The 288358-nt window shown below is 45.2% G+C and overlaps 1 protein-coding gene, 1 long non-coding RNA gene, 1 other non-coding gene and 1 pseudogene across 18 annotated transcripts; 1 reads left to right on the forward strand and 3 right to left on the reverse strand.

Annotated features, from left to right (window-relative positions):
- Window positions 1–10681: 10681 nt before the first annotated feature.
- Window positions 10682–95937, reverse strand: LOC133070575 (RAB11-binding protein RELCH-like; annotated as a pseudogene).
- LOC133070885 (small nucleolar RNA SNORD36) lies at window positions 40159–40228 on the reverse strand. Its single transcript, XR_009696280.1, has one exon. It is a non-coding gene; the product is annotated as a small nucleolar RNA SNORD36 (small nucleolar RNA).
- A 463-nt stretch (window positions 95938–96400) lies between the features above and the next one.
- LOC133069927 (uncharacterized) lies at window positions 96401–144671 on the forward strand. Of its 14 annotated transcripts, none has more exons than XR_009696017.1 (12): window positions 96402–96543; window positions 98097–98250; window positions 102803–103055; window positions 104148–104269; window positions 105428–105549; window positions 108225–108332; window positions 115001–115117; window positions 117199–117239; window positions 120413–120472; window positions 121649–121741; window positions 122413–122468; window positions 137918–144671. It is a non-coding gene; the product is annotated as an uncharacterized LOC133069927 (long non-coding RNA). The 14 variants fall into 14 exon arrangements; XR_009696021.1 differs by lacking the exon at window positions 102803–103055 and adding an exon at window positions 106217–106308; XR_009696015.1 differs by lacking the exon at window positions 102803–103055 and adding an exon at window positions 112509–112619.
- A 5695-nt stretch (window positions 144672–150366) lies between these two features.
- Window positions 150367–212086, reverse strand: RET (ret proto-oncogene). 3 transcript variants are annotated; one of them, XR_009696014.1, is made up of 20 exons: window positions 211868–212086; window positions 189129–189392; window positions 187023–187310; window positions 184412–184653; window positions 182928–183123; window positions 181424–181623; window positions 179101–179359; window positions 178273–178398; window positions 176636–176746; window positions 175698–175820; window positions 174530–174786; window positions 171909–172056; window positions 170405–170512; window positions 169001–169215; window positions 168796–168918; window positions 166611–166681; window positions 165199–165336; window positions 164055–164154; window positions 161978–162584; window positions 150367–150449 (listed from the first exon to the last, which is right to left on the reverse strand). XR_009696014.1 is itself a non-coding variant. In XM_061161362.1 (20 exons), exons 1-20 carry the CDS (start codon window positions 211935–211937, stop codon window positions 160964–160966), a joined length of 3345 nt encoding a protein of 1114 aa, XP_061017345.1. In that variant the 5' UTR covers window positions 211938–212086; the 3' UTR covers window positions 158851–160963. The 3 variants fall into 3 exon arrangements, 1 of the variants encoding a protein (XP_061017345.1); XM_061161362.1 differs by lacking the exon at window positions 150367–150449 and adding an exon at window positions 158851–161121 and having other exon boundaries at window positions 162437–162584; XR_009696013.1 differs by lacking the exon at window positions 150367–150449 and adding an exon at window positions 161011–161121.
- Between the last annotated feature and the right edge of the window lie 76272 nt (window positions 212087–288358).

Below are 288358 nucleotides of genomic sequence, written 5' to 3' on the forward strand. Positions count from 1 at the left end.
GACAGGAAATTCACAGAATGCAGGAAAAGCGTGCCTCCTTCGGGGAAGAAGAGACAGCAAGCTGCCGTGTGTTTGCCAGCCCCTATTTGAAGCAAAAATTTCGCCGATATAATGGGAGACCTCCAATTCTGCTCAGAGCAGCAAAGTTCTAGTGAGAGGGCCGTAAAATGCCCATTTCCTTTGCAATCCTTGCACAGACATTCCCGGCTGAGGGCAGTACTGCCAATGAGGAAGCACCCAGCAGCAGTGTGATTGGCATGATTGGGGGCCCTCCTGGGCCAAGCCCTTCAAAGGGGCATTTACTCATATGTAGGCCGCAAGAACCTCTGGGGAGTGGATTTGGTCCTGTCTTTCCCCACTGACAAAGATTGGAGGAAAGCTAGCTCTGCAAACATCTGAAGGGAGCATTTGTATGGAATCAAGCTCTTCTATTAAGCAGCATTTTAAGTCCCAGTGGAGCAAAATGGGTTTCTTGTAACCCCTAGGTCTGGTATGCAGTTCCTGAAACTGGGTATTTTCCTGTTAAAGCCAAGACTTTCCGGACTGAACTTGTAGTGCTCTTCTATAGAGCAAAGGGGACACCAGAGATATGTGCATGTGGCTGTTCCTTCCTATTTCAGAGTGGGGCTACTCCCTATTACCGCAAGCTCAGGGATAAGTGCCCTTAAGAAAGGATCTCTTTGAAGAGCTTTTCCAGGAACCTGGGACAGGAAATTCACAGGATGCGTGAAAAGAGAGCCTCTTCAGGGAAGAAGAGACAGCAAGCTGTGGTGTGCTTTCCAGACTGTATTTGAAACAAGAACTTCACTGGTACAATGGGAGACTTCCAGCTAGAAGTGCTTTTCCAGGAGCCTGGGACAGGAAATTCGCAGGATGCGGGAAAAGCGAGCCTCATTCAGGGAAGAATAGACAGCAAGCTGTGGTGTGTTCTCCAGCCTCTATTTGAAGCAAGAAGTTCAGTGATACAATGGGAGACCTCCAGCTCTGCTCAGATCACAGAAATTCAAGTGAGAGGGCTGTGAAATTCCCGTTTCCTTAGAAATCCTAGCTCAGACATTTCTGGCTGAGAGCAGTACTGCCAATGAGTAAGAAAGCAGCGGGAGTGTCTTTGGCATGATTGGGTGCCCTCCTGGGCTCAGCTCTTCAAAGTGGCCTTTCCTCTCGAAGTAGGCCCCAAATCCCACTGGAGAAGGGCTTTGCCCCTCTTTCTTCCAGCCTGCCAATGGGTGGAACAAAGCTGGCTCTGTGAGAGGTAGGAAAAGAGCAGTTCGGTGGATGTTCAAGCTCTTGCCAATCAGAACACCTTGAAGGCCAACTTGGGAGAATCAGTCGCTCTGGGGCCCCTAGGTCAGGAATACAGGTTAACAGACAGGGTGTGTTCCCATCAGAGCCCAGAAATTTCCAGAGAGACTGTGGTTCACTAGACCTTCCCTACAGAGCAAAAGGGATGCAAGGGATGGGTTCACGTGGCAATTCCTTTACTTTAGAGACTGGAACTACTCCCTAGTAGCCCAGGCTCAGGGATAACTGCCCTTAAGATGGGAACTCTAAGAAGCGCTTTTTTCAGGAGCCAGGGACAGGAAATTCGCAGGATGCAGGAAAAGAGAGCCTCCATCAGAGATGAAGAGACAGCAAGCTGTGGTTTGCTTACCAGCCTCTATTTGAAGCAAGAAGTTCCCTGATACAACGGGAGACCTCCAGCTCAAAGCCCTTTTCCAGGATCCTGGGACAGGAAATTCGCAGGATGTGGGAAATGCTAGCCTCCTTCAGGGAAGAGGACACAGCAAGCTGCGTTGTGCTTGCCAGCCTCTCTTTGAAGCCAGAAGGTTGCTGAAACAACGGGAGTCCTCCAGCTCTGCTCAGCACCCCAAATTTCAAGTGAGAGGGCCATGAAAATCCCGTTTCCTTTGCAATCCTAGTACAGACCTTGCCGACTGAAAGCAGTGCTGCCAATGAGGAAGAAAAAAGCGGGAGTGTCTTTGGTATGATTGGGAGCCCTCTTGGGCTTAGCTCTTCAAAGGGGCCTTTGAAGAGGGCCCTACATCCTCTCGAAGTAGGCGCGAAATCCCACTGGGAAAAGGCTTTTCCCCTCTTCCTTCCAGCGTGCCAATGGGTGGAACAAAGCTGGATCTGTGAGAGGTAAGTAAAGAGCAGTAGTGTGGATGTTCATGCTCTTGCCAATCTGAAACACTTGAAGGGCCACTCAAGAGAATCAGTCGCCCAGGGGCCCCTAGGACAGGAATACAGCTTAACAGACAGGGTGTGATCCCATCAGAGCCCACAAATTTCATGAGAGACCCTGGCTCACTAAACCTCTCCTACAGAGCAAAAGGGATGCAATGGATGTGTGCACATGGCTGTACCTTTCCTTTTGAGACTGGAACTACACCCTAGTAGCCCAGGCCCAGGGATAACTACCCTTAAGAAAGGAATTCTAAGAAGCGCTTTTCCAGGAGCCTTGGACAGGAAATTCACAGGATGCGGGAAAAGCGAGCCTCCATCAGGGAAGAAGAGAGAGCAAGCTGTGGTGTGCTTGTCAGCCTCTATTTGAAGCAAGAAGTTCGCTGATACAGCAGGAGACCTCCAGTTAGAAGCACTTTTCCAGGAGCCTAGGACAGGAAATTCGCAGGATGCGGGAAAAGCGAGCCTCCTTCGGGGAAGAAGAAACAGCAAGCCACAGTGTGTTTGCCAGCCTCTATTTGAAGCAAGAAGTTCCCTGATACAATGGGAGACCTCCAGTTCTGCTCAGAGCAGCAAAGTTCTAGTGAGAGCGCCCTGAAATGCCCATTTCCTGTGCAATCCTTGCACAGACATTCCCGGCTGAGAGCAGAAATGGCAATGAGGAAGCAAGCAGCAGCAGTGTGATTGGCATGATGGTGGGCCGTCCTGGGCCAAGCCCTTCAAAGTGGCCTTTCCTCATATGTAGGCCACAAGTACCTCTGGGGAGTGGCTTTAGCCCTGTCTTTCCACACTGACAAAGGTTGGAGTAAAGCTAGCTCTGCAAACCTCTGAAGGGAGCAGTTGTATGGATTTTCAAGCTCTTCTATTATGTAGCACTCCAGGTGCCCGTGGAGCAAAATAGGTTTCTTGTAGCCCCTAGGTCTTGTATGCCGTCCCTGAAACTGGCTGTTTTCTCTTTAAAACCAAGAATTTCCGGACAGACCTTGTCTCACTAGAGCTCTACTACAGAGCAAAGGGGACGCCAGAGATGTGTGCATGTGGCTGTTCCTTCCCATTTCAGAGTGGAGCTACTCCCTATTACCCCCAAGCTCAGGGAAAAGTGCCCTTAAGAAAGGAACTCTCAGAAGCGCTTTTCCAGGAACCTGGGAAAGGAAATTCGCAGGATGCAGGAAAAGCGAGCCTCCTTCAGGGAAGAAGAGACAGCAAGCTGTGGTGTGCTTGCCAGCCTTTATCTGAAGCAAGAAGGTCGCTGATACAACGGGAGACCTCCAGCTAGAAGCGCTTTTCCAGGAGCCTGGAACAGGAAATTTGCAGGATGTGGGAAATGTGAGCCTCCTTCAGGGAAGAAGAGACAGCAAGCTGTGGTGTGCTTGCCAGCCTCTATTTGAAGCAAGAAGTTTGCTGATACAACAGGAGACCTCCTGCTCTGCTCAGTGCACCAAATTTCAAGTGAAAGGGCCGTGAAAATCCCACTTCCTTTGCAATCCTTGCACAGACATTTCCAGCTGAGAGCAGTACTGCCAATGAGTAAGAAAGCAGCAGGAGTGTGTTTGGCATGATTGGGTGACCTCCTGGGCTCAGCTCTTCCAAGTGGCCTTTCCTCTTGAACTAGGCCCCAAATCCCACTGGGGAAGGGCTTTGCCCCTCTTTCTTCCAGCCTGCCAATGGGAGGAACAAAGCTGGCTCTGTGAGAGGTAGGAAAAGAGCAGCTGGGTGGAGGTTCAAGCTCTTGCCCATCTGAACCATTTGAAGGCCCACTCAGGAGAATCAGTCGCCCTTGGGCCCCTAGGTAGGGAATAGAGTTTAACAGACACAGTGTGTTCCCATCAGAGCCCAGAATTTTCCAGAGAGACCCTGGCTCACTAGACCTTCCTACAGAGCAAATGGACACAAGGGATGTGTGCACGTGGCTGTAGCTTTCCTTTTGAGACTGGAGCTACTCCCTAGTAGCCCAGGCTCAGGGATAACTGCCCTTAAGAAAGGAACTCTAAGAAATGCTTTTCCAGGAGGCTGGGACAGGAAATTCGCAGGATGCGGGAAAAGCGAGCCTCCTTCAGGGAAGAAGAGACAGCAAGCCGCCCTGTGTTTGCAGCCTCTATTTGAAGCCAGAAGTTCACTGATACAACGGGAGACCTCCAGTTCTGCTCAGAGCAGCAAAGTTTTAGTGAGAGGGCAGTGTAAAGCCCGTTTCCTTTGCAATCCTTGCACAGACATTCCCGGCTGAGAGCAGTACTGCCAATGAGGAAGCCAGCAGCGGCAGTGTGATTCGCATGATTGGGGGCTCTCCTGGGTTAAGACCTTCAAAGGGTCCTTTCCTCATATGTAGGCCACAAGTACCTCTGGGGAGCAGCTGTGGCCCTGTCTTTCCACACTGACAAATGTTGTTGCAAAGCTAGCTCTGCAAATGTCTGACGGGAGCAGTTTTATGGATTTTTAAGCTCTTCTATTATGCAGAACTTTAGGTCCCAGTGGAGCAAAAGGGGTTTCTTGTAGCCCCTAGGTCTGGTATGCAGTTCCTGAAACTGGCTGTTTTCCCGTTAAAGCCAAGAATTTCCAGACAGACCTTGTCTCACTAGAGCTCTCCTACAGAGCATAAGGGACGCCAGAGATGTGTGCATGTGTCTGTTCCTTCCCTTTTCAGAGTGGGGCTACTCTCTATTACCCCAAGCTCAGGGATAACTTCCCTTAACAAAGGAACTCTAAGAAGCACTTTCCCAGGAGCCTGGGACAGGAAATTTGCAGGGTGTGGGAAATGCGAGCCTCCTTCAGCGAAGAAGAGACAGCAAGCTGCCGTGTGTTTGCCAGCCTCTATTTGAAGCAAGAAGTTCGCTGATATAACGGGAGACCTCCAGTTCTGCTCAGAGCAGCAAAGTTCTAGTGAGAGCGCCCTGAAATGCCCATTTCCTGTGCAATCCTTGCACAGACATTCCCGGCTGAGAGCAGAAATGGCAATGAGGAAGCAAGCAGCAGCAGTGTGACTGGCATGATGGTGGGCCGTCCTGGGCCAAGCCCTTCAAAGTGGCCTTTACTCATGTGTAGCCACAAGTACCTCTTGGAGCGCCTTCGGCCCTGTCTTTCCACACTGACAAACGTTGGAGAAAAGCTAGTTCTATAAGACGTCTGCAGGGAGCAATTGTATGGAGTTTCAAGTTCCACTATTATGCAGCACTTTGGGGCCAGCCGAGCAAAATGGGTGCCTTTTACCCCTAGGTCTGGTATGCAGTTCCTGAAACTGGCTGTTTTATGTTTAAAGCCAAGAATTTCCCAGACAGACCTAGTCTCCCTACAGCTCTCCAACAGAATAAATTGGATGTAAGAGTTTTGTGCCCGTGGCTTTACCTTTCCTTCTGAAAGTGGGGTGACTCCCTATTCCCCAAGGTTCAGGGATAACTGCCCTGAAGAAAGGAACTCTAAGAAGCGCTTTTCCAGGAGCCTGGGAAAGGAAATTCACAGGTTGCGGGAAAAGCGGGCCTCCTTCATGGAAGAAGAGACAGCAAGCCGCCGTGTGTTTGCCAGCCTCTATTAGAAGCAAGAAGTTCGCTGATACAACGGGAGAACTCCAGTTCTGCTCAGAGCAGCAAAGTTTTAGTGAGAGGGCCGTGTAAAGCCCGTTTCCTTTGCAATCCTTTCAGAGGCATTCCTGGCTGAGAGCAGTACTGCCAATGAGGACGCAAGCAGGGGGAGTGTGTTTAGCATGATTTGGGACCTTCCTGGCCTCTGCTCTTTAAAGAGGCCTTTCCTCCCTATGTAGGCCACAAGTACCTTTGGCTAGCGGCTTTTGCCCTGTCTTTCCACAGTGGCAAAGTTTGGAGCAAAGCTAGCTCTGCACGGCATCTGAAGGGAGCAATTGTATGGATTTTCTAGCTCTTCTATTGTGCAGCATTAGGGCCCAGTCGAGCAAAATGGGTGCCTTCTAGCTCTTAGGTCTTGTATGCAGTTCCTGAAACTAACTGTTTTCCCATTAAAGCCAAGAATTTCCAGGACAGACCTAGTCTCACTAGAGCTCTCCTACAGAGCAAAGGGAAAGCCAGAGATGTGTGCACGTGGCTGGACCTTTCTGTTTCAGAGTGGGGCGACTCCCTATTACCCCAGGCTCAGGGATAACTGCCTGTAAGAAAGGAACTCGAAGAAGCGCTTTTCCAGGAGCCTGGTATAGGAAATTCGCAGGATGCGGGAAAAGCGAGCCTCCTTTGGGGAAGAAGAGAGAGCAACCTGCGGTGTGTTTGTCTGCCTGTATTTGAAGGAGGAGATTCACTGATAGAACAGGAGACCTCCAGTTCTGCTCAGAGGACCAATGTTCCACACGCAGGCCCATGTATCTCCCATTCCCTTTGAAATCCTAGGAAGGACATTCCAGGTTTAGAGCAGTACTCCCTTGAAGAAGCAAGCAAAGGGAGAATGTTTGGCATGCCTGGGTGTCATCCTCAGCTCAGCTCTTCAAAGGGGCCATTCCTCTCTATATAGGCCACAAGTAACTTTGGGTAGCGGCTTTTGCCCTGTCTTTCCACAAGGACAAAAGTTGGATCAATGCTAGCTCTGCAACTAAAGGGAGCATTGTATGGATATTCAAGCTCTCCTATTATGCAGACTTTAGGGCCCAGTCAACCAAAATGGGTGCCTTGTACCCCCTAGGTCTGGTATGCAGTTCCTGAAACTGGGTGTCTTACCGTTAAAGCCAAGATTTCCTGTTCAGACCTAGTGTCACTAGAGCTCTCCTACAGAGCAAAGGGAACGGCAGAGATGTGTGCACGTGGCTGTACCTTTTCGTTTCAGAGTGGGGCGACTCCCTATTACCCCAGGCTCAGGGATAACTGCCCTTTTCAAAGGAAGGAACTCTAAGAAGCGCTTTGCTAGGAGCCTGGGACAGGAAATTCACAGGATGCAGGAAAAGCGAGTCTCCTTTGGGGAAGAAGAGACAGCAAGCTGTGGTGTGTTTGCCAGCCTCTATTTGAAGCAAGAGGTTTGCTGATCAAACGGGAGAACTCCATCTCTGCTCAGAGGATCGAAGTTCTAGTGACATGGCTGTGAAAATCCCGTTTCCTTTGCAATCCTTGCACAGTCATTCCCGGCTGAGAGCAGTACTGCCAATGAGGAAGCAAGCAGCAGGAGTGTGTTTGACATGATTGGGTGCCCGCCTGGGCTTAGCTCTTCAAAGGCGCTTTTCTCTCGAAGTAGGCCCCAAATCCCACTGGGGAAGGGCTTTGCCCCTCTTCCTTCCACCCTGCCAATGAGTGGAACAAAGCTGATTCTGTGAGAGGTACGAAAAGAGCAGTTGGGTGGATGTTTAAGCTCTTGCCAATCTGAACCACTTGAAGGCCCACTCGGGAAAATCAGTCGCCCTTGGGCCTCTATGTCACGTATGCAGGTTAACAGACAGGGTGTGTTCCCATCAAAGCCCAGAAATTTCCAGACCTAGGGGCTACAAAGCACAGGGGCTACAGCACACCCCTATTGCTCTTATGGGCCCTAAAGGCTGCATACTAGCAGGAGCTTGAAAATCTATCCAACTGCACCCTTCAGATGTCTCACAGAGCTAGCTTTGCTCCACCCTTTGTCAGTGTGGAAAGAAGAGGTCCAAAGCCCCTCCCCAAAGGGAGTTGGGTCCTCTTTCAAGAGGAATGCCCCTGTGAGAAGCTGAGCTCAGGAAGGCACCCAGTCATGCCAAATACTCTTCTGCTTCTTGCTTCTACATGGGCACTATTGCTATCAGCTAGGAATGTTGTTGCAAGGATCACAAAGGGAAGGGGTATTACATGGCCCTGCATTTGAAACTTTGTCCTCTGAGCAGAACTGGAGTTACCTTTTGTATCAGCGAATTTCTTGCTTCAAATAGAGGCTAGCAAACACACAGTGGCTTGCTGTCTCTTCTTCCCCGAAGGAGGCTCACTTTTCATGCATCCTGCGAATTTCCTGTCATAGCCTCCTTGAAAAGTGCATCTTAGATTTCCTTTCTAGGGTCAGTTATTCCTGAGCCTGGGGAAAGAGGGAGTAGCCCCACTTTCAAAAGGAAAGGTACAGCCACGTCAACACATCTCTTGCGTCCCCTTTACTCTGTAGGAGAGCTCTAGTGAGCCAAGGTCACATACAGACCTCCAGTTCGGCCCAGAGGACAGAAATTCCAGAGGAAAGGCCATGTATGTCCCCTTCCCTTGCGATCCTTGCAACAACATTTCTAGCTGATAGCAGTACTGCCTATAAAGAAGCAAGCAGCAGGAGAGTTTTGGCATGACTGGGTGCCTTCCTGGGATTAGCTCTTCAAAGGGGCCTTTCCTCTCCAAGTAGGCACCAAGTCCCTCTGCGGAGGGGCTTTGGCCTTCTTCCTTCCACACTGCCAATAGATGAAACAAAGCTGGCTCTGTGAGAGGTACGAAAAGAGAAATCAGGTGTATTTTCAAGCTCTTGCTAGTCTGAACCACTTCTGGGTCCACTCGAGAGATTCAGTCGCCCTGGGGCCCCTAGGACAGGTATGCTGGTTAACAGACAGAGTATGTTCCCATCAAAGCCCTGAATTTTCCAAAGAGAACTTGGCTCATTATAGCTCTCCTACAGAGCAAAGGGGACGCAAGAGATGTGTGCACGTGGCTGTACCTTTCCTTCTGAGAGTGGGGCTACTCCCTAGTAGCCCAGGCTCAGGGATAAGTGCCCTTAAGAAAGGAACTCTAAGAAGTGCTTTTCCAGGAGGCTGGGACAGGAAATTTGCAGGATCCGGGAAAAGTGAGCCTCCTTCGGGGAAGAAGAGACAGCAAGCCACGGTGTGTTTGCCAGCCTCTGTTTGAAGCAAGAGGTTCGCTGATTCAACGGGAGACCTCCAGCTCTGCTCAGAGGACCGAAGTTCCAGAGGTTGGGCCGTGCATCTCCCATTCCCTTTGCGATCCTTGCAAAGACATTCCAAGCTGAGAGCAGTGCTGCCAATGAAGAAGCAAGTAGCAGGAGTGTGTATGGCATGACTGGGTGCCTTCCTGGGCTCAGCTCTTCAAAGGGGCCTTTCCTCTCTATGTAGGCACACCTCCCTCTGGGGAGGGGCTTTGCCCCTCTTCCTTGCACACTGCCAATGGGTGGAGCAAATCTAGCTCTGTCGGACGTCCAAAAAGAGCCAATTGGATGGATATTCAAGCTTTTGCTAGTCTGCAGTGCTTCAGGGCCCACTCGAGCAACATGGGTGCCCTGTAGACCCTAAGTCTGGTATGCAGTTTCACACACTGGGTGTTTTTCCGTTAAGGCCAACAATTTTCCTGACAGAGCTGGGCTCACTAGAGCTCTCCAACAGAGCAAAGTGTACACAAGAGATGTGTGGATGTGGCTCTACCTCTCCTTGCTGTCCAAGGGACTCTCAAGAGCCTTCTCCAACACCACAGTTCAAAAGCATCAATATTTCGGTGTTCAGCTTTCTTCACAGTCCAACTCTCACATCCATACACAACCACTGGAAAAATCATAGCCTTGACTACAGGGACCTTTGTTGGCAAAGTAATGTCTCTGCTTTTAATATGCTACCCAGTTTGGTCATAGCTTTCCTTCCAAGGAGTGTCTTTTAATTTCATGGCTGCAGTCACCATCTGCAGTGATTTTGGAGCCCCCCAAAATAAAGTCTGACACTGTTTCCACTGTCTCCCCATCTATTTACCATGAAGTGATGGGACCAGATGCCATGATCTTAGTTTTCTGAATGTTAAGCTTTAAGCCAACTTTTTCACTCTCCTCTCAACTTTCATCAAGAGCCTGCTTACTTCCTCTTCACTTTCTGCCATGAGAGTGATGTCATTTGCATATCTGAGGTTATTGATATTTATCCCCACAATCTTGATTCCCCTTGTGCTTCATCCAGCCCAGTTTTTCTCATGATGTACTCTGCATAGAAGTTAAATAAGCAGAGTGACAATATACAGCCTTGACGTACTTCTTTCCCGCTTTGGAACCATTCTGTTGTTCCATGTCCAGTTCTAACTGTTACTTCTTGACCTGCATACAGGTTTCTCAAGAGGCAGGTCAGGTGGTCTGGTATTCCCATCTCTTGAAGAATATTCCAGAGTTTGTTGTGATCCACACAGTCCAAGGCTTTGGCATAGTCAATAAAGCATTAATAGATATTTTTCTGGAACTCTCTTGCTTTTTTGATGATCCAGTGGATGTTGGCAATTTGATCTCTGGTTCCTCTGCCTTTTCTAAAACCAGCTTGATCATCTGGAAGTTCATGGTTCACGTACTGTTGAAGCCTGGCTTGGAGAATTGTGAGCATTACTTTGCCAGTGAGATGAGTGCAACTGTGTGGTAAACCAGGCAGATCAACTGGAATGGAAAAGGAAGCCCAGTGATCAGTCTGGGGCCACTGAATTTTCTTCAAATTTGTACTTGATTTTATGCCTCCAGCTGCTTCAAAGAAGACACATCTCTATCCATTACCTCCTTCTTTTATTACAATGTATTGATTAGAAAATATTAAAATATACAAAAAAAAAAGAACAAAAAAATCTTAAGTAAAAAATCAAGAAGTTTGGTGTGTATACTAATCTTTATTTAGACTAAAAATATGTAGTCTATAAAACCAATTTTAAAACTTTCTATACCTTTTAAAATCTATAAGCTATTATTTTTACCCCAGTTCTACAAAAGAAGCTTTCAGGCTATCAAGAGGAGCATGAGATAATGAAAGCAAGGTCATTCCATCTTCTAAGAATCCAATCAACAGCTTTCGGTCTTCTTCCTACAGATGAAAAAGAATGATAATGAATTTCCAAGCAATCAGGTAGAACTTAAAAACCATCATTTCGTATCTATAATTAGAAAATTTTATCAAATAAGGGGAATATATCCTGATTTGGAAGCATTTTAATTAAAGATATTTATTAAGCATATCTACGATCACAATGGTATGAGGACAAACACTCTTCTGATTCATAGATTTAGACCTGAGCTGTCAAATATGGCAGTCACTCACCACATGTGGTAACTTACACTCAAACTAAAGAGAAGTAAAATCAAAGATTCAGTTCCTGAGCTGCACTAATTACAATTCAAGCTGTTTAACATCCATGTGTGGTCTCCTCACTGGACAACTCAGATGCAGATTACTTGCATCGCTGCAGAAAGTTTGATGAGATAGTTCCGGTTTGAGACATGAAAAGGGTATTTTTTTTAATTAAAATTCATTTCAACAGTTTTACTTCCCATTAATTTTGGCTCTAAATACTTAAATATAAGCCACTAAAACAGTTATCCTCCTAAGAGTCGAAATTGATATCTGAGAAATTATTAGTGGTGAGAAGTCACACAGTTGCTGAAATACAGACCATTGTGTCCTTAAAAAAAATAGTCACACCTTTGATTAAAAAAAATTACCTTTATTTTTAAGCTTTCTTTGACAAACCATTATTTTAATAATCAGAAAATATTTCTTTCTTTCTTTGTTTACATAGCACACTACTAAGAAATTTGTTAGAAAAAGCAAGTCTGCTCAATAGAAAAGTTAAAAAGATAATCGTACGTTAAATTAGCCACAATCTGTAAGGGAAAGAATCTGACATTCTATCAGGAAATAAATATATAATAAATTAGAGTCAAATATTTTGTCTTTAGGGCTATATTATCTCAACAATAAATGGCTTCTATATATGTCAGTATCAACATTTCCTGGTGGCTCGGTGGTAAAGAATCCACCTGCCAATCAATGCAGGAGACGCAGGTTTGATCCCTGGGTCAGGAAGACACCTGGAGAAGGAAACGGCAACCCACTCCAGTATTCTTGCCTGAAAAATCCCATGGACAGAGGAGCCTGGCAGGCTATAGTCCATGGGGTCACAAAGAGTTGGACATGACAGAGTGACTAAAAAGGCACATACATCACTAGATCCATGACAAAGACTGGGTAACCATCTAACTTTTCCTACATGGTCAGGTTAACTTAGAGTGAGGCAGAAATAAAGGACTGACCAAAGTAATGCTCACCATGAATAAAGGATGGACACAGCAGTTTTATAATATGCTGGTCTGCTTAGTGAAGGACAGAAATACTGACAAGCCACCATCAGAGCTATGGTGGAACAGAAACCTCACTCATTTTTAGTTGCTTACTGTATCAGAGGATCCACAAAATTTGGAAAATAAACTGTAAATCTGAAAAAACTTAACTGTGAAGTAACAGCTATAAAATATACTGCTTTGAGCATGAATTCTTTGATTTGAAAATTTACTACAACATGATTTCTCAACTTTGAAATTTCAAAACAAGTAATACTGCTTATGTACTTGATTCAAAATAGGCTTTGTTTATCAAAGCAACAAGGACAGTTAATTTACCTTAACAGAAAATTTTGTTTAGTAAGAAAGACACTGGCGTGTGCTTCCTTAAGCACTGGCGATCTATGATAGCCACTCAGTTCTCATTTTGTAAATAGTAGCAAAGCTCTTATCTCTTTAGATATTTGGATTTCACACAGTTACTCAAAAAATACGTCTATATTGATTTATTCAGTAAATTTATTCTGAGGGACTACTATGAGACAAACCTTCTATTTCATACTTTATCAAGTCTTAAAATATGTATTTCATATTTATTATGCCTTAAAATACTATTTATGGTCAAAATCAACAGACTTAGCATACTTACTGCCCAAGCTTAAAAATGAGAGAGGAAAATACTGACATCACCTTTGTTATTCTGCTGCAAGAGCTTCCAAAATTAAAGAGGAAAACGGTATTCATGCTGTTGTGCCTGGTAATGTGCTAGGACTTAATCTCCACAAATTGAAGGACAACAACAGATGGAATCTGTTAAGTTTACATGACTTAAAATATTCTAAACACAGAGATCCTGTGTGTACCTGTATTATGAGGTAGTCTGAGAAACTAGGGTAGAAACATTAAAAGAATACTACACTACTTTAACTGAGTTGGAGCTTCTACTACAAGATATCTTATGATATTGTAGAACTACAGTTTAATATTATAAGATGGTTCAAATCTGTTTTGGAAGAAGAGTGCAATAAATATGAATGGCTACACTTTGAATTCAAAAAGCAAAAAAAGTTAGGAATTAGTGTGGAAAATTTGGGGAAAAAAGATTTTCCTCTTTGATTTTCCCATTCTAGTTCCTTTTTAAAACTTAATTTGGATTTATTTTATTGTTTTCCTAGGATTACATTCAGATTAATTGGGGGGAATGGTCAGGAAATACTACATAGGAATTATTGTGTCATGATTTCTAAAAATGCTTTGTCTTGAGTCCATATTTTCAACTCACAGGTGGGACTGCCTCACACTTAAAAACGACTGATGTGCCTTAACACACAACGTGTTAATTTAAAGCAATGCTATGTAGAGTGAGGTGGTCTGCTATACTGGTGACCACCAATGAACCACCTCCTGGGTCAGGCTCTCATTCAGTTTCCTCTTTTTTCAATCCAGATTGGACCTGTGACTTGCTTTAACCAACAGAATGCAGTAGTAGTGATGTGCTAATTCCAAAGCCCAGGCTGCAGCCTAGCAAATTCTGTTTCTTACAATTTTGGGAGCCCTAAGCTAGCACAGAATGAGTCTGGCTCTGCCGATCCTCAGGACATGCAGACAGAGAGAGGCCCTAAGACCGTGGGGACTGAAGCCCAGCCACCCTTCCAGGAGCCCCACCAACCAACCAGGTGAACGCAGCCACACAGCGACTACCAGCAAGAAGAGCAGAAGAGACGCCCAGCTGAGCAAAGACCATGAGCAATAAAAGAGTTATAACAATCCTTCATGTTTCAGGATTACAAAATACTTTGCTAAAAATGATGAAACAGTATGTTATAGCATTTTGCAGTGTGCTTCAGCTAACACATGTGCTTTGTTTATTAATGAAAAAATTATCATGAAACACAAAGAAACTGCTACATAAGTACAATCTAACACTTTTCAACAAAATATCAAGAAGCACAAAATCTCTAATTTTATTTAACAGAAATAGTCCTCAAGAGACTTATTAAAATATGCTTTCTACGATAAATTATTTATTGAATAAGAAGAATAAATAAATTTGTTTCTCATTTATGGGTATTATTTTCACTTTTAAACACATTAAAAGACATAACATGAGTTATCTTTCTAAATAGAAATGGCTTTTACATTTTCCAGCCAAAGAATTTTTCCCTTACCTGAATATAACACGTAAGGACTCCTGTTGCATAAATGGGGACATTAGCTTTAGTGAGGACCCCATTTCCTGCTGAGGAATCTAAAAATCACAAAAATAATTTTAAATATCTGAGTATGCTTTAAATGTAAAGCAAAAAGTCAAAGTCATAGTATAAATTATATTTTAAATTACAATTGGTTACAAGGCTTACAAATAAATGTTATCATTACTTTAAAAATACTTTGATCAAAACATATATATCCACTGGTGGTTGTGAAAATGCAACTGAATACTTTTCAGAGCCATTAGCATACACAATTTTGATAGATGGGAAAAACTTTAATGACCAAAATTAGATGCTATACTGTTATTTGCATAGTCATAAGTCAGAGCTTTCTTTAACACTTTCCCAAGTGGCCGTATAAGCATGTTGTATGAATTTTCAGGCTTCTAATTTGCAGTATTCAGTAAAACATCAAGGTATTCAGCTGAAAGGAGACACCTAGATATATATTTAACCTGCTTCTAGACATCGAGACCCAGTTTCTAGTATTAGCCTAGTTCCAGAGGTCTTCCTCCATCCTATAGAGGGGTTTTTCAGAAGCCAGACAGAATCCTGACTATTTTCATGGAATAGGGAGGCTAAATACAGCTTGGGGAGAGGGGAAAGCATCCAACCACAGCTGAGTGTCCTGTGACGACTTTAAGATATCAGATTTTCTTATGCAGCATGTGTAGATGATTTTTTAAAAACAGGTCCAGAGATGATATGGCAGTTGTGATTTATAGCACCAACAGCTCTCACTTACTGATGTTAGGCATTATTTGAAGCACGTTACATTTGCTTTTATGTACTCAAACTTTTAAAAATTACTTTTTTCTATTCTTACATGGCTTTAAATTCTTTTCAGAAAGTAGTACATACAGAATTCAGTTAAAAGCATGTATCTAACCATCTTGAAGGTATTTTCACCAAAAAAGAATCTATTTTCATATCAATTACTATTTGAGGATTATTTTATTCTCTTGGCAAGAGTCATTTTATCTTTTGGGGAGTACTGATGTTGGCTAAGTGTGACTATGGTAGCTGAGAGGTAAATCTGAGGCTACGAACATAAGCTTAGGTTGAATTCATACATATAGACTGTATATAATCACCTCATAACTAACAATTCTGAAAGCTATCATCATCAGAATGAATAATTAACTAAACAAATAATACCAATTTTTAATTCCAAGTAATTAAACCATTAGAAAGCTATGAAATATAAACCTTAGGAAGCATTTGTCAAAAAAAAAAAAAAAAACACAACTCACTGACATTTTCAAACTTAAAAGGAATCATTTATTCACTCTCTAATTACCTCTGAGGACAGACAAAAATGGAGTTTTCCAGATGACTCAAATCAAATCACTAAGGTAAGACTGAGATAAGAATTACCTATACATCCAAAACAGCCAAGTTAATATACAAATCACGGGGACCATACATTTTTGTCCTTAATATTTTTCACAATTCATTCCTAGAAATTCAATCCTAAAAATACACAGGGACATAAGATCCACACATAAAGGAGTTCTTGGTGCTATAACCAGACTTCTTAAGACAGTAATTGAAAACTATGAACAGAGGGGCTGGAGCTGCCCAATAAAGCCTGTAGTTTCTTAAAAATCTCATGTTTCATTACAAAAAATACATGTATACCTTATATTCTATTCAGTTATACTTGTTTTAATTTTTAAAAGTTCTAAGTAACTAATTATGAATTACACGCTCTGTATTTTTTCCTTTTTAGTATTTCAATTGCACCACTTCAAAGCACCAAGGGTACAAGTAAAGTACACAGTCTGAGAAGGTCAGGCTTAGGTCAATCTGATTACAGTGAAGGTAGATATTTACAATAAAACTGACAGAGATTAATCTTACTACTATTCCATGGAAAGGATATTAGATGTAGCAGTGCTGTAAACCCAAGAACTCCATAGTATAAATTTTCCTTTTCAACTGTACTTGTTAGTTTATTTATACAATTTGCATATAATGAATAAAGTATTTTCCTGGAGTAAAGAGACTTAATTGTTTGTAAAAATGATGATGCACAAACTCACCAATATTTTCTTCAGACAGCCTTAAAATCTCCTGGAACTGAAGTTTCACCTAAGCAACCCAAAGAAAAGATCCAGAAAGTCTCAGGTTCAATAGACCAGTCAATGTTTAAATAAAATGATTCCTACCATTGCTACTACTACTGATTTTTAAAGATTCAAGTAGTCAAAAACACAACAGTTCTTAAAATCCATAGGAAAAAAGAACGGTCAAGTTTCTGAAAACAACATCTTTTTAGAGATAAAATTTTTTAAAAATCAATTTAGGTCAGCAAGTTTTCTGAAGGACCTTAAGATTCCTTCACTAAATTAAAATCATTTCCAAGGTGACTTTAAGTGTTTGAAATTACTACCTCCCAAAACCGAACCTGATGATGGAAAGGATACTTAGGCAGATATTATATGATTAAAACTGTTGAAAGAAAATGTTGTGTATAAAAGGAATGAAAATGAAATTCGTTTCATTTAGGATATTCAGTGAGTAAGATACTGTTTATGTTATATCCATTGGCTTAGTCTTTAACTTTTTTAAAATTTAATTTTAAACATGAAAGACAGAATTTAACATTAAAGTTTCAAGTTAGAGGGAATGCTTGTTTCAATTTTCATTTTTAACATCACAGATTTCAGGCCTCTGAAGTCAACCACTTAAGTGTTAAAGTGAATTCCTAATTGCTTTTGTAAGACAAAGTAAAATAAATAACAGTTACTTCTTCTGGAGATGTCAAACAGTTTTTGCCAATAGTAATTCCCAGTAAAGTCCAATTATACTTAATAATTAGATGTTAATCAATGATTTGGTTTCCCCTACAGTAACATTAAGCTCTGGTTCTTGCCCTCCTATCAATAGGTCAGGCATATTAAATTGCAAATTCCATTTAAACTGAGATGTAGACCACTGTGAAAAGATTAACCTACAGCATCAGATGTACAGGGTTAAATTTCATTTCACACATGAAAAGATTAAGTACAGATACATTAAATGATTGATTCAAGGATACACAGTCATAACCCATTTTCTGAATTTTGCCAGTCCACTATACCAAACTGTCATGCTCTAAACGTTTCAAAAACTACAGGCTCAGTAAAGAGGTGCCACAAAATTTTTACCTTTTAAATGTATTAACATATAGCAACTACATCTTTATAAGGTTTTGTTAATGCTCTAAGTAACTGGCTCAACAATCTGTTATGAAGACAAATGGATTAACAGGATTAAAGAAGAAAGTAGGACCTAAGGACTTTCCAATTTTAATAAACAACAAAATAACCTGGTTAGGCAAAGGTGACAGTGATTGAAATATGCAGCATTTATCTCAAGTGTCCATTCTATTCCAAGAGCTTCTATCCTGTAGCAAGTATTCTACACAAGCTGCTTTGTTTCTATAATCACTGAAAGTGAAAGTTGCTCAGTTGTGTCCGACTGTTAGTGACCCCATAGACTACACAGTCCATGGAGTTCTCCAGGCCAGAATACTGGAGTGGGTAGCCTTTCCCTTCTCCAGGGGACCTTCCCAATCCAGGGACTGAACCCAGATCTGCTGCACTGCAGGTGGATTCTCTACCAGCTGAGCCACAAGGGAAGTCCAAGAATACTGGAGTGGGTAGCCTATCCCTTCTCCAGCAGAGCTTCCCAACACAGGAATCGAACTGGGGTCTCCTGCATCGCAGGTGGATTCTTTACCGACTGAGCTATCAGGGAAGCCCACAATCACCTGAAGTTCTGACCAAAGCATATAGAGGAAACGGGGGCTTCCTGAATCTCTGGTAGATTCAGTACAAGAAGCACATTCAAGGAATTGCAGTGGAGTCCCCTAGCTGATACTTTCTCTGCTGGAAAGCTCTGAGACATCCACAGTGAGCAGACCTTATATTTAAATGTGGATACAGACTAAATTTTGACTAAATCATTTTCTGAAAATCAATAAAGAATATTACAGACCAGAATTTTCTTTTATTATCATAGTTTTCTAAGACATTAAAAGATAATTAGAATAAAGGAAGGGCTCCTGCTTTTACTTACTCTGCCATAGCATTAATTAACACATTACATTTTTATATGTCTTGCATACAAGAAAATATGAAATACAAGTTTTTACCCTAGTGTTTGTAAAAATTTTGCCAAATGTCCAGCAAAGGCGCCAGAAAAATCTGGAGAATTCATGGACACAGGCAGTTGAAATAACATTAATTTTGCCAACTATTTCTATAAGCTGTGGTAACCTGAATAAGAAAGAAGGGAAAATCGGCAGGGGATACAAATAAATTACTGTTTCCTTGCCAATTTTGGAAACAATCCAAATCTAACAATCTCTTCTGCTTTTCACAGCCAGTAAAATTAGAATGCAAAGGAGTTGTTTGGGATCCTTTGAAAAAGTCTTAACTTTATATTCTGTAAACTTCTTAAATTTTAACAGATTGTCATGAAATATATGGAACCTTAATGGCAGAGTTCTAAGTGTGGTGTTAATAAGACTAAGTCAATGGAGGTGATACTTCATACAAAAGCTTGGCTAACATGCCACCATATATTTTAACCTCAAAAATGAGAAGTCTGGATGTAGTTTACAATCCACCACCACTTTTAGATACTAAGGGAACAGACAGGTCTTTCTGCAGTAATACAAACGCAGATAAGCACAGATAAGCAACTACATGTCTACAGGTATAAATCTTCTCTCCTGAAGACAGTTACCACAGATGACACCAAGTTATGTTTTGTTCTTTTTAAAAAAATATTTTGCTATATTTTGTCCCTCAGTTCCCGGGCTTCCCTAGTGGCTCAGAGGATAAAGCGTCTGCTTGCAATGCGGGAGACCCGGGTTTGATCCCTGGGTTGGGAAGATCCCCTGGAGAAGGAAAGGGCAACCCACTCCAGTACTCTTGCCTGGAGAATCCCATGGACAGAGGAGCCTGGCTGGCTACAGTCCACGGGGTCGCAAAGAGTCGGACACGACTGAGCGACTTCACTTTCTTTCTTTCTTTCCCTGGCTAAATATCATGAGCTATCTTCCATTCAAGTAGCTGAGATGTACCAAATGAACACGGAGGTGGTAACTTACAGCTGACTGACAGCCCATGGTAACCTCTCCCAGCCGGCTGTACCCTCGTGTTCCAGCTGGTGGTCATAAAACTGTAGCAGCAGTGCCAGTTGTCATGACTCCAATAATAGTAGACACATCCTGAAGAGGTGACAGGCCGAGGGAACCTAGTCACCATAAAATAAGAGAAGCAAAATAAATCATGTAGAAAATGGCAGTTTGGAAAGTTAACTATCTTATCAAAAGAAAAGCAAGGTTCTGCCTCCTAATATCTACTTAGCATATTATAGACTTCAAATATAAAACTAAAATACATTAAATCACTTTTAGAAAAAAATGAAATGTAGTTGATCCCTGCACAATCAGCGGTTAAACTGTCTAACTCACAGTCAGACCTTTCAGCCAACCATGGACCAGGCAGTACTACAACATTAACTACAGAAAACTATCCATATATAAGTGGATGTGTACACCTCAAACTCCTGTAATGTTTAAGGGTCGACTGTAAATTTCTCTTACATGTGAACAAATTTAACAAATCTCAAAAATTAAGATTTTATGAGACTAAATATCTAGTAAACGAACACTGAAATGAAAGAGTTTGCCAGTAAAAAGCAAAATTTTATTTATTTTAATTTAAAATTTGCTCCAAAATAAGATCTCAGTTAAAATATGGATTTGAATTTGGTTTTAAAAAAAAAAGATAGTTTTAAATCCACCACACTGCTTACGTCAATAAATAATAACTACAATAAGATATTTCCTTCATGGAGTAAGAAACTAATAGGTTGACAGCAGGGAAAAATTGTTTAATACCAGAGAATAACTTAAAATACACTAAAGCTTAGCTGAACAGGATTCTTAAGTATTTAATCTCCAATATTAAATGCTTTATTTAGAAATTTTTCCATAATTTGATAAACATTAAGTTAATACAAAGTGTTAAAAACAGTGACCAGTAAGATAAAACTATATATAATGATAACTAAAAAATTATTATAAATATTATAACCAGGGTCTCAAATACACACTTTAAAAGTTTTGGGGGAAAACTGAAAAAATGACTTTAAAAATTGTGTAAATAAATAACAAATATACATTAGTATATTTTCAAATTTGAACATATCAATAAAATTTATGATCCTACAGATCACAATTAGATCCCAGGTCTTAGCTGGCTCTTAAGTGAAGAACTCTACCAACAGCTCCTTAACTGTTGAAGAGAAATTCCTAGTGGCCCAACAGCTCCTGTATAGAGGTTAACATCCTAAAAAGACACAATGAAGGATGCAGCATTTTCTCAAAGCATATGAATGGCTTAATGATAATCATTAAACTTAAGAAAACATGAAATAACTTTTAAAATGCTGAAAGACAAAATTTAGATGGTATTATCTTCCTATGCTTCCTAAGGTATTTAATAATATCTTAAGTACAGATAAAGGTTGTCCCTTGTTAGTTAAAGTTTCTACTTGCTATCATAATACACAAGCAAATAAATGAATTTAGGTAAAATGGTACCCCATACTCTCTGAGATTTCTGCCTGAATCATCATTATCTCAACCTAGAAATCAAACAGATTTGGACACTGAGGGATAGCTGTACCTCATATTTCTATATCATGTTGAAGCACATCTGATCATTTCAAATAGGATTATATCATATTGGTCACAATCTGTGATACTATGATGGAAGGCATATTATTCCTTCAGAAATATGACAAATTACTGAAAAACAGTGGAAGAGTTAAGAGTAAAATAGATAGTGTTAAGATTTATTATAGGAAAAGTGAGGTCCAAAGATTTAAAGCGAGGTCCAACAGAAGCAAAACAAGAAATAAGCAATTACTTGGATAACTCATGGGTTCCCTGGGGGCTCAGATGGTAAAGAATCCGCCTGCAATGTAGGAGACTGGAGTTTGATTCCTGGGTTGAGAAGATTCCCTGGAGAAGGGAATGGCTACGCACTCCAGTATTCTTGCCTGAAGAATTCCATGGACAGAGGAATCTGGCGGGCTACAGTCCATGGGGTCGGAAAGAATCAGATATGACTGAGCAACTAATACACCATGGATAACTCAGTTGTAAAAGATAGGTAGTCGGAATAATAAGTTTGAGGTTTAGGAACCTCCAAGTATTATTCTATTTAAAAGGATTTTTAAAAATTTAAGCATCTAACTTGTCAACATACAGAAAAGTCCTCAGAATGCCATTTCAATAGACTGGCAAAAACCTAGCATTTCATTGTCTAAAAATTACCAAAATAATCCAAATCCAGCAAAATAACAGCTGCTATGATTCTTTAATGTATTTCCTTCCCACCAAAATATCAGCTCTATGATGGCAGAGATTTTTTTTCTGTTTTCTTCGTGAGTGCATCTGAAGTGTTCAAAATAGTACCTTGCATAAATATTAGTTAGTGTTGTGGAATTTTCATTACTTAAGAGAAAAACAAATCTTCACTTGTAATAAACTGTATCCCAAATTATATAGATGTGCATATAGACAGACATATAGACACAGCTATATAGACAGACCCTAAACACAGATATATTTCCTCATTTATAGCAAATGTATTATAACCTACATGTGAGTATAACAACGTTAACATTTACAGCTACTATTAAAAGTCAGAAGGTCAAATTAAGTCAGTGGGAACTTAAGATTATTTTTGACATGATAAAGACATAGTCACAGGAAATGTCACATAAACATCTGTTCAGAATGGTAAAGTAGTTTTGAAAATTTTCTGTCTAATCTCTAGCATGTGCTTGGCCATAAGTGACACTGAAGAATTATGTGCTAAGTGAATGAATGATAGCGAATGCTATGGGGTGAACTGTGTCTCCCTTAAAAATTTGTATGTTGAAATCCTAATACCTAGGACCTCAGAATATGATCTTATTTGGAAATAGTACTGTTGCAGGTATAATTAGATAATATGAAGTCACACTGGAACAGTGTGGACTTTCAATGTAATATAATTGATCTCATAACAAGGGGAAGTTTGGGCACAGAGACACGCACGTGCGCACACACACACACACACAGAACGGAATGTGAAGATGAAGGCAGAGATTGAGGGGATGCATTTACAAGCCAGAGTACTAGAGATCACCAGCAAGCCACAGGAAGCTAGGGGACAGGCAGGAAAGAGCTTTCCCCTCACAGTCTTCAGTTCAGTTCAGTTCAGTCACTCAGTCATGTCCAACTCTTTGCGACCCCATGAATCGCAGCATGCCAGGCCTCCCTGTCCATCACAAACTCCCGGAGTTTACTCAAACTCATGCCCATCGAGTCGGTGATGCCATCCAGCCATCTCATCCTCTGCCGTCCCCTTCTTCTCCTGTCCCCAATCCCTCCCAGCATCAGGGTCTTTTCCAACGAGTCAACTCTTCACATGAGGTGGTCGAAGTATTGGAGTTTCAGCTTCAGCATCAGTCCTTCCAATGAACACCCAGGACTCATCTCCTTTAGGATGGACTGGTTGGATCTCCTTGCAGTTCAAGGGACTCTCAAGAGTCTTCTCCAACACCATAGTTCAAAAGCATCAATTTTTCAGCACTCACCTTTCTTCACAGTGCAACTCTCACATCCATACATGACCACTGGAAAAACCATAGCTTTGACTAGACGGACCTTTGTTGGCAAAGTAATGTCTCTGCTTTTTAATATGCTATCTAGGTTGGTCATAACTTTCCTTCCAAAGAGTAAGTGTCTTTTAACTTCATGGCTGCACTCACAATCTGCAGTGATTTTGGAGCCCTGAAAAATAAAATCTGACACTGTTTCCACTATCTCCCCATCTATTTCCCATGAAGTGATGGGACCAGATGCCATGATCTTAGTTTTCTGAATGTTAAGCTTTAAGCCAACTTTTTCACTCTCCTCTTCCACTTTCATCAAGAGGCTTTTTAGTTCTTCTTCACTTTCTGCCATAAGGGTGGTTACATCTCCATATCTGAGGTGATTGATATTTCTCCCGGCAATCTTGATTCCAGCTTGTGCTTCTTCCAGCCCAGCGTTTCTCATGAGGTACTCCGCATAGAAGTTAAATAAGCAGGGTGACAATGTACAGCCTTGACATACTCCTTTTCCTATCTGGAACCAGTCTGTTGTTCCATGTCCAGTTCTAACTGTTGCTTCCTGACCTGCATACAGGTTTCTCAAGAGGCAGTTCAGGTGGTCTGGTATTCCCACCTCCTTCAGAATTTTCCACAGTTTACTGTGATCCACACAGTTGAAGGCTTTGGCGTAGTCAATAAAGCAGAAATAGATGTTTTCTGGAACTCTCTGGCTTTTTTGATGATCCAGCAGATGTTGGCAATTTGATCTCTGGTTCCTCTGCCTTTTCTAAAACCAGCTTGAACATCTGGAAGTTCTCGGTTCACGTATTGCTGAAGCCTGGCTTGGAGAATTTTGAGCATTACCTTATTAGCATGTGAGATGAGTGCAATTGTGTTGTAGTTTGAGCATTCTTTGGGATTGCCTTTCTTAGGGATTGGAATGAAAACTGACTTTTTCCAGTCCTGTGGCCACTGCTGAGTTTTCCAAATTTGCTGGCATATTGAGTCCAGCACTTTCACAGCGTCATCTTTCAGGATTTGAAATAGCTCAACTGGAATTCCATCACCTCCACTAGCTTTGTTTGTAGTGATGCTTTCTAAGGCCCACTTGGCCTCACATTCCAGGATGTCTGGCTCTAGGTGAGTGATCACATCATCGTGATTATCTGGGTCATGAAGATCTTTTTTGTACAGTTCTTCTGTGTATTCTTGCTACCTCTTCTTAATATCTTCTGCTTCTGTTAGGTCCATACCATTTCTGTCCTTTATTGAGCCCATCTTTGCATGAAATGTTCCCTTGGTATCTCTAATTTTCTTGAAGAGATCTCTAGTCTTTCCCATTCTGTTGTTTTCCTCCATTTCTTTGCATTGATCACTGAGGGAGGCTTTCTTATCTCTCCTTGCTATTCTTTGGAACTCTGCATTCAAATGGGAATATCTTTCCTTTTCTCCTTTGCTTTTCACTTCTCTTCGTTTCAGAGCTATTTGTAAGGCCTCCTCAGACAGCCATTTTGCCGTTTTGCATTTCTTTTCCATAGGGATGGTCTTGATCCCTGTCTCCTGTACAATGTCACAAACCTCCGTCCACAGTTCATCAGGCTCTCTGTCTATCAGATCTACTCCCTTAAATCTGTTTCTCACTTCCACTGTATAGTCATAAGGGATTTGATTTAGGTCATACCTGAATGGTCTAGTGGTGTTCCCTACTTTCTTCAGTTTAAGTCTGAATTTGGCAATAAGGAGTTCATGATCTGAGCCACAGTCAGCTCCCGGTCCTGTTTTTGCTGACTGTACAGGGCTTCTCCATCTTTGGCTGCAAAGAATATAATCAATCTGATTTCAGTGTTGACTATCTGGTGATGTCCATGGTAGAGTCTTCTCTTGTGTTATTGGAAGAGGGTGTTTGCTATGACCAGTGCGTTCTCTTGGCAAAACTTTATTAGCCTTTGCCCTGCTTCATTCTGTACTCCAAGGCCAAATTAGCCTGTTACTCCAGGTGTTTCTTGACTTCCTACTTTTGCATTCCAGTCCCCTATAATGAAAAGAACATCTTTTTGGGATGTCAGTTCTAAACAGTCTTGTAGGTCTTCTTAGAACGGTTCAACTTCAGCTTCTTCAGCATTGTTGGTTGGGGCATTGATCACAAGCTATGGGGCATAGGCTTGGATTAGTGTGATATTGAATGGTTTGCCTTGGAAACGAACAGAGATCATTCTGTCGATTTTGAGATTGCATCCAAGTACTGCATTTCGGACTCTTTTGTTGACCATGATGGCTATCCATTTCTTCTAAGTGGTTCCGGCCCACAGTAGTAGATATAATGGTCATCTGAGTTAAATTCACCCAGTCCAGTCCATTTTAGTTCGCTGATTCCTAGAATGTCGACATTCACTCTTGCCATATCCTGTTTGACCACTTCCAATTTGCCTTGATTCATGGACCTAACATTCCAGGTTCCTATGCAGTATTGCTCTTTACAGCATCGGACTTTGCTTCTATCACCAGTCCCATCCACAACTGGGTATTGTTTTTGCTTTGGCTCCAACCGTTCATTCTTTCTGGAGTTATTTCTCCACTGATCTCCAGTAGCATATTGGGCACCTACCAACCTGTGGAGTTCCTCTTTCAGCATCCTATCATTTTGCTTTTCATACTGTTCATGGGGTTCTTAAGGCAAGAATACTGAAGTGGTTTGCCATTCCCTTCTCCAGTGGACCACAGCCTTCAGAAGCAGCCAACCCTGCTGACAACCTGATCTTACACCTCTCGCCTTCAGAACTGCATGACAATGAGCATCTGATGTTAAAGCACTATGTTTCAGTTACTTTGTTATGGTGGATGTAGCAGAACAATGCAGCAAGATAGAAAGAAAAAGGGAATTAGAAAGTCCCTAGGCAACTGAAGTGCCTTAATGAGTGAAGGGGTAAACCTAAAGTGGCCAGCTGTGAGCACTTTGTGGTTTATCTTTAAGTCTGAAGTTGCATTCTCCTCAATAATTATAATTAAAAATTATTCAACTAACTCTACCCTATCCATTCTCAATTTTCCAAGTAAAACTGGCATTCTTACAGTATATACCATTTTTATGTAATGCTTCGCGCATTGTTGGATGATATACTGCTTCATATCCCAGAGATTACAGGTGGCCCAGTTTACTTCATATGGAAATTGTAACACTAAAAACACTTGATTTTATACTCCTGTTTATTAGAAGCCCAGAAGAGATATGAATAATTTCACAAATCTGAAAATCTCATACATACTAATAGCTTGTCTATAGCCATTTATTCTGGGGGTTGAGTGCTGTGGGGCTACCAGATGCCATGGATCAAAGGTCACTTACTGGTTAGCTGGACTCTGAGCTAAGAAAATAATGGCTTTTGCTATCAATTTCATGTATTCCTGAAAATAAATCATATTCTTTTTTCTGGGGAAAAAAAACACTGTGCTGCATATGCTTATATTCCTATCAAGGACACAGCAGGAAATAGCAATTACACTTTCTTTCCCCTACTGAAAATAACACAAAATAGCTGAGGAAGAAAAAAAATACAAAGAAAATGAAAAGCTTCACGAACTGGCCCTGGTAACTATTAATTTAGCTCTGTTAATGAAAGAAAACACTTCTGACTTACCACACCAAAAAAAAAAAAAAAAGGCTATAAAAAGGCTCTAGATTAAGAATGGAGAGGAAGAATAAATATTGTAAAATAACACCATGAGGCTTATCCATAAATGATCAAGCCATGTAGTTCCCCTTAGGTATCATACAATCTCTGACCATGCGGTTCCACACATATAAAACATTTTAGTAATTATGCTGTCATACAGTGACTTGTGGAGAAGGAAATGGCAACCCACTCCAGTAATCTTGCCCAGGAAATCCCATGGACGGAAGAGCCTGGTGGGCTACAGTCCTTGGGGTTGCAAAGAGTTGGCCATGATTCAGCAACTAAAACAGAGTGACTTTTACAATTTTAATCAAAAACAGTTCTGTGGGAAGCTAAGCTGTCAATGTTCTACATCTTCCTTCCATAATCTAAGTTCAATACCTTCTATCTGTGGCACGTCACCATGAAGCTTGGCTTTGCTGGAGAAGGGTGTGTTCGGTAGCACTAATGCAAAGAGAGATGGGATCAAGGACTGCAAGGCAGACAGACACATGTGGAGCTTATGTTCATCCAGCCCGTGCTCGCCTTCCTGAAACATAAGCAGGTGGAAGCTAATTTAGTCTCCTGAGAGTATGCATTTATGATGCTCTTCCTTTCGGTGGCAAACAATAAAACATTTAAGGACATGTATGTTAGCCTCACCAGAGAAGGCAATGGCAACCCACTCCAGTACTCTCGCCCGGAAAATCCCATGGATGGAGGAGCCTGGTAGGCTGCAGTCCATGGGGTTGCGCAGAGTTGGACACGACTGAGTGATTTCACTTTCACTTTTCACTTTCATGCAATGGAGAAGGAAAAGGTAACCCACTCCAGTGTTCTTGCCTGGAGAATCCCAGGGACAGGGGAGCCTGGTGGGCTGCCGTCTATGGGGTCGCACAGAGTCAGACACGACTGAAACGACTTAGCAGCAGCAGCAGCATGTTAGCTTCACAGTGAACCTAATGGAGATGACCAAGAATCTTTTCTGAATTGCTCTGAGTATGTGCAAATATGAAGAGCTAAAAGCACTGTGGGGGCTTCCCTGGTGACTGAGAAAGTAAAGAATCTGCCTGCAGTGAAGGAGATCCTGGGTGGATCCCTAGATCAGAAAGATCCCTTGGAGGAGGAGAAGGCAACCCACTCAGTATTCTTGCCTGGAGAATTCCATGGACAAAAGAGCCTAGTGGGCTGCAGTTCATGGGGTCGCAGAGAGTTGGACACTACTGGTCGGCTAACATTTTAACTTTCGCAAGGCACTGTGGACGTAATAGAATCTTTTGTATGGAAAACTTCAGGGTGAACATCAGTCATTTCATTTGTATGGAACTTCTTTCACAGGTTTTTTCTTTTAAGAGGGTCTTAACTTTTGAAATTTTAGAAGTCAGGTTAAAGATATTAAAGTGATCAAAGGAATCATTTTAAATGCTCAACTGTTAAACCAGCAGTAGCATTTATTATTTTCTACTTCCAAACTCCTTTCATAGATTTGATGACAACTGTATTTGCCAGTATTTAATACACTTTAAAATAATTCAATGTAAAACGCTGAAGAAATTTCAAAAGGAAACAAAACAAAGAGATAATAGAAACAACAACCAAAAAGAGTAAAACGATCACTATGGTACACAGAAACCAAGTATTAAAGTGAAAACTAGAATCACTAGAGATAAAAGCATTTAATGCTGCTCAAATCCACTTGGGATGTCATTATATTATAAATAACTGTGTCAGGAATACCAGATAAGTTACATTTTTTTACTATCAAGTTCTAAATTAGTTAATTTCTTTATGGACCATTACCTGTGCTGAATACTGCAGCTATGTTGAGTAGCAATATGGAATTAGCTGTGTTATGGAATGGAACAAAGAAAGCCTGGTATTGATAATTCTCAGATAGAAGGGATGCAAATATTGAAAAAAAAAAAATACTTGAGAAAAATTCCCTAGGTTTCATAAAAAGAAGTACTCCAGTCTAGCTGTCTATTTATAGTCTTCAACATGCATTATGAAATTTATAGGGGAAAAAAGTCCAATTTTTAAATTAGATAAATGCACATATATACAGGTAAGACGATATACAGAGTAGTATATATATATATATGTTAAAATACTTTATGTTAAGAGTCTTATAAAGAATCTTAAAATCTGGGGGTAGAGAGGGCAACAGTGTAGTTTCAGAGGCTGATACCTGATCCTGGTCCTGCCATTTGACAGCTGTGGAAAGTTAAACAGTTTCCACACCAAAAAACCAAAATATAATTCAAAGAGTTCTGACAATGAAATAATAGATTTTATTTATAAAATATGGTACATAATGTGTACATAGTACACATGAAAGAAATGTTAGTTTTTCTCCCAGATGCTGAGACTTTTAATACAAAAATTAGTTTCATTGTATCGACTTTTCTTCTGTTCTTAGGAAGAACGGAAAATTCGTTTTTTTTGTTGTTGTTGGGTTTTTGTGTGTGTGTGTGTGTGTGTGTGTGTAATAAAGTTTTATTAAAGTATAAAGGAGATAGAGAAAGCTTCTGACATAGGCATCAGAAGGGGGCAAAAGAGTACCCCCTTTGCTAGTATTAGCAATGGAGTTATATACTCTCCAATGAATCCAAAGAATGTCTGGAGGCTGCAAAGACCTCACCAGACCCACTCCCATAATTTACATTTTAAGATAACAGAGTTGGCCAGAAGGTTTAATCCAAAGATTGTCCTCAGGCAGGATACATCCTTGTAAAGACCAGACCTACTCCCATAATTTATGTTTTAAAATAACAGAATTAGCCAGAGGGTTTAATACAAAGACTGTCCTCAGGCAGGATACATTATTGTTATATAATCCTAAGGAATGTAGAGGAAAAAAAGTAAAAAAAGTTTGTCCTTTCTTCCTCCTTGAATATCCCAGACCTCTCTCTCCTTGGGGACCCCTAGATTTCTTATCAACCTGCCTAGGAAATGACTCTCTCATTCCCCCCTTTTCTTTTAGGAGAATTATGTTGCCTAGGGAAAAGGGGCGTCGTTCTCATTCCACAACGGCTTCCGAGCTGACAAGGGGCGTTGTCCCTAAATTGGTGTGGCAACATAATCTCCTAATCCTCATAGTGAGGATGTCTGATCCAGGGGCCCCAAGTAATAGCTGGAGGAGGCTGTGGCACTCATAGGAGCTCGGACAACTATTTGTAAATTAAAAGCTTTTAGACGGTTAGAAAACCCCATTATACAGTTACAGATGTAAGGCAAAACAGTCATTAAACCAAGTTAAAATCAAAATGAAAAGTCACATTATGTCCATAGTTACATCAGTCCATCTTAAGGTTGTTAGATGTCATCAGTTTAAGAAGAGGCATCACATGCGATTGTTGAAGGTATTTGCAGACTTGGAGAAAGTCCTTTCCTTGAAGTGGAGATGTCCACCATGGGAAGCCTTCCACTGATGAAGAGGGGAGTGCTCCGCAGACCCAGAAGTTAGACTGATTGTGAAATGCTGCGTAGGAGTGAGCCCAAGCATTGTCTTGAGGTTCAAACGGCAGACTCAGGATTTTTGAAGTCAGCATAAGTAGACTTACATAGATTATCACGCCCATCTGAAAAGTACAAAGCCAGAGCATAGAAAGTAAAGACATAAAATGACGTCACTTAGTTCTGGTCAGGGTGCCATCTCTTGACTCGAGTGTGATGCACCCATGAATCAATTCCTGGCACTTTGACAGCTGTGGGAGAAGAAAGAATAACCTGGTAAGGGCCTTCCCAGAGGGGCTCGATAGATGGGCCCCCAGACCCCAATGTTTTTATGAGGACCTCGGTTCCTGGCTCAAATAGAGGCTTGCTGGATTCAGAGGCTGGGTCAGGAATCGTCTCCCGGAGTTCTGTTAATGCCTGTTGAAAAGAATAACCTGGTAAGGGCCTTCCCAGAGGGGCTCGAGGGATGGGCCCCCAGACCCCAGTGTTTTTATGAGGATCTCGGTTCCTGGCTCAAATAGAGGCTTGCTGGATTCAGAGGCTGGGTCAGGAGTCGTCTCCCAGAGTTCTGTTAATGCCTGTTGAAAAGCTGAGAGCTGAGTTACATAATTAGTTAACTCCAAGGCTTCAGGATCTATAACAATGTCTGTGCGTAAGAAAAGCCTTCCATAAATACATTCAAAGGGGGACAGTCCCTCCTTTTTGGGGGCAGTTCGAGCCCTCATTAAAGCTATGGGTAGGACTTTAATCCAGTTGTCCTGCGTTTCTTGAGTTACTTTGCACAGATGTCTTTTGATAATGTCATTAGCTTTTTCAACCTTTCCTGAGGATTGGGGTCTCCAGGAACAGTGTAAGTGATACTCTATTCCTAGAGCTTTAGACACCCCCTGAGTTACAGCAGCTTTAAAGGTGGAGCCATACCTTTTCTTTCAGTGACAAACAAGTTGAATTCTGACCCTGTGGGCAAACTCAAAGCCAGAGCTTGCAGGAGAGCAGTCTGAAGAACCTTAAAAGCCTTTTGAGTATCTGGAGACCAAACCAGTTTGTCGGTTTGGGCCTGCTGAGTTTCAGCTATAAGTTTATATAAAGGCCGGGCAAGTTCCCCATAGCCCGGAATCCAAATACGACAGTAGCCTGTGAGTCCCCAAAATCCCCTCAATTGTCTTAAAGTCATAGGTAGGGGATGGTTTAGTATAGGTTTAATTCTCTCGGGGCCTATGGCCCTAGTCCCTTCTGATATGATTAGGTCGAGATATCTAACAGATTGTTGACAAAGCTGAGCCTTTTCTCTTGATGCCTTGTAACCGCAGCCTGCCAGAAAGTTTAAGAAATCTTCTGAGGCTCGTGAACAAGCTTCCTCTGTCTCAGCACAGAGCAAAATATCATCTACATATTGTAACACTACCGCTTCAGAACTATTAAAGTTTTGTAGATCCCGTGACAAACTTTGTCCAAATAAGTGAGGACTGTCACGAAATCCCTGGGGCAAAACTGTCCAGGTTAACTGAGAAGCTGACTGCGTGGGGTCTTCAAAGGCAAATAGAAATTGACTTTCCTCCACCAAACGCGCTGAATAGAAGGCATCTTGCAAATCAATTACTGAGAAATATTTGGCTCATTCAGGAATTTCAGACAATAGAGTATAAGGATTAGGCACCATGGGGTGTAAAGGAACCACAGCCTCATTTATTATTTGTAAATCTTGAACTAATCTCCATTTATCATTTGATTTCTTTATACCCAAAATAGGAGTGTTGCATGGACTGTTACAGGGAACTAATAGTCCCTGCTCCTTTAAATTCTCAATGATGGATTTTAACCCTTCCTTAACCTCAGGTTTCAGTGGATACTGCTTCTTATGTGGGAATAAGTGTGGGTCTTTGAGCTTGACAACTACAGGAATAGCATTTTGTGCTCGACCCACAGATTTTCCATCAGCCCATACTCTAGGATTCACATTTTGTTCAACTAAAGGGAGAGAAAGGGAGGGCTCCATATTCATGAAAACAGAGGCATGGACCTTGCTCAGTATATCCCTCCCCAAAAGGGGTGAGGGTGATTCTGGCACGATAAGAAACTCGTGTGAAAATAGCACAGAATCCCAGTTGCACAATAGAGAATAACTGAAGTAATACCTTTTGGCTCGTCCAGACAGTCCCATTACGGAAGCGGATCGGGAAGAAAGTGGGCCAGGGGCTTCAGTAAGCACGGAGTAAGTTGCCCCAGTATCTAAAAGGAAATTGAAGAAAATTCATTTTACAGAGTGAGGGTATGAACGAATGCAGTGAAATAAAGTTAAAACATTTTGACATTGTGTAAATATTTTAAGTTATCTCTGCATTCTGGAGACTGAAGCTGAATACTTTATCTAAAGTATTTAAGTATTCAGAAGAGGTTAGGAAGAGGCAGCATTGGGAACAGTGTCAGAGTAGGTGCCACAAAGGTGCTATTTTAGCTAACAAAGTCAGATCATGCCCTTTCTCCTTAGCTTCAGTCAAGCAAAACTTCCTCAATTCTCTCTTGGCTCCAGACCAATAGAATCTTTAACGGGTAATTAATTAGAATGTTCAGCCAAGTGGTACTTTCTGTCTTTGTTTCCCCAACATTCTTTCAAGAAGCCTTAAAACACACCTTTAAAATTTCTATTAACTGTATAAATAAAGGAAGCATTTACCCTGAGAAGTTTTTCAATCTTGTTCAGCAATTTGGGTATAAGGTGAGACTGTAAATTTCCAAGTTCTGTAGTCCAGGCGGCAGTGGCTGGTAAAAATACTTGATGTGTGGCACTAACGACTCTTTCTGAGGGATCACACAAGGCTGACAGCAACAGTTCAAAACCCTGCCAAAAGGAAACAGACACAATGCAGATTTAAAACAAAACAGAAGCCTCAAAAACACAATAAAATGTAATAAACATACATTCCAATACATTTAGAAGACATTTTAAGCAAGAAAGAAGCCATTCATAAGCCTGCCTTCCCCAATTTCTTTGAAGAAAAATGTCAGGTATCCATTAATGGGGAAGCCAGAGAGGAAATGGCAAGCCAATTTCCTGCCACAAAGCTGTGGCAGATACTATAAATGAATCAAAGCATTTTCTCCTTGAAATTGCAGAACTGAAACCAGGCAGCCAACTTTAACTTGTTCAAATTGACCCATTTGCCATCCATACTATAGATTATGGGGTATCTGAATCAGAGATTTGGGATATTACACCATTCGGAATTTTATAATGGAACAGAGGGGATTTATTCTGAAAAGCATACCTGCTGATATTTGTCTGGGCCATCAATGTATCCCATAATGATACCAAGGCTTTTGATCACAGCTTCTCTTACCAAATCTGCCTTATCTTCCATTAACATTTGTTGCAACATTGAAAGAACCAAGGAGCTACGGATCTCTTTCTGAAATAAACATGTTTTACTATTTATTTATACTAGCAGCAGAAAAGAATAGAAAAAAATGACAGATAGCCACGTATTCACAATCCAGATTAAATATATATTAACACGTTGCTATGTTTGCTGCAAGTCCTAATTTCTGAAACACAGAAGACATTGTAGACACAGCAGAAGTGCATGCCTCTCTTCCACCCTCCCCCTTGCCCTAATTCTCCTCTCTAAAGATAACATTTACCCTGAACTTGGTATTAATCATCTCCCAGCATATTTTTGTATTTTTACTATGTATATGCCAATCCCTGAAATCTTCACAGTATGCTTTTGGCAAATCAACAGTCACCACTCCGCCATAAACAGATTCTTTTGTGTAAAAAGACAATTCTTTCTTTTTTTTATTTATTTATTTTTTTATTTATTTTTTTTTAATTTTTTGTTTTGTTTTTTATTTTTTTTTTTTTATTAGTTGGAGGCCAATCACTTCACAACATTTCAGTGGGTTCTGTCATACATTGATATGAATCAGCCATGGATTTACACGTATTCCCCATCCCGATCCCTCCTCCCACCTCCCTCTCCACCCGATTCCTCTGGGTCTTCCCAGTGCACCAGGCCGGAGCACTTGTCTCATGCATCCCACCTGGGCTGGTGATCTGTTTCACCATAGATAGTATACATGCTGTTCTTTTGAAATATCCCACCCTCACATTCTCCCACAGAGTCCAAAAGTCTGTTCTATATTTCTGTGTCTCTTTTTCTGGTTTGCATATAGGGTTATCGTTACCATCTTTCTAAATTCCATATATATGTGTTAGTATGCTGTAATGTTCTTTATCTTTCTGGTTTACTTCACTCTGTATAAGGGGCTCCAGCTTCATCCATCTCATTAGGACTGGTTCAAACGAATTCTTTTTAACGGCTGAGTAATATTCCATGGTGTATATGTACCACAGCTTCCTTATCCATTCGTCTGCGGATGGGCATCTAGGTTGCTTCCATGTCCTGGCTATTATAAACAGTGCTGCGATGAACATTGGGGTGCACGTGTCTCTTTCAGATCTGGTTTCCTCAGTGTGTATGCCCAGAAGTGGGATTGCTGGGTCATATGGCAGTTCTATTTCCAGTTTTTTAAGAAATCTCCACACTGTTTTCCATAGCGGCTGTACTAGTTTGCATTCCCACCAACAGTGTAAGAGGGTTCCCTTTTCTCCACACCCTCTCCAGCATTTATTGCTAGACTTTTGGATAGCAGCCATCCTGACTGGCGTGTAATGGTACCTCATTGTGGTTTTGATTTGCATTTCTCTAATAATGAGTGATGTTGAGCATCTTTTCATGTGTTTGTTAGCCATCGGTATGTCTTCTTTGGAGAAATGTCTGTTTAGTTCTTTGGCCCATTTTTTGATTGGGTCATTTATTTTTCTGGAATTGAGCTTCAGGAGTTGCTTGTATATTTTTGAGATTAATCCTTTGTCTGTTTCTTCATTTGCTATTATTTTCTCCCAATCTGAGGGCTGTCTTTTCACCTTACTTATAGTTTCCTTTGTAGTGCAAAAGCTTTTAAGTTTCATTAGGTCCCATTTGTTTAGTTTTGCTTTTATTTCCAATATTCTGGGAGGTGGGTCATAGAGGATCTTGCTGTGATTTATGTCGGAGAGTGTTTTGCCTATGTTCTCCTCTAGGAGTTTTATAGTTTCTGGTCTTACATTTATATCTTTAATCCATTTTGAGTTTATTTTTGTGTATGGTGTTAGAAAGTATTCTAGTTTCATTCTTTTACAAGTGGTTGACCAGTTTTCCCAGCACCACTTGTTAAAGAGGTTGAAAAGACAATTCTTTCTATCACTACCTATGGAACTCAGAAAAGCACTGATAGTCAAAACAACATGAGGGATTACAAAAATCACTCTGGTAATCAAAACATTTGCCTGGGGTAGGAGTATGGAAACTAAAATCCTGGTGTTGCTATTTTTTTTTTTGAAGAACTGAGGGAAAAAAAACAATGATAAAAGATGAGAGTAAACTTTAAAAGTGCTTACAAAACTGCATGGCTATTTTCAGATGCTACTATTAAATATAATGTCAACTACTATTTTGTCTTAAGTTTCATACAACTTTTACCCCATGGATTCAGCCTAATTAATGTCTGAGGTTGGAATAAAATGTCATTGTTTTCATATTCTTGCCCTTCCTGCCCTTTTTTGTACCAGTATTGTAACTTGATCAATTTCTAAAATTCTTTAAAACCTAAACTTGTTTAGGTCACCTTTACATTTAACAGTTACAATAAAAGGAAATGACCATTTCTATAAATCTCTCGTCAGTGTGATTTGGTATGCAGAGCAAGGTCTGAAAGACGTTTTTAAATATCTAGTTTTTGTTTTGATTTTTAAAAACAAAATATATGTAATTATAGAAAAGTTTGGTCACATTTAGGGTGGTGAATATACCTTTTGGTACAGCCTTGTTTATTGATCTTTTAGGTTAAATACTGCTTCCCAACATTTCTTTAAAAGTGTATTAAAAGGGCTTTTTGGTCGATATCTACACAGGCAATAGACAGAGGTACGTAAACCTCAGCTGGGTATTTGCTTTGCAGCAATCAAGGCTGAGGTCAACTGTGGCCGTTTCCATATGCTAAGGAAACCCACAGGACAAGTTAGGAGGCTTCACGCCATCTGAGCTATGACTACACTGAGGTTTTACTGCTACCAGTTACAGTGGGGTAACAGTAGTGGGGTACAGTGAGGCAAGTGGAGCTCCACGCAGGAAACATTAAGTCCATTATTAACGCTGCTTGGCACTCTAGTACTAGGAACAGCGCCGAACAGCCTCTTCCTTCTTTGAGAGCATGTGACGTTCAGCTCTCTCTTGGGACAATAAATAATAGGACGCTCAGACTCACTCATGGATATCTACCTACACAATTTATCACAATAAGATAATTTTCTCTGAAAAGATAGGAAAACACTAAAAAAAAAAAAAAAAAAAAAAAAAGTTTATGCCCAGTTCCTGGTGGAAGTATGGGAAAATAAGAACTCTGATGCCCTGCTAATAGGAGTTCAATCTATGATGTCTTGGTTGGGGGGCGATTTAACACTGTCCAAATAAAAAATGCACATGTCAAGAGAAGCAAGATACAGAGGTTTTAACAATATGTGAAAATTTAAAATGCATAGATTCCCACACAAGGGATAAATAGATCATTGTACAGTGCGATTAATTCCAAGTAAGAAAAATTTTAAAGATACAAAAATGTAAGCTTGCATATGCATGAATTTTTATTTTCTTAAGTATTCATCAAAAACCATTAACCACAGATGTCTGTCTTTGGAGAGAATGACTAGGGCCAGGGAAGTCTTTGATTTTCATCTGTCTGAAAATTTATTTTCAACAACAACATTTCTGGGAGTGGAGACTATAAATTATTCTTAAATTATTCTTTGTATTTTTCTGTATAAAAAGAAAAGATAAATTTTATTTTTTAAAAAGACAATTGTCTGACTCTTGGGTTTCTCAGTCTTCACTCACCCTCACACTAAAGAATGTGAGGTAACAGTAAATGTAACATAAATAGCTCATGTACTGTTGCACAGTTCCAATTTTTGTACTCCTTTTAAAGAGCAGTCTTATAGAAATGACCCTTCAAGGCAGGGGTCAGCAAACTGGGCCAAAAAGTCTCTGCTGCAACTCCTCAACTCGGCTGTTGCAGTATGGAAGCAGACACAGACAAGTCACAAGGAATGGGTGTGGCTGCATGCCAATAAAACTTTATTTATAAAAACAGGCTGTGGATTCCATTTGGTCTCCAGACTGTCAAGCTCTGCTTTAAATTACCGTTGTTCAAAGTAAAATGACTCTTGATATCACCTCTTGCTTCCATCCCCTGTAAGCCCTGGACCCATCAGGAGACACCTCAAGAGCAGAGCAGGCCAGAGTGCTCAGTCTTCTTCCTGGCGGGAGGCCCTTGGTCATTTAGAAACTAATGAGCACCTCAAACAGCTTTTGTTTGGGTGGGTAATATCTCCTGACATTTATCATATCAGAAATTAAAAACGAGAAATTTCAAATTATTAACTCATTAAAAACAATAAACTTCTTAAAGGTTAACATGACTAATGAAATTACAATTTTAATGGAAATAACTATAATCAAAAAAACTAGTGAGAGGAATAGTGTTGCTTTATATTGTGTTGCAAATCTCAGTGACGTCTGACTTAAAAGAAGACAGATAGGATCATCTTATCTGCTCTGCCTTCAACTATATGTTGCTTGGGTGGAAGTACTTAAGAAAACCTGGCCTCACAGAAACACGTAACTGAGAAAGGGAGAAGTATCTTCATAGCCTCTTCTGATAAGAATAGAAGCTGTCAAGCTCGGAATGGTGAATACAAGTTTTCCAAAATTCTTGCTCTCATTAGAAGTTCTAATTTTATCATTGGCAATGAAAACCGTCTACTTGTTCTCCTTGAAGCAAGGCTCCATGTCACTTATTTTCATGAAGATGTCTGCCACATACCAAGTTTTTCAGTGATCTATCAAGTAAAATTGGTACCCCATGAGAAAAGCAGCTGGTTCAGCTCACAACTCAAACTATCTGAGTGCTTTCTTTCTGCAACAGCCATCATAGTTCAGAATGCAGCAAAAGGGCTTAATATCAGTATTTTCCAGCTGAATATTAAAAAAGAGGCATACTTAGGGTCAAAATTTAGGAGAATTAATAATTTCACTGATTCACCAAGTTTATTTTTAAGTGAAGTTGACTTTCTGTGAGTGCCCTGTAGTGAAGAATATGATCATTCTCTCTCCATCTGGGGGTCACTGCTTTGATCAGCGCTAATGCACTGCCACCGTTACCCATTACAAATTTTGCTTGCACCAACACTGTAACTGTCAACACAGAGAAAAAGACAAAAAATGTTTTAATATTATTACGAAAATAATGTTCATCTCATGGACCTCTTCAAAAGGATCAAGGAACTCCCCAGGGTCCTCTGACCAAACTTTGAGAATTCCTGATGAGGTTTAATATATTTATACTCATGTAAAATCAATGGCTAATGTTCCCCTCTGTCTGCAATGTCACATGGTATCAACGTGAGCTTTCTTTATTCAGCTTAACTTCTTCCTTTGTTACGACAGAATGTGGATTAAAATATATAATAAGACACCTGAAAAAAAGGTTTCTCTATTGCTAAAAAAAGAAGGAAAAGTTTTTTTTAAGAAAAATCACAATTCTTACAGGAAGGTAGGGTGCCAGCACGCCACGAGATTCTGCCACAAGCAATCTTCTTTCTGGGTATTTGTGATTAATCTAGAGAAAAAATAAATAAATCAAACATAAACAACATACCCTCCCTTCCTCCAAAACAGAATTATTTTTCACCACAAATCCTGTTAGGACTGCAATAAGGCTTCTTTCTTTCCACTTCTGAGGATACCTATACCTGGATCAGGATTAAGGGACTCAGAGAACCTAAAAAATGAGTTCACGGGGGCTATCTGTTGAAGAGAAAGAGGATAAAGCAAAGATGAAAATATGGCAAGGTGTCTAGAGATTGTGGGCTTGCCCAAGACAGCTTTCCTTAGGATGTCAGGAGCAACCTTTTCCTTCCCTAGGAACATTATTATATTTTCAAATTTGGAAAATCCCGCTTCTAGGTATTTACTGATATGGCCTACAATATGTACCAGGAATGATCCTTCATTCCTCTTTTTTACCTCAAGGATTAAGTTGCAAATTATCAGTGATTTAACCAGAGCTCCTGACTGGTGTTATGACTTTGTTTTTAAAGTAAGTGATGTCAATTCATTCCTGCTTGCATATCAAGATCATGGGGTTTTACTATTGTAATGACTACAAACATAACAAAAAATGACAAAAACAAAAAAAATGACACATACTGGGTTTTGTTCCCATATGTCTTCTTCATAGAATATAAATCTTTCTTTGACTGGAAAAGAATTATATCTGTTCTCATATTCCCATATGAAAAGGTGACATAATTCATTAAAGTATTGGATGCCTAAAATTAAGAAAAGAAATTATGCAGCAATCTACTGGGCAACAAACTGGAGGCAGGCGGTTGACAGATCCCTGATGTCCATGTTTATTCAGGTTACAGAAGAAAGAGGTGGCAGGGGAGTTGTTGGTAACTGAGATCTCAGAGTTAGACTTAACCCAGAAACAGTAACCTCAAGACAAAATGGTTTGAATGTCATAATATGTTACACATAAACTCACACGTTTCTTTAGTCTAGCAGGATGTCTCAAAATTAAATGTACATACTACAGTCAACTCTATTCCTACATACTTTCAATGAACAACCAGAAAAATACAGAAAATTCTATTTACACAATAGTATTAAAAAGAATAAAACACTCAGGAATAAACTTTAGAAGTATGTACATTGTATTCTGAAGACTATAAAACATTACTGAAAGAAAATTCAAAAGACCTAAATAAACGGAGAAGTGAAGTGAAGTAAAAGTCGGCCAGTCGTGTACGACTCTTTGCGACCCCATGGACTATACAGTCCATGGAATTCTCCAGGCCAGAATACTGGAGTGGGTAGCCTTTCCCTTGTTCAGGGGGTCTTCCCAACCCAGGGATCACGCCCAGGTCTCCCGCATTGCAGGTGGATTCTTTACCAGTGGAGTTAAAAAGCTTGGATTTTACTCTTCACAGTGATTCCAGGTGAAGAAATTCATGCATCATTGCCAAAACAAACAAAAAGACATCTTAAATTCATGGATTGAAAGGTTCACTATTGGAATGGCAACAATCTCCAGATTGATCTACAGATTCAGGGCAATCCTTACAATTTCAGCTGGCTTCTTTGCAGAAATTGACATGTTGATCTTAAAATTTACACAGAAATTAAAGGGACTCAGAATAGCCAAAACAACCTTGAAATACAAGAACCAATTTAAGGGGCTGGGGCTTCTTTTATGGGTAATAAAACTGTTCTAAAATTGATGGTAGTGATGGCTGTGTATCTCTGTGACTACTAAAAACCACTGAATTGTAGACTAAATAGGTGAGTGGTATGCTATCTGAATTACAATCTCAATAAAGCTTAAAAGATGGAAAAACAATTAAAAAAGACATGTACATATATAGAACTGTAGAGAACTGTAAATTCAAAGTTGTGTATATTGTTTCCAACTTAACTTGATTTTCAGTGATTAGAGTCTCACCCTAAATTAGTGTGCATTATAATTTGCAGGTAACATAGGGACTGTCAGAGATAATATGAATAATATATAATGTTCCCTTTCAAATAATGTCTCTGGATTACTAAATTAGTAGATGAATCTACTAAATTTTAAAGAAAAAAGTGAATATCTGAAGAAAGTGGGAAGAGAATTCTCAAAGACCATATACTTTAGCAATATTCCGGAGAGTAATATTTTTTCTTAAGAACAAGTGACAGAGCAGATATAAATAAGGCCATGAAATCTGTCTTCATAAGTAAGAAATTCATCTTTTTAGGATGGAACAATGAGTTACTTAAAGACCTAAATGTCAAGTGTACAAAGTCAAAGATCCTGAATTCTAGAGAAGACGGGAATATTCAATATAAAACCAAAAGTATTGTTAGTAAATAGTGAGTTGAATTATAAATATACAGACTTCTTACATCAAAGGTTTACACTTTATATTCTGTATATATTTGTAATATATACAAGTATACAGTATATACAGATACTATGTCTATTATTTACCTCCTTACTTATGCATACACAAAACCTCTTGCTTTCCCTGAGCTCATTAGTTTTTTTATATTTTTTTGTATTTTGTATCTCACTTGATTCAGAATAAAGCAAAACATCCCAGACGTTTCTTAAGCACTGTTAAATCACTGGGCTGGGCAACAGAAAGAGTAGCATAATTTATATCCCACATATTATTTCCTAATAGCATTTTTAAAAGATAACATGAGCATTTACAATAACCTAGAATACAACAGCTAGAGAAAACCCAATACAGCTATTTACCGGTTCCCAACATTGTGGTAAAAGCTCAGCTTCAACACGTGTGGGTCCAACGTGACGTGCAAATGCCACACAGCCCGTCAGCACCGTTTGCCTGAAAGACGGAATTAAAGCATGTAGACTAGCATTTGCATTAGAAAGCACAACTAGGACTAAGTGTTAAAGGAGTCAGCTCTAATTATCATGGAGTACAACTATTTTTGTACAATCAAATTTGACTTTTGACTTTTCCCAGTGGAAAGGCTGCCCCAAGGGAGTGAGTTTCTTAAGACTAGTCCTTCCAGCAATGGCAACACCATTTGAGAGATGTTGTGAAGAGATTCTCTACTGTTGTAAAGCTGAATCTCCTTAATTAACTTCCCATATATATAACACATTCTGAGATTATGTTTAATGCTTCCATTTCTAATGAATTTCAGTTTCTAGTCACTAAATCAATCTATGATTATTTTCCCAGTATTCCTATAATTCAGTTTCCCAGGGGGCACAGTGGTAAAGAATCCACCTGCCAATGCAGCAGACCCAGATGACACAGGTTCAAACCCTGGACTGGCAACGTCCCCTGGAGGAGGAAATGGCAACCCAGTCCAATATTCTTGCCTGGAAAATTCCATGGACAGAGGAGCCTAGCCTATAGTCCATGGGGTTGTAAAGAGTTGGACACGACTGAGCAGACAGATTTCTGTAATTAAAAACTATGATACCATATTAGTAAAATGATACTTGAGAATTTTTGGTATGGAACGCAAGATAACTGTGGTAGGCAGCTTCTGACATGATTCCTAACGAGGTCTGTCTCCCGATATTCATGCCTGTATGTAATCCCATCTTGGTGAGTGTAGACTGGACCCAATGATTTGCTTCTAACAAACAGAATAATGGCCAAAGTGATGGGATGTCACTTATGAGATGAGGTTACAAAGGCCTGTGACGTCCATCTCGTGAGACAGTCTTTTCTGCCTTCTCAGCTGGCATGCTCTGAAGACACTACCATGTTGAATGGTTTCATGTGGAGAGAAACTGAAGGCAACTTCTGGCTATAAGTCAGTGAAGGAGGAACCAAGGCCTGCAGTCCAAAGACCCATGAGAAACTGAATCCCGCCAATGACCAACCACCTGAATGAGCTCAGACGCAAATCCTTCCCCCATGGACCTTGAGGTGACTACAGCCACAGACAACACCTTGACTACAGCTTTATAAGAGACCCAGATGAACTGACTCACATAAATCATAATACAAGTGTTACTTTAAACCACTTTCTTTTGGGGTAATTTGTTATAAAACAATATATAAATAATCTGATAGTTTCATTTGATGATGGATTTATAGTTCAAAATTTTGAAAAAGATTTTTCACTTTTCATAATGAAGGTACATTTAAAATGACTCTGAAAGTCAGAATGGTAAGTTTCTTTTTTTTTTTTTTTTTTTTACTTCTGATTACCTATGACTTCAAAACCAGTAAAACTTGATGGAAAAAAAAAGCATGTTTTCCAGAGATATTTCAAAGTAGCCAACTTTAAGGAAAACCAAAACAGAATGTTTAATTCATATCAACTATAAAAGCAATAACTCATTGCTGTTTCTTAAAATATGTCAATTTAACTGAAAATTGAAGAGTGACTTTACATTTCTACTTAGTCTATCCAAGTCAGCTACAACTGTTCTCTCAGGCTGAGGAGAACAATGACAGACAATAAGTATATGGGCGGTAGGAAAATGTTGAGCCAATATGTCTTCACTGTATACGGCAGCTTCCTTTCACCATAACCTTGTAATTTTTATCTACATGATTTCCCTTTATACTTATGTCATTGTCTTCTCTGATGGCTTCTCAATTTTTCTTTCTCTATTTTCTCCTACTTTAGGAAGGCAAATAAAGTGAATAAAAGACAAATGGAAAAAGAAATTCCCAGGCTTTAAGATAGACATTTAGCTTCCCACTAAAAATTTCTTCATTTCTGATCATTTCTACCGCTACTAAAATAATGAGAAGTCATATACATAGGTTTCAGAAATATTTGATAATTATAATAAATGAACTGTTGAAATTTAAGCATTTTGAACAAATGTAAGAAGTATATACTTGTATAAGACCTTCATGTGAAATAACTTTAAATCGTGAAGTCACCATCACTATATTAAACATGTACAAATTTGTTCAAAAAATGTTAAGCCCCTCAAAATAAACTTTCTAGTCAGCAGAATTAAGAGTCACAATTGTAAAAAGTAGGTCAGTTTTGAAATATACTTGAAAACAGAAAAGATCAGATGGCTACAGATTATTAATAGCATTGGAAACAGACTCCTGTGATAGTAAAAACACTATTTCTACTTGTGGGAAATCATAAATACTGTTCCTACTTGTGAAATTATTTGACTGGTATTTGACACAATGGGCTTCCCTTGTGGCTCAGCTGGTGAAGAATCCTCCTGCAATGCAGGAGACCTGGGTTCGATCCTTGGGTTGGGAAAATCCCCTGGAGAAGGGAAAGGCTACCCATTCCAGTATTCTGGCCTGGAGAAATTCCATGGGCTATAGTTCCAATACTTTGGCCACCAGATGGAAAGAACTGACTCACTGGAAAAGATCCTGATGCTGGGAAAGATTGAAGGCGGGAGGAAAGGGGGACGACAGAGGATGAGACGGTTGGATGGCAGCACCGACTAGATGGACATGAGTTTGGGTAAACTCCGTGAGTTGGTGATGGACAGGGAGGCCTGGCGTCCTGCAGTCCGTGGGGTCACAAACAGCAGGACACAACTGAGCAACTGAACTAACACAATAGGTGGAAATATGGTGTTAGTTATGGCTGCTAGCAAAGAATTACCAAAAAACGCAATACAGCTGACCATAAAATTGGACAGTCCTTGTGTCCTCCTCAGGAGGGCACAAGGAAGCTTGTGATTCAGTAAGTAAAGTAATAACTGATTATATGTCAAACTTATGCTAATTTAAAATTTTTGCTTTATTTTTTATTCATATCAAATATAGTTAACAGTTTAGCTTATTTAAAGAAATAACTTTATTTCTGAAAAGTGGAAGATCAACTGCGAATATGCGTGTTTAAATCCTGATGTATCTTGACCTGAAGTCACGCGGATAGCTACTTTTGGCCACCAGGTGGCAGCTGTTAGCTTTACATGCAGTCTGTAAAAACGGGCTATGTAAATTGAGAGATTTTTGCCTTGCACTCTGAAAATGACAATGTAATAAGTAGTATTTAATTATTAATTAAGTTTCCAAGATAGGAAATAGCATTTTCAAGGAGAAGATAAAATATTCATTTTCCTATACAGCACCATCAAATTGTCCTCAGAAAATTTTCAGTTTGCAAAGACTGGAACCTGATTGAATTTCCCTTACTTCTATTCAGCTAGCATGTAGATTAATCTTGACTGGATCCTGAAAAAAACATGTCTCTCTGCTTGCTCAGGTATATTTTAATAAGGGTAGGAAAGAGATACCTGTTCATAGAGTTTAAAAGTCTACATGACTTTTTATTCTCACGGTGGAGAGATTCCTTGTGTTTTAAATTTTGGGCTTGATTTGTCTTACGGTTCACTTTATGATTTTCCAACATTCTCAGAAGAGGTAAAAACTCTAACAATCAGTAAAACAAGAACTAAAATTATATCAAGTTACCTAATCTTAATGTACAATTCTATTGTTTTGCGAATGTATAAGCAAAAGTTATCTGCTTATTTAGAAAATTGCAGTGTGGAAACATTTCAACAGCTCAGTCTTGTCCAACTGGTGCTTAGTCTGCTTACCCTCCACTAGGATATTCTGTTCACGTTCACACTTGCACAGCTTCTCCTAGTATTTAAAAGTCTACTTTCTGGGGAGACATCTATCGTGGTTGCCTGAGCAAAACACCCATTCCCCTTTCTTCCAGAAGTCTCTTGGGTATGTGTCTTGTCCCCCTGCCCCAACCACCCTCATGCCCCTCAACACCCCCAAGTACAACTCATTTCTCCACTCAGGCATCCTTGACTGTGGGCGTTTGAATCAGGACTAACTAAAACACTGTATCCCTCTAGCCATACAGAAACTGCTTTACAGACAGCTTGGTGATGCAGACATTCCTATGTTAAATATTTTATTTCTGGTAAAGCATAACTATTAAGAGGCCATGCTGTATCTAGTTCATCTGTGGGGGGAAAAGGGAAATATTTAGGAGTTCTTAGAAATCAAATGTGAAAGATAAAAGCAAAGACTTAATGGAATAATTAGCAGTCCAAAGATAACGAACACAAAAGTGCAGAAGTTCAACGTAAGCAGTTGGAATGACAAGAAGGAAAACACTGTAGGGCCTTCATTGTGAACAAGGTCAGTGTTTCCTTTATTAAAAGAGACCTTAGAAAGAAAAGATGGCATTAAGATAAAAAAGGTAATCATGATGCCAAATTAATAAAATGAGCAAGTCAACATTGTATTTACTTCCCAAAGAAGCAGTCACATTCACCTCTGCTCATCATCTGGCCTCTTGATCAAATTGAAAAGTATGTGGTGAAGCTGGTCTCTCTCCTTAGGCTCAGGATGCAGGCAGGCTATACACAATATGAGGGGGATCAACTCCTAAAGAAACACGAAGGTGGAAAAAGTCAAAGTAAAAGTGCATTGCAGAATATTCTTTTCCCCCCAAAGTATTCATAAATGGAAGTTTTAAATGAAATAAACCTCAACAGAGAGAGGAGCAAATTTTTATTTTGTAAGGCTGATAATTCAAGAGAAAAACATAAACATAGTTACGGAGAGATTGTGCAGAAGGTGCACATCACAATGCAATAAAGTAACTTACGATTGAACTAACCTTGTTTTCTCATCCAATACTTCCCAAAGGTCTATTACCTTTTACACTAAGTAACATTTTATCTTACTATAAGCTGATATAGTAGTTTAAATTTTGAAAGTGCTTTTAAATAAAAACTTGCAGAAGTTAACTATATTTTAAAACCTAAAATGAAAAACAGAAAATAAAGATAACTCTTCATACTTCCATAAGCACAGTAGGATCAGAAATAATTACTAATTTTATACCCTTAGCACCTAACCTAGTGGCCAGTTAAAAAGACCATCTTCACAGGTGTTGAAAGCTCCCCATAAAAACATTTGCAGAAATGTTCTATTTTGAAATGAAAATTTTAAATATTTTGTTCCACTTTCAACATACAGAGGTAAATTTAGTATTTTCAAGGAAACAGACAAGAGTTTATTTCTCTTTTACAAAGTATTTGAAAATTAAAGCTTTTTCACATTTTAATTAAACCAAGATAAAATCCTAAAATACATTTAAAAGATATTAATGTTTTTCACTTTCGAAGTAGATTTGCAAATCTAATGAAATAAAAGTTCAAAAGTGATAAAGTATTTTTGGAGAGAAATCCTCTAAGTTATTTTGCACATATTTTAAAGAAATCACTATGATATAATAAAAAGGGTAGAATGATTTTTCTCATTTATTTTTCCCATCTACCTCCCTACCCACCAAAAAGTACTAGCAGATTTAAAATAGGAATCAATCACTATGTACTAATGCATGACACTTTAAAGAAAAGTCTACATTATTCTGAAGATCCTCCCTTAGAAACAGATGATATGCTTTTAGAGAAGTTGAGACTGAAACTAAGGCATGACTAGAAGTCCTTTCCATTATTTCTAATGTCTTACATATATTATGTTAAATTATAATTACATGATATAAACCTAAATTCAAAGCACAAAGATGTAGATAAGAAGAGGAAAAGCAAATCTGAGAAGCAAAAACAAATTTAAAACACTTGTTCTGGAAGAGGAAATGGCAACCCACTCCAGTATTCTTGCCTGGAAAATCCCATGGACAGAGGAGCCTGGTAGGCTACAGTTCATGGGGTCGCAGACTAAGCAAATATACTTCACTGGCTGAACTTATCTTTAAGATTAAGAACTGGGAGAAGTGATTTGCAACATATATAATCCACAAAGAGTGGAAAAAAGAAAATCTATAAATAAGAGAAACTTATTAGAAAAATGGGCAGTAAACAAGCAGACACTTCACAGAAGTAGAAACACGAATACAAAATTAGAAAAGGCACTCTACTCTCATTAGTAATCAGAAAAATGTAAATCAAACCATGAGGTTCCATTTTAAATGTACCAAACTGACAAAATTTAAAAAGCAAACAATACGAAGTGCTGACACAAAGGGAATTTTTAATACACTATCAGTTAGTTTAAATTAATATAACTACTTTGGAAAATAATTTGTCTGGCAGAAAACAACTTATGTAGCAAAAAAAAAAAAAACTAGGAAAATGAAAATCCACATGACCTATCAATTTCCACTCCAAAGACTACTCTAGAGAGAGTTTTGCACTTACATATTCACCAAGTGACATGTATAAACGTATTTAGAACATCATTGTTTTTAACAGCAAAGAAAAGGAAAACTAGAAATAATTCCAATTTTTACCAAGAAGAGAAATGAATTACCAAATGTTCAAAAAAGAGAAATGAATGAACTACAACCACAGGCATCAATATGAATAAATCTAAAATTAAAAGTGAACAAACCAAGTCTCAGAAAATATGACATGCTTTCTTTCATACAAATGTCAAAAATGTGGAAATGTAAGCTATATATTATATGAAAACATACAAGGTAAAGCTATTATAAAAAAAAAAGTAAGGAAATGCTAAGTACAAAATTCAAGATTATAGATATCCCTGGGAGCAGTGGAGGAAGAGGGATACAATTGGAAATAACCACATTGGATGCTTTCTTAGATACTGAACATTCATATATTGATATATACATCACTCAAGTATTAACAATTTTTAAAAATTCCTACTTAACAAGTAACTTCAATATACCAATCTACAGAACAGCAGTGATGACCTTGGCACTTGTCTAAAATCATATGCAAAATATGAAGACAAATGTATGTATATGTATAACTGAATCACTTTGCTATACAACAGAATTTAACATTGTAAACCAATACGTCAATAAAATTTTAAAGTCAAAAAAAAACACTTATTCTGCCATCTTTCAATAGCAACTCACTCCAGTGTTCGTTCTTGCCTGGAGAATCCCAGGGACGGGGGCACCTCGCAGGCTGACGTCTATGGGGTCGCACAGAGTCAGACACGACTGAAGTAACTTGGTAGTAGTAGGTTTTAGACGAGTGAATAACTGAAAAGTGGGGAAAGTAATTTTGCACTGGGAATGGAACTGTATATGTATGGATCCTTGTATTTTGATGTTTTCCAAAGATGCTTACTATGAGGCTTGATGGCTGAGGACCATTAATACCAAGGATCCTTAGAGAACTCCACTGAGATTGCTAAGGGCCAGTGCTTTTAATGAGAGGACTAGGATGACACATAAGCATATTCCACTGAGAGTAAAAGTTTAAGGATTAAAAGGTAGTTATTCTAGAAAGTACTAACAAAAAGAGAAAATATTTTAATGCCTGAAGAATCAAAAAGGCCCTATATAGTTCACTTGTACTTTTCCCTCATGGCTGATCTTTCTCTCCCATGGGTTTTCTTGCTTTCTCCTAACCCTTCTCCCTGCTTCCCAATCATCTCCAAATATTCACTCTTAAACTATCTCACTCTACTCTCTTCCTATTGCATTACTCTTTAAAGAAATAAACTTATGAAGTGTAGGTAAGATATCTGCTCTAACTGCAAGTACATGCATACACCCTCTGTTTAAAATACAGAATAATAATTTGTTTCTTTATCTCAAAAACAGGTATACCAAAATAACTGTGTTACTGTTTACTTTTTGTGCCTTAAGTTTTCTTTTCCTTTTTTCTTTTTGTTCAAACCATGAGGCTTAGTGATTCTTAATCAAAGAGGAATTTTATGTTATACATTACTGTAATGAATCTTTTAACCGGAATGTGGCTACAGATGTGCCAAACCAAGAACGCTAAACTCGGAGTTCGAAGAGCTCCTGTCTCAAAACTCCTAAATACCAAAGAACCCAGTGAAAACTGTGAACCTGAGTTTTTGTTTCCTCAACTGAACATACAGGAATTAAGCTGAGTACAGAAATCAAAAATACATATATTTTATCATTTTCTTACCTATTGCTAACAAGATTGTTAATTTTCCTTTCTGAGATCAAAGCTGGCCTCAAAACCCTTCTCAACACAGCAGCCATTACCAACCAATCCAAACGGACACATAGGAAAGGAAAAAAAAATTGTCAGTCCTTGTCTCCTTGAACTCTAAAATTCTGTGAATTTAGGACTTTAGAGAAATATTCTTCCACTTTTCTCAATCACAGTTAGTAATAATTTACACTGCCATCTGTTTTTATTTCTTGCTGGCTAAAATAGCAAATGTGGGAAGTCAGTGCCAATACACTTTGGTTGATACTCTACGCCAAGAAGAACTGGGTACATCCTGGCACCTTGATGGCTGTGGCCATCATAAAGTGTGCCAGATAGCTTCCTCTTCCTGAGCATCGCTGAGTTGAGAAGAGGTCCAGAAGGTGACGGCAGGAAAAAGTGGAGGCTGTAGTCTGTGACAGAGCCATCAGGACTTTAATGGCTAAGTTATGACCAACTTCAAATATCCTAATTTCCTCTTCCTCTATCATTCATTTAATCACAACTTCTATTTATACCACTCTTCAAATAATGAATTCTGTAAGTACGTTATCTGCTGTGCTGCATACCTTACTTCTTGTAAAGTCACCTTTTTCAAGCCTCTGACATACTAGTTTATCCACAAGACTCTATTTAGGATTTTCACACTACAGTTGACCCTTAAACAACACAGGTTTGAACTGTGCTGTGGGTCCATTTATATGAAGTGTGTGTGTGCTTAGTCACTCAGTTGTGTCTGACTCTTTGCAACCCCACAGACTATAGCCCGCCAGGCTCCCTTGTCCATGGGGATTCTCCAGGCAAGAATACTGGAGTGGGTTGCCATGCTCTCCTCCAAGAGATCTTCCCAACCCAAGGATCGAACCCAGGTATCCTGCATTGCAGGCGGATTCTTTACTGTCTGAGCCACCAGGAAAGCCCAAGAATAGCCTATCCCTTCTTCAGGGGATCTTCCCGACCCAGGAATTGAACCAGGGTCTCCTTCATTGCAGGCAGATTCTTTACCAGCTGAGCTACCAGGGAAGCCCACTTATATGCAGATTTTACCCCATAAACATGTACTACATTACTACACGGATCTGTGGTTGGCTGAATGTAAAGTTATACTTGGATACTGAACTGTGCAGTGGTCAGCACACATAATCTGTTCACTGTTCAAGGAAGGGTCAATGGTATGCATAAATGTATAGATTTGAATCAATATTCTCCCATTGGTATCATCATCTCCATCTGAAGAAATCCAGTGTTTAAAATAGTTTCCAAAAAAAAATAATAAAATAAAAGTTTCCTTATAATTCGAAATAAAATATTTAAAAACTGGCGTCTAGATTTTCAGAAGAAAATGTGACAATGGTTTTAAAAATGTCTTTGAATAATAACCATGGCGAAATAATAAAGCTTTGATAAACATGATATCCAAAAGGAATCCCTTACCTACCCCGCATAAAAACGTTACTGAGTCCATATTTGAAAGCAACAGAAATTTTAAATATTTTCAAACATGCTTTATCAGTTAACGTGTACTGAAGTGAAATATAAAACTGATCTCCTACTGATCATTAGAGAGGAAATCAGTGTAGTAATCCAATTACTGAAGGTATTCCAGCAGTTTCTTACCATGGACACTAGGAAAGATATTTCTAAGGCCTTTAGAATTCATTACTCTGAAAGACTTAGTAATCTGCACTTTACTCAAGTAAATGAGTTTTGCTTCAAATGGTTTGACTTCTGCCATTTTGACAACACTAGTTCCCTCCATATGAAGGACCTCCCGCCCTTCCTATGAAATTTTGTACAGAATTAAACAGGAAAGGCTTCCAGTATTTTTCTTTCAGTTTTACAAGTAAAACAAAATAAATTCTAATGATAATAAAGAAATCATTTTCAAGGTAGTAAACATCTTCAGAGATGATTACATTTGATTTAATGAATACTTTTACTTGACTTTCTCAGTCTTTAAAGATTAATATGTGTTCAGACTACAAAAACAGAAGAAAAATAGTACCTAAACAGGATCTAAAACAATGTGAGTGATCAGATGTTAAAGGGAAAAGATATGAAGTAGGAAATGAGATCGGGCACAATTTAAAATTTTTAAAAGTATGGGAATGTTGATATGATAATGACTCCAAGATCTGAAAGGAATCTAAAATACAAAAGGAAGTATTGCACTTAGATCAGATGCCAATGAGGAAATGTTTGAGTACTTCAGATCAGGAAGCAAAATTCTACAATTCTAGAAAGGTGGTATCAGTCCAGTTAATTATAGGTCACTACTTGTCTTCATTATTCCACTGAAAATATTTCCTATAACCTAAGCTTCGAAAAAATTTTAGATGGCTCTTACTAAATTTTTTTCATCTAGTCTTTTGCCTAGGAATTAAGCAATAATGAATTAAAATTTAAAGTCAAATACTGTTAAGTATTCACCCTTTGATTTGGATTTTCAGTTGAAATTTGTCATGATGTTGGTAATAACATACAAAGAAAAAAAAACATTACAAAGACTTTTACAAGCAAAAGACAAGATTACTCACCTCTGGAAAAGTTTTATACTTCAAGGGCTGCTAAAATACCTATTCTTAGAATTATTATCTATAATTCCCAGGTCTTAGCCTTCAGGAAGCCTAACTGAAATACTTTAGTGACTTTTAAACTCTGATACTGCTAAAGAGCATGTGATTTGCTCTGAAAATTACAAGATACACACACACAAACACAACATGGGTGAAGAAGGTGGACCAAGCTTACGCGACTTACTATCTACTTTACTATACTTGTGCTACTACATTGCACTCATACAATTATAAATTATATTATTACTCTTAAGTCAAAAATTTACCACAGAGCAACCACAAATGGTAATGCAAAAGAGTAAAGTCTGGTTTCTTAGAAGATGAACAAGTCTTTAGAGTGACTAGCTAATTTTTCAGGCTTTTAGGGAATTGGTGCTCTCCTGTATTTGTTTTCTTTTTATAGCTTTAATGATATACATTTTACACAACACACTCTAAAACAACCAATGGGTCAAAGAAGTCACTAAGGAAATTAAAATACTTTGAGATAAATGAAAAACAGAACATACCAAAACATGTGAGATGCAGCATAAGCAGAACACAGAGGGAAATTTATAGCCATAATCACCTACATTTAAAAAAAAATGAGATTCCAGTTCAACAACCTTGCCACAAAAAGGAAACTAAACTAAAGGCCAGCAGAAAGAAGAAAATAATAAAGATTACAGCAGAGGTAAGTGAAATATAGGACCGAAAAAAAAAAAACAGAATCAACAACATCAGAAGTTGGCTCTTTGAAAGGATCAATACATGGAGAAGGAAATAGCAACCCACTCCAGTACCCTTGCCTGGAAAATCCCGAGGACAGAAAAGCCTGGTAGGCTGCAGTCCATGGGGTCGAAAAGAGTCAGACACGACTGAGCAACTTCACTTTAAAAAAAAAAAAAAGAAAGGATCAATACAATTGACCATCTTTTACCTTGACTGACTAAGAGAAAAATAGAGAAGATGCAAACAACTAGAATCAGAAATAGAGGACATTAGTAACAAACTTAAAAAAAATTAAAAGGATTATAAGTGAATACCATAAACAATGCTCCACCAACAAGTTAGATAATAAGTGAACTAATTCCTAGAATCACATAAATGACCAAAACCGACACAAGAAACAGAAAATCAAAACAGACCTATCACAGGCAAATAGATTGAATCAATAATTAAAAAAACCTCTAGGATCAGATGATTTTGCTTGTGAATTCTAAAACACATTTAAAGAATTATTAATACTGATCCTACTCAACTCTTTGAAAGAACAGAAAAGGAAGAACAATTCTTAACACATTCTGTGTGCAAATACTATAAAGAATTTCCTGTTCATAAAATACAAGAGTTAATGCTATTTGAATGTCAATATTCCTCAAAGGAATCCACAGATTCAGTGCAATTCCTATCAAAATTCAAATGACTTTTATGGCAGAGACCAAAACTGAGCATCCCATTATGTGGAACCAAAAGGGGCCCTAAATGGCTAAATGATATTGAAAAAGAGAACAAATCTGGAAGACTCATACTTCCTAATTTCCAAACTTACTGTAAAGCTACAGTAACCAAAATAGAGTGGAACAGGCATAAAAATAAATAAACATAAAGACCCATGGTACAGAATTCAAAGTATACAAATGAATCCAAACAGCTACATCAAACTGATTTTTGACAAAGGTGCCATGACCATTCAATAAAGAAACAATTGTCTCTTCAACAAATGGTGCTGGGGAACCTGGGTAACTACATGAAAAGAATACAGTTCTGAACTCCTGCCTCACTCCATATATTAACAAAAAACAAAACAAAAACATGGATCAATCACCTAAATATAAGAGCTAAAGGTATAGAACTATTAGAAGAAAACATAGGGGTAAATCTTTCTGACTTCAGCTTTAGCAGTGGATTCTTAGATGGATACCAAAAACATAAGCAACAAAAGAAAAAATAGAGAAATCAGATTTCACAGAAATTAAAAACATCTCTCCATTTAAGGACAACATCAACTACAGGATGGAAGAAAATACTTGCAAATCAGATATGAGGTCAGAGTTTAATATCCAGAATTGTAAGAACTCTTACAATTCAAAGACTAACAATCCACTTAAAAAATGGGCAAAGGATTTACTAAAATTTACTGCATGTGAAATGATGGCTCAGGGACAGGGGAAGAAAAGCTCTTATTGTACAACTTTTCATATTCAAAAGATGTTAAACCATGAATATACATTATTTAATCAAACTTTACACTCTGTTTCTAATGTTTTATTTTTTAAATTATCTAGGATATTGCTATGATCAATCATACAAATGGACATTTTAATTGTATTCACATACTGATAAAAAGGCTTATACTGATAAAAGAACACAAAAAACTTGAGAAATAAGAAGAAACAAAAATACTAATCCTGAAATCATAAGACCTTTTAAAAAAATAAATTTATGGAACTAGGGTAAAATATTAAATACAAGTAATCCAATATCAAAGGATAAAATCAAAAGTTCTGTGCTTCTATGCCCTGGAATTAGTTTCAAAGAAAGGCAAGATAAACCTCATTATTTACCAATTTAATTTTGAGGGAATGCAACTCTGGTATACTAAAAATGGTAAATTTTCTGGTAAAACAAAATATGATACAAATAATTAAGAAAACAAAGATAAGTGATCAAATCTTCATGAAATTATAAGTATAAAAATATTTTTAAATATAAAAAACTTAAAATCAGCCAGAAAAGTAAACATCATACCACAAATAAAATATACAAGTATATATATAAATATATGCTTACATATATAAGTTCAGTTCAGTCGCTCAGTCATGTCCGACTCTTTGCTACCCCATGAATCGCAGCACGCCAGGCCTCCCTGTCCATCACCAACTTCCGGAGTTTACTCAAACTCATGTTCATCGAGTCAGTAATGCCATCCAGACATCTCATCCTCTGTCTTCCCCTTCTCCTCCTGCCCCCAATCCCACCCAGCATCAGGGTCTTTTCCAATGAGTCAACTCTTCGCATGAGGTGGTCAAAGTATTGGAGTTTCAGCTTCAGCATCAGTCCTTCCAATGAACACCCAGGACTGATCTCCTTCAGGATAGACTGGTTGGATCTCCTTGCAGTCCAAGGGACTCACAAGAGTCTTCTCCAACACCACAGTTCAAAAGCATCAATTTTTCAGCACTCAGCTCTCTTCACAGTCCAACTCTCACATCCATACATGAACACTGGAAAAACCATAGCCTTGACCAGACGGACCTTTGTTGGCAAAGTAATGTCTCTGCTTTTTAATATGCTGTCTAGGTTGGTCATAACTTTCCTTCCAAGGAGTAAGCATCTTTTAATGTCATGGCTGCAATCACCATCTGCATTGATTTTGGAGCCCCCCAAAATAAAGTCTGACACTGTTTCCACTGTTTCCCCATCTATTTCCCATGAAGTGACAGGACCAGATGCCATGATCTTAGTTTGCTGAATGTTGAGCTTTAAGCCAACTTTTTCCACTCTCCTCTTTCACTTTATATTTACATATATAATATATCTGATTACTGATGATGCAAATTTATAAAAACTCATGCAGTACAATCAGTTTTAGTGGTAGAGTTTTTTATGATTAAAAAAGAGAAAATAAAAATTTTTAAAAAGCTTAAACTGCATCTCATAGCAATTAGGTTTCTATGCTATTTTAAAGATTATCTTAAGGAAACATAGTAAAAGGGATGCAAACATTAATGCATTGCACAGATTATGTTACAAGCTGAAAAAGGAAAAAGAAGTTCAAACACCATTCTGCCAGGCAGAACTGCAAAACAATCTGAAATTGGACACTGATCCTTCAAGACATAGAAAATTTTCATACTTCTTAATATCTCACAACTATTCTTAAATGTTAGGTAAAATAAAACCGTAGTAAGAAAACAGTCATGTTTACCATTTTTAAATTAAAAATACCTATAGTTATAAAAATTATTAAAGCTCTACATATACGTTTTCTTGAGGATCAGTACAAATTTCTTGTGCTAAACAGATAATTAAGGATAAGCTCTTATATGGGTTTTGCCAATGCATTGTGTACCTATCATACTGTAGGTCCCGTTAATTATGATTTAAACCAGCGGTATAGATTAAGAGGTTAACAAAAGAAAACTTGTAGGACACGTTCGATAATATTCTTAACCTATTTAAAAAATTTGTGAATTGCAAATTGATTTCATAAATTGAATAATTCAAATAAATAAACTTGTTTGCAAATAAATCATTCATTATTTAAATGAGATAACACATAATTTTTCCTTAATCTTTTAATGGTGAAAAATAACTCTAAAGAATACTTTCTTAGTATTTATGGCTTATAACATAGGCAATGTGTACCAAAATAAATCTGCTACTCTATTTTAGACATTTAAAGCATCTGTCAATAACAGGTTAGCTACAAGAAAAATGAAAAAGATACTCTCAAAAGTTATTGCAGACAATATTATAACTATCCTATTCTAAGACAAGTCTAACTACTGCCAAACAAACACAATAAAACTAACATTAATAAGAGGTAACTACAAGTACATTTATGAAAAGAGTTACATTATTAGTTCCTATTAATGTTCAATCCCAAGACTGTCTATTTCTGTAGGCAAGTCACACATATCATATCAAGAGAGAGATCAAATAAATTAGTTAACCGATAATGTAGAGAACGGACAGTGTTCATGGCACATAAATGGACCTGCAGTAATAGTTAGTGTGCAGAAGCTAATGATGCTTTAAGCAAAATTGGAAAACATGAATACCATGCACTTTTACTGAACTCACCTGACAGAGGTGTAAAACCATTCTCTAGGAGCAGAGATGCATGCACAAAAGTAAGAATATGATTGCACGTAATAAACTTTAACAAAATAAAAATATAACACTAAACTTCAAAATGACAAAAAATGGACAGGGTGATGATGGGGATGACAGTACTTCTCTGGGCCTCACCTCTCTCTTGGCCAACAGCACGTTAGGGACGATGTGCGGCAGGCAGCGCCCCAGCATTAGCATGATGCTCGTCTCACTGTCTGCAATCCGAGACACCTAGAAGACCACAGGGTTAATCAAAGACGACACTGGAGGCCTCCTGTGCGTGATGGGACTTCAAGGCTATGATTTGGACCCTGTCACTTCTGTTTCAAACACACATTCAAAAGGACAATTTATGATGAGGAGGAAAACAAAAACAACAACAACCTGAGATTCCAAACAGGACAAACATTTTTGTAGACCAGAAATGGATTTAAAACAGTAGTAAGAAGCAAGGGAACAGACAGGGAGGCTTACTAGGCTTCAGTTCTGGGAACAAATAGCGATAACACAGGACTGGGGCAGCTTCAGTGGTTTTTAATCTTTGTTTTGGGGGAAAAGGTACCCACAAAGTCACGATCTTTGGCTAAGGTGAAAGAGTAGTTTGCATAATGAAAACGCATGCAAGGGGAAGTCCATGGGGGCTGCCCCAGTCTTGCAATGAGAACTGCCATCTGCCTCCAAACCATCCTCTAGCTCTCTCAGATTCTTAATGACACTGTGGGACAGAAGCCCAGGAGAGGTGAAGTGGAATCAACCACAAGAAAGGCATCAATAGAAAGGGAGAAGTATAAAGAAAGGAGGAAAAAAACACCCTTTTAAGATAAGCCTGCAACAACCGTTACAAAGGACTTGATGAAAAGAAATCCGAGAGCCAATAAACTCTGCAATCAAAGACAATCAATCCTAGAGAAATTAAAAATGGAGTAATCTAAAAATAACTGAAGTTATAAATAATATATATACCTGACTTGGTTTTCTAAATTACACCATAGAGAGGCATATAATTGTAGGTTGGTAGACATAAAAAATTAAAACTAGACTGTAAAGAGTCACTTTCATACTAAAAAGAGCTTTAATCCAAAGATAAAAATAATCAACTACTTTCCTTAAAAGCTGAAAACTTTGGAATTATTTCTTAGAGTGTTTGTTAGTTTAAATAATAGATTTGTACTTGAAACAGAGTTGTATTACAATTATTTTGGGGGTAAAAGGCTAACAAGAAAAATGGAATGTTTTAAGAAAATTGCAAGAATCTGGTATAACTTACCTCTGATCCTAAACGACTATCTGCTGACATTCGACAGAAAGAGAGTAGTGCTTGATGGAAAGCAGGAGACAACTTCCAAGAAGAAAACACTGAATGAAAATGGGACAATACCAAACAGTTAAACTGGCGTTTAAGGAGGAGGAAAGTTGCAGGTTATAATTCCCATCATCGCGTGAATCCTACCCCACAAATGTTTGAATTTCTCAGTCACAAAAGATTTAAGGTCACTTCACTGGAGAATCATACAGGGAAAAAGGAATAGCAATAGCTGCTGATCTTAAAAGAGCTTGATATTATGTGAATGAATGTCTTAAAAATGTTAATGGATTAAACCTGAAGTTGTATGGCAGGTCAATGTCTATAGAAACTGTTTGCAAAACCTGAAATGAGGATTTTTTTTTTCTTCCCGAATTCTCTATGGTCCCAGAAAAGTAAAGAGTGGCTGTGAAGGCTAACCTGGTATGTTGCTGAGAAGTTCTGCAGATCCATATCATGATAATGTTAGAAAGCCTTAATGTTAGAAACCCACACAAAAGAATTAAAAATGAAAAATAAATGAAGGAGAGGCTCATTCAACATTCACATATATTTTAAAGGATTTTTTGTAATTGAAAATATTAGCTATTTATGTTTAATAAAGAAAGTTAAAACATTTATATTTGTAAAATAACACTGGTCTCTATGTAATAGTATTCATAATATTGTAACTATGAGTTGTACTTTATGTGCTTAATCTATGAAGAAAAGGGGTAACGTCTAAGGTTATACAACACAGGTTACTTAGTATACACCACAAAGCGGCCCCCAGTAGCATCTGATTTTGGAGTTAGTGTGCCAAAGCTGAAGCCTGTTTGCTCATTACTTCCCCCTCCCCTATTCTTTCAGCGGAGGGAGCTACAACACATCTAACTGCCCAAGCCAGAAAGTCTTTATCCTTCCCTTAGTTTTAACCTCCTAATCCAATCAATTTTACCTTCTAACTATCTTATAAATCTATCTACCTCTTTCCAATACAGGAAATTCCCCCATTTCTTTCTTGGACTCTTCCAAAAGATATCCCATGAGTCTCCATTTTTGCTACCTTCTAATTACCACTACTCTAGAGGACTCTCTAAAACTTCAGTTCAGTCAGTTCAGTCACTCAGTCGTGTCCGACTCTTTGCGACCCCATGGACTGCGGCACAACAGGCCTCCCTGTCCATCACCAACTCCCGGAGTTTACTCAAACTCATGTCCATTGAGTCAGTAATGCCATCCAACCATCTCATCCTCTGTCTTCCCCTTCTCCTCCCGCCTTCAATCTTTCCCAGCATCAGGGTCTTCTCCAATGAGTCAGTTCTTCGCATCGGGTGGCCAAAGTATTAGAGTTTCAGCTTCAACATCAGTTCTTCCAATGAACACTCAGGACTGTTCGGATCTCCTTGCAGTCCAAGGGACTCACAAGAGTCTTCTCCAACGCCACAGATCAAAAGCATCAATTCCTCGGCACTCAGCTTTCTTTATAGTCTAACTCTTACATCCATACACGACTACTGGAAAAACCCCATAGCCTTGACTAGATGGACCTTTGTTAGCAAAGTAATGTCTCTGCTTTTTAATATGCTGTCTAGGTTGGTCATAACTTTCCTTCCATGGAGTAAGCGTCTTCTAATTTCATGGCTCCAGTCACCATCTGCAGTGATTTTGGAGCCCCCAAAAATAAAGTTTGCCACTGTTTCCCCATCTATTTTCCATGAAGTGATGGGACCGGATGCCATGATCTTAGTTTTCTGAATGTTGAGCTTTAAGCCAACTTTTTCACTCTCCTCTTTCACTTTCATCAAGAGGCCCTTTAGTTCTTCTTCACTTTCTGCCACAAGGGTGGTGTCATCTGCATATCTGAGGTTATTGATATTTCTCCCGGCTATCTCGATTCCAGCTTGTGCTTCATCCAGCCCAGCGTTTCTCATGATGTACTCTGCATAGAAGTTAAATAAGCAGGGTGGCAATATACAGCCTTGACGTACTCCTTTTCCTATTTGGAACCAGTCTGTTGGTCCACGTCCAGTTCTAACTGTTGCTTCCTGATCTACATACAGATTTCTCAAGAGGCAGGTCAGGTGGTTTGGTATTCCCATTTCTTTCAGAATTTTCCAGAGTTCATTGTGATCCACACAGTCAAAGGCTTTGGCATAGTCAATAAAGTAGAAATAGATGTTTTTCCAGAACTCTCTTGCATTTTCCTTGATCCAGCAGATGTTGGCAATTTGATCTCTGGTTCCTCTGCCTTTTCTAAAACCAGCTTGAACATCTGGAAGTTTACAGTTCATGTATTATTGAAGCCTGACTTGGAGAATTTGAGCATTACTTTACTAGCGTGTGAGATGAGTGAGGTGTGCGGTAATTTGAGCATTCTTTGGGATTACCTTTCTTTCTAATTGGAACGAAAACTGACCTTTTCCAGTCCTGTGGCCACTGCTGAGTTTTCCAAATTTGCTGGCATTATGAGTGCAGCACTTTCACAGCATCATCTTTCAGGATTTGAAATAGCTCAGCTGGAATTCCATCACCTCCACTAGCTTTGTTCATAGTGATGCTTCCTAAGGCCCACTTGACTTCACATTCCAGGGTGTCTGGCTGTAGGTGAGTGATCACACCATCGTGATTATCTGGGTGGTGAAGATGTTTTTTGTACAGTTCTTCTGTGTTTATTTGCCACCTCTTCTTAATATCTTCTGCTTCTGTTAGGTCCATACCATTTCTGTCCTTTATTGTGACCATCTTTGCATGGTATCTCTGCTCTTCTTGAAGAGATCTCTAGTCTTTCCCATTCTATTGTTTTCTGCTATTTCTTTGCAGTGATCACTGAGGAAGGCTTTCTTAACTCTCTTTGCTATTCTTTGGAACTCTGCATTCAGATGGGTATATCTTTCCTTTTCTCCTTTGCCTTTCACATATCTTCTTTTCAAAGCTGTTTGTAAAGCCTCCTCAGATAACCATTTTGGCTTTTTGCATTTCTTTTTCTTGGGGATGATCTTGCTCCCTGTCTCCTGTACAATGTCACGAACCTCTGTCCATAGTTCATCAGGTACTCTGTCTATCAGATCTAGTCCCTTAAATCTATTTGTCACTTCCACTGTACAATCATAAGGGATTTGATTTAGATCATACCCAAATGGTCTAGTGGTTTTCCTTACTTTCTTTTAAAACTTAGATACCAAAAAAAAAAAAAAAACAGATACCAAGTCTCTAAAATGAGTTAACACAGCTTATATGACTTAGTCTCAGCTTAATTCTCCAACTTCCCCTCCTGTTGTCTTCTCATTTGTATGCTTTGCCGAAATCCTCATAAATCCTTCTTAGCTCCCCAAGTGCAGTGTTCTTCCTGCTCCTGTTAGTCCCTCTTAGGTCTCTTTGCCTGGTTCACTGCTACCTACTCATCAGGTATAAAGTTAGAAAATACTTCTTCCCTGAAAGCTTTCCTACTCTGATGACTAGGTTAGGAACACTGATTGTGTGTTCCCCAAGCAAGCTGAACTTCTCTTATATTATTACCTTTTACAATATTATAATTGCCTGACAGTCTCTCTTATACTGTAAAGTTTGTAACTGAAGTGTAACATGTTTGGTTACCGTTACTATACTCTTCATTTGGGCTTCTCCAGTGGCTTCATTTGGGCTTCCCTAGTGGCTCAGATGGTAAAGAATCTGCCTGCAATGCAGGAGACCCAGCCTGGATCCCTGGGTTGGGAAGATCCCCCAAAGAAGGGAATGGCTACCCACTCCAGTATTCTTGCCTGGAGAATTCCATGGACCTCGAGAAGATTGGCAGGCTATAGTGCATGGGGTCCCAAAGAGTCAGACATGACTGAGCAACTAACACTTTCACTCTTCTTTTAAACTTCATATTCTTCATTAACATTGCCCAACATACAGTTAAGAGCTAAAAAAAGTTAGCTGGATAAATTTAACAACCATCTTTCTCCTGAGAGTGGCTTTGGACTATAAAGGAGATATATGGAACTACTAAACATTAAGAACTACTACAAATGCCACTGCATTATTTTTATGACTATATCTTAACCATATTAGATTAAATGCACTTTGAGGACTGGGCCATGTCTATTTCAATCACACACAACCACACACAAAGTTGTGGCATATGAGTAAAAATATTTGCTTTGGAAAAAAAAAATCAAATACTTCTCACTAATAATGAGTACCTTTAAGTCTAAAACAAATTAGTCCTGCTTTCCTATTACATCCCAACACTTGCTCTAATACTCCTCCATTTAACAGGAGGAGGAAGTATGACTGGCTCAGAATGCATCACAAGGTATGTGTGAGGATTAACTAAGCTAGCATATGTAAAGCATTTAGAACTGTGCCTAACATATAAAAAGAACTCAATAAATATTCCTCTCTTAGAGAATATTCTTTTTTCACATTATAATGTAAATACTTTTTGTCTCCTCTACTAGGAAACATAATCATGATGGGCAAGGGACCCTGCTTTAGTCATCTAAGTTCAATCATTGCTATTCAATAAAAATTAAATGAATTAAGATAATATTCATGACACAACATTACTAATGGAGGCAGACACAGGAAAAAGGACTAAGATCAAGAACTAATCGCCTTTTTATAAAGGCAACTATTTAATATCAAAGCTTTCTACTGAATCTGATAATGACTGTAGAACACAGAAAAGGTAAAAAACACTGGGTAAAATACAGCACACAGAACATATATATTATTTATGGGTATCAGTACTTAGCTAAAATAGGACCTAGTTCATTTATGGTCTATTCCTCTTTAACACAATTTAACTTAGTAATTATTTGTGATTTTTTTGCAATGATGTGGACTCTGCTATGTGTTAAGTTCATGTCAGACACATAAAAATTCATGCATCTGATCTGCAAAATAAGAACTGAAACTCTTCTAGTTTGACAATGTACTAAATAGCTGAAAGATGCATCTCAAAACACAGAACACATACTAACCTATTGTGTTTATCAAAATGGACTCTGTTTTTACTTGATGGAGAAGAAGATGGTATTCCTTATCTTTCTCTCCTGAGGAAAGAATGTGGGAAATTCTCTTTAGGAACAGTGGAATCAACTTCATCTGATTTTGAAAGATGGACATCCTGTTTTCTCCCTTGTCAAAACTATTTATAACTGATTTCTTTCCACTGTCTTCAGAGTCTCTGTGGGGAGACTGATCCAAAGAAGGTTGAACAGAGTCACAAACTACAGGGCTGGCAAAGTGTTCATTTTTGAGGAGGTCCATTTCACTGTAAAAGAAAGAGAAATTATTAGTGAAGAATTGTATTTTTTAAGACTTTGGCAATAGCATAAACCTCATACTGGGTTTAATGCTTTAAAAGTATAACATGTTAATAGAAAGTGGTTTGGCAACTAATTAATCTTTTCTGTACCATATATATTGATGCTTTATATAGAAATGTAGCCACAAACTCTTACAAAACATAAAAATGATTTTATAAACTATGCTTTGGATTATCACTGAGCCTTCTTTGTGTGCGAAATGTGGAAAATTCCATCTAACCCACATCATGAGTATAAGAATTAAATGAAATAATGAATGGAAAATATGTATAACACTAGCATGAAGAAGTTACTTTATTACTACTGATACAACCTGAAGAAAGTAAAAAATATCTTACTCCTTGGTTCTAAGACATATATGATTTTCTGATTATTACAGTGATTAACAACTTTTGGGGGGAAAAGAACACATTAAGTATATAAGCATTTATAGATTTTTTTTTCCCCCAGAAGTATTAGGGTATGAAAAATTATAGCTTTCCACTGAAATATTATCTTATATGTTTATATAATCTGTCAATTTCTTTAATAATTTTAAGAGGTTTTATAGAAATGATGATTAAGTACTAACCTTTCAAGTCTTCTGATTTGTTCCATCAAAGACCATTCTCACTATTGAATAAACTAATTTTATCTTCTAATTTCTGCACTATCGAGGCATTCTAAAATCAGAATGGGAGAAAAACAGAAACTCAAGATCTCATAGTCTGCTTTGACATGGCTTAAACACTTTTTGTGGACTATATTATTAATACCTCTCACCTCTACAGTCTGCGGAGTTTCAAGGGTTGAAGGAAGGCTGCCTAAAACTGGTGTAGAGCCTCTAACTCATCTTCTTCTACACCGCTGGCCACTTCCACAAGGTCTTTCCAGTTACTTGATGATTTCCAAAATCTCGGTAGGGCTGTAGTAAGTCTGGAGGTTTGGGAATGTTTAATCCTACATCATCCCATAATTCAAAATCTTAAAAGATAAAAAAAAAATCCATGTGGCAGTTTTATCTTGCATTTTTGAGATGGATCTTTTCCTTATTGCTAGCATCTTGAAAATTCAACATAATTGTGTGATAATGTCAAAGTGGATGTGCCCGGTGAATAAATATCCTGGGAGTCAGGAAGTGTCTAGGATTAAACTGTGAGATGCACCCCCACCTCATACTTGGAAAATAAGGGAAACAGGGTCCTCAGTGGAGAGACAAGTTTTCTTTACAGCAAAAAGGATATTCTGGACTTCCCTAGTGGCACAATGGATGAGAGCCTGCCTGCCAATGCAGGGGACCTGGGTTTCGTCCCTGGTCCAAGAAGATTCCACCTGCCTTGGAACTACTGAGTGCAAGCTCTAGAACTTGGAGGGCTGCAACAACTGAGCCTGCAACCTTCGACTACTGAGACTCATGCACCTAGAGCCTGTGCTCTGCAACAAGAGAAACCAAGGAATGAGAAGCCCATGTACCCCAAAGTGAAGAGTAACCCCAGCTCGCCACAACTAGAGAAAGCCCGCGTGCAGCAACAAAGACCCATCACAACCAAAGAATTAAAAAATAATAAATTTCTAAAATTAAAAAAAGGATATTCAGAGAGAAGTTGAAAATGAAGAACGTTTATTTACAATAAGAAAATTTCACATAGCACCACAGAAAGGAAAGACAGGAAGTAAAGGAAAGAATGGGCAACAGGGAACCAAAAAACAATAAGACAAGGATTATACGCAGATAAAAATATAAGAAAATTATCAATAAGTATGTAATGAGTGTTACTATTCATGCAGATACAGAGATGAACAAGAGATTCGTTTAGTCTCAAGAAGATTATAGGCTAGTCAAGGGAGATAAGAGATAATCTTAGGTAACAATAGAGCCATGAAGATAAAATCAGGCCACTAATATAAATGATCAAAAAACAAAATCAGGTAAGAAGTCTTACATTTTAGGCAGAGGCTAAACATGAAAGGAGTGAGGGCTCTAGGATAGAACTGCTTTAAGGTCAATTGAAATTACCATTAAACATCACTTAATGGTTAAAGAATAAGTAATGATGAGCACTTGCACTGCCCTTTATAAAATAATTTTATTGGGGTATATAATTAATAAATAACAAACCACATTATTTAAATCCGACTGTTTGTGACCCCATGGACTATAGTCTACCAGGCTCCTCCGTCCATGGGATTCTCCAGGCAAGAACACTGGAGTGGGTTGCCATTTCTTTCTCCGGGGGATCTTCCCGACCCAGGGATTGAACCTGGGTCTCCCACCTTGTAGGCAGATGCTTTTACTGTCTGAGCCACCAGGGAAGTCTTAAATTCACAAGCTAATTTAAAATGTACAATCTTCGAAGTTTTGACATCTGAGTACACACCTGAAGAGATCAGTGCAATCAAGAAGATGAACTTGGGGGCTTCCCTCGTGGCTCGGTGGTAAAGAATCTGCCTACCAATGCAGGAGACACAGGTTTGATTCCTGATCTGGGAAGATCCCACATGTCCTGGAGCAACTAAGGCTGTGTGCCACAGCTACTGAGCCTGTTTGATCTACGGCCTGGGAGTTGCAACTATTGAGCCCATGTTCTGCAACTACTGAAGCCCACATCCCTAGAGTCTGTGTTTTGCAACTACAGAGTGGCCCCCGCTCGCTGCAACTAGCGAAAAGCCAGCATAGCAATGAAGACCCAGCACAGCCAAAAATAAACAAATAAAGCAGAGGGGAAAAAAAAAAAATTAAACACCAAAGCTATGGAAAAAAAAAAAGATGAACTGTTCACTCCCCAAAGTTTTACTGCTTGCTTGTAATACTTCCCCTTTTTTCCTCACAGATGCCCTGTACCTAGGCAAATACTGTTCTGCTTTCTGTCACTGTTACAAGTTCACATTTCTTAGAATTTTATATAAGTGGAAGCAGAACACTGGTTTCTTCCATCTATTTGCCTGGTTTCTTCCATCCAGATTATTGATTTTCAGACTAATCTATGTTGTATCTGTCCGAGGTTCATTATTTTTTATTGCTGAGTTAGCATTTCACTGTAACAATACATCAAAATTTTTTATTCAACTGCCTGCTTTTGGATACTTGGGTTGTCTCCCTAATGTCGGCTATTATAAATAAAGTTGGTGTGAACACTGTGTAGGAGTCTTGGTATGAACATGTCCCTTCACTTCTCTTGGACTGTAATACCTACGAATGGAATGATCAAGTCATATATGTGGTGAAGGTTTTAATTTTTTTTAAATTGACTGCCAAAAAATGTTCCAAAGTGACTGCACCATTTTGGACTCCCAAGAGCAATGATGATATTTCTACTTACTCCACATCTTTGCCAAGACTTGGTATAGTCTCGGCTAAACCTTCTAGTAAGTGTGCTATGGTATTTCACTGTGACTTAATTTTAATCTACCTAATGACTAAAGATGTAGAATATCTTTTTTCATGTGCTTATTTGATATCCATATATGTTATTTGTTGAAACATCTGTATAAATTTTTTGTCCATTTTTTAAAAAATTGGGTCTTTTTAAAAAAATTATTCACTTTAGAGAGTTCTTTAAATATTCTGGATAGAAATTCTGGATAGAAATATCAGATATGTTACTTGAAATATTTTACCTAGTCTATGGCTCATCTTTTCATTTGTTTAGAGTCGCTTTCAAAGAGTAGAAGTCATTGACTTTGATGAGAACAAATATTTGATGAAGAATACCATACTTTTGGTGTCATATATGAGAATTCTTGGCCTACCTTCCAGGGTTGCAATGAAATTTTTCCATGTTTTCTTCTAGCAGCCTTATGGCTTTAGAATTTACATTTAAATCCATGATCCATTTGAATTACTTTTTGTGTATGGTGTGAGGTAAGGTTCGAAGTTCATTTTTGGAGGTATACAGATATCAAAATGTTACAGTACCAATTGTAAAAAAGACTACACTTTCTGAATGGAATTTACTTTGTGCTTTGTTAGACATCAAAAGATCATCTATGTGTAAGTTAATCTCTTGACTCTCCACTAAGTTCCAGTGACCTGTCTACGTTTATGTCAATAAGATACTGCCTGAACTATAATATCTTAAAGTCAGCTAGTTGAAGTCCCCTAATTTTGTACATCTTTATTAAAGTTGTTTTGGCTATACTATGTTATTTCCATTCCCATAGAAATTTTAGAATAAGCCAACCTCTACAAAAAAAGCTAGCGAGATTCTGATTAGGATTGTGTTAAAAGTACAAATCAATTTTACAAAAATTGACACTTTTTGACAACACTGAATCTTATCTATTAGCACAATATATCTCTTCTTTATTTTCTTTCCGCATGTATAATAGTTTTCAGTGTATAATCCTTCATCATACTTATCCCTAAGTATTTCCTATTTTTTTGGATACTTTTGTACATGGTATCTTTAAAAGTTGAATGTCTGTCTATTTGTTGCTAGCATACAGAAATACAATTCATTTCTGTTTACTGATCTTGTATCCTACAACTTGTCTATCATCACTTATTATAGTGTCTTTTTTAATGCAGTCTATAGGATTTTCTATATATATATAATCATGTTACCAGTGAAAGTTTTCTTTCTTCTTTTCCAAAATATATGCCTTTTATTTCTTTTTCTTGCCTTGTACTGGCTAGACTCCTCCGTATGATGTTCAACAGAAGTAGTGAGAGCAGATATCCCTGTTTATTCCTTATCTTTCATCATTAAGTATGATGTTAGTGATAGTTTTCCTGTAAATGTCTTTTATGAATTTGAGGAAATTCCTCACAATTCCTAATTTCTTTAAAGCTTTCATGGGAAAGATATGTTTGATTGTGTCAAATGTTTTCTCTTGAGTTGAGCATATGATTTCTTTTCTCTTTTGAAAAGTTTCTTAAAATGGTGAATTACAATGATTGATTTTTGGACTAATCAATCTTATGTTCCTCAGATAAACCATTTGGTCATTGTGTATTAGCATTTTTACACATTGTTGGATTTGATATAGTAAAATGTTGTATAGATTTTCTACTTCCATGCTCATGAGGAAAATGAGTCTGTAAACTTCTTTGTTAGCCAGGTCTGTATCTGGTTTTGATATCAGAATTATGCTGGTCTCATAAATTGAGTTTTGAACAATTCCCTTCTCTTCAATTTCTAGAAGAGTTTGTGGAGAAGTGGTATTACTTCTTCCTTAAATATCTGGTAGGTATCTACAGTGATATAACCTTGTTCATTTACTTTACTTCTTCCTTAAAAGTCTAAAAGATATCTACAGTGATATAACTTTGCTCATTCCAGATTCTGATAATTTGCTTCTTGTCTCTTTTTATTAATAAGTCAGGCTAGAGGTTTACCAATTTCATTAACCTCAAATACCCAGTGTTTTGTTGTTATTAATTTTTCTCTGTTTTTCTCTGTTGCCTGTATCACTGATACATTCTCATTTTTAATATTGCCTTCCTTTCAATTTCTTTGGACTTCAGTTAGCTTTCTTTTTCTAGTTTCTTAAAATAGAAACCAATCTTCATCAATTTGAAATCTTCTTTCTTTTCTATTTCAGTATTTTGGTATTACAGAATTTTACTGTATGTATAACTTTTAAAAAAACTAAAGAAGCTAGGTAAAAGAGGAAATAAGTACATTCTAAATTAGAAAGGAAACAAATTATTGTTTAAAAAGAAAAAAAAAGGAAACTGTACCTGATCATCATTTTCATCTGAAAACGTTATTGATGTCAGCTTGTAGTTATTCTTCAACAGAAATTCACTGACTAAGAAGTTTAGAGCTCTCCTTTCAAGAGGTCTGACTGGCTCCTAGAGACGGATAAAAGATGGACACAGCACTGTAAGTCTTCCTCTTTCAATACATGTGCTACCATTTCACATGGAAGATACTTTTAGATCTGTCATTAACCCACCTGAATTTCAGGACTTGATTTGTAATTTTTTTGTTCCTGTAAAGGAACTCCATGTTCTGGTGGAAGAAATACAAATAACATTTTACTCTTTTACATTTGAAAATATCTCAACTACTTCTACATCGTCAAAGTAGAAAAAGTCTCAAAAAAGTTGCATGGACACCACCTGCAGCCTTTGTCAGGTTGGCTCGGAGGGCCTGAATGGTCTCCTTGGCTTTCCGTAGTTCAAACTCCAGGACTGGACAGAGATGTGGAATAAACACACACAGGCATCCAACCAAGAAAAGGGAAACAAAAATAAAATTAAAAGCAAGGATGGGTATGAAATAAAAATACAATTTGTATTGAAAACAGAAAGCATGCAATCTTTATGAAACTTGTGAACGCATGCAGCAGAGTTGATTTGCAAGCAAACTGGTGAATGTTTTCCATAGTTGTAGAATACAGGGGACTACTGATCAAATGTTATAGCTGTCTGACAAGGAATAGCTCTATTTAAAAATAAAATCTATGGCATATTCTCATTTAGGCAAATAAAAACCTTAGGTGGTGTGCTTCACTCAGTCTAGGTAAGAAATGTAATGGAATGTTTCCAGGTAACATAATTTTAGGGGAAAAGACAAAACTTAGATGCAGTCCTAGCAAATACAGTTAAAGAAAATCTTAGGATTAAAAACAAAGTATTTATCTAGAATAATGTTATAAATCAACATACAGAAACAGTGAATATATTCCTTCATTAAGATGTTGAAGAAGTATGTTTTAAGTATCTTACAAATGTGGGATGTCTATCAATTTTTCTACAAAGTATATGTCTTCTATAAACAAGCACAGATATGTTAAACACATATCTAAAAAAAGTTCCAAGGGATTTATTTTAGGTTTCATTTAAAGCCAAAGAATAGACATATGTTTGCTTTTTAAGTTACAATTAAAATCATTCTAAAGCAAATGATTGTGTACAATTCTAAGAGTGTAGTTATCTAAGGATACTGAATAAAATTAGGTAGAATTTCAAAGTTTCTGACAACCCTTCAAATAGATCTCTGTTCACAGTAAGAGGTACTAATGAAACTTAAAGATTTCTCCTTTTACTGCAGAGTCTAATACAATAAACATGAATACTGAGGAAACATTTTAATGAGCTTTTTGAAATGTTTCATCATGAACAAGATTTAACTATGTCTTTACTGGGAATTTTCTTTAAAATATATAAATACTGCTATGAAGAAAAAAGTATTGGGGGGAAACAGTCACTTCTGTGAAGTAAAAGCTCTGAGAAAATTAAGTGATCTTTGTCACAACTGAATATTAAAAATATTATTATTTAAATAGTTCTGCATAAAGATGAGTACATTTAAAACTTTAGAGATGCAACTTTTTCCTGATTGACTAATAAACAGAAAAAAGAAGATGGCAAATGAAATGCTATCAGAGACAATAAAGCTATAAAAATATATGGAAAAAAATAGAATTCACTCAGTTTGCACATTTTCATTAAAAACTAAGATGTAACTGAATCACATCTAGTACAGAAGGCCAATTATTCTGATGCACAGAATTTCACTGCAGCAACACGGAAGCACAGCTAAAAATCAGATGATGTGTATATGACTATTTCTTTTTTTGGTCATCAGCAATGCTGATCTGCAAACATTTCTGTGCAACAAAGTAGAAACATTTTCCCTAAAAGTTACACTTCTGGAAACTCTTAGAGTTTGTATTTAAAGTCAGACTGCACAGATTCTACATGTAAGGTAAGTACTGAATAGATTTATTTTTCTTCTATTTCAAAACTCTAGGTTTTGATTTAAAAGCACTTCACTATACCATAAGCAAAGTAAGTATACATATCATACTTTCAGTATCACTTACAATTTACTAAGACATATTACAGAACAATTGCAGATCAGAAATGCCCTGCACCAAAATGATAGAATATGAAAAAAAAAAAAAAAAAGGTTAAAACACAAACTGTGGGGGAAAAAAGAAAAAAAAAAAAAAAACTCAATTCAATTGGTGAAAGTTTAGGTGACCAAGAGCAAAACAATGAATGATCAAGGCACAGAAAGCCAGAAAAACCCATGTCAGACGGCAAGAATTTATATTTTTATGCACATCTACACATACATTGCCAAATGTCATTAAAAGTTACCACTGCTTTTAAAGCTAGTGCTTATCAAAATGAATTCACTCTGCTGCATGCATCTTAATATATAATACAGACTTTAAAAGACAAAGAAATATCTTTGAAGCTACAGCACATCTCTATAAAGGCACAGTATGATCAAATAATTGCAGTTATGTGAAAAAGTTTTACATGAAAGGTCTGAACAGATATATTTACACACATATGAATTTGTCACTTCTTTATTAAAAGATATTGGATTAAAACTCAAAACTTATTACTTTGTAAAGTGATACATTATACCAAGCAACCTCCAAGTAGTTTTCAAATGTTATAATTCTTCATAAGAATGTTTGAAGTGAATGCTTTTAAAAAACACTGTAGGAACCAGCTACCAGCCTGCTCACTCCACTACCCCAACCGTCTACTAGCCCAACACTGTTGAATGCAATTTTAGTGGAACTAAAGTAATAACTGCAAAGATATAGGTATATTGTAATACTGCATATTATAATCTTACGAAAAAATTAATGACTAAGCCAGTATCAGCCATTATAGATTAGCTGAAACAGTTATTTCTCAATCAAGGTTGGATAATACTGGTATTATATCAGGGGTACTTGAGTGCTTAGTTAAAGATCAGGCACTCATGACTTGGGATATATGCAAGTGTGTATCACTACTATCTTAAAATATTTTTTAGTCCTAGTTCTTTTAGCACAAAACTCAAAATAATGGAGCTCTATAAACATATATTCACTTAGAAATCTTTTCCTCATTTAAAGAACATCTGCACAGACTCGAAAAAATAACCAGATTTTTAAATTTAGGAAAATGATGATGAAAATCATCACATACATATATATATATCACACACATATATATAATAAAATTATATATATATATATATATATATATAAACACACACACACACACATAGATATATATGTCAGATAAACAGTTTACTAATGGTTGGAGCAGACCCTACATTTGCATCATGGGGCAATGGACTCAAAACCTGTGTTATCTATAAACTCCTCTGCCCAAGACTGGAACAGGAATATCAAACAGAAATTTTTGTTCTTTCTCAGTAAGGTTTACATGTGATCCAATGACAGATGACATGATAATTATGTCTTCTGAATTACTGGTCTTTCAATTAGCTTCTAAGTTACTACCAATCGTTAGTAAAGAGATTTACTTTCCAAAGTAAATCTCTTTGGAAATAAGAATTGTGATTAATTTAAATTTTCAGCCACACATCACACATGTGGTTCAACAACAGGCTATGGTACAAGAGCCCTAAGAGTCTAAAGGCTATTATCTTGTAATAACATGTATTTTCTTCCTTTTCCCAGTGAAGATGAAAGACTGCATCCATTCATTCATTTATACTGAAGTACCACTGATTCATAATATTGTGTTAGTTTCAGGTGTCATCCCACTTTTTTGTAGCCTATATTTCATTATAGGTTATTACAAGATATTAGATATAAACTTTTGCTATGAAGTAAACCCATGTTTAGTAGTAACCTGTCCCATCCTCCCCTCTCTCTCCACTTTGGGGAACCACAAGTTTGTTTCCTATGTCTGTAAGTCTATTTCTGTTTTATATATGTATTCACTGCTATTATTTTTAGATTCCGCATATAAGTGATATCACATAGTATTTGTCTTTCTCAAGACCACAGGTATTTATATATTAGCATTATATAGTAAGCAAAAATTACTTTATTTCCCCAAACTTAAGAGAAAGAGTATAATCTTTAGATTAAAAATATAAGGTCAAAACTAATCGCCAGTCCAGGTTCGATGCAGATACAGGGTGCCCGGGGCTGGTGCACTGGGATGACCCAGAGGGATGGGATGGGGAGGGAAGAGGGAGTGGAGTTCAGGATGGGGAACACATGTGCACCCGTGGTGAATTCATGTCAGTGTGTGGCAAAACCAATACAACACTGTAAAGTGATTAGCCTCCAATTAAAATAAATAAATTTATATTGTTAAAGAAAAAGGAAAAACAAAAACCTACCAACTATTTAAAATTTTCATTCTTAGTTATGTTTGGTTATAGCATTTTGCTTAGTTATAACATCTTGCTTTTACATCCATGTTTCCCCTAATTAAAAATACTAACATACCTAATAACAAGAATGATGATGAACCTCTTAAATTTGACTTTAGGTTTTCAAATAAAAATTAGAGGAATGAAAATAATTACGTGGTCTATTTATGGGTTGAAGTTATTTTCAAATACATAACCATTTGAACAATAATACAATATACAAAACTAAATATATTTGGTTAGTTTCAAAGAAACTAAAATACCATGTATTTAATAATAAATAACATAAAACATATCATATCTAACATTTACGATATAATTAAATATAATGCCACTTAACAAATGATATAATTAGGAGGATGAGTCCTAAAACTACTGAAATAATTCCCGCTTGATTGGCTAATTTTCAGATATCACTGATGTGATTTGCTCTTTTGACACAGCTGTCGATTAACAATGCTCACGACTAAACCATGACTATGGAGGAGGCAGCTGCACTGAAGTCTTCCAATGACTCCCCCTTCAGCGGATACTGCTGCTGTTCTCACGGCTCACTCCTCTCTGAGCCTCTGCTAAACTAAAAATGATTACATCATTTTTTCCCCTAAATCATGTAATACTGTTTGAGGTTTTTAAACATTCAATAGCTCTTTTCTCAGGCAATAAATGAAAAGCACAAATTGCAATGTCATTTTACTTAGGTCAAACTTAATCCTTCACCCTAAGAGGTGGCATATGGTACAGAGTCATGGGCTCTGTTACTGGGCTATTCTACATTTGAGTCTTAGCTCTGCCACTTAAGTCTTAAGACTCTCTGAGTGCCTCGGTTTCTTGGGGAGTCGAAGATGAGGATAATTCTATAACCTAATGAGTTAACATACATTTACAAAATGTTCAGAAAGGAGCGAGTGCTATATAAAAATTAGCGCTCAACAGCACTCATCTTTATTCATGATGACTACGACAAGCAAATATATGGCAGGTTTTAACAATCCTGTTCCAGTAAAGGGAAAAAAAGAATCAACAGGGTTGGTGAAGAGGGGAAGCCACAGTGTGGATGCTCCCTGACCCCACAGGGCCCTCACAGGCCCCACCTGTCCCATGTGGCATCTTTCCTACGCCAGATGTGCCTGCCATTCCAGTGGGTTAAAGTACGTAGCTGAGGGTGGCTTCCCATCTATCTCAGAGTCAACATCCCGTGAAAACTACAGTTCCTATAAAGACGTTCAGGAACTACTTCAATAACTGACAGTCACAGCCTCAAGCACCAGAAAGGTACCAGTCACTGGACATCTGAGGAGCCAGGGCTTCTACACTGGTAAATTCAGGGTGGACCCCCAGAAGAATCAACTGGCCTCATCTGATGTGGGCAGAATACAGAGGGTACAAATTGGTCTTCTGAAGTCCCTACAGATCCTATGGTGATGCCAAAAAGGCAAAACTGGTGGGAGGGTGGAGAGGGAAGGAGACTGGAATGAGGAACCAAGCAACTAAAAAGGATGCTGGTCTTCTTTTTGGAATGGGCAAAGTCCAGGAAGCCCTGAGTGGACCGAGCATTAACAACCTCTATTTTCAGGATCACAGGAAAGTCAAATGAAGTTTCTAGAGGGATGCAGTGGCGGCCAGGGAGAATCCAAGGAATGAAGACAAAGTTTTGATCACCAATCAGCATGGAAGTATTTAAACCAATTCTTTTTCATTTATTTTTATTAGTTGGTTAAACCAATTTTTAACCATCAGCAGAGTTGCATAGGTATATACCACATAAATATTATTTAGCCCTGGTCCGGGGGATAAAAGGAATGAGGAAAGCAAGGTCCAAATAACTTTGCACTAAACCATGGCTGACTTACACCTGCTTTACACCAGTTTTATAATTATATGGCTGTAAACTGTTAACTGTAAGCAGAACTCAGTAGTTGTAGGTACACATAATCAAAAACTCAGGGCGTCACCGGGAAGAGCAGCTGGGTGTTGCTGAACATTCAGGAATGTTCCCTGAAGCCAATAAATTAGTAATATAACTTTGTATGATAACTGTCTAATTCTATTCACATACTAACTGTAGAAGGAAGAGAATTTTTCAAGTCATTTCATTATTTCTGGAATGTCAAAAACATCCAAATCTGTCTTTAGAATCTTACCTGCCACTCTCTCATCTGTTTCCCTGTTACCATCACCTGGAATATCTTGCAAAGTCTAAAGAATCAAGGGTACTGATGCTCCCGGCTCAATCTGTAATAAATCAAAAACAGGAAAGAAAAAAAAAAGATTAAACAGCTTGTTATTTAACTGCCAAAATAAGGGACTGGAAATTACCTATGATTTTTTTTCCAGTTAATAAACTATGATTCTAAGGTATAGGAATTCTATTAAAACTATAAGGTAAAAATGCTCATACTAATTAAACTACTTTGAAGTAACTCGAGTTTCCCTGCTGAGATCTCTAACTCCTGAACAAGACACACAGAGAGTATAATGCAACCAGCCTAGCTAAGGACAATAGAACTGCAAACAATTTGGATTTTATTCGAAGTCCACTGGAAAAACAACAGAAACACATGCATTTTTAGAAACTGGCTGCTGTAAGGAAAGTGGTTTGCAGAGAGACCAGCTCAGAAGCTATTATGTAAATCAACTATACTCCATTAAAAAATAAAAATTAAAAAAGAGAGGCTATCAGAGTCATGTAAGGGCTTCCCAGGTGGCATTAGTGGTAAAAAAAAAAAAAAAACAAAAAACAAACCTGACTGCCAATGCAAGAGACATTAAGAGACTTGGGTTTGATCCCTGGGTCAGGAATATCCCCTGAGGAGGGCATGGCAACCCACTCCAGTATTCTTGCCTGGAGAATCCCAGGGACAGAGGAACCTGTGGGCTACAGTCCATAGGGTCGCAAAGAGTTGGACACAAATGAACTGACTTAGCACAGCACACCGCACAGAGGCGTGTGGGTGAGAGATGATCAGATCTGGCCTAGAATAGAGGTTCTAGAAATGTGAGAAGTGGTCTGATTTGGGTTATTTTTTGGTGTAAAACTAACATGTCCTGGTAGTGAAATGAATGTGGGTTTAAGTAAAAGAGAGAAAACAAGGTGATTCCTGAAGACTCCATTTACTGAATTTGTAATATGAGATGCAAAAGATGAATGCAGGGCCTTTAGGAAGTCTGTGTTTTAAGTGCATGGGGGTGGTATGGAGTGTTCTTAGCTTTAGGCAGATTTTTAAGTGTCTCTAAACAGAAAAACACACTGTAAAAATTCTCACTTGAAGGAAGAAATCAAAGCTGACACTTATTAAGGGCGATGTATCAGATGCTAATGCAAATAAGGGACAATAGGTCAACTCTTTATTAAAGCATACTACTTACAGAGTACTTACTGTTTATATATTGCTCTAAGGAATAGATTATCTGTTTAGAAAGCACTATCTGGGCAAATAAATGCAGATTACAGAAATATAGATTTGAAATCCACATGTGGCTCCCCCACCTCCTTTTAAAACAATTAGTATATGCCAATAATTGAAATAGTTGACTTTTCAAATAGAGTTATGCTATTATCAATGTACCTCTTATGTTTAAATTCCTATTAAGGTGAACTAAGTGAAATTCTATACATAGTACTCTTCTGAGAACACAGTGTTTGTATTCAGAGAAGCATTTAATTTCTCTGCACTTCAATTATATCTGATAAATAACAACTTACTATTAACTTATGTTGTAAGATAGTATAAACAAATAACAGGAAATCAAGTATACCGTTCATTAGGGCATAATTGATTTAAGCATAAACCAAGAAATATCAAATAATAATATTTACTACAGAAATCTCAAAAATTCATATTAAAATGGGTTGAAATTAGGAATATTACTCAGCAATAAAAAAAACTACTGATATACGCCACATGACAGAATTTCAACACTTTATGATGAATGAAAGAATCTTTATACAGAATACACACTGTGTAATTTCATTTACATGAAGTTTTAGAATAGACAGTAGTAATTTATGGTAGAAAAAATCATTATAGTGGTTCTTGGAGTCGGGGGTTGAAAGGAGTGGGGGTTGACTGACTGGGAAGAGGTATGAGGGAGCTTTCTGGGGTGACACTGACTGACAGGAGACTGGGTCGTCACAAGTGTATTCATTTGTTAAAATTCATCAAGTAGTACACTTGAGACGTATATTTCACTGTCTTTAAATTTGCCTCAAAAGAAAAAAAGGTGAATTCTAAACATTGAGCCCAAGTCAGTGATACTCATGCTGAAATATTTAGAGGGAAGTATACCGGTATTGAAAAGCTTCTCTGGTAGCTCAGTTGGTAAAGAATCTGCCTGCAGTGCAGGAAACCTGGGTTTGATTCCTAGGTCGGGAAGATCCACTGAAGAAGGAAATGGCAATCCACTCCAGTATTCTTGCCTGGAGAATCCTATGGATAGAGGAGCCTGGCAGGTGACAGCCCATGTGGTTGTAAGAGCTGGATACGACTCAGCAACTAAGGGCTTCCCAGGTGGCGCTAGTGGGAAAAACCTGCCTGCCACTGCAGGAGAGATAAGAGATGCGGGTTCGAATCCTAGGTCAGGAATATCCCCTGGAGGAGGAAATGGCAACCCACTCCAAGTACTCTTGCCTGGAGAATCCCATGGACAGAGGAGCCTGACCCTACTGCAGCCCACAGAGTCACACAGAGTCAGACACGACTGAAGTGACTTAGCACAAACAAACAGCAACTAAACCACCACCAACACCGATATCTGCAACTTAATTTGAAATGCACAAAAAAATAAGACGAACTTTCAGATGGGTAGAGGATCAGAGAGTTGTATAAATCGGAGATAAGGCAATCACAGTAAAAATTACATCACATAATCAAGGTGGTAGATATCAGCTGTAAAGATTCTTTCCCATCTTAAGTTTTGAAATTTTCAAAAAATAAATGTTGGAAAAAAACCTGGATGTACAGAGGACCGAAGGAAAAAACACATTTAAGTTAAATCCAGGATCCACTGACTCCTAGAATTTAATAACTGAAGTTGTAATACTGGGAAATAGCTATGATTTCTTATTGTCTTACATGACAAAATAAATAATTTTGCTTTACTTCTACTGTTTGAAATGGAACCAAAGTTAAACAACGTGTCACAAAAATAAATTTCAAAATATAACGGATAAACTTCTTAAGGCTTTTTACTTATACATCTTTTAAACAAGTAAAAACACAAAATGCTTGACTGGAATAGACCTCTGACCTATGAATACATCTGCCTGGTAAATAACTAATATATATTATAAAATGGTGTTCTCAGATCACTATATGTATGCTATCTAAAATTTCCTGTTTTTTTTTTTAAAATAATGACTTTTCTCCAATGATGTGTACCTTACTGCAAATAAGAGCTCTTTCCTCCAATTATATAAATACACATACTATAAATAATGACAAAAATAGAGGTACATGGAAAAGTAGAAAACCATTCCAATCTTACTAAGATTGGAAACATGATCAGAGATTATTAATCCCCCCCCAGAATTTCTAGCTACTCTTTTCTGAACTCTTTCCCCAGGTGTAAGAACATATACATTTCTGCAAAAACAGAATGGATACTTGCATCTCTGTAACGTGCTTTTTAAAAATGAAGACCATGTAGTGAGATTTTGCCATATCGATAGGGCGATGGATACATATTGCTTAGACTGCTTTCTAAATTAAGTAAGCACAGCAATCTGAGTTCCATCCACAGTATACAACAGCAGTTGTCAATGCTTGGTATTATTATTTTTAATCTCACCAATTTAACATATACTATAAAATTGTCTTATTTAATAATGCATCTCTTTGATTCCCCATGAACTTGAACATTCTTTTAAAGATGTAATGGCCATCTACCTTTTTTGGGTGTATGTGTGCAAATTTTCTATTCATTTTTCTTTGACCACGTAACTAACATCCAGATTTTCCTGGTAAGTTATTTTGCCATTACTGCCGTAACCAGAAACTCCTCTTGAGTCCCTCTGCTCACACTCACAAGCATGTTTTAGCTCCTCACTAGCTAGTCTCATGTCTCCAACCTGTGTATTAAAACATGTACACCCAGTAGGATAAATATTTATCAACCAATATTCTGGTGGTGGTGTAGCAGACCTCACTGTTTATTCCTGAGTTTCATGAATAGTGAAGTATGATGCTGGTTGTTGATTTCAGATATATATTTTTCTACATGTTAAGTATCTAACGTTAGTTTTCTAAGTATTACTTTCTCTTTCTGGTATTTTCAATCAGACATACAGGCCTACTAAGTAAGAGGCTATTTGATCATCATACATTATTCCTCCATTATACTATTTCTCCAGAAGTTTGTAATAGGAAAGAGTCTTTGGGGAAAGCAAACGCAGCTTAATTTCTGTCTTGGTATTATTATAACCATTGAAAAATATATCCTAACTGCCGGGAGCCATTATGGGAGGTCCCGCCCGTGACGAGGTCATGAAGAAAATACCAGGCAGACAAGGCCGTCTGGGACCCCATCCATGACGAGGTCACGAGGAAAAAACCTGACAAGCAAGGCCGTCTAGGATAAGGGGCCCCCCAGGTTGGCCTCAGCCTCTACCCCACCCTGTATCCTCCCCCCTTTTTCTGCTGTTGTTCTTGTTTGCCCTGTTGCAGATTCTTGTGTTGCCTGCCGAGAGCTCTCCTGCTCCTCTTTCACTGAATGAGGACCAACTTAAAACCCTAATTAATAAATCTCCTGGACGCTGCTACCCTATGAAGGGACCAGGGATGAAGGAAATGCTTCAATTCAAACCCTTTTGCTGGCATTCTGGCTTGTTTGATAAATGTGTGCTCCCATTGCAAAATATGCTCATGATTGTTCTAAACATCCTAAGCACAGTAAGCTAACAAAAGACACCATTAAGCATAGGTCTCTCCGCAGGGTGAGAAAAGCTCCACAAATAAAATAGCCACAAATGTGTCTAATAAAAAACACTTTTATTTTTTTTTAGAGATTAGCTGGTGACTTCTTGCAGGTAATTAACTTTTAGACTAAGGGCCTGTTTTGTGCCATATCTGCTGTTTTTGCAATCCTTTGCATTTCTGTTCTGTAAAAATGTAATCCTATCTAGTTCCCATGGAGATGACACCTAATAGAAGGAAAATAGATTAACCACAAAAAAGACAGGGTCGGCTACTGAAGTTGCTTAAAGTTACACCAGGTGGCAAGCCATAAATTGTCAACAGGCCTGAAAGCCAAAAGATATTATACATAGAGATTAACCATAAAAAGGGCCCTAATAGGCACAGAGCCCTCTGGGGGGTGAGGAAGCCCTATTAGAGAATACAAAAAATATTGTTTTAAAAGTGGTTATTAGATCAACGTTTGATTGATGTTAATGTGCTGAGGTTGTGCAGTGGAAACTATTGTTAATATAGTTGGAGATCTAGAAAAATAAGAGTTTAGCCCTAGAGTAAAAACAATAAGATAATTGTTAATTTTAACCAGGAGTGCTAAACAGGGGCTCCCTCACCAGAGCCGCAGAGTCTTTGTGTGCTAAACTTTTTAGATAAATTTAGCTGAGAACTTCTGCAAAAAGACTGACTTTTATGTTAACAGGATTGTATTTCTATTATGTTGCAACCTGCTGTATCATGAGACTGCCACTTTTCTGTTTTCTGCTAAGCTCAAGGCCAGAAGATAATGTACAAAAAGTCTATGGGAAAAGACTCATAAACAAAAATATACAGAGAACACCTGGTTTCGTGAAGGACAAATTGATATAATGTTAAACTAAGTCTGTATGCTTATCTGCCCCTTAGAAATGTCCCAACTTAGGGTATAAAGGCTACGGTGAAAAATAAAGCAACTGCCAGACTCTGCCACATATCCTGGTCTGGTCTGGTCTGCTCTGTCTCTCTCTCTCTCTCTCTCTCTCTCTCTCTCTCTCATTCGCCGACACCATTCATCCTGAGGGTTCCCCTGGATCCTGCTGGGGCTGGACCCGGGCACCTGACTTTTTTTTTTTTTTTTTTTTAGTTCTGAGTCAACAATTTTATATTCTCCAAGGAAAAAAAGCTTTAGTATCTTTTAAACTATAATAACAATAATGTCATAAAAGTAAAACCAATTTCCCGATGTATTAAAATATATGCCATGTCAGAAAATAATTATTTATGGAAGAAAGTAATTTCAACTTTGATGGAGCTAACCTATAACAGTTTGTATATAAAATATACTTTGAAATTTAAGACTAATAGGTAAGATTTTTCAGTGTTTCCAGTAGTCATGTATGGATGTGAGAGTAGGACTATAAGAAAGCTGAGCACCGAAGAATTGATGCTTTTGAACTGTGGTGTTGAGGAAGACTCTTGAGAGTCCCTTGGACTGTAAGGAGATCCAACCAGTCCATCCTAAAGGAAATCAGTCCTGAATATTCATTGGAAGGACTGATGCTAAACCTGAAGCTCCAATACTTGGCCACCTGATGCAAAGAACTGACTCATTGGAAAAGACCCTGATGTCAGGAAAGATTGAAGGAGGGAGGAGAAGCGGACAACTGGGGATGAGATAGGTGGATGGCATCAGCGACTTGATGGACTTTAGTTTGAGCAAGCTCCAGGAGTTGGTGATGGACAGGGAAGCCTGGCGTGCTGCCAGGGGGGTTGCAAAGAGTTGGACATGACTGAGCGACTGAACTGAACTGAGGTAAGATGATAGCTTCTAGATAAATAAGCTTCTTTGGATTCAGCCAGAATTTTTCTCCAGGGCAAGCACATACCTTTCCAAATACTCTGATATAAAAGAGCAAGAGTTTGGAAAAACTAGCCTCTTTTCTTAAGAAAGAAGCTATTACCACTTTCTAATATAAAGTATACCACAAAGCATTTCTTCAAATTCCAAGATGGTGTAACTTTTCAGTAATTCACTTTGTAACTCAGAAACTGAATGATCAGGGACTTTTGTCATATCTGGCAAACCAGTAAAACCTGTATGTAAGTTTTAGTAGGCCTGAAAACTAAAATCATTAGACACAGTGTAACTTTAAGGCATGCAGACTGATTTCATAAATTATTGTATGAGAGTATTCTTATTTATATACATTAAACCTTTCAGTACTGATGACAGAATGTACTTTTACAATAGCTAAAAAAATTAGTTTCAGACTCTTGAAGAGCTATCTTTTACAGAAATTACATATCAATAGCATTGTAAAAGAAAAATGTATCAGAAAAATTGATCAGCTCCTGACTGGTAAAGAGCATTGGTTAATTCAGTGAACATTCAATGAACAACTACTGTGTACCAGGTTAATAACAGGAAAATACAATAAAGAATTAAAGAATAATTTTTAAAGGCTATAGATATAACTGATTCTGAAGAATAGACTTAACATTTCTGAATACTTCTCTCTATACTGTTTAAACTTTTTACAATTAATGCTTTTTGTAATATGGGCATTTTATAATTAAAAAGTCATTAAAGTAACCAATTACAATTAATGGATTTGAAGAAAAATAATGTCAAGCAGTTATCTTTAAATTTCAATTTGCTTAGTAAAGATAATTTACTCAACTGCACCTGTGTCATGGGTTAGAGTTAAAGCAAAGAAAGAAGTATATAGTTTATAAATTCAGTAAATAGATAACAAATTTACCTTAAAAATAATTATATCTAAATTTGAGGTCATGCATAAACACTTTAGTATATTATCCACTTAAATTAAAAAATGGATCTTAGAAATTTATCAATGGCAAAATTTACATTTAGATTTCCTGATCTTCAGTTCTTCTCTAACATGGGGACTCATTTCACTGGCCCCTATATTCAAAATATTTGAAGTTAGAGGGAATCTTAGAGACAGCTCAACCCCTCATCTTGACTAATAAGAAAACAGAGCTGTGTATTCATTCAGTGCATATTTACTAACCCATGGTGTGGAGGAGAAAGGTAAAAATTAAGTAAGACTTGGCTCTAGCCTTAAGTAAGCTTACAAACCACTGGAATTTAGTCATGTGTGACACAGATAATAATGATACAATTAGACTACATTAAAGGTTAAGCAAATTAACCTTTGTGAGAAGCTCTCGGTATAATTGAAGTCTCCCAGTTTCTAGTTCACTGTCTTTTCTTTGTCACAAGATTCCACTAAATTAAAAATCAAATTAAAAGACTTACACTTTGGAACAGGCGAACACTGAAACTTTACTGACAAATTATTCACTAAAGTTAAAATTTCTATGACGCCGGATGACTTGATCATATGAACATTTTGTCAGGTAAAGAGGAGGGTTATTATTAACAGCATTACCTATTATTATATTTAACACTTTCTGACCACTTATTCTGTGCCAGATATTTTTCACAGATAAATAGAAGCTGTTACCTTATGTATTTTACAGTAAAGGATAAAGAGACCATCCCAGACTCACGCAACTGGGAAGGAGCAGAGTAGAAATACGAACTCAAGCCCTGGGATGCCAAAGCCTGAGCTTTAAACCATTAGTTTCCTTGAGCAACGTGTAAAAGCATGCAGGTTCAGATCTCCTAAATACCAGCTAAGTTGGGCTTGATACCATGAATGACCTCAGGAAGGTCAACCTGGACTCAGCTTTCCTCAGGCTACGGAGGGAAAAGCTAATTTCACAAGGAATATTCCAAACTTACATATTTAAAGAATCCCAATATCTAAAGATCATCTCTTTAACATACCATCAACATTTATTCAAAGGCTTTTTTGTCAGGCACAATATTAGGCACTGGTGACAAAAAGATAAATAAAATATGGTCTCTTTTTCTATATCCATGCTAAATACATATTTATGAACTGCCTACTTTAGGCACTTGTGCCAGGTGTGAAAGAAGACAAAGATATATGAGACAGGAACCCCAACAAACACCTTTAAAAAAATCTAGTCAGCTAAAACATCAACATACAAAAATAAAAGCAACACTACCACAATCACAAGTTTCATATAATTAATTTCCATAAGAGAAAGACAAAAAAAAAAAAACCAACAAAAAACCACAAGTTCAGAGGATTTAGAGACTACTTTGAGGAAGGAACATAAACTGGACCTTCCCTTAAAGATAAACAGAATCTGGAAAGAAGAAAAGAATGATGGAGGAAAAGAATATGAAGAGAAGGAAAAATAATATGGACAAGAGCACTGAGACAAGAATATATAAAACAAGTTCAAGAAACACTAAGTACACAATGTGAATACAAGAAACGTCTATTTATGACAATGTGGATGGAAAACACAGGAAAAAACAAAATTATAGGGAGAACTTTATGACGCATATTTATAATAAAATATTTCAAAGTCATTTTTATCATATACTGTGCAAAAATGGGAAAAATTAAATTCCTAAACAGATTTGCAAATTCTTTTTTCTGCAATATATAATTCTGCTAATAAAAAAAAGAGTTCAAAAAAATTGTCTTGGATGAGAGTGATTTTAAACGGTGTTAGCTAGAGTGACATGACCTAACTGCTTTTAAAATCAATTAAGGAGGGAGGAACTGATTAAAGGCACAGGAACCAATGATAAGGCTAAAACTGAGGGTCCAGATGTGAGCTGAAGGCCTGAACTAAGGCAGCACACAAGCACAGAGCGGATGGACGGTTAGAAAGAACACAGAAAATAGAATGAGCAATATTAGCCACCTAGTCAGGATCGGCTGGTTTCAAAAACAAATGAACATCATTTCTGACTGCTGAGGAAATCTGGAAGGTTACACTCATGATGGCAACCATGGTCCCCTCCTAGAGGCTTAGTCATCTTCCATGACTAGACCAGAAACTGAGATGTAACCATGCAGCAAAGCTGCGGGATTGAAAAAAAGGAGGACATGCTAATCCAACCTTAGTGGATTTCCGTAGCTGAATTTCATTCAGCAGATTATTCTCCTTTGTCTTGGTTGGTGCTATAGCTTATCATTTTATTTGTTAAATGATCAATATTATTCTACCTGACCTGCCCTCTGCATTAAAATGACTGGCTACTCTGAGTCAATAAGATATACTCTGAATGCGTCACTAAGATACTTTGCCTGATCACATACTAAAATGATTCGAGAACATCTGCTTACCTGTGCTTTAAAATTGACAAAACAGTAGTTGTGGAGCAATGGAAAGAATGAAAACTTGGAAGCTGATGATCTGGTTTGGAATCCCAGTCTTGTCATTTAAGAACTTAAGACATGATACGTAGTAATATACAAAAGGGCATACAAATAAAAGGTAAGCCCATTTTCAACCAGCCATCACCCTATGGGTCACCAATCATTGCTTAGACTCTTCTGTACGTATCCCTTTAGAAATACGCTAGGCATAGACCAGTTTCTCCCTTTTTGTATGTCAATGGAAACAATTCACAAATATTGCCTGCATCCTAACTTGTTCAATTTATATCTTATATCATTCCACTTCAGCACATGTAGATCATTCTGTTTTAATTAACCAATCCCCCACTGTTGGACATTCAGGTTGTTTTCAATCTTTGATACCTTTACTCGAATGTAGAAGATATGAAAAAAGTCTAGGTTCAATAATTTGGATGCTGGTCTATAATAAAATATGGAATGGAACTGGATACTAAGGAATATGCATTTTTAAAATGTGCTTGATACCACCAAATTGCTCTCAAAAGAGTGTCCTACCAAGAGTATATAAGTATACATTTTACTTTCCAACCTTGGTATCATACATATTTTGATCAAAACTACACTCAGGAGACAACATTGTTTACAGAAAAAAAAAAAAAAATCTGTTAGGAAGAGTTCAGTGAGACTGTAGACTCAAAACCCACCTATCAATACAAGCTACCTATTTGTTACAGACATCTTATTAGAAGGTTTAGGAGGCAAAAATCAGTATTCTTACTACTGTATTCTTACTACTTACTACTATTCTTACTTCTTACCACAATGCAAATAAGAAACATTAAGAACATAATAAAATATGACTAAGAGATTTTGGTGATACATTCGTTACTCTCATCATCTCATCTTATATTCTTCGGACATTTCTCCTTACTCATACATCCATTCTCCACGCCCCCTATCCTCCAACACACACACACACACACACACACACATGCTTTATTCCTTACAAAGATTGTAAAGAATGCCTATAATCAGGAACTACTCTTGAATAAAAAAATTAGAAGCTTTTAAGGCCGCTGCTACATACTTCTCCAATGGTGATTCTACTTCTGCACATATATACAGAATATTTACAAGACTCCCCAAACAGTGCAATGTGCAGTGCAATACACTGTAATACTTCTTATTACAGTGCAATAAGAAGCTATCGGTATAGTTCTGTCTGCTTGAAACATGTCAAATGTATCCTAAAAGAGATCCTTGTCAACATTATAGTAAGAATTATCACCTGAGTCTCAAAATTTCCCTTCCAAATAAAACTCACCTTCAAGGTAAAATAGCAATAGGAGACTGAGAACAGAGAAACTGGTACATAGGCACCAATAATTTGTGAGCAAAGAATGACATATTTTGCTGCTGTCTTGTGCAAATTTAATTAATAGACGATACAAGACAGATATTCAATATAAGGCAACAAAAAAGGCAAAAACATGTACCAAACACACATGCAGAAATAACTTAACGATGCAGAATATATTCTTTGCGTTCATATACCAGAGGGAAGATGGTATTGGTATTTCACGTCACCAGAAACACCAAACTCGGTTTACACGGCACAGTTACAGGATTTGGTGTCAATTAATGGCAGAACACTGGAGCTGTAATTCCTATTACAAATGTTTCTTGTTTTGCTAGAATTTATTACATGCAAAATTTGACAAAAATACCTTAAATTGACTCAAAAAAGAAAAGTGCAAAGTACACCACCACATAGCCACCACCTGATATGAACAACTGCTAACATTTTGCAAAATTTAAAAAGAAATACCTTAAAGTTCATGTCCCCAGTGTTTCCTTCCTCAAGGGCAATCACAATAATGGATTCAGTGTGACTCTAGTTGATGTTTTTTAAACCTATAGCACATATGAAAGTGAAAGTGAAGTCGCTCAGTCGTGTCTGACTCTTGGCAGCCCATGGACTGCAGCCTACCAGGCTCCTCCGTCCATGGGATTTCCCAAGCAAGAGTACTGGAGTGGGCTGCCACTGCCTTCTCCAGATCAATCCTGAACTAATACAAATCCCCCAAAAGTCAACAAAAGAGGCATCGTGTTCAAAATATGGCCAAACAGCAGAACACAATTTATTTAAGTATCAACAAGTATGTTTTTAGTATAAATCCAAGTTAGAAACCACATTTTATCATCAACTCTTACAGTACAGATGTGTGTGTTGTGTGTGTTTAGATAGTTACAGTATATATACATAGAAGCCAATAAAAACAACTACCCAAAGGAAAAAAAATAGGCTATTAATATTTAAGGCCCTTCTCAATCGATATTTACACTTTAGATATAAGCAGACTGTACTTTTAGACCAAGGTAAGTGCTCTTTTTCAGTTAATCATCCTAAAACCAATGGGAGTTAAGGTAGTAGGCACAGTTAAAAGCCACCATACAAAAAAAAGTAACAAAACTTAGTTTTTGACCTAAATAGACTAAACAAAATGAAAACTGTGCCAATCCTGAATGGTTTTTTTTTTTTCCAACAAGCAAGAAACAAACAAAGAAACAAAAAAGCACACAGTCTGAAGATCATCTCTAAAGTAGAAAGTGTAAATTTAGCTTTTAACACAAAAAGCCCTGTTTGCTGATTAAATACCCCTATCTTGTTTCCTTTTAAACTCTGTACCCACAATGGCTTCAAGTGTCATACTGCATTTTTATAACTACCCAAATGGAATCACTTTATTAATTGTGAGTCAGATAATGGCAAGCATGTTCCCAGATGATGTTTTAAACAAGGCAAAATATAAAATAAATATTATCTTCTCTTTACCCTCACTTTCTTTTCCTCTTCCTCACTCAGGATGAAGAGTCTAAATATGGCCAAATAAGAAAGCTACTATTAATATTAAAATTTCACTCATACTCGAGCATCACATTAAAATTTTACTTTCTCCACAATCATCACAATCAACAATGATTTTTCTGTATCTGAATGCTTACACTATTACCTGTACCACAGAAAACTATTCTATAGACTTTCAGGTGTTAGTCTTGCCTCTCCATTAAGAACATAATATGCTCAAGGATATGCACTAAACTTCCTTTGGATTCCTATAATACTTAGCTGATCACATAATTTAATAAATTTACTGATCAATGTAAAATATTGAATACCAACTATATGCAAGTCACTGTCCTAGGCAATGAAAATATCTGACAAAATTTCCACAAGAATTAAAAAGTTTGAAGCTGCTGAAAGGCATGGGTACAAAATGACAGTCATATAAGAGAGAAGTTTAAGAATCTATACCAATAACCTCAGATATGCAGATGATACCACCCTTATGGCAGAAAGTAAAGAAGAACTAAAGAGCCTCTTGAGGAAAGTGAAAGAGGAGAGTGAAAAAGTTGGCTTAAAGCTCAACATTCAGAAAACTAAGATCATGGCATCTGGCCCCATCACTTCATGGTAAATAGATGGGGAAACAGTGTCAGACTGTACTTTTTTGGGCTGCAAAATCACTGCAGATGGTGATTGCAGTCATGAAATTAAAAGACGCTTACTCCTTGGAAGGAAAGTTATGACCAACCTAGACAGCACATTAAAAAGCAGAGACATTACTTTGCCAACAAAGGTCCATCTAGTCAAGGCTATGGTTTTTCCAGTTGTCATGTATGGATATGAGAGTTGGACTGTGAAGAAAGCTGAGCACAGAAGAATTGATGCTTTTGAACTGTGGTGTTGGAGAAGACTCTTGAGAGTCCCTTGGACTGCAAGGATATCCAACCAGCCCATCCTAAAGCAGATCAGTCCTGGGTGTTCATTGGAAGGACTGATGTTGAAGCTGAAGCTCCAATATTTTGGCCACCTGATGCGAAGAACTGACTCATTTGAAAAGACCCTGATGTTGGGAAAGATTGAAGGCAGGAGGAGAAGGGGACGACAGAGGATGAGATGGTTAGATGGCATCACCGACTCAATGGACATAAGTTTGAGCAAGCTCCGGGAATTGGTGATGGACAGGGAGGCCTGGCGTGCTGCGGTTCATGGGGTCGCAAAGAGTCAGACACGACTGAGCGACTGAACTGAACTGTATGTGGTCCAGACAACAGTAGCAAGTCTCACTCAGCTAAAAGCAGTGAACTTAATACATTCTAGAAATATTCTCTTGATATTTTGTTAGAAGCCAGAGGAAGCACTAAACCCAACTCCAGCCCAACAGGGAGGAACTACTTTTTTAAGTGGAAGAGATGGGAACTTTTGGAAGATGGGAATCACAGCACAGCTGATACTAAGAGGGAAGAGAGCACAGTGAGGTAAGTACTCTTTCAGAGTTCTGAGAAAAGACAGGTAGGACAATGAAAGAGTATTTAAAAAAGGAGAAGGATGACTCAAGAAGTCTGTAGGCTCATAAGTTAAATTATTAAAGTCAATCATAAATGCCTCCTGATAAGCTGCCGTATGAACATCTAGAAGCATGATAAATACAGAATAAAATAAATTCATCACTGAAAGGCATAAGTTATTTGACCACTTACTGTCTCTACAGAGCTGACTCATTCTAAGGAATTTTAGTCTGATTTTGATTAGACCTTGAAGGCTCAGAGTAGAACAGCATTCCTCTAGATAAAATACTGTTATTTGTAATTAAGTTGTGCCAAAGGCATTGGCACAACTTTTACCTTGCAATCTAACTGGAAACCAAACTGGCTCAACTGGAAAAAAAATACAGGGGAAAATATATAATTAATGTGTGTGTATATTCAAGCAAGTAATGTTACATGCAAAAGATCAAATTAGTTTATCAAGTGGATCTAGTAGGAACATCACAAGGATGCTACAATTTATCAAACACTGAGACTCCATGAGAGCTCATTTTAAATTCTTCCACTGAAAACATCAAACTTAAAAAGCTATAGTTCTTTGATATGTTTTATAAATGTGACTTACTCTTTTAGTCAAGAAAAAGAAGATAGTATGAAGACTTCTTAAAGCATTTTATAAGTACCACTGTGCTATTATCTACGTCAACAGACTTTGGGGCAAACAATTCAGTAAATCTTACAAAGTGAAACTGCTTTTGTGTGTGATGAGTCGCTCAGTCCTGTCTCTCTGTGATCCCGTGAACTGTGGCCCGCCAGGCTCCTCTGTCCATGGGGATTCTCCAGGCAAAAATACTGGAGTGGGTTGCCATGCCCTCCTCCAGGGGATCTTCCCAACCCAGGATTGAACCCAGGTCTCTGCATTGCAGGCGGATTCTTTACCATCTGAGCCACCAGGGAAGCCTTTTAGACATCTTTAAACAAAGAAAGCTACTGTTGACTATACATTTATTACTCTGAAGTTTTATGAATTTTCAGATCAGACACACATTAATCAAAAATACATAAAAACAAATAAAAATAACTTAATGTTTTAGATAATCTACACTATCAATCTTTATACTGTTTATAATAAACCAAAAGCTACTCATTGAGTATTATAAAGTCATAACCCAACTAGCACCAATTAACATGGTAGAACTGAATACAGAGGACCTTTATAACCGGCAGTAGTCTGGTCCTAAAGAAAGATTCATCCTCTGAGTTTCTAAGATATAATTTGTATGATCCAAATATTAGTCAAAATCTTCAAAACATGGTACTAACCACAGATTTACAGACTTATTTTGGCATTTATCTATTTTCTGACTGTACTAAGACATTTAAATATATTGATATTTTGACATACAATGCATTTGGATTTAAATTATACTAAACTTGTGCTATAAGTTCCTCCTATAATTATAGGAGGAACATTTCAGAAATATTTCTCCTTTTTATGATGCCATCATAGGCCTAAATTTAGAAACTATAAAACTTCCAGAAGAAAATATACAAGAACAATTTTGCAACTTTAGGATACACAACTATTTATTTAGGAAACAAAGACCATGAATCATTAAGGAAAAAACACAATTAACAGGACTTGATGAAATGAAAATCTTTTGCTTGTAAGACACATTGTTAAAAAATGAAAAGGCAAATCATGCTGGGAGAAAAAACTTGGAAAACACATATTAGGTGGGGGACTTGGGTTCAGAATATATAAAAGAACCACAACTCAATAAAAAGCTATTAACAGACTTTGCACAAAAGATATGTAACGGCAGTTGACACACACCCCCCCCTCCAATGCCAAAAGCTCAAAGAAGGAGCTCAGCATTACTAGTCCTCAAGAAATAAAAATGAAAACCACAATGAAATACCACTGTACTCTCACTAGGATGAGTTAAATAAAAAGCCTGAAAATACCAAGGGTTTGGGGGGTGTATAGAAATTGAAACTCTCATACACTGGTGATGGAAATTTTAAATGATACAACCACTTTGGAAAGCCTGTTTGGCAGCTTATTACAAATTTAAATGTATACTAACTATATGAACCAGCAATTCTATTCCTAGGTATTATCCAAAAGAAATGAAAACATGTCTCTGCAAAACTTATACAAGCATGTTCATGGCAGCTTTATTCATATGGGCCAAAAATGGGGAAAAAAATAAATGTCTAATAACTGATGAATGGAAAAACCAAAAAAGGAATGAACTACTCTTACATATAAAAACATTATTTGGATGAATTTCAAAAACATTCTACTGAGGAAATGAAGCCATACAGAAAAGACTAAATGCTCCAACTGCATTTATATGACATTTTTAAACAGGCAAAACTTATCTAAGGAAGTGGTTCTCACTTGGGGAATTTTGCCCTCCCCTTCCTCAGACGGTGCTGGTGACATTTCTTGATTATCACAACTTGGGGAATGGGGGCTGGGTGGTTGCTTCTGTTATGTAGTGGACACAGAGGCCAGCAACGCTGTTAAACATTTTAGAATATACAGGACACTAACACAACAAAGAATTATCAGCCCCAAAATTCCAAAAGTGCCTAGGCCCAGGTTGGAAAACTGTTGTCTACTGTGGTCAGTGATGGTCTTGGGATACTGAATGTAAATGAAAATGAAGGCGTTCTGGGGACAATAAAAATGTTCTATAACTTATTTGCAGTATTAATTTGTTCTCCAAAATTCACCACACTGTACACTTCAAATGGGCACATTTTATTGTATGCAATTTTACCTCAAAGTTGATGGTAAAAATTACAGGCTATCAAATAATATAAAGCCACAAAAACAGTTTAATCCAATTTTTTCTTTTAAACATATATGCATAGAAAAAACGGAAAAGGCAAGTACTATTGTTTGGATTATGGATAAGTGTGATTTTTTTTCCCCTACTGCTCATCTATTTTGTATTCACTTGAAAATACATTATATTTTGTAATAATGTACTTTTGAGTTATACTCAAAACAGGTCCAAACAAACTATGGAAGAGCACAACTGCACATGAATATCTGATTATAGCTAAATTCTGATTTATGATCACAGGACTGAAGTTATTTTAAGAAACTATAAAAATGTATAATGCAAAGGCATTTAGAAGTCAACTTTTACTTTAAAACACAGCTATATTTAGAGCCTAAATTATAAATATAACTATTTCTGTACAAAAAGTTTTTAAGAGAAATTTTCACTATAAACAGTGATACCACACCATAATAAGGTAGGCTGAAAAGATTAATAAATTCTTTTAAATTAAATAAAATAATGTTATAAAGGAATAACTTATTTCATTATATCTATACAGTAGAAAAACATAGCAGATACAATTCAGTTATGTTCAACAACAGGCCAGGGACTATACAAACTGTAATAAAAAGATGTCCCTCAAGAAGCTGACTATCTAATGGAGAGAAATGATACTGCTAATAAATCAAATAAAAAGAGTTAAAGGCTATGGTTGAGGTTTGAAAGTAGTACAATGAAAGAATCAAACAACTAAGCCTTGGTAGTGTGGGAAATATTGACAAAGATGACAGTTGAGCTGGGTCTTGAGGAAGTAGTAAGAGCTTATCAGGTGAAAATCATTATTAGACACTTCAAAAATCTTAAACAAAAGCCAACTGCCTAACAATTTTGTTACACTGCTCTTCTGTTACATTTTATAGTTTTAAAGGTCAGCAACAGAAAAACCAGTTTTGGGAAAGGGAAGATAATCCTACAATACTGAGCAAGGAAGTTAAACCTGCTGAGAAAATTCCATATTCAAGAGTGAAGGCTGCTATGGATTTATCTTGATGGAAAAAGGCACTCTTTGCAGTTTAACTACATCTAACTAAGTTACATCTAAGTTAGGCAACTGTGGTGTTGGAGAAGATTCTTGAGAGTGCCTTAGACTGCAAGGAGATCCAACCAGTCCATCCTAAAGGAGATCAGTCCTGAATATTCATTGGAAGGACTGATGTTGAAGCTGAAACTCCGATACTTTGGCCACCTGATGTGAAGAACTGACTCATTGGAAAAGCCACCAATGCTGGGAAAGATTGAAGGCGGGAGGAGAAGGGGACGACAGAGGATGAGATGGTTGGATGGCATCACCGACTCAATGGACATGAGTTTGAGCAAGCTCCTGGAGTTGGTGATGGACAGGGAGGCGTGGCGGGCTGCGGTTCACCGGGTCACAAAGAATCAGACAAGTGACTGAGGGACTGAACTGAACTGAAGTTAGGTGATCTCAGTCTCCAGCACCACTTAAAAGTATTGACAAAAAACCATCAGTTCGGCTACAATTTCAAATCATGTATTTTAACATGTGTGAGCAAATTTCAGTTGGCCTCACATAACACATTGAAAACCTCATACTGTTAGTACAGGAAAATCTAAGATGCCTCTTAAGAAGGGTAGGTACTGAGACTCCAATATGCATCCTTGGCAGTACGTTTTAAAGACATAAGAAATGCTAGTAAATATATGATGAATGAGGTAAACGACCAGTCTATACAGTTAACAATGATTACAATGAGGCAGAAAAGTTAATTCCTAAACTTACAAAGAGAAAAAAGCCTACAAGGTTTTGAGACCAGGAGGTAACACTGCAGGGAGAACCTGCCTACTCTGCTCGTTAGACCTCCTATAATTCTGGAAACCCACTGAAATTAAGGAACCAAAAGTGAATGAAACTGAGTTTCTTTAAACTGAACAAATTTTATTCAGCAGAAGATGCAACTTTTGAGTAATCAACTCAACCGAAAGACAACGGGTCTTCACAAGTGGATCTGGCTTCGGGCAGAGAGCAACATTTCCTATTCTTTTCTCTCTTGACTTGGAGTCAAATAATTACTGCGAACAACATAAGGAACACTGTTTCCAGGTAGTGGCGATTCAGGAGATGGGAGAGAATGGAAAAACGATTAAAGCGATAAACCAAGGTTGCAAGGGAGTCTTCTGGAGTCATGTAGTAGCCAGTGAACTAGAAACTCTGGATATTTAATAGATATCGACACCAATAATGGAACCAGGAGCTGCTGCAAGTCCCTCCAAGGGCTGGAGGCAGGCAGGTAGAGAACAGTCGCTGCCAGATCCTTTGACCTCCACCGCAACAGATCACCGCCCGACCCAGCCCCAACCCTCTAGCTGAAATGCTCCCAGTACTCAGCACAGGCCCACAAGCACCCCCTCCCCACAATAACCCCCACAACCCCAACAGTCCAGCCGGAGGGACAGCACCGTCGTTCACTTACTGAGTTGTCCCCCACCCGACGTCGTACTCGGCTCCCGACCTCCTGCGCCTCCAAGGCCGGCCGCCCCGGGGACCCCCGGCGCCCCCGTCCCCGGCGGGGTCCCGCTCTGCCCCTCGAAGTTGCCAGGGTTGGAGAAGTAGTCGCGCAGCCGAGGGAGCTCGCGGCCGCTCTCTAACAGCTCGGTGTGCAGCTCCAAGGCGGTCAGTAGGTACTGATCGCGCAGCAGCTAGGCCGCGATCACATCAATTGACAGGCGGGCCGGGGTCTCCCCGGGGCCCCCAGGGCCGCCGCCGCCGCCGCCTCCCCGGGGAGCCCCGCTCGGGCACTGCTCCCCAAGGCCGGGGGGCCCGGGGCGACAGCGAGTCCGCAGAGCCCGGATCTAGGCCGCCCCCGGCACCCAGCCGAAGTCCTGCCGGCCGCTCGTCGGTCGCCGAGACCTCGTCCTCGTCCTCGTCCTAGTCCGAATCGCTGAGGAAAGGGTTCACGCCGCCCCCGCCACCTCCAGGAGCCATCGCCGCCACCTTACACTGTCAGGCGTGTGGGCGCCTCCTTGCCTGGCTCTGACAGGCCGCGGCCTGAGTCCCTGCTCGGCCTCGGCAGGCACCGCTCGCTTGCGCAGCCCCGGCCTTGCCACGTTCCGCCTCCTCACCTGGAGACCAGGCGCAGGCTCGCAGACGAACCGTCCGGAGGCTGCAGCGGCGGCAGCAGCGACTGCCTCAGCCACGGCTGCACCAGCAGCACGGCTCTGCGGGCGTCTTCCTGGTCCCCGGTCTCGCGAGAAATGGCGCGTGCCCCGCCCCGCCCCCCGCCCCGCCTGCTCCCCACGCTTGTGAGCAGAGACTAAGCGGCCCCGCGCCCTGCTCGAAGGGAAAGCCCCACCCCACTCCTATTTGACTGGTCGCAGGAGGTGGGGGCGGGGATTGGAGTCACGGAGGACTGACCCGTGAATTATCGCGAGAGTAGCTTCTGGCCAGGTAAGTGTCCGCGGCGTTTCGTGGTTGAGCGGGGTTTGTGACGGTGGTTTAGGAGCCTTCTCTTCTGCGCGGGAGGGGAGCTCTGACTCGCAGCCGGACCCCGCCTTCTCGCTGACGAGGCCTCGTTCCCCAGGTCAGGCCTGACCTGCTCAAGCCCAGGTAGAGTCTGGGAGAAGTGGGGGCAGGGGCCAGGCCCGACACTGGCGCTCGCTGGGGTGCGCTGCCCCCTCTTACTTCGCTCCTGCGGTGTGCGCTGCCCGCTGCTGACGTTTTCCCCGCCGGGGTGGCGGGCGCCCGGCAGGGCCGGTGGTCAGAAGGGGGCTTGCTTCCTCTTCCTCGCCCTCCCAGTCTCGTGCCTGCGGGCCCCTGGGGCCTGGGTGCGGCACAGGGACAGAGCCAATGGAAAATGCAGCGGGACGTTGGGATCTGCTTGGATCTGCGAATATCCCGATAGTCTCGACTTCGGTAACAATTAGGAACGCAGTACACACTTGTGGTTTAATACACAGCTTGCACTATAGGGACGCTTCAAAACGTCAAATGCTGTCCCTCAGAGGGTCCCTTGCAGAGCAAGGAGATCCGACCAGTCCATCCTAAAGGAAATCAGTCCTGAGTATTCATTGGAAGGACTGATGCTGAAGCTGAAGCTCCAATACTTTGGCCACCTGATGCGAAGAACTGACTCATTGGAAAAGCCCCTGATGCTGAGAAAGATTGAAGGAGGGAGGAGAAGGGGACGACAGAGAATGAGATGGTTGGATGGCATCACCGATTCAATGGACATGAGTTTGAGCAAGCTCCAGGAGTTGGTGACGGACAGGGGAGCCTGGCGTGATGCAGTCCATGGGGTCGCAAAGAGTCAGACACGACTGAGCGACTGAACTGAACTGAACCCCCAGTTCAGTCTTTTGTTGTTGTTGTTGATACTTTTAATACTAAGAATTGGAAGCATTTTTTTTTAACAGAACATTAGCTCCTAGTGTTTAATTCTAAATTTGTGTGTGTGTGTGCGCGCGCACGCCATGTATTGAAGAAAAGCATGGGAAAAAACACCAGATCTTAGGAAAATAGTATCAAAAGAGCCACCAGTGTTGTTTCATAGTCCTTAGCTAAAAGGATTGCTGATCTTTATTGTAATTGAGTTGCCAGAGAGATTGAAAATGGAACCAATTTCTGGAATGGAAAGATGGGAAGAACTAGGGAATGGCATGGAAAGGGCATGTTTAGACATGGATTATTTATATGCACTATTTCAGCCTGTGTAATGGGAATTTTACACATCTGTTGTACCTAAGGTCCCCACACTTAGGGTCTTCCTCTCAAGGATTGTGCTTATTAGGTTGAAGAGCCTACACTTCATATCCCCGTCCTGCCAATGATTTGCCTTGAGACTTTTAAAAGGTTACTTGACTTCTCTCAGCCTCCTCTGTCAAGGAGATACTTAAAGTACACAGACTTAGGAATGTGCTTGTCACAGTACCTGGTACCTAGTACACAACAAATGTTATAATCATTTATCAATTAATGTACTACTCGTATATATTGAGAATATTTGACAGATTTTTGAAAGTAAAGCAAAACAAACCTGATGTCAGTCATTTAGTAGTGTTAGCCAGAAAAAGCAATTAAGGTAGTAGGCCCCAAAGGGAATATCTTTAGGGTTTGATTTCTAAAATGAAAATTGAAAATAGATTTAAAATATGTTTCCTCAGAGAGTTGTAAGAAGTTGGATGTAGAAGTTCTTCCTTGATCAGCAGCTTCCTATGACACATCTGTGATTTCCTGGTTCTACCTCATATCCTGTAATCATGGACTTGTTAATGTGACCTTCCAAGCCCCTAACAAATCAACTGGCCAGTCGTCTCAGTAAGTACCTTTCTCTTCCACAGTGCATATAGATTTGCTTATCATAAAAATGTTGAAGAAATATTAATAGTGCATACTGCTGCTGCTGCTGCGTCGCTTCAGTCGTGTCCGACTCTGTGCGACCCCATAGACAGCAGCCCACCAGGCTCCACTGTCCCTGGGATCTTCCAGGCAAGAACACTAGGATATTATTAACAATTGATGATTTCTATTTAATAATAATTTGCCATTAATATTGTTGGGGAATTTTCCTTCTACTTACCAAGATTTGCATTAATCTAGGTCTTTACAGCCAATGTTTCACTGCATAATCTAGATAGTCATTGATGCTTGTATGTTAGTGCTAAAAATATAAAAGATCGCTTTTTCCCAAGCACTTCAATTGTTTTCTTGATTGAAAAATTATTTTTTTGTTTTAGTACTCTTAAAATAACCACAAGTAATATTTTCAGTGCAAGATTTTCATTGACTTTTTGAAGTTTTATAAATATCTAATTTTTTATACATTTTTACATATTCTGATTTTTGACATTGTTTTTCAGTGTGTGGTAAACATCCCAGAGGTATAAGTTAAATGACTTTTATTGATACATGGTTATGTGTATTTTAAAAATTTTATTTGTTATTCATTTTTTAGGTGATTTCCAAATGATTCATCCGTGAAAAAGTTTTCTTTTTCACTAAATCTGAATAAAAAGTGATTTAAAAAAAAAGAGAAATATTAAATGATCTGTATACTGTCACCCTGCTTATTTAACTTACATGCAGAGTGAAAGTGAAGTGAAGTCACTCAGTCGTGTCTGACTCTTTGTGACCCCATGGACTGTAGCCTATCAGGCTCCTCCCTCCATGGGATTCTCCAGGCAAAAGTACTGGTTTGGGTTGCCATTTCCTTCTCCAGGGGATCTTCCAAACTCAGGGATCGAACCCAGGTCTCCCTCATTCCAGGCAGAAGCTTTAACCTCTGAGCCACCAGGGAAGCCCATTAAATGATAATAGTGCTTAATTATATGTGCGTAGCTATAATAAAGTAAGTAGTATGTGAAGGATGATATTTTGGAATCACTGAAATTTTATGTATAGTAAATGACAAATATGAAAGTTACTGTGGTTGTATTTATCCTGAACCTTCACTGCTCGTGTCTCTGTTCTGGGGGAATAGAGAAGCAAGGCAGCCTCTAGTGGCTACAGTGCGTATTACACATACCGTTGAAAGGATAATCCTAGGTTATTTAATAGCCCTGACGAAGTGCCCAGGACTGGGCCGAGTACTGGAGAAAGCCTGTCTTGCTGTCCTGGGATCAGCATGAAGTTATAGAGGCAGACGTTACTACAAATAGTCAGAGTCATAGCTCTGTAGTTATAAACTAAAGTAAAGGGTTGAGCTTCTGATTTGGACTGAGCAGTCCCTGAGGAAGTGATGCTCGAAAGTGCCGGGGAGGGACCGACTAAGATCCCACTGTTACTATATGAGAGAGCTAGATTTTTGTGTTAGCTATTACAGCTTCAGGGTCAAGGTTCTCAAATAAAATGTTTGTTTTACTGCTTCAGTAAGCTTTAGGGTAGTGGAAAATTTGTATTATCCTTTAACACAGACACATTGATACTTTTTACAGAAAAGTTGTGTGACAACATGGGGAAAAGGAAGAACATAAGAGCAGGGAGTTATTTGTAAATACAAAAGAAAGTGAGAAATGATAGAGGTATTTCCTTATTAGTGAACATGATAAGGAGAGTACTCAGGTTACCGTGGTAGAGAGGAGTATTTAAGTCAATGGGAGCTTCTCTACATCTAGGTAGATACCATATGTACTTTAGTTGTAAATAGAGCTTAAGATCTTACTGAAATGAATTAAAATGAGTTGAAAAATGAGTTACTTTGCATAACTAAATATGATACCTGATAGAAGAGTTCTGAGCTAGAGAATAGAAGAAAGAATAAGTGAACAGAATATTATGGACAGTTTTGTAATAATTTGACAATTTGGATGAAATGGACAAATGGACAAAAGATACAACTACCAAAACTTACTCAGCAAGTAGTAAATAATCTTAGTATCTCTCTGCATATGAAGAAATTGAATTTATAGTTAAAAACCTTCCAACAAAGGAAACTCTGAGCCATTGATATCCTGTTACACAATAAAGGAAGAAATAGTACTAATTCTACACAAACTCTTCCAAAACATGAAAGGTAATAACACTTCCCAATGCATTGTCTGACACCAAAACCAGAGAAAGACATTACAAAAAAAAAAATTATAGTCTAATATCACTAATAAATATTAATTTAAAATGCTAAATATTTTAGCAAATAAAATCCAAGAATATATAGGAAGGATAATACTTAATGATTAAGTTCAGTTTATTCTGGGAACCCTAGCTTGGTTTAACATTTGAAACTCCATCATTGTAGTTCACCACATTAGAAGACACCACATTAGGAGACCCCACACCAGGAGGCCCCACGCCAGGAGAGACCCCACATCAGGAGAGACCCCGCAGCAGGAGAGACCCCACACCAGGAGAGACCAAAAGAGAAAAACCAGATGGTCTTGGTCCTCTCACGGGAGAGGATCTCACGTGATCCTCCCCTCTGACTTTTGCTTTTGTCAAAAGCACTTGACAAAATCTGGCATTTTTCATTCACAACTTTAGAACTGCATATTGAGACTAAAAGAGAACTTTAATGCAACAAAAAGAATCTATGAAAAAAAAACCTGAAAAACTGACAACTTTCACCATAAGACTGGAAACACAGCAGGGATTTCTGTTGTTTCCACACCTATTCAACATTACACTAGAAGTACTGGACAGTACAAGCATGAGACATAAATAAAAAGTATATAGATTGATAAGGATGAAGTCCTTTATTCACAGGTGACATAATTTTTCTCCTTGGAAAATCAAAAGACATCTATGTAAAAACTACTATAACAAACAGTTTTTCAGTGTTGCAGAATACAAGGTGAATATATAAAAATCAGCGGTAATTTAAAAACTAAGGAGGGGAAACTGAAATAAATACCATTTACAATAACATCAAAAAGTGAAATATATAGGGATGAACCACAGGGGCATGAGGAAACATTTGAGGGTTATGAGTATGTTCACTCTCCTGTGATTATTATACACTTTAAATATGTACATAGCTTATGACAGGCCAGTTATGCCTCAATAAAGCAATAAAAATGCTGTTAAGAACATTACTGGGACACTTCAAAAAGTTGGAGTATAAATGGTAGATTAGGTAAAATACTGACGTTGAGTTTAGTGATGTTGGTAACCACTGTAGGTACATAGGGGAGTATCATTATTATCAGAAAGTAAACACTGAAGTATACACCCGCCTCCCCCCACCCCCCACCCCCCCACACACACACACTCACACACAAGAGGGGTAAGTTAAAGAGATGAGGCAAGGACCAGAGAAAAATGATAATGTTAGAGATATATGGCTAAGGGGTGTATGGATGTTTGTACCATTATTGCAACTTTTCTCTGAACTTGAAATTGTTTTAAAATAAAAATATTAAAAGTCTGTACTAAAGAAAGTGTTGTCATCTACAAAAATTCCCTGGGTGGAATACAAAATACAATCGCCAACAGAAAAGTTAATTCACAGAACTTTAAGAATTTATAAGCACTGCTCTTTGAAAAACACAGTTAAAAAAATGAAAAGGGGATAAAAGAGGATTAAAAAATGTCCATTACATGCATGTAAAGTAGCTCAATATTATTGATCACCAGAGAAATGTAAATTAAAACCACAATAAGTTAACAGACTGGACAAAATCAAACAGATAACAATACCAAGTTTTGGCCAATGTAATGGTTATGTTGTTGAGGATATACTGCTCAGTGAAACAAGTCAGTCACAGGAGGACAGATGTGCACATTTCTCCTTGTCGGAGATAATCCAGAAGATAATCCACCCAATGATTGGCTTGGGGTGTGTTGAGGGAAGAAAGTGGTGGTTCAATGGCTGTAAAATCTCGCTTATGCAAAGTGAATAAGTTGTCGAGATCTGATGTATAACAGTGCCTGTAGTTTGAAATACTGTATTTCACACGTAAAAATTTAAGAGGGTAGATCTTATGTTAAGAACTCTCTCTCTCTCTTTTTTTTTTAAGTCGCTCAGTCATGTCCGACTCTTCTTGACCCCGTGGACTAGAGCCCGCCAGGCTCCTCTGTCCATAGAATTCTCCAGGTCAGAATACTAGAGTATGTTGCAGTTCCACATCTCCAGGGGATCTTCCCAACCCAGGGACTGAACCCAGGTCTCCCGCATTACCAGCAAATTCTTTACCATTTGGGCCTCTAGGGAAGCCCTCTTAGCACAACTTGAAAACTTGAAAGCCATGTAGATAAGGCAAGTAGCTGCAGAACAAAGAAGCTTATTGAAAGATGGAGGAAATAAAAAGTGTCCACCAAACGAAGAAGTTTTTTGAGACTGAAAAATGAGGCAGGCAGCTCTAGTCATCAAATAAGTTGAAAACATGTTTGTTTGCACTAAGGCTTACCCAGATTTAGTTTTGCTCCCTCTTTCCAGTTTCTCTTGGAGATAGATTAGTTCCTCTGGATTTGCTGCTGTACGTTACTTCGGGATTGCTCGTGCACTTCGTGTTCTTCGCCTCCATCTTCAGCATGTGTTTCACCTCTCCTTTGGTTCATGGAATGACTCCTCAGTTTATGCCCCTGCCTCCCCCAGCAAAACGATTAGTGCTGTTTGTCGCTGATGGCCTGCGAGCACGTAAACTTTATGAATTAGATGAAGATGGAAATTCTAGGGCACCATTTGTTAGGTGAGCATGTCGACTGGTACAAAGACGTCTCTGGAAATTGTTACGCTGATGCTGTTTATCTCACATTGGATAGAGGGGTGATGATGAAAAAGAGAGTAGGGCACATATGCCTCTGTCTTTGTCATAGAAATTAGCAAATGTGTTTCCTTCTACAGTTACTTCTCTTATTGTGGAAGTTGATACCAGGTAGTCGAAATGCATGACCTTAGCTGCTTGGCCTCACTTGTCCTGATTTCTGAATCCTGGCTTACAACTCAGTATATTATCTTTTTTTCTTTTTTGTAAACTAAGACTGTTCAATTTTTAAGTAATGACAAGCATAAATTTCAGTGAATTGCCAATTACAAAGGTATTTAGCTAAAAAACATAGATTTCAATTCAAAATATGTTTTCTATAAAATAAAGCCTTCCAAATTTATGTCACTATGTAATATGATAATTTTGGATTCTGTTAAGTGGCTTTGAAAAGAAATATTTTTTGGACCTGTGGGGTTCTTGCAATCAACTATTCTTTTTTTTTCATTCATAGCAAGCCCCTCAAAAGCCCTTCCTAATCCTACTGTGGAGAGATTAAAACTCAAATTCAAGGGAAGTTTATCTAAAATTGTCTATCTCTCCCCTGTCCCTACCTGTCATCATTGCTTCCTATCCCTCTACCCTATTTTGATTTTCTTTATGGTACTACTTAGCATGTACAACTTCCACTAAGGCAGGGACTTTGTTTTATACACTACATTATCCCTGGTTCCTAAAACATAGTAGGCAGTTAATAAATATTTGTTGACTGCTAGAAGAATGAATGAACCTGAAGTCTATGTCAGATTTCCAGGAATAAATTTATGGTGCATCAAAGAAATGCATAATATATTAAAGGATACAAAGAAACAAGCAACTCAGGGCAATAGGAAAATACCAGTAGGAAAATAAGGTTGTCAGGGTTAGGTTCAGTACACAAAAATATGTAACATAAATTTCTATGACTAGTTTAAAAATTGGGGTGATATATTTGGTTGAATTTCTTAGTTGTCATAGAGAGGAGAGAAATGTAATTCATTGCAAAGTTAATGACATTAAAATATTCTGGTTGTTAAGGCAAAGATGAGCTTCTCTGACAGCGCCTGTTTCTCCCCGCGGTGTTCTGTGGAGGGCCAAGGGCTCCCCGGTGATGTGCGATGTGTTGTCTGCCATTCTAGCTGCTTCTGAAGCCTTTTTTGGTAGGTTTTCTTTGTTTCTCACTTCATTTTTTTAAAAACACGATCTGATCAAAATGTTTCTCAAGAAAGGTATCCACATTGCTTTATACCTCCCTGTTTTGGCTTGAGTTCAGTTTCCATTATAGAACTGAAGAAGTTAAAAAATATTTCTCTCTTAACATGTGGTGTAATGGTTTTTCAAGCCTTTTACTTTTTATGTATGTATTTTACCAAAGTCTGTTTGGTTATAAGTCGATTAAAAGTATCTAAATCAGCACTTGTAGGTACTTCTCTCCAGAACATTTTGAGAGTTGAGAGTTCAGCTTGAAAACTGTTACAAATGAATTCGTGTTTCATAACTTGTTGCTCTGCTGTCCTTTCACCTGCCATGGCATTACTGTTACTTTTGCATTTTTCTCCAGATTTTGCAAATAACCCTTAGACAGCTTAAAGAATGGTGATACATTTTATCAAAAGAAACTTTTGACTTGTTTTAATCTCAAATTTAGAAAGATAATTTAACTCCTATTTGAGAGTATAGCTGGTTCCTCTCAATTTTTTTATTTTGAAAAACTTTTAACTAGAGAAATGTTAAAAGGATTATATCACGAATATTCATCTGTATATCCTTAATCTAGATATGACCATTTTAAACATTTTTCATATTTGCATTCTCTGTCCCAATACACACATACACACACTTAAACTTTAATTATTTTTTCCTGAATAATTTGAAAGCAAAATATTTTAACACTTTACCCCTAAACACTTTAGTGTGTATCGCCTAAGAACAAGGACTTCAACATGATCACAACACCATCATCACACCTAACAAAATTTAACATTGACAAAGTAATACTTTGTGTATCAGTGATTTCTTATATAACACAACGTTTCAATACTTTGTGACTTAGAGCTGTAGCGTGTATTTTGTTTTGTGATTCTGTGCAGTGGTTGGGTGGTTCCTTGTCTAAGAAAGTTCCTTGGGCTTTCTTATGCCACGGAATCAGTCTGGTGGGAGGAACTGGACTGAGCCCAGCTGCGATCAGAAAGATTCCTTCTTAAATTTTGACTCCTTCTTTTGATTGGATTTCTTCTGTGGTGATCTTGTTTTTCTAAGGCCTTAACAGAGCATGTGGTCATAGTGTGTGCTGACTCCTCGTCTGTGATACCTTTCAGGAATGTCGTAATGAACGAAGGCAGCTGGGGCATCTCTCACACGTGTGTGCCGACCGAGTCTCGGCCAGGGCACGTGGCCATGACTGCAGGGTTTTATGAAGATGTCAGCGCAGTTGCCAAAGGTACTGTCTCTTTAGATGATTTTATCACATGAAGAGACTGATTGCATAAATATTGCTTCTTTAATACTGAATCATGACACAAGGCAAAGTACATTTTGAGATCCTTTTGACAAGTCATTTAGCTTGCCTAAGTCACTTAAACACGCACTGGGACTGACTCAAGAATAAAACTTCAATCTTGTATCATCGTGTCCTGTTGATAGAATATGATTGGATGGATCTCTGGTTTTCCTAGATGTTAACTCTCAAAAGTTCAAAAGTGATTCTGTATTTTAATAAGAAGTCAATTAACTGTTGTAAGCTTTTTTAAAAAAAAATTTGTAATATAATACAGATAACAAAATCTCTTGTAAGTTTTGCATTTGTTCTGCAGTTAATCCTCTTTGTTATCATTTGAAAAATACTTCTTCAGGAGCCATACCAATACTTCACCATCTAAATATTACTATTGTCACTGCTTGGTTTTTTTTTTCTCAATTACCTGAAGGCTGGAAGGAAAATCCTGTAGAATTTGATTCTCTTCTTAATGAAACCAGGTACACACAGTCCTGGGGAAGCCCAGACATACATTTTACTGATTATGAGATACATGTTTTGACACATTTAACATCTTTGAAATGAGTGTATATTATAATAGATGTGTGAGTTTGATTTTTTTTCATCTAAGTTGTACTTAAAATGTTGGATTATACAGTTTAAATACCTTGGATTCAGTGAAATGGTATATGATTCTAACATCTAACAGCTTTTTAATCTTGGGTAAGTTAGATAACTTCTCTAAATTTCAGTTTTCTTTTTTGTAAAATGTGGTAATAATAATTTCTATCTAATGGGTTTGTTTTGGGCATTAAATAAGTTAATTCATGTGAAATATTGACCAAAATGCTTATTACAATGATTTCATTATGGTGATGATGTACACTTACTTTGATTGTTAAGAAGTTAGATAATCACATAAAGATTTAAATGTTAAAATTTATATTTATAACTTCTATTTTCATGTATTCAAGACCATGCCATTGAGATTTGTTGTATTTGTTGTGTTTCTGTGCATGAATCTGCAAGTATGAGAACATCTCTTGATGAGAAAATTCATTTGCATCATTTTCTAGAATCAGCTGGATTCCACTTGAATTTTATGTTATTAAGTGCTTTTTAGTGAGAGCATTGTAGCATTTCACCTAATGAAAAGCTTTGGACCTTTAGCCATGGGTATCATTATACTATAAATGATAACAATCGGAATTATTAAAGATTATTCTGTATCTCAAAAGCAAAAGAGATATTCAGAATTTTCTGTATGATAGTCACAGAACATTATTATGTAGAGCAGGTCCAAAAACTCATACTGCTTGCTATTTATATACTCCCTTAGTTCAGTTCAGTTGCTTAGTCGTGTCCGACTCTTTGCGACCCCGTGGACTGCAGCACGCCAGGCCTCCCTGTCCATCACCAACTCCCGGAGTTTACTCAAACTCATGTCCATTGAGTCGGTGATGCCATCCAACCACCTCATCCTCTGTCATCCCCTTCTCCTCCCATCTTCAATCTTTCCCAGCATCAGGGTCTTTTCCAATGACTCAGTTCTTCACATCAGGTGGCCAAAGTATTGATGCTTCAGCTTAAGCATCAGTCCTTCCAATGAATATTCAGGACTGATTTCTTTTAGGATGGACTGGTTGGGTCTCCTTGCTGTCCAAGGGACTCTCAAGAATCTTCTCCAACGCCACAGTTCAAAAGCATCAATTCTTCGGTGCTCAGCTTTCTTTATAGTCCAGCTCTGACATCCACACATGACTCCTGGAAAAAACATAGCTTTGACTAGATTGACCTTAGCTGGCAAAGTAATGTCTCTGCTTTTTAATATGCTGTCTAGGTTGGTTATAGCTTTTCTTCCAAGGAGCAAGGAGTTAAGCTTTTTTTGGTAGTGGTGAAGAGGAAGTTGCTATGGTTTACCAAATTCACCTCCCTACTTCTGACTACAGTTCATAGGACAGGATCAATGCCTTAACTGGAGACAGTCCAATAGAAGTGTTCCATTTCTTATAGTAACTTGCAGTCTCACTCAGATCTTTACTTGGGATTTGAAGAGTAGAATGGTTGAGGAGTGGAACCAGTATCATTAGAGCTTAGCTTGTCATTATTATAAGAGATTGTCATTATTTTATCTCTTCCTTATGACCTTTAAGAGGCTATCTAACTCAGAAATTCACTAAGTTGATTAGATCCTTAATAAAATCTTACAAGTGTATAAGATTAATATATTTGTTGACCCTTTCAAACTATTTGGCAATTATCAGTATTTTTTCTCATATATTGAGAAAAATGCATGTATTTTATGAACAAAAGAATTGAAATATTTGAATTTTCTTTTTGGTTGGGGAATTTTGTAAAACAGGTGACTTAATCTGTTTTAGATTGTACCATCCCTAGATGCCCAAATTCTTTGATTAGTTTCATCCTTACTTGAAGACAAACTCTGTTGTCTTTTACACTATTGTATACTAACTAGCTTTGTGATTTTTTTTTTTCTTAGCATTTTAAAATTACAACTCACTTGTATCTGTAAAATTGGAAAATGTTACTGTGAGAACAAAAGCAACAGCGTATGTTCAAGCATACACCATGGTCTGTGGCATGTCATTAAAAATTTTTCCCCCAAATTTCCTCTTCAGGTGACCTTGGAAACCATATTTTTGCACACACTTAACGATGCATCCAGTGAGGATTTTGGTGCCCACGATGTAACAAAACTGGACACGTGGGTTTTTGATCATGTGAAGGTATGTGCTGTTGAGTAGCTAACCTGCAACACACTAGATGTAGGTATTTGTCTAATATGCACTAGTTGTCTAGTACCTGTACCTAATGTACTAGAAACTGATTGGTTAATACATGCATCTTAGTTTTTTCTGCTTGGATGAATTTGAAAGTTCCTTACTGTAGCATATTATTTTGAAAAGACTGGATTCTAAGAAATTGCACATTCTACAATAACATACAGGTTTTTAAAAAGTAATTTGAAAAAGTAAATCCTTTTCTGTTCCATGCTTCTGACAGTGAAGTGAGCCCTGGATGGGATTCAGGAACCCCACATTTCATTCCTCGTTTGCTGAATCACCCCAGAATAACCTTCCTGGTCTTTTGTTGACCACAGAACCAGTCTCTTACAAGCAGTGATGTATGTGAAAGTCTTTTGAATGTTCAAATCTAAGGCATTTATTATAAAATAAGGTAGATATTTTCAATATTTGTAAAGAAAAATTAGATAAGCAAAAAACAAGTTCATAAGTTAATCATAATAAAACATTTGAGTCTCTTTAAGAAATAGAGGGGGGTTTTTTAGACTATTTGTTAGTGACAATCCTCACAGTTTCACCAGGAATCCAATAGAATTTATGTTTTCAAAAATTGTGAGAGACAGCGGCCAGCCACCGAGGTCTGAGCTCAGGATGGCCGAGGCCTTCGGTGGCCAACCACCGTGTCACACACGGCAGCCCCCGGGCCACTGGCCACCCGCCTCCGCTGATCTGGCACTCCGGCTCTGTGGCCCCCAAACGGGCTGCACCCGAGCTGAGGCTCTGAGCCTTCGAGGGCCATCGGGCAGGTCTCTGTGGAGCAGGCGGAGCCTGGAACTTCCATCCTGGAACAGAGACTGGAAGACGGAAAAGGGTCAGCCCTCTCCTCCCCCCTACTCCCAACCACTGCCCTCTTCTCTCCAAGTGCCTTCAAACTGAGAAGAGTAATTTCTGCTTCCTCAGGGAGCTGAAGACTGGAGGGTGACTCCCCAGAATGTGTGGGCTCTGTCTCAGGGTCCTGGGTCCAACCCAGGCCAGGAGACCAGAAGTCAGGAATCCAGCTCCCCCTTGAACCTTTCCAAAGGCTGTTTTGGATCCCTCTGCAGCCCACTGACCCTGTCACCCAGCAGACTAAATCTAACTCCACCACACTTTGCAACACTTAAGGTTAAAATGGCGTGGGAGAGGCATTTTTTGGGGAGGGAGGGATAGTGTCTATCTCCCCCTCTCCTGTCCCAGACTCTGCAGAAGCCCCCAGAAATCTGATTAATTCATGCCATCCAGTCTCCAGCAAAAATCTTTATTGAACGCCTGCTGTGTACCGGCACAATTCTAGGTGGCAGGGAATACAGACAAAAGTCCCTGCCTTCAAGGAGCTTTCATTCTGATGGATAAAACATAATAAACAAGTAAAGTGTAAAAAAAAAAAAAAAAAAATTGTGAGAGAATCTCAACTCTTGATATTGGCTGACTCCTATCTATCATTCTCTTCTTTCTCATCTCCAAATTAGAACTCATAATTCATCTATCGTAAGAGGCATTCATTGACTGACCTTTAGTGATTCTTCTTTTTACCAGTAGCATCTGTGGACTGACATTGTGGGCTTCTCCATAACAGAGTCATTTTTTATTGTTTGTTTGTAAACAGTCGGTAAGTGCCTGCATATTTATCAGAAATTAAGTGCTCAATATGTTCTTGGATAAACCCTATTTCTTTTCTTAGAATTTTTTTCCTTAAGATTTTCTTTTCTTACTCAAAATGAAAGTGAGAATCTTCAAGTTAAATAAAATCTCTTTACAAAAGTAGCAAATGATTTTGCTAAGTATCACTTCTTAATATAATCAACTTACGTTAGTATTTGTTTCAAGGCCCTTGGCTTTGAACTTCATAAACATACCTAAAAATGTTCAACATTGTGGATTTGATTCATTGTGGATAAGCAGATATAGTTAGTGGCTGGCTTGATTCTATGCCTTTTTTACCTTATTTCAACACTGCTATTGACCAGAAAAAAAAAATTTCCCTATAATTTCGTAAGATATGATAGAGTATGTACATTAATCAAGTAACAACAAAAATATGAAATCATCCACAATAAAGAATGGTGGGAAGGAAAAATATAGGGACTAAGAATATATCTTTAGAAAAGTTCAATCTAAGCTGAACAGTTAGAGGAAGACTTTCCTGTGAGTTTTGAGATAATCTCTGGAGAAGCCTAGGAAACAAAGAAATGGTTGGACCTGGATTGCATATAGAGAAGAGTATCTCAGGCCAACAGCATAATGATAACTTGGGCTCCAAAGGAACTCTGTAATAGAGTAAAAATATTGCTTTAAAGTTTGTTTGTCTCTCAATGAACGATAATGCCAGAAGTAGGCAGCCCAGGATTGATGTAGTCCAAGATTGCCATGGTGGTGTCATTAAGTGTCTCTTAAGACCAGTGTCATTAAGACCCAGTCTCTTAAGTGTCTCTTCTGTCCTCAGAGCATGGCCTTAGCTTCTGAGTTGTCTTACGACGGGAGATGCTGGCGTTCCAGCCATTATTTCAGTGTTTTAGGTCAACAATACAAGGAATTGAAAGGGATCTTCTCTTCTACTAAATTAAATTTATTTCAAAAAGATTTTAATAAATAGTTAAATTTATTTCAAAAGGCACATCGTCTTTTGACTGAAGTGTTTGATTTCTGTCTCATTGGCCATAACCAAAAAGACACAGACAGGTAGCTGTGGGAGAGAGTAAGAAATATGTAGGTTTTAAGTTTGAAGCACTGACATGTTCCCATAAAATCAGAAGTTTTACTTAGAGAAAAAGGGAGAATGCATGCACTCTCCCACAATGCATAGTAAATATTTAAGCACAAAAAGGAACGAGTGCCTTTGAGCTAAGAAAAACAACGGGAGTTGGTGGGCATAATTATACTAAATATTGGGAGTGGAGAGGAAGCTAGGAGTGTATTTCACCTCTTGTGTGCAAAAGACCAACTTTTTAAAAGGCAATGGGAATCTATCAGGTTGAGCTCCGCAAGATTAGTGTTTCATGGTTTCCCAGATCTTGTGTCCACGTTTGAATGAACAGCACTTTTTACAGTCATGAAACAGATTGTAAATTCGACTCCACTCAATTGCTAAGTTTTTTTGTTTCTTGTCAGCTTCTCAGTTACATCTTTATAAGTCCTTTCTCTTGAAAAACTTCCCATTTCTATCTAGATTTAAAGTTTCTTAGGGGCTAATTAGAATGTATGTGAAAGCTAGGGGGTCATTTTATGCTTTTAAGGATGATTATGTATATTTATATTTAATTTATATTTATTTATATTTAATTTCATATGTATTCCTTTTTTTTTCTTCTATTCGGAAATAGGTAGTTACTCTAATGGCACCATGTATATGTTTTTAATGTTTGTAATAATGAAGAGTTAGTTGAAGGAATACTTCAGACTTTTATTGGAAAGTTAAATACCTTGTTAAAATTAACATCTTATATAGTTAAAGACATTTATGTGAATAATAATTATATATCTTGGTAATCAGGTGACTTAAAAGTACTTTCCATAGGTACTTGCTTATATGTTCATGTGTATGTAAGTACAGGATGAATCCTTTTCTTAGAGGGCTTTATGAAACCAGCTTATCATTGTGAAATTAATCATTTTTCATCTGTATTTCCATTCATTATGTGGACATTTTTCTATCATACCTTGTGAAGCACAGATTTGAGTCTTGGGACGGTAGAAATAGGCTATTTACAATGTTCCGAGTGAGAGATTATGGTTGAACTTGGGTGCTAACACGGGACAAGAAGCAGGAAAACATTTTAAACTCATAAAGCATTCCTAAATTGTTGCCATTAGTGCTATTTTATTGTTGGCTCATGTCAAAATAGTTCTCCAGTATTATTAGAACTTCATGAAATTGAGATCCCCTTTCTATCATCTTTTTTCAGCCTAATTATAACACGGAAAATATCTCACTTGTTTTTTTGAATATAGATGCCTGAACTGACAAGTACTTTGTGTTGGTAGGTCCTGAGGACAAATTTAAACAAAATAGGACAATTTAATTTGTTAGTTCTGTATAAGTTTAATTAAATGTTTTCATTGGAAGTACTTTTTAAATAAAATTAATGAACTAAAAATTTTTTACTGATTTGTTACATATAGGAATTCTTTCATGCTGCCAGAAACAACCAATCTTTGTTTTCTAAAGTAAATGAACACAAAATAGTTTTCTTCTTACATTTATTAGGAATAGACAGATCGACCATCATCAAGGTAATTTTAACGCTGTGTTTAATTTCATGGTTTTGAGGGAAATACCTATTCTGTTTGAACTTTTAAAGTACTGTAATGTTTTCTTTGTGATGATCACAACAGAACTTATCTTTTGAATAACTCTGAAGTAGAATACATTCTAATTTACATGATATGTAGTATGATATTGTGGCTAAAATCACATGTGCTGTGACCACACTACACATTAATATAAGTAAAATATGTTCTGTACATGTATTCCATATTACTCATTTATCAAAGCAGAGAGAAAAAGATTATACTTTAGAAGGATTTTAATAAATTTTGAAACAAAAAGCATTTTTATGATGCTAGTATTTATATCACAAAAAGATGTAACTAGCTGTTCTTTACGTTCCATTTAATTAGTGCTATATCTAGCAGATAATATATAAAGTTTTGTATTCTATATTTCAGTAGCACTCCTTATATAAAGCAGCAACTGTTTTTCTCACTTTTGCAAAGCATAAGATAGGAAGAATTCATATTATACTTTTATTTTTCATTTTGGATTAGATTTAGATTAGTCTAACTAACAGTAAAGTCTATTAACGTCCAGTAATGAATACCTCATGCTTCTCTTCTTTAACGCAATGCATTGTCTTAAGTAATAAAACTTATACTAAATCACTCCCTTGTTCAATTGTATGGAAAGCTTAAATATAGTTTGTTCAAAATGTATTATATCACAAACACACTAAAGAATGAAAATATTCTATAGTTGAAACAGTGATACTTAACTTGCTTGATAAATGTGACAAGAGCAAAATAGTTTACATTATTAGAGACTTGAATTTAAAAGTCATCATTGTTGCATTTGAGACTTAAAAAGCATTCATGAAAATCTATTTGCTAATCAATACTTTTTTTAAAAAAATATTTTTTAAAATGATTTCAGATTGCTTTACTTCTTTAAGAGAGGAAAAGTTGTTTTTAACAATCTACAGAGCTCTGATTGAAAAACATTAAGGTTGAAATCTAAAAGTATTTTAGGAGTTATTGACTTTATCATAAATTCGTGTTGAATAAATTTGATTTTGCCAAATTAATGTAATTAATATAATTTAATTTGCTCTTCTTAAACAAAATATTCAGACAATATTAAATTAGTTGATAAGGAATTGAAAGAAATTGAGTCTACTGTTAATTTTTATGGAAATGATGGGAAAACAGCATTTATCTTTACCACTGACCATGGAATGACAGACTGGGGTTAGTCTGTCTCTAAGTGATACATACTTTATGATTAAAGTAGTGGTCAATGTAGCTTGCAAATATTTTAGGGTATTGAAGAGGATTAGATGTCTTAGTATATGCAAAGTGTCTAGCACATAATAGTACGCATAAAATGTTAGCGTAAAAAAGACTAATCTTATATAATCTTTCTTCTATGAAAGGAATATATTCTCATTTGACTTCCCAGGTGGCACATTTGCTAAAGAACCCGCCTGCCAGTGCAGGAGACAGGAGACACGGGTTCGGTCCCTGGGTTGGGAAGATCCCCTGGAGTAGGAAATGGCAACCCACTCCAGTGTACTTGCCGGGAAAGTTCCGTGGACAGAGCCTGGAGGGCTACAGTCCACAGGGTTGCAGAGTCGGACACAGCTGAGTGTGTGCATGTGTGCACACCCACCCACACACACACACACAGACAGAGAACTCCCCAAACCCACATTCATCTACCTATAAGTAACTGTATGTGATGTGGCATAGCGCGTGAGTTTAAGGTGGTGTTGCCGCGGGACCTAGGGCTACTGACCTTGTCCCACTAGAGGAGACTGTCCCCTCTGCCAGACTCCCAAGGCAGACACAGTGTGTGCCCAGAGAGCAAATCAAGGCAAAGCTGAGACTTGGGTCTCCAGATCACAGTGTAGAATTCTGATGAGTGGGTCCCACTTTATAATGGGGTTTTGGCTACACCAGCCAGAGTGGCCGGGAAGAAAAGCAGACCGAGACCCTGCTATCCTCTTCAGAGCAGAGCTGGCCTTGACTGCCCACCCCAAACCTGGCGGTTACTCCCCAGAGGAGCCTTCCCTGTGGTTTCTGCCTTTGGTGCCACTCTGGTGGCATCACCCTCCAAGCCTTAGTCGTCATGATTCTTAATCTTCTTTCAGCCAGAGTCACTCCACAGATGTTCCGGTTTTTCTTTTTGCCTGTTTGTTGTTGATGCTCTGACTTGCCTTGAGAATATTTTAAAACTAATTGTTAAATAGAGATGCAATCTTTTGGGAGTGTGGTGGCAGAAATTAGCTCTTTATGGGTCAACTCTTTAGAACTAAGTATTAAAAAATATTTAGGTATAGGTTAATCAGGTATAGGTTCATCTTTATATACTCACGTTGCTCTTTGTGCCTTATTTGTAGGCTCCCGTGGAGCCGGTCATCCTTTAGAGACTTGTACTCCTTTTATCGCTCGGGGAGCTGGAATCAGGCTTCCCCAAAAAGTGTCAGCTCAGAAATTTGATGACTCATATTTGCAAGGTAGGAATGCTTACCTTTATTGTTTTTATGAATGTGACATTTTAAAATCAAAGTTTAATTTTAAAAAATGACTTCTCAAATTATAGCTTTCCTTTTGTTATTTGTGACATTACTATTTCTGTGTATTGCTTTTGTATAGTTTATATCATTTCATTTATGATATTCAGCTTAAAATACACATTATTATTTGCCTTATGAAAGTTCAAGTGTACTGTTCTTTTTTCACAAACTTTATTACTCTAGGACTCAGGTTAAACCCTTGGCTTAGATCTTACCTGCAAAGACTATCAATCAGATAAGCCACATTTATGTCACAATTTACATTTCAAAACTGAACAGATTTTGCCCTGTCTCTAATAGTTTTGAAGGCCTTCTCTGTTGCGCAAGCCTCCTTGTTTCTCAATCCATGATAAAAAGGAATTTCTTTTTCCTTGGAGCTCTGGTTCTCTTGTAAAGTAAGGGTCTTTTTAGAATTTCAGAGCTTTTACTAATTGGACAAAATAAATTTCCCCCAAGTGTCCTTCTCTGGATTAGTCGTGTCAACTCATTCAAAGTACTTGTTAAGAATACAGATTTTTTCTAAATTACAGATTTCTAGGCCTTATCATTAGATATTTCGATTCCATGAGTCTGGGTAAGGCCTGGAAACTTTTTTAAAACCTTCTCCAGGGATGTGAACTCACAGGTGTATTAGGTGTTTCTACTAGAAGACTTTTGGGTTTGTATAATAAAGTTTTCTTACATATTCTTCCTTTTTTTGAATTCTTTGGGCATATAATTCTCCTACTATAAAATTCATGTTTTAAAAGTGTGTAATTGAATTTTTTTTTAGCATATTCACACGATATTGCCTCTACTGTGCAATTTCATTGCTCTCCCCCACTCCACAAAAAACCCTTATCCATTAGCAGTCACTCCTTACTCCTCTCTCTATTGTATGTATATACCCTATTTTGTTCAATCATCTTATGGACATTTGGGTTGTTTCCACATTTGGGCTATTATTACAATGATGCAGTGAACCTTTGTATAAAATTTTTTGTGTGGATATGTGTTTTTATTTCTCTTGGGTAGATTCCTAAGTGAGTAATAACAGGTCATATGTTCCTTATGTTTTATTTTTGCAAACTGCCAAACTGTTTTCCTAAGCAGCTGCATCATTTTGTATTCCTATACTCCGTGTTAAATAGATTGCTTTTGTTTAGTCACTCAGTCGTGCCTGACTCTTTGTGACCCTGTGGACTGTAGCCCGCCAGGCTCCTCTGTCCATGGGGTTTCCCAGACAAGAAGACTGGAGTGGGTTGCCATTTCCTTCTCCAAGAGATCTTCCTGACCCAGGGATCAAACCCGTGTTTCCTGCTTGGCAGGCAGGTTCTTTGCCACGGTTGCCTGTTAAATGGATTAGATTGGGTCTAAGTAGAAGCTAGGTTAAATGGGATGTTTGTACTTAGGAAACAGAACTTTATTTTGGCAGCTGATTTCAACCCACTCCAGTATCCTTGCCTGGAGAATCCTCATGGACAGAGAATCCTGGCGGACTGCAGTCCATGGGGTTACAAAGAGTCGGACATGACTGAGCTGCTAAGCACATACTACTTTCACATTTGGGATTAGTGGTGGTAGGAGCATCAGAGCTAAAAAATTTCATGTATTTTGCAAGCAGCTGCCATTACAAAAAAAAGAAAAGCTTAGAGTGACTAACGGACGGTCGGCCGCCGTAGTGACTCCCTGGAGCAGGACTGTCACTGCAGTCATGTGGCGGTTGTTATCATTGTGCCCTTTACTTCCATCTTTCCTTCCTTAGCCTTTTGATGTTTTGAAACAATTATCTCCTACTGAGCATTTTGGAAGTTTGATAAACTATTACAGAAAATATCAAATATATATTATTGAGTTACTCTTTTAAAATTCTAGTTTAAAAAAGTTTGCCACTCTGCCTTTTTAGCACCCTCATGGTCCATACTTGGCTTAAAATCGACTGTCCCAATATTTTCTTTTTCATTGACCACCTGCAATAATCAAATAACTTCTTTTTTTTTTAATTCTTAACATCAGCACTTATGTTTATTTGTATCTTTCAGAATGAAATTTGGAGAACTGGAAGAGACAAGATAATAATCAGGTATTCATTATATTTAATCATGTTCAAATTTAATTTTCTCTCCTATAAGAAGTTTAGAACAAAAAAATCTGGGAAAGAAAATTGTATTAAAGATGATAAAAGGTTTTTCTAAAATATTTCAGTTACTAAGAGAAATCCTGCTTGTGTGAATATTTTCACCCTAAGTAGTCTTTCTTTGGGCAAAATAAAGCAGCCTCAAATAAAACTGAAAGAAGACGACTTCCTCCAAATAACACTGGCTGATTACAGAATTATTGTGCAAATTGAAATGTGCGTGCCTGTTACACTTGTGTGACTTTCTTGTCATGGTTGCCTTGCTCAGTTGCTTTCAGCACGGATCTAATAAAACCCCACTATGGGTTTCCTTCCTGTTAGTGTGTCAGTTACTGTTTCTTCTTTATTAATGCAAGTTTTATCTTTAATTCTACCCCCAAACTTTTACACATGCAGTGGGGAAAAAAGTGACAAGAGTATATAGATTAGAAACCTTACATTATAGGAATCCTTACATTGTAGGAAAACGTACATTACAGGAAAATGCCTATCCAATCTAGTAGAGTTAGACCAAGTAGCATCACCTGTAAATAGGAAGCACAGAATTTTCTTGTTGAGGATATGCTATGTAGACAGCTGTCTTCAAGTGAAAGGCATGGTGTCATTGGTGTGTGTCCTCCAGAATGGCAGGAATATCTTGCACTTCCTCCAGGTTACCTCACATGTTCACCTCAGAAGCTGGCTTTCCTTACTGTGGAGGATAAACCAAGCTCCGGGGTCTCATTTTCAGCTGTGTGCTCACAGAAACCTTTTCTTTCTCAGCATATTAAGAATGGTCTCATCTCTCCAGATGAATGCTTATTACCCAAGCAAATGAAAATGTATAGAATCAGATAGCAGTCTATTAATTTGCAATAAAAATCACTGTCAGGGGGATGGGAATATCTTGAAGTTCATAAAATAAGAGCATGTATTATTTATAGCCAGACTATCATGATCAAAAACTGAATGCTATTACTCTCTGAATACTGCTTCAGATCTACGTTAGATGAGAATTCTGTATTCATTCCTTCTGCCAGCATTGTTATGTGTCTGCAGTATGTTTAAGCACTGTGCAAACATTAACACTAACATTCAACATTGAAATATTAACATTAAACTTCATGAGACAGCTGTAATGGTGAATAAAAAGGAGACACAGTCCCTCCCCTAGGAAGCTTATAGTTTAGGAATAAGATAAATTTTACATTTATCTTTACTTATCATACAAATAAATGTAAAATTATAGCAGTGATAAGTACAGCAGAAGAGACCTGGGAAGCCATGAGGGTATAAAGCAGATCTGTCTGGTGGGCTGTGTGGTCAGCAAAGGTTTTCTGAGAAACTGAGGCTTGAGCCGAGACTGAAGCCTGAGTAGAAGTTGCCAGGCCAGCGCAGGAGGCAGGGAGCTTCTCAGTTCGAGGAGCAGCTTGTGCCCAGAAGTCTGGGAGCGGGTACATGGCATTTCAAAGGATCCTCAAGAAGGCAGCTGAACAGAGCACAGACACCATGGTTTAATGGGAGGCAGACACTGGACACTCAGGGCCTCGTGGGCCTGTGGAGTTTATCCTTAAGTTTGGGGAAGCCCTCCTGGTGTTTGAAGCCTGGAGAGTGATACGATCTGAGGTTTTACGGCCGGATCTTCTCTATGTTGGAGAATTGTTAAGAGGCCAGCAGTGGAGGCTGGGGAAGGAGAGGATGCAATCAGGCGGCCAGGGATATTGTCAGTTTTCTGTGAGATGGGGTTTGGTAAAGAGGGCGTAGATGGTGAAAGTAAGACAGACTGAGAGCCTGGGACAAAACTCCAACTTCAAATGAGGGCTTGAGAAATCAGCTCTCAATGTTCACTGGAAGGACTGATGCTGAAGCTGAAGCTCCAGTACTCTGGCCACCTGATAAGAAGAGCTGACTCATTGGAAAAGACCCTGATACTGGGAAAGATTGAGGGCAGGGGAAGGGGACAACAGAGGATGAGATGATTGGTTGACATCACCAGCTTGATGGACATGAGTTTGAGTAAACCCTGGAAGTTGGTGATGGACAAGGAGGCCTGGCATGCTGCAGTCCATGGGGTCGCAAAAAGTCAGACACGACTGACTGAATGAGCTGAACTGAGAAAGTAGAGATTGGAGACACTCTAACGGTGGGGTTACAGAGATCCAGAGGGAGTGGTCTGCACAGTGCCAAGTGGTCACATCATTATAATCACAGCAGCGTCTGCAGCAGCTGGTTAGTGCAGGACTATTACACACCAGTACATTATAAATTTTCTCATTCGATCGTGTCGTAATTCTGTAAGGGAGAAACTTTTATTTATTTTTTAACTGACAAGGAAAACTGAAGCATTGGAGAGTTGAAATAATCTGCCCAAGGTCTCAGAGATCACAAGTGAAGTGTTTGAAATTGGGCATTCTGACAGCCAAGCACTTGACTGCCTGAAACATTATCAGGACTAATACAAAAGCAATCAATTAGATGTAGAAAATGGAGGTTATTAGTTCTGCAGTGAGCACAGCCTAGAGGATGATAAAGAGTCAGAACAAGTTAGAGCAGCCCGAGGACAGATGGGGAGGTGAGGCCATGGAGACCAGAAGCGTGGCCTGCTCTTCTGGATACTTGACCTGGAGGGGGCTCTCCAAAGCCGTGCTTGCGGACTTGTGTCTAAAGAGACTCTTATCCTGCTTGATGTCTTTTTCTAGACTTCACTGGCTGGCCAACCAACCTCCTTCTGCTGTATTCTTTCTTTAGTTAATATATATATGTGTATATATATAAATCTCGTTGAAGTCTACTTTTGCTGTTTATTTTCTGTCTAGTAAGCATCCTTGTCATAATACCCCAAAACTGTTACATTAGGTGGTCAAGCTCTTAGCTTGTAGAATAAGTAACTTTTTTGTTTTATATATTTTACTTTGGGGGCTCCTAGTGGTTTCAAATTGAGGTTTTCTTGAGTTCCTGTACCTCTAGCAAATGACATTTTTTTAGAGATCAGTATCTACTGTGTATTGAATAAATATTTGATGATAATGGATTAAAATGGATATCGTGGTTATCTTTCAAAATCCAGTTATACAAATTAAATTACTTTAATGTCCTTGTTGATCTGTCACCGTCTTAGATTTAACTTCTTCTGTTTGCAGGCTGATGTTGCACCGTTGATAGCAGCTCTTATTGGAGTTCCCTACCCTCTTAATTCAGTGGTAAAGAGTACAATTTTCTTATCAACTCTCAGAATAAAAGAAAAATTATCGTACAGTAAAATTTACTTTTTATGTGTTTCTGAATCCATTTAAAGAAAATTTATGACAAAGATATTGCTGGTTTGCTAAATCAGTGCTCCAGAGACTCAGGACAAAGAAACTCACTGCGGTTCCATGGCAGAGCCAGTCTGCAGGGTCACCGACTCGCACTGTGCCTCTTGTACTGTCTGTTCCTTGACCCTGAAGCTTCAGATTCCAATGTTTATTAGCATTTGAGTGGTCCAGCCTGGATTACTTGTCTACCCTTCATTATGGGAAGTCAGGGGACCTCATTAGACTCACTATGCTCCATCTAATATCTCAGCTTCCAGTGGAAATGTTTTTAAGATGGGAACTGGATGCTGAAAAACTACAAGACAAACAGAATCCATTCCCATCAGCCATTCTTTCTAGCCCTTCAAGTCAAAGTTTAAAAAAATAATATCATCTGCCTCGGAACCCTGAGTCATCTGACCCCTGTCATAAATGTGTGTGTATGTCTATAACTGAAATGAAAGTTTCACAAAACATCCTCACTTTTAAGTATAGTATAATAGTGTGGAGCTTCCCTGGCAGCTCAGTTGGTAAAGAACCTGCCTTCAGTGCAGGAGAACCCAGGTTCAATCCCTGGGTGGAGAAGATCCCCTGGAGAAGGAAATGGCAAACCACTCTAGTATTGCCTGGAAAATCCCAAAGACAGAGGAGCCTGGTGGGCTACAGTCCATGGAGTCACAAGAGCTGGGCACAATTTAGCAACTAAACCTTAATAGCATACTCCTATTTTTCTTATGTCTTTCTTTTTTTTTTTTCAGTGTGCTCGCTGTGGCCCACCATAGTAGCTTTTTGTGTGTGCAGAGCATTTAGTTCACTGCCTGCCATATAGTAATCTTTTGATAAATGTTAGGTTTTATTGGACTTAATTCATCTCTTTTGCTTTATTTATTTTATTATATCTATTTTGTGAGAAAGTAATAGAACATTTTTCAGTTATGATTTAAAAAAAGATTTTTAAATTATTCCAATAATTTATGTGTCCATGTCTTATCTCTATTGCTTCCCTTGTAAGTCTGTTTTGTTTTATAAGAATAACCTGAGCTTTGTTGGTACTAATATTAAACCAGTGTTTATTATTTACAGGGAATCATTCCTGTGGACATGCTTAATACCTCTGATCTCTTCAAAGCAGGGAGCATGTTTACAAATGCAGTACAGATTCTTGAACAGTTCAAGGTAAAACAAGACCACACACAAATATGGACATGATTCCAATTTTAAAACTGAATATATCTTGTGAAAATACTTGATTTTGCATTTGAAGAAATGATTTTTGTAATGTATTATCTTTAAATTGTCTGTACCTGACTAGCATCCTGCAGTTCCACATTTCTGAGGTGCAGTTTTCATGAATCAGTTTGAGGGTGTAGAATTAGCACTGAGAAGTGTCCCTAACTGTTAGAGTACCACATATGCTTATAAAGTCTCTGTTGATGGAATTTGCCTTGTAGAAGTAGTTTTAGAGATTGCAACATTTCATGTCATTCTGTGTATATTATTATTTGCATTAACAATGCAAAGAAATGACCATTTAACTGAAACTTTGTTATTCATAATAGTGTTAATGCAGCATAGCTTATTTTGTTTCCTAAGAGTTAAAAAGTATAGCTTAATTCTATGACTTTTTTTTTTTTGCAGGCTTCATATGCTTCATTCTCAGCTTTATTATAATGGTACTATATAGTATTAACATTTTCTTTAAATATTTATGAAGTAGGATAGTAACACAAAATTCCATTTATTTCTACCGCTGAAGAACCATTTTCATGGATGTTTGTATTTCAAAATGAAATTAGTTCATTTTTTTCTCTTTTCTAATATAAAATATTTTCATGCTTGGTTCCCAGGTAAAAATGACTCAGAAAAAGGAAGCTACTTTATCATTTTTGTTTACACCATTTAAGTAAGTCTCTTATGTTTTTTATTAACTTGTAGGAAAGAATTTTTCACTGAGTTTGAATGCTTAACACAATAGATTAGGTACTTAGAAAATTTGTCTTTTTTGTATACATTAGTGTCATATACCAAATGAATGCCTCTCCTATTGTTTTACAAATAATGAACCAGATGCTGTATACCTTTGAGTGGCTCATAGAGGAGATACAGGGGTGCAGAAAGACAGGAAGCATGAAGGAGATAAACTCAGCAGGGCTTGACTGGGAAGGGGCACAGTCTCTTAGCCTGGCTGACTGGGGAGATGCTCATGCCATTCTGGCTTATAGAAAGAGAGGAGAGCTGGCGTGAGAGATGAGGCTGAAGGCTACTAAGCTCAACTTGCATTTGAAGATACAGGAATTAGTTAGAAATAGGGATTTGGATCTCAACATAGAGATGAGAGTTGGTTAGGAAGATATCGGAGTCATCAGCATAAAGATGGTGGCGGAAACCGTTATACATGTAGGAGGCTCTAGGATGAATGTATGAAGTGAAAAGGCCAGTGATCTGGGAAACATTGACAACTGCTTGGGCAAAGTGAAGAGCAGGTTTTGGTGGGCAGCATGTTTTGTCCCACACCAGAAAGATGTGCTTTCCCTGAGCTGGGAGTGGGGTTATTTGAGTCAAAACCTGGCTGACCGACTCGGGTGGGCGCCTTCTTGGACTTCATGTGCAGTTAGCAAGGATTCGCATTGAATAAGAAAGGACTTTTCTCTTGACCAAAATAAATTTGTTTGAAATATGGGTAGTAGGGATGTGATTGAGTGACTTCACTGGAGTTGTTTTTGACAACTTATATAGCATGCTAAGTTGCTTCAGGCATGTCCGACTCTCTGCAACCCCATGGACTGTGGCCCACCAGGCTCCTATGTCCATGGGATTCTCCAGGCAAGAATACTGGAGTGGGTTGCCATGTCCTCCTCCAGGGGACCTTCCTGACCCGGGGGTTGACCCCATATCTCCTGCATTTCCTGCATTAGCAGGCAGGTCCTTTACCACTAGCGCCACCTGGGAAGCCCAACTTATATAGCACTCGCGTGTGCTAAGCTGCTTCAGTCGTGTCTGACTCTGCGACCCCATGGACTGTCACCCACTAGGCTCTTCTGTCCATGGGATTCTCCAGGCAAGAATACTGGAGTACGTTGCCATTTCCTTCTCCATATAGCACTAGTGGTCAATCCTAAAGGAAATCAACCCTGAATATTCATCAGAAGGACTGATGTTGAAGCTGAAGCTCCAATACTTTCGCCACCTGATGTGAAGAGCTGACTCATTGGAAAAGACCCTGATGCTGGAAAAGATCAGGGCAGGTGGGGAAGGGGCGATTAAGAATGAGGTGGTTGGATGGCATCACTGACTCCATGAACATGAATTTGAGCAAACTCAGGGAGATAGTGAAGGACAGAGAAGTTTGGCATGCTATAGTTCATGGGGTTAAAGAGTCAGTACACGACTTAGTGACTAAACAATGACAATAACATAGCACTAGTGTAATAGTCATGAACTAGAAGCTTCTACCCTCTGAATCAAGTAATTATGATTCACTATGGCAGCCTGCTTCTGTGTGTGTGTAGGAGAGCAAAAACAAAGCAAAATTAGGATTTTGTAAGTCAAAATTAATTATATAATATAATAATATAGATAATAATGTTAATGAAATATTATATTAATTATATACGTCATAGGTAGAATTATCATTTGAAGAGTGTCCCTAGTTTTAAGGTTATCACATATGCTTATAAAGAGTATAAGCCAAGTCTTTATCAATTAGAATTAGAGTTAGAATTCTAATCCTCCAATTAGAATGTGTCCTATATTATATCATTTAGATATCATATGTATCTGTTTATTAATAACATAGTAGTATAGTCAGACCATAACAAAATAAAGAAATAAATGAATAAGAAATATTTTATCAATTCTTGGTATGAAGAAGATACACAGGACGTTGAAAATAACAGTCATCTTAGATCAGCAGCTTTACCAGGGAGATGCTCTTCTGCAGGAGGCTCAAGCGCGTGTTGCCTGTCTCCTTCCCCTCGGCCGGGAGCTGACCGTGACCTTGCCCTGCTCTGAAGCTCAGCACCTGCCCGGGAGTCGCTGCTAGCTTTGTGCCAGCTGGGGGCCCGACAGAAGGGCTGATTCTCATCCATTGGCTCACCCATCCTGCCTGCAAACTTGTCTGGCTGAAAAGCACCATTTGTCGAAAGCCTGCAGCATGACCAAAAAAGCCCCAAGATAAAATAAAAAATTAACTTATGAGGAAATAAATAGTTGAAGGAGTAGCAAAGGACTAAAAATATTAAAATCTTGAAATCCTCAGAAGTATCTGAGAAGCTGTTTTATCTATAAAACAAAAACTGGCACAAACTTTACAAAAGGAGGAGTACAGGGTGCATTGTTTAAAAATGGGAAATGTGTCTAAAACCTCATGGAATGATAAATTGTACAGGGATGAGCCGAAGGGGAGGCCAGTCCTCCAAATTAGAAGAGCAAGTAGACCTCAAATGAAGTGAAATGAGTTTTCAGTAATATATGGATTGATGAGGAGCTAAGGAAACCCTGGAAGGCCTCATTTCTTCACCCCTATTGTGGTGGAAACTTTAGGAAAAGGAAGCATTTCAAACTGTAAAAGAAAGCACGCTTGCAGCGTGCAGCAACCAAAGACGTGACACAGTTTGGAACAATTAAGGGAGACGGCTTGATCAGAGCAGACACAGGGAGGGGTTCATTTCTATACTGGCAAGCTGAGAGTTGAAAACGGTGGGGCAGGGATTTACTGGTTGTCATTATGCCCCTCTGTACTGTTTATTATTATTAAAAATTATATCTGTCTATGTGTGTGTGTGTGTGTGTGTAAGGCACTTTCAGTTCAGTCTCTCAGTCATGTCCAACTCTTTGCGACCCCATGGACTGCAGCATGCCAGGCCTCCCTGTCCATCTCCAACTCCTGGAGCTTACTCAAACTCATGTCCATTGAGTTAGTGATGCCATCCAACCATCTCATCCTCTGTCATCCCCTTCTCCTGCCTTCAGTCTTTCCCAGCATCAGGGTCTTTTCCAATGAGTCAGTTCTTTGCATCAGGTGGCCAAAGTATTGATGCTTCAGCTTCAGCATCAGTCCTTCCAATGAATATTCAGGACTGATTTCCTTTAGGATGGACTGGTTGGATCTCCTTGCAGTCCAAGGGACTCTCAAGACTCTTCTCTAACATCACAGTTCAAAAGCATCAATTCTTGGGTGCTCAGTTTTCTTCACAGTCCAACTCTCACATCCATACATGACTACTGGAAAACCATAGCTCTGACTAGACGGACCTTTGTTGGCAAAGTAAAGTCTCTGCTTTTTAATATGCTCTCTGGGTTGGTCATAACTCGTTCTTCCAAGGAGCAAGCATCTTTTAATTTCATGGCTGTAGTCACCATCTGCAGTGATTTGGAGCCCCCCAAAATAAAGTCTCTCACTGTTTCCTTTGTTTCCCCATCTATTTGCCATGAAGTGATGGGACCAGATGCCATGATCTTAGTTTTCTGTATGTTGAGTTTTAAGCCAACTTTTTCACTCTCCTCTTTCACTTTTATCGAGAGGCTCTGTAGTTCTCCCTTTGTGCCATAAGGGTGGCAGAGAAGGCAATGGCAACCCACTCCAGTACTCTTGCCTGGAAAATCCCATGGACGGAAGAGCATGGCAGGCTGCAGTCCATGGGATCGTGAAGAGTCGGACATGACTGAGCGACTTCATTTTCACTTTTCACTTGCATGCATTGGAGAAGGAAATGGCAACCCAGTCCAGTGTTCTTGCCTGGAGAATCCCAGGGACAGGGGAGCCTGGTGAGCTGCTGTCTGTGGTGTCGCACAGAGTCGGACATGACTGAAGTGACTTAGCAGCAGCAGCAGCAGCCATAAGGGTGGTGATATCTGCATATCTGAGGTTATTGATATTTCTCCTGACAATCTTTACCCCAGCTTGTGCTTCATCCAGCCCAGCATTTCTCATGATGTACTCTGCATATAAGTTAAATAAGCAGCATGACCCATATATAGCCTTGAAGTACTTTCCTTTCCTCTGGAAAGTACAAATCCTTTCCAGATTTGTAACCTGTCTGTTGTTGCTTCTTGACCTGCATCCAGATTTCTCAGGAAGCAGGTCAAGTGGTCTGGTGTTAACATCTCTTGCTGAATTTTCTTTAGTCCTGTTAAACATTTTGTGACCTCATGGACTGTAGCCCACCAGCTCCTCTGTCCATAGGATTCTCCAGGCAAGAATACTGGAGTAGGTGGCCATTTCCTTCTCCAGAGGATGTTCCCAACCCAGGGATTGAACCAGTGTCTCTTATGTCTTATGCATTGGCTGTTACATGTATTCCCCATCCCGATCCCCCTTCCCACCTCCCTCTCTACCCAATCCCCCTGAGTCTTCCCAGTGTACCAGGCCCGAGCACTTGTCTCATGCATCCAACCTGGGCTGGTGATCTGTTTCACCCTAGATGATATACATGTTTCGATGCTGTTCTCTCGAAACATCCCACCCTCACCTTCTCCCACAGAGTCCAAAAGTCTGTTCTGTACATCTGTGTCTCTTTTTCTGTTTTGCATATAGGGTTATCATTACCATCTTTCTAAATTCCATATATATGTGTTAGTGTACTGTAATGTTCTTTATCTTTCTGGCTTACTTCACTCTGTATAATGGGCTCCAATTTCATCCATCTCATTAGAACTGATTCAAATGGGTTCTTTTTAATGGCTGAATAATATTCCATGGTGTATATGTACCACAGCGTCCTTATCCATTCATCTGCTGATGTGCATCTAGGTTGCTTCCATGTCCTGGCTATTATAAACGGTGCTGTGATGAACATTGGGGTGCACGTGTCTCTTTCAGATCTGGTTTCCTTGGTGTGTATGCCCAGAAGTGGGATTGCTGGGTCATATGGCAGTTCTATTTCCAGTTTTTTAAGGAATCTCCACACTGTTCTCCATAGAAGCTGTACTAGTTTGTATTCCCACCAACAGTGTAAGAGGGTTCCCTTTTCTCCACACCCTCTCCAGCATTTATTGCTTGTAGACTTTTGGATAGCAGCCATCCTGACTGGCGTGTAATGGTACCTCATTGTGGTTTTGATTTGCATTTCTCTAATAATGAGTGATGTTGAGCATCTTTTCATGTGTTTGTTAGCCATCTGTATGTCTTCTTTGGAGAAATGTCTGTTTAGTTCTTTGGCCCATTTTTTGATTGGGTCATTTATTTTTCTGGAATTGAGCTGCAGGAGTTGCTTGTATATTTTTGAGATTAGTCCTTTGTCTGTTGCTTCGTTTGCTATTATTTTATCCCAATCTGAGGGCTGTCTTTTCACCTTGCTTATAGTTTCCTTTGTAGTGCAAAAGCTTTTAAGTTTCATTAGGTCCCATTTGTTTAGTTTTGCTTTTATTTCCAATATTCTGGGAGGTGGGTCACAGAGGAGCGTGCTGTGATTTATGTCGGAGAGGGTTTTGCCTATGTTCTCCTCTAGGAGTTTTATAGTTTCTGGTCTTACATTTATATCTTTAATCCATTTTGAGTTTATTTTTGTGCATGGTGTTAGAAAATGTTCTAGTTTCATTCTTTTACAAGTGGTTGACCAGTTTTCCAGCACCACTTGTTAAAGAGGTTGTCTTTTTTCCATTGTATATACTTGCCTCCTTTGTCGAAGATAAGGTGTCCATAAGTTCGTGGATTTATCTCTGGGCTTTCTATTCTGTTCCATTGATCTATATTTCTGTCTTTGTGCCAGTACCATACTGTCTTGATGACTGTGGCTTTGTAGTAGAGCCTGAAGTCAGGCAGGTTGATTCCTCCAGTTCCATTTTTCTTTCTCGAGATTACTTTGGCTATTCGAGGTTTTTTGTATTTCCATACAAATTGTGAAATTCTTTGGTCTAGTTCTGTGAAAAATACCATTGGTAGCTTGATAGGGATTGCATTGAATCTATAGATTGCTTTGGGTAGAATAGCCATTTTGACAATATTGATTCTTCCAATCCATGAACACGGTATGTTTCTCCATCTGTTTGTGTCCTCTTTGATTTCTTTCATCAGTGTTTTATAGTTTTCTATGTATAGGTCTTTTGTTTCTTTAGGTAGATATACTCCTAAGTATTTTACTCTTTTTGTTGCAATGGTGAATGGTATTGTTTTGTAATTTCTCTTTCTGTATAGGAATGCAAGGGATTTCTGTGTGTTAATTTTATATCCTGCAACTTTACTATATTTGTTGATTAGCTCTAGTAATTTTCTGGTAGAGTCTTTAGGGTTTTCTATGTAGAGGATCATGTCATCTGCAAACAGCAAGAGTTTCACTTCTTCTTTTCCTATCTGGATTCCTTTTACTTCTTTTTCTGCTCTGATTGCTGTGGCCAAAACTTCCAAAACTATGTTAAATAGTAGTGGTGAGAGTGGGCACCCTTGTCTTGCTCCTGATTTTAGGGGAAATGCTTTCAATTTTTCACCATTGAGGGTGATGCTTGCTGTGGGTTTGTCATATATAGCTTTTATTATGTTGAGGTATGTTCCTTCTATTCCTGCTTTCTGGAGAGTTTCAATCATAAATGGGTGTTGAATTTTGTCAAAGGCTGTCTCTGCATCTATTGAGATAATCATATGGTTTTTATCTTTCAATTTGTTAATGTGGTGTATTACATTGATTTGCAGATATTAAAGAATCCTTGCATTCCTGGGATAAAGCCCACTTGGTCATGGTGTATGATTTTTTTAATATGTTGTTGGATTCTGTTTGCTAGGATTTTGTTAAGGATTTTTGCATCTATGTTCATCAGTGATATTGGCCTGTAGTTTTCTTTTTTTGTGGCATCTTTGTCTGGTTTTGGAATTAGGGTGATGGTGGCCTCATAGAATGAGTTTGGAAGTTTACCTTCTTCTGCAATTTTCTGGAAGAGTTTGAGTAAGATAGGTGTTAGCTCTTCTCTAAATTTTTGGTAGAATTCAGCTGTGAAGCCGTCTGGTCCTGGGCTTTTGTTTGCTGGAAGATTTCTGATTATAGGTTCGATTTCCTTGCTTGTGATGGGTTTGTTAAGATCATCTATTTCTTCCTGGTTCAGTTTTGGAAAGTTATACTTTCCTAAGAATTTGTCCATTTCTTCCAAGCTGTCCATTTTATTGGCATAGAGCTGCTGGTAGTAGTCTCATATGATCCTTTGTATTTCAGTGTTGTCTGTTGTGATCTCTCCATTTTCATTTCTAATTTTGTTAATTTGGTTCTTCTCCCTTTGTTTCTTAATGAGTCTTGCTAATGGTTTGTCAATTTTGTTTATTTTTTCAAAAAACCAGCTTTTAGGTTTGTTGATTTTTGCTATGGTCTCTTTAGTTTCTTTTGCATTTATTTCTGCCCTAATTTTTAAGATTCCTTTCCTTCTGCTAACCATGGGGTTCTTCATTTCTTCCTTCTCTAGTTGCTTTTAAATATTGGTTTTAATGTGAATCTTTCTACCACTTCATCTGTCTGATTTACTAATTATTCACGTTAAGTGTAATTTTCTACCTTAAACCCAAAATAATCATTAAAAAAGTAACTTATGCATCATATACCTACGTAGGAAAAATTTACTTTATTGTGACATGAAAGATAATATAAGCTTCTACATCATTGGCCAGTCTAAAGGAGTGCTGAGATTCTAGAAATAATTTTTTATCCCACTTTTTCCGTCTTTGTCTTCTTGATATGTCCTTTAAATAGATATTCTAAAAAAAAAAGAATGGTCTAAATATCATTAGCTAAATCTCTAAAGCAAGTGAAATACCCTTGTAACAAAAATGTGAGTAAATAAGATACAGTACTTCAAAGGGTAGCCTTTTAAAGTGATTTCACTCTCCTAATACTAGTTTACCCTGAAAATTGATGATGAAATTCTCATTAATCCTGAAACGTGGTTTAGTTTCTTCTACAGCGTTCAAATAACTACAAGAGAAGAATGGAACAATAGCAAGCATAGCAAAGAAATGTGCACAACTAATATTTATATTCTCTTTTGCTTTTTAGCTAAGCTTAACATGTTGATAGTAATTCTTTTAAAACTTGATGTTGAAGTTCATCTCCCCTCTTACCAGGACTTGGCCTCTGTTTATTTATCTGACTTTTCCACATATAAATTCCTGCCTATAAAACTCCTTCTCTCATTCTTCTTAAGACTTTACTTCAGAATTTGTATTAAAGTAGGTAAAGTAATTTGAGATAGCTTTCTTTTCATGTCTTTTTTTTTAAATCCAGAAGGTATATTTTTATTCTTATTTTTATTTTTTATACTTTTATTCTTTATTTTTATTCTCTTGTCTTTTAATTTATTTTATTCTCTTTATTCTTTATTTGTTTTATTCTCTTTTGGGTCCCCAAGTCCTGGCTACATGGGCTGCCACAAATTTACATTTTTATCTCTACAGGCTGATAACATTGCCAAAGGCTTTGTTGGATTCTCTAGGTCTCAGCAGCAGCTGCCTGCCCAGGTTCTCAGTGTTTTTCCTAGTGTAGGGATGTCCAAAAGGTTACAATTTGTAGAGTGTTGGTTTACTTCTGTGTGGTTTTCTTCTCTCTAGGCTCCAAACTCTTTGATTCTTGATGGTCTGCTAGCTCTCCAGTACCTTTAAATCTATTTATCTTAAAAAATGTTATTTAAAGAATGTAATCAGAGGATAGTTACAGTACTGGTTGGCCTCTGCCATGCACCAGCATGAATTGGCCACAGCTGCACGCATGTCATCTTCCTCTGCAACCTCCCTCCTGCGTCCCACCCTACCCCACCCCTCTAGGTTGTCACAGAGCACCGGATTTGATCGGACAGCAAATTCCCACCGGCTATCTAACTTCCATACAGTAGTAGATATATTTCCATGCTGCTCTCTCCATTAGTCCCACCCTCTTTTGTTTTTTCAGGCTTTCTGATTGTTCCTGGTGGGAGCATTGGCATTCCCAAGCTTTTCCATCAAACTGTGGTTAAATTTTAATGTTTTAATTATTTTATTTAAAAAAATCTGGCTCATCAAACATGAATGAAAAAGTAATGCATCTTCACAATAAAAATTACACAGATGATAATGAAAAGTTCCCATGCTAGTGTTCCATCCTTTACAGTCTTTGTTCCTGTAGGCAAAGTTGCAGTTTCTCTCTCGAGTACACATGTATGTCTATGTATATATCCCTTTTGCTAACATATTTTGTATTTTAATTATGAAACTATTCACACTGAGAAGAATAAAGACTATAATAAAAATCTTTGTACCTACAATCCAGATTTTAGAAATGTCAATATTTTACCATATTAAAATGGTGTAATAGCATTGAATCCCCATTTGGAAAATCTGTTCATTTTTTTTTTTTTTACAGTTCTCCTTTTTCTATTCAGTTTGATTTTCAAGTTTTACCTGTGTTGACACACACAGGTCCCCTTTCTTTACTGTAATTTATATGTGGTGCTCCTCTGACTACTTCCTTGCCAACCCCCCACTTAGTTTGTTGTTGTTATTTGTTTTGTCTTTTTTTCCCATGATGTTAAAATATTGTACCTTAATTCTGGACTTTCCATTTTTTCATAAAGTTTCTTTATATTTAAAATATGTGAATTAAGACTTATTTTGTATCCTTCTCAACTTACAGAAAACTAAAAACAAATTACATGGGGAATAAGAATCTTTAATGTCATAATGCTCCATTGAGGTTTGTTTAGAACATTTTAATGAACATTTTGATGTCCAGGAATTAATTTCTGGACAAGGTTTTTTTCCCTCTTTTTAGCAAATTGTTAGGTGCTTTCAGAATAGCAATGTATACTCTTCTGCTTTTCCTCCTTTTTTAGGTCTGCAATATTTTGATAGCACTTTAATCAATTAAGATTTATTGACTGATGTGCTTTGCACTTTTCTAAGCATTTGATATTAATGAAAATAACTAATGGCCCACATGGAGGTTAAAATTTACTTGGGGAGAAATGAATTCGTGATTCAGTTCAGCTCAGTCGTGTCCGACTCTTTGCGACCCCATGAATCGCAGCACGCCAGGCCTCCCTGTCCATCACCAACTCCCTGTCCATCACTCAAACTCATGCCCGTCGAGTTGGTGATGCTATCCAGCCATCTCATGCTCTGTCTTCCCCTTCTACTCCTGCCCCCAATCCCTCCCTGCATCAGGGTCTTTTCCAATGAATCAAATCTTCACATGAGGTGGTCAGAGTATTGGAGTTTCAGCTTCAGCATCAGTCCTTCCAGTGAACACCCAGGAATGATCTCCTTCAGGATGGACTGGTTGGATTTCCTTGCAGTCCAAGGGACTCTCAAGAGTCTTCTCCAACACCACAGTTCAAAAGCATCAACTTTTCGGTGCTCAGCTTTCCTCACAGTCCAACTCTCACATCCATACATGACCACTGGAAAAACCATACCTTGACCAGACAGACCTTTGTTGGCAAAGTAATGTCTCTGCTTTTTAATATGCTATCTAGGTTGGTCATAACTTTCCTTCTAAGGAGTAAGCATCTTTTAATTTCGTGGCTGCAGTCACCATCTTCAGTGATTTTGGAGCCCAAAAAAATAAAGTCTGACACTGTTTCCACTGTCTCCCCATCTATTTTTCATGAAGTGATGGGACCAGATGCCATGATCTTAGTTTTCTGAATGTTGAGCTTTAAGCCAACTTTTTCACTCTCCTGTTTCACTTCCATCAAGAGGCTTTTTAGTTCATCTTCACTTTCTGCCATAAGGGTGGTGTCATCTGCATATCTGAGGTTATTGATATTTCTCCCGGCAATCTTGATTCCAGCTTGTGCTTCTTCCAGCCCAGTGTTTCTCATGATGTACTCTGCATATAAGTTAAATAAGCAGGGTGACAATATACAGCCTTGACATACTCCTTTTCCTATTTGGAACCAGTATGTTGTTCCATGTCCAGTTCTAACTGTTGCTTCCTGACCTGCATACAGGTTTCTCAAGAGGCAGGTCAGGTGGTCTGGTATTCCCATCTCTTTCCGAATTTTCCCCAGTTTATTGTGATACACGCAGTCAAAGGCTTTGGCATAGTCAATAAAGCAGAAATAGATGTTTTTCTGGAACTCTCTTGCTTTTTCGATGATCCAGCGGGTGTTGGCAATGTGATCTCTGGTTCCTCTGCCTTGAACATCTGGAAGTTCATGGATCAAGTATTGCTGAAGCCTGGCTTGGAGAATTTTGAGCATTACTTTACTAGCCTGTGAGATGAGTGCAATTGTGCAGTAGTTTGAGCATTCTTCGGCATTGCCTTTCTTAGGGATTGGAATGAAAACTGACCTTTTCCAGTCTTGTGGCCACTGCTGAATTTTCCAAATTTGCTGGCATTATGAGTGCAGCACTTCTACAGCATCATCTTTCAGGATTTGAAATAGCTTAACTGGAATTCCATCACCTCCACTAGCTTTGTTCATAGTGATGCTTTCTAAGGCCCACCTGACTTCACATTCCAGGATGTCTGGCTCTAGGTGAGTGATCACACCATTGTGATTATCTGGGTCGTGAAGATCTTTTTTGTACAGTTCTTCTGTGTATTCTTGCCACCTCTTCTTAATATCTTCTGCTTCTGTTAGGTCCATACCATTTCTGTCCTTTATCGAACCCATCTTTGTGTGAAATGTTCCCTTGGTATCTCTAATTTTCTTGAAGAGATCTCTAGTCTTTCCTATTCTGTTGTTTTCCTCTATTTCTTTGCAATGATCGCTGAGGAAGGCTTTTCTTATCTCTCCTGGCTATTCTTTGGAACTCTGCATTCAGATGGGAATATCTTTCCTTTTCTCCTTTGCTTTTCACTTCTCTTCTTTTCACAGCTATTTGTAAGGCCTTCTCAGACAACCATTTTGCCTTTTTGCATTTCTTTTCCATGGGGATGGTCTTGATCCCTGTCTCCTGTACAATGTCACGAACCTCTGTCCATAGTTCATCAGGCTCTCTGTCTATCAGATCTACTCCCTTAAATCTATTTCTCACTTCCACTGTATAGTCATAAGGGATTTGATTTAGTTCATACCTGAGTGGTCTAGTGGTTTTCCCTACTTTCTTCAACTTAAGTCTGAATTTGGCAATAAGGAGTTCATGATCTGAGCCACAGTCAGCTCCCGGTCTTGTTTTTGCTGACTGTATAGAGATTCTCCATCTTTGGCTGCAAAGAATATAATCAGTCTGATTTCGGTGTTGACCATCTGGTGATGTCCATGTGTAGAGTCTTCTCTTGTGTTGTTGGAAGAGGGTGTTTGCTATGACCAGTGCGTTCTCTTGGCAAAACTCTATTAGCCTTTGCCCTGCTTCATTCTGTACTCCAAGGCCAAAGTTGCCTGTTACTCCAGGTGTTTCTTGACTTCCTACTTTTGCATTCCAGTACTCTATAATGAGAAGGACATCTTTTTTGGGTGTTAGTTCTAAAAGGTCTTGTAAGTCTTCATAGAACCATTCAACTTCAGCTTCTTCAGCATTACTGGTTGGGGCATAGGCTTGGATTACCGTGATATTGAATGGTTTGCCTTGGAAATGAACAGAGATCATTCTGTCGTTTTTGAGATTGCATCCAAGTACTGCATTTCAGACTCTTTTGTTGACCATGATGGCTACTCCATTTCTTCTAAGGGATTCCTGCCCACAGTAGTAGATATAATGGTCATCTGAGCTAAATTTACCCATTCCATTCCATTCCATTTTAGTTTGCTGATTCCTAGAATGTTGACATTTACTCTTGCCATCTCCTGTTTGACCACTTCCAATTTGCCTTGATTCATGGACCTAACATTCCAGGTTCCTATGCAGTATTGCTCTTTACAGCATCGGACCTTGCTTCTATCACCAGTCACATCCACAACTGGGTATTGTTTTTGCTTTGGCTCCATGCCTTCATTCTTTCTGGAGTGATTTCTCCACTGATCTCCATTAGCATATTGGGCAGCTACCAACCTGGGGAGTTCCTCTTTCAGTATCCTATCAATTTGCCTTTTCCTACTGTTCATGGGGTTCTCAAGGCAAGAATTCTGAAGTGGTTTTCCATTACCTTGTCCAGCGGACCACAATCTGTCCGACCTCTCCACCATGACCCGACCGTCTTGGGTGGCCCCACACGGCATGGCTTAGTTTCATTGAGTCAGACAGGACTGTGGTCCTGTGATCAGATTGGCTAGTTTTCTGTGATTATGGTTTCAGTGTGTCTGCCCTCTGATGCCCTCTTGCAACACCTACCGTCTTACTTGGGTTTCTCTTACCTTGGATGTGGGATATCTCTTCACGGCTGCTCCAGCAAAGCGCAGCCGCTGCTCCTTACCTTGAATGAGGTGTATCTTCTCAGGGCCGCCCCTCCTGACCTTGAACGTGGAGTAGCTCCTCTCGGCCCTCCTGTGCCTGCACAGCAGCCGCTCCTTGGAGGTGTGGTTGCTCCTCTCGGCCGCTGCCCCTGACCTCGGGCGTGAGGAAGCTCCTCTTGGGCGTGGCCCCTGACCTCAGGTGTGTGGTAGCTCCTCTCGGTTAGACCACACTAAAGTGCTAATGGTGTGAGGTGAGATTCAGAGAGGATCATAAAGGATGACGCAGATTTGATTTTGGAAAGCAGAGAGAAGTGGATCTTTATGAATAATAACTCAGACATGAATGTGAGATAGGTGACAATTGAAAAGCTTAACCATTTTATAAAGCTGAGAGTTTATATTTGGGGTAATGGGAAATTAAATAGGATAGAAGGAGATGGTCATCAGTAGTCCAGGAAGTTGAGAACTGATGAACTGGACAATAAGATGCCCATCTCAATTTCAAGTACATTAGAAGATTTTAGGATATGGAATGGATTAGAGCAAGGAGAAGGGAGATCACCTTAGGTTTTTATAGAACTTTGGAATTTCATCTTAGATGTAGCCTTCAGTGGAATGCCTGTGCCCTTTGGCCCAGTAATTCCATTCTAAGACTTCTAGGAAGATATTCCAAACTGGGTGGTGTCTGAAGGACAGAGAACTGGATCATGGCAACATTTTGAAGTAACTTATTTTTCTTCATGAATTCCTGCTTCCTGGTACCTTTTTCCTCCAAATCCCAGTGAGTCCAGGGGATCTTCCTCCAGTCTGATAAAGTGTTTAGCAGTAGCATTAGTCGCTCAGTCATGTCCGACTCTTTGCTACCCCACGGACTGTAGCCCCCTAGGCTGCTCTGTCCATGGGAGTCTCCAGGCAAGATTACTGGAGTGGGTTGCCATCCCCTCCTCCAGGGGATCTTCCTGAGCCAGGGATCGAACCCAGATCGCCTGAATAGCAGGCAGATTCGTTACCATCTGAGCTACAGGGAAGTCCTGACAGAGTGTGTGGGTTCCCATGAGTTGGAGGATCTGGGATCCCTCGAAGTGGGCACTGATTCTTCTTATTCAGGGGTCTCTACAGAATCGAGGGAGCTCACAGATGAGTTTCTGTGGTTCTTGAATTTTCTTAAAATCTTATATAAGATTTTGAATTATGTTTATTTTGAAAACTCTGGAATGAGTTTCAGATCCTGAAAGATGTCTGTGACCCACCCAAATTAATAACAGTGCTTAAAGATGACTTTCCTGCAAGTCACCATCTTACCTCTTTAGAAGCTACTGAAACCAAGTAGAAAAAAGACAAGTGATTATGTGTTGAGCTATAGGAAATTGTCAAATCTTTTTTAGTCATTTTTGACATACAGAAACATCAGTGTCATATGATCTGACCTAATATATTCTTCAATAACATTTTTACACTTCTATAATGTAAAGATATGCACTTTAGGAATGTAGATTCTAGTTAAGCAGTTTGTGTTCAATTTTGTGTTTAACTGTACTTATTTAAAAATTACTTATGCAGTATTAGGAATATTGTTCCTGTGTCTTTAACATTTTTACTGTGGTAAAACAAGGGTAGGAAAATGGTAGAAAGAGAAATGAAAGATAGGGAAACCAAACAAGTATATGGTGTAGTACCAAAATAGCAAATCGATTCAGATTTTTGACTGACTACTTGCTGGTTAAGCTCTGCCCGCCTCTCTTTGATAATGAAAACTGTCAGGCCCTCTCTGGCTCAGGGACAACTGAACCCAGGCTTCCCGCATTGCAGGCAGATTCTTTACCAGCTGAGCCACAAGGGAAACCCAAGAATTCTGGAGTGGGTAGCCTATCCCTTCTCCAGCAGATATTCCCAACCCAGGAATAGAACCAGAGCCTTCTGCACTACAGGCGAATTCTTTACCAGCGGAGCTCTCAGGGAAGCCCCCAGGGACACAAGGCATGGTAACGAATCTGCTCTGTCTATTGTGTCTACCATGAGCATGAGAGGGCTGAGTGTTGTAACGCAGATCACTCATTTGCTGTTTCACTAATTATATTGATCTAATCATACTTTTCTTTGTTAACCAGAGCATTCCATTTCTTCTAGTGAGGTATTGTCAAGACAAACTATTAAATGAACCACTGACCATCCACCCTTGCCAGGCAACAGAAAAGAGAAAACACTTGCAGGAGTCATCTTACAACAGGAGGTCCTGGTAAGGAACAAGGAACTAACAAACTACCACCAACCAGGATTCTGGAGAGGTCAAAAAGAGATGGGAGACTCCAGTCCAGAGGTCCTACCAGCTTCTCAGGATCCTCCTTGCTGGAATCCATCTCAGCTGAGTGATGCGTGTGCCCCCAGGAAGGATCCCAATTCATAATGACTGGCAAGAGACAAACCAGAAACTAACCCAATGACCATAAAACCTGAGACTGTGATCCACGTGGCAGAGAAGTTCTCTCCGTTTCCCTCACCCTCCTGCCCTCCGCCCTGGCAGCCCTTCCCAATAAAGTCTCTCGCTTGGACAGCACTCCTCTCCTCGGACAATTCACTTCCAAGTGTCAGACAGGAACCCACTCTCAAGCCCTGGAAGGGATCCCCCTTCCTTCATCAAAACCACAATCCAGGAGAAAACATCTTCAAAATGCTATCTTGTAGAGAAGGAAATGGCACCCCCTCCAGTATTCTGGCCTCAGAAATCCCAGGGACAGAGGAGCTTGGTGGGCTACAGTCCCACAGCAGGGCATTTCTGAGGGGAGGAAACAATCCCAGGGAAGTTGAGATGCTCACCAAAGGCCCCAGAGCTTTTGATGGCACAGCTAGAACTATAGCTGAGGACTCCCAGCTGCCAGGCCTCTTGATGCTGGCCTCTCTCACCAGGTACATGTGTGGAGAACTAGAATCAAAAATATGCCTGAGTGCTTCCCTAGTGGCTCCGTGGTAAAGAATCTGCCTGCCAGTGCTGGAGATGCAGGTGTGATCCCTGGGATGGGAAGATCCCACATGCTATGGAGCCCGTGTGCCACAACTGCAGAGCCTGTGCGCCAGAGCCTGGAAGCCACAACGCCGAGCTGACACACTGCAACTACTGAAGCCCGTGAGCCTGTGCCCCACAGTGTGAGGAGCCACTGCAGTGAGAAGCCCGCACACCACTGGTTATGGCCCACGCTCACCCAAACTAGGGAAAAGCCCACACACGAAGACCAACACAGCCAAAAATAAATACAATCGTTTTCCTAAAAAATGCATATCTGGCAAAGAATCTGCACTCAAATTGTCCAAGAACGCTAGAGCAAACAAGTCCATTCATAACTGGTAAAGATTGAAATAGACACCTGGCCACGGAGGGTATACTGATAGTAAACTCTCCTACAGAAACATACTCAAGATACTGGTGGAACGCATGTACAGCCCCCTTTGGAAGACAGTCTGACAGATTTTTCAGTAACCACATGGGACAAGCACTGAATTCTATACCTGACAAGTGGTGGAAGCCAGGTATCTTACCATTGGAATGGGAAGTTACGGATAAACAAAAGGAAAGGTTACAAGATCCATGGAGACATCATCACAAATTACCTTCAACTGAATATGTAAGCTGGAATACATGTATATATTTCCAAATATTGTCAGCTGAGCATATTTAGCTCCTACATGTATGTTTTAAATATCATTCTCTAATGAAAAGGAACAGGAAATGTCCCTGGTGGTCCAGTGGTAAAGGATCTGCCTACCAATGCAGGGAACACAGGTTCAATCCCTGGTCCTAGAAGATTCCACATGCCCAGGGGCAACTAAGCCCCCGTACAACTATTGAAGTACTTGCATGCTCCAGAGCCCAAGTTCTGCAACCAGAGAAAGCGCTGCAATGAGAAGCCATGGCAAGGCAACTAGAGGGTAGCCTCTGCTCACTACAACTAGGCATCTAGCTACAAAGACCCAGCATCATCAAAAATAATTCAGTGTTTAAAAAAAAAGGACAGAAATTCTTTGAATAAATGACTGAGACTAGGGGCGAGACAGTAAATATATAAGCCAGGATAATCTTAAAGTATGAGAAAGTAAAGAAAGTAAAGACAACTGTCAAGCTGTCCAAACTGATAAAAATGAATGATTACACAGTTTTATCTGTATACACTAGCAAATAATAATCTGAAAAGGAATTTAAAAAAAAAAATTCCCTTTTGATAATGTCAACATTAATAAAATACTTTGCCACGGATGTAATGAGGATGACAAGACTGGCACACTGGAAATTATACATGATTGCTGAAAAATATCCTGAATACATGTACAGATATTCCATAGCGATGGAAAGACTTAAGATGGCAATACCTTGGAATGCATCTTCAATCTGAAATGAAGATTCAATATGAATTACAAAAGACTGAAAGGTCGTTGTTGAACCACAAAAGGCACCAGGATTCTTGGCCTCCAGAGGAGAAGAATTCAATCCTGGCCAGTTGATGCAGCTTGATTGCTCAGAGCTTTTGTGTTGCTTTGATTTGCCTGTGAGTGTGGGAGCCCTACCTGGGCACAGCGCCTTAGGGGCCATTGCCACTGAATCATGCCCTCCATGCAAGCGCATTCCAGCTGTATGACACTCAGCACGCAGGAGACTGGGAAAGCTATCTTCCTTGGAGGAAGGACAGGCATCCACAGAGAGTGTGTTTTCAGGCCTCTATTTGCAGCAAGTGTTTTGCTTCTCAGATGTCAGACCTGCAGGCCTGCCCCGAGGACCTCAATTCCAGAGTCAGGGCCGTGTGTCTCCCTGCACATTCCGAGCCTTGCAAACACATTCCTGGGTCAGAGCGATGCTGCCCATGAGGAAGAAGGCTGCAGGAGTGTGTCTGAGGGGGCCAGGTGCCATGCTAGGGTCACCTGGTCGAGGGCACCTTGCACATCCATTGGGCCCCAGGCGAGCAGTTATGGACTCGCCCCTTGCTTGAGATATCCCAAAGCAAGGAGCAATGCTATCTGTATCAGAAGGAGGAAAACAGCAATGGGATGGATTTTCAAGCAGTTGCTAGGTCACACTGTGTTAGGGCTCCCCAGGAGACATGTGAGAATTTTGGCCCCTAGGCCCGGTATCCAGGGGTGTGCACAGGGTGTTTTCCCCGCAGGACCCAAGAATGTTCAGACAGACCTAGGCTCAATAGCTGTTGCTAGGCTGTACTGCTTCAGGCACACCGAGAGAAGCAGGCACACTGTGGCCCCGAGGTCCGGTATGCCACATACGGGGTGTGTCCCCGAAGGAGCCAAGAATTTTCCTGACAGTCCTAGGCTCCCTAGAGCTCTCAGGTCTGCTCAGAGGACCGAAGTTCCAGAGGCAGGGTCGTGTATCTCCCCTTCCCCTTGCGATCCTTGCAAAGACATTCCAAGCTGATAGTGGTACTGCCCATGAAGAAGCAAGCAGTGGGAGTATGTTTGACATGACTGGGTGCCTTGATGGGCTCAGCTCCTCAAGGGGCCTTTCCTCTCAGAGTAGGCCCCATGTCCGCTTGGGGAGGGGGTTGGGCCCTCTTCCCTCCACACTGCCAAAGGGTGGAGCAAAGCTAGCTGTCAGAGGTAAGAAAGGAGCAATTGGATGGATTTTCAAGCTCTCGCTAGGCTGTACTGCTTCAAGGCCCACTCGAGCAAAACAGGCGCCCTGTGGCCCCTAGGTCGGGTATGCAGGTTCACACACAGGGTGTATTCCCATCAAAGCCAAGAATTTTCTGACAGACCTAGGCTCACTAGAGTTGTCCTACAGAGCAAAGGGGACGGAAGAGATGTGTGGAGGTGGGTCTGCCTTTCCCTGTGAGTGTGGGGCTACTCCCTATGGCCCCAAGTTCAGGGATAACTGCCACTAAGAAAGGAACTCCAAGAAGCGCTTTTCCAGGAGGCTGGGACAGGGAGTTTGCAGGTTGCAGGGGAAGGGAGCCTTCTTCGGGGAAGAAGAGGCAGCCACCCAGCGTGTGTTTGCAAGCCTCTTTGGAAGGCACAGTTTCACTGATAGAATTGAATTCCAGTTCTGCTCAGAGGACCAAAGTTTCAGAGGCAGGGCCATATATCTCCCCTTCCCTTTGCAATCCTTGCAAAGACATTCCTAGCTGATAGTGATACTGCCCATGAGGAAGTAAGCAGCAGAAGTGTGTCTGACATGATTGGGTGCCTTCCTGGGCTCAGCTCCTCAAGGGGCCTTTCCACTCAAAGTAGGCCCATTGCCTACTTGGGGAGAGGGTATGGAGGGCTTGCTTCTAAATGGTGAAAAGGTGGAGCAAAACTAGCTTTGTCAGAGGTATGTAAAGTGCAATTTAATGGATTTTCAAGCTGTTGCCAGGCAACACCGCTTCAGGGTCCCCTCTCCCAGAAGGAAACAGGCGCCCTGTGGCCCCTAGGTCTGGTATGCAGATTCACACACAGGATGTGTCCTCACAGGAGCCAAGAGTTTTCCTAACAGGCCTAGGCTTACTAGAGCTCTACTATAGAGCAAAGGGGATGGAACAGACGTGTGGATGTGACTCTGCCTTTACCTTTGACTGTGAGGCCCCTCCATAAGGCCCCGAAATTGCCCTCGCCCTTGCCCTAACCCTAACCCCAACATGACACCCTAACCCTAACCAACACCGTAACCCTATCCCAGACCCCCTAACCCTAACCTGACACCTTCACCCCTCAGCCCTCACCCTCACCCACACCCCTAACTTCTAACCCCTAAGCCACAAGGTAACCCACACCCTAATCCACACCCTTAACCTAACCCACACCCTCCCCCACACCCTACTCACACCCTCAACCCTAGACTTAACCTGCATCATCTTCCATTTCGGCACTTCTCATGCATCACAAAAGACAAGGGAGTCATATTTCAAACGTGGATCCAAGACCCATTAACCGCATAGCAGGAATATAAACACTGTGAACACATCATTTAAATCACTTGCACCACCAAATACCTCTCCACCACATATCCTATCAATAACAGTGGAACTCATGTATGTCATACATATTGTAACATAGCAATCTAATACCCAACAGTAATCTGGGTAATTATATACACAAGATATATTTAAACCAAAAATATTTAAACAAATTCCAGTTTTTATGATGTTTTCAATCCTCGCAAAAGTAGGATTAACAGCACGTTTTACCACTAGGATCCAAAGCATTGAGCAAAATTGCCAAGGTCCAGCCCTGGCAGGACCAGGAATACCCAAGGGATGAGTGGGGTCGGCGAGGAAGAAGACAGACAGACACACACACACAGACGTTGCATAGAAGAGGTAGCTTTTTTTTTTTTTAGGATAGCTCAGTTTTTATAGAATGAATGTTACCTACCCCTTAAGTCACCACATATTACATCAGATATTGGTTTGTGCTTCTGTCAATATTTTTTTCCCCATGTTTTTCCCCTAAGCATTCGTCTAGAACGTTTCCGATTACAGGGTTTATACTTAAATGTCCCGTACATAGTCTTCTTGCCTCAATGGCCTAACATTTTCACTCTAACAAAAACAATGTTTTACAAATCTCAGGTATAGTGTAAATTCTTTAGACAATAAAACAATACATGGGAAGGGTTACAGTAACATGTTTGACATTTCTGAAAATAGTACCATGAGGAAAACCTGATATTTTTCTTTACCTGAAACCACAAAATCTCATTTTACAACGATTAACTATTAAACAGCAAAAACACCTCTAAAGCAGCAAAACACCTCTATTAATAGTAAGATAATGGCAGTAAAGCTGGTTAATATAAATCTTCTATTAAAATCCTATATACCCCATTTTCTAATTTTACAAAAATACCCATAATATCCCATGTTGTTTAAAGAAAGGGAAGCAATGAACAAATAGCAGCAAGGAAATAGCAATAGTGAAAACCCTTTCAACCAAGGAGCAAGTAAACTAAAGCAGTATATCTACTTCTAAATCTAAATACCTCTACTCTTTTCTATTCTAGAATGTTATAATCTTTTAGGCAAGCAGCCAAACTATACCTGTGGCCCTTTCTTTTATGACTTGATGTTTATGGTCGTGTCCTGAGCCAGAGCAATCTTAAGCATTTCCAAAAAGGCTTGGACTTTTCCAGCGAGGCCTTATTACTATATATTATCATTTCCAAAAATTAATAGAAAGCCCAACAACAGTAAGACAGAAGGAAGAAAGAGACATACCGGGCCCCTGGGACAACCTCGAGGGGAAGAGCTGCCTTGCAGATTCCTTTCTCATCCCGTGACCTTGTCCCCGGGACAACCTCGAGGGGAAGAGCTGCCTTGCAGGTTCCTTTCTCGTCCCGCTGGCTCCAGAGGGGACATATCGGGCCCCCGGGGCAGCCCCATGTGAGGAAGAGCTGCCTTGCAGGTTCCTGTCTCGTCCCATGACCTTGTCATGGACTGGGTGCATCCCGGCGGCTCCCAACACAAAATGACAGTACAAATGTCATACTCATCATTGACAATGAAAATCTTAATTATGACCGTCAGAAAAAAGGTCAGGATGGTTGCTCTAACAGATTTTTCAGTGTTCCAGTACAAGTTCCACCCAAATCCATAAAGAAAGACATACGCATAGGAAACTACAAATTGAAAGCAAGTCTATTCAGATAAATATTGGACATCATCTGTATTAATGTTTAAGGCATAAACAACTTCAGACATTCTTCAAATTCACAGAATGACAATAAGAAAGTATGGCTACCCAGAATCCATTCAGTTTTATAAACTACCAATGAAGAACCTCACAAGGCATTTAAAAACAGATGAAAAAAAAAAAAGATGACCATTTCAAATGTCATTTTCAGTATTTAATAGCTTTGATCTATGAACAAGACTGTAAGACAGAAAATTAAACAAGTATGACCAAAATAAATGAAGTAAATCCTCAATAGGTATGAAAACATCCCATGGTAGAGAAATGAATTAACATAGTTATTAGGACTTTATTGCACAGACACACCTCCAGATTCGATGTGATCAGAATTAATATTTGGCAAAAAATACAAAAGCTGATTTTAACAGTCATATTATTTTTCTTTGTACCCCTAAAAAGAAAAACAAACTTGAAAAACAAAATCAAACTTGGAGACTCACATTTCCCAATGTCATATGTCAGTATACAAAGCAGCAGCATATAAAACTTTGTAATACTACCATTAACATATGCATTTAAACGAAATTGGATGAAATACCCCCCAATAAACACATACTTCTAGACTCAGTGTTTCACAAGGCAGATAACATTCAATTAATGAAATTGAGCTGGTAACAGGCAGGAAGGTCAGGCATCTCCAAAGGAAGGAAATAGGCTGCAAGTGCAGACGTCTATTTTTTATCTCTCTCTTAAGAGGCAGCAGGAAACAAGCTAGTGTTATCTTTTTTCCCCTTCTCTATACAAATTTAAAAAGAGGTTTTCTCTTAAAATTCCTTGTTGCTATAATGACACCTGGTTCCACCTGAACTTTTCTCAAACTTTGAGCTAACCAAGGCATTTTTCTTATGGAAATGTTTGCCTTAAGCTATGTTAGTGTAGTAGGTATTTACCCTAGACTCTCTCTTCAAATCGGTTCCACCTGAAGGCTCAGAACTGACTTGACAAACCAGTATGTTTTACTCATACCTTGTTCTCCTAATCTATGTTAATGAAGCTATATATTTGCTTGGAAATCTGCCTTTCTCCAAGATTCATGTCAATCGTTTTATGGCCCAGGATGACTCACCTGGTGCCACTGGTATCTCCATGTATCTTGTGGGTGAGGGGCCTGCTGCCATTCTCTGAGTTTTGAGACATTTCCTTTCTCTAATTTAGTAGACTGCTAGTAGCTACTATAACACCTGGCTAAAGACTAGCAGGGGGTACTCTTTCTGCCCCCTTCTGATGTCTATGTCAGAAGCTCTTTTATACTTTAATAAAACTTTCTGACACAAAAGCTCTGAGTGACCAAGCCTCGTCACTGGCCCCGGATTGAATTCGTCTCCTAAGGAGGCCAAGAATCCCAGCATCTTTTGTGGCTCGGCAACAACCTTTCAAAACAATGGTCTTTTCAAAAAAGGATGGTATGTGATGAGTATACACATGCATACGAATGAAATGGGACCTGTATCTCAAACCACATAAAAATAAATCTTCCCTCAACATAAATATAACACAATCAGCCGTTCATATGCATAGATTCTCCAACTATGAAGTCATACAAATATGGATGTAAATATCGCAATAAATTCCAAAGTTTAAACTTTTAAAAGTGGTGAATATTGACTTTCACCTGCTGGCACTTCTTTACACGTCATCTCCATTATATCAGCTATTACAAGGAATCATGTGCTGTGCTAAGTCACTTACACCGTGTCCAGCTCTTTGGGATCGTATGGACTAGGGCCCACCAGGCTCCTCCGTCCATGGGATTCTCCAGGCAAGGATACTGGAGTGCGTTGCCATGCTCTCCCCTTCAGGAGATCTTCCTGCTCCAGACATCGAACCCGTATCTCTTATGTCTCCTGCATTGGCAGATGGGTTCTTTACCACTAGCACCACCTGGGAAGCCCCAAGGCACATGAACATCAGTGGATTTGGGGATCCACGGGACATATACAGAACCATTCCTCAAAGAAAACTGAAGAATGACTTTAAAATCTCAAACAACACATGAGTATATGTGTTCACAACCTTGATGTAGCAAGGGTTTCCTTGCTCTGACAAGTGCCATGGACTGATGAAGGATTATGTGAAGAATACTTCAAAGTCTATTTGGCAAACACAGCCTAAGTTGGCTATATTTAGTCCTCAAATGAATGAGAATGTCATTAGTAGTGGTGGTTTCAAATAAGTAGCATGCTAAGCTGTTTACACTTATTGTGATTCGCCGTATACCATATCCACAAATTTCAGTAGCATTTGTGCAAAAATAATACATTTCTCAGTGGAAGAAATTCTACATGGACTGTTGGGATCAGAGCTCTAACTCAAACAGGCATACTTTTACTTTTAAAATGATCCTGCACGATAATCAAACAAAACACTGGATTAACACCTAAACAGTGTTTGAGCTCTGTACTAAATAATTTTAAAGCTAGTAGATGGAGTGAGCTGATGAGGAAGACTACGAACGAGTCATGTTCTTCAACTTGGTCAAACTGCTGATGGTCATACAAGTTAATGAAAAATTAAGCCTGTTGTCATTAAATCGGTTTAAAAGAAATAGAATAATAAAATGCATTAGTAAATCTGTTTTCTTAATAAACATTATATTATTTCTGTACAGCTTTTTTACTGGTATTAATAGAATACCTTAAATAATAATGTCACAGTGAAAAAGATTCACATTCTGTATCTATTCACATCTATAATTGATGCCATAGCTGTTTTATACTATTGCTTGAATGAATACAACTTATGTGACTTCACAAACTACAAACACTACTAACATAATAGGTATTAAAATACCTTGAGTGACATGAGCGTTAAGAATTAGTAGAGTTGCTCTCATGAATAATGATAGTATTATTCACTCTAGCCATGGTACTGGAATCTGTACATTAACACCCCTGCAAAAGAAACTGAAAGGATAGAATAATACTAAAGGAACTTCATAACTATAAATTTAATCCTACTGTAATCATTCAACATTGTATACTTTCTTTTAAACTAACTTTCATATTTCGTCTACTCTAACCTCTTTTGTGTTCACATTATGCTATACTTATTGCTAACAGTAAAACTACCACTGGAGCTCTAATTAATTTTTTTTTTACTTGCAATGCTTGTGATAAAACCAAAGGCCGATATCTACATCAAACAGGAGAAACATAAATGGAAACTAAACAATTTAATAACATTGCCGTGCTCCTATACAGTCAAACGGACATTCAAAAGGACATGATTTATCTGAGTGTTTATTTCAGAAAGTTAGAGTTGGATGACTGCAAATAAAACTAATAATATATTAATACATAATGTTAAAAATATACAGTTGGTCATTCTTTTTCCTATTCTACCACAGCTAACTGACTGGAAGTCAGTTTTAGTAACTACTACTAACATAAGACCCTCATCAATAAGTGAAGATATATAGGAAAATCCATAATATATCTAAAAAACATCAAAGATAAAGTGATTTAAAAAAATACAGTGATATCTTAGTTGGTATAAGAAACAGGATGACTATGAAAGCAAAGCCCACGATCATGTACAGGCCATGGAAGCCTGTGACTGTCACGTGTGTTGACTTCTCCTTCATCTGAGGTTGTAAAAAGTGCTTTGTAAAATCCTGAGGTTTGCAGCAGTTGTAACCTCCTGAAGAGACTGCAATAAAAATGTTTTCTAGAATATCCTGACGATTTCCATCTACCAGGCTATGGTGAACTCAAGCAATACATACTTCAGAGGACAGAAGACAGGCATGTTGGGAAGTGGGAATGACTTCTACTGCACTTAGGGAGAAAGGGCATGTTACTACTCAGCCTAGTACAAGTGTAGAAGCAACACCTCAGTGATTAAACCTTAAAGACTCTATAAAAATGATAACAACTGATAGGAATAAAGCTTCAGAAGTGCTTTCTCAGACCTCCCATCATAAGCACAAGCATAATAAAAACACTGAGTTTTCACGGTCTCACACAAAATTATGACAATGGCCGGAGAGGCTCCTAAAAGACATCAGGGCTGGGATTTACTGTAAGATGCACATCGGTTTAGTGCATTGCTATGTGTTATGGAAATATGTGTTATTGACAGGGTGAAGGCATATTCTTGAATAACACAGCAAATAACACTACAAATTCAAGGAACTTGGCTATAATGACAATAGCTAATTTCATGATGGCTACTGCTTGGTAGAGCTAGGATTGCCTCTCCCATTAAGTACTTAAATGGCCAGCTGTGATATTAGCCATTAGTTTCTCACTGTAATTCTCACTTAGAAACCGAATCTAATACTTTCCATGTTCACTAGCACAAGAATAGTGAAAGATCCTTGTAGAAGAAAGTCAGACAGTCATGCTTCTGTTTTATCACAGAAGCTGCTTATAACCGGTCCTGCTCACAGACAGATTGCTAATTCCAAATTTATAGACAGTTATGCAGATATTCTTTACCAACTGAGCCACCAGGGAAGCCCTAATAGCTCAGTTGGTAAAGAATCTGCCTGAAATGCAGGAGACCCTGGTTTGATTCCTGGGTCAGGAAGATCCCCTGGAGAAGGGATAAACTACCCACTCCAGTATTCTGGCCTAGAGAATTCCATGGACTGTATAGTCCATGGGGTCACAAATAGTCAGGCACGATTGAGCCACTTGCACTGTCACATGCGGATATTATTTTTTTTTAAATGTGGTAACAGATCTAGTGCCTTTGTCAAGCTAATGAATGAGTAATATAAATATGAATAATCAACTTTGTCCTTCATAGTTATTACCATCCGGTATTTGCTTTGAGAGGAGTTGAACTACTCATTGTTAAAGAGAAATGATCCTTTCCTCTCTGAAACATTGGTGAATCATTCAGTTGGGTGTGGTGAATAAAATACTTAAGGATCTAATACATAAAAATGCAATAGGCAAAGCACATAGATTTTTCGCTCCCTTTCTCAAAGGATGGAATATTTTGTATTTGCCCTGATTTTATGTCTTGACTTCATGTAAATTGTATATTGATATTTTTAGTTGAAATACAATGCTGCTAAGTTGCTTCAGACATGTTCGACTCTGTGCGACCCCATAGACCGCAGCCCACTAGGCTCCTCTGTCCCTGGGATTCTCCAGCCAAGAACACTGGAGTGGGTTGCCATTTCCTTCTCCAATGCATGAAAGTGAAAAGCGAAAGTGAAGTCGCTCAGTCGTGCCCTACTCTTAGTGACCCCATGGACTGCAGTCTACCAGGCTCCTCTGTCCATGGGATTTTCCAGGCAAGAATATTGGAGTGGGGTGCCATTGCCTTCTCCGTGAAATAGGCCTAAAAAATATTGATATAATACTAATAAATCATGTTGGTATGTGTGGTTGATTCACAGGAGATTTAAATTCACAGTTGTCAACATAAAGGATTAATGCTATTTAGCTTCTTCATGAATCTATACCATGAATGAAGAGCTTTCTCAACATATTTCACTGAGGAAACTACAAGGATGATAGGCATAATACTATGCTTCAACTCATGGATTTCTAAGCATTGCTCACAACACAGATCTGACTTTCAACATTAGGGTTCTTTCAGTGTCCTGGAACAGCATTTGTTTTTCTGTTCAGTTCAGTTCAGTTGCTCAGTCGTGTCCAACTCTGTGACCCCATGAACCACAGCATGCCAGGTCTCCCTGTCCATCACCAACTCCCAGAGTCTACCCAAACTCATGTCCATTGAGTTGGTAATGCCATCCAACCATCTCATCCTCTGTCGTCCCCTTCTCCTCCTGCCTTCAATCTTTCCCAACATCAGGGTCTTTTCAAATGAGTCAGCTCTTCACATTAGGTAGCCAAAATATTGGAGTTTCAGCTTCAACATCAGTCCTTCCAATGAACACCCAGAACTGATTTCCTTTAGGATAGACTGGTTGGATTTCCCTGCAGTCCAAGGGACTCTCAAGAGTCTTCTCCAACACCACAGTTCAAAAGCATCCATTCTTCTGCGCTCAGCTTTCTTTATAGCCCAACTATATATTCTGTATACAGAAGAAAAAAACTCATGAGTATAAAACTTAATCACATAAAATGAGTGTATGAATTGTTATCTTCCCGACCCAGGGATCAAACCCACATCACTTCCATCTCCTGCACTGGTAGGCAGATTATTTACCAACTGTGGCACCTAGGAATTGATATACATTTCAAGAACCACTGCCATCAGCTTCTCCTGTTCATGACCAAAGTAGGAGAAAGAACATTGGAAGAAGTACTCGTAAGCGTATTATTTAGTCAAGGAACTGTTATGTTGGGTACTCCAGTTATTACTGGGACAAGTCAGTTCCTCCAATGATGATGGATATAACTGAAAAATTATTACAAGTTCATGGGATGTGATGTCTACATGATAAATGTGTTCCTCATATGCTATTGCTTCAGGTATGCCTACTTCAGCATGAAGGACTACACTTAAAGGGATGCCTACTATTCCAGCTCAAGCAACAAATAGTGAAGTGTAGATCATTGTCCTTTGTTAAATAATCAGCAGTTTGTTAACATATGTAACATGCCAGAGCAAGCCTTGGGATGGAACTCTAAAAACAGGTTAGGCCCTCTTTTTGCCAAGCCCTGCAATTAAATACAAAATCAAAAAAAAGAAAAATAGCAACGTTTTTGTCAGGACTTCCTCACCTTTTCTTTCTGGATGGCAGGAAGCAGACACTGAGGCCAGGTAACTGCAGGATTTAATTGTGAGCTAACATTGGGTGGGGTGGAAGCTCATCACTCTAGTAAGAATGTGGCTCAATTAAACCATTGGACTTTCATTCACTTCATGTACATAGAGTTCTATAATCCTTCATTAAGGAATTAAATAAGTTATACTTCCTTATACCTTCACAATCTCTTGGTTTACACGAATGTAAATTCCTAGTCCAGCACTTATACAATGAGTATTACAGGTAGTAATAGTGCATAAGTGATGATGATCAATGACGGGAAGTTTATTTATTCTCTGTTTGAATTCTCTATTTTTATATAATCAAGCAGTGAAATATACCTACAGATGTGAATATTTTAGTGGCATGTATAAATACATGTTGACTAGTGTTATGATAACTCATAGTGTTGGCACAATAATTATCATGGTATTATGTCTTTTTCATATATTCCTTTTGAGATTCTGTTCCATTATACGTTATCACAAGATATTCAATACAGTTTCCTAAACTATACAGTAGGTCCTTGTGGTTTCTTTCATATATAGTACTATGTATTTGTTAATAATTCAAACAAAAACTGGTACGCAAATATTCATAGCGACATTATTCACAATAGCCCAAAGGTAGAACCCATTGAAGTGTCCATCGGTGGGTGAATGAATATGCAATACAAGGTATTTTCAAAAGCTTGAACAGTATTCTACCATACTGAAATGGTATGAAATGGTCTGAAATGGTTCTGCCACCGTGTAAGACATTACAGAAATTACTCCAAAACTAACACATGGAATGAACATATATTTCAATTCTAAATCACGCTATGTACCCAAAAGGTTTGGAAAAAGGGGCTGAAAAATTGCATATTTCTGCAGGCATATTCATAATAGCATGAGTCACACTGGCCAACAAGCAGAAGCAATCTAAGTGTCCAGGACAGCCAATTCCATAAACAAACTGTGGTATACACACAATGGACTATGATTCAGCCCTTCAAAGATGGTAATTCTGACAATGCTACAATCTGGATGAACCTTATGGTCATTATATTAAGTGAAATACACCAGACCAAAAAAGGACAAACGTTCTGTGATTCCACTAGTATGAGATATCCAAACAAGTCAAATCCAAAGCCAGAAAAAGCAGAAAGTGATTCCCAGGGATCGAAGACAGTTCATGTTTCATGGAACCCACCCAGTTTCCCTTGAGGAAACTGACTTCCCATGACATCTCCAAAACCAATTATACAAATAATTGGAAGCCATATCTAATCAAAGGAATGTAGACATAATTTTACAATTTACACCAACCTCACTCAAACTTCTCAACAGACAAAAGGCAAAACTGTATCTATGGCACCTCAGCTTTGCTTAAAACTGTATCTACAGTACCTCAGTTTTGCTTATGAAATTTAACCAAAAAAAAAAAAGCAAAACACTAAAGTCTATCCAAAAAAGGATATAAAATTTATGACATGAACTTTAAAAAATTATAAATTTAAACTGTGAAAAACCTTATTCACAAAACTTACACACAAGCCACAGAAAAATACATTTACAAAATACATATTTGATAAAGGATTGTACTCCGACTATACCAAAAAATCTGGAACAAACAACCTCATTAAAAATGTATAAATCTGAACGCCTGGCCAAAGAAAATACACAGATAGTAAATAAGCATATCAAAAATACTCAAAATCATATATCATTAGGAAATTACAAACTAAAACAACAGTGAAGTAGCACTGAACACCTATTAGATCCAGTAAACTCAAAAAAGGGGAGGGGGCGGGGCTAGAAGGGGGAGGGGCGGGGCTAAAGGGGGAGGGGCGGGGCTTCTCTGGTGGCTCAGTGGTAAAGACTCTGCCTGACAATGCAAGACACTCAAGTTCGATCCCTTACTCAGGAAGAGCCCACGTGCCAGAGAAACTTAGCTGCATTTTTCCACAGCTAAACAAGGCTCACCAGTGACCTGAACACTACATGTTTAGCACTTAGTAAACAGCTTTGAAAAAGTGTCCAGACAAAAACTATCACACAACAGCAGCTCTACTTGTAACAGCTCAATATCAGGATGTCTTTGGTAGGTGACTGTGTAAGCAAATTGGGATACATCCAAAGTGAAGGGGAGTAAATGCTACTGCAAAATATACCTCTTCAACATGAGAATTAGTTGGACCTAATGAACTTTTTTTTTAAAGAGGACACATGATCATCTCTGAAACCCAAGTTCAAGACGGCTCTTCTGTGAGTCACAGTTACAAGAGAAATCTCATTTCAAAGGAACCCTTGGTATATACCAGATAGAAGGATGACAGTCTTGTGAAACTCTTTTTTTTAATCAATAGGGAAAGCTAAGATGTAAATCTGTACAACAACCATACCCTTCCTTTCCTTTGGTTTTATTTTCTTTTATTTGGCTGCGCCTGTTCGACCTTCGTTGAGGCAAGCCAGATATTTAGCTACAGCATGCAAACTCTTCATTGCGGCATGGGAAATCTAGTTCTCGGATCAGGGATTGAACCTGGGCCTCCTTCTTTGGGAGTGTCCAGTCTTAGCCACTGGACCACCAGGAAGCCCGGGTTCTGTTTTCAGATGAAGATGCTATCCGAGGTGCTATCTTGGGCCATTTCAGTCACTGACTCAGTTTCCTGAGTTTCTCCAAAGCATGCACAAGGTACACATTATTAAACTGGTTTGCAAAAGAAGGTAGTTCATACTACAACACTCTATGCTTACAAATATCTAAATGGTAAATGGCATGTTATTTATTTTTAATTACTATGGGGAGAAAAAGAATGCAGGATTCATGCATATTACAACATGAATAAACATTAAAACCCTCTTTAGTGAAAAAAATCCATATAGAAAAGGCCACCCAGATCCCATACTCACCAGGTCTGCTTTAAATCCATCAAGTTGGTCCAAATAACTGAAAATCTCAGTAACACTCTAAAGCCCTTTCCTCTCGAAGTAGGTCCCAGGTCCCCTTGGGGAGGGGGTTGGGCCCTCTTCCCTCCACACTGCCAAAGGGTGGAGCAAAGCTAGCTCTGTCAGAGGTACAAAAAGAGCAATTGGATGGATTTGCAAGCTCTTGTTGGGCTGCAACAATTCAGGGCCCACTCGAGTGAAACAGGAACCCTGTGGCCCCTAGGTAGGGTGTGCAGGTTCACACCCAGGATGTGTTCCCGTCAAAGCCAAGAATTTTCTGACAGACCTAGGCTTACTAGAGCTGTCCTACAGAGCAAAGGGGACGGAAGAGATGTGTGAAGGTGGGTCTGCCTTTCCCTGTGAATGTGGGGCTACTACTCCCTATGGCCCCAAGTTCAGGGATAACCGCCCCTAAGAAAGGAGCTACAAGAAGCGCTTTGCCAGGAGGCTGGCACTAGAGCTTTATTATTGCTTAATAATTGCTTTAGATTTCTTGTTGGTTAGTCATGATCTGTGCCATTCCTAATACCGTACTTGTGTCATTGAAACAGGGAAGCTGGGACAGACAATACATGCCTTCTGGCAAAGCTACTTCACTCTGTAATAAATTTGATCCTCATGGTCTATATGGGCTTGGCTTGGGTTGGAATTCTTGGTTCAATAAACCTTAGAGGGTTTATTAACTGTTTGTGTTTTTGTCCTAGTGGTCATGATGCTGGTTTTTTGCATCTATCTGGGACCCAAATGCTTCTGAACAGCCACTTTCTTGTCAGGTGATCAACATGATGATACAACAGGAAGGGAAGGGAAAATCAAGTCCAGACAACCATGGCATATTACCTCACATTTGTTAGAATGACTCTTATTAAAAAAAAAAAGACAATCAACAGGGACTTCCCTGGTGGTCCAGTGGTTAAGACTCCATGCTTCCAGAATGCAAGGGATATGAGATTGGTCACTGGTCTGGGAATTAAGATTCCACATACTCCCTCAGCATGACCAAATAAATAAACATTGAAAGTAAATAAATATAATCCACCCCACAAAATACCCCACAATATAGTTAGCCATGGAGATGACTGAACAATCAGCCTCTAAGCGGTGAAGGCCTGAATTTCTAAAGTTCCTTGTATTCATCAACTTTCAAGCAAAAAAATGACCATAAGAGAAGAACTGAGAGACTGAATATGCAAACAGACAATGGCCAGCCCATGAATAACCAAAGAACTGGAGTTCCTGTAACCTCTGCAGTCACCAGCCCAAAATGGTCAGGATTTGGTCAATGACTGCCAGCTTCCCTGTTTTATTTTGCCCCCATTTCCAACTTGAAACCGCCCAAAGAAAGCCAAATATATTCTCCAAGTGAATCACCTAAGATGCTGTTTCTAGTTACTTTAGTGCCTTCAGCCTCCTCATGCCAATAGCGTCCACAGTATACCTGAAGCCTCCCCCACTATTTTTTTTTTTTCCTGTAAAGCTTTCTTCCTCCTCTGCCTGCCTTTGAGTCTCTGCCATAAGCAAGAAGATGGTGGCCTCTTCCTTTGCAATAGCAAGTGCAGAATAAATAAACCCTGCATGTTCTCTTTTGGGTGGTCTTATTTCTACAAAGCTATATAGATGATTCAGCTCTTAAAAAGTACAATTTCCTGGGAATTCCATGGTGGTCCAGTGGTTATGACTCCATGCTTCTATTGCAGGGGGCAAGCGTTCAATCCCTGGTTGGGGAACTAAGATCCTGCAAGCTACAACAGCGCAGACAAAAAAAAATTCTAATTTTTGCCATAACACTTCTTTTAATTTCTTTCAATGACTGTCCTTTGAGAAACCGCAATCTTTCCCTCTTCTGTGTCATTCCTGACATTAAAAATTGTTTCCTATGGGCACTTTCCTGTTGGTCCAGTGGCTAAGACTCCACGCTAAATAAACACATACATATATATATATATATATATATATTTGTTTCCTGTAATCTTCTTTATTAATATGTTCATGAAGTCCTCCAACCGCTTTACCCTGGAGTTCTGAAAAATCCAAGAACTTTGGCTTCTCATGTCCTGTGGCCAGAGAGTCTCAAGGAAAATTTTCAATTTTTAAAATTGAAGTTTTAAAAATTTTTTTTTTAAGTTTAAAAATTTTCTTTAAGTTTTAAAATTTTTTTTAAAACTCCCAGAAAAAAAAGGTACAAAACATGGAGCAAGTCACTTGCTCTTGTTGAGAGGCGCTCCTGAGGGCAGAGGCTGTGACCAGGCATATATGGGCTCCCTGAAGTCCTTCAAAGTCCCTTGCCTCCGGTAGCAAGAGGCAGCCTTATGTTCTTTACTTCTGGGCTATGTGTGTGCAGTTGCTCAGTCGTGTCCAACTCTCTGCGCCCCCATGGACTGTAGCCCGCCAGGCTCCTCTGTCCATGGGATTTCCCAGGCAAGAACACTGGAGACCCAACCCAGGGATCGAACCCGTCTCTTGCACCTTCTGCATTGGCAGGTGGATTCTTTTCCACTGTGCCACCTGGGGCTAGACCCTTCCCAACCCACAAGAATGACCTTCCTCTATGGGAAAATGAAAAGTGCAGAAAAGGACTGGACCACAGGTGAAAACCAAGTGCAGCCTGAAAGAGTACCATTGACAAAACTGACATCAATAAAAATAGGGATATAAAAAATGAACTTTGCATTTTTATTAAAAAAAACTGATGGTCTGCATGATAAATACAGTCTGTGTCTGAAGCATCAAAAATTTTTTTCTTGAAAAATGATTTTTTCCCTCTTAGTTTTAGAATGCACTTACCTCACCTCCCCACACCAATTTTGAACTTGAACTGCGCAGTGTCATCTGAAAGGATGCAGGATCATGGTCTCTCCTGGGGTGATACAGAAGTGCTGTGGTCACACTGATTGGTGGTCTCCGGTCGCGGCTCCCTCCACGTGCCTGGCCCAGTTCCTGCGACACTCATGTCCCTGAAGCTGACACAGCGAGACAGCCTCCCGGTCACAGCCCCCCTGAGAGATCGCCATTCGCCAGGTCCTGTGACTTAGCACATTCCAGAAACTTCTGAAAAAATATCTTGTCACCTGACACAGCAATTGAAATCGGAGTTGCACAGATTAACGGATTTCTTTCAAGCATTCACATACGTCCCTCTTTAATTCTGGGAGTGAAGCTTATCCTCCCAGCTGTTGGTTAACACAGCCACCCAGCCAGCCTCTTCTGCAGGCACAGCACCATATTCCACAGTGAAAAACTCTCTACATACAGGTTCTGGTTTCTCCTGATCTCAGCCAAGAATTATTCATGTGAATCCCAACTCCCTAAAGATGTGGGAAACTCTACAAAGTTCTTTTAATTATAAAAAAAAAAAAAAAAAAAAAAAAACTTTGGCTGTGCTGGGTGGCATGTGGGGGATCTTAGTTCCCTGACCAGGGATCGAACTCATGACCCCTGCTGTGGAAGCATGGAGTCTCGACCACCAGACTGCCAGGGAAGTTCCTATAAAGTTCTAGTGAGCCTGCCAAAGTTGTTGCCGTGGAGAAGGGATGGAGAGGGGCAGGCAGCCTGAGTGGATAGGCCCACACAGAGGGTAAGCCCACGTGCAGATTCACGCGGAAGGGAGGGTGTGCCCCACTGCGGCACATGCCCTTCAGAGCCACTCTTACTGTGTCTTTCCAGGGACACAGAGATAAGGATTTCTTCCGCACTTTCTAGAATCACCCTAAATACCACCATCCAAATACCCCACATATAAACATGCTCAAAGGAGAAGAGGGAAATATCCACTCCTCTGCCTGGAAAAATGCTCTGTTTCTAGTGGGGGAAACTCTGCTTTCCCTTTTATGTTAAGTGTTTGTCCGAGACATGTTCTCAGACATTATATTCAAATACCTGCTCAGTTGCTCAGTCGTGTGTCTGACTTTTGTGATGCCATGGACTGTAGCCCACCGGGCTCCTCTGTCCATGGAACTTTCCAGGCAAGAATACTGGAACAGGTAACCATTCCCTCCTCCAATATTCAACTACATTTCTAGCCAAATAAGCTGACCTTGTGGCTAAGCAATCCTGTGTGGAGCTTGGTGGAGAATGTGCCTTTTCAGAAAAATAAACCACACATACACACACACACACACACTACTAATGGAAGGTTTCTCCTCTTGAAAAAGGAGTTTTTCGTATTTTAGTATTAGCTTTTTTCAACACGGGTTTCTAAACATTCAGAGGCAAACAACTGAGTCTAGAAATTACATTCATTTCCCATCCCTGAGGTCTAGATTGAAGGAGGCGCTAAGGGCCAGGAGCTGGAGCACTATGGGCCTGGGGCAGCCCCTGGGTGACTTATGCACCTGACTGTGTGTACACGTGTGCACCCAAGGCCCTCAGTATCCAGTGCACAATGTAACCACAAATCAGACTTACACTGCTAATAACTTGTGTTTCCCTACTGACCCACCACCTGCTCCTTGCCAGATTTCTGAGGAGCTCATAGCATCCCTGCATAACCCAACAGGAAGTCATAAACAGAAGCATTTATATTTTAGATTTCATAGTGGTTCAGAGCAAAGTTTTTCCTCCAATGGACCTTCAGTCATGACAATGCATTTTACAGTCTCTCTCACAACTGTCCAACTCCAGCTTCAAGAAACAAACAGCAAATTACTAGACAAGAGCAAATACCTGAACTCAACATTGGTTGCTGCTCTGTTTTAGGGAAGGAATCCTTTGAGTGGCAGAATGAGCTTAGTTTTCACAATTACGATAAATGTGGCTGTTCATGTACATATTATACATATATATACAAGACAAGTCAATAACATCACCAAGAGCCCCCACGGTCCTTCGATCAGTCTTACTTCCCCAGTGGTCATCACAATAGATCCCCTTGTGATATCTTACTCCTTTTATGGAAACTTTAAAATCAGAAACCTAATGTTTCCAACCAGAAGGTTAAAAAGAGAAAAGAAGTTTACACATTGTATGATACATGATTTTATTTACATAACTGAAATGATTTTCTTAGTCACCTTGACTACAAAAGCAAATTGACACGGTATGATTAATAACCTTTCATAAACAGATTTAACAAATTTTAAAACAGATTGTTACTTAATACTCAGTAATACTTAAATACTTAGTAACTTCTGTGTATATGCATATGAAAATTGTCTGATAGACTAACAAGTATGAGTACCTGGATAACTCAGAAACAGACAATTAGGTTATGAGTCAAGGGTTAACTCCCCACCACTGGGTCAGCCAGTTAGACTTGGAGTTCTCCCCCAGCTGAGGACAAATCTGCTACAGCCTCTCACACTGAGTAGGCATTTTTAATAACTTGAGAAAGTTTCTCCCTACTTCTGCATTTAACAAGACTATCATCAAGTACATCTGAAACCCACAAGTTTACTACCACGACTAGATATCTGTAAAAGAACTTATCACAGTGCGTCTGAACAATGGCCGAAACTAAAGCCGTGTTGCATCTGCAGTTAAGTGTTTTTCCAGTGCTCTCCCTGGGTGTGTACACACACACGTGCATGCACACACAGATGCACATGCGCGCACACACACACACACAACTCCTCCACAAAACTCATCCAAGCCTTCTTGGCCACAAAAATGCCATAATTTTTACCACTTTACCACTTTGGTGAAATGGCTATAAAATCCAGCATTCTCATGAGACATCGTTAGGTTCTTTCACAGTGCTTTAAGTCTGAAGACCAGGCAGTGTTTTGGTAACGGACCCTCTCCTGCAAAGTGACAGCGGTGGGACAGAAAGAAGAGCCCCCAGGACTTCCCGAAAGCCGCCCCCACAGGATGGGAGGAATGCTGAGTGTCTGTGACCACAAACAAGCAGTGAAGAATGACAAGAAGCTTATGAGTCACGGTCAGAACCTAAGAACAAAAATGTCTTGCCATAGCAGCATTACGTCACAGACACAGCAAGAGTGGACACATGTACCTTTTCACACAAGCTCTGTAAGAGCCAAAACCCTGTCGTTTCCCCGTCAGAACTGTCATCAGAGGTGTCACAGTCCTCGGTCATTTGTCGACACTACTTCTAACCTAACTAGCTGAGACTGAGCACAAGTCCCAACCACGAACGTGTGAGATGAGCCCCTGCCACTTTGGGGCACTGGATGGGTGGGTACTGAAGGCTGTGGTGGGGTAGGCTGGGGAGTTCATGGCAGCCAAGTCTCTGTGGTCAGCAATACTTGGATATGAGTCCACTCCACTCCAAGGCCCCCTCCTCCATACACTTCTCATCACAGGGGTGTGATCTCTCAGCCAGATGGACAGATGTATCCTAGAAGCCCCCTCCCCTCACACCACCTACCTACATACCAAATGTGACATCACGTCTCTCCATTGTGCTAAACCTAAGGATCATTTTAATCATAATAAGAATCAAATGTCTTCCTAAGAAGAGGTTACATGATTAAAAAAAAAAAAACAGGATATTGAAGGTTGCGGCGAGGCCTGTCCAGAAGTCCCCTCTTCCCCTCCAGCCTTGGTCGGGCTTTGACATCCCTATGCGGCCTGGCCGGGCTCTTGCTTTGAACAAGGACAGGTCGTCTGGGCCAGGTTTTTTTCCCCTGCTGCCTTTTTTGGTGTGTGTGCTTCATGTTTAAATCATGTGGCCTTGTTTGGAGGCAACCAGAAAAAAATCAAACAGTTCAGGTAGTGAGTGAGGGACCCATACGTGTGAGCGCGGAGCGCGTGGTGCTCACGGATGCACCGGTTGGGTGCTGCGGAGGGCTGAAGAAGAAGGAACACCTACACCGTCCAGCGTGCTACATCTGCTGGGTGGCAAGACCGCCAGCCAGTGTGCAATGTGCAAATAGGGGCCGGCAGACCTTCTGTTCTCAGCATGTTTCTTCCCCTCGCAAGTCCATTACTTTTCACAAAGAAATGTTAACTATCAAACGCGTCCATTAATTGTGCCGCTGAGGGTGAAACCATCCAGTTAGCATATACACTATCATTTGCATATCTCGGACACCCAATGTTGGTGCCAGCGGCTCTCGTGAGTGGTACAGGACTCTCTTCAGGCCAGTTCGGGTCTGACATGCCTAAAAATGAAAACAGATCATTTGTTCTGCGCTGAAGAACCCAAACTTCATGTCCAGACAGTAAGGCCTTGGCAAAACTCCCTTTGAGGTTCAAACCAAACTTCTGGTTTCTGGGCCAACCGCCTGCAGGGTTTCATGCTCCAGGTTTCCAAAACATGTTTGGGAGAAGGGGGGGAACATCACATGTTCTCTTGCTAACTGCAGCTTACCAGAAACTACCAATTTTGACTTTTATAAGCTTCGGACTCTCAAATCTGATCAATCTCTGGTGGCCTGTTTAACTCTTTCTGTAAGGCAGCATAACGCAACAGCACCTTGTTGTACTGCCTGGCTTACTGAAGCAGAAGCTTCTACACACAGTGCTCTAACGTAAAGGAGCCTACTCATCTTCCATCCCAGCCTACTACAGAGAGGATCTTTCCAAATCAAGGGTGCACGCAGCCCAGTCCCACAGCGTCGACGGGACAGGTGGCAAGGAACACTGGCCAGCAAGGAATCAGTGACCCAGGAGGCATGCGAGAGAAACAACCTCGGCTGAAAAAGGCTTGAGACTCCAAGATTTCAAAACACTCCATGATGAAGTTAGGAAACAGGAAAAAAATTTCAAGTATTGAAGACAGAAGAAGGAGTTTTGGCAAGAACCATATTTACTGTCCATTGCAAGACCACAGCACCACAGACTACGTTCTTTCAAAAAGCATTTTGCTCCAGCTTTTAGCACTGACTTCGTAAGTGACAACTGTCATGACAGTGTGTGATACAAAGGATGTGAAAACAGTACTCTGTGTGTGTCCCTCCCGCCGATGGTGGTCCCCAGCACCGGGTGGCCTCCAAGCCCCCCCCCACCCCCACTCACCCAGACAGAGCCTGGGGGGCTGCTGGCTGTGTTCTCAGTGCAGGCAGGGTAGTGCTGGTTCCGCCTTTCCAGATTAAATGCCTCCCCAGGTCAGGAAAATGTACCCCAGTAGTTAAATTAGAAGTACTATGACTAAATCCCCACCCGGGAAATGACTGAGTCATCATTTCTCAATATCCCCTGAGAGTTCTGCCCCGCCCTCTCCTCTATCATCTTAAGCTGCTGGGCAATGTGATCATCACACATATTTTCACATCCTTTAAAAAAAACATAGTTTTAAAAAAAAATGCCTGAATGTAAATGGATGCAAAGTCAGACATTTACAAACAAAAAGGTTCAGAGCAGACTTTGGTTTCATTCAAACCAGAAACACTCTTAAAAAGCATTACAGAGAGTAAGGACAGTGCAGAGAGCAGGAACAACGTGGCTAGAATCTAGTAAATGCATGTGAAATTCTACCATAGAGTTTGTTTTCAATCCACGTGGAGGGGAGGGTGCGAGGGAGGGGAGCATTATTACAGTCCACCAGGGGCGTCTCCTCCTCCGACAGGCCGTCATCATACAGCAGGGAGTCGGATGGGGTGGACGCGGCCAGGTCCAAGTAGTCCTGGAAGGGAGAGAGACCTGGTCACTGCTGGAGCAGGCCACTGCTGGACATGCCCACCCCTCCCCACCCCCGCCCTGCCTGAGAGCAGAAGCCCCAGCCGAGTCCCACCCCGCACCTATCAACCTCTCGCCAGATCTGAGCCCCTGGCCAGGGCTGTCAGCATGAGTTCCCCCAGCCTCTGGTCCTCATCACAGAAAATCACCTCTTGGAGGCAGAAATGTGTTCCCTCATTGTTCTGGTCCTCTCTCTGCAGCGCTAGGGGCACCAGGCCCAGCACCGGAGAACAGGCCTGTTTATAAAACCTGAGGCTCTGGGACTGCAGTCCCGTGACTCATGTGGGAAAGCCAAGACACATTCCCCATCTGCTCCACACTTTCTGGCTTCCCTCCAGGCACTCCTGCCATCTCCAATATCAAGTCAGGACCAAGAAATCTGAGTCATCGGTGTGGGTTTTGCATTAAGATGCTGCTAGAGGCTTCAGTTCCCAAGCAGGATGATTTGTGAGGACCGGCTACTTCCACTGCCCTGGTTAAAGGTGTCAAGAATGCTTCCAGTGTGTTTCTGGCTGGTTCTCAGCACTGTTCTAGGAAAGCTGTCTGTAGGCATCAGCTATTACCTCTGTTTAGGGCAAATCATAGGATTTGCCCAAACGATACACCGAGGTTGGGTTTTATTCCAAGGGGCCCAGTCCATGCATCTTGCCTTCCATGTTTGGAGAAATGACAACTTTCAGTAACTGTGTCAATTTAAGGATGAAACCACCAGAGGGCAAGCAAGGTCTGTGTCTATTTTCTTTACTTGCATCCCCAGCATCTAAGGCAGAATACAGGAGGCAGCCCATTGCCCAATCAATATTAGTGGAAACTGTGTTGATTTCCTCTATCACCTAGAGTTGTAAACTAGAGGCACACAGATATGTTGTTTGGCCCACACTGAGCTTTTGGAAATTGCTATAAAAACTGGGAAACATAAACATCCCTTAAAAAGCCTGGCATGCTGGCTCTCTTATTCCTACAGGTTACATTGTCTATGGTAAGAGGTCCCTCAGAGGCAGCTGTAGGCCACTATTTGTCACAGTTTCCACTGCTCCCTTCACTTCCCACCCCTAGCCGGACCCTTCATAGAATGTGAATTTAGGACACATTCATTCCAACTTTACTTCCTCAAGTTCCATTATTGAAAATAATTTTGTTTGGTATTGGCATATCTTCTTCCCACCCCTGTCTGTGGAGGGCTCTTCCTAAGTGTCAAGGTAAAAATCCTGGTTTCTCCCTAATTTCAAGAAGTCCAAGAGGCCTGGATTAAGGATAAAGGTTCGTGCCCGACCCCCCCCCCCCCCCATCTGCCCTGCCCCCTACCAGGAGACGACATGACCATCTCACTCTGCACAGCCGCACTCTGCCTTTGTATTGGGAATTCCATGAACTGGGGTGAGGGAGGTGGCACCAGGGATTGGCTCCAGGTACTCACTCTGCTCTTAACCATCATCTTATCTAGGTCTTTGCTGATGTCGGCAAACACTGGCCTCTTGTCTGGCTCCTGCTTCCAGCACTGCAGCATTAGACTGTACCTGGTGAGACAAGCAGGTGGGTGGTGACAATCCAGCGAGGATTGCCCAGTCACAACCACCAGACCCAGTACAGTGCGCCTGGGCCCCAGAGGCTCTGGTCCAAAACCCCAAAGCTGTTCCTGTGTCACTGACATCCTTCTCTGAGTTGGGCCAGGGTATGATGGGTCAGCAGGGGCTCACAGTGTCTGGCGCTGTGGTCCAGCCATGCTTGTTATGGCAGCTAACGCAGAAATGCCAGTCCTTAAAACTCTTATGAAGGATGAACTGTGTATGAACACAAAAACCTGCCAAGCACACTCTGTCTTGCACCTCCCTCCCTCCCTCCCTCCCCTGGGGCTCTGGCAGGGCTGCAGGGGCCACTTTGTGGGTGAGTGCTGGGCCTGTGCCTGCCAGTCTAGGGTGCCCAGGCAGGCAGCACCTACTCACCCTCGCACTCCCACAGCCCCGAGCCAGGCACATGGCAGGTGCATGACAGACTTTGAATGGACCAGTGTGTGTCTAACTATGGACGACCCCCCTCTCATGTGTTCTCAACCTGTTCTCCAAGGATCATCTGATGGAACCACCATTTGATGAGAAGATTCTGGTGCCCTCGAGCTGAAGTCCAGGTGCCATCTGCCTGCCCTTTGCCTGCCCTGGTGTCTCCACTTGGGCGCTCCCCTGTATGTACCCCTGGGGCCATTCTGAATTACCTGCCCCTCCCCAAGCATCCTGGGACAGGTCTCTAGCCTTAGACTGAAGCTGCTCCCTCATCCTTCCACCACCTCTCCTGGGGTCCTGCTCCCCCTCAGCTTGTAAGTCCCCCCAGGAGGCCCACCCAGCCCCCAGTGGAATCTGGGTCCCCAGCATCTGCCATCATGCCCAAGGGTGGTTCTCTGTCATCTGTGCCTTTGTCTTAGCCCGTCGCTTCCAGCTGCCCAGCTTGCCTGGGGCTGGCACCCAGGGCTGCCCAGCAGTGGGAAAGGATGAGTGTGCATGACCCCACCCCTCCAAAGCCTGGAGTGTCAGTGTCTGGGGAGGCTGGACCAGAGAAAGCATGCTCACATCTCCTCGCTGCAGTTGTCTGGCCTCTCCATCCGGTAGCCTGTTTTCAGAAGGTTGAAGAGCCGTTCTGGAGGAATCCCAGGGTATGGGTTGCCGCCCAGGGTCACAATCTCCCACAGCAGGACACCAAAGGACCACCTGCAGAACCAGAGGGCCAATGAGCGACTGCACTGGGTCTGTGGCATCCTCAGCGCCCCGGATACCCTCCCCCTGAGCAGCAACAGCACCCGAGTTCCCCGTACAGAGAGTGGTCCAAGTGCCCACAGTTTCAGCCTAGGCTGACCAGACAGATGGAATTGGAATGGAGGCGGACCAGGTGTCTGCCTGCCCTGCCCCAACCCCCCGACAAGCTGCTGCCAAAGCTCAGCCCCCATGCCCAAAAGGGGCAGGTGGCTGACCCCTGAGGTGAAGCTCTGTAGCATCAGAGATGACACAGGGAATGCAAATAAGCACAGTGAAAAGCAGGTCGAACTGAGGCCACAGGGCACCGGGGGCACTCTGCAAAACCCCTTCACCTTTTCTGTGTGCTTGGAAATTTTCATAAGATGTTAAAAGGAAAAAACATTGCAATGGGAAAATATCAACTGTGAGGGAAAATTTCCTGTCAAGTGGGGACAAAATCATCACAAAACAGCATTATCACACAAGCCTGTTTACAGTAATAAAGAATGCCTGCATGCCACGGACAACTCTAGGCAAGGCCTGTGAGCGCTGGCCCTAGTTATTTAGGGATGGTGGGGCCCCACTGACTTTTAGTCTCTTCGTTATGCTTTCCCCTGCATTTCCAGTTGTTTTACAGTCAACTTGGTAATCAGAACACAGTTGTTAAAACTGTTTAAGAATTGCCTTTTCACAGCCTACCTTATTCAAAACATGCAAGGCTGTTTACAGCAGAACATTTGGAAACGAAGTCTGTTGTGGTTTTGGAAATAATTGAGAATGTAGTTGGACTTGGAAGACTGAGTTTTGGTCTTGGAGCAGTTTGGGTACCGGAAACCCACTCAAGGTCACTCCACCCTAAACCTGTCTCTGGGTGGGGACCAGTCGCCGGGGACCTGCTTGAAGCCCACTCACACTCAGGCTCACAGAGAGGGAACTGTTCGGCTGAGACTGTGTGTCACTGAGATGTCCAAAGAGAGGGCAGGGGAGTTATGGGAGGCAAGAGGGGCTGCAGCTATAGCTCACGTCCTCATGTATTCCACCATGGCACTCAGAACTACTGCCTGGGCCTTTGCCATTTGCTGTATGAGTACACAAAGCTCCCCCATCCGCAGCCCCCCAGTTTGGGGAGGTCACTCTGGACAGCTGGAATGAGCTGACAGGGACTCAGGGCAACTCTGTTCCCCAGCGGAGCTGCCCAGAAAGGTGCATACGTGTAACCTCCACCCCAGGAAGGCAACACCCAGACTCACACATCACTCTGGGTGGTGTAGATATGATCAAAGAGGGACTCAATGGCCATCCACTTGACTGGGATCCGACCCTAAGGAAGGAGTGAAAGAAAGGCATTAACGTTGCTCTGAGATCCTAGGAACTGGTGTGTGTGGGGGACACATCTCAGGCTCTTTCAGCTCTTAGGGAACACTGAGTAATGACTCCAGTGTGTTCCTGGGTACAGGCCAGCAGCACAGCCTCACAGGGGCTGGAGTCCCAGCCCCGCCTTCCTAGGCTTGGCTGAGATACCTGAGGGAGTCAGTCGGCCTGCCCACAGCTATACAAGGTGTGCTGGTCATGCACCACATCCCAAGGAATTGATGCTAAGTGCAAGCCAGGCCCCACTGTGGTCACTTCTGGGGAGATCAGGGGCACCCTGGGTGCTGCCCAGTGGGTAGGCTGGAAGCATTTCCATCAAGATCTCCCCTGATTTCTGAGGGTGAAGGGGTTTGGGAAGCCAACATCCAGTGTTTCCATCTTGGGAATTTCTGACACAAACGAACACACTAAAGGCCTTTCTAAGAAGCTCTGAGCGAAGAAATCAATGTGAGTGTCTTGAGTCTGATTTTTCCCTCTTATTTTATCCCAGGGCCCTTTTAGCATCTTCTGAAAGACTGTCCTCCACCATGGAGAGGCTGGAGTTCAACCTAACAAATCCTTTCTAATGCAACTTAAGAAATAGCTTTTTGGTACAAATAGATCAGCGGGCTTTCCTGGTGGCTCAGTGGTAAAGAATCCACCTGCAGTGCAGGAGATGCAGGTTTGATCCATGGGTCAGGAAGATACCCTGGAGGAGGAAATGGCAACCCACTCCAGTATTCTTGCCTGAGGAATTCCATGGACAGAGGATCCTGCTGGGCTACAGTCCATGGGTCGCAAAGAGTCAAACACGACTGATCGATTAAACAACAACAAATAGGTCAGCGTCAAGGCACAATCAATTTAAAAAAAGGCATTTGCTTTGGATTTTAATGCATTTATTGTACTTCTTTTTTTTTTTTTTTTAAAGTACTATTTAGGATTCATACCCTACATGAAGTGTGACTGCTTCAAGGGTGTGTGTTTCTAACAACGCCACCTGCAGGCTGTGCTCTCAGGGGCCACGTTGGGCACCCTGTGCTTCCTTGCTGGGTGACACAGGGCATTCCCGAGGACCACTGCATCAACAGGAAGTTCCATCCAGCCCCCTCCACGAGTAGGGAGCACCCCTCTCCACTTCCCCTTCAGCACTTCTAAGACGTGCTGTCACAACGGGAACCCCACAAGAAATCAAATGTCATCCTCACAGCCCCAGGAGCACCTGGGCTTCACTCGCCCCTCAGAGCAAAGCTGAAGTGTATGTCGTGGCTTTCTGTGTTTTTCTTTTTGAGCAGCATCTGTTCCAAATGCCAGCTTAGCTGTGTGTCTTGAGGGGGCCTGTGATCTTCCCTGTCTAGTCTGTCACAGGGAGGCTACTAGAAAGGGGTTGGGAGGATAGCAGCATCAAGAAAGTCAAGACCAATGTCACAGGGAAGGGGACCATACCAGGGAACCAGGTTTCCCAAGAAGGTCCCCGAACCACCTGTTTCAGTGACTTGGAAAAAGCTTCCCAAATCTCTACACTGCGACTCTGGACTTTGTCTCCAGGATCCTCCTGATCGCCTTCCAAACTCACTTAGTCGGCGGTTCCTAGGCCCTTGGACCAGGAGCATACCCTGCTGTAAAGTGGTTCCTTCCTTTCTGTAAAGAATGACTAGCAAGCTTGGGTTTAATTCATTTCTTTTCCCCAAGCAAAGGACTCAAGTTACACAGAAAGTGAAACAGTGACCTTCCCTCGGCAGCAGTGAGAGGAGCAACTGCAGACAAGATTGTTATTTCTGCAGTGGTGGGTGACCTTTAGAAGTGATAGTGATGAGAAGCGAGAGAAGCTGCAGGAACCCCACTCCCAGCAGGGAGCGCCAAAACAGCACTTGTGGCTGTGAGGAAGAGAAGGAACAGGCTCAGGGCTGAGTCCTGCTCGGGGTCTCTGGGGACCCAGGACTAGGAAAGAGTTCGGGGATGAGGACTGGAAGTTTACACTCTAAAAACCCGCTTTATCTTCCTCAGATCAGAATCTGTCCCCATCCCGTGGGCTCCCTGACCACGCCCTCTGCCCTCAGGCCATCACACCCCAGAGCCTGGTACCTTGCTCCTCTTCACGTAGGAATCCTCTTCATAAACATCTCGGGACAGACCAAAATCTGAGATCTTCATCCTGCGGCCCTCGGCTACCAGGACGTTTCTGGCTGCCAAGTCCCGATGGACGAGCTGTGGGAAAGACAACAGCAGGGACCCCTGAACCCCAGGCCCATCGCTGGCAGAGGGGGCGCGGGGCTGGGGCGGCACGCACCTTCATCTCAGCCAGGTACTGCATCCCTCGTGAGATCTGCCAGGCAAAGGAGATGAGGTCGCCCATGGTCAGGGCCCGCTCCTCCAGGTTGTCCAGGTAACTGGAGTTGCGGCTGCCCCCGCTGCCCACGTAGCCGGGTCCCGCCTTGCGGCTCTCTCGGAGGAAGCCCCGCAGGGAGCCGTACTTGGCATACTCCACGATGAGGAGCAGTGGCCCTAGGGGCAGAGCGGTAGGTACGTGGGCTGGCTGCTTAGGTGACCCTGGGCAGGCAGAAGTTGGGCCAGCACGGGGCAATCGCTTCCAGCAGCCTGAGGACTCAAGCCTCAGCTCACTCTCACATCACTCTGCTCTCCACCTTGCAGCGCTATGTTACTTCAGTCATGTCTGACTCTTTGTGACCCTATAGACTGTAGCCCGCCAAGCTCCTCTGTCCATGGGATTTTCCAGGCAAGAATAGTGGAGTAGGTTGTCATGTCCCCCTCCAAGGGATCTTCCCGACTCAGGGATTGAACCCAAGTCTTTTACATCTCCTGCATTGGCAGGCAGGTTCTTTATCACTAGTGCCACTTGGGAAGCTCCTCCATCTTGCAGGGGCTTTGGATTCCAAAGCCAGCTGCCTGGACAGTTGACCACAACCTCTTTCCTGGGTGTCCAGGGCAAGCAATTACTGCATTTGAAGCTGCCCGGGAGATAACCACTGCTGCTCGGATGTCAGGAACTTTCTGTACCCCTGGTCTTGCCACAGTATGGCCTGGGGACGGCTGATGGAGGCAGAGGTTCTGGACTGCCCCTGGCCACCCTCTCCCTGCCCTGCCTGCTTTCAGGCCACAGTCCTCCGAGGCCCGGCCCTGAGTGCTACTGGTGCTGACCGGTGCCCCTGCTGCTCTCTCCCTGTCGGCCTCCCATCTCCCTCACACCCCAAATACACATGCACACACACGCACACGCACACACATGCACGCACACACACACACAAAGTGGGAGGCCCCCAGGGTGGCAAAGCAGTTTCGGAAGACCAATAGAGCAAAATGCTCTTATGTGAAAAACGATCTGCCATTGCCTTTGCCACCCCAGGCTGGGGTGGGGTTGAGATCACCTGGAGGTTATGGCATATCTAGTTCCCAATAGGTGCCCAGGAGACACTGCTCATCTCTGGACTTCCCTGTCTTAAGGGCTCGGCCTGGGGCAGGGTGCTGACAACCAGGATGTCGCCAGAGACCCCAGGGAACACTCCTGTGGCAGCCCTCATGGTCCACTGACACACAAGTTTCAGGCAAGGGCCAGAGAAACCATGCTTCCAGGAAGAGAGAGGACAGAAGGATGGGGATGAGGGAGAATGCAGAATGGAGCAGCCCAGAGCCCCTGGCTTGTGCCCGGCAGCTGCTAGTCCCCGGCCGGTCTTACCATCCTGGCTGCAGGCCCCGTACAGCTTGATGACTTGCGGGTGGTTGACCTGCTTCAGGAGGTTGAACTCTGATAGCAGGTCCCGCAGCTCGCTTGGGGAGGCATTCTCTGAAATGCACAGAAACAAAGCAGGTCACAAAGTCCCTGCTACCACCGTGCTGGGTCACAGACGCAAACGAGGGGTCTACACAGACTTGTCTCCTTCCCAGACATCCTACTCAGGTTCAGACTGAGGCCTGCCAGGACCTCACTGCTTGGAGCTACTCTCAGCCCACGGGAGGGCCAACAGCGGCCTCAATTGCCTCCAGGGAGTAAGAACCGGAGGAGCGCACTTCCATGTGAGCAGAGTCTTTCCATGGAAAGCCTTCTGGGCTGGGCTATGCATGCAAGTGGCATTATTTCCCTGCAATCACCATCTCTGAAAGACAGTGGCGCACAAAGACACTCCTCCGTTAACCCTTCTGGGGAGGAAAAGGGACTCCCTGGTGCCCAAACACCTGCCAACCAAGCACTCGGCAAAGGCGGGTGAGGCCCTGGAGAAAGGTGAAGGCCATGAGACTTCACGGAAGTCGTCTTGCCATGCTGAGCGTGTGTTTTCCAAGGGCAGAGATAGTTGTGCTCAGGAGCTTGGGTGTGGAGGTCTCCTGGCCAAACTGTCCTCCTGGGTCATGGCCCCACATCCCACTGCCCAGTTGTGCCACTGCCTCTGGCTGTAGACTTGTCTGGAAATGAGAAGACAGCTGCAAGATGGGGCATTGGAACCCTTTGGACCACACGTGGGTGACCCAGGGCCAGTCCCACTGTGCCCTCTTAGGGCCTGGGGTCTCATAGACAAGGGGCAACCCCAGTCTGAGGGCCTGGGTAAGTACACAAAAGTACCCGGCACTGCATGGCTCCCCGACTGCTGAACATCAGAGTGCATCAGCCTAAAATGTGCCCATCACATGGCCACTGGGCCCTCAGTTGGTCCAGCTGAGCCAGAGCTCGGCCATGGCAGAGGACCATCTACCCAGTCCCTGCTGAGAAGCGGTAGTGAGGATACCCAGCATGTGGTAAGACTGGAGCAGTGCTGGCCCGCTAAGGGCCGGGGTGGGGGGACTGGGAAAGGCAGGGACCTGGGGGACAGGGGCCAGTCCTTACAGGTGGTCTCTTCACCAGGACCTCAGTGGACGCTTGGCGAAAGAAATGAATGGGGCAGACTGAGGTGGGGAGAGCTGTCGGTTTTGAACTTAAGGGCTTTTAACTTAAACTTGGATCTTTACCCAACACTGATACACAAGCAGCATGGCTCTGAAAGCTTTCAAGGGAGGAATGTCTTACCCTGCTTCTCCAGGGACCACACCAGCCCACATCATCCATGGTGGGGGTCCCTAGACTGCAGCCACTCAAGAAGAGCAGGGGAGGGGTATTGGTTCTTCAGGAGGCAGCAGGCTGATTGCCAGAGTCCTGGCGGCCCCCGCAGGTGTGAGTGGCAGAGCCCCCCGTGTACTGCCCGGGCACGTACCTTTCAGCATCTTCACAGCCACAGTCGTGTACCCTGCTTTGCCTTTCAGCCGAAAGGCTGTGGCCTTGACCACTTTTCCAAATTCACCTTCTCCCAGAGTTTTTCCAAGCACCAAGTTCTTCCGTGGGAATTCCCACTTGGGATCCTCCTACATTGGGTTTGAAGGAAAAAGAGAGGGAAGAGAGATGGCAAAGGTAAGAAGAAAGGAAGAAGGCAAGAGCCGGCGGACCAGCTCCGTGTGCAGACGGCCGACTGTCACCTGAAGTGACAGGTGACAGTCACCATGTCCAAGGGCAAGACCCCACAGTCAGGCCCTGAGGTGCCATGACAAGATGCGTCCCCCCACCGGAAGGCAGGTGTTGCCACAGACCGGCTGGACTCCGTATGCTCATACCCTCACTGGCCTCCATCTACTGTAGATGCCCTGGGCCACCTCAGGCCCAGGGCCTGGTATCTCCAGTGAGGGAGTCAGGGTTTACTCAGCACCCACAGGTGCTCCCAGGGGGACCACAGCCTCTTCCCTGGGACTCAGGCCCAAGCCTCATGGTACCTCCTCTGCTTTGGACACCAGGCACTGACAGTGGCCCAGGCTCCAGGACTTCCAAGAGAACTCAAGTGGCACCTGTGGCCCCAGTTGCCTACCAGCCCTGCACTCCCAGCTACAGGAGGGGGTGTCAAGAACACCTTCCTGGTGTGGCAGCCTCTAGAAAGTTACCACTGTGCCCCTCAGGAACCGCACCCCCAACCTCCCTGACAATGTGTGGAAGAGGCTGCTCCCCCCACAGCCCAGCCACTGGCCAGAACTTGCACACACCGGCCTTCCCAACACACCATGCCCACTGAAGACCCCTCTGGGGTGGGGTCTTCCCAGACCCCAAGACTGGCTTGAAGACCTGAACTCTGGGGATGCTGAAGCCTGTCTGGAACCTGCCCTCCCGTCAGCACTGGATGCCCAGGTCCCCAAGTCTCGCTGTGGCTGGGTGTGGGCATGGCTCCAGGGGCTGCTTATGATGTGCCTGGCAGGCTCGCCTAACCCACAGACACACACTGGTGACCCACTGCCCCCCCAGGGACCAGAGCCCTGTCTTCTTACGTCTGGGAGCAGAGGCAGGCTCCTCTAAGCACCACGGCCAGGGGCACCTTCCAGCCAGCTCCCCAGGTGTCCTGGTGTCTCAGCTTCCCCAAGAACCCATGTTGTTTGTTCTTTAAGTTGCAAAAGAGTCAGTTGTGTCTGACCCCCATGGACTGTAGCCCGGCTCCTCTGTCCATGAGATTCTCCAGTCAAGAATACTGGAGTGGGTTGCCATCTCCTCCTCTACCAAGAACCCATAGTCAGGCTCAAAGGTGACAACACAGTCACCACCGCCCTGGTGTCCACACTGCACTGGATAACGGCTGACGGCACACAAAGACTGGGCTAAGAGGGGATATCTCTGATTTGTTTCTCTTTAAAAGTGCTAAAACCCCAAAGTGTCCTCCCCACTTTATGTAAGACAGAACTAAGGCCAAAGGGTCGAATAATGTGTCTAAGACCTCAGAGCTGGCCAGTGTGGCCCTGGGCCTCCGGCCGAGCTCTGGCTTCTCTGCACTCTGGGCCAGAGGCTGAAAGTGATCCGTGGCCCCCCCCACAGAAGAACCGCTCTCATTGTGTGTCTCAGCACAAACCGCCAGGGCATATAAGGGAATCAAATGGCTCGTCCCTGGGCCACGAGGGCCATTCCCAGATGTGGTGGCCACAGGGGCCTCCTTCCTGACTTTGCCGGTTCCAAACACTCAGCATGTGGGAGGTCTCCAGCCCCCAGTCCCCATAGCATTTCAGTCTCCTCAGCAAAAACACTGGAGGGCAGACAGGCGGAGGAGCAGCCTGGCCGGGCAGGAGGTGGTGTCTGAGGCTCCCACACTAACTGCAGGCCCAGACCATGCCATGGAGGAGGAGGCTTGGGCTGATTCTCCCCTCTTGGCAGGCCAGTCACAGAGTCCTGGGGCCGGGCTCCCCTGCAGGTGCCTGAGAGGCCTCTCAGCAACCCCACCCTCCAAGCCACAGACAGAATCCCCTCCTGGCTGCGGCCAGGCCCCCCACCTGCCAGTCTCTCTCGCCTGGATGGGGACAGTGTTTCATCATGGGGCTCCTACCCAACAGACTCCCCAACAGAGCGACCTGTGGAAATGAAGGCAGAACATTGGCCTCCAGCCCTAGGGTGGTCCTACCCTCTGAGAATAAAACCCACACACTCCTCCTCAGGGCCTCCCCCAAGGCTGCATCCTCCAGCACTTGGGGCCTCCGTAGGAGAGATCTTAGGCGGGTACAGCATGGCCTGCCCTCTCCTTGGAGCCAAATGGCCCAGATCTGTCATTTAAATCCGCGCCTATCCTTTTCCACCTTGATTCATGCTCTCTGCCCTACCCCTGCCTTCTGCCCTCCCTGAAAGACAGCTCGGTGGAGGTCAGAAGACAGCTGGAAGCTCACGAGGTCCTCCTGGCAGGCAAGGATGCAACAACCCCAAGGGCCCTGCCCCTTCTGTCCCCCCTCTCCTTCCCCAGCTGCCCTAGACCAGAGGCTACCCACACAGCTAACTGGAAGGGCTGCCTCCCTGGCCCTGCTGCCACATGGAGAACCTCACCGGGATCTTGAAGGTGTCCACCGAGACCTGGTTCTCCATGGAGTCCAGAGAGGGCCGGCGGGCGCCAGATGAGGAGTAGCTGACCGGGAAAGCTTGGGCAGGTCGACGGAAGGTCATCTCAGCCGAGGCAATGGGCGGCTTGTGGGCATTCTTGTGGTAGCGGTGGATGCAGAAGGTGGACAGCAGCACAGATACGATGAAGGAGAAGAGCACGGCTGCCGTGATCACTGTGCGGCAGAGGTCATCACACAGGGCGTCTGCGGGCAAGTAGGGGCCGTGAGAGTAGACACCCCACAAGGGGGACCCCCAATACCCAACAGAGCCACACCTGTGACAGCCAGGAAGTGGCTGCTGTGACCGACTGTGAGCTGCCTGCCAACCCTCCTGACCCATGGCAGGTACTGTTCTGTATGTTTTTGCTACAAGAGACTATTATTGCCCTTTTCTAGAAGGAATGAGCATTTATAAACATCCTGCCTGAGGTCACACACCAGAGGTTGTGCACCCCTGCACCTCCCCCAACCTGGAACGCTGCACTTAAGCCAGAGGCCCAGGGGCCTCCTGCGTTCCTAATATCTTCTGTATTTTCTTTATGTTCAATATATAGTGGAGAGGAGAGACAAGTGGCCCAGGATCTGGGCCATGCAATGACCACCCAAATGCCAGAAAAGTTCCCCATGTGTTCAGTGGGGCCCCCCTGTTCTAGAAGAAGCACCTGGAGGGTGCTGGGAGGGGGTACCCAGCTGGCCAATGCCGCAGGCCCAGGAAAGGCTCTATACAGGCATAGTCTGAGGAGATGCTGAGTTATTTGATGGAAGAACTAGTTTTCCAATCCAATCTTTATTATAGAACTTGAGGCCAGGGAATTCTTTGGTGGTCCAGCAGTTAGGACAAGGAGCTTTCACGGCTGTGGCCAAGATTCAATCCCTGGTTGGGCAACTAAGATCCCATTAGCCTTGCCAAAAAAAAAAAAAAAGGAACTTCGGGCCACAAGGCAGTCTTAGTAGCCTCGAGCCAGCTCCTTGTCTGCACACATGGGGGAACCAAGACCCCAGGGAAGGAGCAAGATCTCCTAGGTTTCTCTTCCTTCCTGCATGCTCCCTGGAGGCTCAGAGAGGCGTGGGGATCCCGGCCAGCTGTGCCCCCCACCCCCCCACCCCCAAAGCACCTTGGCTATCCTCCGGCTCGCAGAAGCACTTCTTCTCCTCAGGGAAGCAGTTGCAGATACCGAAGCCAGCTTTAATCCCCCGGCGCTCCCCAGGTTCGTGCCCACCAATGATGCTGCCACCCCCTGAGGACAGACACCACCCACTCAGCAGCCCACTCTCAGCCTCCAGGGGGACCTGGCCAGCCAGGACCACCAGACAGGATCATGAGAGGCCCCTCCCCACCTGATGTCAGCACTCTCACGCCCAGGGAGCACAGTGAGATCAGAAGTCTAGGTCACCCCAGGCAAGAGCCTCAGCATGCATGCGTGTGTGCTAAGTCGCTTCAGTCAGGTCGACTCTTTGCAACACTATGGACTGTAGCCCACCAAGCTCCTCTGTCCATGAGATTCTCCAGGCAAAAATACTGGAGTGGGTCGCCAGGCCGTTCTTCAGGGGATCTTCCCGATTCAGAGATCAAACCCGCGCATCTCCTACATTGGCAGGTGGGTTTCTTTACCACTAGCGCCATCTGGGAAGCCCCAGTTGCAGCATGATGAGCCCCCAAACCAGCTCCCCGGCCGCATCGGGTGAGAGGAGGAACCCACAGGCTGCCCTGGGCCCAGGCCAAGGTCCACACTTGGTCACTTTTCAGAAGCAGGAAAGGGGCAGAGGGGGCAGCTGGCAGTCAGCAAAACGGGGGACAGGGAGTCGTGCCCCATGAGTTGGCTAGAGCAACACTGGAAGGGTACGGGTCAAGCCAGCAAGCTCTAGTTTTGGGGGAGGAGCGCCTTTATTCAAAAAAAATGTTAGGAAAGGGCTCAGCACTCAAAACCCAGAAACTTGGCTGGTCTGGCTGAAGTGCAGGTGAGAGTCCAAGCCCCTTTAGCTTGTTATTCCCCCCACCCATTCAGGCTCCTGCTCGCTCAGAGTCACGGTGCAGGCTCATCGGGCTGCTTACGGAGGCAGTCCTGGGGGCAGATGTTGGGGTCTCTGCTCTCCACGGCGTCACAGTGGCCATCGGGGCAGGTCCTGATGCTGGGGGAGCAGGTGGAGAAGTTCCTGGTTATCCCTACAACACAGAGTGGGCAGTTATGACCACAAGGGAGCAGCTGCCCTGTTCAGACTGCAGAGCCAGGAGGGTCACACCCCAGGGCCTTCCAGGTCAACCCTGTACCCCACCCCATCCCCTGCAAGGAAGAGCAAACTGAGATCTGAGCAGAGAAGAACCACACACAGAGCCCCACCAGCAGGGCATCCCTGAGGTACAGGGCAGCCAGGATGGTGAGGGCCAGAGGAGCCAGGCAGTCCCAGAGCTGTGCCAGGCTCACATCAGAGAGGCCAGAAGAGACCAGATGAGGCTGGGACCCTCTCCAGGCTGCACTGTGGGTGGGACCCTCAGACTGGTGGGCCCAGCTGGCAGCCAGTTACTGTCCACACCCAAGGCTGCTCAGGTCCCTCCTATTTGGGTCCACGTCCCCTGGGCTGGGACCTCCTGGGTAGAGCCTCTCTGAAGACCATTTTGGATATTTTGAATTATTTTAAGGTTTGTGTTTTCATGAAGTAAAGCCAACCATAAATGACGTGTCAACAGTGTAGTCTACCTTAATTCCTCCACTTCTTGATGCACAGTAATATTACCAAGAGATCTTCGAAAAGTGTCTGTGAACTATGTGTTTAAAAGCGTTGGGTGAATGGGGGGAAGAGTGGGGAGAAGGGATAGTCAGGGAGTTTGGGATACACATGTATACACACTATATTTAGAACAACCAACAAGAACCTACTGTATAGCACATGGAACTCTGCTCAATATGCTATAAAAACCTCAATGAAAAAAGAATTTGAAAAAAGAATATATACACGTATATGTATAACTGAATCACTATGCTGTACACTGGAAACTGACACAACATTGTTCATCAACTATGCTCCAATATAACATAAAAAGTTTAAAAAAAAAAAAAAAAGAAGGCATTGGGTGAATATAGTGGCTCAGACAGTAATGCGTCTGCCTGTAATGCTGGAGACCTGAGTTTGATCTCTGGCTTGGGAAAGTCCCTGGAGAAGGAAATGGCTACCACTCCAGTATTCTTGTCAGAGAATTCCATGGACAGAGGAGCCTGGTGGGCTACAGTCCACAGAGTCGCAAAGAGTCAGACACAAGTGAGCAACTAACACCTTTAACTTCACATTCACAACTGCACGTGTATTTATGTGTATATGGGTAGAGAAATGGATATATACATGTTAATTACCATCTGGTGTAGGCACCAATACAGAAATTCAGAATTTTAGAATAAAGTAAAAAGAAAACACACACATCTCAACTTTGGCCCCGACCTTCTCAAGTCCAGAGCGAGCTCAGTCTCAGGCACCTGTGATCCCATCGGTGATAAACAGCTGGGGGGTTCTCTGTTCCCTGCGCTCGTGACCACCCTCTCCTGGCATCAGGAGCCACGGCAGGGACCAAGCGCAGGGGAGGACTAGACGGGCAGGGGCGGGGGGTGTCACAGAGGCTGGGAGGGCCCGCAGGCATAGACCCTACTCCCCCTCAGCCCCCATCACGCTCCCCACCGCCTGGCTCTGCCCAGGGCTTACCTTTGCCATCTCCCTGTCTCCACTCGCACCTGCCCGTCAGAGAGCCCAGGCCACCGCACTCCTCACATTCGGGCTGCCTCTTGCTGACCGCGCAGGACAGGGGACAGCCAGGCTCCTCAGGCACGTCTAGGGGTGGCAGAAAGCAGTCATGGGGGGCCAGCCTGCCACGGGCACCCATGGGTGCAGGCAGCACTGGCTGGAGCTGTCCCGAGTTGAGCCCAGAGGGGAGGCAGTCACTAAACTGGGGGCGCAGGGTAGTGAGGGGGCTGCTGGGGGAGGGGTGGCATCACAGTCACACAGCAGGGGCAGCTAGGGGTCCGAGTATGGAGTGGGGATGGGAGGTGGCCAGACTCATCCAGGGACACGCAGGACACCCAGTTAAACTTGAACTTCAGAGAACAGTGAATACCTGCTTTGTGTAAATATGGCCCTAATATCACAGGGACATAGGGGAGTTTGTCTTCTAATTCACTGCAAAGGCTGCACGAGATGTACTTACACCACAAAAACTGCTCGTTGTTTACCTGAAATTCACACTCAACCTGGGTCCTCTATCGTACCTGGCAGCCCTAAAACAAGCGCACAGGTAGGACCCGCTGACAGAGGCGATGGGCAGCAGCGGCCACCCACAGTGCCGTCACACTGGACTGGACTGTGTCATGCCTCCCCCGTCATCCTTCCAGTGCAGCTGTGTGCCGTTTTCTCGTCTCACAGAGGAGGAGGCTCAAGACAGCCCCCTGGTCAGTGACGGGGCACCCTTCTGCAGGAACAGCCCGAGGCTCTGCCACGCCCCGCCCACCCTGAGCCTTCCCGAAGCCGGGCACTCACACTTCCCTTCCACGGTAACGAGCAGCAGGGCCTGGGCTTGCTGGCGGGTTGGCTTCTCGGCGGCCACCACTGTGTACTGGAGCTGGGAACACTCGGGCCGCTGCAAGGCCTCCGTGTCATTCACGAACAGGGTCCCCGAGGTGTCCTCAGCCGAGGTGACCATCCCCAGGGCGCTGCAGTTGGCGCTGGAGGGCTGCAGCCTGTACTGCACTTGGATGCCGCTGAACTCCTGGCAGTTTTCCACGCAGACTTTCCCGATCTAGGCATGGGATCACGGAACCCTTAGCCAGGTGAGTGGGCCACCTGGGACAGTGGCTGGATGGGCTCCATGCCAGCTGAGTCCCGGGATAGTTTCCCACTCAGCCCAGAGATGGTGGCCCCCAATCTCCCCATCCTCCATGCCCCTGGAATCTGTAGACCCATCTGCCTGCCTTCATCCCTGCTCCTGGGAGCCGGAGGTGAAAAAGAACACAGGGTGCCGGGCTTTGGTTTAGGGACTGGCCCTCCAGGGAGGCGCTTGCTGGCTTGCCCGGCTCACCGCTCACTTGCTCCCTCATTCAGGCACAGAGGCAGCCTGGGTGCCTCCCACACACCTCCCTCCCCTCTGGGCACCACTAGGGTCCATCCTCAGTGTCCTGCCTGGGTCACCTGCCTGGTCAGCCAGAGCACAGCACCCGGGCCATAATTCACACAGCAGGGCTGCTGTCCCACCCAGGCCCCAGAGCCTCCTCCAAGACTTGGGCCGGAACCCCTGGGAGAGAAGGGATCCTTCTCCAGGGATGCCTCATGGCCGCAGCGGTCACTGGGGCCTGAACTCTCCTTTTCCCTCCCCCACCACCCAAGGTGGAGTTAGGGCTGCTGGGGCCTGAGATCAGAAGCTCTGACTAGTCAAGGTCGAGGGCTGCGGGCCTGGCGGCAGTGGTGGCACAGGGCCCCCTGCCTGCAGCCACAGGCCAGGCCCTTGCTCAGCCTTGCTCAGGCCCAGGGCAGAGCCAGGCTCTACCAAGCCCACTCCTCATACCACAACAAAACTACCTCCTAGGCTCCGAGCACTTCCTTGTACAGAGCAGGTTCACTTCCACTTTCTCCTGTGATCCTCAAAATTGCCTGAGGTCACCACCTTCAATTTATAATCATGAATGCTAAGGGGGGGCTGGTGAGAGACAGCAGTGTGTGTAAGGCTGGGCCGAGACTCGGGTCTCTGCACCCTCCTGAGTCCAGGCACAGGGAAAGACTTAGTGGTCAGGGGTAGGAGGTGTTGCAGAGGCTGGCAGGGCCCGCCCTCCCAGACCCCACTCCCACTCAGCCCTCATCACCCTCCCCACTGCCTGGCTCTGCTGACACACCCCTGGCAATGCCTATGCCCGCCTCAGCCCCCCTGGACACCCCTCAGGCCCCTCTGCTTCGTCACCTCTCACCACCCTTGCCCTCTGCCTCCAGGAAAGGCCTGGCGGGGGTGGCAAGTGGGGAGCCTGGCTGTGTCCAAGGGTGGGGCTCTTCTTGTGCTGGGTCCTAAGTGGCTGTCAGGAGCGGAGGTGGCATGGGAACCAACCACAGAAACTGGCAAAGCCACTGTCCTAGTCAGGAGATGACCCTAAATGGGATATTCTAAAGGGCACATGGCCACAGCTGTGCCATTAGGAGAATGCATTAAGTCATGCTTGCCGTAACTGCAAGTAAACTTTAAAAAGTGCTTCAGAGAAACATTCTAGAAAGAATTGCACCAAAACGTTAAACACTGGCTGATATGAGGAAAAGAGATCGCTCTTATCTATCCCTTATATCCTTTTGACAAATTCTTACTACTTCCCTTTTTTTTTCTACTTCTAATCACTATTTTCTGATAAAAAATGCAAAATAAGCTCTAGCAAACAGACTTGCAGGAAAGTAGGAAATAGAAGCACTTCCTGTCTTTCCTTGTAGAGGTCTCCACTAATGCCTGTGTTTGCACACTTGGAAATTTCCGGCAATGAAGACTTGGTTTTGAACATATGGAGCCATCTAAGGCCAATACTTCTGCAAACTACTTTTCCCACTTCATTCACCAGGAATGTCTTTCTAAGTCAGCATAGATTTACCTGGCACTGCCCTTTCATTAGTAAAAAATGTAAAAATGCTGAGAAGGGAGAGGGCAAAGAGGGGCCCACAAAGCCCACCAGCCCCACTCCTTTCTCCCACAGCCTTAGCCTCCTTGGCTTTGTGCCTGTTGCTCCCCAGGGCCACTCTGTGTGCTCAGGGAGGTGGTGTCCCCCATGTGACCCCACCCTGGGGGTCCCTGCTCCTCCATTCCCCTCCCCAGGCTGGCAAGAGGCCAGGAGCTCACCTGGGCAAAGCGGTGGGCCCGCCGGCTCACCGAGAAAGAGTAGGCACTGGGCAGGCGCAGGCTGACGGGCAGCACGGACACATTGAAGTGGAGGAGGACGACACCCTCCCCCGGGCCCTGGAAGTCTGAGTCGTTGACCAGCACGGCCAGCTGCACAGCCCAGCTCTCCGAGATGGGGAGGCTCCGGTTGAGAACCAGCCCTGTGGGTGGAGGCACATGATGATAGGTAGGGGCCCTGCCCAGGGTGGAGACCACTGCCCCACGCTGCTGCACATCTCCCCTGCAAAGCATTCCCTGGACACACGGGCGTACGTGTGACAACAGGTACTTCTACCCGCACGGTACACAGACAACAGACCTGGCTGGAGGCACTAAGGTTGAACTATTTTAAATGTGAGTCACTGTGCTGAGCTGAGCCCAGAAGACCCTCCTCAGCTGGGAGGTAACCTCAGTGAGGTGTGTGTGTGTGTGTGTGTGTGTGTGTGTGTGTGTGCGCGCGCGTGTGTATGAGAAAGATGCATGTCAGGGCAAGCACACACAGGTAAAGACCCACCACCACCACCAGTAAGGTCCCAGAAAGACCGTCCTGGCCCCTGAGAACTTCTCGCAACAGTACCAGCCTCCTATGGACCCTCAGATTCCACAGGCCTCAAGCATCCAGGGGCTTCCGCACTCCTAAGCAGTCACCGTGTGCCAAGGCTAAGATCCCCATTTAGTGGAGAACAAAGGAGGCGAGGATCTCTGGGTGCACGTGGCATACAGAGTGAGTGTGCAGGGGCAAGGATGACATTTTCCCTTGCACAGAACAGAGGTCATCAGAGGCTTGGTGAGGAAAAAGACAGGAAATAGGACTAGGTCAGGCAGAAAGGGGTAAAGGCACCAGTGATCCTGGGTTCCCCAGAAGCAGGCCTCCAAACAAGGATCCAAGCACAAATGGCATATTTGAAAGGTGATCCTATAAAACACAGGCAGGAGAGCAGACGAGGGAGGTGGGGAGGTTTGGCAACTGATGAGGACACCCCATCCTGCAGGTGAGCCCTGGGGGCACGTGGTGCTTAGCCCTGAGGGTGGGCACATTTCAGAAGTCAGACAGGACAGTCATCCCAGAACCCTCCAATCTGAGGGCACAGAGCTGCTACTGGACATCAACTGCTGTTAGTGGAGAGTTGCTGGGGAGGGTCAAGGATCCCTGGGCACTTGGGCACCTAGGAGGTTGCAGTGAGCCCTGGAGTGGTCAGCACCGGGTAGTGTGGTGGGGGTCCTGCCAGGGTCAGCCTTGGCCTTGGGGCAGTTCAGAGAAAAAGGACAGCCTGTAAACACCCACCAAGGTGGCCAAGGTGAGCCCAGCAGAGACAAAGGCTGGGAAGAGGGTTGGAAGGGGTGGCCACCTGGGGCTGAGAGGGCCAGGACAGGTGTCTACTTGTGCAGGGTGCTGCCCTGCCCAAGGAGAGCAGGTCGCCAGTTCCCCAGGGGGCCCTGTCAGGCCACACTGGTCCCCTCTTACTGTAGTCATGCACGGTTGCCCGCACAAAGCTGCCGTTGGCCTGGGCCAAGGTCTCATTGGGCATGTGCTCCACTCGGAAGGTCCGGAGGGCCCTGGCATCCCCAGAGAGCAGCGTGTTCGTGTACCGTCTCAGGAGCTCCCCGGAGGCTGGCACCACGTCTGCATCGAAGACACGTAACGTGGCTACCACTGTGCCCTGCAAAGAATACGGGGGCCAGTCAGGGCCCCGAAAGCCAGAGCCCATAGGGGGGCACGTGCCCCACAGGTGGATCAGGTGTGTGCGGTCAGAGCTGGCTCCAGGGACAGCCTGACCAGGGTTCGAGCTGCAAGGGGCCCCCAGCCAGCCTGCTTGTCACCCTTCCTGGGCCACTGCACCTCACCTCTGCAACAGGTGCAACGGCATCTCCAGACTTCCCATGATTATGGGTTAGAACAGATGCCCTGGTGCTCTGTGGAAGACCTCATTCAGGTCCCCACAGTGCAGAGTGGGCACCCCCACTCTCCTTCCAGGAAGCTGGGCCCCGCACAGTGGAGAAGTTAGCTCAGCGTCATGCAGTGACAGATGACAGAGCTGGGACCTAAGCACAGTGTCCACCAGAATGCTCTCCTACAGCTTCTTCTGTACCCCAGGCTAGACGGGGTCATGAGAGGGGTTCTGAGTAAAGCCACATGTCATCTCTGCTCTCACTCCTGGCCAGGCTCCACAGTGTTACCATGGAGCTGCCCTGCCAGGCTCATGGGACATTTCCCCACTCCATGTGCTTTCCTCTTGCCCATCCATCCACCAAACCTGCTCCCTGGGTGTCCAGGGAAGCAGGCAACCACAGCATATCCGACCGCGACCCTCCCCCTGCTCCCGCCAGCCTGCCGGCTGCAGGACAGCCCGGGGCCCAGCAGGTGGCAGTCACGCTCCGCCTGCACGGGCAAGAGGAAGGCGGGGCCCCGATGGGAGGGGCGGCGCAGGGACAGCCCCGCCGGATCCACTGGCCTGTCTTCCTCCACTCGGGGAACCCTCCCTGAACTCACTGGCCCTCCCTTGAGGGGCTGACAGCCCAAAGGAGGGAACGCCCTCCTGGCAGATGTCCTCGCCGTCTCCTCGGGGCAGTGTGCCCCGCCTCTGCAGCACCACAGTTGTGCCCCTCTGATGCGAGCCCTGATGGTTGAGTCCGAGGCTGGGCACCCTCACCCTCAACCCCACCGGCACCCCAACCCCTCCCCTCCCCCGCTTCCCAGGGCAGGGGTCAGCTCGGGGCCAGCGGGGCTGGTCCTCTCTCCTCCTCAGCTGTCCTGGAAACCAGCAAAACCCCAACAGACAGGCTGATGGACGAATGAAAGACGAATAACCACAGTGACGGCCAGCCACATGTCTGGGTGGCTAGATGGACAGCTGGATAGACCGAGGAACAAATGACGAATGGAGAGACCCAGATGCCCAACAAAGAGATGACAGACACTAGACAAGCACCAGACAGACGCATAGGCACCTCCTTCCGCTTGAACTCCACCACCGCGCTGGCGCTGTCGACGCCCCCGAGGAAGGTGGGCGCAGAGTCGTCCTCGTCGTACACGGTCACAGGGAAGGGCACCATCACCTCCTCCTCGCGCGTGCCCGCGCGAACCGTGCACGCGGCCACCAGCTCATACTTCTCGCGCTGCTCGCGGTCCAGGGCCCAGCGCGTGCTCACCTCCAGGCTGTCCGGATCGCAGCGGAAAGGCAGACTCTCACCTGAGCACCAAACAGACCAGCAACCCCAGGATGACCCTGAGCTGAGGGGAGGGTGAGCTGCCTTCCTCAGGGCCCCACAGGGAGCAGTGTGCAAGAGGAGACCGAGCTGGGGTGCATGCTGGGCCTGGGCCGTGGCCCCTCTTCAGCTTCCACAGTGGAGCACAGCCTCCAAGCACAGTTTGCAGTGAAGATTATGCTCTGAGCGTCACTGCGCCTGCAGCCTGCACCGGTGCTGATAGGGAAGAGCAGGGACCAGGAGGTCTGCCTCAGGTCCTCCACCCAATCACCTAGGAGGGCACACGCCTTCACACACCCTGCCTGCCTCCTCTGTGGCGAGGGCTGGCACCAGTCACGCTGCAGGCCCAGAGATCCAGCTCCTAGCGTTTGCTGGTATTTGAAAAACTGTCAGGAATTTTCTTAACTGTGGAAGCAAGACATGCTCATTTTAGAGAATGTGAGAAAAAAGCCACAATTCCACCACTTGAAAACCAACATTGGGGACATCTGGTGTAATTTCATGTTAACACACAAATATTTCTGACTGCCTGGTTTGGATCCCTGCCCTATACACCTGCAGGCTGTGTGGCCTGAGGCTGATGGTTCTGTCTCTGTTCTTCAGCTTCCTCTCCAGAAGATGAAGTGAAGTGAGAGTTGCTCAGTCGTGTCTGACTCTTTGCGACCCCATGGACTATACAGTTCATGGAATTCTCTAGGCCAGAATATTGGAGTGGGTAGCCGTTCCCTTTTCCAAGGGGGTCTTCCCAACCCAGGGATTGAACCCAGGTCTCCCGCACTGCAGGTAGATTCTCTATCAGCTGAGCCACCAGGGAAGCCCCAGAAGATGAGATGCTGTGTGTATTCATCGCCAGACACTGCTGTAAGTTCAATGACTCACTGCAACCTGGTGAGGGGAGGACCAGTAATAACAACATACTCTTCAACCCAAGCCTGTCCTGGAATTCATCCTCCAGAAAGGACCCAGAAAGGGGGAAAAGCTGAACGCTTGAAGGTCAACAGTGACCACCCCATAGCCAACCTCAGGAGGGCTGTCAACTCTACTTGGTGGAAAATCACATCAGAGCCACATATTACATGTGAACTACACATTTCCCTGTATTGCTTATGGTTACAAAAATGGCTTTTCTTTTTAAGCGAAAAAGGCAGCACACTAAACCATATGCTCTAGGGACAACTTTGTACAAAGACATCCATCCCTGTGGCAGGATAAATGAAGGGACGTGGGAGTGTGAGTGACTACTTTCCTTACACTACCGAGCGCTCCTTTAACATTATGACCATGTGTGGGTGCCATCAACCTGGTGGGAATCCAGGCTTCACTTACCAGCCGCCCAGCGTAATAAGTGTCCCCTTTAAAGTCCCCTTTAAACTGTCCAATGGCACCTCACACACAGCGGCTCAGTTGCCTTCTCTCATCTCCACTCGGATCCAGTGCCCTTCCCCTACCCCAAATCCATGTGGCTTCCCCAGGGCCATCGTGTGGTAGGACTATCTTGTGACAAGATCCACTGTCCTTACAGTGGCTCAGGCGGAATCCTGGAACCATGCTTGGTCCCCTCGTGAATCTCTCAACACCCCACATTCAACTCCCCAGAAAATCTTGCTGGATCTTCCTGCAAAACCATGCCCAGAATCTGCCTGCTTCTTGTGGCCTAAAGGCTTTCACCCTCAACCCCAGTCCTCATCCTCTCACTCAAGGATGTCTCCTGCCTCTTCATAGTTTTCCTGCTTCCTCCAAACCACTCGCCCCAAATCATTTCGAACACATCAGCCCGACTAACCCTTTAAAGTTAAGTTATATCCTGTCAATGACACCCTCCCACCTACCCCTGAAAACACCTTCTTTGGCTCCCTAGTCCCCTCATCAGGAAGTCCTGCCCCCTCCCTTGCATTTTTCTGCCCTCAGCAGCCTCTGCCCTCCCCTCCAGCCGCACTTCCCCCTCCGCACTTTTGAATGAGCTCGCCCTGCTTGCTGGGCGCCCTCCTTTACCTTGCTCCAGCCCCCTGACTTAGGACAGTGGTCTCCACCACTCCATGCCTTCTCAGCGTTACCTCCCACCTGGCCCCTTCAGAGGCCACCCAACGTCCTTCGCGCCTGTGTGGTCTCCACCTGCCCCAGGCGTGGAAGGTCCAGACAGGCAGGATTTGGGCCTGAACTTGTTCACTGTTTCATCCCTGGTCCCTAGAACCATGCCTGGCCTGTGGCCAGCATACATGAGATACACATGGACCTCTGAATGAATGGATGATGGGGTGGTGTAGTCAACTTGGACGGCTCATGCAGAGGAACCGCAGGGCCATGCCTGGCACTCGGTAGGCATCGAGGAAGGCTCCATGTGGCTGGCACTCACCTCCCAGGAGCCTGTAGGCCACGCTGACGTTGGGGCAGAGGAACTGCACGGGCAGCAGGCGGAACTGGTGGAAGGTGCCAGGGGGCCTGTTCTCCCGGATGCGGAAGGACAGGCCTGACTCGGGGAAGCAGAGCTCCCGGGGTTTGAGGGCGCCGCAAGCCGGGAAGGAGGCATTGATGATGGAGAAGTACACTCGGGCACAGCCTGGCCACTGGCACTCGCCCTCACGAAAGGATGTGGGTGACAGGAAGACCCGCAGGTAGATGGTAAGCAGCGGGAAGCCGCCGTCTGCAGAGACAAGTCAGGCCCCGCCAGGGTGTCAGCCACACCCGCCCAGCTGGGACCTGAATGGGGAGAGGGCAGGAGCTCGGGGCTGGTGCAAAGCCTAGTCCTCACCAAGGCTAGCAGGGCTCTGCTGGGAACCCCCGCCCTGCCCCCTACCTCCTGCTTGCCCCCTACGGCCCTGGACTTGGGGTCTGGCAGCCTCAGGGCCCTATGGATCTGCTCCCTCGTCCTGGGGGCTGCCTCACAGGTCCATCTCTCTGATTATTCCAAGTCTCAGTTCAAATACCCTTCCTCAGAGAGGTGCGCTGAACCCTGGGTCTAAGATGGAGTGCTTCCCCAAGGCAGGCTCTTGGCACCTCAGGTGACCTCCCTTCCCTCCCTCACCCACTACCCCCAAGCACTTTCTTTCTTTTCTCACTTTTAAAAACACTACAGGGGTGGAATTGGGTGGGAGGGGGGAGAGAGGTTCAAGAGGGAGGGGACATATGTATACCTATGGCTGATTCATTGTGATGTATGGCAGAAGCCAACACAATATTGTAATTATCCCTCAATTAAAAATAAATAAAAATAAAACACTTATTCTGTTCTATTTTTGCTGGTGTTGCTGCTTGTGGGATCTTAGTTCCCTGACCAGGGACTGAACCCAGGACCTCAACAATGAAAGCTCAGAGTCCTAACCACTGGACCCCCAGGGAATTCCATGCCACCCCTGCAGAGACACAGACTTCCCCAGCACCTAGAGAGGGGATTTCTGGCAAGTTCCATCATGGAGGCACCATAGCAACCCCCGTCCAACCCATCTGGATCTCAGCTGGGGCGGGGGCTCTTCCTGGGCCTTCTATCTTAGCTCTAGGGAAGTGTCCCCCCCCTACATCTACTCCTCCCATATTCATCAGTTCTCTGCTTCTTACTAGCCTGTCCTCTGTTGCTCCAGTCCCCTGCTGTGGTTAATAATTCTCCGTATAAACTTTCTCTGTTCTAATTACTGTGATTTGTCTCCTGACTAGAGCTAGCAGGTGCATGAGGCTGCTCTCCAATCACGAACAGAACAGGCCTCCTATGAAACTCAGACCCTTGGCAAATTCCACTCTGGCAGTACTGTTCACAGCAGAGTGTCTGCCTCTCAGCACTCACAGGAGCTCAGAGCTGGCCTGAGGGTCCAGGGAGGCCATGTCTATAGAGCAAGAGGTGGGGTTGTGATCACCATTTGGTGCCACAAGGCAGAACTCTGCTCCACAAACAACCTCCTCCCAGTACCAGGGTCACATGTGGCCTTCACTCCAGCTTGGACCCCTGCTCTGAGAAGCCGTCCAGGCCTTCCTCCTGCTCCACTTTCCTCCCTGGCACCAGGCCCCAGTCCTCACCAGGTGCCAAGAGCAGCCTGCTGCTGATGGTAAGGTGGGCTTTCCGTGCAAACAGCTGCTTCTCCACCAAGTTCCAGATCATCCACTAAATCAAGATCTTACTTAGGATGTCTCCTGCCTTTCTTAACTCTTCTCTCACAACCCCACATCTCTGTTAATCCAACTGGAAAACACATTTGGAGCCAGCATTCAGAGAGCCCCTCAAGTCCTCCACGTAAGTTCTCCAAAATCCCAACAGCCTCAGGAGGCCTCAGGGTCATCAGTGGTCCTCAAGCTCATCCTGGCTCCCTCACGGGCTGGACAAAGAGGACAGGCCAGCCCCATCTCACTTGCTCCACTCTTACACAGCAGGAGTCGTAGGAGCTGTGTGATGGGCGCTAAGGAAGGACCAGACGAGGGTGGGGCGGGGGTGGGTAATGAGGTGTGTGGGGTGGGGTCAGGGCCGCCCCCTTACTGCGGATGTTGAGCTTCTCCCAGGAGCTGTGGTCCAGGCTCTGGTTAAGGTAGAGAAGCCCCGTGTCCTCCTGGACGCGGATCCAGTCGTTCTCGTGCAGCCGCGTGCGGTAGGCGCCGTAGAGGTGCTGGCCCAGGCGGAAGCTGGGCATCTCCTCCGGCACGTCCTGCAGGGCGTGGACATAGAGCAGGGGCGTGCCGGCCGGCTGGTCCACGTACAGCTTCTCCCAGTAAGCGTCCCTGGAGAAGTAGAGTCCCAGCGGGGCTGTGGGAGGCAGGGAAACACGTAAGGGAAGGAGGGACTGAGGGACGACCACGGTGCAGAGCCCAGCAGCCCTCCCAGGCAGATCACCTTTCCCAGCGGCTTGACTTCACATTTTAGTAATAGCTTCCTTGTGGGCCAAAAAAGAAAACTTCACTAATTTAAAATTCTGGTCTAAGTAGGTCTTTCTCATCCGTAGTCCTAAGAACATCAACACACAGTTATCTGTATAGCTAAACACTAGCTGCAAATACACTGCTTTAAAACAGAAAAAAGAGGAAGTGAGGAAGCATAAACAGTTGCAATATCATCCTCGATTACCGGAGATAGATAAGCACGTAAACCACTCGGCTTTCACCCAAGCTTCTGAGCAAATCACCTGGAGCCAGAGTTTTCAAGTGTACAAGACGCTGCCAGACAAGCAGAGCAGGCAGGGGTCCCCAAAGATGGAACTAGAGCACTTTATAAGTAACAGCGTGCGTGCATGCTAAGTCGATTCAGTCGTGTCCAACTCTTTGTAACCCTATGCACTATAGCCCTCCAGTCTGCTCTGTCCTTGGAACTCTCCAGACAAGAATACTGGAGTGGGTTGCCACGCCCTCCTCTAAGAGATCTTACTGACTCAGGGATCGAACCTGCATCACTTACACCTCCTGCATTGGCAGGTGGGTTCTTTACCACTAGTTCCACCTGGGAAGCCCCTGTAAGTAACAAAATCTTCATCTAAAGTCAAACATGCTCCTACCATAGTACCGAAAAATTCCACTCCATTTATCTGAGAAAAATGAAAACATATGTCCGTCAAGTGACTTGTTCACAAATGCCGGGGTTATTCACAGAGCCAAGAACTGGAAAGAACCCAGATGTGTTCCAGCAGGTTATCAGATAACAAACCTCAATCCGTCACACCATGGAACCCTATGCAGTTAGGATGGGGCACAAACTATTGATACACACGACAGCCTGGACACATCTCATAGACATCCTGCCAAGTGGAAGAAGCAGCACAAAAGAATCACATGGCACCGTTCCAGACTGATTTTAGGTGACAGATATCAGACTGGGTACCAGCTGGGGGTAGGGGAGGTAACAGACTGGAAAAGCAGGGGGCATATTCTGGGAAACATACAGGTTTCATATCCTGATGGGGTGTGAGTCACACAGGGACATCCATTTGTCAACAACATACAGCCAAGATTTGTGCGTTTCAACCTATGTAAACGTGGCCTAAATTTATCACTGAGAGGCTGTGGGTAGAGCTGTAAATGCCATGAGGAAGAGGGATGCTGACCATGGCCACGCTGGGTGAACCAAGGGGGCACTCATCCTACTACTCTCTTGACTTGGTGTATGTTCAACATTTTGCATCATAAACAGTTATTTTTAAATAGTAAGAAATTTTAAAAAGATGGATAAATGGGCAGGTGATGCTTTAAAAAAAAACTGAAAACCTGCCAATATTCTCTACAAAGCACAAAATATACTAACACACAAAGCAAACATGAGAAACATTGTACTTATGTGTAAGCGATTTCTCTTTTCAATCAATTTGTTTCCACCTACATTCAGCTTCTCTTGCAGCCACCAAGGTGAATGGTTGGTCCGCTCCACACCAGTGGAAGACACCCTGGGGCTGCCTGGGTCCTTGAAGACACACTTGTGTGTGGGAAACAATCAAGAGCCAAGTGGAGTCAGGTGAGGATAACTGGTGAAGACCTTTTGGATCCCAAAGTGGTGAAACAGTAAGAAAACTGGAAGGTTGCCAGCACTGTGCCAGGCTTCCCAAGGATGACTTCAAAGGCAACCCGGCTGGGAATGCCAACTTGAAGTGTGCATTGACTGGGTCCAGCCTACCCAGTGTGGGTGCTGCCCTGCCAAACAGGCTGGACCACAGAGCCAGCAGGAGAGGGAGGGAACAGGAAGAGAAACAGAGGGAGAGAGAGGGAAGGAGGGAAAAGACAAACGGGGCTAAGGACAAAGGTAAGTAAGGCAGAGAGGATGGAGGGGAGAGATGCTCTGGCCAGGAGTCAAAGGCTACTGCACACCCAGCACTAAAGACAGAGATGGAAGGAGGGGGCTGCAGGCACGGGGCTGACTTATTAGACCTTCGGAAAACTGCTCCCTAGGAGTGCTGTCCCTGGAGTGGGACCCAGAATCACTGGGTCTCTGCAGGTGAGGTACTGGGAAGGGCAGCTGAACTCCAAGGAGCTGGCCCTGTGCCCAAGTCAGGCTCTGCGTGTGGCCTTCCTGCCCTGCCGCCTCTTGGCGGAAGGGATCCACCCAGAGCATCATGCTGCCTGCCATCCAAGGGTGTGGCAGCTCCAGGAGCCCTAGGAAGAAGTCCCTCTGGGGAGGGAGCACTGAGACCTGACTTCCCTTGCCGAGGGTCTCACTGGTACAGACCACGACAGGAGCCACCCACACATGGCTGGATGCCACCCTCCTGTCCCACAGCCTCCCAACTGGCCACGAGGACATGGGCTGCCTCTCAGATACACTCAGGGTGTTCATTTCTTCAGGATTTAGTAGCCAACCCTAGCAGGGACGGCTGGCAGCTCAGAGAACTGTGTCAGCCCCAAATGGCCTCAAGACTGGCCTTGATGCTTCTGTGAAAGGGCAGCCAGTGGCACTAGCTCGGAGCAGACCTTTCGCAAGCTGGGCAGAGTGACGGGCCACAGCTGACAGATCCTCCTGCACAGCTAGGAAGCACTCCACTGGCTCACGCTTCCTGAGAAGTACACAGTTCGGGGTCCCAAAGAGGACCCTACAGCACTGCTCATCACTGCTCTTGTGACAAAGGCAGGAGGGTCCCTGTGGTGTTTCCTCAGCCAACGAGGGGGAAGGGGCAGCTGCTCCCCACCTGTAGTGCACTGAAGTCCACTGCACTGCCTGGCAGAGTAATAAACCTGGGTCTGCACTCCTCACAGAAATCAGAAGGGCTCCGAGCCCACGGCGGCCCCCTGTCCCGCCCCAGTAAGGCCGGGTCCGGGAAGGCAGACTCAAAGTGGGGGTCAACACCAGACACAGCCCTGCTGCCCCAAAACAAGTGCCTGATTCATAAGCAGCAGCCCAGCTTCCTTTCCCTCCAACACTCCATGAAGGTTGCAAGTCAAAGGGTCTAGGGGGAGCTCTGGGGTGGGCTGTGGGGGGCTGGGGAAGGAGCGCAGAAGCTGACGCTCACAGCCCTGCGGACAGGAAGAGGAGTGGCTTGCTTTTCCCTCCACTGCCACCTTCTCCAGAGGACCTGGCCCACCGCCTTCGCCCACCCCGCCTCTCAAAGGTGCAGAGTGGGGTGAGCGCGGCCAGGTAGACTCACACAGCACCAGGCCAGGCCCCGTGGCACATGGTGACCCTGCATTTTCTTCGCAGCCCCAGATGGAGCTGCTGATGGGATCACTGCTTTGCAAACAGACAGCTGGGCAGGACAGAAAGTTGTTTGTATGCTCGAGGGCACATGTGCAGCCAGCCAGGGGATTGGGATTCGGAGGGCTGTCTTTCCAGCAGCACAGCCCTCACCGGCCTGCTCAACCCCATGTCACATGGTCCAGAACCCACGGTTACTGTGCCCACCCTCCACCCCCACCCGAAGTCCTGAGCGGTGACCGCAAGTCAGGGACGCTGGCCTGCAGTAGATAGCAGTCCCGGAGGGTGCACCATCTCTCGGGAAGGTTGACTTTCTGGCCACAAAGAGAATGAGAGATTTCCCAGTGGCTTGACAGGGTGGTGACCTGGTGGCAGTCCAGGCGCGTGACACCATGCTGGGTGGGAAGGGGGCTCTGTGCTGCCAGCCTCCTTCTCATCCTGGCAGAAAGGTGAGCGCCAACCGCTAGTGATCTGAGATGCTGCCTGCAGGGCCCCAACCCCAGAGCTGCAGGAGACTCAGTTGGTGGGGAGGGGGAAGCCCACGGTGGGTGTGGGTGGGTCCCCCAGATGGCACGCAGCCAAGGGCAGCCTATGTCTGCCAGCCTGCCTGGCCACCAGCGCTCCTTGGTGTGCCAGAGCTCTCCGTGGAGAAGTGAGGTCTGCATTCTGGTCTCCGGAGTACTGTCAAGGATGCTGTGGGACGCCTGCACCCACATCAGCAGAATATCGTGACTTTTGCTTCTTATTCTCTCAGGATATAATCCCTGTGGCCTTGGTCAGCTGTGCATGAACTGGCAGCCCTGGGAGCCACCCATGGGGGGTAGGGCTTGCAGATCGGTCTTCTAAGCGGGGGCGAGATGCTCACTCCACCTGCCAGGTAGTGAGGAGCAGATCCAGAATAGGGTTCCTCCCCTGGGGCCCCCTTGAGCACATGTACATTCAATGGTCCAGGGGCTGGGAGCTGCCTTGAGCTCCAGAAGCCCCCACCTCCAAGCTGGCCCAGTCCCCACCACACAGACCTCACGTGCTGCTCTCATCTCCGAGCCAGGTCCTACGGGATCCATGTGGGGCCTGGTCTGTTGCTGCCAAAAGGGATTTGTGGGTTGGGCCATGATTGTGAGCAGAAACAGTCTTAAATGCACTTAAAATGCTTCCCAGGTGGTCCCTACTCAGGGCATGGCCGCCTTAATGCTCCTCCTTGTCACAGACACTTTTAGATGGAAAAACACATGGTCCAAGGTAGGGAACGAGGGTGTGGGTGCAGGGCTGGCCTCAGGGGGGTGTAGCCTGGGGAGACCACAGGTCCCCATACTTGGTTTAATGCTCTCCTGTCATTGTCCTAAAATAATTCATAATTCTAGAACAATCTGCACTCTATGCTGGGCCCTACAAATGATGGGGCCAACCCCAGAGGGTGAAGGAGAAGAGCCCGGAATGGGCCATCAGAGGTGTCCAGTTTCTGGGGCGGTGCAGCCTCTGTAAAGTTCTAGCCTCCTCTGGGCCTCGCTTTCTCTGACTGTGAACAAGAGAAGGGCAGGCTGGGGAGAGGAGGAGCTGGTACAGGTGCAGATAGGCCTCACCTTTGCACAGGTACACGCGGTATGAAGTTCTCACTTCCGATTTATAATCACTGGGCAAACCTCTTCACTGCCCCCATTAAACAGGTAAGAACACGGAGGCTGGGAGGTGAGAAGACTTCCCATGGTCAAACAGCTGGAGGTTGGGCATCTTGGGGTTTGGACGATGACTAACAAAGCAGCGATGGGACTCAGGAGCAGGGCAGATGCCGGCCCCACCAGGAAGCCCCAGGCCCTGCCAGCTGACCACCCCTCCCTGCTGGCACCGTTTTGCCAGAAGGGCTTTTTGACCAACCTCTGATGAGTCTCCCCTGTAACTTGGGGCAGGTCGACACAGCAGGACTTGTAAAACCTGTCCCACCCACGCCTTCCACCCCTGAATGCCTCTGGGTGACAGGGTCCTCCCCCAACACCTAGTCCCACGTTTCTGCCTCGACAGGTGTGGCCAGCACCACGTGGGGTTCTGGCCCCTCAAGTTGCCCTGGCATCACACCAGAGGGTGAGGAGCTGGGCTTTGCTCTCTCAGGAGTGGGGAGGGGTCCCACACTGCTCATGACATGCCTGCCAAAGGCCCTGGTTGCTGCTCGCATTTGCAGAGACCCCAGGCCCCCTTCATGGCCTGTGTGTGTATATGCATGAATGTGTATGCACAGGTATGCAGCAGATGGAAACAGAGACAGGCACGTGGGCCCAAGACCCCATATGCTCCCACCCTGCCCCACCCCTGCTGGAGAAGATGTGCAACTAACACTCAGTGGGGACAACGGGCTGTCCTGTTCCAAGGAGGGCCTCCTCCAGCATCTTTACAAGCAGAGCCACCAGGCACGGATGGTCTCATTCGGCGCACGCAGTCACCAGCCTTTTTGTATCCTGGAAAGGCAGTCTTCAATGCTCCAATGCTTCAATGCTGGCTGGATGTGTCATTTACTCACATTTGTATGCAGAGAGAAGCAAGCCCAAGTCTCTACTTCACTTTCACTCATTCAACTGTCCACAAGCTCAGCCCCGTGTGAACACTCACACATGAACACTGGTGATACTCGTACACATTCTCAGACCCACACAGAAGCTGTGAGCCCCCTCCTGTGCGGTGGAGGACCATGCAGGTGGACGAGGGTTTCTGGTTGTCATCCCTCGCTTCTGCAGCACATTGTGGGGACATCCTTCATGCTCTGCCTCAGTCCGTGCCAAATGCACGCATCCCCTTGGCGCCAACGTAGCCCACGCCCCTGCCCCACGATCACCTCCCATAGCCCCCAGATGCACCCATCGCCAGCCTCTGTGCACCAGCCTCAGCTCCCCCGTGTACTGGAGGGTCACCTCCCGCTGGCCCCGAGGCTGCAGACCAGTCCTGGCCCCTGCAACCCAGCCAACTTCTCAATATGCAGTGAGCTGTGACTCCACTCTGGGGAGGGAGCCCCTTCCCCAAGCTCCTGCCCTCTGCCTCAGGGTGGCCCACAGAGCTCTCTTACACTCATCACTGCCGATCAACTCTTATGTTAACCTCCTCTGGTCCAGTCGCTGTGTGGGTGTCTCTGGATTGGACCCAGACTGATACACACTTCTCTCTTACACTTAGCATGTCACATGCACACTCTCTCACACTGTTGCAGACCCACCCCCACCTCCCCCATCTTCTTGCTCATTTAGTGAGACATACCGAGCCTACCCAGCCCTAACTGCAGGCTCCCCTCACCAGTGCCCCCTGGTCAGCCCTGGCCATGAGAGGCCACGCACAACTCCCCTGAGGTTCCTTTGACCTCCTTGCTGCCCTCGACAGAGGATGTGCTGCCAGTCTGACCATACCAGCCCAGATCCAGGCAGGTGCTTCCTAACTGGGCACCCTGGACTAGAGTGAGTGGCAGTCACCGTGGTCATCCCACACAAGGCCCCAGACAACGAATGTCCTAGGATTGCAATGTAAAAGCCAGAATTTGGGGCTCTCAAGAAAAAAACACATGGCAAGATGGTCTGATCTAAGAACTGAGTGGGGTGACAATAGTGCCCGCATGTGTGTGCAAGGCAGTACCTTCCCGCAGAATCCACTCACCGGGCAGCCCTGCTCCTGCCTGTGACAAGCACCAGATCCTGCAGATGACAGCTTTATTATGGCCCAGCACAATCTCCTTAACAGACGGTTTCCTAATGCCATCACCTCTGCAGGAACAGGAAGCAGACCTCATGGACTCCTCCCCAGGGACTGCCCCTCTCCCTGAGGACCAGCTGTCCCTGTGGGGGGTCCCCCTAGCCCCACCGCCCAGACAGCAACTTTTGGCACCATTACCCTCTCCTCGTCCACCCCATGCCCCTCCTCTCATATCCTGGTCACATGTTCTCTTTATTCTAGTTGAATATTTGACATGTACAAGCAGCATATTTTGCAGAACATTTATGTCAAAATAGTGTTCTGCAACAGACACTCATGAACCCGTGGCCAACTTAACTGGACGTTTAGCAACAGTGCTGCCCCTCCCACACGCCCCTTCCACCTCATACACTCACAGAAACATGAATCTGGGTCTTTGTTTTCCTTGCCCCTCTTTTTAAAACACTTTTACCTCATTCTTGAAAGGCACTTCTGCTAGGCAGAGAATTCTGTGTGTGTGAGTGCTCAGTCATGTCCAACTCTTTTGTGACCCCATGGACTGTAGCCTGCCAGGCTCCTCTGTCCATGGAATTTTCCAGGCAAGAATATCTGGAGGGAGTTGCCATTTTCTGCTCCAGGGGATTTTCCCGACCCAGGGATTGAATCTGCATCTCCTGCATTGGCAGGCAGACCCTTTATCAACTGCGCCAACTGGGAAGCCCACTTGGGAAGCCCTGAGACTCCTACAGGACAGTTATTCTGTCCTTCAAAAGCATGATCCTGCTGTCCTGCTTCTGAGAGCTCTGTACTCGTTCTAATGATTCCCTTCTTGGTTCTCTCTTCTCTCTGGTTGCTTCAGGACCTCCCGTGTTTGGTGCTTTCCTATTTCATTCTGATGAGCCAGCCTGCTCACCCCCATGTGGGTTTCCTCCGTCTCAGCTCATCTTCCAGGTGTTCTCTCCAGAGCATCCTTGAGCAAACGGCAGCCAGTCCCACAGCGCGAATGGCTGCCTCTGGGCCAAGGACTGCTGTGTTCACCAGCCCTGACCTCCACCCAAGTACCAGAGACATCCCTACCAACTCGCTCCATCCTCTCCCTCATCTCAGTTCCGCTTAGAGGACCACCGAGCCTCCCTGAGCCCACTCTTTTTTTTTTTTGGCTGTACTGGATCTTAGTTGTGGCATGCAAGATTTAAGTTCCTGGACCAGGACTGAAGCCAGGCCCCCTGCTTTGGGAGCACAGAGTCTTAGTCACTGGACCACCAGGGAAGTCCCTCCTTAAGACCACTCTTGACCCCATAGGCCACTTGCCCCAGAGCAGCCAGGGTCAGTCAGATCATGTCACAATCTGTCTGAAACAACAAACTAGTGAGTGAAACAACAAATGAATCCAGGAAGGAACAAACTAATACATAAATGGTTTCAAGCACAGAGTGGCGGGGGGAAGGTGGGCGGGAGGTTAACAGCTGGGCACATTTGGAAAACAGTGAGACTCTGGGATAGGAGAGGGGGCAGGGCATCAGAGAGATGGGTGATATCACCTTGGTCAAGACCCCCTGGCTTGGTCTGACAGGCACAGGGAGCCACAGGTGGGTGGCCAGTGGCAGGATGAGCGCAATGGAGCCTCACGGATGCCCCTCCCCGCCCCATGAGGCTTGCATGGGGCACACAGCACCCTGCCTGGGTGGGGCCAGAGTTGGCATTGAGCAAAGAAACCCTGAGGACACCTAAGAACGAAATCACTGACCACAGCTCAGGAGATGATGCCCTGGTAACTGAGGAACACTGCCAACTGGGAGACATTAGGCAGAACGACACAGACATGCACACACACACACACACACACACACACACACACACGTGTGCACTCTCAGGCAGGGTCACCCTGTAGGATGCTCCACACACCCCACAATCTCCATTTTTTGTCCCAGGTGGAGGCTGGTCTTGCAAGGGATTATAATGTAATTTTGGCTTTTTAGGAAAAAAGCACAGGTCAGGAGAGCCCGTGCCTACGAGCACAGATAGGGCCCTGCAGGCCAGCCCCACTGTGGCCATAAATGGGGCTGATGGGATGCTCAGTACCTCCTGTGTGTGGCCATAAAACCATCACCACCATCACCACCCCCAGCTACACCATTACCACTACCATGATCACCACTCTCCCCAGAAGCACCATCACCTTCACCCCCGTCACCTACACAGCATCACCACCACCATCACTAACTTCACCTGAACTCCAGCCCCCCCCCCACTATATTATCATCCCCACACCCTAACCACCACTGACACCATCACCACCCTCCCCACAACCATCACCTCACACCTTCACCCACCAGCTTCACCACTACTGCTGACCATGCCTACACCATCACCACCCTCCAACCATCGCCACCATCATCACTCTGCTAGGCATCCAGAGGCTTCCAAATGAAGCAGCTCTGCCAGGTTTGACCCACATAAGATGTGGGAAGAAAGCTGGACTGGAAAGACCCACAAAGCCAGCCTGGGCCTGTCCTGTTCACTGCTGCATTCCCAGAACCTTGCCTGACGCCTGGCACAGAGCAGGCGAGAAGGGAAGGCCTGGGTGGGCTTTAGTAATTTGATGGCTCACAGACACCTCGCTTTGAGAGCCAGCCACCTCTGTTCACGGGTCCTGGGCTCAGCTTAGATGTCACAAGCCAGTGCCTCCTTGAAGGGAATATGACAGCTTGCCCCAGTCCTCATGCTGGGAACTGAAGCCTCTCTACAAAATCATCAAGAAAACTCTGGCCTGTGCAGGTGTACCCAAAGCTGGACAGCTAAGTGCATACATGGGTAGTGAATACAAGCCAGGGCTAGCTACTTTACCTGGTGCCCAGTGAGGACACTAGTCACCATGAGTGAAGCCTCAATTCCAGTCTTAAATTCCCTCTTCCCAAATGCTGCCGGCAGCCCTCAGTGGACAGCCTGTGTGCCACTGTGGCCACAAGGCTGAGTGGCCCTCCTGGTCCGGACTGGGCACCCAACAAAGGCCAGCTGGCACAAAGGCCTGGCACACAAGGAGGAGTGAGCAGCCACCCTGGCTCACCCTGGATGCCCGGGGCTCTCCACGCTCCTGAGGATTCTTTCTAGCGCCGAGCCCAGGCACCTACCTGCCTGTCTGGTCAGGGGCTTCACACATAGCCCAGCTCTGCAGGCCTTCCCTCCATCATCCCTTCAGACTGAGCCTCATCGTGTGGTCCACGGTGGGCAGGGCAGGCGATCACATGCAGGGGTACTGTGTCTCCCCACACACCTGTCTGTGTGGGCCCTGCTTGGACAGGGTGGCTGGTGGCCTGGAGAGAGAGGAGAGACCCGAGGACCAGGCCTTGCCTCAGAGGCACCACAGACCTGTTCGTACAGGTACCTTCCTCCACACGTGAAAAGCTCTGACTTGCCCACCTTACCCGAGCTCTTATGTAGACCTCAGTCTCCCCATCTGTTTCCCAATTCTGAGAAAGAGAATTCACTTCTTGCTCTCAGAATGGAACTGCAACCAGGCCTAGGTCTCCTGACAACCCCCTCCTCTGCCATGCCATCTACGTAGTCCTCTGCTGATGGGCAGGAAGGGGTCAGGGTGTGGCTGAAGTTTGGGGTAGTGAGGTGTGCAGATGAGATCTGCAGCCCAGCTGCATGGAGCCAGCAGCCCAAATTCCTCCCTTGTGCCCAGGCCCCAGCCTTCTGCTCCCAGAGGCCTGAGGGCCAAGGCTGCACCCAGCAGGCACCCATGGCCACCACCCACATCCCCACCCGCCTGGACCAGCTGCAACAGCCTCGCTCAGATGATGGACACTCATGCCCAAATGTGATTTCCCAGCTGCCGCTGAGTTAATCACCAACCTCACTGGCAGTTCCTTCCGGCTTCTATGCAAAGGAAACTGCCAATTAGGTTACAATTAATTTCTTTACCCAGGGCAAAGCCTGACTAGAAAAAGACTGGCCACCCAAGTGGCCTGATGATGACTGTTCTGCAGGTCACCAGGCTCCCTTGGCTCTGGGGTTCCTGCGCTCTGAGGCCCCAGCCAACGGCAGGTGTATCAGCCCCAGCCTGGTCAGGTCAGCCCTGGTGACCGGCCAGTACATCCCAGGCTTTGACTCTGGTGCTGCTGCCCAGCAACTGTCCCCCTCACACCCAGCAGGGCACTATGACTCAGATCTCAACAAATCTGTCACCTCGTTGGACCTCCTTGAACAGCCATGGTCCTGCCCCTTTCTGCCCCTCCCCCCAGCACCGGTCTCGCCCAGCCCAGGTTTACCATTAACCAGCAAGGGCTTCCCCGAAGGTTCATCAGGTAAAGAATCTCCCTGCGATGCAGGAGACACAGGTTCGATCCTTGGCTCGGGAAGATCCCCTGGAGGAGGAAATGGCAACCTACTCCAGTCTTCTTGCCTGGAGAATCCCATGGACAGAGGAGCCTGGAGGGCTAGAGTCCATGTGGTTGCAAAGAGTAGGATATAACTGAGCACGAGTGAGACTTCTTTATTGGGTTGGCCAAAAAGGTCGTTTGAGTTTTTAATGCACGATATTACAGAAAAACCCAAATGAACTTTTTGGCAAGCCAATGCATTCTTCCTGAGAGGCTCTATTCCAAATGCTTCACGTGCATCACCCTACTAATGGACAGGACAACTGCCAGAGGTAAGGACAACTTCTGGTTCCTGTCTTAGAGCAAGGAAACCAAGGCAGAGAGAGGCTACCTTGCCCAAGGCTGTACAGAGTGAGTGAGCCAGGACTTAAGGGTTCTACTCTTAGGTATGCGTGGCCACCAGGCTCCTCTGCTCGGTGACGGCTGTGCACACACATGTGGAAAAGCCAGGGCACCATGACCTGGGACTCCAGGCCACCCATCCACCTGCTTGCTGACCAGGTGGAAAATCCAACCTAAATAATCCTCCATAGTCTTCTTCAGCCTCCTCAAAAATGCAGGTGCCCTTCAAAGTCTCCTCGTGGAAATTTGCTCTTTCATATCTCAGTGAAACAGAGCAAAGGCCCAGGAAGGCGTGACCAGGGGGGAGTTTGCTCAGCCAGCGCTGCCCAACAGGGATGGACATGGTCAAGGCTGCCGAGTGTGCAGGTACCTGGGGATGCTGGGGGCCTGATGTGCCCATGGCCCCTGGACACAGGACTGAGCCTTGAGGGGTCCTTTTCTTTGCCGCTGTTAGATCCTACTATTCGATCCCTGGGTCGGGAAGATCCCCTGGAGGAGGAAATGGCAACCCACGCCAGTATTCTTGCCTGGAGAATCCCATGGACGGAGGAGCCTGGAGGGCTAGAGTCCATGTGGTTGCAAAGAGTAGGATACAACTGAGCATGTGCACGTACACACACACATTTCACCTTCAGAAGTGAGCCTAGATACAAAGGGGAGATTTCAGCGTGACTCGTGAAAGCAGAGAGACAAGTGCAGAGCCAGGCCCAGGCCACACTCCTTCTGTCTTGCTGCATGGCCCGCTCAGTGCTCAGCCTCCCTGCGTCTGTTCCCAGCTGTGAACAGGGACAGAGACCCTCCCTGGAAGGGCTGCTGGGACCAAGCGCCTACTGGTGGGAGCCAGAGCCACTTCTCCTCTTTTCTCCCTCTCTCTTTTTTTTTTTTGCAAAGAACATGTGGTTTATTAAAGACAGCTTGTCATCAGCAGCATTTATTCAACGAACAAAACAAACGAAAAAATAAAAGCAGACTAACATTCTGATCCTTGGAGTGAGACTGACTGAATTCATTCAGCCCAGTGTCCAGAGTCCCAGGGGCAGCTTCCCAAGGAGGAAGCCTTGGAGTCTCGGGGTCTCTTGGCACCTCCCTTGAGAGTCTTGCAGGGGGTGGGGGCGTGGAAATTGCCAAGGGCAAGCCTTCCCATTGGAGGAGCTCAGTCTAACCTTGGTATGGTCCCTGTGCTCTTTTGACCTTCATCACAAAGCCAAGGAGAGGACACTGGACCCAGGTCTGCCACTGAGGCAAATCAGATGCAGGGATGCAGGATGGTCCCAGGAAGGAGGAGGGCAGAGGGACAGGCGAGAGGGAATGCACTGGGGTCCTGGTCAGTGTCTGCTGGGTCACAGCTGCGGCCCCAACCTCGGGCTGTGAAGGGATCACGCAGGGGCTGACCACCAGCAGACGAGTTCTGGTACAAGGGTGACCCAGGCTGCTGGGAGGAGGTGTGTTTCTGCCTCATACTGGTGTGGTGTCTTTACACACTAGTTCTCCCTTACACCCATTTCTACTACAGAGCTCAGAGCTCCCCCAGCCAGGACCTCCTGGAAAACCAGGAAGGTCCCAGAGGCAGGGAGAGAGGATGCTGACTGACTCTGGAAGGTCAGGAAGACCATGTCTCCAACCTGCTTCCTCCTTTCCAGCCTTACCCTTCATTTCCAAACCAAGCACTTGCCAACCTGCAATAAATAACCAGGAGTCTGAATAAAGAGCAAAAATCTCCCAAATACTGTGTGGGAAGAGGAAGAAAAAGGGAAGCATACAAAGTCCCAGAAGCATCCACAGGACAGCCTGGCAAGGAGCCTCCCTGACTCCTGAATGAGACCTCCTTGGGCCCACAAAGGCTTCCTGATAACCCCCCAGTCAAGATCTTCCCACCCTGAGCAGAGTCCCAGCACTCGTGCAGCTTCTGGGTGCGAGGGGTGGGGCACACTGCTTTGGTACATTCTGCTGTCCCAGGAAAACAGCTTCAAGGAACTGGCAGTACGACATCACACAGCTGCAATTACGGTAATCAACTTACGCCAGATCAGCCTGGTTATTTTTAGAGTCTGGATTGAGGCGAAGAGTTGACTCGTTGGAAAAGACCCTGATGCTGGGAGGAATTGGGGTCAGGAGGAGAAGGGGACGACAGAGGATGAGATGTCTGGATGGCATCACTGACTCGATGGGCATGAGTTTGAGTAAACTCCGGGAGCTGGTGATGGACAAGGAGGCCTGGCGTGCTGCGATTCATGGGGTCGCAAAGAGTCGGACACGACTGAGCGACTGAACTGAACTGAACCGAAGACAGGGCAGCCCTGGGTTCTTCTATTGCTCAGTCCTGCCTTGTCAAGTGGGCTGAGTAGGTCACTGGTCCCCAGAACCTTGCATCTTCCTCCCCAGCCCCAGATCTTCTACAGAATGGTCCTTGAGCACTGGCATCTCACTTACAAGAAGGGACACCATTGCTTCTGGGACATTTGAGCTCAATGTGGCTTTAGGGTCTCTGTCTTCTGAGACTATCCTTAGGGTCCCAGTGGGGTCACAATGACTCAACCCCACAGAAGGACACTGGATGAAGCCATGTCCTCTTCAAAAGGGACCTGGGGTTCAGACACTGAAATGTTTCTGGCCAAAAACTGCTTCTTGGCAACACCTGGTGGAAATTTGATAAAGCAAAGTAAACTCAACAACAAAAGAAGGTCCATCCAACTAAAACAGGGGCAAAATAGTTACTTCTCCAAAAAAGATACAAATGGCCAAGAAGCAAGTGAAAAGACTCTCAGCATCACTGATAATTAAGAAAAAGCAAATCAAAACCATAGGTGAGGACACTGCTTGTATCCAAGAAGATGGATACAATTTAAAAATATAAATAGGAAGTAACATGTGTTTGTGAGGATGTGGTAAAACTAGAACTCTCACACAGAGCTGGTAAAATTGTACAATGTTTCAGTTGTTATCAGAAAATAGCTTGGCAGATCCTCAAAACAGAAAAGTTGAAATTAACACATAACCCAGCAATTCTACTCCAAAATAAACACCTAAGAGAACTGAAAACAGGGATTCAAACAGATACTCACACAAAAATATCCACAGCAGTATTATTCACAAAAGTCAAAAGATGTAAACAACCCAAATGTCCACCAAGAGATGAATGAATAAATAAATGTGATACATGTTGCATTGGCCCGAAAGTTCATAAACGAAACAAACTTCCTGGCCAACCCAATACATGCAATGTAATATTACTCACCCTTAAAAAGGAATGAAATACCAATACATGCTACAACATGGATGTACCTCCAACCAAGTAAAAGCAGCCTGATACAAATGAAAGGTCAATTTATTTTAAATATCCAAAATAGACAAGTCCATAGAGACAGGTGCAGAGTGGCAGGTACCAGGGGCTAGTGTGGGGGGACTAGGCGCACTGCCTAACGGGAATGGGGTTTCCTTTGGGGGGTTAACAATAATGTTCTGGAACTACACAGGGGTGATGAATATGCAATGCTGTGAATGTGCTAAATCCCACTCTAAATCCCACTCAACTGTTCACTTTAATTTTGTTATGTGAATTTCATACCTCAAAAGAAGTGAATTTTAATTGTTTACCACCCTGTTCTTCCCCCCATCTCCGCAGGAGAGACCACCCTAGAAGAGGCAGGGGCACAAGTCCAGAGCGGACCCCAGGAGCCTGCACGGTTGCCCCAGTGTGCATCCCACCAAACCACCATGCTCTCCTCTGCACACCGGCTTCTCTCGAAGAGAAAAGGACCCTGTGATGGGGTTCCAGCCTGTGGAAATGGGCAAAGAGCCCAGGGCCCTACAGACCCGACTCCTCAGGGCTCTGGGCCCCTCTTGTGCACAGTCAGGTGTGGAGTGGCTGCCAAGGGCAGGGGGCGGGGAGCAGGAGACAAATGAACAGTGTTGAGACGTTGAGACTGGGGGTTCCTGTCACCCCCAAGTTCACAGTCTTTCCTGCTCACATAGGTACAGGGGATAGGAGCCTGCAGAAGAAGATTCAAGAGGGTCCCAGGGGAGACTTCTCAAGGCTCTGTGGAGTCACATGTGTGATCTCCTGTAAAGATCCCCTGCAGGTGCCAATCTGATGAGGAGGCTCAACCCAGTGACAAAGCATGTGCTCACAGCACAGAGTACACAGTCACCTTGCACCCATGTCATGGCCAAGAGGTGGCGGAATGGAGCCCTGATTCCATCCTTTCTCCTTCCCAGAAAGAAAAAAACGAGACAGCAGCAGATGCGCCATGGGCAATGCTGGAAGGGCAGGATAGGGGAGGAGGGAAGGAGAAAGCACACTCAGAACCAGCCCCCCAGCTTCTGGGTCTTTCCCTGTTTCACCATATCTGTGTCTTTGACTGTTTCAGGGGCAAAAAAACTTGAGAAAGAAACTCCATAAACTCCTTCCCTCCTCTCAGACTCCCACCACCATGCTGTGCACCCCAGATCGCCCCCCACCCCCACACCTGTCTCACTCTCAGGTTCTGGCACACAGAACATATATCTTCCCAAGCATTTTCCAGGCTGTTAGTTAAAGCTTAGGAACTTATAGTTTTTCTTTTCCTTTTTTTGTTAATTAAAGCATAGGAACTTGTATGGTTTCTTTCCCCCTTTTGCTAAGACTAAGAACCACTGGAGTTTTCTGGCAATCCCATAGGCAGGAATGGGGGACTAGAACCAGTTCTGATGTCCATCGTCTCACCAGGGAGGTTCTGATTGTTTCAGAAGCAGAATCGTTTATTCAATCACAGGGCAGTCAGAGCTGGTACTCAGGGCACAGCTTGGAGCTCTGCCTCCCTCTCCCGGCCACCCTGCCCCTTAGATACTTCTCTGGAGCCCAGGGCCCCGTGGAACCCAGACAGTAGCTCCCAGGTCAGAAGAGCGAAGGCTTAAGATGGGGATAAAGTAAAGTCCCAGTACCTGAATCTGGGGGCGGTGGGCTGGGGCCCCCAGGACCTGGGTCTGCAGGGGCAGGGGCGTCTCCCCTGAGTGGGTCCCAGAACTGAGCCCTGCCTGCCACAGAGGCCCCCAGTCCCACTAGGTATCCTTGATGTCAAGGAGAGCCTGCATCGGCCGGACCAACAGGTGGGCACACACCTGTCCAGGTGCACAGGTGACCTTTCTACAGTGGTGCCTTGGCTGCTATACTCTGTGGAGCCGCTCACCAGGCAAAAGCAAACAGAGGTGTTTGCTCAGGGCTGGCCACCTGCTCTCCTTGAGGGCCCAGGTGGTGCCTGAACTGCCTTCCCCAAGCTCCTGCTGGCGTCATCACCCCCACAACCACGCTTTCTAGGGGGCATCAGTTCTACCTCCCTGCTCTCTCTCACCCCACCCTGCCTTGCCCAGGTCTTGCAGTGGACAGCTGATACGGCCACTGGCTTTCAGGCTCCAGCCTTAGGGCCAGGTGCCAGGGGCTCCCACAGTTACCCAGCTGTGAGGCCAGAGCTTGACGGAAGCCCAGGTCTCGTCTGGTCCAGAGCTTGGGAAGGCGGATGGTGGGAGGATTGGGAGGTGAAGCCAGGCAGGAAGTGGGCCCCGTCCACAGGGGCTCCCAGGGCTTCAGCCCAAAGAGGACAATACCCTCGGGTCCTCTCAGGTATGGCGGAGCTCTGTCTTGGGAGCCGCAGCCTCCCTTGAGCATGGGAACACGGGGGTCGGGGAGGGGGACGTGGGCTGCCAGTCCGCTGCTCTGGGGTAGGGAGGGAAAGCCGTGTGGGCTCTGGAGGCCTGAGTCTTCATACCCCTTCAGGCCCCTCTGAGACCACCCAGGTCATGGCCCTGGGTGATCTCTCTGAGTCACACCAACCCCCCAGCCTTCCAGGAGCTGAAGCACGCCCATCCATAAAGCATAGCACTCTGCCCTTGAAGACCCAGGGGAAGCAAGTGAGAAGGAAGAAGGGAGGGAGGGAGGGGGATGTCCTCCACCGCCATCACACCCTGTGGCCCAAGCCCAGAAGGGCCCCTTTCCTGCCTGGCAGCCCACCATCCCCGCTTCCACCCGGCCCCACAGCCTGCCTTCTGCCATGCACTTCCATTTGAAATCACACACACACACACACACATTTGAGATAAATGACAGCTTGGCGCTTCCTTTACTGCCCATTTCTCCTATATGGAGACAGCTCTGAGGTCAAAGTCACCTTCTGCATTCTCCCCGGGTGCACCCCTAGTCCTGGAGAAGCTGCCTGGGTGGCAGGTGGTCCCTCGGAGCGTGTATGTGGGCTGCTCACCAGTAGTGTTATTGTTACTATTAAGTCACTCTCTCAGAACAACAATTGCAGAAACCAGGAGGAAGAAGAGAAAGAAATGAAGAGGAGAAGATGAGGGACTGGAGCCTGAACACAACCCCCACAGGAGGAAGTGTCCTCCCCCACATCCACAGGAAGGGGGTGGGTCTCCACAGTGGAGACTAGCCACTTCTTCAGGATAGAAGAAAGCAATACCGTTGTGGGGGGCACTTCTCCAGCTCTGCCTCTTTCCTGGGGAGCCCAGTGGGCACTTTCTTCTCCCAGAATGTCCTGGAGTCCAGGTAAGGAGACACAGTCATACCCATGTGCCCTGAAGCCCAGCCCCTGCCCCCCCCCCCCCAACTCCTCAGCACAGTGGCTTCTGTCAGGTTCTAGGTCCCCAGGCAGAGGCGGGTGCAAGGGTCACACTCTCAGCCTACACCACTAGCACGCCCCCTCCCCTGGGGCCAGTTATGACAGGATCCCACCTGGAGGCAGTTCCTGGACCTGTAGGACTCCCAGACATCAGCTACAGTAGCAGTCCCATCTGAGAATCAGCCAGAGTCCTGGGGGCTCCTGACTCAGGTGTTGGGGAGCATGGCAGCACACTTCTGTCCCAGACCCAGGCCAGGCTGTCCCTCGGGCCCCTGGAGCACCCCACCAGAGGGTGACCAGTGGCTGAGGAGACTCAGGGCCACGCCCACCCCCGGACTCCTCCTGAGCCCTGTTGCAAAGTCCCCACCACCGCTGGGCCAGACCAGGGCCACAGAGTCATGAAGTCCTCTTCACGGGCTCAGGTACACGGGCTGTGGGAGCCTCAGTTTTCTTACCTGTGAAATGGGAATACAAGGCCACATCCCTCAGGGTTTCGGGAGGATACAGTGAGTAGCAGACAGGCGGTGCTGAGCACAGGATCAACATGCCGTGGGCCCCCTGGGGTGGCCGTTGCTGGCATCACCTTATCCAGTTAAGACCAATGGGCAGAGGACACCTCTTTTGGGTCACAGGGAGAGAAGCCCTCAGGCAAGGCAGCAGTTTCCTGCCCCCCCCCCACCCCGCTTCCGCTTGGCACCCCATACTCCAGGTTAACAGATCCCATAATTTTTTATTTGTTTTCTCCTCCCCTGGCTAAAAGGCCATTAGCACCCCATTAGGTAAAAGAATCCCATTTTCTTCACACCACCAAGGAAACAGTGATTTACTTAGCCATCCTTAATGCAATTCTGCAGAATAAAGGCAATTTTGCAATGGTCTCAATAAACTTCCCCATTTGCTCTCTGCTCACAGACCCCACTCTTAGGAGCCTACCAGCTGACCCAGCCCCTTGCTCCCTCAGAAGGCTGGACTCTGCTAGGGCCCAGGACAGTCAGTGTGGGGCGCAGGCAGCTCCCAGAAGCCAGAAGGGCTTAGGGGGACCCAGGTGAGCCTGGTGAAGCACACCACCACTCGTCCCTGGCCAGAGAGGGAAGGAGCAGAAAGAGAAACAAAGAGGTCGGCAGAGCAGTCTTCCTGGCTGAGGGGCTGCGCTGGCACCTGCTGGTCCCAGCAGACGTGGTCCAACTGCAGAGGAGCAGGGCCCGCAGCCTGGAGAGAGGCTGTAAGTCATGGCCAGTACTAGGAGTGAGAGGCCCCAGGGGCGTGCAGGCACAGGGGGCAGGTCTCTCCTTGTGGGCAGAGGTGCTGAGCAAAATGGGACCCCAGAAGCCAGGCCAGGAAGATGGGAGGTGCGAGGCCTCGTGAGGAAGAGCAGGGGGTCAGGGAGAAGGTGCTGGGTGAGCGGTCAGCCTGAGACATTCAGGGAGCGCCCTGGAAGCTGGGAATCAGTCTCTTCATCCATGCCACGGGGACATCTGTACCTGCCCTGGAGCAGTAAAATGCCACACACTCTTCTGAGAACAACTTCTAGATGGGTCCAGGATGCCCCAGGTGGACAGGCTGTGCCCCCTGAGTGTGAGCAGGGAGGAGCAGGTGTCCCTGTGTATACACGCGGGGGTCGCAATGTGTGGGAGTAGCAGGGAGGGGGGCTGGGTTTCCCAGACAAGGGTGTAGTGTGAGGGGCCGAGCATGGGTGTGAGTGTGTCCACAGGCCTCATGATCACATATCCTTGAGAGAGGGCAGTGGTGTCTCGGTGACCACCAAGAGTGAGCGTGAGAGTGTGTGAGCATGGATTCAAGAGTGTGTGTGTGTGCCCATGTGTGCCCTCACACAGATACCAGCGTGTGGGTGAGGAGTACTGCCCTACTCTGGGAGTCTGTGTCTGGGATGGTACCTTCTTCTGAAGGCGTGTGCATTCTTACACAATGAGAGTGTGTACACGTGGAGAGGGGCACACCCTAGGGGTCTGGTGATGTCCTATGACCTTGGTCTGAGCACCCCTGAGCCCTCTAGCCCATCCCTGCCAGCCCTGAGGCAGTGCTTTCCTTCCCCAACACTGGGGTCCAGGCCATTGCCGCTCCATCTGGTTGCCTCCCTACCCCGCCTCTCATCAGTCATCCAGCACAGAAGAGAGCTTCTGGTCTGGGGGAGGTAGGTCTGGGCCAGCAGGGAGGGCTTTCATCCCCTAGAGACCCAGCCCATACCCCAGGTAACAGGCACGGCCACTGAAGGGCTGCATCCACAAGGGGGCGCCCCGAGGCCGGGCTACTCCCAGCCTGGGCGAGTCCCGGAGCAGTGGCCCCCGCTCACTTGCGGCAGTCTGGAGCGCCACACCGAGAGAGCTCCAGAACTGCCACTCTGAGTAGTGTGCCCGCAGGCCTCTCCAAACGCCCAGCTGTCTCCTCCTGAGTACCGCGGGGCCACCTCTCCACTCTCAGTGTCGTCAATCACGGTTTCTTACTCATCCTGTTGGAAGAGTGGGTGGGGCAGGAGACCTGCTTTCCTTGGATTGGAGGGCCTTTCTCCCACCACCCAACTCCTTGAGTCCAGGCTGTGAAAAAGCCACTTGCATTCCTACCAAGTGTCACAGGTCCATGCTGGCGGCCCCGCTCCCAGTCCAGTCCTCCTAGCCTCAGCTGGACACCTTGGCTAAGCACAGCAGAGGCATGGGAAGTCCTCTGCTAGGTTCTGAGGCCGCCCAGTCCACCCTGGCTTCCGCCTCTCACCTGATCACCCGCCCATTACTACAAAGTTGCAACGCAGAGTTACAAGAGATCTTCTGAACGCCTTGTCTGTGTTTACTTCTGCCCTGTTTTCAACCTTCTGTTTCCGCCTCACAGCACCCTGACCCCAGACTCCCAATGCTTCCCCCATTCTTCCCCAGGGCATGGAAAGGATTTCTCCCCTTCCTTTCCTGTCCTGTGATGGGCTGGGGGCCCATCCTAGTTTAAGTATCTGACTCTTGAGCTTAGGATCCAGTCATACAAATGAAACCTTGGGCAGGCCTGTGAACCCACCATCTGTGCAGGACCCAGGGCCAGAAGCAGGGAACCATTCACTGCCTCTTGTATTCCCAAAGGCCGCAGGGAAAGGTGGGGAAGGGTGGCGGGGGCTACTCTCTGAAGGAAATTTAGTACATACATATAAGTATTTAAGAAAAAGAAATCGGGGACAATTTTAGAGAAACTAAAATTCGTGGCCACGGGGCGGGCGGGCGGGCGGGGGGGGGGGCGGTAAGGAGCAGATTCCACAGCCTTGGGGTTCATTCATCTGTCGAGAGTTTTGGAGGTGGGGGCAGTGACCAGCCTTTGCAAAGCCACTTCGAATCCTCCCAGCACCGATGCTGACGACACACAGCCCTACTCCACTCCAGGATGGTAAAAGCGCTTGGTGCATGTTGGCCCCGAACCGTCAAATGGTGCCAAAGGCCGCGCCTTCAGGTACCCCTGCGGAGCAGCAACAGGGGACTCTAAAGACGCGGGTGGGACTGGAGCCAGGGCCGGCGGCGCTGGGCCAGCCCGAGCGGGCCCTCGAGGGCAGCCTCCCTAGAAACCACAGCCTTGGGGGATTTTTAAGAAGTAGGGTGTCAAAAACTCACAAGGAAAAGCAACCGTTTTAAAAAGAGCAGATCTCCTCCGGTCTCACCCCAGAGAGGATATCAGAGCCGGAGGAGAAACGCACCGACGTGGAGTGTGACAAGGAAACCGAGACGGAGCAATCGTTTACAGAAACACAACTCCTCCTGCCCCAGTGGCAGGCTTTTTAGGGCTACCTTACCCGTCCTCCCCCACCCGCACCGAAACGCCAACAAGATCCGCTCGGTTCGCCCCGAGACGCCGCTGTGGCGCGAGGCGCAACCAGGCAGGCAAGCGTGGCTGCGACTCGGGGCCCTGGGCACAGGCGCCCGGCCCGTGTCCCGCTCCGGCCCGAGACCCGCCCAGCCTGGGGCCCGAGGCGCGCTGCCCGGCACACCACCCCACTCCCAGTGGAGCCCAAGCGGCCAGTAACTGCGTGGCCCGCTGCCCGCCGCGAACAGAAAGGCGTTTCCGAACGCGTCCACGCCACCGCGCGGCTCCAACTTCGCCCCGGCCGCCGCGGGCACCAGTCCCAGAGAGAACTCACCTTCGCCGAGCAGGGGCAGTAGCAGAAGCAGCAACCGCAACCCCACGGCGCTGGCCGTCGCCTTCGCCATCGCCGATGCACGCTGCGGCTGCGGCGAGAGGGACGCCTCCTTGGGCTGGGGGGCTCGGCAGCGGGGTGCGGCGCTCAGCCGGGCCGCCCCATGCCCGTCCTGGAGCGGAGGACGCAGCGAACACTGCGGGCACCGAGCGTCGGGGCGCGGGCTCCAGGGCAGTCTCCGCAGCTGTGCGCGGGGCTCCGAGCACGCGACTGAGGCGGGGAGGGCGCCGGCTGCGCCCGGGGCGAGAGCAGGGGCGGGGCGGGGCGGTGAGGGCGGCGGGGGGGGCGGGGCCAGGGTGCGGGAGTGAGGGCGGGGCGCGGGGTACCTCCCCAGGCGAGCCCTGGTGCGGTTACCCCGGGGCGAGGGTATGGAGACCAGAGCCGGACGCGGGGTGCAGGCCGGGCGAGGCACGAGTAGGGGCGAGGTGCGGGACCCGGCTACCGGCCTGGCAGCCGCGGCCCCAAGCCGCGCACCTCCGCACGCACAGTCACTCTTCCTCAGCCTGTGCGCCCTCTCGCTGTCTCTGCGCTTCGACCTTCCCTGCCGCCCAGAGAGGGCAGGGAAACCAGGCGGGGATGCGGGGTCTGGGCGGACTGGCTGGGGGTGAGCCGGAACGGACCTGCAGACCAGGCAGGCGCCCCGCCTCCAGGCTCCGGGCGCGGCGCGCATCCTCCGCCATTTCGCGGAGGGGGAGGTGCGGTGGGAGCGCGGCCTCCCTGGCGGCCGGAGGCGGGAGGAGGGGAAGAGCCCCCGCGAGGGACCCGGAGCCGGCGCGCCTTCTGCGCACTCCAGGGGTGCGCCTGGCGAGTGGCTTCCGTAGTCCCTCTGGGGGTGTCCTAGCGTCAGTTTGTGAACCCCTCTTTAGGACCGGTCCAGCCAATGAAAACAGGGATCTGACCGGGCACACCTTTCAAAGAGACGGGGAGCCGGCGTTAACGGGATGCTTGGAGGGTAATACCCTTTCCCCCGCGCCACACATTAGAATTCTTAGGATGTGGGGCTGACAGGGTAGCAGAGCAAGTAGCAAGAAGGAACTGGAGCCCAAAAGGATTTAATTTTTGCCCCAAGAAATGATGCCTATAAACACATCTGATACTAAAAAGAGGGAAGACTCTGGGTCCCTAACATGGGAGGTCCTGGGGTGAGGCGGGAGGTGAGTACTAGGCTCCTGCGGGAAAAGTCCGCTGTTCTCCTCCCGCCTCCCAGCTGCCTTTTGAGGTCTGGCCCCCACCGGGGCACAGAGGGATGGGATGCACATGGGAGCTTGGGGTGGGAGGATCCCAGGTCCCTAGGCCTGAGGTGCCCCTATTTCAGGGTCTTTTTTTCCTGCTGTGCACAGAGCCGCGCCCTCCTGCCTGGCTGAGCTCAGAGCTGAGTAGGAGCTGCGCACATCACTGCAGATATGAAGTCAAAGTGAAGTCACTCGCCGTCAGGAGGAGGAGCTGCCAAGACAGGCTGGCTGGGGGCTCTGCCCGCTGAGATGTCCAAGCCAGCCTGTTGGCAGAAGGCCAGGGCACAGTGCTACCAGCTCAGGAGAGCCACCCTGCGGCCACCAGACCTTACGTTGTCCCAGGGCCTCAGGCTCTTGGACGTCTGGGGCTGGAGTTGGCTGTGGGGGACTCCCCTGGGTGTGGGTGGGCCCTACCTCTGGTGCTAATAATAACCACCAAGGCTGAGCTGCTCAGGCCTGTGCACAGCGAAGGGACCTGAGTTAGGAAGGGAGATCCCAAGAGAGACTTCTTTGTTACACACAGACTTCTGTGACAGGAGGATGCAGAATGAAGAGGGGTGGCCTGGTGCATTCTTTCCAACTGGCCCCACCCTTGTGGAACTGCCCCAGCCAAGCCTTGGCTGACACTGGTCAGGCCGGATGTCCAGTCGTGCTCTGGGTGACCACCTCAAGGGCCCGTTGGACACTGTGCTCCTGCCTGATCCCCTCAGGCCCTTCCACTCCTTCTCCACCACCGCCCTTGGGGGTCTTGAGAGGACATCTAACACTATGGTGGGGCTATTGCCTTCTTCTTAGAAAAAAGTCCAGGGAGCCTCCTATGTGTAGTTCTATCCCCATCTGTGTATGTACACATGTATGCATGAGCATATACCTGTGTCATGTACAGGACACGGATGCACACTCGCCCCCATGTGTATGCCCAGAGACCTGACCAGATAATCATCCAGGAGAGGGCAGAGGTGAAGCATTGGGCTTTCTGGCCTTGGGTCCTGCATATCTATGAGACCCCCATGAGACCCAGACAAGGCCCATCTCCACCAGAAGGCCTGACGTCAACTCTTTGCCCCAGTCACCCTTCTATGGGCCACCCCAATGGAGTTGTTTTTCTCCTCTGAATTTCTGGCTCCACCTTGCTCTTTTCCCTTCCTTCCTCTGTTCTTCCTTTTCCTCCCTCGCCTGCTTCCCTCCCCCTTCTCTGGAAGAATCTCTTCTCCATTCCTCCCCACAGCACAAGAACCAGGCTAGCTGCATCACTGGGGCCTCGGGGTCTTCATCATGTACTAGAACATGGAAGTAATAATACAGTAACTACCTGGCAGTGCTGTGAGGCTGAACCCAAATGAAGCTTTGACAGAATCAGCACTGTTTCTGGCTCTCTACAAAATGAGCTTTTTTTTTTTTTTTTTTGGCTCTTCTTCCAGGGATCCTCTAAAGTCCAAGGTGCTGTCTGGATGGTAGGCTGGGGGCAGTGACCTGGTGTGAAGGTTGCAGGTAGGCTCTGGGTTGTATCGCGGCCGTCTCTCTCTGGTCTGTGTGACCTCAGCATGTGTGCAACATCTCTGGGCCTCAGGAAAGCAGAGCTCTCTCCCCTGAGGTGCCTGAGGACAGGTGAATCCGAGGCAATGGGCAGGAGCTGTCCTTGTTATCACTGGTTCCCGTCAGCTGTGGAAGCTGAGCTGAGGCGAGAGTGGTCAGTGGACCTAGCTCAGGTAGCACAGAACACAGGTGACCCCTAAAACGGGCTGTCTGCTGCCCCAGCTCTGGCTTCCCACCTGCACAGGTAACAAGTCACACCTGCATGGGGCTGGCAGCCAATGATACCAGCCTGCAGGAGCCAATGCCTGTCTCCAGCCCTCCCCACAGGACCTACAGCTTTCTCAGTGGAAGGAGAGAGAGCCCTAGAACCCCAGAGTCCTCTTTGCCACCGCAGCACTTATCTGAGCATGTAATTACACATTCGGGAGTGGTAGGTTGATTTATGCTCATACCTCACCCAGGCTTTGGGGGCTTTGCTCACATCAAGTCCCCAGTCCAAGGGTACCACTGGCTGGAGACCGCTGGAACCTAATGGGTTCCAGGCAGTGCCCGCCTCTTGCCTCAAGGACACCAAGGAGAAGGACTGTCCTAGCTTACAAGCAAGCCATAGCAGTAACAGGGAGCTTGAATTGGCCAGTCCAACAGATATGGCCTGAATGCTCTTTAGAAAAAACATCTCCCAGGGCAGTTTCATAATCTGCCTCGTAATGCAGATTTAGACAAGTTTTTACGAATGCACTTTTTAAAATAGGTCTTAATGGATCCTTTGCAGTAGTTACAGCCCATTGTGTAAATGCAAACAGAAGGCTTTTTGAAAACATGTATTATTGATCAGAAAGGCAGCAGCAATTAGAAGCCAGTATGTCATATCATTCAATACACACTTCCTATACAGTCCTGCTTGTGCTCACTCATAACTTTCTGACAAATTATCCTGTCACTGGGAAGCCTTTTCTTTTCCCTTTTGCTTCTAGAAGCAAAGGCGAACCAACCCATCAGTTATTAGCTAGAGGTGAATGAAAAATTAAGCTTACCTTTACCATCACAAAACCTATTTATGAAATCTCCAGTTTCCAGACTGAAATGACAAAACCTTCAGGTAAGATGGATGATGCCTCTCGATTTGTTCTGTGGCCCACAGTGGAAAAACAAAACAAAACTGGTGACAGGTAGCATATGCTACCTGTCATATTCAGGAGGGCAGAATCACAAAGCCAGGGAGGTCTGCCTTGTGGCAGGGTTGCTTAGCCAGGGTCTACAGGGAGGGGCCTTGGATGTCCCTCCCTGGTCATGTAACCTAAAATGATCAACAAGCATGAAGTTGAGCCTTGTTTTTGCTCAAAAATTCACATCCGAGTCTGTATTTCACCTGATCTGCACATGTACCATTTGCTCTTCTTCTTGAAAAGTTCATCTATTTAATAAATACTTGCTGGGCACTATTTTCCTGGCACCCTTTTCAAACTACAGTGAGCTAAGCCAAGACCCTTCCTTTGGGGTGCTTCTCAAGGACAATCGCCAACACATAAGGTACAGACACACAGAGCATTCACAAGTGACCCCAGATGGGGAGGGACATGGGGCAGGGTGTCTGTCAGGGCGGATGTCCCGGGGAGTTGAGTTTGGGCAAAGAAGACAGAGCTCTGGGGATGGTGCTGCCCACAGGGAGTGGGGGAAGTGACAGGGTGGGCCTTGGGGTTTCCTCTGTTGCCCCAGCAGGGATAAGGGGGTCTTTGTCTCCCCATGAAGCACCTCCTTGGCAGCCTCACCTCATCCCTCTAGAAGGTGCAGTTCTGGTCTCTGAGAGGGTTACAGCCTGCAGGATTGGCAGAGTGAATGCTCTGACCCAGGCAATCTTTTGGAGCGGAAAAAGCCTGCTGTGTTCTTGGTGTGCTGACAAATAGGCAGTCCATTGCCTTAATGTCCTGTAATGGCTTCTGAGGCCTCCTTGCCCAGGATGGGGTGGGTGCAGCTCCAGGCACGGTGTGCTGCTTCTACATCCATCTCAGGCCTGCGGGTGCTGAGGCAGTGTGTGTGGGGGGGTGCCGCTGTCCCTGGAAAGGAGGGGGACATAACCTGTGTGGGAGGGCATAACCTGTGTGGCTCCCCCAGCCCCCTGTGCTTACAGACAAGCCCACGAGCAGCAGGGCACCGACTGACCCCCGGTCTCCCCACCCCAATCCAGGAAGTGCTCCTAAAGGCCTTGTTCAGTGATGGCAGCAGCCCCGGGTGGCCGGGGGAGGTGGCTGTCTCGGGTGGATCTAGGGTGCCACCATTGCTTCCTCTCTAACACCTCCCTAAAGGGGGCTATCTGAACCTAGGTGCATGGTTGGGGGGTAGCTCCCAGCTCTGCTGTAGACACCTTTCCCAGCCCAGGTGGGCACCCCTCAGCACCCCTGTTTGCTGAGAAGCTGGCCAGCCTGGCCTTCATCCCCAGTGCTGTCCACAAAATGTTCTGTGATGGTGGTAACTTCCCCCTCTGTTCCATCCAATGTGAGGGCCACTAGCCAAGTGTGGCTGTGGAGCACTTGAGATATGGATGGTGCGACTCAGGAACTGAATTTATAATAATGTAAAATTAAGTAGTCATACATGGCTATGTACTTATTGGGCATTGATGCTCTAAGAAACACCTTCCCAGCTTCTCCCTGGGGCTCCTGGGGGGCTGGGCAGGCTCCTAGCCCAAACCTCCCCCGCGGTGGGGAGAGCAGAGAAACCAGAGCCTGCTGAGTCCCAGTGGGCTGTCTGATCCAGCAGCTTCCACTCTGTTTCCTGGTGGATTGAAGGTGCCCGAGCCCCCGCCCCCACCCCCAACAGCAGCAGTCTTGCTGGGGTTCCCCCTGGGCATACTCGCTCTCGTCCTGGGGAATCTTCTGTTCCCCTGCAGACCCAGCACCAAGCCTGACCACGTCTCCTGAAACCCCTGCCTCCTGTAGCCAGAGTGGGCGTTGGAGGGCCCTGTTCTCAGGGGCCTCTTTGGAAAGGGGCTGATGAGCTCATGCATGTTAATATGTTGTGATGAAGGGCTGTCAGGGGACTCTGTGCAGCAGCCTGAGACCCAAGGGCTTGCTTGCTGGGGCTGGGAGCTCAGCATCTAGCCCCTCTCCAGGGCCCACCTCCCTCTGCTCCCGAGCCACCCTGCCTCCAATGGTCTCAGACTCCCCACGTGTTCTGTGGCCACTGACCTCCACTGGCTGTTCCTTCTGTCTTCCTGCCTGCTTCTGGCCCCCTCTGTTGTTCAACTCTTAATTGTCACTCAGAAGTCTGGGCTCCAAGATACCCCTCTCCCTAGCCGATACTCAGATGCTCCATCTAAACAGTTTGAAGGGAACCCAGTATGCTTCCTGGGTTTCCCTGGTGGCTCAGTGGTAAAGAATCCGCCTGCGTTGCAGCAGTCACAGGAGACGTGGGTTTGATCCCTGGGTTGGGAAGATCTTTGGAGGAGGATATGGCAACCCACCCCAGTAACCTTGCCTGGAGAATATCACAGACAGAGCAGACTGGCGGGCTACAATCCATGGGGTCGCAGAGAGTTGTACCCGACTGAAGCCACTGAGCACACACGCGTGCACGCAGTGTGCTTCCTGTTTTTTTTTTTGTTTTTGTTGTTGTTTTTTGGCCATGCCCTGCAGCATGTGCGAGCTTAGTTCCCCAACTAGGGATCAAACCCATGTCCCCTGCATCGGGAGCATGGAGTCTTAACCACTGCACAGCCAGGGAAGTCCTGCTTCCTGGTTTAACTGTGCTGGATTTATCTCCCGGCCCTCTCCGTGGGGACATGGTGAGGACTCAGGGTGCTAGTCAGATGACCTGCTGTGAGGAATGGCCCTGGAAGCTAAGAAGACAGCCTGGGCAGAGGCACAAGGTGCATTCAGGAGGCAGGAGGTAGGGCAGGGCCATCTGCTGTGACAGCATCAGTCCTTACCGGTGCACACTCACACCCCTCTGCCCCCAGCTCCCTCTGGGCTGCCTCCTTGGTGTGAACAGAAGCCTGTTGAGTCTGTAAACATCAGTGGAAGGGGTGACAGGAGCAGGGCTGGAGCCGGAAGACAATTCACAGGGAGGGAACAAGAGGCCCCAAATAAATCATTCGGGGCCTGACATTTGGAGCGTTTGAGTTTGAGACCAAACACAGATGCCCTTTAGATAAATACATTCTTGAGACGTGTTCCACAGGAGAAGTTTATGACTTGAATAGGTTTTTAGTGTCAGACAAGCATCAGAAAGTGTTTTGTTGAGAGACCTTCTCTTAAAAGCTCAGAATCCTTCTCCTCCCTCTGGCGCTTTAAACAGAAGGATACAGGGATCCTCAGCAAGGGGAGCTTCTCTTTCTCCAGGTTCCCTGGGGATTGGCCCTGGGCTGGGATTGCTCAACGGAGGAATGTTCTGGAAGGTTCTGAAGACCTCGGTGCTCCAGGCCAGCAGGCTTGGGGGTGAGGGTCTCTCAGGAAGCTGGTTTAGAAGCTTAGAAGCACCCTCCTCACTCAGAGCAGCTCTCCCACTCCCCACCCCCAATTCCTCTCTCCACAGAGGTCCACAGGAATGAGAAGGGCTCTGTGTGGAGATCGTGGGTCCCCCTCAAGCCTCCAGAGGTTGGCAATTTTCTGTGGGTTGGAAGCTTGACAAAGTTCCCCCACGCTGAAGCCCAGGAGTACGAAGGAGCTGAGCTCACTGCAGGCCCTACGCCAGAGAAAGGAGACATGAGGAGAAGGTCAGATGCAATCATGTCTGGAAGCTTCTCCCTTCTGGCTTAGAGACAGGCCCCTACCTGCCCATCCCGGGCTCTGTCCCAGGACCTCCAGGGAGCCCTGCGGCTGCTGTCTGCCCAGCTCCAGCCCGGACACCAAGTAGCCTCTGGTGGGGCTGCTTCTACTACCCCGTGTGTGCTGCTCCCAAGAGCAGGGGCTGCATTGTGAGGGGTGGATGCAGTTGCAGCCTCTGCGAATTGTAACCTGTCCTTGAATGAGGCTACCATGGAAGAACGCACCACGGATTGTCTGTGCTGTGACTCGGCCACACGGGGAGGCCCCCTGGCTGAGCCAGGCAGAGCTCGGGCTTGTCTTCCCACCACACGTGGGTGTGGGTGGGCTGGGGGCACACAGGAAGGCCTAGGACCTGGCTCACGGAAACCACATGGATGGAACTGAAAGGAAGCCCATGTGAACTTGGTGGGCACAGCAGTCCACCTGCTAGTACAGCTGTGAGATGAACACTCGGGTGGTGGGGGATGGGAGAGAAGGGACCACCGTGTCTGTGTGTTCTCCACACAGGACATCTCCCGGGGGCAGGAGAAAGGTTCTAATCAATCAATACACCAAGACTCAACACTGATTTCAGGGAGGGCCTCTCGTTTCCCTTAGGTGACTTCTGAGGACACCCGGAACCACACTTTCAACCACTCCTGTAACTGAGAAACTGAACTTCAGCTTTTCCACGTCTGTGGATAATTCTGCCCTCCCACTCCGCCCCTCCATCTCCCGCCCCCTAGCAATGGCCCTCAGAGGCCTGTCTCAGACCCTCTCTTTGCCTCAGACCCCTGGGGTCTCATGGAAAGCTGATTCAGAAGCTTAGAAGCATCCTGCTCACTCACAGCAACTCTCCTTCCCCTCCCCAACCCCCAACCCCTCCTACCCACAGGAACCTGATGGCTGGTCTACAAGATGTATTTATCTAAATGACCAGATCACTCCCCGTCCTAGTCATTTCATCCACGGCTGTGTCAGGCAATGAATGAACAGGGAGACTGATGCAGAGAGGCCGGGACTGAGCAGGGACCTGGGTGCCTGCTCTCCTCCCTCACCCCCGCCCCGGGGCCCCGAGCTTACCTCCTTCGCTCCTGGGACTTGCCCAGACCCTCATCAGGAGTCCACCTCAGGGATGGAAGAGAAGAGTTTGGATGAAGCACCTACGATCTTCTAAAGCTTCGCTCCTGCCTCATAATTGTTTCCTTACAGGATCCAGACGCTTGGATACGGCTGATTCTCTAACACCATTCACAACCTTTTTTTGTTTTCTTCACGGTTGTCTTGGAAGCAGCTGCCCACAAATGCAAGCAGCCTTCGTCTTTGGGGGCTCCTGCGACCTTGCCTGTGGTGGGGGGCAGGAGGGAGTGACCTCTGTTTTATTTCCCAGGGGGATACCCGGGCTGCAGAGGGGCTTTGCCTGGTTACCCATTTGTCTCTGTAATTTATCAGCAATCTCAAAATCCTAAAGGTTGAATTATGCATGTCTGACCCCTGGAAGAACAGCTGAGTGAGGTTTCCCTGGGAGGCAAAGCTTTGAGGCCCGAATCATCTCTCCTAGAAGAGGAGGCCGGCCTTGAGTGAGCACAGTGGGAATGGCTCATGGCTGTGGAGAACCTACATGGGGGCAGCCCTGGACTGGAGCTTCTAACTCATTCAGGGTCACAACACCCGCCTGGGTGGGAGCAGTGCCCCATTTTCCAGGCAGATTGCTGAGGTGCAAACCCAGCTGTTCCTTCTCTGGGCTTCTTGCCCTCACTTCACTATGTTCCTGGTTTCCAAATTCTAGTGCGAGGCTGGTCAAACACACTGTGAGCCTGCCCCCCAGGTTCTAACTCTGGGTGTGGGGGTAGGGTGACAGGCTGTCCTCGGGACTAGATCCCTGGGGCTGCTGATGCCACTGGTACCCGGCCCACTGGGTGGGGATCAGCTGGGAGAGACACAGGTGAGGATCTCAAAATGGAAGGTGCCTGCTTCACTCTGCTGCTCGCACGCCCTGTTCCCAGCGAGCCTCCCCTCCTCTGTGTCTCCTCCCTTTCTGCAGCCTCTATCTGCCCCTGGCTGATGCCCATGGCCCTGGCTTTGCTGGGAGCCCACCCAGAACTCACCTTCTCCGCTCCTCTTCAGGGACCCACCTGTGTTTGCAGACAGCTGTCTCCTCCTAACACCCGTTTTTTCAGCTGGGTCCCTCATGGGAGACTCAGACCCGACTGAGTCCACTGGGCGATCCAGCACACTCACTGTGCAGGTAAAGGGTGGTCATCTCTTTGTTTGGGCTGGATTCTACTGCTATCCAACTCTTGCATGGGGTGGAGCTTCAGACAGTCTCCAACAAACATGATTCTCTCATCTGCAAAGCAAGTAGGCTGTCACCATCACCCAGAACATGCCTGCTCCATTCCTCTGCAGGGACCCACCTGTATTTGCAGACAGCTTTCTTCCCCTAACACCCTTGTCTTCAACTGGGTCCTCAGAGCAAGACGGTTATTGCCATCATCCTGATGACCACGTGCTTGGCTCTCGGGGACCTGGTCTCTGCCAAGCCATGGTCCCTTAACAGAGGCTAATTCAGGTCCTGTGCATGGCCAAGGGGGACTGAGGAAAAAGAGGAAAGAGAGGAGGCCAGGGGATTTTGCACCCTTAGTCAGAGGCTCACAGGCCCCTCCAGACAGGGCACATACATGGCAGTGGTGGTGCCGGCAGCAGTGACTCTGGCTGGCCTGTGCATTGTTATTTCCAAAGACCGAGTCTTTGAAGCAAAGGAATTTTCATTCCTTTTACATTAATGAAAAAACTTGCAACCAGAGGAAGCACCCCACTAAATGACTGATACTCCAGAAGATACGCACTGCTCAGAAATGTCTCCTAGTCAATGAAGAAGAGATAATAGTCAGTGGAATAAAAATTAATCTGGCTGCTATAGGAATTAATATAAAAACATCAGATGCAGGACTTATAAGGGATGCCACCTCCATCTAACCCTCCCTGGGTTAAATACCCCAGGGACGATGATTTACATCCTGTGCTGCAGGGCTCTGCCGGCATAATCGATAGGGGTGAGAAATGGGGCCACCCGGCCATGCTTGCCTGCAGGGCTGGGGAGGGGAACTGAGGGGGCACAGGGCAGCCCTGCAGGCTGCTGGGAGCAACAACCCATCTGAGCTGTCTGTCCTTTCTTCCCCTTCCTCTGCCTCACTGGTGAGCTCCAGGCCCGTGGCCCACGTGTTTCTGGAAGCCTGGACCATGGTCCCACTGGTCCTCACCCCTATGCCCAGCTCCTCCAGGCCTACAGGAGGCGGCCTAGGGAGAGGAGGGCAGGGCAGGCTGAGCCAGGTGCAGCCAAGACCAGAGCAGTGGGACCCGCACCCCAACCCTGGAAGCCTGGGCAAACCTCCTGACAGTAAGCAATCACACAGCCATCTTTGCTCTGCAAGAATTACCGTCCCCAAGTCTTGGTTTAGGGTGAAACTTGCCTAAGCAACTATTTATTCCCACTGTCCCAGACTTAGGATCTGCTGTTGGATCTAAGCCCTTGTTGGGCATTCCTGGGGTGCTTCCCTGAGGGAGCTCCAGGCTGGGGCTCGTGCCCGGAAACAGATGGGCCTCACCGCAGCTGCAGGGCTGGCTTTCCTGCTGTGCTGGGTGAGATGTGCGTCATCCCCACTCCTCCACGGTGAGGGCTATACCTGCTCAGTTTTGCCCCAGTGTGCACCAGCCACGCTTGGCGGGCCTGGGCAGTGGGTTGGACCAGCCGGTGTCAGGGCCAGCCAGGCTGCCCCTGGGGGTGGAGCGGGGGGCAGAGGAATATCCTGTCATCTGGCCCTTGATGTCGAGGCCCAGGGAGAGGTGAAAGCAAAGAAGACAAAGTGTTTACTTACTCCTCAGCCCCTCCCTGCCAAGCCTCCCATGGTCCCTCAGCCACACTCTCTACTCTGGAGTTGCAGCAGCTGTTGGGGGAAGGGGCACCAGCCTCTCATCATGCACTGCCCAGCCCTCTGCTCTAGCATTAAGCCTAGTCATTGCCCTTCAGGAGTGTCATCTTCTACTCTGACCATCCAGCCCTCAGGGGAAATTCCTGTAGGGCTAGCAGTGAGGAAAGTCTGCGGGAAAGAGAAACTAGGGTTCCTTGTTCTTGATCCCACAAGAACCTGGCCCTTCCCCGGGAGGCCTACTGGTGTCTCCTTGGCACATCCACCCTGAGCAGCCTGGCTGAGTGCCCCGGTGTCCGCCACACTTCTGTTCACACCCACACTGAGCGGGCCCAGCACAGGCCTCCATGCCTCATGTGACCTAAAGCCAGGGACAAGTGACCCTGAGCAATCTCAGGGACAGAAAGGCCCAAAGGGACCACTCGGTCTAAGCCTCATCACAGAAAGACTGAGGTTCCACTGAGACTGGCCAAGGCCACAGGGTAAAGCTGGCCTCCTGGCCCGAGGGCAGTGCCCTCTGCCCTCTGCCTGCCAAATCACCCTGATGCTGGTCTAGGCTACTGTGCAGTCATCCTCAACCCTACTAAAGGGAGAAACATAAACTCAAGTACTATTTTCATTGCATCAGGAGTTGAATGGTGTCCCCCCAGATCCATGTATTAGAGTCCTGACTCTCTGTTAACTCAGAATGTGATCTGATTCAGAAACAGGGTCTTTACAGATGTAATCAGGTTAAAATGAGGTCACTGGGGTGGGCCCCAATCCAATATCACTGGTGTCCTTATAAAAAGAAGGAATTTGGACAGAGTCAGGCCCAGAGGGAAGGTGAGGTGAAGAGACATAAGCTGAGGAGAGAGCCCATCAAAAGATCCTCCCATCACAGCCCTCAAAGGGACCAGCCCTGATATCAGACTTCCGGCCTCCAGAACTGTGAGATGATAACAAGCCACGCAGTCACCGGAAACTGATGCAGACTGGAAAGAAGGTCCTGGTGATGAACTTAGAGCACTATTAATTTTATTTTTTTTTTGGGGGGGGGGGTGCTGTTGGTGTTTCAGATTTTGCTGTTGTTTAGTCACTAGTCTGACCCTTTGTGACCCCATGGACGGTAGCCTGCAAGCTGTTCTGTCCATGGGATTTTCCAGGCAATCATACTGGAGTGGGTTGCCATTTCCTTCTCCAGTTCCAATTATTTGTATGCTTTTAGTTTTTATTATGAATTCACAAATTGGGGTGTATTTATCAATGGTCAGAGACTCAGGAGAGGATGCTGATGGGGAAGTCTGCTCAGTGCATTCTAGGGGCTGAGGCCCTCCTGGGATGTGGGTTCCCAGGTTGCTGGGATAGAGGGCAAGAATTGCTGGATATGTGGGTGGGCCACTGAAGTGTGAAATGGATGAGGACACTGTAGCCCACATTTCCCGCTGTCTCAGTGATGTTTTCTGTCCCCACTGATGGCAGTGACCTTGATCAGGAACCCCACGGTGACCCATACACGGCACCTCCATCCAGCCAAAGAGATGGAAGCAATGGGCTGCTGAGTGCTTGCTTGTCCCTTCACATAATAGCAGGTCAGTGTTGTTCTAGTGAAAAGGACTTCGTGGGCATTACTGCTGTAGGCGTAATCACACAATATGAACTCTAAACAAAATCCAGACCCCCACTTGGTGAAACTTGTTCCAGGGGGTTTCAGTGTGTTGTTTGACACCCTGTTGACTCGCCCTGATTAGTGCATTTTTGCTCTCACAGCAGCTCTGTCACTGCTGGGTTTCAGTGGAGGCTTAAAAAAAGCAATTTCTCTGCAGGCCACAGCTCTGAGATCACAGGAGGGATTCACAGACCTCACAACCTTTGGGAAAATGACCAAATATCTTATTCTGAAAACTAATACCAAACATTTTGCTACCAAGAAGACATTTCCCATTAAACAGAAACCCCCAGGGACTTCCCTGGTTGTCCAGTGGTTACAAATTCACCTTCCAATGTAAGGAGTGTGGGTTCACTCCCTGGTCTGGGAGTTAAGATTCCCACATGCCTTGAAGCAAAATAAGTAAATAAAACAGAAGCAATGTTGTAAATATGAACTTTCCTGGTGGCTCCAGACAGTAAAGGACTTGCCTGCGATGCAGGAGACCTGGGTTTGATCCCTGGGTTGGGAAGATCCCCTGGAGAAGGAAACGGCAACCCACCCCAGTATTCTTGCCTGGAGAACTCCATGGATAGAGGAGCCTGGCAGGCTACACCATGGGGTCGCAAAGAGTCGGACACAACTGAGTGATTAACACTTCCACTTTCAATGTTGTAACAAATTCAATAAAGACTTTTTAAATGGTCCACATCAAAAAATCTTTAAAAAATATAAATATAAACCACTTCCAGGAATGAGACACTTCCCCTCCCACAGATGGCAGACCCTCTGGTGTAGCTCTCACTGACCCAAATGTACTAGAGCTCCCCCAGGACAAGGAACTCTGTGTCCACCCATATTCTCAGTCGGTCATCCACAGAGCGGGTGCTGCGTCCCTGGGTCAGAGAAATTCAGGGAAGTCCAAGAGATCATCAAGGGCAGCATTCTCACCGTCTATTACTCAATAACAAACCATCCCCAAACTGTCTTAAAACAACACCGTTATTTCTTTTGCTCACGAGTCTATAACATGGGCAGTCCTCAGTAGGCATACCTTGTCTCTGCTGCACTCCGCTTAGCTTAGGGTGGCTCACAGCAGGACTGGAACCACATGACTTGTGTCATGTAGAATCACATGGACTTCCTCCCATGACTGTGTGTGGTGCTGGTTGCTAGCCCAGACCCTCTGCCTTCACTGGAACTGTCCACCAGGGCACAGACATACAGCCCTGTAGGAGCTGGGCTTCCTTACAATACGGCGGTCAAAGTCGTATCACCTTCTGTAGCCTCGTCTCCAAAGTCCCCCTGCATCCCTCCGTCACATTCTATTCATCATAGCAGTCATGAAGTCCAGCCCAATTTCTAGGCGAGGGGAAACAGAATCCATCTCTGGATGGGGGTGGTGGTGGCAGGATTCTGGAAGAGCCGGCAGGACAGAAATATTGCTGTGGTCATTTGCAGCCTGCGGCATCCTGGTCCAGAGGTCACACTGGGGAGTCTGGGTCAAGGGGGCAGGTTCCCAACGTGGTTCACCATCAGGAGTTAGGGACAGAGTCCAAAAATGCCTCCCTACTGCTCCTGAAGTGAGTCTGAGCTAACACTGAGCAGGCCACACCTGTGTCCCCTTTGGCCCCGTGGGCCCATCGGCACAAAGACCAGCAATAATCCTCTCTCAAGACTCCTCAGCTTCAGCTGTCTGTAATGCCAGGACTCTCTGATCTATGGAATGAGTCATCAGTGGCATCTCCTTCAGCAAATGACCCATTCAAAGGGAAGATTTGTCATGCCTAGGGCGTTTTATGAATGTTGTTGCTTTGTCTGGCAAGCTGTGATTCCATTAGGAACAACAGCCAGCATGAGGTGATGCTGCCAGGGCAGATGCTTGGATCGAGGGCACATGGGGGGGACCGGTGACCCGTGCCGTGGCTGCCTCCTCCCACCTACCTGAGGGGGACCCCGAGTGCTCAGCTCCTCCCAGCCAAATTGTAGGGTGGAGGTTGCAGGCTCAAGCTTGCACGCTACATTTGTGACACCTGTGTGAGACAAAACAACCCTGAGCTGGGCTCCCCTGGACCCCAACACAAGGCAGGAGCTGGCCAGGCTGCAAAGACAGCTGTCTGCACCCAGGACCCAGGCCCAGGCCCTGGTCTTCCACTGCCTGGTATGGGTGAGTGTGCACCACCACCTGAGGCCTGTGCACCTGTTCACAGGTGACACTCACCTGGCAGCGACAGGCAGCAAAGGGCTCAGCTTCAGGAGTACTGGATTCCGGGGGCACACCCTCTCCTCCTTCCCTTGCTTTCCCCATGAGGCCTAGCACAGTGCTGGGCACACACAGGGTCCCGTGGCCTCCTGCTCATTCTCAGAACAGGTCAAGGAAGACAAGGACCTCAGGCCCTCTGAGACGGGGCGGAGTGGGCTGTAGCTGTGATGCTGGGCAGGGCTGCTATGAGGACCCCAGAGGGCTGGGGTGGGTGTGTTCCTACCCCTGGTTGGAGATCACTCCGAATGTCCATATTCTGGATCGAACTACTGGATCTGAGACTCAGAAGGGACTGCAGCCATCTCCAAGGTCAATGGAAGAAAAGGGAGCACTTGAGTCCTCGGAAAGTGAGGGTCCTGGGCTCCTTGGAGCCTCTTCCACTCCTGGTCTGACCCCCGCATTTCTCTCCTTGTCACTAATCCCCATGGCCCCTCCCAGAGATTCTGTCCAATTACTGAGCCCTTCCTCAGCTGCAAACCCCCTGTCATCAGTGCAGAAAGGGTTCCAAGTGGTGCCTGCCCCAGGGTGGGGGTGAAACAGAGCAGGGTATGGGCGAGGGCTCTGGGAACTGAGTGTGATAAGGACAATCCACGGACATCTCTCTCTCCCTCTTCCCAACACTGCCCCCCAAGTGTTCCTATTCACCCGGCAAAGCTCGACCTTGGGTGGCCCAGTTTTCTGCCTCCCCCGAGTCCTCGCCTGGCTGGAGGAGGTGAGGGAGGCTGTCTGTGTTCAGGACCCTCTCCCCACAACAGTGGTCTCAGCCACCCTGGTTGCTCGCTCCCTGTCTTCTGTGCCTCCGCAGCCCTCACACCCACCTCCCTGGGCCTCCAGATCTCCTGGAAGGACCTACTCAGCCTTTTCCAGTCCGTCTGCACCACCCACTCAGTCACAGCTCCTGAGCCTTGTGCATTGTCTTGCTGCAGCTTGAACCCAGTTCTCAGGCTTCCTGGATCACTCCCTGTCAGAACATGCTGGAATGCTCCTCATCTTCAAACCCAAACTCCAAGACCTTGTGCCTATCCCTTATTCCTTGGCTCTTTTTCTGGGGGGAGGAGGGGCCTCATTGCTCGCAGGATCTTTGTTCTCCAACCAGGGATCGAACCTGTATCTCCTGCAGTAGAAGCATGGAGTTTGAACCACTGGACTGCCAGGGAATTCCCTCGGCTCTCTTGACAGGTGTGATCTTTGTAACCACCTCCTTTTCTGGCCCCTGTGGTCCCTGCAGCCCCCTGCAACCCCTGTGGACCCTGCCCTGCCCTGACTCTGGCTTTGTCTAAGCCTGAAAGCTGAAGGACCTCCACCCAATGGGCCAGAAGTGACCCTCTGCTGTCCACGTACACTCAGCTCCTGGCAGCACTGGACCGCTCCTCCACCTGCCTGCATGCCCGCACCCCCTCCTCCAGCCCACCCCCAGGCCTCTCCTCACTTGGCTTCCTGGATACACCCCCTCCTCTTCTTCATCGGTGTGCCTTCCTGGTCTGCATTACTAAACACGGATGTGTTCACAAAAGATCCCCAACCTGGGCCGTCAGTTCAGCCCACACTGACTCCTCAGTGACTGCATCCAGACCCAGCTTGAAACCCAGCCCACCCCACCCCCAGCACTCTCCTCCATCCCCCATCTATTCCCAGCCTCTCCTCCCCACTGAAGTCCACTCACTCAGCTGCCTGCCTCCATGGACTCTCTGCATGGCCCCCAGAGGGCATCTCAGGTTTAATGCCTCAAAAGTAAACTTTTTTTTGTGGCTATGTCATGTGGTTTGCAGGACCTTAGTTCCCCAAACTGGGATTGAACCAGTGACCTCAGCATTGGTGTCTTAACCACTAGACTACCAGGGAATTCCCAAAAACAAACTCTTAACTTCCACTTTTCCCATCCCCAAATCTTGCTTGTCCTTCACTTATTCCCATCTTAGTAAAAGGGTTCATATTCACTCAGTTTCTCAGGACAAAGACCAAAGAGTTACAAGTGATTCCCTTTTCTCTTTCATACCTTGAATCTGACCCAACGGCATGTTCTGCTGGGTCTCCAGAACATACTCAGAATCTCATCCGTCTGCGTTGGTCCAAGCTGCCGTCCTTTCCAGGCTGTCGCATTGGCCTCCTTCTCAGGCTCCCGCCGTTGTTTCATCCCCTTCCCACAGTCCCAGAGGGGTGCTGGGGAAAAACTCAGCCTGTTGCATGGAGCAGGCAGCTGAGGTCCCAACCCCACCAGGGTGGAATCTCAGCAGCTGCACCAGCTCACCTGCCCCTGAGCCTATATCCTGAAGGGTAAGTAGTCCACAGCCAGCTCAGATGGGTGGCTGTCACCCATCTGATGCTCACCCACCAACCTCTGCTCACCCCACCTCCCTGACCTCAGCCTCCCCCTGCCTCCTCCTCCCCTCCCTCTTCTCCTCCTCACTCCACTTGGGCTTCTCCAGCCTGCTGTAGGTGTATGCTCAATTGCTCAGTCATGTCCAACTCTTTTCGACCCCGTGGACTGCAGCCCACCAGGCTCCTTTGTCCATGGGGATTCTCCAGGCCAGAATTCTTGAGTTGGTTGCCGTTTCCTCCTCCAGGGGCTCGTCGCCTCTTAGGGATGGAGCCCTTGTCTCCCTTGTTTCCTGCACTGGCAGACGGAGTCTTTACCACTGAGCCACTTGGGAAGCGCCCACCCACCCCGGGACTGCTCTTCTTTAAATATAGAAGCCTGTTGGTACTGGGGACTCTGCACTGGCTGTCCCTTCTATCTGGGAGGTGCTTGCCCTTGGCCTCTCCTTCACTTTGCCCAGATGTTGGCTCAGATGGTCCTCAGTGGCCATGCTCTAAGAAGCAGTCTCCCATGCTCTCCCTGTTCCACTGGGCTTTCTTTAGAATCCTGTTATGTTTGCATGGTTATATTTGTTGGTGTGCTTTGCACGTGCATGTATGGGTTTACATGAATGTAAGCTTCCAAGAACAGGGAGTTTGCTCTTTTGTGTCCCTAGTGCCTAGAATAATACTTGGAACACAGTAGATGCTCAAGAAATACCTGTTGATTAACTCAGTAAATGAGATGATGTTGCATCCACTTCAGGACTTGTGGATTCCCAATAGCTGTGTGCTATTCCACAGGTGGACATGCTCAGGTTTAATTATGTGGCCCCTCACTTGAGGACATTTATCATTCTTATTCTTTTGCTACAATAAACAAAGTTGCATTGCACATCTTTGTACACCTATCTTTGCATTTATGTGTGAATATAGTGAAAAATCAATAATTACAGGCTCTGCACTTGCTGGATCAAGGAGTGTGTGCATTTAAAGCTTTGGTAGATAATCCTAAATTGTCACCCAAAAATATTTTTTACCAAATTATGATTTTTGAATTTTTTAAATATTTGAAAATCCATATGTCAAAGAATGAATTAGCCTCACTCCTTTAAAGAGCTCTTGAAACTGAGATCAGGCTCTGCGACTGAGTGTCATTTCACAAGGGCGAGACTGAGTCTCAGGGAGGGCATAGGGACTGTCATTCCTTGGCCATGGCCATGGTAGTCAACACACTCCAGCCCTTGGGTCCCACACCCCAGCCTCTTTCACCCTTACAGAAATCAGCCTTCAGTGCCTGTCACTGGCTGACTTTGGGAAAAATTAAGGACAGTCACTGAGAGTGGAGGGCTGTTATTATTCTGCACTGTCAGGAGCTTCCTGAAGCACCAACCCAATAAGGATCTATTCAGTGCTGGCTATGTGCTGCAACAGTGTGGACACAGCCTTCAACAACCCAGAAAAGCTTGGCCTTCAGAGAGCTTGCAGGGCACTCGAGGAGACAGATAATGAACAGGAGAGTACGTCAGATGGGAAGGAAGGATGTGAGGAAGCCAGACCAGCAGAAACAGTTTCAGAAGTGGCTTCAGGTGTTCACACCTCTGGGTTCTCACACTCTTGTGCAGTTCCCTCCCTCCAAGTTTGAACTGGACCTGGGACTTGCTTTTAATGACTAGGAAAGGCAGAGTGATGGGCTGGCACTTCCAAGACTAGGTTACAAATGCCTGTGAGGGGACTTCCTGGCAGTCCAGTGGCCAAGACTCTGCACTCCCAATGCGAGGGGCTCAGGTTCGATCCCTGACTGGGGAACTAGATCCCACATGCTGCAACTAAAGATTTGGCACAGCCAAATTACTTAATTAAAAAACAAAACAAACATCTGTGAGTCTGTCTCACTGGCACGCCCTCCCTTTCCCCTTGCTCACATTGATGTTTTGAGCAGCACAGGAGGGCCCGTGTGCCAGGGACTGAGGGCAGCCTGGGAAGAGACAATTACTGCCCACAGCCTCATAAGACAGCCTTATGCAGACCCAGCCCTGAAAGGACCCCAGCCTAGCTTGCCTGAAGTTATGAGAGACCCAGAGGAATAGCGAGACCACACCCATATTCCTGACCCATAGAAACTGTAAGATAAACATGCAAATACTGTCTTTAAGCTTCTACGTTTTGGGCTAACTTGTTACTCAGCAATAGCTAACTCACACAAAGGGGAATAGAGAGTGCCGGGGAGGTGATGCAGTTTAAAATAGGATAGGAGGGAAGGAATTTTTTGAGAAGACTTGAAGAAGGGGGAGACTGAGCCTTGGGATTCCAGGGGCAGAGTTGGATTTTGGATGGCAGTTACAAGGGTGGCTGGAATAGAGTGAGAGGGGCAAGAGGCAGGGGCAGGAAGAAGATGGATGGAAGGATGTCACACTAGCATTTTTTTTTTTTTTTTTTGGACCCTGAACTTGGGCAAAGGGGGCTTTTAAGACTTTGAGCAAATGCACATTTCAACAGGGTCCAGGTGGGTGATAGGTTTAAGGAAAGGTGGAGGGTAGCAGGGAGATGGCCAGAGGTGTCAGGTCCCCAGTTTACATGAAAGGTGACCATAATAATAGATGTAGGGTGTGAGGGAAGAGTTCCTACATCTAAGGGCGGGTGTAGGGGGCAGGTTTGGGGAAACCTGGCGGTTGGGGTTCACAGGCCCAAGATGCCTGTCTGACCTTGAGGTAGAGGGCTGAGCAGGCAGTTGGGTCAGGCAGCGTGTACAGTGTTTAAGGCCACAGGATAGGAGTGAGTGTGGGGGTAGGTGAGGAGAGGACCAAGGGGTGGGAGTGAGGCGGGGAGTTTGTAGTCCAGCCGAGGACAGCATGGGACCAAAGTGCTGGGTTGCTGAGAGTTGAGGCTGAGCACTGACTTAGCGACTGGGACGGTCAGTGTAGAGTGAGTCCAACAGAGGCCTGTCTGAAGGACGAGGAAGTAAGCATATTTGGATCTGGTGGGAACAGTCTAGCTGCAGAGGGACACACTCAGGACACAGCATCAAGGGAGGGAGTGGGAACCAGGCCCAAGACAGGGAGAGGGCAACAGCCCTGGGAGCTGGTGGGGAGTCAGGGCATCTGGTCCTCGGGAAATTCCGAGGACCCGGATGCCCCTGCAGTTCATGCCTGCCCCTGGTCCCCCGCCTCACTGGCAGACTAGTTACCCTGGGGGCATCAGCAGGGCTGGAGATAAACTGGGCCTTCGGAATTTCCTGACCTGGATGAGGTTCAGCCTTTAATCTCATGTTGCATCTATAGCCTTGTCTCATGTGGTTTGTGAGAAGCTGGGGAAAAAAAGAAAAGGGCTGATAAGCTTCACAGAGGCGAGGAGAGACCAACCCAAGACGTTCTGAGTGAGCTCCAAGGTGCCAGTGAGGGGAAGGACAGAGACTCAGGGGGCATGGGTCTGGGCTGAGGGTGCAGCCAGGGGATGCCGAGTGTGCCGGGTTGCAAGACCAGCCCCGGTCAGACACCCGCTGTGGGGCTGGACTTCCCAAGCCTGTTTCTCCATCAGACAAATGGCGTGCCTGGGAACACCACCTCACAGGCTGTAGAGCGGGAGCAGGAGGTGGGCAGGGACCTTGTGTCCTTCTGGGAGAGGGACTCAGGTGGCACCAGCGGTGGGGGGTGGGGAGAGTGCCCTGGAAAGTCAAAGTGTTGCTCTGTGTGATGGGCGGGAGGGTGGTGCAAAATCATATTTGTGAAAGTATAAACCTGCCACTGAACTGAGGAAAAATGCTGTCTGAAACAGCATCTGCTTCCCTTCCTCTTCGTCTGGGCCCAGGAGGATTTGCTGCCTCTCAGGGGCCAAGAAAGCAGGTAGGAAGAGCAGGACGCGAGGGCTGGATGTCTTGACAAATTGAATTTTCCTTCTTTTCTGGCCTCCTGGGGGAGATATTGTGTCCTGCATTGATGCAAATGTGTTCAAAGTGCACTTTCCACAGACTCAGAAATAACGAGCTGCCTTTCCGCTGAGGCCTGGGACCATGGCAAGGACCCTTTTGCTGAAGGTGGCCCATGGCTGGTCACAGAATCTGTGGCTGGCACAGGGGCAGAGTCCAGGTGCCATGATGGGTGAGCCAGGGGAGCCTGCAGAAGGCATGCAGAGAGCAGCGACCCCAGGAAGCATCTAATATACCCCTTTTGCTGTGGGGAACCAGGGCCCAGAGAAGGCACTGAGCTGCCTGGGGCAGGCAGGGAGTCTTGGGCACCTGGCCTGCTTCTCCCTGCCCCACCCTCCAGGCCATCTCAGACCAGGTTTGCTTCTGGGAAGGAGCAAGGAGCTGTCAGCCAGCAGCAGTTGGTCTTCAGCCAGGAGTTTGGGCTTTGGCCAGGAGTTGGTATTTGTTAAAAGAAATTGAAAAGGTGAAACTGTTATCAAGAGGTGGTATCTGAGGGCTGAGTTCACTGCAGGGTCTCAGGAACTAGATAGCATCAGCCTGGCCTGCTCAGAGGACATAAAGGAAAACTAGGGCAGTCACACATGGGAGTCACCTACTCTCCAGCTGGCCTGCCCAGTGCTCCTGAGAGTCCGGAAGATGGAAAACAGGTTAACAAGTCCAGGAGGAAATGAGCAGAGATGCCTTTGCTGCCAAGGGCTTGGTTCAGCAACCCGATTGCTTCTGGCTTCCTCACCGGCCTGAGGCTGGTAGTGATGGCCATTTCTGGCAGAAGAGTGTCTGGGTTTGAAAGTTGGAAAGGAGTTCTTTGGAAACCTCGGATCCTGGTCTGCATGGTTCTCAGCTTTTCTGTCTCAAGAAAATGTGGGCTCCCAGGTGGTCCCCATGGCTCGATATTTGCCTCTTGTTTCACAACAGGTGGGCCTCTATTTAGATGGACCCCAAGAGCGGGAGAGGGTTCTGCTGCTGAGAAAACGTTTGGTGAACTTCACTACCCACTCCTGATTCACTGAACATGGTCACGGATTTTCCTTTCATGGGAAAAAGAAAATAGTGGCAGACTCGGCAAGGTCATTCTTACCTTCCTTTCCCTTATGATCTGCACTAATTGCAGCTGGAAAGCTAATTAAATTCCCAGCCTGTCTTGAACTAAGTGTGGTCAAATAATACAGTTCTAGTAAATGAGATATAATTGGCAGTCAGCTGGTGGGTTCTGGGAAGACTTGTTTTCTTGATTAAAGAGCCATGGGTGGCTGGTATTTCTAATTTTCTCTCCATTTCCCTTTTTCCTGCCTTGCAGGTGGATGTGACACCAGGAGCTGTGGCAGTCATGTTGTAACACTGAGGCAGAACACAGAAAAAGAGGCAAAGTCCTTATGGAGACAGGGCTTGACATGGCTGAGCTGCTGAACCTAGGCCAGCAGCTGTCAACTCACAGGCCTCTTATAATCTGAGGTAAAACCAAGCTTTATTTGTCTAAGCTGTTGTGTTTGGAATTTCTGCAGCTGAAAGCACTGCTGGCTAATGCACACCACTGTGGCAAAGTATCAGCCAGCATCACAGGTGACACTGAAACCCTGCCTGCATTCCCACTGCATTTTGAGATAGGGGTGTGTCTGCTGTAATCACCAAGAACGATAACAATACAAATAACATTTCTGAGTATTCATTACATGCCAACAACTATCCTAAGCAGTTGGCATATTGACTCATTTGATCTTCCAACAATCCCATGGGGAACATTTTACAGGTGTCAAAACTAAGGCACAGAGAGGTTGAGGGAACTTGCTCAAGTTAGTAAGCAGTGAGCCAAGATGTGGATTCAGAAAGTCTGGCTCCGGGATCCATCCTCACAGTCACATGTGATACTCACCCTCTCTCTCTCTCCAATTAGGAGTCAGGGGAGACCAGCATAGCCCTGATCGAGGCTTCTTGTCCTGAGCCTCATGGCTGCCTCATTCCTTCCTTTCACGCACTTCTCCAGGGAAGCCAGCTACCTGCTAAAGGAGAGTGGAGAGCCAGGATCAGAGCTGGAGGAACTGCGATCTGAAATGTTTGACAGCCTCGGGCTGGGGCAGCCTTTGGGGCTACTTCACAGACAGCCAAGACCCCTTCTCTGCTCCAGGGCATGTATGAGTGAACACTGTCAATATTTTTTTCTCTTCCTTCTCCCATTTCCCAAGTTGATTAACCCCACTTCTGATGAACATCTTTTTCATTTATTTTTAAAGCTACTTTAGTATTCAGTAATGGTGAAGGCAATGGCACCCCAGTCCAGTACTCTTGCCTGGAAAATCCCATGGACAGAGGAGCCTGGTAGGCTGCAGTCCATGGGGTCGCTAAGAGTCGAACAGGACTGAGTGACTTCACTTTCACTTTTCACTTTCAAGCATTGGAGGAGGAAATGGCAACCCATTCCAGTGTTCTTGCCTGGAGAATCCCAGGGACGGGGAAGCCTGGTGGGCTGATGTCTATGGGGTCACACAGAGTCGGACAAGACTGAAGCGACTTAGCAGCAGCAGCAGTATTCAGTAACATTGGTGAGTCTTATAGGCTGGGGAGCTGGCTGTCTCTTCTTCACCTATTATCACTTAGAGCATTTTTCTCATTATTCATTTACTTATTTTTAGTGTGCTTTGTTGCTGTGCGGGCTTTCTCTAGTCTCAGTAAACCAAGGCTACTCTTTGTTGAGGTGTGAAGGCTTCTCAGTGCGGTGGCTTCTCTTGTTGCTGAGCACAGGCTCTAGGCACACTGGCTCAGCAGTTGTGGTGCATGGACTTAGTTGCTCCTCGACATACAGAATCTTCCTGGACTAGGGATTGAACTCCTGCCTTGGCAGGTATCTACCTGCCTTATCCACTGTACCACCAGGGAAGGGAAGTCCTCACAGCTTTTTTTTTCAATTGTGAAGGAAATACGTGGCTGCTATAAACCCTTAACATAGTTCAGAAGTGTGTGAAATGCAAAGTATGATTTTCTGCTCCTATGTTTTCAACCTCCAGGGTCTTTCCCCATAACTCAGAAGAATAATGTTGCCTATGAGATTAGAGTGTGTCCTTTTAGTTTTCTCTACACAAACACACTCACCTTTGTAAGATGCACATCTCTTATCTTAAATTAAAAAAAAATCAGACTATACATGGCATTCTGTAAATTGCTGCTTCTCCAAAAATAATTCATGGACTTAAATTTGGTTCATTTTAGGAAGGAAGTACTACAATTTCCTCAGTTAACTTTGTGTCCATGGACACTGATTGTTTCCAACGTGTTGCTTTTGTGTACTTGTGTGCTAGTTTGGGTTAACTGTGTGGCACAGTTGTGTGCATGTGCACACCTATCTCCATCAAACAGGTATGACAGGCATGGCCAAGTGCCCTTTCTCACTGCTGTCCCAGGCCCTCTTCCGCTGACTGAGGACAAGAGTGCTCCTCATCCATGCCTTGCTAATCGTAGATACTTTCAATACTTAAAAATGTTGCAAACACCCCATCACAACATGCAGTTCCCTAATCTTGGTTTCTAAATACAGCCCCCACTAAAAGGAACCAGGAACCAAAGCTCCTTGGAGAAATGATCGTTTCCAGGGTTGGGGCAGGGAACTTAAAAATGGGGTTAGAGGGACTTCCCTAGTGGTCCAGTGGCTAAGACTCTGTGCTCTCAATGCAGGGGGCCAGGGTTTGAGCCCTGATCAGGGAACTAGATCCCATATGCCACAACTAAGACCCAGCACGGCCAGATAAATACATAGTTTTTTTTTAATTGGCTTAGAATAGCTTGCTGTGACAGAAAGTAAGGAAGTAATCAAACTATGATGGGGGTGTGTCAAAGGGACACAGGAGCCAACTTGAAGGAGTTCCCATTGACCCAACTGGGATATTTTGAGCATCAAAATAAGTAATTACAAAGATGAATTATAACCACTAGAATTAAAAAACTCCATGCATCCTATGAGATTGCATGCTTGCTCAGTCATGTTCCACTCTTTGCAACCCTATGGACTGTAGCTTGCTAGGCTCCTCTGTCCATGGGATTCTCCAGGCAAAAATACTGAAGTGGATTGCCATTTCCTTTTTTCAGGGGAGCTTTCCAATCCAGAGATTGAACCTGCATCTCCTGCAATGACACGCAGATTCTTTTTTTTTTTTTTTTTGACACGCAGATTCTTTACCATCTGAGCCACCTAGTAAAGAAAAAAGGAAAGGCTAGCCTTCACAGTAGAATGTCAGCTAAGAAGTATAGATAGAACTTAGAAAAATTATCATTTGGCAACAATTGTAATGATAACTGATACAGACGAGGATCAGCAGCAGATGCCAAATTTGTGGGTGAAAGTTTGGACAGGAATAGTGTAATCACTGAACTTGTTGATTACAAAAGGAAAAGTAGTAACTTGGGGCCTTCCCAAGGCAGAGCGGGGGCCTGGGAGATAAAGTTATAGTAGTCCTTACAGGGGAGGGGAGGATAGACAGAGTTCCAACTTCACATCCTCCTAATGGATGATTCTGAAAGCTTCTCGGGGGGCCCAGCAGCCCCCGGTCCCCATGATGACCACCCCTCTATTGGACTTTCTCCTCTCTTACTCCTGCCTTCTGCCATCACCTCCCAAACCAACTCCCACCCCAAGTCCTATCTCAGGCCCTGCTTTGGTGGGGACCAAGGCAACCTGCTTGGTGGGCTGCTGAGCCCCAGGGTGTCCATGCAGCTTGGGGAGACCAGTCAGGAGCATCTGCCACCGTTGAGTTGAGGGCCACTGTGGCTGGGACTGGAGGGTTTGCTGATAGACCATGGGGGACAACAGCACAGTCGTGGTGGCTCTGCTCCCAGGCTTTGGAATGCAGCACCGGAAGGACGAGGTTGCCACCTGCTGCTATGCAGGAGAGTTCCAGGCAGAGCTAGGCAAGTGCTACTAGTTACCCTGGAGGTGCCTTCCAGAGCATCAGAGTGACCTTTGTGGGTGACATCAGTGCACAGATGCATGAAGCCATTGCCTGAATGAGCTCACCGTGGAAGGAGTGGGGAAGAGAGGAGGCTACCAAGAATGGAGGCTCCTGGGACATTCCAAAATCCACACGTCAGGACAAGAGGGTGAGGCCAGCCAGGGGACCAAGGAGGGTGGGTGGCAGGTGAGGTGAGACTCCAAGCCAGCTGTGTGAGGCAGGATTCTGCTGCTGCTCTGCGGGTCCCAGCCAGGGAGGGGAGCGCTGCCAGGAGGGAGTGAGTCACCCCGTCAAGGGCAGCCAGCAGTGTGGAGGGCACGACAGCCTGGATGCGAGCGCATCCCTCAGACATCCCGAGATTCAGGGAGGAGGGGTCGGCTGCCTCGGGAGCTGCTGCATCTCTGACGTGTCATTAGCACTCGGGAGGAGGACAACTGAGCTTTTTCCCTTTATGGCTTTTTAAAAATCTGTTTTCTACTTTGAGCAGATGTTATTTTTTTGTGTAAGAAAAACCAGTGTATCTTATTTAATTTAAAGGTAAGTTAGGATATTTGTAAATTATGTATCAGCTACAGGGTTAATAACCAAAATATACAACAAACTCATACAACTCAAAAGCAAAAAAAGAGAAAAAATGAAAGAAATTTGATTTAAAATGGGCAAAGGACTTGAATACAGACATACCTCCTTTCAGCATGCTTTGCTGTACTGTGTATCACAAATACTGCTTTTTATTTTTTCAAATTCAATGTCCATAGCCAAAAAAAAAGTAAGCTAGGTTCCAGACATATTCTAGATCCTTTAGGCACAGTGGTGGGCTAGTGATAACCTCATGGCTACCAAGTGCGTCTGGGGACTTTACACCCAGGGGAGGACAGTTCACCTGGGTTTTGGTTCAGTGGGGCTGGACTTCTAGGTGATCCCGAGCAGCTTCCCCTGGAGAGAACCAGACTCCCATTTCAGACAGCCTGTGTAGAGTCTCTTGTCCCCTCTGTGGTTCTGCTGCCTCTGTCCATGAGGACGGAAAAGTGGCCTCTGCACACTGGGGTGGCGAGGGGCAGAGGGGCATCACTGCCTGCCATGCTGTTTGTCTGCCATGAGCTTCCTCAGAGGGCAGGCATGGAGGTCATTGTCTCCTGGCTCCAAGGCCAGCTCAGCAGGGCCATCTGACTGCCATCACAAGTATCCATGGTTAAAATAGATTTATTCAGCATTCACCTGTTACGTGGTAACTGAGCACCCACTCTGTGCCATCCACCATTCTGGTTGCTAGGTATGTAGCAGTTAAGAGAAGATGCAGTCAGAGCAAGGTCAGGGACCATCTAACCATCTCATCCTCTTGTTGTATGGCATCATTGACTCAATGGACATGAGTCTGAGCAAACTCAGGAGACGGTGAAGGACAGAGAGGCCTGGCATGCTGCAGTCTATGGGGTTGCAAAGAGTAGGACATGACTGAGCGACTGAACAAAAACAACAAAGGTCAGGAACAGGGGGATAACTGTGACTGTGGATGCAACGAGCAGAGGCGGGCCCAAGGCCCTGAGCCGAGCTGCTGCTACAGCCCAGTCTGCAGCGCCTCTCCTAGTGGAGAACTGACAGTGGCCAGGCCTGGGAGCCCCTTGCAGAAGCAGCCCCACACCAGGTGAGGAGTCTGAGGACTGGGGCAGAAAGTGCTGCCCAGCGCCGTGAGTGAGTGCCCTTCTCCCAGCCTCAGCCCACTCACTGCCACTCCTTCACAAAACGTTCCACGCTCACTCACCCTAACTGCCCATGCTGAGCCCCTGGCCCCACCTGGCATGCTGCCCAGGAAAGGTGACCTTGGCCTGTACCACAGGACAGGCCACACTGGAGTCATTTATAAACACATCACAGGACAACTCCAAGCCAGTCGAAAATCAATGCAGTAAAACAGAAAAACAAAAACCAGAAGTCTGCTAACGCAGTAACCATAAGCAGCTTTCTCTGGACCCTGGGCTCTGGGTGGTTTCTATGGTGATGGTTCCTTGGGGCTTTGGACCCCTGGAAATGTGGGGATCAGCGCTGCAGTCCTTCTCACAGCATCTCCATCAACTGCCTTTTCAGCTGAGTCTCCAGGGTGAGAGCCCTCTCATCACTTTGTTGCTTTGCTAGATTAGCCTGTCTTTTCCGAACTGTGCACCAAGCATGAGTTACCTTTATAACTGAAAAGCCAATACTTCCATTAAGATTCAGAGGAAAGTTTATAGTTTACTTATAAAAACAATAGAAATGGCTCTGGCCAAGTTGAGTTGGGTAAAGTGGGCGCCTGAGGGGTCTTCTGGCCAGCACCTGACCCACTGCGGAGCCTCTGGGTGTTTGGCAGGACACAGAAGTGAGCCAGTTGCCGATTCATGGATCCCAAGGCCTCTTGGTTTGGGCCTGGAGTCTTCCTGGCCTCTGGGTCTCCTCCTGTTGCTGTCCCCTCCCATTTTTCTTCTTCCAAAATGACCAAAAGAAATACAGCCTCTCATTTCAGTGGGGGAAAAAAATTCATCTAAGTAGCCTTTTAATAAAAACAGAGGCTCTTGCTTGATCACAAAATCAATTAGTTGGTGGAGAATTTTATTAGTCAATCATGTAAGTAATTAAAAATATTGATTGATGGGGGCACCAGGGGCCGAAAGCGGCTGCTTCTCCCCAGCAGTGTGGGGCGGTGGCTGGCATGGGGGCACCGGGAAGTGATCCTAAGTGGGGGCTTTTAAATCACTCCCCAGTGTGCCTCTCCCAAGGTCAAACTGGGACACATTAGACAAGGGAGTCAGTCGATCTTGGAGCCTCCATTTTCTCCAAAACAACAGGGCTGATAACATGGTATTCTTTCGTGGACTAAATGAAGCAGAACTTGGATGGTGAGTGGCATGGCTCTGAGGGTTCATGACAGGTGGGGCTGTATTCCTGACTGTCAAGGAATTCTAGGCCAAGGAATTCAAGTCCAGTCTTGTCCTGGGGCCGAGGGTAGGAGGGACAGAATGGTCAGGGGGCCTGGTCTTCTGAGTCAGGCCTTGCCAACAGGCAAGGGCTCTGCCGGGTTTCGTCTGACCAGAGGTGGATCAGGTAATGTGGGTGCCCAGCCTCCTACGCTCAGCACCCAACTCAAGTTCAAGGGAGAGGAAACGGACTCCCTGTTGGCAGGGGAGTGGCAGATTTCTGAGAGAGCATGTGGAACTAGAGCACTTTGGTGGCCAGTTTTGGAAAATATCACCTGCTACATTGGATCCCTTCCTGGAGGCCTGAGGATGGTGTCCTCGGCCTTGAGAAGCACCCATCTTGGTGCCCACCGCGGAGAGATCATGAGGGGGGAACAAACCTCCACTGACTGAGTGCCCTGCCCTGTGTCTGCCTCCTCTTCACGGCACACACAGTGGAAATCACTGCCCCGCTCCACAGATGAGGAGTGGGGACCTGGTGGCTCCATCACTTAACTGCTCCGTTGTAAGTCCTCTCCTCCATTCTGGGCCTCCCGGTCCCCTAGTCCAGTGGATACAGGGAGGCCCACCTCATCCCGGGAGGCCCCTCAGGATCAGACTCCATGGGTGCCTCCCCTAACATCTAAGAGATCTGTGTAATGGGCCAGGAAGATGGGGCTTCCTGTAGGGGGAGAGGAGGAACAGAACCTGAGGGTCCTCTGCTGTCAGTCCCTTCCTCCACCTCCTTGCCCACAGGGTGCAGCCTTGCCTGAGGGTCCTCAGGAGGGATCCCTGGTCTGATGGGAACCCAGGTCCTCAGGACCACCTGGGACAGTCACCCCACACCAGGCCCCAGTCCGGCTGCCCCTTCCTCCCCGGGAACCCTGTAAACCTCACCTGTCTGGGCCCTAAAGGCTTGCCCCACCACGAAGGCTTCTGAGCTTCTTTCCTGGCACACAGTTTTGCAAAGCCACCCCGGAAAGCGGGCCCTGGGGGTGCTTGTATGCAGGCTGTTCGTCCTCTGTAAAGCCTGGCTATTTGTTTAGACTAGCTGACATTTCCATGGTCTTTTATTAAAGAAAATATCCTGGGGAGAAGGCAGGATGTTTGCACACAGCTTATACCCTCCGCCTCTGGTCCCCAGCGCCCAGGAGCGGGAAAGGCGGCAGGGGTGCCAGCCTCTCCCCCACCCTTCTTCCCTGAGAAAGGAGGGGCGGTAGGCAGCCACCCACAGGTGCAGGGATCCTTCCAATCTCTGCTTGGCCCCATGCTCTGAGGGGCAGGTCAGAAAGAGACCAGGCAAGACCATGGCTTCCTTCTCGGTGGGACTGTGGTCAATGACCCCACTGGGGACTGCCGGCCAGCTCTATCGGTTGTGCCCTGTATTAGTCTGTCTCTGGATCTTGTGTGCTGTGCCCTTTGCTCTCCTTTGTGTCTTTGTTATCAGCATCTGCTAGGGGTTCCCCCGCAGTCAAAGGGCTGAGTTGACTGCTGGCAGGCTTCATTCTGAGCTAACAATCCTAGTTATTCTGTGGGATCTGTCTCAAGGTGCCAGGGGCACCTGTGGCCAGAGGAATCTCCTTCCCCATCAGCCATCACCCAAGCACTTCTGAGGTGGCCGCACTAGGGTGTTGCCTCTCCCCCAGCACCAGACAAAGGTGTCACAGTCACACTGACTGGGGTGTGAGTCCCAGCCCTGCACAGCTGCCAATTGAGGGCCTGCTGAGCAGCCCCGTGGGGGGCCCTTGGGTGCTTGCTGTGCATGCTGGACCTTCCCCAGGGCAGCACCCTGGGGGTCCCCGTCTCCCTCACCATGGCTGGAATGCAGTCTAGGTATGAGGTCCTGGAACCTGGCTTTGCAAGCAGATGGAACACTGGTGCACTCCAACACCATGTTCTTACCTGTCCTGGAGAAAAGAGAAGGACAGGCTCGGCACTGTCTTCCGGTGACACGGGGCTGGTTTGGCCTTAATTAAATCACCCTCGGCCTAGCTCCTAGTTATAAATTGCTATCACGCCCATGGACCCATTTCAAGCAGCAACCTTCCAGGTCTGTGTAAACAACCCACACCCTCCACTCCAGCTCCCGCCTGCAAACCACAGGAGGTGTTTCCATTTTAACCAAAATCAACTACCGACAATTAGGGATCCTTGGCCTCATTCATCATGAAAGGGCTGCACATCTGTGGATTAGGAGAGTACAATTGCCTTCCTCCTGAGAGGAGACTGAGCCGCCAGGCCTGGAGCGGCCCAGTGGGTGGGGCTGAGCAGGTGGAGTGGGGGTGGGGAAGCCCGGATTCTACTTACTGGAGGTGGGGATGATCCCACCTGCCAGGAAGCGCCCCTGTGGGTCAAGTATTAGTCTTGTCAGCATATAGGGGTGGGCAGAGTCCCTGATGCTGAGAGCCTATCTGAGGGGTCAGGCCTGGGCCTCCTCACAGGGGGTGGTGAGTTGGGGGGAGGGGTGGGTTGAGGGGGGTGGGTTGGGAGCGGGAAGAAAGGGATAGGGAGGGGACACAGAGGGAAGAGGGCAGGGGAAAGGGGGGAGGGGATAGCAGCAGCATCTGGGTCCTAGACCAGAGCAGACGCCTCTCACTGGCCTCCCTGCTCCCCTCGGGTCCCCCAAAACCCCCCTTCACATAAGCATTAGCCAGAGTGAGCTTTCCAAACGACAGTCAGACCCTGAAACTCCTTCATGCAAACCTCCCAGCAGCTTCCTGTTGCCAGCAGAGTAAATTCCACATCCTTTCTGATGGCCCCCAGGGCCCTTCATGGCCTCCTGACTCCTCTCCTTCAGCCACTTACTTCCCTGGGACCACGCTGCCACCTATCCATCCTTCCAGCCTCAGGTCCCTGCATTTATATTTCTGTTGGGCTCCCTGTCTCCTCACCTGTCTGGCTTTTTGTCTCTCTCAAGCTCAACCGTCGTTTCTCAGGAGAGGTCCTTCCTGAGCACTCCCAGCCATCCTGCGTGAATCACCTCCCAGCAAACCCTGTCCCCTTGGCCCGTCTGCCCCCTTCACGGGCCTGCTGGTCAGAGTTGGCAAGCATGTTCCTTATTGACCTGTTGGCCGTCTCTCTGCTAACAGAAGTAGGGGACTCACCTCTCTGGCCCATGCTCTGAATGGTTGCTGCTTCAGGCACAAGAGTGGCCCCCTCTGCCCCGCAGGCTGTCAGCTTACTGAGGGCAGTACTCCTTCTGCCTCCAAGCCGGGTACACGGTGTGATGCCCTGACCTGCATGGGCTCCGCTCACTGGGTCACGGTGCTGATCTTCTTCCCACTGTACAGGCGAGGAAACACTGCCTCCCATACCCCGTGCCCTGGAGGGGCGCTCCCCAGTGAGCGGAGCGGCAGCGGGGCCAGCACTGGCTGGAAGGCCTGTGCTGACCCTCAGGCGAGGCCCTGACCCTGACCAGCCGCACATGGCCCAACACCTGCGGCGGACATCTGCTGCAGCTGGGCCTGGCCTGCAGCTCTGCCACATGTGTTCTGTCTCGAACCCTGCACTGGGGACGCCCCTGGTGATGTGAGACTCACACTGCGATTTCCTGTGACGTAATTAGCTCCCCGGAGCCTGGGGAGTGGTCGGCTGCAGGTGGGCAGAGGGTGGGCTTCTCTGCAGGTACGTGTGTGCGGGCACGTGCGCCTGTGTGTGTGTGTGTGTGTGTGTGTGTGTGTGTGTGTGTGCATGTATGCATGTGCACGTGAGTGTGTAGAGTCGCTCCTCGGGGACTGAGAGGTCTAGGGTGGAGAGGTAGCACAGTTGGGTCTGCTTTTTAAAGAGACAGTGTCATGGGATGTCTAAAGGCTTTGGAATCTCAGAGGCCACACTTCCTGATGCTCCACCCCATTCAACCTCTCAAGGGTCTCAGTATACTTATCTATAAAACAGGGCAACAGTTCTACCTCACTCTCAGGTTCACCATGAGGATGAAAATGCAGGACAAGTGCTGAAGGCCCCTCCCACCCCAGTAGGTGCTGGGAAGTGTCATGGAGAGGACTGGGGTGGGGCTGGAGGGAGACCTCGGGGTCCAGCACACTTAGTGGCAGGACCTTGGGGAAGCCGGGAACCTCAAAGGCGACCTTGTTCCTGACTACTCAGGAGGCAGCTAGGAAGCTCCATGAGAGGATACAGGCCCAAGAAAGCCGGCCCGGTGACAGGAGCTAAAGAGACCGTCACGCTCACGACTGAAATCTGAGCTCTGTTCAGGCCTCCACTGCTGGGTATGGGCCTATTTGGGGACTCTGCTTTTTCCTCTGGAGCCTCCTGAGATCTTCCAGCCTGGGAAGATGGAGAGTGCCAGTCCTTGGGGATTCCCAGGGGTTCCCTGGAAGCTGGCAAGGGGCAAGAAGCTTCAGCACCTGTGCTCTACCACACAGGGAGGGTGCACCCACCCCTCCAGCCAGGTTTGTGGGTTTTCTGGGGCTGTTGGGGCAGAGATGGGGTAGCTGAGGTCACACACCAACCCCTCCTTCTCGTAGGATTCACCTCCTGTCACTTCTTGTCTCAGGCCTCCAGGGCGAGTCCTCTGGAGGTTCAGTGTCCATGTTGCTCTCCAAGGTGCTCTCCTTCAGCAGCCAGATTTGGGATTGGGGAGGATTAAAAACAAGAGCAGTTAATCCCAATCTGCATCTTTGTGTTAATCATTCAGTCGTGTCCAATTCTTTGCTGCCCCACGGACTATAGCTCACCAGGCTCCTCTGTCCATAGAATTCTCCAAGAATATTGGAGTGGGTTGCCATTCCCTCCTCCAGGGGATCTTCCCAACCCAGGGATCGAATCCAGGTCTCCTGCATTGTAGGCGGTTTCTTTACCATCTGAGCCACCAGGGAAGACCAATCCCAATCAACTATATATAACATAGATAACTAATAAGGAACTCCTATATAGCACAGGGAAGTCCACTCAACACTCTGTAATGATCTATATGGGAAAAAAGCCTAAAAAAAGATATGTATAACCGATTGTTTATATAACTTTGCTGTATACCCAAAACTAACAAAACATTGTAAATCAATTACACTCTATTAAGCAAACAAAAAACAAGAGCAGTGTCAGAAAACGCTCTCCAGCCACCCAGGGTGGGGGCCTTTGGGTGGGGGGCAGCCCCCTGTACCTCCCAGGCCTCAGCCATGTCATGGGAGCTGGTCTGCCCTGTCTGCTCCAGGGCCACCTGGAGTCCAAGTGACAGTGCTGTGTGAAAGGATGGAAGCAATAAAAATAATGAGCACAGGCCAGCATGGGTTGTTATTTTACCCTCCATGTCCTAGTTCTGCTAACTCCCCCGGCTCTGAGCTGAGCTGAATGCCTCCCTGTAACGAGATGAGGACCAGTTTACTCCTTTGTGTGCAGCCAACCAGAACTTCAGCCTGAGGACTGCAGTCTGTGCCCAGTGGGCAGCCCCGGAGCCTTGCCCTCTAACTGTTTCCCCTCTGATTCACGGCGCCAGCACGGGGTTGCCTCTGTGCTCTCCTCCTCCGGAGTTGGGCTGGGTTTTTCCTGTGTTTTCCCGCATCTGTCCAAGCTGGCTTTCCCTGATCATGGATTGTTCTAGCTCTTCAGGTGCATATGCCATCTCAGGGGATGGAAGCTGGAGAACACTGCACCTAGTACCCCATGTTTCCCATGGCCTGGGCATATCCCCTCAGAGCATGAGACAACGCAGCTGCCAAACTGAGGCTGCCTGGCCATGCCTTCTGCTTGGTGGGATTCCTTGAGGGAAAGCCTGGACCACAGACTAGCACCGGCCTCTGAATCCTCCTCCTCTTGCACCACAGAGCATTGGACAGAGGCCTTGTGCTTCCCACCACCTCTGAGGCCCAGCGCTCCTGCACAGAGGGACGTCATCACACAGGCAGGATGAAGACCCTGGGGAGGCCACCCCATCATGCCACACAAAGTCCCTACCCACTGGCCAACCCATGACCCTGGCCCCTCCCATTGCAATTCCGGGGCACCCCATTCTCTGAGCCTCACATGTACCTAGGCCCTAGGCACCGTCAGCACTGTCCCTTCTATGTCCCCAGGTGAGCCTCCTCTGTGACACCTCCTGTGATGGCAGGGCTGGGGACAGGGCCAGTCCCCTGCCTCTCTGAGTCTCTAGGCTATTCTGCTCCAGGGAGGGGCTACACATTACCTGCCCCTCCCCTAGGCCCTGCTGGCAGGTGGGATGAAAGAGGGTCCAGTAACCAGGTCACCATCCCTCCAGAGCCCTGCCCAGCTGGACCAGTGGACCACAGACGTAGTGATGAAGTCAGAATCACAGGCTCCATCCCATGGGCCAAGCTCTGGGCCTCTGCCTGGGGACGAGTCAGTGCATGAGCCAATGGGCAGGATGCATCTGTCACTCTGTTCTCGGACATCCCTGGTCCCTGAGCTCCTAGCCTGACCTGCCCTAGGCTGCAGGCTTCTGCTTATGGGATGGATCCTTCACTCGATGCCCAGAGTTAAACGGGCATTTCTTTGCTGCTTTTTCTTATCCCTAACACAGCTTCTGGGATTAATTATCAATACAAAGTCATATTTGAAAGGTAGTTACAGAGCCAGCCCAACATGAATACCATAACTCAATAAACAGCAAAAAAAAACAATGGAGATCACCAGACCATGGACCACTCTCCTCTATGAAGACAGATGCAAAAAACCTTAAATTATTAGCAAATAAAATAATATGCCACAACCAGGAGGCCCATCCCTCTGATAAGCAAGGCAATACACGGGTAGAAAGGATATTAACAGAGTCCACTCTTTAATTGGTCAGTGGTGGACAGTGTTTGGAGGGGTGCAAAGGGGCTTTAGGACCCAGCAGTGCTCTGACCTGGGTGGGTGACACCGACGTAGGCACTCTGGAGAATTCATGGAGCTACACATTTGAGCCATGCTGTCATTGTGTGGTGTTATGCTTCAAAAACAATTCAATAAGAAAAGTAACCAACAGAGAGAAGATGTTGCTTCAATAAGAAGCAACAAACATACAGCAAACTGAGAACTAGCAACTTAAAAAATCAGTAAGAAAAAATAAAAACAACCTCAACCCACTCCAATATTCTTGCCTGAAGAATCCCATGGGCAGAGGAGCTTGGTGAGCTTCAGTCCATGGGGACACAAAGAGTGGGACAGGTAGAGAGGGAGGTGGGAGGGGGGATCGGGATGTAAATCCATGGCTGATTCATGTTAATGTATGACAAAAACCACTACAATATTGTAAAGTAATTAGCCTCCAACTAATAAAAATAAATGGAAAAAAAGAAGAGTGGGACACGAGTGAGCAACTGTTGATGATAAAGATAGGAAAAGTGGGCAAGGGATGAAAAAGAGCAATTCACTGAAGGACACACGAATGGTCATAAAAATGTGAAATCAACTGTTCAACAATCAGTAATCCATTGAGAAAATACAAACAAATAAAAATGGAGTATCATTTCATATCCATCAGTTTGGGGGAAAAATGGTATCTGGTAATCCCAAGAGTGATTGTGAGAATGATGAATTGTGAGAAATTTCACACCCACGGACAGGGGTGCAAATTAATCCAACCACTTGAAGGATGGAAAAGAAATGTGTGAATTCAAAACAGTGCATGCCTGAAGATGTGGAAATTCCACTCTTGGTACATGCCCTTTGATACCACTGGGAAGCTGAATAAGAATGTTCACTATGGTATGAAGTTTGCCATAGAACAAAACTGGAAACAGCTTAAATCATTAGGAAAGCAGACAAATTGTGAGATATTTATTAAATAGAATCCTCGTGGAAAAGTTAAAATGAGTGAATTAGATCAATGTAGATGAACTCAAATTTAGATTATAGTTTAAAGCCCGTGTGGCTTCATCATCCATACATGCTCATGGGCCCTTTGTGCATGTGTGTGTATGTATGTATGTGCATCTGTGTCTGCATGTCTCAAACTATGGAAAGCACCCTGAGTTAGAAGGAAAGGAAAAATTCTGCAATATTTTGTTGCTTTTACATGAATTTAAAACTTCTCAAGTAAACATGACCAGATCTCAACATTTACAAATTCTGACACTGGTGTCCGCTACAGACCATACTTTTCTACAGTTTTAAATTTTAAACAGGAAAAACACACACACAAAGGAAAACCAAGGGAATGAACTGGGGAAAAAACAACAATTAAGAAAAGGCTGATGGATTTGGAGAAAGTGGCAGCTGCCACAACTCTCAGAACAGTGCAGGGCCCTGGCCAGACTGAATCTCAGGGCTTCATTCATGAACTCTTCCAGCCCATGACTGGGTCTGAGTTTGCAGAGGCTCTCGGCTGACCTTGGAGGCACCAATGGGTGCCCTGGATTATAGAGCTGGTCACTGCTCGATCAGCCTATGCAGGCCCTCGTTTCAGGTCCAGCTCTGGTCCAGCTCTGGGCAGCCCCTCTGGCCTCTAACTCACCCTTATCATGGAAGCCACTTGGGGATCTGGTGGCTGTGTCCCCAGTCCAACGTCAGCCCAGTCCACCTCCCCTACACCAGATTCCAGAGCCCAGACCAGCTCAGAGACTGCAGCCCTCCACACTCCCCTCCTGTTCTGGGGCTTGAGGAGAAGGGAGATATAGGTATATACCCAAGCTATAAAAATAACAGCCCACATTTATCCTGTACTTAGAATCCCCTGTCATCACCTGAATTACCTCTCACAACCATCCTCTAGGAAAGCAAACACCAGGAGACCAGGACCCCTCACAAGGGAAATCCATGTTCCTTTTAGCCCACTGAAGACCCAGGAACAAGGAAAGGACCCAGAACAGACAAGGAGGGGGAAAAGGCTGGGAAAACTATTTGACTTTTTTTTTTTTTTGGTCCCAGACACGTGGAAGTCAGAAAGAGCTCACATGTGAACAGGGATAACAATGGGTGGTGCCCCAGTACTGGCCCCCCTCCAGGCTTGGGACTTCCTCCTGCTTCAGGAGGAAGGGCCTGCTGGAAGGAAGTGGTTGCCCTCGGGTCAGGAGAGGCAGGGTCTAGGCTGGCATTGCTGAGAGATGTAGGCACTGCAAGGTCTTAGGCTATCACCTGTTGGGCCCCTTGCTCTCTAGCTCTGGTCCCTCCTCACAGCCTCACAGTTCTGGGGCACCCAGAGGCTTCACCTGACCCTTGCACCCATCTGGCCTACTCAGGTTTCAGGGTCAGAGGCTGGGGTATGTCCCCCACATATACCTGCCCCCCCCGGCAGTAGTGGGCAGGAGCTGGTGTCTTCATTTCTCACCAGCACTTGGTACAACCGGAAATAAGTTCCAGGGGCCCAGCATGCTGCCATGCTATCCACAGCCCACAGCACTCTCTAGACTCAAAGAATTCCATGGTCACATCTGATTTTTCCTGCTGGAGCCCATCCATGTTTACATGTCAGAGTGCAGTGGGGGTGGAGCTGGGGTGGCCTCTCTGGGCCCTGAATCCCCCACCCCCACCCCCAAGAAGATGGTCGTGGTGTCTGCTCACAGTGGACCCCAGGGAGGGAGGCTCGGAGCTGGGGAGTGCCTGAAAGGATAGTAATGCAATCACCACCCAAGACCGAGAGCTTTTGCCACAGTATCATGTTCACGCCTTGTGACCCAGCACACAGCTAGATAGAGAGCCCCAGCGGCGGCTGAGGCCCTTCTGGGGCTGGCGCCCTCCATCTGGCCTGCACTGGCTCCTGCGGTCCACCATTCCCAGTCTAACTGTCTTCTGGGCCAGAGGCCCTGCTCAGAGGCCACGTCCTCAGCTCATCTGCAAGAAGCCAACTCTCAGATGATATCTCATTTACGTGCCCAGTGTCCCAAAGCAAACTTGTGAGCAGTAAATCTGATCAATTCATGTTAGTATGCACAGGTTCAAATAATACATTAGAAATAGTCTTTGTCATCTTTGGGGAGACAAGATTGAGCTAAAAAGAATAGGTATACAAATAGGAAAAACAGGCCAGTTGAACACAGCAGGTGTTCTATCAGTAAATGCAAATCATTTTGCAAAATTCAGGTGAAGACCCATGTTTGGTCTTGCACAGGCCTGGAAGCTTGAAAGTGGAAAGTGGAAGGTGGAGCAGGTTGGTTCCAAGTCAGGAAGGCCTCCGTCCAGGCACAGGCTGCTCCTCCCTAACCCAGCAGCCCAGGGCAGTGGGGGAGGCCAGGGTGAGCCTGGTGCCGGACTGGACTGGGGACCTGCCCAGCCCTTTCTCATTCTCGGGCTCCTGAGAGTCTGGATCCTGAGGGCCCAGGGCCAAAAGGACAGTCGGCCCATGTCCTGGGAATGCTCCTGGCAACCAGGCTTTTACATCAGCAACATGGGTCAATCCTTTGGGCCCCACTCACCTCATAGAGCCCAAAGTTAGAAGCCATCCAGGTGGGAAAAAGGCTGGGAGGACCCAGCCTCCCAGGGGGCAGAAGCTGTTATGTTGTCTGTAACTCTGGACCCTGGAGATGCCCAGCCCATCCTAGGTGTTTGGTGGATACTCAGCGAGTGGTTGATGTGTTTATTCAGCACAGGTGCCAGGCTCAGTGTGGTGCCAGTGGCCAATAGCACAGACACAGCCCCGTCCCCTGAGCTTGTGTTCTAGTGGGTGAGACGGAGCCATAAACAACAGCCTGAGTGGAAGGAGAGATCCCTGAGAGAACCCCTGGGGCACAGTGACGGTCCCCGTCCTGTGAGGTCCCAGGGTCATGGACAGAGAATCAGACAAGGCAGAGAGTAAGGGATGGGAGGCGTGGCTAGTCTCAGCTGTGGCCATCTTGAAATTCTTAACATTTTACCTTTGACCTTGTGTTCTCTGAGTAAGGCCGTGGAGAAAAACAGAGCACCTGTGATCAGGGAAGACATGTAAATTCGTTGCAGCTTCCTTTATATTGAGAAATGGATTATTTCCTGCCATATCAATAAACAAGGACATCACAGTCATCAGTGATTCTAGCCCTTCAGGGCAAATAGGAAGGAGAACAATACCTGCTACCAGGCAGCCACTACCGACGGTGAGCTCAGGATGTGAAAAACACAGGACACTGGCCTCAGATAGCAGATGAAAGGAGTGATTTCAGTGAGCCCAGACTCTTGCATCTTCCCATACATAAAAAAGCACTAAATGCCTTAACTTGGGATATCTGGTTTCCTTTAATTAACAGGTGGCACTAGTGGTAAAGAACTTGCCTGCCAATGCAGGAGATGCATGTTCAATCCCTGAGTTGAATCTCCAGGGAAGATCCCCTGGAGGAGGAAATGGCAACCCCCTTCAATATTCTTGACTGGAGAAGCCCCATGGACAGAGGTGGGCTATGGTCCATAGGGTTGCAAAGAGTCAAACGCAACCCAAGCAACTACACACGCATGCGCTTGATGTTCAGGGCTATCTGACCTGCGTTGTAAAACTTCTATATGACGTGACTCCTCCCCACACCTCCCTGTAGCAGCTCTTTCAGGGCTACTTGAGATGCTGTCTCCAGGGCTTGAAGCCCTGAAAATTTCTGCCAAACAAAATATAACTCAACTTTTAGGTTGTGATTGCTTTTTCAGTGGACTACATAGGCCTTCATGAAGCCTCATGAGCACAGGGTGCTGGGTGGACAGTGTTTTGGGACAGCAAGGACAAAGACAGCTTGTCACGTCAATCACTGAGTAAGGGTGGCAGTGAGACCTGAGGGCCCATGCTTTCTGGTAGAATCTGAATGCACTGGGCATTGGCAGTGTAAGAAATCCAAACAGGGGCCCATCATGTCCTTTCTCTCTCATGTCACTTTGACACTTTTCATATCAGTCAGCCACTTGGATGAGAATGATGATAGGAGAGGGACTTCCTTTCTCATGAGTAAGTTGAGGTTGAGGGTGTTGGTCCCCTGGTGTCAAGAAGCGAAATTAAAACAGCTGAGTCAGTAGTGTGAAGTATTTTCACTGTTCTGATGAGAAAAGAAAAAAAAAAACATACATGAACGTATGAGCTATAGAAGTCTTGGGAATCTTGGGTATCAGTTAAATGTTCTTACACTTGCATTTAAAACAGAAAGATGAAATGGTAAGGTTCATGCTAATAATTAAAATTAAAATTTTTTCTTTCCTTAGAATGACATTAAATAACAAATTAAAACACTGCAAAAGAGGAAGATGGAGAAAGAAAGGAAGAAGCTTCACATTTCAGAACTTTGTCCTTGCTTTTTGAATGTGGAGCCCATGACTCACTCTGCACTGGGCCTGAGTGAGCATTGTATTGGAACCATGGTGCCTGCAAAAGGTATGTGGGAGCAGGTGGGGGAAGAGGGGTTGGTCAGAGAGGAGCCTGTGATAAGGGTCCAGCATGGTCTTGGGGGACAGTGGCTGCCCACCAGCTGTGGTCGCTGCAGGGACCCCTCAAGTGTGCCATTTAGTGCCCTCTTAGGGACAGCCTGGGAGTCGGGGTGCAGGGCAGAAAAGGAGCAGCCCCCTGCCTCGTGCGGCCAACAGTTTTTATGCATCTGACCTCCAAGTAACATTTCCCTTGAACATGGTTCAGAGGCTGCGTGGAGACCTGGGGCAAAGGCAACTCCCGGGCTGAATTCAGGACTGGACATGAGTACTTCCAGCCTGGCACCCAGAGCTCTGTGGAGGTCCAGGACACCTCCTCCCCACCAAGGTCCACCGTGGGAGCTGTGGATATGGGAAGCAGTTTGATTTCAACACCTCGCCCCACCCCTACCCTGGAGGCTGTCTTGGCCCCGAGTGAGGTCAACCAGTGAGGAAGGTCCAGCATCTCTCCTTTCACTCAGCAGCCCTGCTCTGCAGCCCGGGTAGGAAGCTGACGGCCAGCTGGTGTCTGGGGAGTGCTGCCTTCCACTTGAAAGTGTGGATGATTAAAGCCAAGGCTGGTGGTGATGGAAGTGTTTTCCATTAGCTTCTGGGGAAAGTGGCACATGGTTTTTCCCTTCTGCACTTGTTCTACCCTCCCTGGGGTCTCTTTCTCTCTCTCTCTCTCTCTCTCTCTCTCTCTCTCTCACACACACACACACACACACACACACACACACACACACACACACACACACACACAGAGGACCTTGTGTGATATAGCCGTTCTGTGAGGTCAGCAAGGCAGGGCTGGGCAGGGAGGTTAGGGAAGTGGACATATGGAGAACTCAGGCTTCCCGCACAGCCACGCTGGACCTGGCTCTCTAGATGCATTATCTCATTTATTTAATCCTCACGTGGGTTCTCATAACTATTACCAGAGCAACTGCTGTTTCCAGGGCGCTGAATCTATCTCAGGGATTTTCAGTGTTTCATCTCAGATCCTTATGTGTGGGTTTAACTGACGAAGGGGTGGTAGGGATGCCATTCCATTTTTTAAAACAATTACTAATTTTTGGCTGGTCTGGGTCTTCGTTGCTGTGTGAAGTCTTTCTCCAGTTACGGCAAGTGGGGTCTCTAGTTGAGGTATGTGGGCTTCTCATTGTGGTGGCTTCTTTGTTGCAAAGCATGGGCTCCAAGGCACTTGCACTTCAGTAGCTGAGGCATGGAGGCCCAGATGCCCCTCAACGTGTGGAATCTTCTGGGATCAGGGATCAAACCTGTGTCCTTTGCATTGGCAGACAGATTCTTAACCATTGCCCCACCAGGGAAGTCCTGCCCTTCCATCTATTTAGATCCTCTTTCATTCCTTTCAGCAATGTTTTGTAATTTTCAGTGAACAAATGTTGCACATCTTTTATTAACTTTTTTCTTAGCATTTTATTCGTTCTGATTCTATTAAATGGATTTTTCATCTCATTTGCAAATTGTTGTTTGCAAGTATATGAAAGTACTAATATATGGATTTTTGTCTGTTGACTTTCTATCTCAAAAACTTGCTGAACTCATATTAGTTTTCATAGTTCTTTTAGGATTCCTTAGAATTTTTTATGCACAAGATTATGTTATGTTACCTGTGAGTAGAGATGGTTTTACTTCTGCCTTTATGATCTATATGCCTTTTCTTTTCTCGTCTAATTGCCCTGGCTCAAATCTCTAAGACAGTATTGAATAGAAGTGGTGAGAGCAGGCATCCTTATTTTATTTCTTATCTTAGGGGGAAAGTACTCAGGCTTTTTACTGTTAAGTATGATTTTGTGGGCTTTTCATGGATGCCCTTCCGAAGATTAAGGAAGTTCCCTTCTACTTGTTTGTTGATTGTTTTTCAGATGAAAATACGTTGTATTTTGTCTAATGCTTATTCTGTATCTATACAATCATGTGAATCTTTTTCCTTTGTTCTGTTTAGTATGGCGTTTTACACTGACTCTTTTTCAGATGTTATATGAACCTTACACTCCGAGATAAATCTCACTTGTTTATAGTATGTAATCCTTTTTAAAAATCATGTTGCTGGATTTGATTTGCTAGCATTCTTATATCTATATTCATAAGGGATACTGGCCTGTTGTATTCTTTTATTGTGGTGTCTTTGTTGAGTTTTGGAACCAAGACATTATTGACCTCATGGAATGAGGTGGTAAATGATCCCATATATTTTTTGGAAGAGTATGTGAAGAGTTTGTAGCAACTCATCTTTCAATCTTTGGTATAATTCACCAGTGAACTATCTGGGCTTTGGCTTTTCTTTGTGGGTAATACTTTTGATTACTAATTCAACTTCTGTACCTATTATAAGTCTATCTAGGAGTACATCAAGGCTGTATATTATCACCCTGCTTATTTAACTTATATGCAGAGTACATCATGAGAAACGCTGGGCTGGAAGAAGCACAAGCTGGAATCAAGATTGCCAGGAGAAATATCAGTAACCTCAGATATGCAGATGACACCACCCTTATGGCAGAAAGTGAAGAGGAACTAAAAAGCCTCTTGATGAAAGTGAAAGAGGAGAGTGAAAAAGTTGGCTTAAAGCTCAACATTCAGAAAACTAAGATCATGGCATCTGGTCCCCATCACTTCATGGGAAATAGATGGGGAAACAGTGGAAGCAGTGTCAGACTTTATTTTTTGGGGCTCCAAAATCACTGAAGGTGGTGATTGCAGCCATGAAGTTAAAAGACGCTTACTCCTTGGAAGGAAAGTTATGACCAACCTAGACAGCACATTAAAAAGTAGAGACATTACTTTGCCAACAAAGGTCCATCTATTCAAGGCTATGGTTTTTCCAGTGGTCATATATGAATGTGAGAGTTGGACTGTGAAGAAAGATGAGCGCCGAAAAATCAATGCTTTTGAACTGTGGTGTTGGAGAAGACTCTTGAGAGTCCCTTGGACTGCAAGGAGATCCAACCAGTCCATCCTAAAGGAGATCAGTCCTGGGTGTTTGTTGGAAGGACTGATGCTGAAGCTGAAACTCCAATACTCTGACCACCTCATGCGAAGAGTTGACTCATTGGAAAAGACCCTGATGCTGGGAGGGATTGGGGGCAGGAGGAGAAGGGGATGACAGAGGATGAGATGGCTGGATGGCATCACCGACTCGATGGGCATGGGTTTGAATGAAGTCCGGGAGTTGGTGATGGATAGGGAGGCCTGGCGTGCTGCAATTCATGGGGTTGCAAAGGGTCGGACACGACTGAGCGACTGAACTGAACTGAGATATTCTATTTATTCCTGAATCCATTTCAGTCATCTGTGAAGTAGATTCTTTATCAAGGTACCTAATTTGTTGGCAACTCAGTTATAGTATTTCTTTATAATTCATTTTGTTTCTGTAAGGTTGGTAATAATGTTCCCTATTTATTTCAATTCTGACTTTAGTAATTTGAATCCTCTCACTCTATCTCTCCCTCTCCATCTCCTCCTGTTCTCTCTCTTTCTCATCAGTCTACCTGTGGTTTGTTCCTCTGTTTCTCCATCACTTCCTTCTTTTGTGTTATATATTCTAGCATACTGTTTTACTGTCCTTGCTGTTTCTTTTATTGTATTTTTAAAGTTATTTTCTTAACGGATCCCTGCAGATTACAGCAGACATATTAACGATCAGCTAATGTTTAGGAAGATTTCCTTAAATGCTTTGAACCAGTAAGTCCTTTAGCCTTTGCTGAGGGACATGTGTGTGTGTGTGTGTGTGTGTGTGTGTGTGTGTGTGTGTGTGTGTGAAATGGGAGTAAGGGAGCATCTTTAACACTCAGGCAGGCAGTTTACAAGTCTGCTTTAACTTTCACTCTCTGCTTGCAGAGAGCCTCAAGTTACATCAGAAGTGAGAGATTAGGTTCATGACAGGTTTTCCTAAGCATGTGCATAGCCCTGCATGTGCATATGACCTTTCAGATTCTCAGGAATGTGTCAGAGCTTTTTAAAGCCCCCTGTTATAAGCATCATGTTCCCTAGGCTTTCTTTTGCAGTTTTTTTTTCAGCCTCTTGTCTGCCCCAACTACTATTGCTACTTCAGACAGTCAAGTGAGAACTGCTTGCTGCTCATCGCTGTTAGCAAATGCCTTAGGCATGGAGCTATTCATATGCAGTAAGCTTTGATTTAAAAAAAAAAAAAAAAAATCATTTAAGGGAACCTCCCTGGCTGTCCAGTAGTAAAGACCCAGCACTTTGAAAGCAGCGGGTTGTGGGTTGGATCCCTGTTTGGGGAACTAAGATCCCACACGCCATGTGGTACAGCCAAATAAATAAATAAATAATTTAGGAAGTTGGAGGGTGCTAGATTAGAATGCAGAATGTGACAAAAGAATCTAATTGCACTAGAAATGTCTGACATTACTTCCCTGAAAAGGATGGGGGAGAAAAGGTGCTGATCTAAGTAACTTCAGAAATGAGTGGAGGGACTTATTTGGTGGTCCAGTGGCTAAGACTCCATGCTCCCAAAGTAGGGGGCCCAGCTTCGATCCCTGATCGAAGAAATAGATCTCGCATGCTGCAACTACAGATTCCCACATGCCACAACTAAGACCCAGTGCAGCCAAATAAATAAACAAATACATATTTAAAAAAAAATGAGTGGAGTTTGTAAGACTAGAAAGCAACTGTACACAAGCACTATATTCTAGTTGATACAGTCGTTCCTCACAAAAGTATGAGTTAACAATTCTGAAGCCATTCTATGTGTATACTGAAACGGAGCAATTAAATATAAGGGTGGTTGATTTTGGAAGTCAGGTTTCTCCTTGTTGGAGTGCAAGATTTCAGCTGAACAAGGAGGGAAAGGTAGAATGATCTATAGCTTAGCCAAGCTGACACAGAAAAACTAATCACTGCATGTAGTATAAGCAGTTATTTCTTTGCTTTGTCAGCTAAGAAAGCCTAGAAGCAACAACATCCCAGTAGCAATGAGCAAACTCAGCACTCAGATCTTGGTTTCTAAAACCATTCTCCAATAAAAGGAACCGGAGCACTTTGGAGAATGGCTGAATCTAGGCTGGGACTGGAAACATACAAGGTGAGGCTGGAGCATCTTGTAGTGCCAGAAAGTAAGAAAATGATAAAAACAAAAGAGTAAAAGAAAAAAGTCTACAATGATGGAGCTAAAAGGAGCACAGGAATCAAGTGAAAGAGTTCTCATGCCCAAAGCTGGAATAATCTGAGTGACAAAATAAACTAGTATTGGATTATAACCCAAAGTAGAAAATAAATATTGATGATTCTTTACTGATATAAATAAAAATGAAAGTGTTAGTCATTCAGTCATTCAGTAGTGTCTGACTCTTTGTGACACCAGAGACTAGAGCCCTCTAGGCCCCTCTGTCCATGGAATTCTCCAGGCAACAATACTGGAGTGGGTTGCCATTCCCTTCTCCAGGGGATCTTCCCAACCCAGGGATCAAAACCAGGTCTACTGCATTGCAGGCAGATTCTTTACCACCAAGCCACCAGGAAAGCCTTAGATAATTAAATTACTGAGTAAATAAATAAAATGGGGAGAATAGACAAATATCCCATGGAGAAGAATTCCAAACAATTGTTGTAGATGCTACACACTTAGAGGTAGAGTGTAACTCCCACTCCTTAAGTGTGGGCTATTCTTAGTTACTTTCTTTTATAGAATATGGTATACTTTGCAAAAAAAAAAAAAAAAAAAGCAGAGGAGAAGGAAGACAGAAAGGAGGGAGGGAGGGAGGGAAGAAAGGAAGAAAGAGGGTAATTTTACAGTAGAGGAACCTCACAAATACTATCTCAGCCAAGTAACCAAGGTCAATATTGACAATCCCAAGACATATTAACAGCAAAGACCCTTGATATGATAGGATGAGATGGACCTTTTACCTCTGTGGTCTTCATCTCCAAAACATATTACCCCCGCCTAATCATGATATAGTATCAGATATATCCCAACTGATGGATATTTTACAAAATACCTGATTAGTACTCCTTGAAACTATGAAGGTCATCAAAGACAAGGAAAGTCTGAGAAACTGCCACAGTCAAGGAGAACTGAAGGAGATATGATGATCACAGGTAATGTGTTCTCCCGGATGGGCTCCTGGAGCAGAAAAAGGACGTCGGATAAAACCAAGAAAATTCAAACAAGGTGTGCTGTTTAAGTGATGACTTGGTTGTGACAAAGGTACCATACTGACAAAAGAAGCTAATATCAGGGGTAACTGGGTGTGGGGTATACAAGAGCTCCCTGTACTGTCTGCACAATCCTTCTGTGCATCTAAAGCTCTTCTAAAAGAAAAAATTTTATTAAAAAAATGGATTTGAAACTTTGTGTAGAGAGACGTTATAGATGTGCCGGCATTTAAGTAAGGGATATTTTCCTAAATGCCTTTTCTCTGGGATGACTCACGTCCCTGGAGAAAACCCCTCAGATTTCTGGCCTGGAGACTATGGGACTGGGGGCTGCTTCATGGGGGAGGGGATGGGGAGCCTGTGTGCTCAGGAGGCAAATGCTTCCTCACCGGTCCCTCACTTTCAACGAGACACCTCCCCTTCTCAGTAGATTCTGTTTTTTAAAAAATGGGGGTATAGTTGTTTTGCAGTGTTGTGTTAGTTCTGCTGTACAGCAAGATGAACAAGCTATGCGTGTACACGTATACTCTCCCCTTTGGACACCCCTGCTCCCTTTTGGACACTCCCCCACCACCCCACCCGTGTGGGTCCTCACAGAGCACTCAGCTGAGCTCCCTCTGCTCCGCAGCAGGTTCCCCCAGCTACCAACACAGGGCAGTGTGTATGTGTGAATCCTAATACCCCAATTCACCCCACACTCCCTCCCCCCGACCTTGTCCACACATCTGTCCTCCACGTCTGCATCTCTATTCCCCTACAAATCTGTACCTTTCTTCTAGACTCCATATATATGTGTTAACATAGGCTATTTGGTTTTCTCCTTCTGACTTTCTTCTCTCTCTATGACAGACACAGGTCCATTCACGTCTCTATGAATGACCCAATTGTATTCTTTTTTATGGCTGAGTAATATTCCACTGTATATATGTACCACATCTTCTTCATCCACTCCTCTATTGATGGACATTTAAGTTATTTCCATGTCCTGGCTGTGGTAAATAGTGCTGCAGTGAACATTGTGGTACATGTGTCTTCTTGAATTATTTTTCAGGGTATATGCCCAGTAGTGGGATTGCTAAGTCATGTGGCAGTTCAGTTTTTAGTTTTTAAGGAAACTCCATGCTTCTCCCCATTGTGGCTATATCAATTTACAATCCCAATACTAATACTTGATGTTTCCAATACCAGGACCTTTCTGGATCACTTTTCCTGTGAACACTGCTCCCACCTCTTGCAGGCATGTGGTGGGGGTCTTGGGGCCTGACTCTGGGGCTCAGTCACTGCTTCTCATTCATTTCCCTCCATGGGACTCAGTGCTGTTTCTACCAAACTATCTGCTTTCCATGTTCCCACAAGTGTGTTGACATCAGGTGTTCGGTTGTCTCTTCCCGTGTGTTTTGATGCACCCTCTTGTTTATTTGTCTTTTTAGCTTTCAGAGTTCTCTTTCTTTCATGATCATTTTGGTAGGATTTGGGGAGAGAGTGAAAATAAATTATATGCTCCTTCAGCCAATTTTAACTGAAAGTTTCATGGTTCTTCGACCATGATCAAATATTCTGTAGGAAATCTGGGATATGACCTTTCCAACCTTAAGAGCCTGGGGCTGAACGCTGGCCCCAACGCTCCTGTCAGACAAAAACTAATCAGAAAATGGGCAGATGAAGTACTAGAGCTGAAAGATCAAAGTCAGAATCTCCAACTCCCTAAAAAGCCAGATTCCCTTGGAAAGCCATGACCCCATTACCTGGAGGGAAAGACGGCCACATGGGTGAGCTTCTCTGAGCATTAGCTTGTGCAGATAGGTGGCAGCTCTCGCCTTGTGGCTGTGTAATTACATAGCAGCCCTGATCTCTTTGGGGCCCATGGGAGCCTCTCAACAGAGCCTGAATGACCATCATGAAGCCAGTCAGCACCTGTCCCATTCTCAAATGGGCCAGCAGAGTTTGGGCATGCTCCTACTGGACCACTTGGAGATGTGGTCACTCAGCATGTCCCCTGACCCGCTTTATCCTGACATACATTTAAGGTATAGGCTGCAGCCCAGTGGAAATATAAAAAGGAAGTCAATTCCATGGGTTTTTCCTCACAAAAAGAAAGCTAAACAACGTCACTCAGGCCAAAGTAGCCTGAACATGGGATGTGAAGCTTCAAGAAAGTACTTAAGAGACTGCCTCCAGGCATCTCTGTTACTCAGGGCTCTGTCCCTCCCTGGATCCAGGAGAATCTGTGTGGGATTCGGCTCCCAGCTGCCTGCCAGCCTTGGTGTCACCTCGTTTTTTATTCAGGGGGACAACCAGGCCAGGAGAGCCTGGTCTGAGACTTGGCCCACCACACCGAGAGCCTGTCTAAGTTGGTGTCCCTCACCGCTTGGGGCCAGACTGAATGCCCTCTGAAAGGCCTTCCCCTCACAGCAATCTCATAGCCCAGAAAATGCAGACAAACAGCTGAACTGCTGGCCTACACCGCTGTCTCCCCTGGTCCTGGGAAGTGGGAATCTACACTGTTGTTGACTTGCTCTGCAGCCCTGGGGAGCCAGGCTTGGGCAGTCAGGCAGGAGGTGCTGGTGCTTACAGGCCTTGGTGTACCCCAGACATTCTCTCCTGCTCACAGCCCGATTCACTCCCTAGAATCCAGCGAAGCCTCCTCCACCAACCTAATCGGGTCCATTTACCTGGGAATGGGCAGAGCTGTGAGGTGCAGAGTAGGGGTGGCCCCACCCCAGCCTCCCCCTGGGGTGATGGCTGTGTCTCCACTAAGGGTTGGCTCCCATGGTGGGGGGCCTCCCCTGAGCATCAGTTCCCCACCCCACCCCATCCAGCCCTCCTGGGACCCTCTGCTGCGTCCCCTCTCCTGCCGGGGCCGAACCACCCCTCCCTAAGCACACTCCTTGTGTCTGGATTCCAGCCCTGACATCATCTCTGCTCTGGCAGAGCCCAGAGCAGCAGACCCAGGACCCCACACAGGGAGGCAGGTGAGGCCACTCAAGGAGGTTACCACCACGTGTCAGGGGTCCCAGCACCTCTCCCCACCCCTCCCCAGGCAGGGCCCAGGCCCAGGCAGGCAGCAGGGAGGGGCATCTCAGGGCAAGTCTGCTAGCCCCACTCCCTCCAGAAAACAGGCTCTGCTCCATCTTCATGTATTTATAATAGCCCTTTCTTGTTTTCTGTCAAGCTGTGTTCTCTGTTTATCAATAAAATCAATGATATAAATCCCACACCAGGGGCTGGTTGGAAATCACTGCTGCGAAACATCTCCTTCTAAAGTCCTCCTTCTTCAAAGAGTTCTTTCTGAAAGGAAGTAATGGTCTCTGCCTGCACAAGAGCCTTGGGGGACACAGAACGGAGCTCTCAGGAGAGGACCTAGGCCCAGAGGTCCGGGAATGGACCTCATGGGGTTCCTGGACCTGCTCTGGAGCATTGGAGGTGGGATGCAGATTCCAAGGCCCCTTTTCTTTCAGGGTCTTGCCCTCGCAAGGACCATGACAAGTCTCACATCTCTCATGGGAACCCTAGCTCCTGTTGGAGTCATCAGAGGTGTTCACGGCATGGGGTCAGCACAGTAGTGGGGGATTGGTGGGGAGAGGAGAATTGGGGACTAAGGGTCCTCGGAGTCAATGAATTCCATCCCTCTAAAGGGAGGCTGGTTCGGGGTTTCTGGACTCCAGGGAGGGCAGACAGGACACCCGGGATGCACTGGATCTGTTCCCAGTCTCTCCGAGGGCCTTGAATCTTCTGGCGGTCACCGGCATACAGCTGGGCAGGGGACACACCCCGAGAGCAGTTATGAATTAAATGGTATCCTCCCCAAATGCCTGTATTGAAACCTTGGCTCCTAATGTGACTGTAATGGGAGACAGGGTCTTAAGAGAGATGATTAAGGTTAAATGAGGTCATAAGAGTGGGGCCCCTACAGGACTGGCATCCTTATAAGAAGAGGAAAAGACATGGAGAGCTCTCCACCCGTCTCTCTCCCTCTTCGCTCGTGCACAGAGGACAGGGCATGTGAGGACACAGCAGAAGGCGGCTGCCTGCAATCTGGGAAGAGAGGCCTCACCAGAAACCAGCCCCTCCTCCAGAACAGTGAGAAATCAATTTCTGTCATTCAGCTCCCTGGTCTGTGGTGTCTGGTATGGCAGGCTTAGCTGACTGATACAGTGGCCCCAGTAGGAATGTTCTGGATAGGAAGGTGCTCTGGGCTGTGAGGCTGGAGGAGCAGGGGTAAGATTAGCAAGAGGCACAGGGAGCCCAGGTGCCTGGAAGTGGGCCCATGTGGACTGGGGCTTGCAGGACCCCTCCCCATGCCATTCCCTCCCCCTGAGAGGATCCTTCCCCTGGACGACCCCTCTGAAGCCAGGAGACATATCAGGACCACTGGGGAGCTGGATCCTGGTGCTAAGCAGTCCTCCACTGTGCCTGAGACCACTGATGACAACTTGATGACAAAACTGGCATAGAGGGTTGAAAGTGCAAGGTGACCAACACGCCCCTGGAAGCTAGCTCTGGGCCAGCTGTCATGGGACAGGCACAATCAGGTGTTGCTCTTGGCTAGGGATCTGAGAAGAGGTTTCCATGGGTTCTGACCCCCAAGGTGTGACCCTTGGCACAGATGCAGGCCCTGGCTGCCTCCCAGTGGGGAGTGTGGGCTTACCCTGCTGTACTCCCGGAGGAGCTGGGCACACAAACTGCAGAGGCACTAGGGTCTCCAAGGCTGCAGCCTCTGTGTCCCCTGGGGCTCCCACTCCTAACAGATGCATCTATTGGACAGCTGCAGGTGTTCTGGGCCGGGGGCCCCTTGGCATGCAGCCCTGGGGTCCTCAGAAATGGGGCTCAACCCTCTGTCTATGGCCAAACATGGGACAAGTGTGGCCCTTTTGTGGAAGTCAGCTGTCTACTTTCCATTTTTTCTGCCGCCAGTAATACTTATCCAATGTCAGCCTTGTGCCAAACACTGTCCTGGGCATTTATGACCCTGTGAGGTAAGTACTCTCAAACCCAGATTTCACAGGATAAGTAGCTTGCCCCAGGCCATGCTGGTTGAGTTTCTGAGTTGAGTTTACACCTCAACCCATTGAATTTCACAGCCCAGGCTGTCTCACTGACCTTGGAGGTGGCTCCCTCAGCCCATGGCTGCTGACCTCACAAACCCCAGAAGTGCTGGCTGAGGCAGTGTGGTCCTCCCCTACCTGAGGGACCCTTCCTGGGAGCATGGAGGATGAATCTTTGCTGGGTACCATGGCCCCAGGGCTCTGTATCACCCCAATGCTTGGGTTCTGTATTAGTCAGGGTTCTCCAGAGAAACAGACCAATGAGATATTCTACCTATCTATACATCTATCTAGAGAAATTTATTATAAAGAACTAGCCCACCTAATCGTGGAGGCTGAGAAGTTCCAAGATCTGTAGTTGGCAGCTGGAGACCCAGGAGAGCTGATGGTCTGAGTTCTAGTCTGAAGGCTGACAGGTTTGAGACTCAGTATTTCAGTTCAGGCCTGAAGGTCAGAAAAGATCAACATCCCAGTTCAACTATCAGGCAGGAAGAATTCCCTTTTGCTTCAGGGAGCATCAGCCTTTTGTTCTATTCAGGCTTATGAGTGACTGGATGAGGTCCACCCACATCAGGGAGGGAAATCTGCTTTCTACCTTCTACTGATCCAAATGATAATATCCTCCAGAAATACCCCCAGGGACTGTGTGCATGCTCAGGTATATCCGACTCTTTGCAACCCCATGGACTGGGCTGTAGCCTGCCAGAATCCTCTGTCCATAGAATTTTCCAAGCAAGAATAATGCAGCGGGTTGCCATTTCCTTCTCCAGAGTGTCTTTCCCACTCAGGGACTGAACTCAAGTCTATTGTATCTCCTGCACTGGCGGGTGGACTCTTCACCACTGCACCACCTAGGAAGCTCCAGGGACACCACTGACCAAGTCACATGTTGACAGGTAAAATGCAAATATCTTGTGCTCAGAGACTCCAGGCCCAGGAGCCCCGCAGATGCACCAGCTCCCAGCCATACACCTGCTCTGGGACAGGCTTCGACTGGATGGCCTGGATGTGGGTGAGACCACTTAACAGCACGTCTCCTGAGCATGCCCTTCACACTCTGAGCCTCCTTCCTCCTCTGGACATGGGTGTGCAGTCCAGGACCAGTGACCCAGGCGGGATAGACCAGGGCACTGGGGTTTGAAGAGGCCCCACAGTCAGTCCAAGTTACCGCTGGGATCTGAACCCAGTGCTCTGGCGCCCAGCCCCAGACTGTCCTGCCTTCTGCCTCCTGCTGGGGATGGAGTGCTTTCCCCACTCCAGCTGGCTCGTGGCTATTTCTGAAGCTGGGTGGCCTGCCAGTCAGGGTCCTTGGAACAGTCTGGGATATGAAGAGGAAGCTGATGCTGAATGGGGGGTCTGGGGGTGAAGAGGACGACTCCCTCCTGCCGAGAGAGGACCATGTCTCTCCCTTGAACCCACCAGGGGCTGGCCTTGTAGGGGACAGGCCAAGACAGTCAGTCAGAGGAAGGCTGGATGGCCTTAAAGGGGGAGAGTCTCCCAATGCCTTGGCAAGATGACTCCCCCCACCATGGAGACCCCTAGACTTGGTATAAGATTCCAGACAGAATGATGTTCACATGCAGTTTAAAAACAACTCCTTCTAAAAATCAGTATAGGCTTTTACATACCGAAATGATTCTGGTACATGGTGAGATTTGTAGAACTGAGTCCAAAGTTCTGTGTGTGTGTGTGTGTGGTGAGGGGTGAGGGTGGCCCTAAGGATTTCAACTAGAGAGGATGGCCTTCAAGGTTCTGGAGAGTAGATCCAGGGTCCTATTAAGGCTGGCACACTTTAAGTACATATATATATAATTTTTTAAAAAAATATATATTTTCTTGGCTGCACCTTGCAACATGTGGGATCTTAGTTCCCCAACCAGGGATTGAAATCAAGCCCCTTGCATTGGAAGCACAGTCTTAACCACTGGACCTCCAGGGAAGTGCCAAGGTGACCCACTTTTGACAGGGTCCTGGAGGGCTCAGGACCCAGAGATAACAAGGTACATTCCTGGGAGGGAAAGCCCTGGCCTATGGCTGCTCACAGGTCCACACCCTCCAGGCCTCAGAGACCAGCACACCCATCCCCTGTCCTCTAGATGAGGCCCCTCAGGGAAGAGGTGTCCTGCCAGGCCCCAGATGCCAAGACCAGCCAGGTGCTGGTCACTGCCCCATACTGGACCCCAGGAGTTAGCTTCTCCTTCTCCACTTGTGCTGTGTCCAAACACCACATTGGCTTTGTTATCACTTTCTGTAAATCAATTCACTTCTTAACCTATTCCAATCCCAAAGAAGGGCAATGCCAAAGAATGTTCAAACTACTGCACAACTGCACTCATCTCAATGCTAGCAAAATAATGCTCAAAATCCTCCAAGCTAGGCTTCAATGGTCCGAGAACTTCCAGATGTTCAAGCTAGATTTAGAAAAGGCAGAGGAACCAGACATCAAATTGCCAACATCTGTTGGCTCATAGAAAAAGCAAGAAAATTCCAAAAAAATCTACTTCTGCTTTATTGACTATTTAAAGCCTTTGACTGTGTGGGTCACAACAAACTGTGGAAAATTCTTCAAGAAATGGGAATACCAGATGACCTTACCTGCCTCCTGAGAAATCTGTATGCAGGTCAAGAAGCCACAGTTAGAACAGGACGTGGAACAACAGACTGGTCCAAATTGGGAAAGGAATACATCACAGCTGTATACTGTTGGCCTGTTTATTTAACTAATATGCAGAGTACATCATGTGAAATGCCAAGTTGGATGAAGCACAAGCTGGAATCAAGATTGCCTGGAGAAGTATAATAACCTCAGATATGCAGATGATACCACCCTTATGGCAGAAAGTAAAGAGGAACCAAAAGCCTCTTAATGAAGTGAATGAGGTGAGTAGAAAAGCTGGCTTAAAACTCTGAAAACTAAGATCATGGCATCCAGTCCCATCACTTCAGGTCAAATAGATGGTGAAACAATGGAAACAGTGACAGACTTTTCTTTTCTTGGGCTCCAAAATCACTGCAGGTGGTGACTGCAGTCATGAAATTAAAAGATTCTTCCTCCTTGGAAGAAAAGCCATGACCAACCTGGATAGCATATTATAAAGCAGAGACATTACTTTGCTAACAAACGTCCATCTAGTCAAAGCTATGGTTTTTCCAACAGTCATGTATGGATGTGAGAGTTGGACCATAAAGGAAGCTGAGAGCTGGAGAATTGATGCTTTTGAACTGTGGTGTTGGAGAAGACTCTTGAGAGTCCCTTGGACTGCAAGGAGATCAAATCAGTCCATCCTTAAGAAATTCAGTCCTGAATATTCATTGGAAGGACTGATGCTGAAGCTGAAACTCCAATACTTTGGCCATCTGATGTGAAGAACTGACTCATTGGAAAACTGATGCTGGGAAAAACTGAAGGCGGAAGGAGAAGGGGATGACAGAGGATGAGATGGTTGGATGGCATCACTGACTCAATGACCATGAGGTTGAGCAAGCTCTGGGAGTTGGTGATGGACAGGGAAGCCTGGCATGCTGTAGTCCATGGGGTCACAAAGAGTCAGACATGGCTGAGTGACTGAACTGAACATCTTAAGCAATGTCAGCCTTCAAATCAGTCTTTCAACGTACTTAGGTTTCTTCTCCCCTCATGAAGATGACTCATGGAGATGAAGATGGTTTGGATAGCTCCTGACTTAAGGAGCCAAGCTTTGTTCTGCAGCTGCTCACTGGGTGGTCCCAAGGCTGCTGTGAGGTAGCCCCGGCCCAGGAGGACAGGGTTGGTCAGGTCATTCTCTGGGAGCCAGGCTGCCCTGGGCTGATCTTGACCACAGCCCCACAACCTTCATTGAAATGTCTTTTTCTTTGTAAAGCCAGGTCACGTGCTGTGACTGACCCATCTTCATATGACAGAGGGTTCAATAGAGTAGAGTGGGCTTCATCTTCTCCTGCGTCTTCTCCAAGTGGCCACCTTTATCCCCATGAGAGCTGGTGTCTGAAAGTCCACATTGTCTTGGGATGTACACATTCACATTTAGTATTTATGTGACAGGATTCCCCCATCCTCTTGCCTTCTACCTATTTCTGCTCCACTGTGACACTTGCTACCAATATAAGGCTAGATTTTCCTTCTGTGTCCAATCTGACAGTCTCTGTAGAGTACATGTATGTTTATTGTTTCCACTAAACTATGAGAATTTAATTCTACCTTTTAATTTTTGTCCTGGATTTTCCTAGACTTGTATTTTCCCTCTCCTTCCTAACTCCTATTAGAATGATTACATTTTCTGTCTTCCCTTTTCCTCTTCATAGTGGTTTGGAAATTATTAATGGCTGATAACGGTAGGCCTGCATTGTGACCCCATGGACTGTAGCCCACCGGACTCCTCTGTCCTTGGGGATTCTCCAGGCAAGAATAATGGAGTGGGTTGCCATTTCCTTCTCCAGGGGATCTTCCCAACCCAGGGATGGAACCCACATCTCTTATGTCTCCTGCATTGGCAGGCGGTTTTTGTTTTTTTTTTTTTTTAATCACTGGCACCACCTGAGAAGTCCTCCCAAGGATACAACCACATGCTAATCCCCAGAAACTGTTAATATCATCTTTTAGCAAAAGATGTGATTAAGTTGATGATCTTGAGAGCAGGAGCTTATCCTGGGCTCTCTCAGTTCAGTTCAGTCGCGCAGTCACGTCCAACTCTTTGAGACTCCATGGACTGCAACATGCCATGCTTCCGTGTCCATCACCAACTGCCAGAGCTTGCTCAACCTCATGTCCATCGAGTCAGTGATGCCATCCAACCATCTCATCCTCTGTTGTCCCCTTCTCCTCCTGCCTTCAGTCTTTCCCAGCATCAGAGTCTTTTCCAATGAGTCAGTTCTTCACATCAGGTGGCCAAAGTATTGGAGTTTCAGCTTTAGCATCAGTCCTTCCAAAGAATATTCAGGACTGATTTCCTTTAGGATGGACTGGTTGGATCTCCTTGCAGTCCAAGGGACTCTCAAGAGTCTTCTCCAGCACCACAGTTCAAAAGCATCAATTCTTCGGTGCTCAGCTTTCTTTACAGACTAACTCTCACATCCATACATGACTATTGGAAAAACCATAGCTTGACTAGGTGGACCTTTGTCAGCAAAGTAATGTCTCTGCTATTTAATATTTAATATGCGGTCATAGCTTTTCTTCCAAGGAGCAAGAGTCTTTTAATTTCATAGCTACAGTCACCACCTGCAGTGATTTTGGAGCCCAAGAAAAGAAAGTCTGTCACTCCATTGTTTCCCCATCTGTTTGCCTTGAAATGATGGGACTGGATGCCATGAACTTAATCTTTTTGAATGTTGAGTTTTAAGCCAACTTTTTCACTCTCCTCTTTCACTTTCATCAAGAGGCTCTTTAGTTCTTCTTCACTTTCTGCCATAAGGGTGGTGTCATCTATGTATCTGAAGTTATTGATATTTCTCCTGGAAATCTTGATTCCAGCTTGTGCTTCATTCAGCCCACTATTTTGCATGATGTACTCTGCATATCAGTTAAATAAGTAGGGTGACAGTATACAGCCTTGACATACTCCTTTCCCAATTTGGAACAAGTCCATTGCTCCATATCTGGTTCTAACTGTTGCTTTTTGACTTGCATACAGACTTCTTAAGAGACAGGTAAGGTGGTCTGGTATTCTCATCTTTTTCAGAATTTTCCACAGTTTGTTGTGATCTACACAGTCAAAGACTTTAGCGTGGTCAATAAAGCAGAAGTAGATATTTTTCTGGTATTCTCTTGCTTTTTCTATGATCTAATGGATGTTGGCAATTTGATCTCTGGTTCCTCTGCCTTTTCTAAATCCAGCTTTAACAGTTTGAAGTTCATGCTTCATGTACTATTGAAGCCTGGTTTGGAGACTGAGCATTACTTGAGCACCCAGGCTCTCTGGGTGGCCCTAAATGCAATCACATATATCCTTATAAGAGGGAAGCAGAGGGAGTTTTCAAATAGACCTGCACAGACAAGAAGGCCTTATGAAGATTGGCAGAGACTGAAGTAATGTGACTACAGGCAAGAAATGCTAGGACAGCCACCAGAAGCTGGATGAGGCAAGGAAAGATTCTCCCATAAATCCTCAGGAGGGAGCCTTCTTGATTGACACTTGCTTTCTGTCTTCTGGCCTTCAGAACTGTAGAAGAATACATTTCTGTTGTTGTAAACCACCAACTTTGTGTCAACTTGTTATAGCAGTCACAGGAAACTAGTACAGCACTTATCTTGTCTATGTCTATTGCTTTAGTAAGTTGCCCTGAAATTCTTTGCCTATATGCTGGAGCATGCAGACTCTTCATGGACATAGTTAACATCACTCCCTGCTCCTCCTGAGTGGGCTGGGCTTTGCTCCTCAGTATATCAATTCCCATTTTCTCTCATGGGCCCAAGCTCTTGACACCTCTCCTGTAGGGACCTTTAAAACTGGAAGCAGGCCAAGATGCTACATTCACCAAAGGGCCAATTTATGGAAAATCAATTTGCTGAAAGTCAATTTTTCAAAAAAATCAATTTGCTGAAGACAGAATTTGCCAATGACCAATTGGCAATATACCAAAATGACCAGTATACCAAATTTACCAATTTAAGAACAGTCTGTTTCTTTGGTGATAATAAAGTGTGCAGCTATTGGGTGGTATAATTTTCAACAGTTTCTAAAGATTTCTGTGAAGTTTTAGCTGACTGTTGTGTTTCCTGGCAGCCCCCTAAGGAAGTCCCAACTCACTGCATGCTGAGGTTGCAGGCTGCAGTCAGTGTTTTGTGAGTGTATCCAAGCCCTGGTCCTGGCTAGGCAGCCGTCTCTCTGCCCGGCTCTGGTTAGCACAGCATCAGATCAGCGCCTGGGCTTCCACTCCGATTTCTCACTCTTCGTTTCTGTCCTTGGAAATGCCTCTCACCTTCTCAAAAGCTCAGTCATGCATTTAAAGGTTGTTTGTAATATACTGCCCAGTCTTTCTAAGTCCTGTGTGGAGGGGGATGGGGTGGGGTAAAAGATGTCTGAGGTCTCCAGGATTGAAATGGAGCCTGCTGTGCCCTTTTTGTGGACAAGGAAGCTGAGGCTGGCATCAGGAAACTCATCCTACAACAGTCCTGCAGTCACTGGGGTGCAGCTGAGATTCGACCCTGGGTATGCCTCCTGAGGGTTTCCCAGATGGCGCTAGTGGTAAAGGACCCAGCGGCCAATGAAGGTAGACATAAAAGATGTGGGTTCAATCCCTGGGTTGGGAAGATCTCCAGGAAGACGGCATAGCAACTCCATATTCTTGCCTGGAGAATCTCATGGACAGAGAAGCCTGGTGGACTATGGCCCATAAGGTCACAAAGAGTTGGACACAACTAAAGCAACTTAGCATGCACACACTGCCTCCTGATTCAAAGGCTCTTCCTTTGAATGTTCAAATCCTCATCAGGGTCCACAGAGTGGCTTTGAGGAGGAGCAGCTGTGAGGCCCCTTCGGCTCCAGGGCTCTCTAGTTGTCTGACTATCCATCGCGGGGACCCTGGCCCCTACGATATACATTTTCAGTGGATTGTCACCATAGGTGACAATGACAATTACTCAGGCAGTTTGCAGATGAGTAACTGAGGCTCAGAGCGGCAAAAGTGGCCTCTACCTTCCCCTGCTCGGCGAATGGCAGAGCTGGAAGGCTCACCCAGTCTCCTGACTCCTCTGAGGCTGGCGGTGTCCTCAGTGATGTGTGTTTCCACTTTCACACTCCGGTACAAGATGATCTGTGAGGCAGAGGGCAGGGGGCCTGAGCCAGCACTGCAGCTCAGGGCAGCCTGGTCCAAAGAGAGGTGGCCGTGGTTCCCTACACCTTGGTGGGCCCACCACCATTGCTGAGTCGGGGTGCCTCTTATAGCCTTGGGAGAGCAGAAACCTCCCCAGGCTTCTAGCCATGGAGCCCACGTGGGGACTTTGAACCCTGGTCAGGAAGCCTCCTCCAACCCCCTCTGCCACCAAGGTGTCTGGGGAAAGCAGCCCAGTGCTGGGCTTTCTCTGGGTCTCAGTCTCCTGGCATACAGAACAGGGTAGGATTGCCTGCCCTGTCTTCTCTTAAGTCCAGACTTTGCTGTGCCTGTTTTCCCCACTCCTGAGAAGGTGTTAGTGCAGAGGCCATGGGCAGGGACTGCCAGGAACCTCCCAGATTAACAGGGGGATGGGCCAGAGTTGGAAGCTGTTATGGTGTTGGGAATGGCCAACAGCTTCAACCCTGCTTGTCCACTTGGGCATCTTGGTTGTGACTACCTGGAGTACTGTGTTAAGAAAGATCCTGAGAGCTCACCTGGGCTCAGGGAGCAGCAGGGCTGCAAGTGATTACCAACGCCCTCCTCGGGGGGCAGGGGTGCCTCTGTGTAATGCCAGCTTCACTGCCCACCTTGTCTCCACAGATGGCTGTGGGGAAGGCACAGCAAGAAGGAAAGGGCCCGCAGGCTCTGCCATGGGCCTAGATCTCCCGCCCCCAGCCTGGCACACCGTGGAACCACCCCAGCCGGTTCTTGGGCCTCTTCTTTAGAGTGGTGGCAGGTTCTGCTGCACTGGCTCCATCTCGGGAGTGCAGGTTAATGTGCTGTTACATATTGCATGAGGCAGCCTGCTGATAAAGCACCCGAGATTCTTGCTTACAGGCAGCCCAACCCCTGGACTCAATGCCCAGAGGGTCCCATTAGCTCAGCTCTTGGGTCGATCACACCTTGGAAAGGCCCGGCCAGACCAAGCCCGAGGTCCCCCCTGAACACTTAGTGTCGGAGGAACAGGCTTCCCGTCCACTGCAGGCCAGAACTCCGGGCACCTGAGCTATTGCTTGGGAATCAGAGCCCAGATGTGCCCAGCTGGCAGCCCAGAGCTAGGGGAATGTAGGGGGCTGCCTCTGAGCTCCCATTCCCTTGCAGTGGTGGCCACAGGCCACCGTGACCTTCTTTGACCCGCCTTGCCTCACCCACCCCTGCCCAGGGCTGCACCCCCTCTCTGTCACCCCCAGCCTCAGGCTTGGCTGCCTCAATCAGCTGTTCTTAAAGCCTTTGACCCTCACTTTCACCCTGAGCAAGCTCAGGCAACACCTCACAGACTGTCCTCACGGGTGGCCGACACAGCAGGCAGATTGCACTGGTGGAAGGAGCTCTCACGGGAGAGCTGGCAGCAGCTTCATCTCATCCAGAAGCCTGCATAGCCGTCTCTGTGGCCTATAGGGCCCTGCCAGCGTGATCCTGCCTCCTGACCAGTCACCTTTCCCAGAATTGAACCTGCCTTGACCTGGACCTGTTTGGATGAAGAGACAAGGTGGGGGGCGGGGGGCACTTGCCCTCTGGCCATCTCTGTGAAGCAGCCCGCAGGGGAGGTGGTGGGCACGGGTGTCCCGTGCAGGCTGCAGAGGGGTCTGCAGGGCTGTGCTGAACGGACCCACGGGAACACCTCACCCCCACTGGCAGTCGCTGCACCACGAGAGGCCTGGGCTGCCTGGCTGGCCGTGATGGGGTGATGGGCCTGGCTGGCAGAGGGGGCGGCGTTCAGTCAGGAGTTCCTTCTTCTATGTGGGCCTGTGTCTACCTGCACTCCACACACAGTGAGCCCCTCTGGGCCTGCCCCTGCCTAGATGTGACAAGGGGTCCCCACAGCATTCTCAGGTCCACCCTAGAATGCTCACATCCTGCTGAAAAGTCTGGGGTTAAGCTCTCCAGCTGGTTTCTCTGAGCTGGTTTTTCAGAGAAAGGGACCTTGGCCTCTGAATCATACAGGGTTCACCCTGCAGCCAAGAACAGGCAGTGGTGTGAGCTGGGGGTGAAGGAAGGAGGTCACAGCTAAGGCACTGCTTGTATGGATGAGACATGGGCTCCTCCTCCACGGGGCTGACTGGCACCCCTGGTTCCTACCCACAGCAGAGCCCTGCTACCAGTTGCCCCACCACTTTGCCCAGGCCCTCTGGCTCCTAGGCCTGGTCCGGCTGTGGGTGCCAAGCTGCAGCCCACTCAGCCGCCCCTCAGCCCCCAGCCTCCAGCTGGGCCAGCACAGGAACCTAAACTTTCTGGGAATCAGGAGTCCCAGAGAAAGCCGCTGCCCTTGCCCCATCACCAAATCCAGGGAATGAAACGAGGTCACAAGCAAAAAACACACAGGCTTCTATCAACTCCCTATCCTTGGAGTTACCACAAGGGTCTGTGGAAACGGGATGCCAGCCCCTGACCCAGCAATGTGGAGGAAGGTACAGATGGTCATCACTACCCTCTCATCTCCCTCCAGACAGGAGCGCTGTCAATAAACGTGTCTTCATATATCACTGCATTGAACTACAGAGGGGACCTGATGAGAGGCAGCTAAATGCCAGGAGCTGACAGACACGAGCCTCCCGGCCTGGCGAGTCTCCAAGTTCCAGACAGCAGGCCCAGATGGGGGACGGGGATGAGGGACAAAGAACCCCTGGCCCCGCTGGGCCCACAGAGTGTCCAAAGGTTGGGGGGCTGGTGTTGTGACCCTCGTGTTCTGACTGTATGAAGGGACCTGCTCAAGGCTGCTGGGCCAGGCCAGGCTGGGGATCCCCGAGTCGTGAGCCACTGTCTTTCTGATGCCCGGCCTGGCCTGGCCTGGGTTCCACTCCCCACACTGGTCACACTTGATGGCCCAGGGCTTGTGTGTCTCACGGGCCTTCCAGCACCTTCACAGCCTGGAGCCGGTGGGGTGCTGGGTGCGTTGATGCTGCGAGGGTGGGCTTAGCTCCCAAGCCCGGCACTGGCCACAAGGAGACCAGCTTCTCCTCCAGCTGCTGCTGTTGGCAGGTGCTTCTCTGGGAATAAGGACAGCGTCCTGCCAGAGGCCCAGGGAGGAGAGTCAAGTGATGGCTGTGGAGCTGAGCTGGGCAACCCTCAGTTCCAAGACCACAAAGGACACTGCCTCAGAGTCGGCAGGCAGGGCCCTTCCAGCGGGCCTGGCCAGAGACCTCCTGGGCAGGCCTCGTCCCTCCTGTCCTTCACCTTACTCACTGCTGGCCTTCTGAGCACGGCAGAATCATCAGCAGTCCTCATGTCTCCCCACAGCCACCTGCCAGGCCCCCGAAGCCCTCCTGGCAGCTGTCCCCGAGTGCCCTGCTGAGCACGCTGCCCAGCTCAAACTCTGCCAGCGATGCGGGTGCTGGTGCAGCTCCCCAACAAGCTTCTCCAGGAAGGGTCTCGACCACGGTCTGTGACACGCCTGAGCAAGGGGCTCACGGAAGGACAAGGGCAAAGGCAGGCATGAGAGCGCTCACGGAGCTCCTCGGAGCTCAGGGTCTCGTCTGGTCCCCCCACACTCACCTTGTCCTTGCTACAGCCATGGGGAGATGGGTGAAGGGAGGTGGGGTCTCAGGCCTCAGGCCACAGAGAGGACTTGAGGCCTAGGCCCTGGCTCCTGCTGTCACTCATGCTCTTTGCACACCCATGAGGGCTGCTGTGGGGAATGGCCACACTTTGGAGATTCTGGAAAGCAAAGGCTGGATATCCCAGTCTCCCATCCTATCATCCCACGCCCCTCCACACAGGGGCTCTGAGACACCAGGGTCCCAGGGGAGTCCCACCTGCAGAGTGTGTTCTGGAGGCTCACCCGCAGCCCAGTGCGCAAGCACTTTCGAATCCTGTGCTGACCTGGGTGGGATTGAGCCTCCTTCCTTCTCCTCCCCAGGCTGGGGCCCAGGTCTGAGGCCCCTGCCTCTCTCCTGGCTGCGTCTCCTCCCAGTCCCTGTGCTAATAGGGAGAGCTCCCATTAAGGTCGATGACAGGAACTGCCCCCCCAGGAGACACCCTTTGATCTCAGGGCAGCGGGAAACAAAGGGTCAGGAAGGAGGGTTGCCCTTCTGACAGACACCAGTGTTGAGCAGCTGCCTGACTGTCCTGGACGTGGGGGTGGCGGGTGAGGGGACAGGAAGCCAGGGCTATGGGGGCAGACCTCTGACCTGAATGGGACTGTGTGCAGAGGAAGCGGCCAGTCCAGGGAGGTCCTGGGGGGTACCCCAGAGCAGGCTCAGTGCACCCTAGTACCCCTTGACCAATCATAAAAGGGCTGTCAGCTCCGGGAGCCTGGGCTGATCATTTTCCAGAACCTCTCTTGGAATTCTCCCTGCTCTTGCCACAGTTACAACCCTTAGGAGACAGCCTGAAGTGAACGAGCTGCACTGAGGCTCCTAAAAACACTTCCTGCACGGTGATGCCTCCGGGCTGCCAGTCCTGACCAGCAGGGACCCCTCAGCTGCCCCCATCTCAGCTTCCTTCTTGAGAAATCTGATGCCCCCCAATCCCTTGAGCCAAGGTCTGAACACCCTTCTGATGCAGTCTGCATTTAAGGGAAGCCCTAAAGGAGGTCTGAAGAAGTTCGGGGTCCCAGACTCCAAGCTGGCAGGATGTTCTGAGCCATGAAGTGTTTCTCAGGGAGAAACGTTCCTGAGACACGTTCCTCCTCAGGGAGGGACACTTCCCACCCTACAGTCCATGGTATCATAAACAATGGGCCCAGTTTGCTTGGGGCCCTGGACTCATTTCCAAGAAGAAAGTTGCTCAGAGATTCCCTTGGTGGTTCAATGGCTAAGGCTCTGTGCTCCCAATGCACGGGGCCCAGCTTCGACCCCTGATCAGGGAACCAGATCCCACATGCTGCAACTAAGAGCATGGCATTGCTGTTGTTTAGTCACTAAGTCGTGTCCGACTCTCTGTGACCCCATGGACTGTAGCCCTCCCAGATCCGCTGTCCATGGGATTCTCCAGGCAAGAATACCGGATGGGTTGCCAGGCCCTCTTCCAGGCTATCTTCCCGACCCAGGGATTGAACCCACATCTCCGGCATTGCAGGTGGCTTCCTTACTGATGAGCCATGCTGCAATTAAAAGATCCTACATGCTGCAAAAAAGATAGAAGATCCTGTGTGCTGCAACTAAGACCTGGCACAGACAAAATAAATAAATATTAAAAAAAATTAAAGAAAAGAAAAAAGGCAGTTGCTCAAGCCATTGGCTCAAATTCCTGCACTCAGCCCTCACCATCCAGGGGATCCTGGGAGGGTTAGGACATCTCGAGCCTTGGTTTTCTGTTTTGCAAGGTGGAGATGGGAATGCCTGGAGTTGATGGGAGGCTGAGCGAGGAGATGCACTCAGGTGTCCCGGCTGTGCAGAGGGCAGGGTGGGGTGGGGGTGAGCCTCTGGGTGTGGGGCCAGCACAAGCCTGCAGGGAGCTTGTCCTGCAGCCATACAACCAGTCCCCTCACCTGCTACCCCCACGTCCAGGACAGTACCAGGGGAGCACCCGCCTGGTACTCCTGAGTTGATACCCTGGACTCCAGGGAAAGGGAGGGTCAGCAAAACCGGGCAGCACACTGCTCTCTGAGAGGCAGCGGAAACGTCCCGGGAGGTAAGCGCCAGGCCATAAACGTAGAAAGGAGTCCGGCAAGACCAACTAATGGTCCTTCAGTGGAAGAGGCAGACAGCTGGGATTCACAGGCGGGCTTCCCGATCAATACTTGCGTGCTGATTTGCTGAAGAGGCTTTTATGAAGTTTAAGCAGAGTTCATTGTTAAATACTCTTATGTACAAAGGATGTGGGCGGCCGTATTAATTCCTTTTCTCTTACAGATCAATAATTACTTTGCTGATTTGCTTAAAAGGCTCAGGTTGAGGCAGGGGTGAGAGAAGCGGGCCTCACGGCTCCAGAGAGCATGGCTTCAGGTCCAGGAAGACCATGCTGCGGATCACCAGGGAACAGAGGGGGCTGGGTGACAGAAGGACATGTGGTAGCCAGTTCAGGGTCCCCTCCAATCCCCCAGCTTCCCTCTCACTCCGTCGTCACCTCTTCTTCCAGAAGCCCTTCTCTTGAAGCCAGGATGAGAGGGAGGTCCCGGCTACCTTCACCCCACTCGCAGGACTTCTGTCCTGACCTCCTCTGCTCTTTTGGACAGCTCATCCCACGGGTCCAGCTCAGAAGATCCAGGAGAGGAGGCTGTGCCCTGTGAGCCAGGACAGAAGGGAGGGAGCGGGCAGGTCCCAGCGTACCAAGGTTGGCAGAGGGGCCGGAGCTGACACAGTTCTCCGACAACCAGGGAGATGATGAGCAACCTGTGCCCCAAGCCGGTGTCACACTCAGGCCGAGGGCAAGCCCTCCTCACAGGGGAGAAGGCAGGCCAGGGTGGCCGCAGGCTTTTCTCGGCTTTGACTGTCAGCCTGGATGTTCATGCTTCAGTGTCACAAAGCTAACAGAGCATGGCTTGTTCACTGTTGACTGCCAGTAATCCCGGTCTTGTCTAGCAAAGTGTTTCCAGGCCCCAAAGCTGGGGTGGTCTACGTAAGAGCCCTGTAAGGTGGGAGGTAGGCAGGCTTGGGGCTGCTCTTTCCTGGCCCTGCAATAGGGTCCTGGCTGGGCCCCTTTTAACAGCCTGGAGGAGGCCCAGTGGGAGGAGCTCAGCCACCTGATGCTATCCATGCTCAGAAGTAGTAATGCACGTTAAAAAGAAAGGAAGGAAGGGAGAGAGGGAGAGAGAAAAGAAAGAAAGGAAACACTGTGGGAAGAGCCATCAGTTACTTCTCTTGTCTAGATGGTCAAGAGTTTTCCTTGTCCAGGCTTGGACTTAAATCATCTGTTGATGACTAAGTAGGGAAGCCCCCTGTCTGAACTCAGAGGTGAAGAGTGCCAATAATTAATCAATAATGTCTTCCATGGGCACAAAATCGGCAGTGATGGAACATGTGTGATATATTTTTAGCTTCACATGAACCATAGAATCCATTTGGCACCAAGACTATCACATGACTGGAGGTCTGGTTTGAAGAATCTTTTGAAAAATGTTGCATCCTGGCTGAGGGGGATGCTGGGGTCCTGCCTGACCCCACACATGTACACAGGTGCACGGAGGCTGTCGGCAGGCTATTATGAATTCTAATTCATCTAATAGCCTGGTCAGGAAATAGAAAGGTATATTACAGATCATTAAGTGGGTGAAGGAATTTGACAACCTTTGATCCGAGTCGGGGAAATAGATGGTATGAATTAATTTGCCGGCTTGTGAAGAGAAGAAAAGTCATCCCTCAATAATGACAGGCAGGGAGTTCAGGCCCCCCAGGGGCCTGGTCCCAGGGAAGGCACGCAGCTGCGATCCTGGGAGCAGAGGCTGGGATGCTCAGGGCAGGCGTTGGAGGGCAAAGGTGTCCAGTCCAAGGCACAAATCTGTCCCTCACTTCACCACAGTCAGGGCACTGGCTCCCAGAGAATGTCCACTAAAGCAGGAACAGCCATCAGGGACAATACACCCACCAGGCACCCCTGTGTGCCAGGCCTGTGTGGTGTCTGGGGTCCATGACACCCACCAGGGTCCCCAGGGGACTGGCTGCATCTTGGCAGTGTGCTGACCCTGTGGGAGGCCAGGGACAAGGGCCGGGGCTGGGGCCGTGGGTTCACAGATCCAATGTCCACTCACACTTCCACTGGGGTGGCCAGTAGGTGTTCACAAGGCACCTGCCTGATCTCCCTCCCCTCCCCCCACCCCAGTTAGAACATTCCAGTTTCTCAGGGTCCAAGTCTTGGTGTCTCCCAGTGCTTTTTCCTCCCTTCCCCCACAGCATGTCTTCCAGCAGACCCGTGACCTGTACCTTTCAAGTACACCAGAATGAGACCTCCACTCACCCCCCTGCCCACCTACCTAGCTGAGCCCCATCCTCTCTCACTCCGTTCCTGCACCAGCCCGTGCCTGTTCTTCTGTGCCCACCTGCGCTACAGTCTGTCCCTTCCCACTAGCCACAAGTCCTTTGGAGGCTAAAGTCAGAAACCAGCAGTGGCCGTCCTCTTCCCCGCAGCAGCTTCTTGGACTTTGCCCGGCTCCTGCGCTCCGCTGGCCCCGAGCTCATCTCTAACCCTCCGGAGCACAGCTGGCCCTGGGTCTCCTCCTGCCTGGCGCCTCCACACTGCCTGTCCTTGGTGAACACTGCAGCTCTTTGGGCACGATTCTTATTTGTTTTGTCACTGTGGTGTCTGAGTGCCCAGAGCCGGGCCTGACACACAGTGGGCCCTCAATCAGTGTGTATTGAATGAGAGTGTCCAGGTATGAACAGGACACTGCAAGGAGTGCAGCGTGGCCAGGGGAGGGCTGGCCAACGTGAGCCCGAGGCAGGGCGGCATCGTGGAGCCCCAGCATCTCCTGAATTGCAGTGAAGAATTTTAACAGCAGAAGTGAGTGGGTATATATATGGACAAAACTATAACTCAAAAAGATACATGCACCTCGATGTTCAAAGCAGCACTATTCATGATAGCCAAGACATGGAAACAACCTAAATGTCCACCGACAGATGAATGGATAAAGAAGATGTAGCATGTATACAATGGAATAGTACTCAGACATAAAAAGAAGGAAATAGCACCATTTGCACCAATATGGATGCAGCTCTAGTGATAAAGAACCCACCTGCCAATGCCAGAGACATAAGAGACCTGGGTTTGATCCTTGGGTTGGGAAGATCCCCTGGAGGAGGACATGGCAACCCACTCCAGTATTCTTGCCTGGAGAATCCCATGGACAGAGGAGCCTGGCAGTCCATGAGGTTGGAAAGAGCTGGACAGGACTGAAGCAACTTAGCATGCATGCACACGGATGCAATTAGAGATTATCATTCTAAGTGAAGTAAGTCAGAAAGAAAAAGACAAATACCATATGATATTACTTATATGTGGAATCTCAAATATGACATGAATGAACTTACCTATGAAACAGAAACAGACTCACAGACATAGAGAAGACTTGTGGCTGCCGAGGGAGAAGAGGAGAGAGAGAGGTGGATGGTTGGGGTTAGCAGATGTAAAGTTGCTCAGATGTGTCTGACTCTTTGTGACCCCATGGACTGTAGCAGATGTAGGCTTTTACAATGGATAAACGTAAGCTTTTACAATGGATAAACAAGGTCCTATTGTATAGCATAGAGGACTATATTCAATATCCTATGATAAAACATAATGAAAAGAATATATAAAAGAATGTTTATATATGTTTAATTGAATTGCTTTGCTATAGAGCAGTAATTAACACAATATTATATATCAACTATATTTCAATAAAAATAAATAAATTTTTAAAATATACCAAAAAATGGGGAGTGAGAACATTTTGTGTTTAGAGGTTTAAGTTGGTGGTGGGCAGGACAGACTGGAGGAAGAGAAAATGCAGGGCAAACAGTGAGGAGGCAGTGCCATGAGCCAAGCAGAAGTGGGAAACTGAGTCAGCCAAAGAAGAGTGGGAGTGAGGGAACTTGTGAGCAATTTTCTGGAGAGTTCTCGGCTTCCCTGCTCACTGGCTGTGTGGATTTGGGCATGTTCCTTTGTCTTCTCCATTCTCAATTATGTCACCTATAAAATGGGCTAACAATGGGAATCTCTCCAGAGCAGACTGAGGTTAGATGAGGGGGGTGTGCAGAGAACCTGCTCACAGCCCAGGCCCCGGCTGCCCCAGACGCTGGAAGGAGCCGAGTGCACACAGCACTTCTGAGCTTCCTCCTCCCCTCAGTTCCCCTGTTCTCAGCCTGCCTGTTGATCGCTCAGAGGGCAGCGCCTTGACGGGTAACGAGACCTTTCTCTCTAACACCCTGTGCTCAGTGGAAACGTGTCCTAGTATGCAAGGGCGCTGGAGCTGTTAGCTTAGAGTACATCGTCATGTTGCTGGACTGATTGTTCCTCAAATAGAATTACTTCTTACAATTACCCTCTAAAGAGACAGGCCCCAGGACACGGGCAAGAGGAGCTCGGAGAACCAGGACCAAATCAAATCAGGGACCTGGTTCTTTGGAGATGAGTCTGGCCCTGGGGTCCACGTGGCACCCATGTACATGGGGACCCCCAGGACCCTCAATGGTGCCACCCCGCTACTCTCCCAGCCCCAAACCAAAGAGACTAGAGCTCCGGCTAGTAGAGGCAGTGCGGGGCAGGCTGACAAATGGCACTGCTGAGTGAGGGAGGAAGTGGCAGGCAGGCACAAGCAGCACAAAAAAGAGGGACTCTGTTGAAGGTACATTTTGCTCTGAGTGAAGCCAAATGGATGGTGGCCTTGTGGTCCTGTGCCGCCCGCTCACCTCCCTGGCTGCACTGCCCCAAACAGGCTAAGCAGCTCAACAGAGTGGCATTGGTAGTAATCAGACTGCACTCTGTCCTGAGGACCTAGATGTAGCCCTCATTTCATCCTCACAACGACGCTGTAGCTACCCCCATTTTACAGATGAGGAAACAGAGGCACAGGAGGCCACTCAGTCAGCATATGTGGGGCACTGGGACATCCTGGAATGTGAAGTCAGATGGGCCTTAGGAAGCATCACTACGAACAAAGCTAGTGGAGCTGATGGAATTCCAGCTGAGCTATTTCAAATCCTGAAAGATGATGCTGTGAATGTGCTGCGCTCAATATGTCAGCAAATTTGGAAAACTCAGCAGTGGCCACAGGACTGGAAAAGGTCAGTTTTCATTCCAATCCCAAAGAAAGGCAATGCCAAAGAATGCTCAAACTACCGCACAATTGCACTCATCTCACACGCTAGTAAAGTAATGCTCAAAAGTCTCCAAGCCAGGCTTCAGCATTATGTGAACCGTGAACTTCCAGATGTTCAAGCTGGTTTTAGAAAAGGCAGAGGAACCAGAGATCAAATTGCCAACATCTGCTGGATCATTGAAAAAGCAAGAGAGTTACAGAAAAACATCTATCTCTGCTTTACTGACTATGCCAAAGCCTTTGACTGTGTGGATCACAATAAACTGTGGAAAATTCTGAAAGAGATGGGAATACCAGACCACCTGACCCACCTCTTGAGAAACCTATATGCAGATCAGGAAGCAACAGTTAGAACTGGACAGGGACCAACAGACTGGTTCCAAATAGGAAAAGGAGTACGTCAAGGCTGTATATTGTCACCCTGCTTATTTAACTTATATGCAGAGTACATCATGAGAAACGCTGGGCTGGAAGAAGCACAAGCTGGAATCAAGATTGCCAGGAGAAATATCAATAACCTCAGATATGCAGATGACACCACCCTTATGGCAGAAAGTGAAGAGGAACTAAAAAGCCTCTTGATGAAAGTGAAAGAGGAGAGTGAAAAAGTTGGCTTAAAGCTCAACATTCGGAAAACTAAGATCATAGCATCTGGTCCCATCACTTCATGGGAAATAGATGGGGAAACAGTGGAAACAATGTCAGACTTCATTTTTGGGGGCTCCAAGATCACTGAAGATGGTGATTGCAGCCATGAAATTAAAAGACACTTACTCCTTGGAAGGAGAGTTATGACCAACCTAGATAGCATGTTAAAAAGCAGAGACATTACTTTGCCAACAAAGGTCCATCTATTCAAGGCTATGGTTTTTCCAGTGGTCATGTATGGATGTGAGAGTTGAACTGTGAAGAAAGCTGAGTGCTGAAAAATCAATGCTTTTGAACTGTGGTGTTGGTGAAGACTCTTGAGAACCCCTTGGACTGCAAGGAGATCCAACCAGTCCATCCTAAAGGAGATCATTCCTGGGTGTTCATTGGAAGGACTGATGCTGAAGCTGAAACTCCAATACTTTGACCACCTCATGCAAAGAGTTGACTCATTGGAAAAGAGTCCAATGCTGGGAGGGATTGGGGGCAGGAGGAGAAGGGGATGACAGAGGATGAGATGGCTGGATGGCATCACCGACTCGATGGACATGAATTTGAGTGAACTCCGGGAATTGGTGATGGACAGGGAGGCCTGGCGTGCTGCAGTTCATGGGGTCGCAAAGAGTCGGACACGACTGAGCAACAGAACTGAACTGAGCACTCCCAGGGCCCTGTTCTGGGCATCGCAACAAATGAGTTGAAGAGTCAAACAGCTGACACGTCAGAGTGAAAGGGGGAGACTCACAATCAGTGTGTAAACAAATAACATGGCCAGCTTGGCCCATGTGGTGATTAAGAATGTATAGAGGGGGATCCCAGGGAGGGACTCTGGCTGGGCTGGAGAGAAAGCCCCTGAAGGGATGTCTGAGTTGGAGGGAAGGAGGTGGCCTGCCGAGACAGGAGATAAAGAGCTCCAAGCAGAAGGCACAGCCAAGCAAAGACCCAGAGCCTGGGTGGATGCAGTGAGGTTGGTGAGGGCAGACTGGCTGGAGCATCTGATGCAGGCACAGAGGTAGAAGAGGAGATGAAAGTGGAAGGTGAGCAAGGGCCCATAGACAGTTCTGTAGGAGTGAGGAGCAGGGGTTGTCTTGGCTGTACTGGCAGCTAGTGGTGGGATCAAGCCTGGAAGCAATGGGACCCAGTGTGCATTTGGGAAGATGATGCTGTGGGGTATGGATGTGGGGTGGGGGTGGTGAGTATGCAGGCTGGCTGGACTGGGATGGCAGCTGAGGTGACAGAGTAGACGAATCCTTGAGAGATGGGTCTGAGTGAGATGTTGCTGTGCTGAGCTATCCTGGAGGTGGGCAACAGAGCTGCCTTGGTTGGGTGTGGGGGTGAAGGAATGGTGGTGAGGGGACTCAAAGGGGGTTTGACCTGAGTAGCAGGGGTGGGTCAGTTCAGACAGGGAGACCTGGGGTGGATCTCACTGTGGTTCTGGGTCCTGGGTACCACATGCTACAGGCGTCAAGGGGATGCAAAGAGTGCATTTGGCGGGTGAGACAGCTGAAGACAGGTGGGGCCTAGGCGAGGGGGCCCCAGGGAGAGGCGGGGCCCAAGCCTGAGTCCGAGTAGCCAGCACAAGGTGACAATGGAGCAGAAGGGCTGAGACCACAGCAGGACCCTCCTGGCTCCACCTGGGCTCTGCCAGTTCACACAGCTCCACACACAGCTCCCCTCAGCCCTATGCTGCCCTTTCTTCCCCTGCCTGGGCTGCAGCCCGGGCCCCCCGCCTCCTCCAACCCCCACCAGGATGGGGCCCTGGGCCTGCCTGTCAGAACAGAAAAGGACGCATGTTATCTCGTCTGTCACTGTACCCCCATAGCACTTAGCAAAGAGTAGACATTCTAAGTGCTTGCTCCACTAAATTGAATAAACCAGGGCATTTTCTTATCTCGTTCCTGCTCAGAAGTGGGCTGGCCTCCACTCACATCAGGGCCCAACATTCAGCACGCTCCATTCTGTGAGGCCCAGTGCACACGTGCCAGATTAGGATCGGAGTCAATATCTGTTTTATTGTCCTTCCACACCAGCACAGCAGAGAGTGATCGATCGCCCTCCTGGCTGTTGATAAGGCACGCTCTCCACCCGGGCAGACAAGCCTTCAGGCGCCAGAGCTGAGACCCCACAGCCTCCTGACCCCCCACCTCCCCAGCTTCAGAAAGCTCTGCCCTCTGTCAGCGGGCCCTCCAGTCTGGGATGACTCAAAAGGCAGCTCCTATGGTGGGCAACACAGGGTGGGGACACAGCTGTCCCCGGCATCTGATTTGGGACTGGCCTGGGAACGAGGTGGCCCTGGTCATGGTGGAGGATGCTGGGGTGCCTGATATCTGTAGGCCACCCCTCGTTGGCCTCCTGGGTGAGAGCCACTAGTTCTCATATGTCACCCATCACTGTTGGGCCCTACACCTGAGTTAGCATTCAGAAATGGCCCCCCTCTGCCCACAAGTCATCCTCCCTGTACACAAGGTTGCTATCTCACCATGCTCAGGGCTGCCCCTGGAGAGTGTTTCCTGGACCTGTCAGAATAGAGCTCCCCGGACTTCCTTGCTTGTCCAGTTGTTAAGACTCCATGCTTCTAATGCAGGGGCTGTAGGTTCGATCCCTAGTCAGGGAACTTAGATTCCACATGCTGTGCTGCATGGCGAAAAAACCGCCAGCAAACAAAACAGAACAGAGTCCCCTGCCCTGGCCAGGCATGGGGGGCGGGGTGGTGTGGCACAGCGCAGACTTGGGGGGCCTGGAACACAGCAGGGTCTGCTCTCCTCTCAGCTATGGCTCAAGACACTGAGGACCAGCCCTTTTCGTTCTGTCTCACCTGTGTAATTTTTGCTTCCCCCAGCCATCCTCGATCCTGGCTGGACAGGATGTATGCCCCTCTCCTGGGGTTCAAGCCCAGACTTTCTGTGTCCTGCCATCTCAGAGTCACCCACGTTGCCCTGTGGCCCTCAGTGCAGACTGGAACTGAGCCAAGGATGGGGATTGTAGAGTCTGACTGGCAGGGGCCCCAGTCCTTCTCCTCACCCCATGTATGCACCAGCAGAGCTGTAGGACTCAACTTGAGGTCTTGGTCAATCCTTAGAGTGACTCGAGAGAAAGATACTTTTATTCCCATTTCACAGATGAGGAATTAAGATTCAGAAGCTCCTGGTCCCTTTCTATGAGGCCTCTCCTTCTTTGCTCCTGAAAGGAGCTTTCCTCTTCCAGGTGGGCCTGCCCCCACTGACAGACATTGAGCATCTCCTGCTCTGTCCAGTCCTCCAAGCATCTGGGGAGACCTGTGGTATGCTGGCCTCCAGGGTCTGGGCCGCGGGTGTCCTGGCCACCCTTCAGTACCTGAGGCCGGGTACCAGCCTCCCTTTCCTTGGCCGTGACCTCCCTTGTATGGGAAAGGGATGTGGGCGGGGGCAGCACGCGGTGCCTTTACCTGAAGCTGTGATGGCCCCTCCGCATATCTGCGCAGCTTGGAGGCAGGGAGGCTCCCATGGCTGTTCCAAAGTGAGCTGCTTTGGGTCTCACCCTCTGCTCTGGGCCAGACAGTCCAGTTCCGACAGCACTGGCCAGTGACAGCATTAGCCAAGGTACCTGGAGACACTGCTGAGTCTCCCATCCAGGGCCCTGGATTCTCCAAGCCAGACGGGATGAAAAGAAGATCCCAGAAGGAATTTCTGAGTAGAAAGACCCCCTTGGAGCTCATTAAGAGGCCTGGTCTTTTCACCTCGTGGCTCTGTCCCCCTCAGAAGCCCCTCTTCTCACTCCCTGTCCCCACCGCACCCTGCTGCTTCTCACGGAGGAACGATCACGTCCATTAGTTGTCATAGCAACCAAGACAGGGCGAAGTCATTTTCTAGAGGGCCCTGTGCAAATTATGGCATTACACCAACTTATTGCCAATCTTTTTAATTAAAACATTTTGCTTTCAACTCTACTAATGGCAGAGATCAGTAAACAGGGAAGATTGAATTACTGATATTGAAGCTCCCACATCTCTTAAAAGGCTTAATTACTGGTGGGACCACAGTGAGGCCAGAGAGAGGTTGCTAACAAGCAGGTGGACCTCCCCCATGAAGAGGCCAGCCTCCTGTGAAGGTAACCAAACAAAGCCCAGAGCACCAAAAAGACACATATTACAAAATAAACTTTTTAGAACTCTTAAAGGACATAAAAAGCTGCTAGAGTTATGGCTACAATTCAGCTTCCAGGAACTATGATGTCACAGTGCTGGCTGCTCAGTTTGTGTTTAATTAAATTGCCTGGTCTGACACCTGGAGGCAGAACCCTGTGTCCATGCATCCATGGTGTGTGGCTGACTGGTAAGGGGGCCACTTGCTTCAAAGGCCCCTCCCAACTCTCCTCCTGCAGTTAACATCCATCTAACCAAAGTCCCCAGGGAGCAATTTCCCTCCCAGCAGGCCCCATCAGGGTGGCTAGAAGAAGCTCAGCAGGAAATGCCCTCAGATGGG

The sequence above is a fragment of the Dama dama genome, chromosome 15, assembly GCF_033118175.1.
Source record: "Dama dama isolate Ldn47 chromosome 15, ASM3311817v1, whole genome shotgun sequence".
Classification (NCBI taxonomy): domain Eukaryota; kingdom Metazoa; phylum Chordata; class Mammalia; order Artiodactyla; family Cervidae; genus Dama; species Dama dama.

What these genes read in the sequence shown, in the direction of transcription:
- RET (XM_061161362.1), bottom strand. Translation starts at nt 211,937, where the DNA reads ATGGCGAAGGCGACGGCCAGCGCCGTGGGGTTGCGGTTGCTGCTTCTG. An exon ending in ACTGCCCCTGCTCGGCGAAG is followed by an intron (nt 189,393 to 211,867) that starts GTGAGTTCTCTC and finishes TGCCTCCCACAG; the next exon opens with CCCCGCTGGGACTCTACTTC. An exon ending in GGAGAAGCTCAACATCCGCA is followed by an intron (nt 187,311 to 189,128) that starts GTAAGGGGGCGG and finishes TTGTCTCTGCAG; the next exon opens with ACGGCGGCTTCCCGCTGCTT.